Source organism: Sceloporus occidentalis, unplaced genomic scaffold, assembly GCF_023333645.1.
Source record: "Sceloporus occidentalis isolate IW3139 unplaced genomic scaffold, rSceOcc1.0.p SCAF_51, whole genome shotgun sequence".
NCBI classification, from domain to species: domain Eukaryota; kingdom Metazoa; phylum Chordata; class Lepidosauria; order Squamata; family Phrynosomatidae; genus Sceloporus; species Sceloporus occidentalis.
The window spans coordinates 1560964-1849321 of NW_028317031.1; the positions used below are offsets into that span (position 1 = coordinate 1560964).

General features: G+C 40.2%; 8 protein-coding genes and 1 pseudogene across 12 annotated transcripts in view; 6 read left to right on the forward strand and 3 right to left on the reverse strand.

Annotated features, from left to right (window-relative positions):
• The first annotated feature begins 65106 nt into the window (after positions 1–65106).
• On the forward strand, positions 65107–69386 carry LOC149288410 (N-acetylneuraminate lyase B-like). Its single transcript, XM_089491623.1, has 11 exons — positions 65107–65174; positions 65425–65498; positions 66050–66137; positions 66273–66330; positions 66738–66813; positions 67258–67350; positions 67433–67575; positions 67869–67915; positions 68028–68112; positions 68323–68362; positions 69241–69386. The coding sequence occupies exons 1-11, from the start codon at positions 65107–65109 to the stop codon at positions 69384–69386; spliced, it is 918 nt and encodes a 305-aa protein (XP_089347749.1).
• A 5533-nt stretch (positions 69387–74919) lies between these two features.
• On the forward strand, positions 74920–89035 carry LOC149288411 (ATP-dependent RNA helicase A protein-like). The gene is made up of 27 exons (XM_089491624.1): positions 74920–75030; positions 75852–76019; positions 76135–76231; positions 76727–76848; positions 77145–77293; positions 79296–79342; positions 79487–79623; positions 80597–80686; positions 80832–80993; positions 81134–81208; positions 81432–81623; positions 81714–81855; positions 81958–82040; positions 82289–82445; positions 82812–82912; positions 83455–83668; positions 84520–84614; positions 84844–84917; positions 85349–85501; positions 85580–85740; positions 85878–85989; positions 86074–86235; positions 86317–86444; positions 86536–86765; positions 86995–87110; positions 87792–87992; positions 88678–89035. The coding sequence occupies exons 1-27, from the start codon at positions 74920–74922 to the stop codon at positions 89033–89035; spliced, it is 3837 nt and encodes a 1278-aa protein (XP_089347750.1).
• A 26911-nt stretch (positions 89036–115946) lies between these two features.
• Positions 115947–160668, forward strand: LOC149288412 (laminin subunit gamma-1). The gene is made up of 28 exons (XM_089491604.1): positions 115947–116316; positions 141340–141644; positions 142401–142531; positions 142634–142800; positions 143511–143699; positions 145168–145285; positions 145557–145655; positions 145788–145924; positions 146280–146402; positions 147328–147517; positions 148206–148318; positions 148511–148732; positions 149215–149403; positions 149739–149984; positions 150228–150381; positions 150830–150972; positions 151157–151335; positions 151451–151607; positions 152579–152784; positions 153100–153179; positions 153364–153501; positions 153823–153967; positions 157019–157168; positions 157900–158014; positions 158187–158386; positions 159660–159818; positions 159900–159999; positions 160412–160668. Exons 1-28 carry the CDS (start codon positions 115947–115949, stop codon positions 160666–160668), a joined length of 4782 nt encoding a protein of 1593 aa, XP_089347730.1.
• A 7463-nt stretch (positions 160669–168131) lies between these two features.
• Positions 168132–185178, forward strand: LOC149288413 (laminin subunit gamma-2-like; annotated as a pseudogene).
• Positions 185179–187780: 2602 nt separating this feature from the next.
• Positions 187781–202177, reverse strand: LOC149288414 (nicotinamide/nicotinic acid mononucleotide adenylyltransferase 2). The gene is made up of 11 exons (XM_089491733.1): positions 202093–202177; positions 195113–195201; positions 193736–193803; positions 192989–193067; positions 191799–191929; positions 191345–191421; positions 190057–190101; positions 189461–189537; positions 189213–189314; positions 188303–188370; positions 187781–187883 (listed from the first exon to the last, which is right to left on the reverse strand). The coding sequence occupies exons 1-11, from the start codon at positions 202175–202177 to the stop codon at positions 187781–187783; spliced, it is 924 nt and encodes a 307-aa protein (XP_089347859.1).
• Positions 202178–207774: 5597 nt separating this feature from the next.
• LOC149288415 (nonsense-mediated mRNA decay factor SMG7-like) lies at positions 207775–232997 on the forward strand. 4 transcript variants are annotated; one of them, XM_089491701.1, is made up of 23 exons: positions 207775–207803; positions 216407–216438; positions 217075–217192; positions 217706–217838; positions 217947–218118; positions 218379–218450; positions 218755–218905; positions 219022–219157; positions 219596–219758; positions 220293–220449; positions 222009–222079; positions 223345–223405; positions 223845–223964; positions 224315–224741; positions 225831–225954; positions 226829–227195; positions 227966–228383; positions 229355–229504; positions 230442–230522; positions 230649–230808; positions 231163–231333; positions 232258–232409; positions 232884–232997. In XM_089491701.1, exons 1-23 carry the CDS (start codon positions 207775–207777, stop codon positions 232995–232997), a joined length of 3579 nt encoding a protein of 1192 aa, XP_089347827.1. The 4 variants fall into 4 exon arrangements, with proteins under 4 accessions (XP_089347827.1, XP_089347828.1, XP_089347830.1 ...); XM_089491702.1 differs by having other exon boundaries at positions 224315–224620; positions 225833–225954; XM_089491704.1 differs by lacking the exon at positions 229355–229504.
• A 3569-nt stretch (positions 232998–236566) lies between these two features.
• LOC149288416 (neutrophil cytosol factor 2-like) lies at positions 236567–245785 on the reverse strand. The gene is made up of 14 exons (XM_089491627.1): positions 245612–245785; positions 245018–245100; positions 244450–244558; positions 243821–243958; positions 243245–243352; positions 242820–242879; positions 242379–242422; positions 241538–241679; positions 240427–240510; positions 239855–239950; positions 238841–239025; positions 238247–238352; positions 237386–237548; positions 236567–236637 (listed from the first exon to the last, which is right to left on the reverse strand). The coding sequence occupies exons 1-14, from the start codon at positions 245783–245785 to the stop codon at positions 236567–236569; spliced, it is 1563 nt and encodes a 520-aa protein (XP_089347753.1).
• Positions 245786–254285: 8500 nt separating this feature from the next.
• On the reverse strand, positions 254286–257811 carry LOC149288417 (actin-related protein 2/3 complex subunit 5-A). Of its 2 annotated transcripts, none has more exons than XM_089491780.1 (4): positions 257672–257811; positions 255827–255911; positions 255342–255518; positions 254286–254348 (listed from the first exon to the last, which is right to left on the reverse strand). In XM_089491780.1, the coding sequence occupies exons 1-4, from the start codon at positions 257809–257811 to the stop codon at positions 254286–254288; spliced, it is 465 nt and encodes a 154-aa protein (XP_089347906.1). The 2 variants fall into 2 exon arrangements, with proteins under 2 accessions (XP_089347906.1, XP_089347907.1); XM_089491781.1 differs by having other exon boundaries at positions 255827–255899; positions 257669–257811.
• Positions 257812–272039: 14228 nt separating this feature from the next.
• The window catches only part of LOC149288418 (tyrosine-protein kinase ABL2-like), an 18523-nt gene continuing 2204 nt past the window's right edge, over positions 272040–288358 (forward strand). Inside the window, exons 1-8 of the mRNA XM_089491628.1 lie at positions 272040–272229; positions 284258–284428; positions 285028–285323; positions 285688–285960; positions 286718–286802; positions 286892–287069; positions 287347–287531; positions 288166–288318. Of these exons, the coding sequence (XP_089347754.1) occupies positions 272040–272229; positions 284258–284428; positions 285028–285323; positions 285688–285960; positions 286718–286802; positions 286892–287069; positions 287347–287531; positions 288166–288318 (1531 nt within the window). The remainder of the gene's footprint in view (positions 272230–284257; positions 284429–285027; positions 285324–285687; positions 285961–286717; positions 286803–286891; positions 287070–287346; positions 287532–288165; positions 288319–288358) is intronic.

Here is a 288358-nt window from a genome sequence, read left to right on the forward strand (position 1 = left end):
GTATGACCTACTGAAATCACAGATTAAACCATTATGGCATTTGTCAATATGTAGATACATTAAATGAGTTGAAAAGCTCTGTAAACCCTTGTAAAATAAGATGTTTAATATATATATATATATATATATATACACAACTGGTTAGCTTTAATTCATATGTTAGTTATAGTGCCAGCAATATTACATTAACTATAAAGCTGTTACATGTAAGAGTAACAAATAATATATGATTTTTCTGTTTTTTTGTTTCTTTTTAATCTAGAGTTATATGTCCTTCTGATTGTATGAATGAGAAAGGCAATGTTTGGGGAACCGGTACCTACACCGATGTAAGATAACAGTCAGTCTTCCTTTGCTGAACATGTTATATGTACTGACTGTGTTACATTGTGTTTTGTTTTGTAAAAAATTATGTTTTTCCTTAGGACTCCTCCATTTGTCGAGCCGCTCTTCATGATGGTAGAATAACGAATGACGGTGGAAGGGTTATCATGAAGAAGAAGCAAGGTCTAGAGAACTATGAAGAATCTACAAAGAATGGGGTGAAAACATACAAATATGGACCTTGGTCAGGATCATTTATCTTTTATACATACCCACCAGTTGAACCTTCTTCCACAAGACCGGAATCACCTTCCAAATTACCAACAGGTAACACAATGCACGCTTTTTATGTCTTTTTTGTCATCATCTAAAAACCTCAATGGGATACAAAGTAACTCTCAATACCGAGTGCCTTGAAGCTGGAATAGCTGCAACTGTATCCCATAATTCTTTTTAATCTGTTTTCAGATGTCAGAACCCAATGTTCAACACCAGGAAGACAATTAACTCAACCAATTACTCCGTAAGTTTGAATCCTGTTATAATGAATACTGAAAGTCTTACACATATCCTAAATAATCTAATATTTTCTGTTGTAGAGTAATATGTCCAGCAGGATGCCTGAATCAGCCTGGGACTGTGTGGGGAACTGAAATATATTCCATTGTAAGTTACAAATTTAGCTATGAGTTTGTCTAATTCTAGCCAAAAATTCTAAACTTTTTCTGAACATATATTGTAACTCTAATTTTTCTGTTTTAGGATTCTTCAATCTGTAGAGCAGCAATACATGCAGGAATACTAACTAACTTTGGAGGAAGGGCAATGATAGAGATAAAGCCAGGGCAAAACAATTACAGAGAATCCATAAGACATGGAATAAGAACACAACCTTTTGGAGCTGCCTCGTTTTCATTTGTCATTAGATCACCATCAACAGATCCAACTGCAGCTTTGCCAGAACCGACACACAGCCTACCCAAAGGTAATTTTCTTTTACCTCTGATAATCCACTTTCCTAAGTACCAAGAAATAAGTGCTTGAGGACCATTGACATACTTAGAGGTGTATTTACCGTTAGGTCACCCTAGGCCTGACCTAGTGCAGCGCCCCCAACTACATCCCCCTTAAGAAACACTGGTTGATAGATCACATGGCAACTAAGGTTACTGCCTAGGGGTGCCCTTGCATGGTTAGTGATGTAAGTATTTGGGGTGCTTTACTATGCTGAACCAAGAACAAGACATGCCCTGCAGATTCACATCTAAACCACAAACATTCCTCTGCTCTTTTTCTGAGATACTGGCAGCCATGATGTGGCAGTACTTGACTTTGTCTAGAACTTGGAGGTATTGTAATCTAGCACGTAATACACCACTTCGTAACAACACGAGAACAGTCGCACATAACAAGTCATTAGATTAAATGTGGCGGGAAACAGCCATAGGTGATGACAGAAACCTATTAGGACTTAAAATGTCTTATGCTATAGAATATCATGGAATTTCTACTTAGATGTATACTGATATGCATTATATGTATTAATTTATCATCTCCAATATCTTCAGAATCAGCTTCTAGCCCAGGATCCCCATCTGAAACCTCTCCAGGAAAGGGACCTAGTCCAGGATCCCCATCTGAAACCTCTCCAGGAAAGGGTTCCAGACCAGGATACCCATCTGAAACCTACCCAGGAAATGCTCCTACCATAGAATCTCCACCAGAATCCACTACAGGAAATGGACCTAGTACAGGATCCCCATCTGAAACCTCTCCAGAAAAGGCTCCTACCATAGAATCTCCACCAGAATCCACTACAGGAAAGGGACCTAGTACAGGATCCCCATCTGAAACCTCTCCAGGAAGGTGGCCTAGTCCAGGATCTGAAACCTCTCCAGGAAAAGGGCCTAGTCCATGGGCCCCATCTGAAACCTCATCTGGAAAAGGGCCTGGTGCAGGATATCCATCTGAAACCGCTCCAGGAAAGGGTTCGAGACCAGGATACCCATCTGAAACCTCTCCAGGAAAGGGACCTAGCCAAGGATCCTCATCTGAAACATCTCCAAAAAATATGCAGAGTCCAGGATCATCATCTGAAACCTCTGCAGAAAAGATACCCAGTCCCGGATCCCCATCTGAAACTTCTCAAGGAAAGAGCCCTCGTCCAGGATCTCCATCTGAAAACTTTCCGGGAGAAATACCTAGTCCGGGATCCCCACCTGAAACCTTTTCTGAAAAGAGACCTAGTTCAGGATCTCCATCAGAGGCCTCTCCAGGAAAGTGGATTAGTCCAGGATCTGAAACCTCTCCAGGAAAGAAGCCTAGTCCAGGGTCCCCATCTGAAACTTCACCCGGAAAGGGGACTAGTCCGGGATACCCATCTGAAACCTCCCCAGGAAAGGGTTCTAGTCCAGGACCTCAGTCTGAAACTGCTTCAGAAAATATACCTGATTCAGGATCCCCATTTGAAACCTCTCCTGGAAAGAGGCCTAGGCCAGGATCCCCAACAGGAACTTCTCTAAGGCCACCTTTCAATGTTGCTACAGGTACTTTTTGTAAATTAACCCTTGCATTAAAAAATGTCAATAGTGAAATGCTGTTGAGTTGCACAAAAATTCGAATTTCACTTGCAAGAGAAACACTTCTTGCAAGAAATGCGAGCTGGAGTTAGTCATTTATAATTTCCAGCTCCATTGAGATGATGCTCTTTAAAGACACATATTTCATAGGTGTTAAATAATGTTGCGCATGCGTATAACACAAATAGGTCTTACTTTCTTGAACGTACGTTTCATTAAATAATCTGGTCTCACATGTTTTACAAAGCTGAAATTAACTAGAGACGGTAACAATTAGTGCCAATACCAAAGTACACATACACCTAAAAGTAAAGAAAACTCACCAGGCCGCGGAACTACAAAGGAAATTAGGTTACAAAACTTAAATCGAAACCTTTTCTTTATTACATCAACACACCAAGTACTAGTCCCACATGCAGGAGCATTACTATATCCCGTTGGATTGGGGCATCTAACATAACTACTTATTCTCCTAAAATCTAAATCTCCCTGGCTCTGGGCTTTTCCATGCAGATTTGGGGCATCATTTCTTCTAAAATGAATATCGCAGGCTTTAAGGATAATGCCTTTACACCATTATACGATCGCCAATATTGTTGATAAATATAACAAAACATAACATGGTTTATTGCTTTCCTTATTTTTTAGTTGCAGCGTCTTGTGCCATGGCTGCAAAATATTTGCCCGAACAATTTAACGAGTAAGTATTTAAATATTTAATTATCTCTTTGAAAATTACAATGTTGCGTTAAAATAACAGAATGAAACCTGATTTCCATGGCACACAACTACAATGCTAAACAAAATCTTCTGTCTTATATATATAGGGTTATATGTCCACAAGGGTGTTTGAATGAAGAACACAAGGTGTGGGGAACAATCATCTACACAGAGGTAACCTTAAAACTCCTATGTAGGGAACTGTTATTTCCTTAATTAATTTAGATAATATACAGTGATATTTGTTTTATTAAAAGGGACTGTACAGAAAACCTAAAGAGCTACAGAACAGTGGTCCACATTTTTTTCCCACTACTTTAAAATACATTGAATATGCCAATGGCCACCTATTTATTCCATGCTATTTACAATTATCAAAAATTAAACAATACAAAATCGAAAGTTATTTTCTGTTATCACTTTATGTGCTACGTGCACCCACACATATTTTTCAAGACACATGTCCTTGGTATTGGTAGCCTAGATAGGTTTCGGTATAACCAATATATAAAGAGTGAAAACTGTGACCTGTATCTTAGGTAAGATGTGGTCAATCAAAAGCAAGTCGTGTCTTTGAAAGCATTAGTCTTTAACCAATGTCTAAAATGTCCCATACCAAGGCCCATTGAAACCCCTCTGACAGATAAGAAGCCAAGTGGACTGAGACAAAACAAGCATCAATAGCCCTAAATATTTCACATACAGGCTATCCTACTTTACGCTTCTCCATTTCATCTATTTGTCTTTTTTTCCCTTTGCAGGAATCCTCTATTTGTAGAGCTGCTATCCATGATGGCAAACTGGACAACTTAGGAGGAAAAGTACTTGTAGAGAAAGTGCCGGGTCAGAACCACTATGAAGAATCTACAAATAATGGAGTGAAGTCCAATAAATTTGCATTTTCTTCCGGATCATTTAAATTCCTCTCATTGCCTCTTACATCACCTTCACCCCCAGAAGTTCCAACACCTTCCAGTCCTATACCCCCTCCTAAAGTAGCAAAAGGTATTTATATGTAGTATTGTTGGCATTGTTGGTTCGGTAAAAGATAAAATACATGGTTTATAATTACTAAATGAATCCAAGTTATTGGACCACGTGAACACGATGTTGGGAAGCCATTGGCTGCTTGGCATTGTGTTTAACAGATTTTTATATACTGGTGATGAGTAAGCAATTCGAGGAAAGCAACGCTGTATGTTGATACCCTGTACTTCATATACAGTAGCTGTATTTTCCATGTCAGAAGGTAGGGCAGTGCATCATTTTTATTAATCTGGTAGAGTTTATCAAAGATTCCAAACAGAACCCTTGCCATGTATTCCCAAGATAACTGAAAATGTTTAGTGTGTAATCGGAAATAAAAACCTTTATATAGAAGTATGCTACCTATCCAATTAAAACTTAACTTTTATTAAGAATTGTAAAAAGGATTTGTAGAAGTGAGTATTACAGACCATACACTAATCTAGAGCTCATTGAGCTAATTGAAGACCCCATTAAGTCTCTGAATTGGTCCTAGCATCTAGATCACTTGTGTATTTTTTACATTATTAATTACTATTCTGAATTATTTATATTTGCCTTGAAATATGGTTGGGTAGAATGAAACAAGAACAAATCTTCAATTGCTGCAACATATTTATTTTCCATATTGGTTTTATTAGTTACAGCATTCTGTTCCTCTGTTGCAAAGCATCTGTCGGATCCAGTTACAGAGTATGTATAACACCCCTTACTCTTTTTTATGTCATGTTATGATATGACACCCTTCGTATTTACTTGTGTGATACAATAACACAAATGACACAAATGACACCTAGAGGTCCGTGATAGGTCCAGTTGCTTTGTTACAAGAGTATCATTAAAAATATATTTTAGGTATGATGCTATGGTGCACAAAGCTATCAAGAAATGAATAATATAAAAGGTATACATAAATTCTAAACAAACACTAAATGGCCATCACACCTATATGAGCTTGTTGGACATCCCATTCCAAAACCATGAGCATTAATATAGAGTTGTTGGGAAGGCTTTTCACAAGATTTGTGCCCATTCAGCCAAAAGACCATTTGTAAATTCAGACACTGATGTTGGGTGAGAAGGCCTGGTTCACACCCGGTGTTCCAGTTCACCCTAAAGGTGTTCGATAGGGTCAGGGCTCTGTGCAGCCACTTGAGTTCCTCTACACCAAATTCATCAAACCATGTCTTTATGGACCTTGCTTTGTGCACTGGGGCACGGTCATGCTGGAATAGAAAAGTTCCTTCTGTAAACTGATGCCACAAAGTTGGAAGCATACAGTTGTCTTATATGTGTTGGTATGCTGTAGCATTAACATTACCCTTCACTGCATCTAAGTGGCCCAAAATCTGAAGAACAACCATTATCCCTTCTCCATCAAGCTTTAGAGTAGGCACTACACATTCCCCTAGGTAATGTTCTCCTGGAATCCACCAAACCCAGATTCATCCATCAGACTTGTAAAAAGTGAAGAGTGATTCATCACTCCAGTAAACAGGTTTCCACTGCTCCCGAGTCCAATGGCAGTGTGCTTTACACCACCATCTTTGGTGATTATGCTGCTGTTGCTTCCAGAGGCAGTACAGAGCACAGGCAATTTTACATGCTTCAGCACTTGGCAGCAGGGCAGACACTTCACAAACTGATCTGTGGCAAAGCTGGCATCTTCTGACAGAACCATGTTTAACACCATTGAGCTCTTCAATACGACCCCTTCTACTGCCAATGTTTCTCTATGGAGATGGCTGCCTATGTGCTGGATTTTTTACACATGCTACCAACCAGTGAAACTCAATAATTAGTTGTCCACATACTTTTCATCATATAGTGTATTTAAAACCTTCTGTATAAAATATATAAGTTAAAAATTTTAAAAGCTAAAGCATTCTGTAACTATTTTGTAAAGGTGGAAAAGGGCTTTAAAACCAATATCTGTACAATGGGGTTTATTTATCAAGGGAGTAGCATGCAGGAGAACATTTTATTTCATTGGTAGTACTCCGGGCCAACCTTAGTGAGCATTCCCTGCAAGAAGAACTTGTTAGTTCTGTATATTGCAATTTTTAAATAAGGGAAAGTTCTTATGTTATTGACTGAGCTGAACATTATTCATTGTGAGCTCAGGAATAATGTTTGAAAGGGTTACAGTTTCGTATTGATTTTCTTTAGGTCTTCCTTTTTAAATAAATTTAGGTCTGAGTATATTTCTGTATCTCAGTTACTACATTACAAATTCCACACACTATTCATTGCATACTTTATAAATAGAGGTGGGTAAACTGACCACAAAGCATGAGCCAAGCCTGGACTCCAGCCAGACCACGGGCTCAGCTCATTAAGCCATGCGACCCAAACCAGACTAACTGGCCATTTAAGCAATGATAGGGAAAGTTCAAACCACTAAACAAGAGGACGAGTTTGACCCAATTCATCTTATACTCCTGAACACTTGACAAGCTGTTCAAGTGAAATGTTAGTCTGGAGATCGTCAAGAGCCAACACAGTTATACTTAGAAACCAAATATATCACAGAATAAGATCTACATATATATATATATATATATATATATATATATATATATATACAGATAAAAATGTTTGCTCTTTATTAAATCTATTTATATGTTCCTTCACCCAGAGTTGTATGTCCATCAGGATGTCAAATCAGCCCAGGGAATGTTTGGGGAACCGGTATCTACACTGATGTAAGAGCTGTAAAAACAAATACTTAAAGCCAATTCGTTTTGCTGCACAAACTGTATAGATTTAGGGATTTTTAATCCTGCTTTTTTTCTGTTTTGTTTGTTTTGATAAGGGTTCCTCCATCTGCCGAGCTGCAATACATGCAGGAATACTCACCAATGATGGAGGAAGTGTGTTTGTGGAGAGAAAACCAGGACAGAAAAGCTATGTGGGATCTGCAAAGAATGGAATAAAATCATCGGAACATGAAGAGTGGTCTGGTTCATTTTCCATCAGGTTGTCCATGACTGCCTCACCTACTGCATCAACTCCACCGCACACACCTTCAACAAGTATACCGAGGACTACCAACCTTCCAAAAGGTATCTGCTTGTTCAGTGATAGAATGATTCACTCTGATAAATTCCTCTTACGGTTTGCACAAGAACTTCTAATAAAATCTGTATAATGGATTCACATATTGTATCTCCAAAGCAGTGTCTCCAATGCTAAGTTGTAATCAAGCCTACATTAATCTTTTATGTTATGTGTGTATAGCTTGCAGTACATATTTAAATGTCACATGATATTAGCATTATTAAAGACATATAATGTAAGATAATTATAATTAGGATGGTATTATTAGAATAAACAGTTGTTAATTACGTTTTATTTCTTCTCTTAGCTACAGCCTTGTGTTCCTCTGCGGCAATCCATCTAAATGCACCAATCACAGAGTAAGTATGTCCAACCAAAGCAACAGGAAAATAAATACATGGTAAATTAGGTTAAAATTACTATTTTCCTCTTTTTATAGAGTTATATGCCCATCTGGATGTTTAACGGAGTCAGGGAATGTATGGGGATCCAAAATCTACACTGATGTAAGCTTGAACCACCATTAAACATTCTAACTTTGTTTTTGCAATGCCTTGTTTTTGTCAATATTTTTTACAATACTGCATTCATTTAATATATTTGGTGCTTTGTATGTATTTATTGTGTCATTAGGATTCCTCCATCTGTCGAGCTGCAATCCATGCAGGAATATTGACCAACGAAGGAGGATCAACATTTGTCCAAAAGGAACCAGGACAGAAAAGCTATGAGGGATCTGCAAAGAATGGAATCAAATCATCTGAGCATGAGGATTGGTCTGGGTCATTTACATTCCTCTCTATTGCTGACGTCATATCTGCTACAAAACCACCATCTGATGACCAACTACCAAAAGGTAATTTATAAATATATTACCCCCAAAGAAATCATCAATGTCAATGCAATTTACAATATGCTCTCTGGGGACCAGAGCTTGACGCCCCCCCCTGCCCTTGGACTTCTCCCTCTCCACGTCTTATTGTAGACAAGAAGGAATGCGTGTTTCTGGGTTAAGGGGATGGAGTTAAATATTCATAGGGACAGGTCTAGTCTCCAGATTAGTTGAAGGGGTGTTCCTGGGCAGAGAGCGAGAGGGCCAAACTCAACCCACCCAAAGTACAAACATACCAAACCGAAAGTCCAGTAACAAAAATATGATTCCTGCATCTTCTGGGTAACCCAGGCAGTGCAAGGTCATTATAAGTAAACTGGAACATACTTTTAGAATACATATTTATTTATACTTGTTTCTTGGTATCTCAGTTACAGCCTTATGTTCCTCCCCTGCAATCCATTTAACGGCACCATTTACAGAGTAAGTACATAATGACTATGTGCTATCAGTATGTGCTGTCAAGATAACATGTTATAAAATAACAGAGAGCTCAATGTATTGTAGTGCTTACCATGCGCTCTATTTATATAAAAAAAATGTTAACCTACATAAAGGCAGAGCTTATGTCTTTTCCCACAGTCCTGCGGAACACAATATTTTTAATGCTAATAAATATGTTTTACCGGTTTTCTTTTCTTAGAGTTGAATGTCCAGCAGGTTGTCTGACTAGTATAGGGAACGTGCAGGGATCCGAAATCTACACAGATGTAAGACCGAAAGTTTCATTTTTTTAATAGATCTATCTATCTATGTGTATAATAGATCTAATTAATAGATCTATCTATGTGTATAACTTCATCTTATAAAACATGTCTGTTGTGCTTCTCAAACATTGAATTGGCCGATCTAAATTTGTCACAAGTAATTGAATAAAAAGCAAATCTGTCAAAGATGATACTTTTTGTCTACAGAAGTATAATAGATTGCAAGCTTTTGAGACTACTTGAGGGTCTTCTTTAGACATATTCTCTCAAAAGCTTGCAACTTGTTAAACTACAGTTAGCCACTAAAGATATCATCTTTACCAAATTTGCTCTCTTTTCTTTCTAGAATTAACATGGTACAATGTCAGCTAGCAACAGAAATAGATGTATCTCACGTATTCGAATATGGCCCATTGTTTGTATATTTTTGTGGCATCTGCATATTTTCATTTTCCTTTCATTAGGGTTCCTCTATTTGCCGAGCTGCTATTCACATGGGCCATATAACCAACGCTGGTGGAAAGGTGATTGTGGAGAAGAAACCAGGACAAAAAAGTTATGCTGCATCTACAAAGAATGGAATAACATCATCAAAACATGATGAGTGGCATAGTTCATTCACATTAAGATCAGCATCATCCTCCCCGCCGGATGAAGGGAGACCATCACCTGGAAATATAAGCCCACCACGCATCTCCAAGCTGCCAAAGGGTATCATGCACATCCATTTTTTTAGGCTCTAATGAATAGTAACATGGTGTTGAAATGTGTTATGAGGTATTTATAGGTTTAGTATGTCAAAGTTGTGTGTAGACTTTCACAGAGTGACTATTTTTTATGTGGAATCATTAAAACACATAGCAACACGTTTATAAGAAATAATTCTTTATGTGAGCAATCAAGATAAACAGTCCTTGATTTTCATTATGACAGCTCCAGGTTTTTCTTGGGCATTTTAGATATCAATGCAAACATTGAACCTCTGACCTTATTTAACCATACATTTCTAAATCACATAACATAGTAAAATTATATATATATATATATATATATATATATATATATATATATATATAGTATATTAAAGTATTGTAAATACAACAATACCAGCCACTCTGATGACCTGTTCATTAATAAAACTGCAAATAACAAGAAGTCACCCACTCAAACACACCACAGACATGAAAGTATCAAATTCGATAGATTAATTAAAATTTGGGCTAGATATAATTGGTGATAAGGACAGGATTAGCTATAGTTTATTGATCCAGTGAGAAATCATTTTGGAGGTAAGAAGGAATTTTTCACCTTTTTAAGGTGAAGGTTTTTTTTAACCTTCTTCTGGATCAACAGCAAGAATAAAATGGATAGACTTTTATCTTTTTTTCAACCTATGTAAAATATAGGAACTTATAATGTGTAAGTTTTTGGGATCAGTGTAAACCACTCAAAACCAAATTTCACCAGGTTAAAAAATGTCCTTATATTGTGTACATAAAATGAACATCTGTTCTGATTTCTTTTCTGTTACTATCTTAATTGTAGCCACAGCCCTGTGTTCCTCGGATGCAACTCATTTGAATGCACCAATTACCGAGTAAGTATGACCTTCATACAAGTTGTCGCGATAAGCCTGCATTCTAAAATGCTGAAACAAATTATAAAAGTGACTGAAATTAAATGTTTTATACTTTTCTAGAGTTTTCTGCCCTGCGGGATGTCAAACACAGAAAGGGGATGTTTGGGGATCTGAAATCTATACTCACGTACGTTTAAACTTCAACATAAACCTGTCCATTTATGTTACTGTACTGTAAATACGGCATGGTTTATGACAATTATGACTGTCCATTAATATTATTGATATTATAGATTGTTATAATTTTGCATCATTAAACCAGGGAAACATTTCTCTCATTTTGTAATTAGGATTCTTCTATTTGTCGAGCTGCAATACATGCAGGAATACTGACGGATGATGGAGGATCAACATTTGTGGAGAAGAGACCAGGACTTAAAAGCTATGTGGGTTCTACAAAGAATGGAATAAAATCATCTGAGTTTGATGAGTGGTCTGGATCATTTGCTTTCCTTTTACCTTCGGACATTCCACCTGAACCAGACCAAGCAATACATTCCAAGCTACCAAAAGGTAACTTAACTCCTTAATATGATTTATTGCAATGAGCTTAAACATCAATTCATCAAGGCAGGTTGCCATATAAAATACAAATGTTTTGTATGGAATCCAGAGCATTTACTACATACAATTTGAAGGATGAATTTGTTTTTTCATGGAAGTTAGAAAATTAGAGATTTCTCACATTTTTCTCCCACCCTACCTGGAGCAGGTAGAGAGGTTAAGTACCTGTTGAGCTCTTATTGAGGTCAACAAAGTTATATGCATTTCCTTTCTGTAGTTCTATTTAGGAAAGGACATGATTGTAAAGTCTCCAAATGCGTTTTGGCCTGCTTTACTATAGAGTTGCATGACTAGACTTGCTTCCTTGGCTAAATGTTGCCAGTCCTCTCCTGCTAACAATATTTTATGCATAGTGATTCATAAGCAAGTCACACATTATTCATTTCTTGATTACCTGTTAATTAAAGAAATTCCAAAACAGGACTGAACAACCCTGCTGTATAAGACTATTGTAATATTGGTATGTGGCATTTAGTCCTCCCTGGTTTCCTGTTTCAGCTACAGCTCAGTGCTCTTCAGTTGCCGTCCACTTGAACGCACCCATTACAGAGTAAGCCTAACTAAAAATACATTTTTAAATATTAAAGCATTTGACAAATATATTTCATGTTATTGGTTTTTCTTCTTCGTCTTCTTCTTATCCAGGGTGTTCTGCCCAGCAGGATGTCTTACTACCAAAGGGGATGTATGGGGAACCATGGTTTATACAGATGTAAGACTAAACCTTTAATCATTTCATGTGTGCCCACCTTTTCATAGACCAGAAATACATTTCTAGAAACTTAATTTTCTTCTGCCATTAGGATTCTGTGCTGTGCCGGGCTGCGATCCATGCAGGAATACTGACCGATGATGGCGGAATTGCTATTGTGGAGAAGAGACCAGGACAGAAAAAATACGAGGGTTCTACAAAGCATGGAATTAAATCATCTGAACACAAGGAGTGGAACGGGTCATTTACATTTAAAATATTGGCTGATGAGCCAAGTGACCCAAAACCAAAATTAAACCCACCCTCAGGTGACCTTCTGGAGCAGCATTATTTCATTTTGAAAGTTAACTCCTTAAGTTAAAAACATTCTGCAGAAAAATAGGATAAATAAAATTATGCATTTTTTAATGAAAATAAACAAACATGAATTTCAAGAAATACATTAAAACAAAGCAAATGTTTTATTTTTTTTTTATAGTTTCTGCACATTGTTCTTGGTCAGCAAATCAATTACCTGCCCGGATTACAATGTAAGTGCAGTTATATGGAAATATTATTCTGTCTAGTGTGTACAGTATGACAGATTGTTTTCTCTACACCCAGTGGGACATATTCTTTTAACATAAATTACCTGTCCATATAGATGAAAGGGGCAACACCTCCTCCATTTTCCCGTACAAATGAATTGTAACCCACAGTAACAACGTAATATAAATGAATAATAATACTTCATCTTTTATATTTATACATCATTATACCCCACTGCCTGCGAATCACAGCCTGCCTCACACATGTATCACACATATCTCACATATATATTACACATATCTCACACATATAGGAAGACACATTCTTTTGACACGGATGCCAAAAACATAACCATAAAAATATGTCACTAAGTCATTCAATATCCTTATAAATTAAGAATATCGTATTAACAATGTCCTTCTTTGTTTCATTTAGGGTTAATTGTCCAAAGGGATGTCTCGGTCTTGAAGGAGATGTGTGGGGATCTGATATTTATAGAGATGTAAGGAAAGAATGTTTTTTCTTGTTTCCACTCTTTAGTTTGTTAAACATGCTTAATAAATCAAACTCAACAATATTTCCAATTACTAGGCATCTGCTATTTGCAGAGCTGCCATCCATTCAGGAAAACTCACAGATGAAGGAGGACAGATAGTTGTGATAAAGATGCCAGGGCAGGACAACTATAAGGAATCCACAAGACATGGAGTCATAGCCAAGAGGCACGGTGCCTGGTCTGGGTCATACATGATCCTCACACTTTCGGAGTTCCGCTTGAATGCATACATGTATGCAGATTTCATGTTGGATGTCCCTGCAACCGGTTGGTATTTTTTTGTTTTACTAAAGTATAAATTTTGCATTTATAAGAAAAAATAAAATAAAGAAAATAATGCATGAAAAATATATGTCAGTGTCTGTATTTGTCAAGGCAAGATGCAGGTCCAACACAGCCACAATTGACATTAGGAATAGAGCTATGAGTATATGGTTGCATGCTTTTCATGGTGAGATGAATTACATAAATAGCTTGGTCTTTCCCAATTTCAGATGCAGCATATGAAACTATATCAAGTCCACCGTCAGGCAAGTATCCGTCACACAATGTTTTATAACCAATACTGCATTGTACCAATTACCAATACTGTAAATAATTAGCACACAAAAGACAGTAAGCAAGTGCATTAAAATGAACAGCAGCCCTTTCTTTAATATTAATAGTGTTATTTTATTTTTGCAGTCTCTGCTCATTGTTCCTGGTCAGCAAAGTATCTACCTGCCCCAATTGCAATGTAAGTACATGTATACAGACAAGCCTATAGGGTTACTGGCGCATTGCATTGTAGTTTTTGTTCCCCTATAAAGCAGGTTCAATTTTGAAAGATATGATCTGTGTGAATTTATCAAATACACAGGGGTTGATTCATGCTCCTGGCTACATGCACAACAAGAGCACTCTCAGTCGAAATTCACATAAGCAAGAAACAACCTTATCACCTAATAACAACACAACGTGAACTGTGAGAACAACAAAACCACTGAATTATCAATGAGATGAAAGTAAAGCTACAAAACAAAGTTGGAGCGCTCCCTTGACACTCCAAATGCTGATTACAGCAGTTGGCTGGGTTCCCAGACTTATAAGTCCAAGAATACGTCTGGTAACATTGCCAGCTCAAAAAGTGGCCTCCCAGAGATCTCAGAGTCTTTGAATCCAGCCAACACAGATTAGAAACATGTGTCTATTCTCTGTTTAATGATTAATGTTTTTTTGCATACAACATGCATACTCACTGCAGTTATAACATAGCAACTGCTATGAACTCAGAAATAATCTCAGTTGTATAATTATGACACTAAAAGGAAATAAAAGGCAGAAGAGGGTCATCTCTACAAATGCAAAACCAATCCTCTGTTTAGCCCTCTTACTATCTTTGCTTTTGAGAGCATTTAATCTTACATCTCTTAATACCATAATTTACTATGGTGGTCACATTGTTGGTTTTTTTTTATTTAGAGTCAAATGTCCAAAGGGATGTCTTAACCTGGAAGGAGATGTGTGGGGATCTGATGTCTATAGTGATGTAAGCTAAAAAAATATTTTCTTTACTTTCATTCTTCAGTTTGTTACACGTACAAAATTAACATAATTGTTAATAATACCGTGGATCTCTACTAGGAGTCAGCCATTTGTCGAGCTGCCATCCATTCAGGAAAACTTACAGATGAAGGAGAAATTATAGTCGTGATAAAGAAACCAGGGCAGGAAAAGTATGAGGGATCTGTAAGAAATGGGGTAATAGCCAAGAGCCATGGTGCCTGGTCTGGATCATACATAATCCTCACACTTTATGAATTCCAGTTGAATCCAAACTTGTACACAGGCTTAACGTTCAACTTCCCTACAACAGGTACGTTACTGCGTCACCTTCTGCATTCATGAGAAACATTTCTGTATATTAAATGTAATAATTTCCGGGATGGAACTGTTGACAAACCTACACATAGTTAGATTATATTATATGGAAAACATATAATGATTTGTGTGTAGTGTTTTATGGTTAGTTACTTAAATAGCTCATTCTTTTATTCATTTACAGATGCAACATATAAAACAATCTCAAATCCATCTTCAGGCAAGTATTTATTGAATACTGTTTTGTGTTGATTTAGGGGTCTTTAGTCAAAGTTGATTTGGTTTTCTTAGTAGTGATTTACAGGAATCAAAACTCTGACCTGAAAATAACTAAATTTGTTTGTGATCAAATATGTTTCAAGGTGTTAATGTTTTGTTTTTTCATATACAGTTTCTGCCCATTGTTCTTGGTCTGCAGAATATCTACCTGCCCCAATTGCAATGTAAGTTCAATTATATATGAATACAGTTTGATTCTGTATCAAATTATTATGTTACTAATATGAAAATGATATTTAATAACAATAAGTAACTCTTTATATTTAAGTTGTGTTTTGATAAGAGGCCGGTGGTTAGAGTTTCTTTTATATCCTTCTCTAGCTCCTCATGCCAGCTTTAACCTAGCTTGTCAAAATAAAACGTGCAACAGAAAATTACTTCCCCCAGCTTTCAGAAAGATGCAAATGCAACCTTTAACATTTTTATTTTTATATATACATATAAATTATATATTATATTTTTCTACTGTGTGTCAAATTTTGTAAAAGCTGCTTCTTTCACAATTCTAACTTTTTTCAAGGAAACTAGGAAAAAGATTACAAATGAAATAAAGTTCTAAACCGTTATTTCATTTTTCATGGTGTTTTTTTAGGGTTATTTGTCCCAAAGGATGTCTAAAGGCTGAAGGGGAAGTATGGGGATCTGATATCTACACAGATGTAAGATTAAAATTCAGCTATAATTTGTCTTTCTTCTACATCTAAAACAGTTTCATTTTAACAAACACATTTCCTTTTTACCAGAAATCAGCCATATGTCGAGCTGCCATCCATTCGGGAAAACTCACGGATGAAGGAGGACGTATAGTCGTGGTGAAGAAACCAGGGCAGGACAACTATGAGGAATCCATGAGAAATGGAGTAATAGCCAAGAGGCACGGTGCCTGGTCTGGATCATACATAATCCTCACACTTTCTGAGTTCCAGATGAATCCATCCATGTACGCAGACAGCATGTTCGACATCTCAACAACAGGTAGGTTACTAACAAAAGCATGCCTTGTACTGTGAATAAAAATAATTTCTGTATTTTACACCAAATTTCCATTTCTTGCATTATTACAACTAAATCTACCTGCAACGTATTTTTTCAGAATTGAATGCATGTAATTAAAAACCTTGATATAATGGAAACGACATTTATAATTAAATCAACAACATGTCTCTAATATTCTTACAGGTAGAGAATATGAATCTTTTTCAAATCCGTCTTCAGGTAAGATTTCTATTAAGCATATTTTTACTATATTATTCTATTAATACTTTGTATATTATTATAATATGTGCATCATTTAAAACAGTATATTGTTACTACATTAAACAAGCAGAAATCTAAAAAAATATAAAAATAGAGCTTTATTAATAATAAATATAATTCATATGTAACTACAAAATACTTCTATAAAGTAAGGCATATGATTAAGATTCACAGCTTTTTAAAGGTCCAGCAATGCCCGTTTTTTAATCCCAGGAATCAGTGGCACAAATAGTGTTTACATCACCAATCGCCTTTATTCAGGAAAACAAGCAGTATTTCCATGGAATATGCAATATTTCTGTGGAATAAGCATTCAGCTTGTTAATTTTACAGTTGCAGCCAGCTTCCTAGCAGATAACAATGTCAGGTGTGCTACCCATGCGTGAACGATAATGCTCACATGTGCGCAGTCACTGGGAGATGATGGTCTCATAAATTCCCCATGCTTTCAGAGATCCAAGTGTAAGCATACCATCACCCATCAGTGTCAAAGGCATATAACCAACAGGGCAGTCAGAGAATTGGTAGCATAGCTCACTGTGTTAAGAAACCAATACATTAGAAAATGATTATACAAATAGTCATTTATGATTGATTGATTGAATATTATATTTTTTTAATGCTAAGGAATATCTTTATCTAACTATTAGTTCCTTAGTTTTCTTGGAATTAATGTTTTTTATTTTATTTTCATTTCACAGTTTCGGCTCATTGCTCTTGGTCAGCAAATCAGTTACATACACCAGTTACAATGTAAGTATAGTTGTATGGTTTCTGAGCTCTTATAAACAGAGCTTCTAGTTCTATTCATATTGTGTTGTCTTTATTATAAATTGACTGTAGGAAAGGGCTGGCAGTATTGAGCTCAACTTGTGCAAATGGACCAAACACAATTTGAAGAAAACTGTCTCACACTTTCTCAATGTATCTTTACCTTCTTCACCGACCGCTTCCATGCCCCTGTGTTCCAGCTCTGTTTCTTAACTTGCCTTGTTTGTTCTTTGCTTCTACTTTGTTCTTTATTCTTTTTTATGGTTTAATTTTACCAGCTATCTGCTGCATTATCCAGGCCTTATCTGCAAAAGGGCGGAGCCTCTGCCCATATCCTCTCCTCCAAGTGGAGCAATGGAGAACAGCTTATTCCCATGGGGAGAGCTGTGACTCCGCCCTTTTGCAAAAGTACTCCAAGAGGCCAGAATAATGCAGGCGAATTTGCAGAGAAAGAAATGTGCAGAAATGCTTCTCTTTCTCTGCATTCCACCTCAATTATTCTGGACAAGTGTCGTATGGAGCCTTATTCCTCCAGTCAGGGAGAGGGTTTGCACCGAGGCTACACCCTATTACGGAAGTGCCAAACCAGGCCAGAATAATACAGATGGGAAGATAAACGTAAACTCTTCTGCCTATGCGCCTGCATTTTTCTGTTGGCTTCTTGGAGTACTTACGCAAAAGGATGGAGGCATGGCGCGCTTCACAACGGCAGCATTTTCCCCTATACCGCCAATAAGGGGAGAAGGTTGCTTAGATGCTCCGCCGTTTTGTAGAAGTGCTCCGGGAGGCTAGTCTAATGGAGAGGATAGTGGGGAGAAGCGGACCAACAAAGAAGAATAAATAATACAGAAGACAGACAGACAAGAAGAGGCAACACATTGTTTTGGGGATCTAGTTAAAAGCTCCATAAACAAATCTCTTAAATCTTTAGTGATAGAAATTGTCCTTTAAATTAAATACTTTTTTTCCCCCCACACAGAGTTATTTGTCCAAAAGGATGTCTAAATGCAGATGGAGAAGTGTGGGGTTCTGATATCTATACAGATGTAAGTTTAAGATTAAACTATAAAAATATAATCTCACACGTTTGCTTTCCTTCATAACTACATTTTGGAAAGCATATAAACGTTTAACAAAAAAAAATTTAATGATACCCTAGGTGTCATCATTTCATTGATACTCAAGGTGATACCCCATTTGTGGAGCTGCCATCTAACTGTATTTCCTGTTACTAGGTTTCAGCTATATGTCGAGCTGCCATCCATTCAGGAAAACTTACAGATCAAGGAGGACGTATAGTCGTGGTGAAGAAACCTGGGCAGGATAGGTATGAGGAATCCACAAGAAATGGAGTCAAGGCCAAGAGGTACGGTGCCTGGTCTGGATCATACATAATCATCACACTCTCTGAGTTCCAGATGAATCCATCCCTTTATGCAGACTTCATGTTCAACGTTCCAACAACAGGTATGTCCGTAACAACACATGCCACGTGATGATTACAAACTTTTCCTATATTAAGCATTTCTGTATTTTACACCCAGATCTCTTCGGCTAAATTTCCGATTTGTGTATTATTACAGAAATGCCATTCCAGATGAATCTATCTACAGATTAGCTTTGATTCTTTTTAACTATTAAATCCATGGACTTTACTAATAATACCAAACATTTATATAATAGATAGAACACATGATAAATTAACAAATGTTTTCACTTTCACAGATACAGCGTATGAATCTTCTTCAAATCCGTCTTCAGGTAATTTTCAAATGAAGCATGTTTTACTGAATGTTTGTGAAATTAGCAATAGTATATATTACTGCATTACATTCAAATAAACAATAAAAAATGTGGTCAAAAATAAAAAATAAATAAATGTATATGTAATTGCAAACGCATCATTCTAACTTCTGTAGAATAATGGTAGATGAGTTAATATGATTAAGATATCCAGCTTTTTAAAGGTCCAGCGATGTCCATTTTTATTAGCGCCGTAAACAGTCTAAATTTACCTTTACCTTTTTTCCACTGGAACAAGCGGTGCCTTTCTGGAATAAGCTTGTAGACCTGCTTATTATTTTTACTGCCAGCTGCCGCCAATGTAACATTTAACTAAGGATTTTTTGTTATATCACAGAATCATTATAATTAGATGAATAGTTCCTTAGTTTCCCTTTAATTAATGTTTCTCTTTTATTATCTATTTCACAGTTTCGGCTCATTGCACTTGGTCGGCGAATCAGTTACCTGCACCAGTCACAATGTAAGTTGCACAGCCTCTAAGCTTCCATGAAGAGAGAGTCCAATTATATCAATACCATATATATTCACTTAATGTACACTACCCAGTCCTGTCCAAAACACACCTACAGAAACAGAATGTATAGAAAACCCATGAAATGATCACACAAATGACCCAATCAGCTTCCTAAAGTTCTTGTTACTCCAAAAACCCTGAGGGCTAAATCCGGAGCATCAACAAAATACATATAACAACCTTCACTCAATAGCCCAAAATATTTGATCTATTTGTGCCAACAGACATTCTATGCCATAATGTACAGGCTTTGAGCACAGCCTCGCAACCAGTGCATTCATACGTGTCCTAATTGGGATGTCATCGCTATGATGTCATACCTTTTAAGGGTATTCACTATTCAGTAAAATGTTTATTTGCTATCCTACAAATTATCTGCCTCTGATTCTGAAATATATATTTTTATAACTCGTTTCAGGGAACTAAGCAGAAGCTGCATGACAAAATGGATCAGTAAAGGAAATTTTTTAATTTCTCCTTTTCTTTTCAGAGTTAATTGTCCTAAAGGATGTCTAAATGCAGATGGAGAAGTGTGGGGATCTGATATCTATACGGACGTAAGATTAAAATTAAACTATATATATATATAATGACATCAGTATAGTAGTTTTTGGCAAGCATATAAAATGAATATAGTTTAACAAACAAAACATGTAATGATACTAGGTGTCGGCCGTTTGTCGAGCTGCCATCCATTCGGGAAAACTTTCAGATAAAGGAGGCCGTATAGTCGTGGTGAAGAAACCAGGGCAGGACAACTATGAGGAATCCACGAGAAATGGAGTAATAGCCAAAAGCCACGGTGCCTGGTCTGGATCATACATAATCATTACATTTGCTGAGTTCCAGATGAATCCATCAATATATGCAAACTTCATGTTAAACCATCCTGCCACAGGTATATCATCAATAAAATCATGCCATGTTCTGCAAACCACTATTTCTGCTTAATTTCCACCAAGCACTCGTGAACCAATTGTCAATTCCTTAGAGATTACAGGTTAATTTCTATTTATTTTGCCATAATAAAATATTGGTATTTACTAATACCTAACTAATCAAACCAATATATACGGATATGGCATTTATGATTAATCAACTCATTTTATGTCTTTCCTATTGCCACAGATATAGAATATGAAACTTCAACTGCAGCTTCAGGTAAATTGTGTATCAAATACATTTTTTGGAGGATTATTAACAGTATAGTTTAAAGTATAATTTAACCATATAAGTTGGCAATAAATAAGAGCAAAACCAATAATACATAAATATGTTATGTTAAATGTGTAAAGGACAAATTGCTGTGTGATATAATAAGTTTGTCTCCTGAGATACGTTGAAAGCCAGTAGCACCGGCACTAGAGGGAAGCATTTTCACTGGGAATTTGTATAATTGAATATTGGTATAGTAATAGATACTAGGTAATAGAAATAATTGTAAATGGGGATCTTGTGTGCACGTTTATTAGAAATCTCAGCAAACACTATTTTTATTCACATTCAAAGGCATCCTAACAGAAATAAACAGCAATTTTTAATAGAATGAATGTTTCTCTTTTATCTGCATTTCACAGTTTCCGCTCATTGTGCTTGGTCAGCAAATCAGTTACCGGCACCAATTAATATGTAAGTAAAGTCATACGGATTGTAAGATCTTGTAAACAAGGTCTCCACTATATATATAGCAGTATATCTTGCAGTAAGCTTATTGTTTTAAGGTTTTGTAAAATCTTCATTAAAATCACACATCTTTAAATAACGTAAATGAACGCTCAGGCAAAACCCATGTTTTTTTATTACCAAACAGAGCTATTTGTCCCAAGGGATGTCTGAACGCAGATGGAGAAGTGTGGGGGTCTGAAATCTACACAGATGTAAGATTACAATTAAGCAAATTAAAATCTAAATGAAAATTGTCTATTTTTCATTTGTGTACATCAAATTATTTTAGTTTAACAAAAGTATTTATTGATGCTAGATGTCAGCCATTTGTCGAGCTGCCATCCATTCGGGAAAACTCACGGACGAAGGAGGACGTATAGTCGTGGTGAAGAAACCAGGGCAGGACAACTATGATGAATCCATGAGAAATGGGGTGATAGCCAAGAGGCACGGTGCCTGGTCTGGATCATACATAATCCTCACACTTTCTGAGTTCCAGATGAATCCATCCATGTACGCAGACATTGCATACAACCCACCTGCAATAGGTTAGTGTTGAGCTAAACAAGATAAACCTGCCATTAACAGAAACATGACTTGGGCTTTTATGTTTTAACTTGTCTTGAACTAATTATTAATTTGTGGAATTTTTACAAATATGACAATTCAGTATAAAATTAGCCAACAGAGCTACTATATATATTATTATTTGCAAATTTGGTTTTGGAGATAAGCCTTTTAATGGTTACCCCTGATTTTCTTAAATATTTTTACTGATACAAAATATGAAACATTTTCAAATTCATCTTCAGGTAAGGTTTCTGAAGGATAGATAAATCTGTAGTCCATTTGTATTGATCTAGAGAGCTTATTTATTCACCTTAACAATCAAGGTATGTAGATTCTACCATGTTATATGAAAGAAATCCAACTAGTGCTATATTTATGGGGGTCGTTGTTGTGAACCTGACCCAGGGTACTAGCCCCAGCTACCCCCTCAGACCTACTGAGCCTCAGAGTACCTCCTCGTTCCCTGGTATGGTGTCTTATCCCAGTTAGTTAGCATGGAAACAATACAACGGATATCTGCATAGAGCTCCATACAACTGGGGTAGCGTCAGGAGAAACCTTGGAACACCCCAGCTGCCCCACTAAGAGCTGTGATGCATACGGGAGGCAAGTCACCTAATAGGATGATTGGGTTTTAGTGAAGGGGCTCTTGGGGCTACTGCCGATCTGGGCATGCTACCCTATGCCTATTCAGCTTTGCCTTGAATAGAAACAAAATATATACCCAAGCAGGTTTGGACCTTAATTATTTTTTGCCATAACATACTATTTGCATATGTTTTGTTGTAAATCTTATTAGACTATAACATGTTTTAATTTTTTCCATGTGGTCATTACTGAAACGTGATTTTTATTTTTAAATTATTACAGAAACAGAATCCACACTTCCAGCAGGTAATATTTTGTTTTCACACGTATGTACAGAAAGTAACACTAACACTGACATAAGTGTGTAGTGCTGGAAACTGAACACCAACTGTTATATAGACAACAGAATTTTTTTTTAGCTTAAAATCAGAACATCCTACGAATCATATTGCTTTGTGACCCTTACCTGCCAGTATCATTTGTTGATTTATCAAGTAAGAGGTTAAAGAATATAACAAATGCGGGGTTAAACAGAATAAAGTCCTTTTGGGGCTTAAATACCATATAAAAAAACAAAACAGCAGAATAGAGCCATCTAAGTCAGGGTGAACTGCTGGAATGGATCAACAGAACAGGGTGCCCTAAATAATCTAAAGCTTCTCCCTTCCTTACATCTTTGTGGCCCAATTGTGCATTCTTAAAGAGATTTTTTTCTTGCAGTTTCGGCAGCTTGTTCAATGGCAGCTAAGCAGTTACATGCACCAATCATGTTGTAAGTATGACTACGGTTGACCGGAGATAGAGATATAATATACATACACATATATATATATTATATCACATATAAAATGTCTTCCAATTCTTTAATCCCTTACTAAATATAATGGTTTGAACATTGTCATGTTTTTTTGTGCGCCAGTCAAATCTTAGATTTTTCTTATGTTACTGTTATAAGAAATTGTTAATGTATGAAAGATATATGTGATAGTATGGTATGGGATGTTTTGTTTTTATTTTTCGTTTACATGCCTTTATTTTTTCTTAGGGTCCATTGTCCTGAAGGATGTTTGTATCAGAAGGGAGATGTTTGGGGAACAGATGTCTACACAGATGTAAGATTACCATTTAACTCCACATTGAAATATTCAATCTCTCAAAATGTTTGGTAGGAATATCTTTAAGGCAGGGGAAAAGGGACCACTGCCTGGGGCCAAAATACTGCACAGGTGCCCATAGCAGCTAGAGAGGGGAAGGTAAATTTATGGGGGGGGGATACTATTAATGAGAGAAGGTTACTGAGATGGCAGATAGAGGTTAGCAGCTGCTCAGGAACCCTTGGGGGTTCAAAAGTACAATGATTGCCCATCCCCCCCCATTAACTTTAAGAAAGCCATGATGTTATGCAGTTTTTGCAAGGTTTCAGTACCCTTCTCTCCCCTTTACTTACTTATTTTTACATCCATAGGATTCTGTAATTTGCCGAGCTGCAATTCATGCAGGGATACTGGAAAATTCTGGTGGAAGTTTTATCTTGCAGAAGAAGCCAGGGCAGAGCAGCTACAAGGAGTCAACAAAGAACGGAGTGACCACCAAGATGAAGGGAGAGGCCTCTGGGTCATTTGTTCTGAGCTCATCATATGAATTTCAAAGCACCGTATATACCGAGTTCTCCTACACTCTCCCACAGACAGGTAACCTACTGCCCTAGCCTTGCACTGTATATATATATATATATATATATATATATATATATAACCTTGTGGCAGGATGGCCCGGTCAAAACAAGAAACTCCAAACACCAGCAGAATAAAAGCAAAATGTGGTTTATTGCAGCTTTGTATGGTCCACAGTGTTGCACTTTACAGTATAAACAAACCAAAACAAAAAGCAAAGCCTACTCCATCTTGGAGACCAACTATACAAGGTTCTTACCTCACTAACTAACCGGCCAGCTAATCCAGTCCCAGTCATAAAAGTAATAGCAGCACAACACAGTATTTTGGACCATACCTTTTTATAAAGTCTGAGGGGGGGGGGGGGGGGGCCTCTGGCTTGACTGCCTCTCTCCCTGTTTCCAGACAACTAATGCCTTTAACGACCGCCCTTTAAACACCTCAGTGCAGGTTAATTGGTCCCACCTGCTGGCCTCCCAGCAATTAACCCCCTCATGCTGGGAATAATGAGCGTTCTAACCTGCTACTGATATACACAGACTCAGTTACCTTGTCACAATATATATATATATATATATGTGTGTGTGTGTTCCAAGTATGGCAATTGTTTTTTAAGCACCATGCGTAAAACAATTTATCATGTTTAACCCAAAGAATAACATAATAATAATAATGCATAGAGAACACAAATGTTATAATTATAAGTTTGTTTTAAGAAAAACATTTATTACAGAGTAATAACATTATGGGGAACTTCACCACACATGTATGAACCTTGCAAATCCATCCTCCAAGTGGTCCCTTAGACCATTGGGGCCCTAGGCAGCTGCCTAACCTGCTTCACTGGTAGCACCACCTGTGTATATATTTTACTAGGCATGGGCATTTACAATTTACTTATACATTTTTCTTTTAAAGATATGGCGTTGGACTCCAAACCTGCAACAGGTAACTTTCACCTATCTTCCCGAAAAAAACTATTTCCTTGTAGTAACTGTGAAAAAATTGCCTAAAATGAATTTGTCCACCTAACTAAATGTTGTTTGTATTTCCCCTTACAGTTTCCGCACATTGTTCTTTGACAGGAACAGAATTACCTGCAGAAATTACAATGTAAGCATTGCTTTATTATATGCAGAGGCAGATGGGGTGCTAGCTGGTGTCTTAGGGTACTTAAGTCCATAGTGTGTTGTGGATGGCCTTGATATTGGAAGATGAGGCTTATGGCAAAGTACCCTGAGGTCGTAAGAAAGCTTACAGTGTATGTATGGGATGTGTAGGGCGTGTGGAGATGTATACAGTATATTATGTGTGGGTATGTACTGGTTGTTTATGAGTCTGTATGTGTATGTGTATGGTAAGAGCTGATAAGGATTTGTTGAAGCTAGTATGGATTTAAGCCTAGCCAACATGAGCAGAAGACAATGTGATACCGAGGACGTTTCATGGATGATTTTTATAGGAGGTGTGGCCCAACCTATCGGATTTAGAAAGGAACTCTCTGGAATCAGGCAATCACCAAGGCAAAAACTAAAAATTGATGAGTAAATGTTGAGTTCTATCAAACTAAGTGATACATGGTCTCCTAAACCCTACAGTGGTTTCTGTACTCTATTGTTCCACAACTGGATATTCCATTTATCATTATATAATGCATACAACTAAACATAGTTAATTAATGGAGCTAGATTTACAACTCAGTAGGCATAAAACCGAAACCCTGCCATACTACATACAAAAAATACAGTGTTTTGTGGATGTGGTATGTTAGGGTCTTACCATTTAGAATTTAGAAACGACACCGACATATATTGTTAACAATGGTATTTTAAAATCATTAGGCTAGAAGTACATTTACATTTTATTCTTTATTATTTTTATTTTTTTTAGCGTTATTTGCCCCAAGGGATGTCTAAATCAAAAAGGAGAAGTGTGGGGATCAGACACCTACACTGAAGTAAGATTAAAATTAAATTGTACTTTGTTAGAAATGTTAGTGCTTTGGTTTGTATCAAATGCTTTGCGCTCACAGATCTTGTGGGATGATATAGTTCTTTAGAGTAAATTGCAAGCAAATGTGTCAGCAACATAGTAAGGGTAAAATGAGTTTTTAACCTATGGTTCGGTAATGATGCCCAAGCAAGAAAATTATCCATTCCAATATTACAGAATATATCCACGCATACAATTCCCAAGCTTGTAGGCAGAATTTTTAATAAAGGGTTTCAAGCAGATTGATGTTTTTTTAAATATATAATTTATTTTGAAAATAATTACATTTTAAATTATGAACCAACAGGATTCATCCATTTGTCGAGCTGCTATCCACGCAGGAAAGTTGACTGATGCCGGAGGAAGTGCGATTGTGCAGAAGAAGCCTGGGCAGAATAGCTATAAGGAATCCTCAAGGAACGGTGTAGTTAGCAGACGTCAAGGAGAAAAGTCCGGCTCATTTGGTTTCAGTGCACTATTTGACTTTCAGACCACTACATACACAGAAACGTCTCACACCATCCCTCAAACAGGTAATATTTTTCACAAGTATTTTTATGTGTGTGCGTGTGTTCCTGTTATTTGTAGCTCTTGATATTTATCTGTTTTAATTTTTAGAGGAATTTATATGGGAGACCCAGCCAGCAACAGGTAACATTCCTAACGTTCCATTACCCAATCTAGTAACTAGATAGAAGCTAATGACCTCCTAAAGATATAACACAGAACTAAAAAGATTATTAATTTCTTCTCTTAGTAACAGCAACGTGTTCTCTGGCTGCAAAGGAATTACCAGCGCCGATTACACTGTAAGTATGGCCATAGTGTGTATAGTAATTCAAGGAAGGACCATCTTTATGACCAAAACATAGTCTTGTAATAACTAACTAATAACTTTTATTAGATTAGCTCAAAACAACCATCAAGCTTTTTCAAGTAATATGAGGAACATTAAAAAAAAAGTCTTTTTGGAGAAGAATACTGTAAATTAATGAAATTTACACAAAGCGCCAGTCCACATTTATTTATAATGCTGATGGACCAATTTCCTTATCCCTGTTGTAAACAATCACCTAGATTACCAACATATATCCAGACTACCAGAACATGTCTAAAGCTGCATTGCAAACAAAAGTAATTACATACACATATTTGTATTAGCTGTATATGTATATATTAAAAGGGGTCGACAAATATTACAGATTGTCTTCTAAGGTCTACATTCATGGTTAACTTCAATCTATGGATCGTTCGGTGGGGCCTAGATGGGTCAAGTGATTCTGATCTACCATACAATTCAATATTGTCTTGTTTCAAATCATAGGGTATATGTTATAATATATAGTCTCCTTACTACCAATGAACAGATACGTAGGTCCTGTGTATATGTGTATCTCTTCCCAACAGACATCAATTCTCCCTTATTCTTGCAGTGTTGTTTGCCCTCAAGGATGCCTAAATCCAAAAGCAAGTGTTTGGGGAACAGATATCTATACAGATGTAAGATAAAAACACTGTTCTACTTTTAATGAGACGTTCATTTTAATTGTTAGTTTTTTAAATAATAAAACATGAAATATGATTTATGTTTTTACACGTTTAGGAATCTTTGATTTGTGCAGCTGCTATTCATTCAGGAAAAGTGAAAAATAGTGGAGGAAATGTGATTGTTCAGAAGAAGCCAGGACAAGATAGCTATGTGGGATCCACAAGGAATGGAATAACAACCAGACGCCAAGGAGTGTGGACTGGGTCTTTTGTGCTGAGCGAATCATACGACTTCCAAACCAAAGTATTTACAGAGTCCTCCCATGGTCATCCAGATACAGGTAGCCGTTTTAGTTTGTTTGTCTGGCTTGTTCTTCCAATAGTTGTTTTGATGCTTATTGATTTTTTGCTTTGTGAATTCTGACAGATATTGCCTGGGAGTCCAAAACACCAACAGGTAATGGTTTAATGTTTCCACCAGATTTTTTTATTACTTGCTTGTTTGTTTTTTTTTTAAAAAAGGCTACAATTGATAGTTATAGCAAATAAATCAGAGCTAGTAAGCGCAGGGAAGCATTTTCCCATTAGAATCAAATGGTGCTGTGCAACTCCTTTGGGCACTGAAAGGGTGAATTTGTATCAAGAAAATATATCTAGAATGAATACAATTAATGATGTAAAAGATTATGTGATAAGATAAAGTGACATAATTCGGTTGATGAGGCAAATATCTAACATCTAATCATCTTCTAGTTTCAGCAGATTGCTCTTGGAAAGCTACTCGGTTATCAGCTCCAATTACAGTGTAAGTGAAACTTCAATATTTGTTTATAGAAGATCCAGACCCTCCTGCAGGTCTTTTAGCTGGGGGGGAATGTAAATAGTCCAAGTTTCTTCTGTGGAGATTAACCCTAAAGATGATGAATGGCCTCTCTGCCTTACTGCTTTTCACTTCTCCAGCCCACTCAGAACACTGCTGCAAAACTAATATTCTTTTCCCACAGCTCTTCATCTAAATAAAATAGAATTTAATTTAAAATAAGGGCATTAAAATGTCTTACAATTTTCTTACGATTTTCACATGATGGAATATTAAATAAATAATTGTATACATTCAGTGAAAACGCATACATTTAAATAAAAATGAATTCCTTTTCTTGCTCCTTTAGGGTTACTTGCCCCAAGGGATGCTTACTTCCCAAAGTAGATGTGTGGGGATCAGACACCTATACAGAAGTAAGATAAAATTTGACTTAAATGTCTGAAATGTTGCCTTCATGAAAAGTTACCACGTACTTATCAAATAAAATGTCTCCATTGTTAATTCTTCACTATTAGGGGTCTGCTGTTTGTCCAGCTGCTATCCATGCAGGAAAACTTGGAGACAATGGAGGAACTGTGATTGTAAGGAAGAAGCCAGGTCAGAATAGCTATTCTGGATCAACAAGGAATGGTATTACATCAAGACGCCAAGGACCATCATCTGGGTCATTTGAGTTCAGCTCCACATTTGACTTTCAAACCACTACATACACAGAAACATCGTATAATATTCCTCAAGCAGGTAACCTTGGTTTAAATGTTCTACCTTATGTAGATGGAAACTTCTTATGATGTGCAACTGAAATTACGGCTTATTTGTTGTTTCAGAGATGAAATGGGAGGCCGAGGTGCCATCAGGTAATTGTTTCTTAGTTTCAATATATATATATATATATATATATATATATATATATATATATATATATATATATATTGATGTTATAATTTCTAAAGACAACCAATTGAAACAATAACATTCTCTCTTATTTTCAGTTTCAGCATCTTGTTCTCTGACAGCAAAGCAATTGTCTTCACCGCTCACAATGTAAGTGACATTAGTACAAATGAAAGATTTACACAAGTTAAATAAATTATAGGAAATATACCACTTTAAACTAGTATTATGATATACTGTATGTAAAGCACAATAAAGGTGATCATTTAACATGTACAACACATTGTTGGCATAGTTAATGGGAAAAAAGATATATATATATATATATATATATATATATATTGTGATATTTATATATATATTGTAGATTTTAATATAATCAAAATATTTATTCTATCGTTAGTGTTTTGTGTTCTGAGAGTTGCCTAAATCAAAAAGGAAATGTGTGGGGATCTGATATCTACACAGAGGTAAGATATTCATTCATTTGTACTTTGTTAATTTCTTCTATTCGTGTAGACAGCAGTGAAATGGCTTAGAAATGTAAAAATTTAGGATTTATTCTGAAAATGCCAAGTTGACCCAAGGTAAGCTTAGGATGGGTTATTTTGTAGGGTTACATTGGGTACTCCCATAATCATACAGAAGGCAAAAAATCTGACACGAGGATTCTAACTGACTGCATATATGGGAGAATGTGACTTGATTTTTCTTAAGTGTGTCTTATAAACATTTTCCTCCATTAGGATTCTTCTGTTTGTCGAGCTGCCATCCACTCTGGAAAACTAAGTAACAAAGACAGTAGTGTAATCGTGGAGAAACTGCCAGGACAGAGTAGCTATGGGGAGTCCACCAAGCATGGCGTGAAAACAAAGAGCCAGGGGCCACGGGAGGGCTCATTTGTTCTCCATTCTGTATCGGATTATCAGTTCTCTACCCACACAGTCCATGAATTTGATTCCAAGAGACCCCATGCAGGTATGTTTGTGTGAAACAATATTTTTGGTGAAGGGTGTTATACATTACATATGTTAATTGTGTATTTGCTGAGACAATTGTTACTTTGTTACAGGCAAACAACATGTATCAAAATCATCAAAAGGTATTTTTTAATATTATTACTAAGAGATGTGATGACATGGTGAAAACTAAGTGCTTACCAATGGCAAATATCTCTAGCATGACAAGAGTAAAGAGGAGGGCTGGGGGAGCAATTTTTGTCCCTTTTTGTGTGTTTTACATGCAATCTCATATATAACAGCTGGGAAAAAATTTAAGCATTTGTATCACAACTGGATCATGTCCAAGTTATTTTAGGGGATTTCTATGTATTTCCCTTTGGTCAAATTATACTTGATTGGATAATATGTATGAATGTTGAATGACATAAGTGCTTTGGGCCAGTATATTATCTTACCAATTCTTCCCTCTCCCCAAAAGACATGTGGATAAAGTTAAAAACATTTGATACATTTTACCAATTATAGCAATGCAATCGTCAGTGTAAGTTTAGTCAATCTTTGATGAAAGTAGTGATAGAAGCCGTGTTACAGAGCTGTAGGCTGCCTTTGGACATTATTATGTGATCTATTGCTGCCAATCCCCATCCCTAAACTGCAAGGTATTACATTCTTTATGGAAAACATTTTTTGAAGGTTACACAGTAGCCTTAATTAATCTAATTAGTGCAGTTTTAACCTTTTTCTTTTTTCCTTCTTTATAGGATTTTCCCCTCATCATTAGTTAATTACGTTCACTACAAAATAGAAGATGCAGAATATTCTATATCACAACATCCCAATATCACTCTATAGGAATGGTCAAGACATTGGAATAATCTGTATTATGAAAACATATGCTATGTAGCGCGTCTTCAAATAGTTTCTAATCAACCATGTGAATGCAAAATAAAAGCAATTTGAAAAGGAACAAATGATATGTTACTTGAGCAGTGATGAGATCATCCAAATGTGTAGATATAGTGTCTGAAGACTGACACGAGTCCTAAAAAGAAGGTTTTTCAAACCACCGGTACTCATCCTTCCCATATTGACTGTGTTCCAAGTGGTAAGGTCACAGTGGAAAATAGTTCCTCCTTCTCCATCTTCTAGGACTGCACTCCCTGCAAAAGAAATGCAACCTATTCCTTCCCTCCTCGTCCAAAGCCTAACAATATCTTCCCTACCTAAGTAGGGCAGTGAGCAGAACCATAGATAGATAGTAGATAGATAGATAGATAGATATCCATCCAATTACCGCCAGCTATATTCCATGGTATATTAAGAGTGAGGTGAGAAAACCGAACATGCAAGAAAAAGGGTCCAAAGGTGCAAATGTGCTTTTATCAACCTAAAAGAGAGGTGTGCAATGTACCTTCATACAAATATTCATGTGTCGAGCCCCAGATGGACCAAACTGGGGGGTACCAATGAGGTAGCATCCTGCACTTGCTCAGCTTTAAGGCACGGAACCTAGCTTTCCCTCTCTTTTTTCCCCGCTCAGTCACAGGGTAATTATTTCAGGTGTCATTTAACAATAACCTTTTAAGTAACATCCTTATGGAAATCCACCTTTATTACTAAAATAATAATAAAATCATAATTGGCATCAAGAAAAAAAACTTTGTAAACTTTCACTTAGCCTTTCCCTTTTTTCCTTTGCTTTCCCTATTTTTTACCTCACTCTGGCCCCTATACCAAACTCGTTGCCCCTAAAAACTTACCTCACTCTTTCCCTCACATCCGTCCCTCATGTACCTTCCGCTTTCACAAATAATCACTTGATCTCAGCCAAGAATCCTAAGGAGAAGGCTGCACTACATGGTGGATGCATGGAAAAAAATGTGGCACTTATAAAGTGACACAAATATACAGTTGTAATCATAATTATTCAGCCCCCATCACAAATCAGGTTTATTGTCAACATTTACGGTCTTTCAGCTGTTTGCAATGAGCAAATAAAACAAAAGCAATTAAAATAGCTCAACACAACGAATGCTTCAAGTGGTTTCCCAAAATTCCACTGAAAATGCAATTTAGAATGACTTCTCCAGTCCTAACATTATTTAACCCCTTCATGACAAGCATTTTCCATTCATAGAACCCCCCACTGCCTTCTGGATACACTACTCTGTATACAGTGAATGGAATAATAATGTGTGACCGTAAAACACAGGTAGTAGTACTCTTGTCTTGAGAAAAAGCCGCTCACACAGACAGTTTAACACATCTTCAATGAATCTCAAGCCTGGGCGAATTATCATATTGTTCAAATTCAATGGGATTTTTTTTTCTTATTAGTGTCAGGAACCTGGGTCCATACAGACGACTGTAATGACCCAGCACGCCCAAAGATGGAGTTCAGGAGGTGTTGCGCAGGAGTGGAGTAGGACATGACCTGGTGCAGGGTGACTGCACTCTCCCAGGTGGGCATCTAGGGTTGAGCAGCCACATACCAGCACCCTGACATAGCAGCTGATGATGTCCAGAACAAGGCAGAACCAAACTAGGCTGGAAAGGGGAAATCCGAACTAAACTTGGATCTGACAAAGCATCAAAACTTGGAGATATCCTGCAGGCACCCTGGAGCAGGCATGAGACATAGCACTAGAATCATGTCAGGGTGCTGCAGGAGCTGGGAGTATGGAAGCTAAGAAGATTATATAACGGAAACAAAGCAAATAAGGGTGACAGAACAAGGAGCAAGGAGGTCAGAGCAAGGAACAGGGAGACGAAGCAAGGGACATAACCAGACAAGACATACATGATACAGGGCACAACAAAGGTCAGGGAACAAGGCAAGGAACACATGGGAAGGAGTGAGGAGCCGGAATCCTCGGACGCTTCTCCTTTAAGCAAGGATAGGACATCTTAACTGGGACATGGGGAGAGGAGAGAGGAACCAAAATCCTCAGATGATTGAGGGAAGGAGGACAAAGGCACATAAGAGACAGACAAACACGATTACAGGAACTAGCCTAGGACTATGAGATAACAATTGGAGATTCCGTCACATCTTATGGCCATAGTATGCTTAGCCCACCACTACGCCAAGGTACTCCAATGACGGTGGGTCCTAACGCTAATCCCTGCTGAAACAAACCAAACATGTAAACCAAACACATAGCACTAAGACATACCTTAGACTGAAGACTGAGACAAACAGAACACATGGGAGGGGCACAACTTATAAAGGAAACAGAGCTGAAGCAAAGAGCTGAAGCAGAAGCAAGGAATGGAAGATCAGAACAAAGCAAAAGGAAATCCAGGAATGGATCGAAGAAAAACAGGGAAACTGAAACAAGACAGATATGCAGCTCCGCAGCCTGGGCAGAACGTGACAATTAGTAGCAGATTCAACATGTTGGGGTTTTCTCAAAAAATAGTGTGCTATTTTTCTTTAAAAAAAAAAAGGTTTTTTTTTGTATAATACGAAACGTTACCTTGCCACAACCTGCTAGACACCATACCCTTACGATAATCAACCGGCCTAAAATTCTAACTAAATAAAGTCTACGGAGGAACATGCTTTCTGAGGTGTTTGAGAAGGGACAGTCCTGTAAAATAACATGAAAATAAAATGAAACAAAATTTTCTTCAATGCCAGTCTATATTTCTGTACTCTGCACTGTACTTTTTGCTCAAATGAAAAATATTTTAAAACCACTTTGACTTTTTTGTATTTGTGTGAAAATACATTTACTTTAGTTTTAATTTGTTGGCTTTATTAGTGATTTAGTGATCAAATTGATCTTGCTTCACTACTGGCATTGGTGTGGGTTCTGCCATGTTTCCTAAGTCCGTCCTATCTCCAATGCTACGACATATAGCTGTGTTCCATCCTCTTATTATCATGCCTTGCCTTTTCTAGTTTAAAATGTCTGCCAACCTTTAAACCATCCTTCCCTCAACCAAATATGCTCTGATATCTGACCTAGAGATTGTAGCCTAGAGAAAAGTCATCCACTGAAAACCCCAAACCTATTCCCCTTACTCCATATTGTTAGTCATGCTTGTAGAACCCTAAGATCTATTTGCCTCTCTCGATTAGCCCGTAACACTAGTAGTATTTTAGTAACTATCCCTAAGTTTAGGGGGTCCTCATTTAAGTCTTTGCTCTCAGTTACCTAAAATCTCTATTGGAATATTGCAGTACTACGCTCACGTGAGGTCTTCTTTTACTCCTGAACTGCACCCTGTACTGGGAACTATGCCATTTATTTATAAATTTGAATCAGGAAACTTACTAATAACAAAAATACAGCCAATATTTAGACATATTTCATAACATTAGATAACAAACGTTTTATGAGAGTGATAGCATTAGGATCGTTAGTGTTATGGGATGTTCAACTGTGTAAACATTTTTATCAGTAAAGATGGATTTTCTGTGGAATTTATGCAATAATCACATAACATTGACTTTTGGACAATGTGCCTACAGTGGAATAAACTTATGAAGTATATATATATATATATATATTTAAAAATAGGTTATATCGGAATAAAATATGCAGCCTACTAAAACCAGACATAGGACCCATCTGGGATTGTGCCATTAGGGGAGATATCCCCATCTGCAAGTTGGCTGGAAAGCATTCACAAAAACAGACAAGACCCAAATTACAAAGTTAGTTTCTTTTTATAAAGAAATAGCAAAAACTAGATTTCCAATGTCTCAGGCACCCCTTTTATCTTGCACCAAGTGCTTTGCATTTTTTGCTAGACCTCATGTGGCTGGAGTGTGTCAGCAGTTCCTGCAAGAGGAAGGCATTGATGCTATGGACTGGCCCGCCCGTTCCCCAGACCTGAATCCGATTAAGGACATCTGGGACATCATGTTTCGCTCCATCCACCAACGCCACGTTGCACCACCGACTGTCCAGGAGTTGGCTGATGCTTTAGTCCAGGTCTGGGAGGACATCCCTCAGGAGACCATCCGCAACCTCATCAGTAGGGAGGTCATACGGGCACGTGGAGGCCACACACACTACTGAGCCTCATTGTGACTTGTTTTAAGGACATTACATCAAAGTTGGATCAGCCTGTAGTGTGGTTTTCCATTTTGATTTTGAGTGTGACTCCATATCCAGACCTCCATGGGTTGATAAATTTGATTTCCATTGAGAATTTTTGTGTGATTTTGTTGTCAGCACATTCAACTATGTAAAGACGAAAGTATGTCATACGATTAGTTCATTCATTCAGATCTAGGATGTGTAATCTTAGTGTTCCTTTTATTATTTTGAGCAGTGTACTTAGGTATAAATTCTGAGAACACTTTTTTAAACCAGTTTTCAAAGATATTATGCTGAGACAGTACCCTTAGTAGTGTTCAGGATCCGAACAATCCAGGCTGCCAGACCAAGATGACCTGCGGGAGTTTTTCTTTACTTTTTTTTTTCCCTCTGGCCAATCAGCATTTACAAGAGGAGGACCAAGCATTAGATATGGTGGGAGTTGGAGTGTGAGAGATAGTTATGAGGTTAATGCTCATTACTCACCTACCATACTGCAAGTTAATAATTTATTTTAGTGCAGAAAATGTAGTGTTGTGGGTGGATTGGGGAAATGTAGTGACTGCTGTAATGTATTACAGGGGCTGCAACAGGGATTTGAGTTGATTAAGACAGTTGGCCATTTACGCTACCAGACAAACCTGTAATTTGTGGACATGTTATTTTTTATTATGTTTCTATCATAGCATATATTGTTCTTTATTAATAGATAAATATTGGTGACATATATATATATAATAAATAATATTGGGGAAATTCAGTATTGTTCCATCTGCCAGCATCTGCCTGCCCATGTCCAGTACTCTGCTACAACTCCTGCTGCTGCACCTCTTTGACTGTCTTTACTCGAGGAGAAACTCTTTTAAAAAAAATGTGAGTCCAGAAGTGAGTCCAGCGACCTCCCCCTTTAGGAATGTCCCTCAAATGTCATTCTAAATAATAATAATAAAAAAACTCCGAATTTCATCCAAGCTGAATGGATGGGAACGAAATTTGTTGCCCGGAAGCAAATGTGACAAAAAATAAAACAAAAAATTTGTCTGAATCGATTAATTATAATTATAATTAGAACACATTCTTCTACAGCATTCACCCATGAGTTATTCCTAAAGCATGAACCCTTTCGGAGCCAAATCTCTTATTAGATTAGTTTATCCATGGCATGCTTCCATTATTCTTGCTTGTTTGACACCACTAGTTATACATTTTATAGTAACTATGTTGCAGAGGAGGCTTTCCTTTGCCATTTGTTGGCCCTCCAAAATGGCTTATCAAGTATGTTGCAACAAAATAAGATTAATTTGTTTGGATCAAGTAAATAAATACCAACTAAGAATTTAGAACAGGCTCCCAGGAATTCTTTCAAAGATAACAGTTATGTCCATTGAAAATATCTCTAGTCTAAACACAATTATTATACTAATGGAATTGGGTTAACTATATTATATCTCATGGCTTTAGAAATATTGCATTAGAAAGGTGTGTTTTTCTAAGGTTTTTAGCATGTTTTATGTAGCTTTATATCTAATACAATACATTTTTGTAAATATTTTATTTTATCTTTTCATGTGATAACACTGAAGAAATGACACTCTGCTACAATGTACACACCTACACAATGACAATAATAATTGCACCCCAGTCAGCCGCCACTGAGGGACCACTCCATACAATAACAAGCACACACAGTACCATACTACCAATGGAGGTGTCCCAACTCCTGAAAACTATCGTCTACAATAATAAGATCCGATTTATTATGCTGAAAGGGACAATACTTGAACTTTTAAATGTGATATTTGAGTATCTTATTTGCTCTCTCCTGATGAGTTAATCAGTTGGCGTCTTTTCCTAACACTACTTGGTACAGCACGCCCTTTCTTCCTCAGCCTTCCCATCACGTCTCCCACTCACTACATAAAACACAAATCACTACAGTTTATCGCATAATATTTAATTATGTTACCACTGATATAAAACTGCACCTAATTTCTAATTCAAATCAAAAATTGGGTTTGGACACATTCTACATCAACTATGGCAGTGTTTGCAGCTCTACAACTTGTCACTTTAAGGTACCCTATTTTAAATTGCTATTCAATTTAATTGTTATTAAAATAATGAGAGTTTTTTTTGTGTTAGAAGTTGGTAATTTAAGACATTTCTGGGCAAATTCTAAGGCTTGAGTGAGCATATTCTGCCACTATTTTGTAATGATTTCCGCGCTTCCTAATTGTCTTCAGAACCTGTTTGCATGTATGAGCTTGCAGTACCATAAAGACTATTCTCTTTCCTACCAGAGTGAAGTTGTTTGTAATTGTGTTGACTTTACTAGCGTTTGGCAAGTCAGGTATGTATCTAATAGTTGGCAAAACACTACCTATCTATTAAATCCTTAAATATAGAATGACTTTCAACAGTGATACATTTTCAATTTGCAATTATTTGTGGAACAGTGTTTCACAGTTCACATCCCACCGCAAACCCACTGTGGGCATTTCAAAAAGATGTATGAATGAACGTAAGAATGGTTCTTATTTCGTTCAATGTAGTTGAACGAAACATGATATACAAATATGGCGCATCTTATACATTTACTATATAATACCATATAACGTGTGAATGTGTTGATGCCAAATTGTGAAGTCCATGAACAGTCGAGAAACAATGCTTTGGCAATTTTAAAATGATCAAGATGGTAAACATGATGCTAATGACAAGGAATAATAGTTAACTGTATATCAATTTTATTTTGCAGCTTCAGAACATCCAGGTAAAACTGAAATGGCAGACAGCTCTGTGAATAATCCCTGTAAGATGTTTTAACGAATGCACAAGTAGAGGCTTTTGGCATTGAAATGCAGCAAAACATTTAACACTCCTTCTTACAATGGCTCTCACCTGGACTAGTGATACTAAAATGATGATTACAACATTTTGAATAATCATAATGTCATCTAAGAGACCTAGGATCAAACCAACATTCAGCTGGAATTTAGTCTATTAGTCTCAATGTGTAAATTGGGATCGCTAGTTCTGTTTCTGGGCTAATTATGCAAGGTAAAATTGTACAATATGGTGGTCATTATAAGAGTTCCATACAGTTCCTGCTCTTTTCTATAGAATTGTGATAGGACTAGATTCATTGGGAGAACAGAATTAAATTGTTTAATGTAGAATGTAGTTTAAGGTTTAATGCAGAATGTAGTTTTCAGCATAACCAATATAAGAATTGGTAGTGGTGAGCATCTCCCCAGTTCCAGCAAATTCTGCGGTGAATTATAAATGTGCTTTAAATTCATGAAAGTGCAGGTTGCCAAGGAATATCCTGAGTTCAGCTGCCAGGTACGATGGAGTTTTGACCAGGTGTAGTTAGTGACATGAGCTGGATTTGTAATCTAATAATTATCTTTTTAGACGTGAACAAGTACAGTCTGATGTTAAAACGTATAGACCCTTTGGAGTTAATGATTGTCTTAAAATGTTACATTTTCAACTTGGAGGATGAGTAGCATATCTATCCTGATACCGGTTTTCTTAACTATACATACGTTTGGTATAAGGAAAAACTAGCCATCTGGCAAACTAGACAAATGCCTGTTGGGCCAGTGGCAGATGGCAAGGGTCCCTTACCTTTGCTGACACTTGGGTAATGGATCTGATGACTTAAAGTGACACCCTTTCACATTATGGCTCATTGTTATTATTCATTATAAAATAGACTGTCCCTGACTATTTTTATTACACTGTAGACCAGGCAGAAAACAGTAGAAAACAGCATTACCTGGCTTTGGATGTTCATTATTGTATAATCAATAACAATGTCATTACATAACAGCATTGTGACCTATTCACACGCATCCAATTATTCCCCAGAAATTCACATAGAAACTGAGAATACTGTGTATGCCCTATAAAATAACACAAAATGTTTTCCTGATTGTAGTGTGTGCTCTCTGTTCCACTTCTGCAACAAAACTGACTACTCGAATCACAGAGTAAGTATGGAAATACACATTTTATTGGCCTAACCCAGGGCAGCAGCGCCTGCTACACCTCTCCTTCCTGGTGGGATATGATGTAATTTCCACTTTTAAATGAAGCCTGTAAAGAAACTATGGAGGACTGTGCTGAGTCAGTACATCCCTCTATAGTATTAATGGGCTGGGGGGGGTCAGGCTCCCTGTTATGATGTCATACAAATCAACAAAGTCACAAAGGAGAACATGAAAACACTATTAGGACTGATCTGACATATAAATAAACAAATGTTGTATCTTTCTTGCCCGTAGGAGATAAGTGGGATTGAGATTCAGTCTTCCATATGAATACACTAAGCTAAATTATGATAATTAGCGCTATCTCTACCAATTTCTTTTGTACACTTTTTTCATTTTATATTTTTTGTCTTTTGTTGTTATAGGGTTGTATGCCCCTCTGGCTGTCTTGGGGAAAAGGGGTCAGTATGGGGTACCGATAGCTATACCGAGGTACAGTGATTTAGAAATAAGAATCTAAATATGATTATTTCCTATACTTTAATGTTAACCTTGATCAATACATACCGATTGACCATTTCCCTCTGTATTATTAGGATTCTTCAATATGCCTTGCTGCCATCCATGCGGGTCTGCTGTCTAATGATGGCGGCATAGTGGATGTGGAGACGGCACCAGGGCAATGTAGTTATCAGGGTTCCACAAGGAATCAAATATCGACCAAGAAATATGGTCCTTGGGTTCGTTCTTTTAACCTAAGAAGGCATGCCACCAAATATCCAAAAGGTAACAACCATTGAAATAACATAAATGTAGTCTATCCCAGATTCAACATCCTTGAAACATACAATAAAAGATAAAAAAATATTTTTGTATCAATATGTCTCAAAAAATATGGACCAATTTACTTATTGCTAACTGAACCGTGTTTTAAACCTGCCCGTTTCAGTGACGGCTTCCTGTTCCATGAGCGCAAACCTTATACATGAACAAATTGCGGAGTAAGTTTCTTGTCATGCTAATGTATTTACGGAAACAATGTGTTGCATAAAACATTATACTGTGCAGCAAATAACAATAGTAATAATAATTATGTTTGAATGTTTTTTTTCAGAGTGATCTGTCCACCAGGGTGTCTGAAGGAGACAGGCAGTGTTTGGGGATCTCATACCTACACAGATGTAAGACAGAATCTGAATGAATAATGTTTAAATGATGCTTCAGTAAAGTGGATAGATTGGCAATTGTGTTACTTTGTACAGAAGTGCTTTTATTTATAACAATATTTGACATAAAAAAATCAAAAGAACCGAAAGAGCATGTTCCGAGTGGCTGCATTTTGAGGATATTTTAGCGGCTGTGGAAAGCCTTTGTTTTTTATGCTGGCAGCTATAAACAATTTGACTAGCGGCGAGACTATTCATAAAGCTGCTTGATGCAGTAAGATTTTCATACCTGGGAAATCTCCTGGTTTGACAAGGAGTCTCTGGGTGAAGAGTTGCTTCCCTGAGTCTCTGGGACACACCACCTCTTTCTCCAGGACACCTACTCTGCACTCAAGTCCTCTCCTGGTCCCAGCTCAATGAATGCTTTCTAGGGTTAGTGTTTCCCTCATCCATTATTCATCAAACCACGCCCATTGCATGGCTAGCCCCACCCCTCATGAAGTCACTCCCCCAGAAGAGAGAGAACTCCAGAAAGCCTACCCTTGGAAGTTCCCTGGTAAGAAGATTGAGCGCTCACTCAAAGCTTCATACCTCCCAGCATGTCAAATGTTTCAAAATCACCTGGGGTTTGCTCGCCTAAATGATGCACATTGTATGTTTCCCAAAGAGGTAGAGTTTTAGAGACATTTTACCCAGTATGACATTTTTTTTTTATATATATTTTTAGGACTCCTCTGTTTGTAGAAGTGCAATTCATTCAGGCCAGTTGACAGACAAGGGAGGACATGTGATAATGGAAAAGAAGTCGGGTCTGGACAGCTATGAGGAATTCACAAAGAATGGAGTAACTTCCAATAAATATGGAAAGTGGTCTGTCTCGTTTATACTCCACTCGTTACCCGGTAAATCTGCTACCAAGCATTCAAATAATATAAAGAGACCTCCAGCCTGATAATGGAGAACGCAGTTTCCACCTCCAGTCTGCAGGCCTTGTTCCTTATGTCTATTGCGAGAGAGCAAGCAGGAGAGTGCCGTAAATACGCAGATTACATTCTCAGGAGAAGTTTGAGTGGGGGCAGCGCTATATTCAGGCACCTGGGGCCCTGGAGCAGTTAGACAAAAAGGGCCCCACTTGTTCCACCTTCCACAAGGAACATGCTACATCCACTGCTTGCCTCCTGGGTGTCCTTCATAGTCAGTTCTTCATGTTCCCTCACACACTGTGACACAGCGAGGGAGCTGCAGGCTACAGGATGTGACTTGTAGCTCTCTCACTGTGCTGCGCGCGTGGAAATGATGTCACTTCCTACTGCAGTGTCGGTGAGGGAGCTGCAGGCCGCATCCAGCACTTTTTATTTCTGGCATGCAGTGTCAGTAAGGGAGCATCATTCCCAGTGCTGCATCGCATGACAAAGTATGGGCTCCGTGGTTAATCTGGCCCTATGTGTGTGTGGGGGGGGGTCATTCTACTAGTGAGGGTCCAGACCTGGTTCATGCAAACCCCCACCAGATATCGAGCCCCAACAGTTATTCAGCTTTCTTTAATGGATGGTATATGTGTAATAATGCAAAGAAACATTATAGGTTGGAAATAACAGAACATATATATTTTCTAGGGCAGACTGTATTCAATAGGGTCCTTTGCAGAAACTGAAATTAATTAAAAATAAATAGTCTCAAGGATAATAGAAAACATACTGAAATACAAAAATACATAGAACACATATGTATGGCTTTTAGGCCTTTTCTAGCCTCTGATGAGGTGAAATGTGTGTAGGGCCTTAGAAAGTGTGTACTTTCAGATCCTCGAAATTACAAAGAACAGCAACGTTCAAAACTAATGAGGAGAAGGGATTGAATATATCATTATTCTTTTCTTAGGGCAGAGGGTAGCACAGAATGCCAGTGATAGCCGTTATATCTCTCTGGAAAGTCATTGAGCTAATTTTGGTTCATCTGTGTTTTTTGCCTACAACACTCCTCCTTTTTGTATAGTTCCGTGACCCAGTACTTTTTATTTCAATGGATTAATAAAAATTATACATATGTGTGTGAGCGTGTGTATGTATGTATGTATATATAGCATACAGATGAATAGTTAATTGCATATTTATTGATGCAAACAAAAGTTTATTTAAAATTGACCAGTTTCTTTCTAATTGCAGTGTCTGTTACATGTTCATTGGCTGCAAATCATTTATCGCAACCGATCTCAGCGTAAGTTCTGTCTCATAACGTAATTAATAATAAACTGTCACAAGCGACACATCTATTTAAGCAACACAAAAAATTTACATTTTGCTCCAACATTGTTAAACATTATTTGGCACCCATCAAGAAACTGTATTTTTAGTATGAAGGGTGCAAAAACTACTATTCTCCCAGTATTCCCAAGTATACAGTTGGCCTCCTTCCTCTTCAAAGAAACAGATCAGGATAGAAGAGAGGTGAGATGCGTGCCTTTTCTATACCCCATTGTAATGAGCTTCACGGTAGTTATGTTGACATTTTGTATTAAAAAAAATCTGTAAATATGAATATTTAATAATATTAATTAATATTTAATTCATTAATAAGACGTAACATGAAGTTAATATTTTATGCTGTTATGGTTAGGCCAGGTTCCCTTTGAACAGTAAAACATTAAATACAGTGAAATAATTTAAGAATGCGCAACTGCATTTTCTGAGAGATCACGTAAATAACATAGCTTTCTTTTTATAGAGTCATCTGCCCACCTGGGTGTCTCAGCGAGAGCGGTGATGTTTGGGGAACTGATGTCTACACAGATGTAAGATAAATCTCTATAAACTCACCCAAACTGATGCGTCTGTGTGCTGTTTACTGTTGTTAATGTTATCGTTACAGCAGTAGTGCCTATTTGTCCTAATGTATAGGAAGACCTCCATCAATCTTTCACTTAAATGCATTTCAAAATAAGTGTAACTCTTAAACAATACAAAGTCATCTTTGGTCCAAAATGGCAGCATCTTATTTTGCACTTTGCTACAGGCGCATAAGTCAGATCCCTACAACCATTGGATTGTAGGGACCCAGACATGCGCCCTTTGTAAGTGGCCCTAATCGGCTGTTAAAGACGTATGTAATTATTTTATTTCTAAGCAGACACAAGGTGTTTGTTACCAGAGGCTCGTATTCAGGACCTCCAGGTCAAGCACTGCTCAATCGAGTTTATTCATTGACAAAACATACATATACCAGTCTTTGTATCATCATAACCAATGGTAAAGTAAATTATGCATCCTTTCCATCACAAAAAGTATTTGTTCAAGCATAGAATTGTTCTTATCCAAAAAATAAACACCCAACCGCTACTGTTTTGTTAGTTGTATAACTTTAAGAGGAATTACATTCGATTTGCATATTATGTATTTTTGTTATATTCTATAGGACTCTTCCGTTTGTAGAGCTGCTATTCATGCAGGGCAATTGACTAATTCTGGAGGAGAAGTTACGATAGAGAAGACTTCAGGTCTTGACAGCTACAAGGAATCCACGAGGAATGGAGTGGAATCCTCTAAATATGGATCATGGTCTACATCATTTAAGTTCCGTGTATCTCCAGCTCCTGCTGCTAGACCCGAATGTAGAAAAATAGACAAAGCACCTACAGAGTCTTCTTGCCTGTCAACAGGTCAGCATGGTTTTAAAGGCAGTATGTGTGTAAAAAAATCAAAGAAAATTGAGGTGACCCATTGAAAGAAGCCCAAAAAGATAACATATCAGACATAAGAAAACAATTCTACAATAATCAAAGCACAGATAACTAAGGTTCTAAGACATGACATTGCCTATTGCCTACTGGCCCCAGAGCAAATAGCCTTAAGTAGTTTGTGATACCTTTTAGTGGGCCATCATTTACTGAGTAAGATGTAGAGTCACATAAGGCTTTGAAAGCTGCTTTGCACTCTAGAAAGGTTTTTTTAAAAACTTGGCTTTGTTACTTTCTACATTTTACTACAAAAGTTTGTCCAAATAAATTGAAATGCTGCATTGGGCCTTAAGTGTTCTGGCGCCCTGTGCGGACTACTCCTCTGGTGCCCCCCCATCCCACCAAAAAGAAAGGGAAAAAAATCTCCCCCCTCTGCCCCTTCTCACTATCTACCACCTCTGCCCATTCTCACTGCCTCCCCCCCTGCCCCTTATCACTCCCCCCCCTGCCCCTTATCACTCCCCCCCCTTATCACTCCCCCCCCCTGCCCCTTATCACTATATCTACCCCCTATCCTTACTTACCTTGTTGCCGGAGTCCTGCGGTGGGAGCGGGAGGCGTCCGTCTTCCCGCTCTGCCGCGGTGCGCGCTTCACAGCTGAACGCCCAGAACGAAACGCCGGCACCGCGACGGAATCACGGAGAGTGAGGGCCGTCGAGCTCGGCGCCCCTGCCCGAGACTTAAATGAAAACACCGGGTTTTTTTGTTTAACTTTATTTAACATCCTCCATGTTTAATAAAGTTAAAAAAACTTTATTTAACATGGAGGATGTGAAATAAAGTTACAAAAAAAAACAAACGATGTTTTAATTTAAGTCGCGGACGGCCCCCCTGTTGCCATGGCGCCCTGTGCGGCCGCACAGGTCGCACACCCCTAAGGCCCGCCCTGCATGGAGTGATGGGATTACTTACCTGGTAACTGCCTTAAATTGGCTTTGGATCCTGGTAGACTAGCGTTTTAACAGATGCGCATGTACATTGCAGAGTTTGCAATGAATTGGGCTGTGCAAAATGATCAATGTAATGTAAGCATTTTAATACGCATGGAAAAGCCTGGTGCACCTATGGACCCGATTGGTTGTGTGGGTTTGTAATTCTGCTTGATGCTCCTGGATTATAATCTGAACCCTGTGATTTATGCATATTTTGACTGTGTAATCTAGGCAGGCTCCTAGTTACCAAACTCTATTGAATAAATTATGCATGCATAGTTATGTTAACCCCCATAGTTTATGAAAATACATAAGAACTGGGTTCCCACAGTTGGGAATGTAACCTCAACACAATAACTTTTTTCTTCTCTTCCATAAAACCAACCCGTGTATTTATACCTAAATATTCTGTTCATTTATAAAAGGTATTCAAACCATACACATCTAAACAACCTATGTTGTATCTATGTAAGCATGATATGTAAACAGGCTGCCTGGGATTATTTAAATTCACAAAATTTCCCATGGATTGTATGTTTCTCAATTATCTGTGAATTATGTATTTAGTGCTACAAATCAGTTTGTTGTCATCTTGCAGTATCAGCTACATGCTCCCTGGCTGCAAAAACATTAACCGAGACAGTTACGCAGTAAGTTTTATGTTACAATCATTTCAGAATAAAGTATTTAGGAAGAATTTAAAATATAATTTTATTTTTTAACTCAACCGAAGAAACCAAACTGACAATTTGGTTTACTGTGCCTACAGAGTCATATGCCCAGCGGGATGTCTGGATGAGAAAGGAGATGTGTGGGGAACTGGTATCTACACAGATGTAAGACAACGTGATAAATCTATCTAAATTGAGTTAACCAAAATGTGATAAATTGGATATTACTTGTTATTATTATTAGAAGGGTAGCAATATATAATTGTAATTTCTTTAATTTACAAATACCTAATAATATCACAAGAAGCCATGACATTCTAGTCTGCCACAACACCGGAGGCACGTTAGTCTTTCATCCAAATAGAAACCACTTCCATACCTTACAACATTTTGAAACAGGTGTACCAAGGGGACAGATACTTTTATATAAATATGTAACTGAGGAAGCCATGTTTAAGAAGAAGAATGTATTTTATTTACACACGTTGATTTAGAAACACATTATTGTGACTTTTAGGGTTGTAGAACACCGTGATACATTCATACACACCAAGCATTGTGACCTTCTAGAAAACACAGACATCAGGAAAGGGAAACATGGACAGTTATTTGGGTCCCAAAGGGAGGTTGTTCTTCCTATATAGTGACAATTGGGAGTTTTATTGGCTAATTCAATTTCTATGTATCCAGTCCACAGCTCTTCCTCCTTAGACATCCCCTCCTTTATATCTCTTATATGCACTTGTCCTCATAAAGGAATAATCCACAAAGCAACCTAAGCTACTGTCAAGGGCCTTAGGTAAATGGGGTCCCTGTCATTAGTGACAACAAGCCCACATATACAAATGGTAAATCTTGCCAAAACAAAACATTACTTTTGACACCAAGATATGGTCGCTCTCATTTTAGGGGACATTCAACAAATCTGATTGTCAGTATGAATGACTTGCTCACAATTGTCTCAAGATTTCCTATTAAGCCTAAGGGTAACATACGTTTCAAAAGTGGTTTGCTTTAAATGTTATAACTTGAAGTTAACACTGACAACATCATTATAAAAATCTACACCAACCAACTGATTTTATTGAATACCCTTAAATAATGAATTTCGTACAAAATAAGAAATATTAAAAATTAAACGTGTACATCTTCAAAGTGTCCCATTAAAACAATATGGCAAGGGTACAGCGCTGCGGAATTTCATGGTTCTATATAAATCAATAAATAATGTTGTTTTCATTTTACTTAGGATTCTTCTGTATGCCGAGCTGCAATTCATGCCGGAATATTAAAAAAAGAAGGGGGAAAGGTGACCGTGGAGAAGATAGCAGGTCTGGAGAGCTATGAGCAATCCACAAATAATGGAGTGACTTCTATGAAATATGGATCCTGGACTAAATCAATTGTATTCCATTCACCAGCTGGTAAGTGTCTTACCAAACCTCCTTTTCTCTAATGTTCAGGTTCACTGTCCAACACAAGCAAGAATTGCTATATGTTAGTAACCATCAGGGTATTCCAGTGGCATATTAGCCTTTGGTGCTGCCCCAGGCCTAAGACTGGCAGAGCCAGCAGCCACGCTCTCTGAGCTGCATCCTTCTTCTGCACCCTAGGATATGACATCACAACCTGGAGCTCCAACTTTTACGGTCAAACCACACCAGAATTCAACTATAGACTTGGCACAGTTCTCCATAGTGTTAATGGGCAGGTCAGAGAGATCGGTGATCTCACTCTTAACCAGTCCATTGAGTAATGGTACTAGAGGGAAGCTGGTAGCCTAATAGGACTATTGGCTTTCTGTTATGAAGCAGGAGGGTTACAATCCCCTGAATACGATGAGTAATGAGTATGAGTAATCGTACATATGGTATAACAGACAGCGCCTTTTGCTATGATATACTATTTCACGTACTTAACAATATGCTCCTTTAGGTACAAATTCTGAGCATTTATGTTGCTTTTTCATATTTTCACATTGCAGTAATCATTTAGGCTTTGACCTGTAAATTTGGTACCATTGCATACCGAAACAGCCACTCTCCAGCCTGTTTCCTATCCATTAATAATATTATTTTTCCAAAATAAGGAAAATAAATACAATACATGTACACAAATGTAAAAATGTTTTCTGGCTAAAAATATGAAAAATAAGAAAAAAAATGGTCTTTTCTGGAATATTATGCATGTGGTGTGTGAGTATTATTCTGGTGCATTGACAGGTCAGTGACAGCATTTGTTGCCTTACAGTGTCAGCTACGTGTGCTATGGCTGGGAAACAGTTACCTAAAACATTCACAGAGTAAGTTTTGTGTCTCAATTAAAGAAAAAGAACACATGAGAGGGGAAATCTACTGAGAAATGATGATCATTTATAATTTGGTATTTTTTTCTTATAGAGTCATGTGTCCAGCTGGGTGCTTGAAGGAAGGAGGTGCTGTGTGGGGAACTGATGTCTACACAGATGTAAGACAGATATCTCTAAATTGACAGATGTATTTATACAGTGTTAATTAGCCATAGAAATCAATGTAATTGTCTCATGGTTCGCAGAGTGCATCTTAATTGCCTTTTATAAATATAGATCATTGTGTATTGTTGGTACTTATTATTATCATTATTATTACTTAACTACCAAGGTGGGAGTAATCATGCATATCCTAAGAACAAAGCTAAAATGGATCTCATGAAAAAGGGGGTCTTGTAATATAAATATTTTATGTCTTTAATTCTATAAACATCATTATATGTTATTATTAGCTGTACTGAATTGTGATATATATAATTTTGGAAGCAACATAGCCCTAAACATGATTGTTGTTGTAATATTTGTAATTTTCTACAGGATTCGTCCATATGTCTAGCTGCTATTCACTCAGGACATTTGACCGACGCCGGTGGAAAAGTAAGAGTATTGAAAAAGCCGGGTCTGGAGAGCTACACAGAATCCACCAAGAATGAAGTGAAATCATCTAAGTATGGATCCTGGCCTCATTCATTTATATTCTACCTGTCTCCCACCAAATCACATTGCAAAACATCAGAACCAGAACCTACACAACCACCCTACTTCTCAAAAGGTCAGCTTTATTTTCAAGAGTAGTATCTGCAGTGAGGACTTTATGTTCTGTGATCTACTATGAACCGTCTTAAGAAGACAAATTGTAGGGTAACGTTCTAAAACTCTTGGGAATCAATAAAATGTGACTCTTCCACATCTAACGTTGGCCATATTGCCTTAAATGTCAACAAAAGATCCTTCTAGGTAACATCATCTAGCACAAGCGACTGAGTGTACATGCCATCTGAATCAATACTTTTTTACCAATATTTTTGACCTATAAAACATACTTAAGTAAAATATTCTGGGTTTTTTTGTTTTGTAGAGTCAGCAACATGTTCAATGCCTGCAAAAGAGCTAACTGAAACTAAAACATTGTAAGTTGTCATAATAATTTGAATCATATAAAATACTTGCAAGGGAACAACTATGTTTTTTTATATCATTCATGCTATCTACAGAGAACACAAACTAATTGTCTTAAAATATATATAATGTGGTTCTGTTTACAGAGTCAAATGTCCAGCTGGGTGTCTGAATGAAAAAATCAAGGTCTGGGGAACTGATGTCTACACCGATGTAAGACAAATCTCTATATACTCACCTAAATTAATTGTCATACCTGGCCGCTTCCCACTAGGGTTGCCACCTTTTGCCAAACCATTTCCTAGACACTCTGAGAGGTGGCCAGGCCTTGTCAGGGATGTCGTTTTACTGATGACAGCTAAAATGTTTGCTTTAGTAGAGAGAATGTAGGTGACAGAGATGGAAGAGACAAGAAAGAAGACCGTTTCTGGGAATGTTAATGTGCTTCATTTTTCCAATACAATCTTTAACATAATCACATTAACATTTTTTATTAATTCAAAACAGAAAATGCACCCTTGAAATAGTGCCATTTGATAAAATTTAATTGTATCATGGGAATAATAAAACAACAATGTTCAAGGCAAAAATTCATTTTTTAGCCGAACCAAATTCAAAATGATTTCTCATGCATTGATTAACAATTAAAAAAAAATATTTGATTCACCTTCAGCTAGTGATAATCATCAAGAGTGAACAACAAAGTAACTTTTCCTTGATAATATTTAAAATTAAAAAAAAATAAATATATATATATATATATATATTGTATATAAAGTATGGAGGGCAGTCTGAAATTTGATGGTTTCTTGTTAATTAAAAATATATTACACTTTATTAATTGTATTGCTATGTCATTTTCCTTAGGATTCTTCCATTTGCCAAGCTGCCATTCACTCAGGAAGACTTAGCAATGAGGGTGGAGATGTGATCATGCAGAAGAAAGATGGTCAGGAGAGCTACAAAGGCTCAACAAATAATGAAGTGACCTCTACTGAATATGGAGAGTGGCCTAGATCATTTGTATTGATCGCACTACCTTCTCCTAAAAAGTCTTCAGAACCCAGTTCTCACATCCCAACAGGTCAGATGTAGAAAGTGAAACATATAACCAGAACTAGGAACCATGTATCATTTGCAGTCTGCCTGGGGCTCTGGGTTAGATTATTTAATTTATTCGTGGAGGAGTGGTACCCTTTCTAATCCCTATCTGTCTCCAACCTCTTCAAAGCCTAGATGAGGCTAACTCTGGCCATATGCACATCTCACCCCAGTTACCACAGCCAGACCCTCATCCCTGTATCCTCCCTGTAAGGAGCATGAGAAGGGAAACCTCCAGGCACCCAGCCATGGGAAGCTCCCACGTACATGCAAAGAAAAAATTTAATTGTGCATTACATATTAGTTATCAGCAGTTTTATCCATTGCCAGTGCTTCTTTTGGCAGTCAGTATCATTCCACACACACACAGATGATTACCTGCTTTTGCTTGACTTGTGTCTGAGCTATGCATGCCAGGAAGAGGTCTAGACCAGCTTGCCCTCCTTTAATATAACATATGTTGTATTCCGAAACATTAATGTATATTTGTGAGCAGGACCCCCTTTACCTTGCTTGTCTCTGTGGCTGTGCATTTTTCACACCCTTTAACTGTCGAATAGGCTTGTTTGAATTGTTGGTGATGTGTAAGAAATGGGTTTTTTTGTGCTGCAGTATCAGCTTCATGTGCCATGGCTGGAAAAGAATTGAAGGAACCCATTACAGAGTAAGTCAGATGTTAGCATAAAAAAACCTTTATAAACAGATAAAGCAATTGTTTATTTAACTTATTATTTAAATGTATATGCCTTTCCAGGAAAAATAGTCATCTTTCATGTAACCAATAATTTCTCAAAATGTGCTTATATGCACATTTCCCCTAGCAACTAGTTTCTTATTTTTTATTTATTTATTTATTTATATAGTGCCATCATATTCTGTAGCGCTGTGATAAAAGTTGACTGCTAGTGGTATGAAGGCCTGTAAATCAGACTCTGGCAGGAAATGATGTTTAGCTAGTCCATCTACATCATCCCCAAAAAAGTTATAGAAATGCTGGAAAATAACACCTTTTTATTGAATGCAAATTTTTTTTTTTTCTTTTTTCTATAGAGTAACGTGTCCAGCTGGATGCCTTAATGAGAAAGGTGATATTTGGGGATCCACTACCTACACAGATGTAAGTCTCAAAAATACCCCTTAACACATTATCACCATAATGTTATTCATCACTATTATTACCAATAATATATAATTCTGATATAAACGTAATAAAAATGTCCCTAGGACTCTTCCATATGTCGGGCTGCCATTCATTCAGGACAACTTAGTAACGGCGGAGGAAAAGTAACCCTGCAGAAGATGCCAGGTCAAGAGCATTATGAAGAATCCACAAAGAATGAGATTAAATCTTTGAAATATGGACCATGGTCCTCATCATTTAAATTCTGCACATGACCAGTTCACTAATCTGCTACAAACCCTCTATGTACCAATGTAATGTCATTTTGTAAGCCACTGCATTGCTAGAACATATATATATATATATACATATATATATATATATATACACATATATATATATATACACATAATACACAAATAATTTCATAAAGCACCTAAATACTTGATATGCTTTAATATTAATATGCTAATTCATCACCAAATGGGGGTAGCTTTTGCAGTTACACTTATAGACACTGGCGAGTCTACAGAGTAACCAGGACTTTGGGCAGCCACTAGCTTGCTCTCCCTCTACTTGGGGCAGTGGCTTTATGAAGGGGTAGGGCTAGTTGTGTGTATGGGTAGGGCTAGTTGCACATAGGGGTGCAAAAAGCCTCAAACATCCTTTGGCCGGTGGGGAGTCGGACGTAAGTGGATGCTCTCCTGCCTAGAGAAAGAAGAAACTCCCTCTCACCTTCAAACAATGTAATCATGGCTTAATGAGAAAGACAAAGCTAGGCTGTCAAAAATTTATAAACAGGTATAAAGTCAACGCCACCAAAATAAGCTCTCAATACAAGCTAATAAAACAATGAATATATATTTAACATTATTGACCCATTATATGTATAAGTAAGTAAAATCAACTGTGTGACACATATATTTGCCTAAAGAATGGCCAAATGAACCGTCATCTACACTGTAGTGGGAGGTAGGGCTAGCAAGTATAAAGCGCTGCTTTACATATGTCTCTGTAACTTGCCTGATTTACAGACCTAGTGCTTACATATTAAAATCAGACAGGAGAGTCAGCCTAGAACAGGAAGAAAGTATTTAGAAGCATATGCTGAAACCACCGTCGCAGGGAAGATCCGCCAATGCAGCCCTCAACAGGTAACTTGAAATATTTTATTCAAACAAATATTTTCATGCAAACAGATTCCGAAGGCATGGCAGGCCCTGGTCATCAGACATTTTAATTTTAAAATGTTCTTAAGTTTAAAAAAGCAAGTGAAAAATATTAGAATAACCAACATCTATTCTTCTATGTACCTTTAGATCACAAATATATGTTCTGGAAACATCTTTATATAACAAATTTTCATAAAAAATAATAAAATCATACACCAGGATCCTTTGCGATATATAACAGCTTGTAATATTTATTCAATTACAATATTTTACAAAATTAGCTATCAGACAAGAGAAGATTGTCAGTTTATGAGCGATTTTAAATTTAAACCAATCTTGTTAAGATAGTGTACCTTAATATTTGCTACACAAGTCTCTCTGCTTGTTTTTATCTCTGTCTGTTTAAAGGTAACAATGTCTTCATTTTAAGACGGGCGGAACTGATGACCTGAAAAGCCTGTTTTTTTTGTGAAATGATGAAAAACAAAACATAAATAAAAGATTAAGGAATACAAATTGTTTATTTGTATAATATAGAGATAGCTTTGGTTTGACGAGAATAAACTAAAGAAGAAGATAGCATTCATAGTATTTTGTGGGGTTGCAAGATAAAACCATGACAGCAACACTTTTCATATAATGAATCATGGTCTTGTGTGTGTGGGTTATACATTGCAGCATGAGATTTTGTTGGATACTGTAATCAACTGTAAATATGTATTTCTCTTCATTAAGTAGGGTAGTAGAAGTATTATTAAACACTCATCTACAGACACCAGACAAGCCAGAAGGCTTGTTTTCCCCTCAGAAATCTCATGGTGCTGCCACAACCACAATGGATTCTGGGTAGGCACATGCAAATAAGGTCAACAATTAAGTATGAAGAGAAAAGGAGACTACCAGACAGGCCTGGACTGGCCATCCAGCAAACCAGGCAAATGTCCAGTGGGTCGCAGGCCATTGGCACCCCATACTCACTCGATCTGTCGCTCAAGTCTTAGTTTGGGTGTTGCAATAAACCCAGCGGTTGGCCGCACTTACGTCATCAGGCGGCCACTGGACTTAGAGTGCAAGGGCCGCCTAGTGATCGCCAGTCCGGCCCTGATACCAGACGGAGCCTGTGTGTAAGCCACATGAGTTTAAGACACGTGAACTGATAAGTATCACACTTACTTGCTTTTTTTATATGCTGTGTAGAAGAAAGAACAGTTATAGCTTTGTCCCACAATACAATGCATTATTGGCTGTACACATTCAGACAATGTTACCTGTGGCGTCTTTAGAACAATATATATGTTCTGGAAAACAAGTGGTCACCTTAATTATCGGGACTTTTTTAACCCAAGTTGATCATGACCTTTATAGTAACCGTAGGGTATCTTGGGAGCCAGGGTACAATGCATTTTTTATGGTTTTATTTTTGCTAGGGTTTGGGGGGCAAAAGAGGATGAAGGGTTATTTTTACGATGGAGACATAAAGGTGTGTTAAGGGTAGCTTTGAAATGCAGTTAGGGAAATCCAAAGCTTTCCTGATGATAAGTACATAAAGATGCTGAATATAATATTTTGGTTGAATTATTAAAGGCCACCCTCAGGTGAATAAGTATAGTTTTATAGTACTTTAGACCCACCTATACATATAATAAAATGAAGAACATTCCCCCTACTCTGGGCTAAATTGTTAGTGCAAACAGCATTGCCATCTTTTTCCTTACCCTTAACTTTACTGTGTTCATATGTTCTATGTACCAACCACAGTTCCAGTGTAGATATTTGACGCAGTCCATATCATAAAAAATATTTTAGTACAATATCTCTGTATTTTTTGGGGCAAATGTCACTCCTTATATTGTGTGACATTTACAAACAAGAAAAGAGTAGACAATTAGAAAAAAAAAATAGCAAATCAACTCAATTTTCCTAAAACTCTGTGGAGTTTATTTGCTTATGGAAATGTATAGAACACGTTGAAATATGTGTCAATAAAGAGAATGGTTAGGGAAAACTATGGTTACTGTAGGCTACTTTGAAAAAGCAAAATAATGAATGCTTTGTGAGGTATTTTGCAGTATTTATAGCAAATATATTCAGAGGAGGGCTGCCAAGCAGGTAGGGGATAATTGCTCCTTGGGCTGGTCTGAGTTAATCATTTTGGGGTCATTAGCTGAAGCTTTTTTAATGAGTGTTTTATATGAATTGTACAGCAGCCACCAGAAGAGTAAGAAGAACTTTAGATGGCACTTCCGTGATGACTGGATCTTTTCACTTGGCTGGCTTTGTCCCCCATTCTAAATGTCCTCTACTGAATATGCTGGAGAGCTGGAGCTTTTCAGAGATATAATGAACAAGTGGTCTACATATCCAGGTCTTCAGATGTTGAACCTAGCATCTGGCTTTGATGTCAACATCTTCTCTCCCCCACAACTGAATACATTTCTGCAGTCTGCAGGAGAGGATCTCCCAGTGTTCTACCAAAAAGCAGATCAGCGTCTTAGATAGTATAAATATTTTTGTACTAATCTCTTGCGTGGTTCTATCCTACGTGATATGCTTGTAAATGTCATCATATTCCAGTAGGTGCAGAGATTCTAGTCTTAAATGCACTCCTGAATGCATTACAGTCAGTGCTGCCCCTAGAGGAGGACTCAGCAGGGGGCCAGGGACCCCAATAATTTTTTTGCAGTAGAAATAAAAATAAGCAAAAATAGTATATTAAGCAAAAAGGAGCCACCTTAGATTGTTGGCTCAGGAGCGGGCCCACCATTTCTGCCAGGAACTTTGTGTAAAAGTGCCATAAGGCTAGATGGCAATTTAATGGGCAGGGTTTGCAATGCCTGATGTATCTGTATGTATTAATGTATATATTTTACATATGTATTAACTGCCCTTTTAAAATTGGACAGTGCTGCATAATTTGTTGGTGCCTAATAAATAAAAGATAATAATAATAATAATAATAATAAATGTTTCTTTGATTAAACAAAAGAATGTTGCTACTTCTAGATTGCAAAAATCAGTTTAGTAAAATGTATTTCTTGGCGCTAGTAAAGACATCTACATGCTACATATTTTCAAAGGTTTGTTAATATCTATTCATGCACAAACAAGCCATGGGGAGATTCTTGTTATGATTCACTTAAATTGTTCTGTTCTGGACTGATGTTTTTTTCCCCATTCTAGTTGTTAATCTGCCCACAATACATGGAAGAATTGAACACTTTGTTCTTGCCTCTAAGCATGAAGCGTAATAGACTTTGGGACTAGTGATACTATTTTGATCTCAAATTACTATGGTTCTTTAAGTTCTGTTAAAACAACAAGTACATTTATCTGATATTTGCTGTTCTCCTATTTTCAAAACAATTGGTAGTTGGCAATGATTTTTTTTAGTAATAGAATTTTGTAATGTTGAGCAAAGATTCATTTCACGTCAACGACAATAGATGTGTAAATTATTTTACATACATACAATGATGAGGGCCTGTGCTCCACTCCAGCTCCCATGTGGCCACCTCGAGGTTCTCTGAAGCCAAGTGCCTTGAGGTGGCTCATCATGTAAGGTAAGCAAGTAGTCCCAGCCCTGCCTGTCCCTGCCTCTGGGACACCTACCTTGTAAAGTGCTCTGCTTGCAATGCCTCTAACATTACCCCCAACGTAGCCCTCCCTGGCCACTGCGAATGTTGACAAGAAGATAAATAGACAAACAGGTAGAGGGTTGGTTTTGTGCCCTTTACTACCTTTTAAAATAACTTCCAATATGTTCTGCTGCCACCGGAGCTGCTCAGCTTGGCTCAGTTTATGCTACAGGAACAATATTATTCTGCATATGACTACAACCTGTTTCACTGTTTGCCGGATCATTCATTAACATTTACCTTTCATTTACAGATAGTATGACATCATGGTTGGCTTCAGTTATATCATCACTAATATACATTGGATGCACAGGTATTTCATGCTTTTACATTAAAGAAAACAAAGGGTGTCAAGCAAAGAGTTAATAAATCTGCATTTACATATTACATTAGTGAAAACACATCAAAACCTTACAATATTACTTCCATGTCATTTCTTGATATATTTTATAAAACAGTAAATCACCCCTCAAGCTTTATGTTGGTAATAATAAATATCAGGGTATTGCTTATTGGTTTGGGAACATACCTACCAAGTGTCCATCTTTAAGTGGCACAGTCCCTCTTTAGTAGCCAAATCCTTCTATTCTTCATGCAATAACATGTATCTTCGTTTGACAATAAAATACCTGTGCAGCTCTACAGTGCTATCTAATGGCTAAAAGTGATTTCTACACAAAACAATCTGCGGTTAAACTAGGTTGGTGGCTTAGTTGGCTGTGTTTTTAATAGCTTAGGTTGGCAATGGCAAACCCACTGAACGATCTTCAGCGGGGTCTTGTTGGGTCCATAACATTTTCGGTAATAAACTGAGCAGCATTACAGTTTAAAAAAGTCAGGTGCCTTGGTAAATACTCAACATGTGCTTATCAACATGCATCAGACATTAGCGGGCTTGAAGGACCCACAAATACATGGAGAGCATAAAGCTGCCCAGGGCTGTGTGATGGTTCCAAAACCAGGTGACCCAGGGTGAGCAATGGTGGACACGTGGCCCCACACAAATCAATGAATGCCACGAGCCTTGTCATGCACAAGAACGCCTTGCACGGACACTTTGCTTACCCCTGGAGGTGGTTTGGTATTTCTACGTTCAGAACTATTTGAAATGAACCGTATATAACCTCATAACACTACTAGCTTTTAATCTTATTAATTTTCACTGCTGAAGCTGAAAGAGCTGATAGCACAAATACAGAGTTTGTTATGTTGAGTGAACTGTGAGCCACTTTTGCTGTAAATGACCAAATGCCTACGATTTCTTTTGCTGCAGCGGAAATACAGTCTTGTGAGCCTGGATACGCAGGTAATGGTTTACTTTTAACCAAACTTCCATTAAAAAAGCAATAATGCGAATGTTTTTTTTTCCTGCATAAAGCAATGTTCTGGGCTAAATTATGGACTTTTATTCATGCAATAAAAATACTTTAATGATACATATGAGAACAGAGTGATACTGGGCAAAATCCTTAATCCAACGACCACAATACTTAGTGGGGCAGCAAGAATAATTGTTAGCCCTATGCATTATAATATAAATCTCAATTATTATAACATATACTGACCGGCCCAGACTGGGGATGGCAAAGTGGCCTTGTTTTATTAAGGACATCGGCTGGACATTATGTTTTTGTGTTCATTTGTTTGTGAATGAGCAATACAATGGCCTCCCTATTATTTGTTTATATAGAATGTTAGCTTGGCGCATTTTGTGAATATATTTTTTTTTACCTTTCTCTTCAGTTTTAGTTCCCTGCCACACACCGGCAAAGGATCTTATAACTAATATTACAGAGTAAGTAGCATTATGGATCAGAATGACAATGAGTTACATTACGATTGCATGCAACGCCATTTTAAATTATTTTTGTTAAAATATTCTATTATTTGCAACATAGAAGAAAAATGATGTAAGGTGCAACTGAAGATTGTTACATAATATCTTTCATCATATTTTGTAGAGTTTATTGTCCATCAGGATGCCATAATAAAGAACTGAGTGTATGGGGAACAGACATCTATACAGAGGTACACTTTGGTTACTTCCTTAAATCACATAAACATTGTTAAATGATTATGTAATGACATCATTTGCATACAGATTCATGCTTCCTGATAGGATTTTCTTAAGTTTTCACTGGTTTATATAATTACGTATTTGACTTTTATTATAAGTAACAATATAATGTTGTTATTTACATGGTTCCCACTACTTGGCTTGTAGAAGACGTGTTTAGCTGAACAAAGCATGCTATTATTTGATGTTGTAATATCAGCATGTAGTGATTCGAAATGAAGCGTCAAACAGATTATTTCCCCTCCTTACAGAGTTCACCTATTTGCTTAGCAGCTATCCATGCTGGGTTAGCATCAAACGGAGGAGGATATGTTACAGTGGAGAAGATGCCTGGACAATCCAAATACATTGGTTCCACCAAGAATGCATTGACGAGCCTTAATTATGATATGTCAGTAGGTTCCTTTAAATTGTCCGCAACAGTGACTGCTAGTCCAGCATTAACACAATCCACAGATCTACCTGCCATCAGCAGTACCTCTGCCATGCCCACCACCACCAACGCTACTACCCTTATATCCAAAATATCTACAAGCTTCAGTGCTTCACCCACAGTGTCTAACGTGTCTACCACCACTCCTACTACAGCTCCGTCAGTCACTACAGTCACAAATATTACTACCACCACTCCTACTACAGCTCCGTCAGTCACTACAGTCCCAAATATTACTACCACCAATTCTACTATCTCTGTGTCCAACCTATCAACCAGCCCTAATACAGCTAACGTTTCTACTTCTACCAATGTGGCAACTACCACTAAATTGACTTCAACCACCACTTCTACAACATCCAAAAGCACCCTTGCTTCAACCAGCACCTCTACAACAGTTTCTAGCACTAAAATTTCATCTGGTAAGGTTTTTAAACAAAATAAAAAATACATGCTTTGAAGTCCTAAATGGCTAGACCGCATGAAACCATGATATCTATTATTATTTTTACAGTTTCTGTATCCTGTTATACAAGAACACTTGATTTAATTGGGGATCCTGTAACGTAAGTAGCAAATTTCAATTACTTAAAAGCATAATTCTAATACAAATGCCATACAAATTAACATTCATATTATGCCCTGAGTAGGATGACATCAGCCATTTTTCCAGGGCAAATAGTAGAAGTCACATGTTGATGATCAGTATACGTCCATGTGTTTTCCTGCAATATGAGGGACAGAGAGGGGAATCGATGACTCAGGGCAGCATTTTACAAATGCCAGTCAGTACAAAATCTACACAATATGCTCCACATCGAAATATTCCAGTAATAAGGAGATAAGTAAGAAAAACCATGACAAAACAAAGGAACACTAACCTTAATAATTGCCAAGACAATCAAGTCTATAAACCCCCCAAAATTTATCAATGAAGTATCCACAACCCTTAAGATTTATTTGGGGAAAGATGGCCAATGTGTGTTTTCATTCCCGCTGCTATATACGGAAGGGTAACAGAGCCAGACTGGCAATGGTTGAGTGGTCATTGCAGTTTACGTGCCAGGCATATGGCTTGGATGGATTATTAATTTACCCTTCAAAACTTCATCCAGAGAATATTAGTGAGTAAAGCAGATGTAACAAACGTCACAATATCTTCTGAAACTGCATATTTTGCAATACAGTCACCTTAACAGTTTGAAAAAAACATATTTGTTTATTTGTACACATTTCCTATAACAACTGCATGTTTTATTTTAGGGTTCTGTGTCCAGCATTATGTGACATATTTGCTCTGGTGTTTGGGACAGATATATACGCTGCTGTAAGTTTTTCTTAACCTGGTCTTATCGCTGGTCCTATTTTAAACATACTCTGGGCAAGTTAAGGGCGTGTGGAGGAGTGATAATAAAGTGAGTGTGTTTTAGTGTGAACTTTTAAGTGAGTGTTAGAATGAGTGTGTGTGAATGTGTTAGTGTTTGTTAGCGTGTTAGAGTGAACACTTTTTAGTTTAAGTGTGTGTATTAGTGCTTACATTAATTACCTGCCTCGGTTCAGCTATGGCAATCTTTCGTTGTCGCATTCATAATAAAATATTGTTATTGTGCTTCGTCTTAGACATCAGATTTGTGTGCTGCAGCTATTCATGCTGGGAAAATAACCATTGCTGGTGGATATGTTACATTCAAAAGACAACCTGAACAGTTGTATTACTACGGATCCTATCGAAATGGAATTGACAGCTATGATTCAATTTCCGAAGTGGAATCATTTGTATTTATTTAAATAGTAATAAACATAACCTTTTAAGTGATGAGACACTTTCCAATTTTGTGCATGCTTAAGGTCAACATTTTTTGGAGCATTTTAGTTCTGCCTAATTTTATAAGCACCCCTTTATAAATATCCCAAACTAACTAGAAAACCTAGATATACCACAATACCAAGAAATAGGAATAATGTACCGATTTCCAAAAATGTAAAAATAAAGAAATGATGCTTTACACAAATAAGGGTCTGTTCTGTCTCCTCTCCAGCTGCTCAGAAGCAGGGAATCTTGGTAAAACATAGGGGCAGATTAAAATGGGAAGCGGGCTGGAGAGTTTAGGTCTCAATAGGTATCCATAATAAAAAAAATTCTTGTGGTGTCCATTCCCACTAAAAGAAAATCTGTATTTCTTAAGTGTCGAGACATTCTGCTTTGCATTCTGTTAAATAAGGTGCGTATTCCTTTGTGCTACTGATGAAATACAGATTCAAGAATGAAGAAGCAAAATGCATAAATTACTCCCCATCCATGATGTTTTTATTGCTCATTCTATAAATACAGCACCTGCTCAGATAAGCAGAAAAATGGACAGCAAACACAAACGAGCAGGTATTGCCAGCAGTTAATTAATTGGCATCTATGAATGTGTGTTCCTTGAAGCTCACAGGTAAAGCCAACAATGTAGCCAAGGGCAAAAAGTTTTTAAAATGGGCTTATCCATGTATTTGGAAGTGTATTCACAGTCATTGTAGAAGCCTCTACCTGTGAAGTTCAAACGTATAGGTGATCTCAACGCAGCTCTGGAGTTCACAGCATACCCAGGTTAATCTAATAGGAATCAAGCAACAAGAATGAGGTTTTGGGGAGCTTCCAAACTTTCTTGGGTGCAAATTTGTTTGCACCCATTATTCAGCTGCTAGAGGTGTTGTGTCTTTTTCTGAGTTGGACCAAACTTGGCCTGAGTAGATGTCCTCTATGTCCAATTGTCCTCCTCTTCGAAACGTTCAAGTAAAAAAAGAAAAGAAAATAACTTTGTCAAGTTCTGGTCTATGGTTTTTTACAAGTTAAACCTGGTGCTTTGCTACAGGAAGAAAAAGATTCTGTCCTACCTAGTACAATTTCAAAATGGTTGCAAACCTCCAGTGTAGGAAAGCACCCAGAAAGAAAAAGGCAGAAAAAATGTTTTAGTTTTTTTTAGCATCTGTATGGATCTGTTACTTGGGGAACTAGGAGGAAGGTGGCTAGCTGATTAAAAGAAGATAAAACACTAGGGATGAAATCCTTCTGGTCAATGAGGAGAAAACCCATTACTAAAGGGTATTTATGTTGAAGGTAGATCTGCAATAAAGACTAAGCAATTATCCAGAGTACCTGTGCTTACATGAGAAGATAAGGAAAACCTTTAGGAATCCTTGGTTCACATGTATAAAGTGACTACATATGCCTGTTCCTCTTTGAAGGGGTAAAACAAATCCCCAATGTTCTGTTCCTAATACTTTCTGTTTGGCTTCTCGCTGCAAGACGGTTTCACTTTCCATCTATTTTTCATTGGAACAAAGTCATGCTCAAGGCCAAAATAAAAGCACCGCTTATAGCGACTAAGATCCACTGAAAAAAGATGCTTTCTGGGAGTGACTTTCTTCTTTCTTGTATTTCAACATTCCAAGTGTACATATCACAACATTTCATTAAAAGTAATTATGCACACTTTAGGTATGGCACTTACAAAAAGTGGAAACTACTCTGTGTTTTATAAAATGATGTGCTATGCAATAAAATTAGTCCCAGATTGCCATGGGCTCCTAGGAGTAGCTAGAAGACACTCCACCATCTCTCCCCATTGTAGGAGTAGTTGGAGGACACTCCACCATCTCTGCCATCATGCCCCAGCCACCTCGCTGTGTTGGTGGAGAGTTGAAGCTGCAGCAGATGAGTTTTGTGCCATCAGAAGCACAGACGTGTCTTTATCTTCCCATTAAAGGACAGGCTCTAGATCTCTTTACACTCTCTAAAGGCCGGTATGATAACAGCTGAAGGGCAGAAATGGATGAAGAACCCTTGTTGTATGGTTGTATTGTTTAGTTCCATCTTAATGTGTCCTTCTCTGCAACCCAAGCTCCCCGTTTATCATAGCGGCCAATGATACACAAGTACTGAATCTACCAGGACACTATATGTGTTGGTTGTCAGGTGTCCAAACAGAAGAAGCCTTTATTTCCTCTGCAACATAAAATAAGTGTTCCTTAACCAAAGAGTTGTTCTAAATCTCTTAAAAGTGCACTCCAGCCATCGTGTGTATATTAATGCATATGATAGCTGAAAGGTCCCGATACATTTTTGAGGGGTCCCCTTCGGAAATCCATAAAGAGAATTTTTTTAGATTCTCTGTATGTATTTGACCCTTTCCCCACCACCAGGCTGTTCACCGGGCAAATGAATGCAAATAAAAAATACTTACAAAGTAATACCTTAATACTGCAACTGATAGCTTCCACTTCAGCGGATAAAGCTTTACGCACACATTACTTCTTCGGATCACATTAACATTCTTTTCCACAACAAATACACCTTTCCTAGGTTGTTGACCAGAAGATGTACCTTATAGCAGAGACCTGTGACGTTATACACAGCACACGTGAAAATGCTTGATAAAGAGCCATTTGGGAGGCCTTATGACGCTTATAGGCAAAAGATTCCCTGCAACATCAAAGCCCGTGACGTAGTGACTATTAACAAACGTCATCATGAGCTCCCTCATACATTCAGAAACAGCTGATGAGCACCGCAAGGAATGATGGAAGTTGTAGTCCTTTCGTGCTCTTTTAGCTCTTAGATAACCGCAGCTTGCTGGTTCGGCTGCCTACACGATGTTGAGTGTGCATTACATGGTTACTGATGTAGGCTGCGCGTGTCACATGTCCCGACAATGAGGCATCCTTTATACGGGACCCGTGTATAAGAAAATAGAGACAGCTCCCCTCCCAGCATGCAATGCGCGGTGCTAGTGTCATGTGATCCCAGCTTTTAAAGCAGAGACCAGGATAGCTGCACGGGGCGGTGTTTTGCGGAGCTGTCAGCTGTGCGACTGCAGGTAACAAACATCTCCCCCAAACTGCTCTAAACTTTCATGTGTATTTAAAATGTAGTAAAGATGCGAGGCTCTGACGTCATTAGTTATTTTACAGTGTGTAGCAACACTGCTGTTAAAACGCTTTGGATGTGGTTAATAGGAGTGATGCAAGAGCTTTAATAAATTAACCCAAACCTCAGCTTAAAAATGTTACACCTTTATGTGTGTGTGATTTCTTGAGTATGTGTATGGTCTTCGCATTCTTTAGCTATATATGTGTGTGCATATATATATATATATATATATATATATATATATATATACACACGGTATTACACAATGTTACATGCTCATTCTCTATGTAGATGTGTATTTGAATACCCCAGGTTATTTTCTTTTGGCCACAAAAGACGGGATGTTTAGGAAGCTAAAATGCCATGCTGGATGTCATTTGTGTTTTCTTAATATATAATAAAAAAAATATATATATATTTGATATGTTAGCACTCACTTGAGTCTATTCATTAAAGGGAGAGTTGACCAGAGAGTCTTAATTCAGCTCCTTGATTTAAGTTTACAGAGCCAACCCCAGTGAGCTTCTGCTGTGGGAAACACTTATGTGGCCCTGTATAATGTATAGTTAACTGCAAACTCTCCTCACCAATTGAGTTATGCATTATACCGGGCCAGCTCAGCCCTTTTTTCTGGAGAAGCCTGATAGAATTGGCGCTCCATAATGGTGTTGTGAGGGAGTTAAAACCACAGGATCCAACAGGAGTTTCCAAGCCGCTTCCGCCCTCCGGCTCCGGTTAGCAGTGCACGACTTATAAGGTTTCAGCAAATAGGATGTAAAACTGCACTCGCAGCATATTCATATCCTGCTTTTTTATATATCTAAGCACTTTTGTTAAATTTCAATCTTGAAAATGAACCTGGAGTTAGAAATTCTGATATCAAACTATACCATATTGTAAACATACCGCAGGGTTTCTCCAAGGGACGGTAATGTTTGCTAAGTTTCGGTATTCTAGTTTTATCCAGACAGGGCAATTATTAGTTTATTCCTAACTGTGAATTTTGCGGTCAGGGACCACAACAGAAATGATTATTATTAGTTATAATCTGCTCCCAACTATTTGAACCAGTGGGCTATGTCTATAAAAAAGTAATATTTTATCAAAGCGGTATGAGACAGCTTGCTGTATTTGGATGTATTTTCCTCTTGGATCAGAAAAACTTTATAATGGCAGTAAATAAAATTTAACTGGTTTTGATCTTGTTTTTTCCCCCCAGGATCATGGCATCTTCAGGAAAGAGATTAAGCGGCCTTATTGCGGCAACTTTCACCCCAATGACAGAAGATGGGTATTAGTAATAATAAAGATATGGAAAGAAGGATTATGTAAAAGAAAACAAAAAAAAAACTTACACTAGTTCACATTACCTTTCACTTTTGATTTTGTAGTCGTATTTTATTGCTGTTTGTAAGTATACAACTATTGTAATTAGTATTTATTACGTGGGGCATATTTTTCTTTGTCCTTTTCACTGTTTATTTTTATTTGATTAGTTCTGCTGATCATAATTATGCCGTATTTTTTTTTTGTCTCTGCAGTCACCTGAATCTTCCCATAATCCAGCAATATGTGGACTATTTGGTAGAAAAACAGAATGTGAGGAATATCTTTGGTATGTTTCATGGTGTTATCCTTGAAAACGTTTTTTTTTTTTTGGTAACCACGGCGATGCCAATCAAAAAGGCACTTTGGGCATTCAGCATTCATGGATGAGCCTTATGTACAAGCCTTGCTGACCACACACCGTTTTATCCCTTGCCCCTTGTCTTTGTCCTGGTGTAATAACCCAGAAAGTGTTACCAGTTTTGGTGATTAATTGGCTACTAATGTAATTTACATTTCACGATACTTTAGTCTCGATCACGTCCCTTGTTTTCTAAAGATTCCACCATAAAGAACACAAAGAAAAGATTCCATAATCTTGCTGCCTAGGATTCACCGTTTTAAATCCCAAAATTGTTTGATAATTAGTTTTTTTGTCTGTTTGGCTGGACACATCTCCTGCAGGGCATTTAGCTGGGGGTTGTGGAAAGTGGCAAATGGGTATGGTGGGGGTTCTGCAGAATGCTCCCATGGATTTGCATGGTGGACACATGGCTAGAGTTAACACAAACTTGTATGGCTAGTGTGTGTTTAAATTGACCATTTTCATTTCTTGTACAGTAAATGGAACAACAGGAGAAGGGATGTCACTAAGTGTCCAGGAAAGGAAGCTGATAGTAGAAGAGTGGGTGAAGCATGGGAGAGGCAAGTGAGTAGCCATAGAGAAAATGGCATTTAAAAAATAGAAAGCATGTAGTCATAAAGCCACATTATGGTAGAAAATCAAAAAGTTCCATAACACTTGAACTGACTTTAATGTTTGCTTCCTCCGTCTCTGGCATAGAATGGACAATGTGATAGTTCATGTAGGATGTCTCAGCCTGGAAGACACAAAGGAGCTGGTGAGTGTTTGATTTTATGTACATCATATAATTTGTCAAATCCAAAATAATGGTGGACATCAAAATGTGTTTATTTGTAAACAATACAAAGTATAGATGTTCTCTGCTGGCCACCAGAACAAAAGGAAACCATACTAAGACCCCAGCGGACGTTGCCGCTACGGTTTAGTTAATGACTCGGTATTCTATTAATATTCAACTAAATTCAAAATAATTCCCTGCACTTTAGTTATGGATTGATGAGAAGCTGTGATTCATTGATAGCTACAAGAAATGGAAAGATTGTACAGAAGAGAATTACTGGGTCACCTTTAGAAAAGGTCTTTCGTTAATAAGGCGTAGGAAGTTGAGCTCAGAGGACGCTATGTAGATTCTTATAATATAAGTGCTTGTATTGATACTTGCAGGCTGCGCATGCTGCATCGTGTGGAGCTGATGCTATCGGTGCTGTGAGTCCTTCCTTTATGAAACCGTCTAATCAAGGTAGCGTTTTAAACATTGAACGCATAATTTTGAATTCTAAAATGTGTTCTCATTTACGTGACTGCTGGACAATGTCAAAATGGGCACAATTAAGATGCGGTTGTGAAAGAGAACCAGGTCATTCTTTACATTCAGATTTAGTTGATAGTTGATATGTGATGACCCTAGCCATATTGTACCATAATGCATTGCTGAGTATTTGGAGGGGTACAGTTGCCCAAACTGCCCATTAGCTTGCATTGAAAGGGTACCTTATCTGGAACACACCTAGGCAGTTGGCTAAAACGTCGTATGGACGCTATGTTCTGCTGGCTAATCTTTTGGGCAAATCACAATATAATATAGTATTCATTTAAAGGGGTGAAAAAATCTCAATCTTTTAACCCAAGACCACCTTATTATGTTTTGTTTTTATTTTCCTAATTCCACATCTCCGTATTCTAGATGGTTTAGTGAGGTACCTGAAAGAAGTGGCTTTTGCTGCTCCCGGTCTACCATTCTATTACTATCACATACCCCTTCTGACTGGGATAAAGTGTAAGTACCTAGCATCCTCGGGTGCGAGACCACATAGCGGTCCGAGGTAGGAGTGTGACTAGTGTTTTGTTATACCATACAGATCTGGTGTATGACCTGGTGGGCAAGATAAAGCAGCAAATCCCATCCTTCCGCGGAGTGAAGTTTAGCGACGTAAACCTAATGGACTTTAGTATGTGTGTCAGTGACTTTGAAGAGCTTGACTTTCTCTATGGTGTGGATGAGGTAATGTCTCTTAAAGTGACTTATTTTTTTTAATAAACATTTCGGAAGATATAATATGGTAGGACTACATTTCTACATTTGTATCTATTGCTTGATAGAGACAGAAATTTGGGGGTATGTGTGGTACTCCGGCTGAAGATGTCCCTGCATGCTTACAATAATGCTTGTCTTAATAACTTTAGCGCTAAAGTAGCCTTTAGTAGAAATGTCTTTGTCAACAAATCCTTTGCATAAGTGAATTACCTGCGTGATGTAGAAAGGTGAACAAACCTAGATTCCAATCTCTTCCTTAGCAATTGCTCGGAGCCTTGGCATTTGGTGCACATGGTGCTGTTGGAAGGTATGGATCTATATCTTATTATTTTTCCTGCTTATATTTCCAAAGCATTTCTAACAAAATTTTAAGTTTCCTTGGATATTGATAAAATATAAATATTACATTTTTTGTCTAGCACCTACAATTACCTGGGTAAAACGACAAATCAGATGCTCACTGTGTTTGAGGAAGGAAACTTGCATGAAGCCCAGAAGATTCAGGTACTCCATTTTTTTTTTTTTGTCTTTTCTGTGTTAGATGTGAAGAAAAAGAAACTAATTGAGTTTAGCATTCGGTGTGAATTGTTACTATAGTCAGCGGGGACTGGGCTTTCAGATAAGGAGTTAAGTAAAAAAAAAAGTAACAAAGGCTGACTTATCAATGCTGTCCATGTTCATTTGTGCAATATATTTTTTTCCCCCCCACCCTAGAGACTTATTCAGAAGTTCATGATGTGTGTATTTAAAAAAGGTAAGTATACCAAAAAGCTTCCTACATCTTTGGATATGATAAAAAGACAAATAATTTTGTTTCATTTTAATTTTATGAACTGTTTAATTTCAGTTGGATGGATATTTTATTTTAGGGCATCTGGGTAATTAAACAAAGGAAATAAATTGGTTCAACTGGCATGTATGATGTGCATTTAAAGAATAAAGAGCCCGGTTTGCCTTGTTCTATGGGTAGATACCTGGCATTGATTACTCCTATGCTGGAAATAAAAAAAACTATAATTGTCCAAAATGAGACATACTCAAATATTTTTGCTTTTAGCAATTTTACATTGCATTACAAAAAAGCAATGATAAATAACTTTCAAATAAACAGAGTAAAGGGAAATGGTCATATTCTCAGCTTTTAAATTCATTAATTGAGAAAAAACTCTAGCTCGTACATATTTGTTCTTCAGGCACTTCAATAGTTCGGTGGATATCTGGTTTAAAGGGGTAAGGACAGTGGGCTATAACTTCTAATGACTTCTTTTGGCCTGAACCTCCCTGTTCCCACCAGTATGCACGTCTTCATCTGTAAATACCATTATATATGTTTTCAATGTAAAATGTACAGTGTGAAGAAATAACAAGCAAGTGCCGACCTTTGACCCAAAGAGGCTTTGAGTAATAGTTACTAGTGTGCTTGGCTAATGTTGAATAAGGGATGAAAGCTGTCTTTGTAAATACCAGTCCTAGAGAAGACTTTGTGTGGGACTCTTTACCTTTAGGTGTAAACATATTTTACTGTCTCGGTTTTCATAAAATAATCGTAGACCTGGTACGCAGTCAGATATATTGTATATTCAGATGTAATCTGTCCATAATTGTGCGCCTATATTTTCTTAATATGAACAGGATGGGGCTTACCTGAATTTAAGCAGATAACGTCAATAACATCTGATTTGAAACTGGGCCCGGCGCGTCTCCCCTTAGTCTCGTGTCTCACACCAGAGCATCAAGAATGGGTACAAAAAGAACTCGAAGCGTTGAATCAAGAGTAGTCATCATTCTGGCCCCCAGATGGTGATCGCTGGCATCAGGCCAGCAGTCTTTGGCATATTTTATACCTGTAAAGTCGATATTAAAACCGTTTCTACCCATCCTTAAACCTACATGTAGAAAACCTTTTCAATCTGTTCTTCTCCATCTGATTACTCCCCTCTAGCTGTTCTCTATAACCTACATTTGCCATCTCTTTGAAAACACAGAACTCGCCATAAATGGGACAGCAATGTTACTCTCTCAATGGTTTGTTTTTTTTGTAGTATCTTAAAAAAAAAAAAAAATGTAAGCAAGCATAGCTGTCAATAGATTTTATTTTATTTTTTTGGAAAAAAAATGTAAGGTTTTAGGAAACCTAAATTACTACATATAGTTATACAATAGTATGATAAGATTTAAAAACGTAAGTACTCGTTTTAAAGGGCCGACCCCAGTAAGCTACAATAAAACAGGAGTTGGCACTAAATAACTGTTAACGAGACAATTTCAACTCACTAGGATTTTTTATTTTTTTTTAAGATGGTCATTAGTTTCCAAACACTTTGCTATTCAATTACCTTTATTACAAACCTGTTTTTTTTTTTTTTGTTTTTTTTTTTATGTAGTACACAAAAAAAAACTTGACAAATGAGCTTTGCCACTTTCTATGGTATTATTGTGCACTTTTTAGTTCTGATTGTTAGATTCCATGTTGGGTTGAGCAAAAAGGCTTATAAACTGGCTCAATCAGTTTTCCCTTTTTAAACCTGCAACACCTTTTATAAATTACCCAAATTGCTTGTCGACCTCCAAAACTGTAGGTTTTTATATATAAAAGCTGTATTTCAACTAATACATCTTTGGTGACATATTGAAAGTTAACCTTAAGCAGAAGGTTGGGAAAGACTTATCTAATAAATAATTTTATAGGGATTTACATAATTATTATTTATACAATATAATGTTTTTAACCCCTTGATGACAATTGCCGGTCCGGGCACGTCACCGAAAATCGTGACGATTATGACAATTGACGTGCCAGGACCGGCACGTCTTTAAACGGGTGACAAAAATCGATCCGTGATCGATTTTTTCACTCAAACGGTGTTGCTCTAATGCCTCGACATCGAGGCATTGAGCAACACCAAAAAAAACATTCCCGGCCCCCCCCCGATCGCTCCTAGGAGCAAATTAAAAAACATGTTTGAAAGACTGCACGTCTTTCAAACATGGCGGCGCCCGCCGCCGAAAAAACGGGTTTAGGAAGCGATCGCGAGTCGCTTCCTTTGCTTAGCTGGTGTTGCTAAGATGCCTCAGTATCGAGGCATCTTTGCAACACCTGTTTAGCAAAGGAAGCGACCCGCGATCGCTTCCTAAATGCTTAACTTACCTTCCCGGTACCGGCGTCTTCAAAACACACGCGGTGTTTCAAGATGGCGGCGCCCATCAAGCCGGGGGCGGAGCCTGCTGTCATCATCGGGGGGGGGGGGTGTTGCTGGATGTCATGGACATCCAGTGAATAACACCCCTAGTGGTCAGATCACTCATAAGAGTGATCATGATTTGCTAAATCAAAGGCAATGTTTTCTAAACATTGCCTTTGATCAGTATTGGATCTGCCTCCCTCCTTCACTTGCTTCTAGTGAGGGAGAGAGACAGATCAGTGTGTTTTCAGGTATTCTCAATAATATATATATATATTGATCCAAAGGCTCTTATAAGAGCCACCCATTTAATATTAACCCCTTCATTGCCATTGATCACTGCATAAACAGTGATCTTGCATAGTGGCAATTGTTTTTGGGGTTCTTTTTTTTAAAAAAAAATTTTACTTTTTTTTTTTTTTTTTTTTACTTTTTTTTTAGGGTTTTTTTTAATTTTTTTTATTAGAGCCATTAACCCTTTCCTTCCCCACTATTTTTGCTGCAATTGTTGCCATGCAGCGGTATACGGCTGAGGAGGCATGTTCCAAATTTGGCCCTTTTGCCCCCAAACAATCTGACAAACCCATGCATGTGGGGTATCAATGTACTCAGGAGATGTTGCTGAACACATATCGGGGTGTTGTGTGACAGCAACAACATACCAGGAGCTGTAATTTTACACCTGAAGTACAAAGTATGTTTAAAAAAACAGCAAAAACAATTACTATCACAAACTTTGACAAGGGTTGGTGGTAGGATTAGTGCATGGAAAGGGTTAAACTATCAGCATCTAAAATACCCTGGGGTGTCTAGTTTTCAAAAATATATGGTTTGGTGGGGTAAATTTAATTTGCTGGCTTCAAAGATGCCCCAAATACCACATGGAGACAGAATTACCAGATTCAGAGAAAAATGGTTTTGAAATAGCAAAACGCTACTTGTACTTATTGCCCCATAACGTGTAGAAGAAAGCAAAAAACATAAAAACATTGGGTATTTCTAAACTCGGGACAAATAGTAGAATCTATTTAGCAGGTTTTTTCAGTAGTTTTTTATGATGAATAAAAGATTTTTCAAATAAAAGTGATTTTTTTTCAATTTTTCGTCATATTTTATTATTTTTATTATAGAAAATTACATCATATATAAAAAATTATGGTGTCTGAAGAAAGCCCTTCTTGTCCTGAAAAAAACAATATATAACTTGTGTGGGTTTAGTAAATGGGTTAAGAGAAAATTACAGCTAAACACAAACACCGCAGAAACGATAAAACAGCCATTGTCACGAAGGGTACAAAAAATAGAATCAGCCTTTGTCACGAAGGGGTTAAAGAAAAAACTTGGCTGTCTTATATTTTTGGAGGGCTTGAAAATTTGATGAATGCAACCTGTTTTATATTATGAGCTTAATTAAAATGTTGCAGATCTTTGCAACATGGTAGTGAACAATAAAGAAATAATTGTATTTTTTACTAAAGTTCATTAAAAATGCAAATTAAAGGGGAAGGAACGGCTCAGTGTGAGATGATTAAAGCAGGGAGTCACCTAAATATCTCATGACTGACAACAATGGCCGTCTTCAGGCCTGCTGATTGTTTATTGAAAAGAAAAAAAAACCACGTGTTTCCCAATGCTGACCTGTATTTACAGTATTCGGCACTGTACTTTATGCACAAAGAGAAATATTTTGCCAGTAGGACTTCCTCCTTAATATAAAACATTAGGCACCAGGCTTCTTCAAGAGCACCTTCTGCGTAAGTTCCTGGAATACGTCCATACAAAACCCAACGGGCGGACACAAACGTCCTCTCTATTCGGTTCTATTTGCTTGATGGATTTGTGGATTTGCTTCACGATTCATTATGAAGGGTGATTATGTCCAGCAAGCCAGTCTCAGCTAGCCCTGTATAATGAATAATGCATGCATAAGGAGGCTTACAAGACCTTTTACCAATTTGACTATACATTATACATGGCAGATGCTCACTAGGGCCGACCCTTCATAATGTATAGTGAACTTGAACTGAAACACAACTGGAAAGTCAATATGCTTGATGTTTGCCAAAATGTTGATAGGCGTCTTGGCCCTCAAGAGCGTGTGGCTCACGTAGGGAGTCCCTGCTCCAGTTTAAGGGCCTCCAGTTGTCGCTCCCTCACAAACTTGCCCACGTTGAAAAGAAGCAAAGTATGGAGCGGTCTCCGCAGGGGCACGAGACGCCTAAATCGGCACACAAACGCATACAAAGAAAGTTCTCCGCATAGCACCGATATCAGGAACTCCATGGCAAGGCTGTCTGAGCCGGATTTCTTAATGTAACCATGTGAAAACATTACACTAAACAGATGTATCTTATTGCTAAACAAAGCAAAGCCCATGCAGTTACAAAACACCATAGGGGCTGTGCTGCAAAGTCTGAGGAGAGGCCTTATTTTCCATTTGTATAAATTCATTCAGAATACTAGGCAATCCAGCTCAAAGTTATCTATTGACATTATTACTTCAGGCTTCTTGCCTGAGACTCGTTCTCATACCACTGAAACATGTTCCAATTTCCAAAATGGCATCTTTAGGATTCGCCTCTAGAAGCCACATGGAAACAAAATAAGTGTTTGACATAATACTTCGCGTAACAACGTCTGAAAGCGCGTATAAAAATAAAATAACGCATGTGGTGCAAGCCCTGCTCTGTGAAACATTTGGACATTCACACAGCATTTATAAATATACGTGCCAGCTTCAAATATGGCGCCTAGCGTTGCGCTCCTACCACAAAGCCGTACGTATCCAATTACCCCTCCTCTTGGGTTTTATTGGTTGTCACGCGGTCGCGCAGGCGTCGTGGATTGCAGTGTAGTTGCGCAGGGTTAGCGGCTCTTCCATTTTGTCCGTGCTGCTAATTATACCAGTGGGGGGAGTATCCTGTGGCGAGAGAATACACGGTAAGCGGGGTCCTGTTGATAATAACATGCTGGTAGCGTGCGAGTGTGGTTATGGCGGCGGGCCGAGTCACGTGCGGTATAGCCACATACACATAACGGGGTTGCGGTGTAAACGTAGTATTTACAGTTCGGAATTCCAGGTGTTGTCTGCGAGTTCTGGGTAAATAAAAATGCCTGTACCTAATATAACAATGGTAGGGTTCGTTATACAGAGCCCTGGCTTTCAGGTTGCCATGGTTACCAAGCCCATGGCGGTATTGGGGTATGTGATACTCGCAGTACACAGGTCAGCAGTTCTGTGTAATAAGTAAAATCATTTAATGACCCGATTCCTATAATAACCTTTACATCCTGTATGCGTTGAATGTATTATTCTAACATGTCACCGACCCCCTGGATCATTGTTCTTTTTCTTTTCCCCTCTTCTGTTTAGAGCGATGTTCTCTTTATACAAGCAGATCATGCACCATTTAGTTACTTTCTGCACAGAGTAAATGGGTTCTTGTCGCTTAACACCGTCCAGCCCTCGCTTATTAATGTGTTTCTGTGGACTTACATGTACGCCGATAGAGCGGCTGTTTGTATGATTGTTGATTAGCTTTTAATTTATTCTTCTCGAAGTTACTGTTTCTATTTGATGGCTGCTTTTGTAGTAATAGGTGGAGTAGAGAGAACTAATTCTGCCATCTTTTGTGACATGTTAGCTTCCATAAGATAGGCTTGTTCTTGTTCTAAATATTTCTCAAATCATTAGACTGGTTAACAAAGAAAATCATAAACTTTAAAATGACTTCAGTTATATGAATACCCACCTTTTTGAGACGTGTACAACCTCTGATCCTTACACTCATCCAGCATTCTAATCGAGCCATTAAACGACCAACAACCTCTCCAGATCATCCTGACCCGGCCATCTCATCCCCATCCAAGCCGTCCTCTCTTACTGTTTCACTTCCGCCATAACCATCAACTAGATTGTAAGCTCACAAGTGCAGGGCCCTCATCTCCTATTGTACCTGTTTGTTATTGTGTGATTATATTTATTATAACAATTTAGTCGTGCTGAAAGCTGAGAACAATCTATTCCACCCAGATGCCATCCTTTCAGGTTGTGAGAACTTTGTCAGAGAACTTGGTACATTGTTATGTTATGTTTCAGGGCACAAGGTGATTGAGCCACCTCTCCATCATGGCCGACGTCAAGAATTTTCTGTACGCGTGGTGTGGAAAGAAGAAGATTACCCCAAATTATGAGATCCGGGCAGCAGGAAATAAAAATCGACAAAAGTTCTTGTGTGAGGTGCGGTATTTTTTGTCAGGTGTTTATATCTCTAGTTCTGAAAAGCTGCCAGCAATGTAAGAGAGCTCAGTAATTGTGTTTTCTCTGACATCTTCGCGGCACATTGTTCTTCATGGTGTGCTGACACAAATCATCCACAAAACCATACCCGGTTTAGCCAGTGTTTGTGACTTGTACTCTGCTAGACATATCTGCATAGGCACATCATTGTAAGGTAAAAGATGCTGCCCTTCACTCGGGCCAAGTTCAGTATAGACCCATCATATTAAATTAGAAGCTGACTGACAGCTGCTCAATCTGTGGCTACAATATCTGATGATTGGATGCTTGGTCTACATTAATGAGGCACATTTATAGATTCCATGCACCATGGACTTAATATTTGATCGGTTTCTTTTTTTATTCCCTTTTGTGATTTGCGAAATGCAGGGCATTCTGAAGGTATACGTTCTTTTTGGCTTCAAGGCCATTGGTTGAACATTTTGTGTTTTTCTTAAAGGTTATATAAATTAGAAATGGGATTGTTATTAAAAATAGTAATCCCAGAATCCCTATTACATGATAAAGTGCTTTCACGCGCATTATATACAAATACCTATAATGTATAAGTTCAGTTATCAGTTGTGTGAAAAGGGTTTGTAGCCTTCCGTATACCGGTGCAGACTCCAAGTGTTCAAAGAAGTGGGCATGTACGGTGTTTACTGTGCATTCACAATCAGTTACCTGTCCTTTACTCCAAATTTGAGGATACTTTCAAGTGATGAAAATGTTTAGCTGTTGTTGTTTTTGTTTGTTTTTCATACTGCATTATGTTTTAATAGGTTCGAGTGGATGGCTATAACTACACTGGAATGGGGAACTCTACAAATAAAAAGGATGCCCAGAGTAACGCAGCCCGGGACTTTGTCAACTATCTGGTTCGAATGGGTGAAGTGAAAAGTGAGGAAGTGCCGTCACTTGCGGTTGGTACAACCTTTCAATTGTTTTTTGTTCTTAGAAACAAGAAAAAGTTTTATTGAATAAATTATCAATACAAAAAAGTATTCATTGTTTTACAGGAATTAATAGTCCCAGATTATTTAAAGTGACTTCTTTATGTTACAGGCTGGACAGAGCAATGCTGTGGATGGATTTGTCCCAACTGAAGGTCCCTCTGGAGGGCCTTTGCCTCCCCACTTGGCCTTGAAAGAAGAAACTTACGGTAAGTGTTTTTGTGTGTGAAACATTTAATATGTCTTTAAGGTTTGTGGTTTATTCTGTTTATTAACCACCCTCAGAAAGTAAATGAGTATGCTTAAAGATATGCTAACTAAAAACATGTTTGAGAAAACATATCTCAGATCCTCCAAGTATCACCTTAGAATTTCTACCCAAACATGTTTCATGCTATTTGGAGCGGATGCCATGCAGGATTTAACACCCTTCTTTAGGCAGACCTCAATAAAATAAAATGAGACATGCTGCTAGATAATACTGATTGCCTTTATTGATATATACCAAGGGTTATATCCTTTTAATGCCTCTGTAAGGAAACCATGAATGAAAAGGAATGAATGTGCATGAATACTAAAATTCACACACTGTCTTGACCACAAACAGTGTATGTAAGCAATTAACATCAGTTAGAAATGCATACCTCAACAATCGTTTGTATATTTTCTTAAATGTTGCAATCTCTTTATATTTGATTCCTCAGACGGTTCTTCGGATTTTGGGAATGCGGATTTAGGCTCTGGTTTTAGTGGTGGAGCCAACTGGGAGCGTGGAGCCAACCTGAAAGATTATTATTCTAGAAAGGAAGAACAGGAGAATAAGGCTGTAAGATATTATTTTGAAAAAATTTAAAATTTTTAGGATTATGAGTATCCTAGTTGCTTGAGATCTTTCACTTTGAAGGCACCTGAGCACATTTCAGTTTACTATAATTCTTAAACAGCGGGAGAAGGTTGTGTTTTAATTGGTTCTCATCACTCTTTAAATGTCCATCTTTTCATACTGGTAATTCTTTCAGCTGTGTTAGTGCCTGATGTGTAAGAGACTAAAACATTAGCAGGCTTTTAATGTAAAGCAAAAAGGAAACAAAACAAAAAAAAAAAGTTTTTCTTATATCCTAGACTCTAGAATCCGAGGAAGTAGATTTGAATGCTGGTTTACATGGGAACTGGACCCTTGAGAATGCTAAGGCACGTCTAAATCAGTTCTTCCAAAAAGAAAAGACCCAAGGGGAATACAAATACTCGCAAGTGGGTCCTGACCACAACAGGTTTGTGTTAACTTTAAGATTTGGATGGCCCTTTGCCTATAAGGAATTAAGAGGTAATTTAGTAACTAGGGGGTAACTAATTGCAGGATTTATTTTTTTCCTTGGTCTTGTGTCTACAGCATGTAGGGCTGCTTGGAGGACACTGAACAGTATTGTATTGGATGGCACTGTGAACTTAAATGGATAAATGTCCCTGACATTCTTGCTATAGAAAAATAAAGCACCTGTCTGACACAAAAGACGCAGCCATGTTGCTGCAGTTGCCGCTCTCCTCCATGGCTTGACTATTCCTGCCACTGATTGGCTACAGAAAGCCTAATTCTTTTAGGTCTGACCCCCTCATACAGCATTCACTGAACCAGCGCTGGAGCTATACCACATGCAGGGAGATCACATATTCTGCACAGTATAAAGCTGGGTGGAGAAAGGGGCAATGCATATAGATGAATGAATTGTGCAAAAGGGACACCATCAAATTTAAAGGGTTCACAGAGATTTCATACTCGTTAAAGTATGTCTGGAGAGTCCCTTTAAACCCGAGCCCCCCAAAAACAACAAATATTCTCTGTTTTGTAGCAGTGAGTCCTACGTTTACTGACCCAAAAGCATTGGGGTTCACGTAATAATCCATATGTAGGCCCATACTAGTGATTCCTGTTTTCAAATATCAGTAGCAGATTATGTTGAATTTAGGATTCTTATCATGCCTTTATCTTTGAAGCCTGATCTGCTCAAACTTTGGGTCAGTTTGAAAAATAATGAAGCTGCTCCAGGTTAAGCATCATGCTGTTTTCAAGCTGATAAAGAACTGCACTTATTGTCCTTCACCAGTCCTTGGCTGTCTTGGATGTATAGATGTATAGATCAGCGACAGCTCAATAGCCATATGCTGGCAGCCCTCGGTTGTCCCCATTCATTTGAGGATTGTTGCGTGTGCAAGTGTGTTTCTCAGCCTGCCGTTGTGGAGCTGAGCATTGCAAACAGTATTTCTACCATTCCCAGTAAAACTTTGAATATTCAAAAAAGCACTATTTCGTTACACCAAGTGTATTAAATCAGGTGCCGTGCTTGTAATGCTCCTTTCTTTATTACTTGGGCATTTGCTCTTCAGGCGTTAACCTGTAATGTGTTCTAAAAATTGTCCCGCTGATGGACCTTGTTAATTTGTATGACAAGGAGCGGCAGCACTTGTGAAAAAAATGTAGACAGAATAAAGTATTAAAAAAGTAAACAAGATTTCTATATTTAGTTCATATTAAACAATGGATTTCATATGTAACCTACCTGTTCATGTTTTACCTGCTTTATTACTGTTTTGAAGAAAAAAACCTTCTACAAGTATCTGGGTATAGAAAGGAGAAACAGTGTGACACCAGGAATCCATGTTTTTATCCTTATTTACACATGGTATGGTGCTTAGGATGGACTAAGCGATCCCATGTGGAGTATAACGCTGACTGCTGATTCCTGGTGTCACTCTCTCCAGGTGACCAAAAGGCCGGCTGAGAAACACACAGGCGCAGGCTGCTAGGGGTACCGTTCAGGTCAGTGCCAACTGGGCTGGGGCTTTGTGAGTTATTTTGTGATAAATGCCATTAGCGGTAGCTAACCATAGTTACCTGCCCTTGATGCATGGTCTGTCTTTTGCTTGCATTTACCCTTTATTGTCTTATCTTCCATTATAATAATTTTAGATGGGCCACATGTTAGTGTAAGAATCATTGTACATTGCTTATCACGGTTATCTCTGGAGCTGAACAGGACCCAGGTAGACATGACTCCTAAAGTTGCTGGTGTTGTGGTATAGTCTAGATCTGTAAGGTCCCATTTTGGTGGGCTTTTGTGTAACACAACAGTGTGTGTTTAGGAATCAGTCCTGATGGATACACTGTATATCTGTTACCCCTAGAATATGCACACCAAAGTCCGTCTAGCTGTTTCTTTTAACACACTGAAGTAAAATTTGCTTAAAATGACTGTATATGATTCTAATTCTCTGCAGGAGCTTTATTGCAGAAATGACCCTCTATGTTAAGCAGCTTGGAAGAAGTAAGTATGTTTTTTTATTTTTTATTTCAGAATAGTCTTTTGTTGTTTTTGGGAAACGGAAGAGTATATGATGACTTATGATATATTTTCATATGTCATGTGATATTGATATAATGTGTTGGGTTTTTTTTGTGTTTTTTTTAGGGGTCACTGCCAGGGAGCATGGTTCTAACAAGAAACTGGCAGCACAGTCTTGTGCCCTATCACTTGTGCGCCAGCTTTACCATCTGGGTGTCATTGAGGCTTACTCTGGACAGACGAAGAAGAAAGAGGGAGAATCTGTGAGTTTTCTTTGTGTGGGCTACTACAGGGAAACGGTCTACATGTTTGGTAAATGTTATTTGTGCCTGTTAGTTTTATGGATTCTTTTAGTCTGGCTCTGTTATACCAGCAGCAGATGTGCATTTGATCCCGGTGCAAGGTAAATCTTAGGCATAGGTTTCCAGGTTTTTGATGGGACAATATAAATCCATCATGAAGAAAATGTTTTTGTCGTATTCAATGTTTTACACTGTTGGCCTTCAGTCGGCGCACAGATTAATAAGTGGCTGTATTTCAGACTCGTGATAAATGAAGTTCTGTCTGTGCCCGCCGCAATGAGACAGAAGCTGTACACGGTTTAAAAGAGCACTCCAGTCATAATTTCATGTTAAATTCATATTGGAGTTCACTGTGCACAGACCTTATCGCATTTACCCATACGGTGCGGGTACTCTTTGGTTAATAGAGTTGTAAAATGAAACTTTGAATTGAGCTGCCTCAATATAATTATTGCGCATGCTACGTAGAACCAGGGAGTACCGTCAATCACATATATGTTATCTGAACACTGATGTCTTGTTAACATACATGTGACTGGCTTCTACTTGAGACTACAACTGAACCTGTGCAAGAAGTTTACATACTATTGCTTCTTGGTATCTAAAGAATTCATACTCCAAAGCATTTTGCTGCATTCCAACATGCATTAAATAATACAATTTTAGCAAGTAGACTGTTACATGAAATGCTGTTTAAAGACCAGAGATGAGAAACTTAAATGTTGCAGTTCCACCTGTTACGTTAATGATCATCGCAGTTTAGCGGTTGTTTAAGTATATTGATGTCCCTTCTTTTCAACAAACACGTTCTTCGTCATCGTATTCATTTTAAATGTATTCCTAACACGCTTTGCTTGATCAGTTGGTCATGTCTTGATCATGATTATTATTTTATTTCTAATATATGTATGTGGTGCTGTGCATTTTTTTGCAGCTGGAACCTTATGAGGTAAACCTAAGCCCAGATATTCAAAAACAACTACAGAGTGTAATTCAGGAGCTGGGGCTTGAAGTGCCCTATGCGGTGAGTATAAAAAAAAAAATAGGTATACATGTAGATATTATATATATATATATATATATATATATATATATATATATATATATATATATATATATATATATATATATATATATATATAGTAAAAACTAATTTGATCCATTTACAGCCCCAGGACTCTACGCAGCCAGTCACACTTACTCTGGGGAAGCTGGTGCATTTTGAGCCTTCTCAGCGCCAGAGTATGTCTGGAGTGGTCCCTTGGTCTCCTCCACAGGAGAACTGGAACCCATGGACCAGCAGCAACATTGATGAGGGTCCGTTAGCATTTGTAAGTAAAGTATTTTTTCTTCAGTATTTTAAGTGTCCAGTTATTAATTTGGCCAAAGTATCGATCACCTATGTGCATTAAAAGTGAGGTAGATCTATCGTATGAGTTGGATTTAAATGTAATCTTTAACTTCTTTTAAGGCGACCCAGGAGCAGATCAGTTCTGAATTGAAGAGCGAAATTGTGTACCATTCACAGCAGAACGACATGCAGCAGGTTTGTTAAGTTGAAGCAGTTCTTTGAAAAATGTTTTCTCTTTTTGCTAAGGTAGTTCTTGCCGCAGTCTTGTCATTGTAACTTGCATGCCCAGGTCACTGCAGACCTAACACTCACAAATGTTTACAGCAGTGTTAATTACTACTTGTTTATATTGTTCTACAATAGTTGTTTACATAGTGGTTGGTCACACAATATCTCATCTTTTTTTCTTCTCTCCTAGATCCTGGGTGAACGTGATGCTCTTCCTGTTAAAAAATTTGAAAATGAAATCTTGCAAACCGTGCACAATAACCCTGTTGTTATCATCAGAGGGGCCACTGGCTGTGGCAAGACTACTCAAGTGCCACAGTACATTTTGGATGAGTTTATCCATAACGGCAAGGGAGCGCAGTGCAACATCGTCGTGACACAGGTACAGGAGAAATTTCAATACATTAACTTCTATGTGATCAAATCCTGCTAATTATTAGGTTTATATTTTCATTTTTTTTTCTTTTGTTAGCCAAGAAGAATCAGTGCAGTATCTGTTGCAGAACGTGTTGCTTATGAGAGAGGAGAGGAGGTTGGGAAAAGCTGTGGCTACAGTGTACGTTTTGAGTCTGTACTCCCTCGCCCTCATGCCAGTATGCTTTTCTGTACTGTGGGTATGTATGCCTACCTGTGGCTCAAGGCATTTGATCCAGCACAAGCCAACATGTATCTTTATCATACTGTTCTTTAAACACCTGAATTATTGTTTTTAACAGGTGTCCTCTTGAGGAAACTGGAATCTGGCATCAGAGGAATTAGCCACGTGATTGTGGATGAAATACATGAACGTGATATTAATGTGAGTCACTGGCTAAATTGTCCTAAAATGTGCGTTTACTTATAAGGAGAAGTTTGTGTGGTTTGAAAAATTATCAAGACACTATAAATTACTAAATGGTAACCTATCCTTCATATTGGCACGCTTGGCCACAGGAAAGGGGAGTATGTAATTAATGAAGAAGCCATATCAGAAAAAAATGGCATGGATTCTTGTGAATGCAGACTGTAATGTAACAACATTATAGATACATGTATTTTTTGTTTCAGACTGACTTTCTGCTAGTTGTTCTGCGAGATGTGATTCAAGCATTCCCAGATATCAGAGTTATCCTCATGTCAGCCACCATTGACACAAGCATGTTCTGTGAATATTTCTTTAATTGCCCCATCATTGAAGTGTTCGGCAGAACCTTCCCTGTGCAAGGTAAATATTTTAATAATTGTGTATGTATGCTATACTACTACGACCCTGACTGCTACTATAAAACTAAATCCCACCACTTTGAAACGCCTTCAAGGTTGGTTACGCCTTGGCTCTTTTACATATAAGACTGGCAGCCATCGATTAAGGCTTCTAACCGGAAACATGTTGCTTCACAAACAGAACATTCTCATTGCATATCATATGGCCTTAGGGTCTTTTAAAACTGGTTAATGTTTTTCTCTCCTGCTTTCTATTGCTCTGTATCTTCTTGGTTAACATTTATCTTCAAACTCTGCTAATACAATGCCTGTGTTGTAAGTTATTGTGTTAAACAAACACTACTCATTTTTTTTTTTTCCCTTGCAGAATATTTTCTTGAGGACTGCATACAGATGACTTGCTTCATACCACCACCAAGAGACAAGAAGAAAAAGGATAAAGATGAAGAAGGTGGAGATGATGATGATGTGAGTTGCCACCATAACAGCCTTAGTGTGCCCTGCAATGTTCTCGGGTTAGAATGTTATCCTGTTTCCAAGCTATATTTATGGAGGAGCACATGAACCAGGATTTACAGGTGACCAACTACAGCTCACCTGGTGTAATCAGGGGGGTTTAAAAAGCCCATCTTGGTGCAATTCACTCTCCTTTCTTATTCCAGCCAAGAAAGCTGCTGGACGCAGACCTTGCTGGATCTATTTTGTTTAGTTGGAGTGTTTTGTTGGGAGGTGGGGAAGCTCAGAGGAGCAGGGATTTATTTTGTTTATATTGTATTTTGGTCTTGCTGCTGATTTGAAGAAAATAAATATTTAAATTTTAGCTGGTTCTGAAATTGGCTTTTATATTACCCTAGAAGACGAGGGGTTCTGAAAGATTGCTGACTAACTCATTGTGCTTTAAAGGATGTTCGGTCACAATATGTATTTTACGTGAAGCGTCCTACGCTTATGTAAAATTATAAAATGTTGGTACTTGGGGATACTTCTCTTAGATATTTTTTTCCTTTCAGGCCAACTGTAATTTAATCTGCGAGGGTGATTACGGTCCTGAGACACGACGCTCAATGTCACAGCTTAGTGAAAAAGAGACTCCTTTTGAACTCATCGAAGCTCTTCTGAAGTACATTGAAACACTTAACGTTCCTGGAGCAGTACTTGTGTTTTTGCCTGGCTGGAACCTCATCTACACCATGCAGAAGCATCTTGAGATGAACCCACATTTTGGTAATGGTGTCTACTGATTCTGTCACAGTCTGCCCATTTATTCGTATTGTAAAAACACAAACTTTATTCAGCATAACATTATAGCCCTCATATGCATGTTTAAATATCCCCATTGTATTAATCTACCACTGCTGGAAGGTGGTTATTTTCTACCATCCTCTTAGTAAAGTAAAACTGTCTAATGCTGCTCCTAAGCTTTTGATCCTCTAGGTTTAAGCTATGACCTCTTGTTCCCGCTCGCTCAAACCGTTTTCATAGCCCTTTCACTGAGCTCTCTCTACAATCCTTCTGGAGGCTAGATCTCTGTAATTGCACATACTATAGGTGAAGTCTGACCAGAGGCAGAGGTCTCTAAAGAACATAATTACCTCCATCTCTTCCTTCCACCAATACTTTTAGATTCTGCTTCCTTGTTAACATCTGCCTTCCTTACAAATAATTACTCCCAAGTCCTGTCTCCGACAATTTATTTTTTTTTGCATTGGGGCAGCCGTATCATTTGTTATTAAGCAACCTAGGCAAGACTTCTGACCCCACCAGCATATAATCGCTTGTTCTAGTTTTCTTATAGTCAAAAAAACCTTGAGTAAACGGCTTAATTGGATAAAAAATCATTTCTTTCAGCAATGTAGTAGGAGGTGGAATGAGCATTTGTTTACCATTTCTGTGATCACCTGTGTTCTTAAATTGGATTTCTGCCTTTTCATTCATTGCTCATTCCTAAATTTATGTTAGTGAGGGAGTATAAATACAGTATAGATACTCAGACTTGTATAGTGTTCAATGTAAGGGTGGAAAAAACATAGTGTATGGTTAATTGACTAGTAATGTGTCTGTCTATTGTTTCCCAGGAAGCCTCCGATATTGCATCCTGCCACTGCATTCCCAGATCCCACGAGAAGAGCAGCGCAGGGTGTTTGACCCTGTGCCTGATGGGATAACCAAGGTGGGTTTCTGATCATGGTCAAACTTTGTGGGTTTTGAGAGAATCTGTACGCTCCGATCTGGGTTTGCACACCTCTAAGAGGCCACGCTAATTGTATGCACTGTGGTATAGGTCATTAGATACTGGTTTAAATCCGAGAGCCGGATAATCTTCGGGTGAGAGAAGAATGTTTTTTTATGTTTTTTTTATATTAGTAGTTGCAGAACATTTATTTATTTTTCTTTTACAGGTTATTTTATCTACCAATATTGCTGAGACGAGCATAACTATAAATGATGTTGTTTACGTTATAGATTCCTGCAAGTAAGTTTTTTTGTTTTGTTTTGTTTTTAACCAAAAGTTAATGCCTGACCTTGAAAGCTTTATCAAATCTTAATGTGTAGGTCTGTGGTTCACCCTGATGTTCTAGGTCTGATTGACAGTTTTTGTCACCTGGGTTTATTCTCAAAAGGAGGTGTTTCAGGTGCATTGCAGAGATTTTCAACCTTTCCTGCTGAAAATAATTTCAAATGTTTACCACTGAACTTGCCTACAAACTAAAATTTAATGAATGAACTCGGATTTGATTTACATATGATAAACACACTCGCCCTTTTTTGGCAAACTATTGGGGCTTTTGGAACCGCTGCTACTGATTAAATATGTTTGTCTTGATTATCTTGATTAGGTCGATTTTGTGTTTGTGGCTTTATAAGGTATAGCAGAATTATTTTTAATCATCTTTTTTTTAACAGACAAAAGGTGAAGCTGTTTACTTCTCACAACAACATGACAAATTATGCTACTGTCTGGGCTTCTAAGACCAATCTGGAACAGCGCAAGGGCAGAGCAGGGCGCGTACGGCCTGGGTTTTGTTTCCATCTTTGCAGCAGGGCTCGCTTTGAACGGTAGGGACTTGGATTTGCTATAGGAGTTAACGTTTGTGGTGTAATATTTTTTTTAAATAATTTATGTTCTTCATTCAGTCTGGAGACCCACCTCACTCCAGAGATCTTCCGTACTCCATTGCATGAAGTGGCTCTAAGTATTAAGCTTTTACGCTTGGGTGGCATCGGACAGTTCCTTTCCAAAGCTATTGAGCCCCCGCCATTGGATGCTGTGATAGAAGCAGAACACACACTAAGAGGTATCTTGTGTTCCCCAACTATTGGTGTTGGGCAAGCTGTTATAAACTCATGTGATAGCGTAAGATTCGGTAAAGGTTTTCTGCACTGTTTTGTTGACAGATAGTTAACCTATTCAATTAATGTTAAAATTCTCCAGAGTTGGATGCATTGGATTCAAATGATGAACTGACGCCCCTAGGCAGAATCCTGGCTAAACTGCCCATTGAACCACGGCTGGGGAAGATGATGATTATGGGTTGCATTTTTTAGTAAGTATATAGGCCCTTAAATCGTGATGGAAAGAAACATTTTTTTGCTGATTTAGGTGATTTTATTTAGATTTTCCTTTATAGCGTTGGTGATGCGTTGTGCACCATTTCTGCTGCAACTTGCTTCCCTGAGCCTTTTATTAACGAAGGCCGCAGACTGGGATATGTTCATAGGAACTTTGCTGGAAGTCGGTTCTCTGATCACGTGGCATTGCTGTCAGTTTTCCAAGCGTGGGATGATGCAAGGTATGCAACTTTTGTATGTTTTAATAACTGATTAAAAAATAGCTTTTGCGATACACTTTGATTTGCTCTGACGTTCTTTAGAATGGGCGGCGAGGATGCAGAAATTCGCTTCTGTGAGCATAAACGTCTCAACATGGCCACGCTTCGCATGACATGGGAAGCAAAAGTACAGCTCAAAGATATATTGGTAAATTCGGGATTCCCTGAAGGCAAGTGTCTGTAGGATTGTGATTTATGGAGTAGTTTCACACGTTCGTTTATACAAGTGAAATCTGAATATATTTCCTCTTTTATTTCTAGAGTGTTTAATGAATCAAGTTTTTAACAATACGGGTCCAGATAACAACTTGGACGTGGTCATTTCCCTTTTGGCTTTTGGTGTTTATCCTAATGTCTGTTACCACAAGGAAAAGCGGAAAATTCTTACTACAGAGGGGCGCAATGCACTTATCCACAAGTCATCTGTTAATTGTCCCTTCAGCAATCAAGACCTTAAATATCCATCTCCATTTTTTGTCTTCAGTGAGAAGGTGAGAAATCACGCGAGGCAGAATAACCTCAAACTTCAAGGTCGTTTAAGTTTTTGGTTTTGTATGGCTAGTCTGAAGAGTTGGAGGCTTGACAGGAGCAAAACAGGCTTAACGTTGACTGCATTTCTTTTCTATGTTGGGAGAGTGTGTTGGTATATGCCCATACACCTTTTAAATAATTTGTGTGCCCTATCCAAAAATTAAGGCATTTTTTCCCTTTCACTTACAGATCCGCACCAGAGCAATCTCTGCTAAGGGGATGACCATGGTGAGTCCATTGCAGCTGCTGCTCTTCGCTTCCAAGAAAGTAATCTCCGATGGGCAGCTAATACTGCTGGATGACTGGTATGATTGCTTTTGTTTTATTGTGGGGGGGGGGTCCCCATGCGTTAACTGCATGATCTTTTCCTAGAAGTGTTCGGTGAATCCAGAAAAGTATTTAGAAGGCCATTTTTCATTTGTAACCACAGTAGTAAACTGAAAATATTCCACTTGAATTATATTAAATGCACTCAATTTAAACCTGATCTGTGTTTTTAAATATTACACCATGCCCTTCAATACACTAGATCAGTTTTTGGTTTCAATTTAGAGTAATCTGTATCTTATGCATATACCTCCTAGATAATTCATTGAACAGTTCTTTAAATTAGGATTTTAAAAATGGATTAGAGATTCATTGATTCACGATCGATTTATTGCCTCTGCTAAAGCTCTCTTGTTCTAGCAATCTTAAAGAAAGCTGTTTAGGTGACGGTTCCCATTTTAATGGCGGTGACCGACTGGAACATGCTTCACCCACATACCTACAATCTTGTTCTATTGTGTTTGCTTAGTTTTAAAACAGTGGCCATGAGGGTCAATTGCAAGATATTTGTTGCTTTTTAAATAGTTATCTGCATGTTGATAAATTGGAAGGGGCTATCCTATTTAAGGATTAAGATTAATACAAAATTTATACATAGGTGTGCCTTCCCGATCACTTTATGCTGGGACTAAGGCTTGTGTGTTCCCACTCTGCTGCAGGATTAAACTCTTAATGCCTCACGAAGATGCTGCCTACGTCACCGGTTTGAGAGCTGCGGTGGAGGCCCTAGTGGTGGAAGTCACAAAGGATCCAGAGATTTTGTCTAACTTGGATCCCGTGAATGAAAGGATGCTGAACTTGATTCGCCTGATTTCCAGGCCCTCCACAGCTGGAATTAATCTGATGGCCGGCAATGCCAGGTAGGCTGCCGTTTAACCCAATAAAATCACTAAATATTTTCAGTAGAACTTGTACTCTGTAAAAAATTATTTGATTATTAATACATCCGTTGTGTACCAATTACTCTTATCAATAATGATCCGCAAAACGTAGCACAAGCCGTGTGTGTGTCTGCTCTTCATCAAAACCATTTATAACTTTCATGGACTATATTCTTTTTCTTTGCCATCTAGTAAAAGGCACTTCTCCATAAGTATATACTACCCAAATCTTGGGTTTTTGTTGAAAACCAAGGGAAATTCTAGCTGTGTAACAATGCAGAAGGGTTTTCTAATGATCAATTAGTCTTTTAAACTTGGTTTGGTGAACACAACTTGCCATTGGAACACAGGATTGATGGGAGTGATAAAGGCCTCTGTACGCCTATAAATATATTACATTAAAATCAGCCGTTTCTAGCTACGATAGTCATTCACAACATTAAGTGTCTGCATTGTATCTCTGATCCATTTGATGTTATTTTTATAGACAAGATTTGTTTTTCTAAGTGACCCCAAACCTTTAAACAATAGTGTGTACGTGGGAGTATGTTGTTAGTAGCATGTACACTGAACTGTTTTAGGACTTGTCTTGGCATTCAAGATTTAACTTGGATTTACATGTCCATACTGAATTAATTTTTGTCTAAACCTTCTTTTATTACAGGTTTGGGGATGGTCCACGGCCTCCAAAAATGGCTCGGCTTGATGGTGGCTTCCATGGCAATAGAGGAAGAGGCTTCCAAGGTGGATATAATGCTCGAGGCGGTTACGGAGGAAATGGTTCTGGTTACAGAGGGTTTAGAGGAGGGGGTGGCTTCAGGGGTGGCAACCAAGGTGGTGGCTTCAGGGGTGGCAACCAAGGTGGTGGCTTCAGAGGTGGCAACAGTGGAGGAGGTGGGTACAGGGGTGGCAACTATGGAGGTGGATTTGGGGGTGGTTACCAAGGACGAGGTGGTGGCTATGGAGGAAACTACCAAGGAAGAGGAGGTGGTTTTGGAGGCCAATCACGTGGTGGATTCTAAGGACATTTTTCTTTTTACCATTTTTCTCACTGGGCACAATTATGTGCATGTTCTGAAAGTTCAAAGTCTGGCAAAAATGTGAAATATTCTGTTTGGCTTTGTATATGTTTTTCCTTTGTAATAAAGGTTTTTTTTATCAAGTATTTCTATGACCTGGCAGACTGCTGCATGTGGATATAGATTATATTGCACATGTGCACCTATTCATACAACATACCTAACAAAGTATAATTTGATGTCCAATAACCTTTGCACTCCACCCTTAGTGCCCTTGAAACGTCAGCCATTTTTAAAAGTATTGTATTGGTAAATGTTTTATGGCCTGGGTGGCTCAACACCAGTGTTTTATCTCGGCGACATTTTATAGCCCTTATCCAATAAATCTTAAAATAAATTTGATCCTGTTATAATATAAAACTTCCTGGTCTAAACACATTTAATAGTATTCTTCCTTCTTACCCTATTTCCACATTGTGTTGGATCCAATCCCAGAATTTTTGACACTTTAATCTTAAACTATTATTGAATTCTTAATACAGTTAAAAAAAGCTGCCCTGAATAAGTAACTTGTAGAAGCAGCTTCTGGTGGCAGTCAACAATCATAGGGCATGGGAAAGTGAAAGATGGCCTTTAAAGGTGTACAGTGCTACGGAATCTGATGGCGTTATATAAAACGATAATAACCCTTTATTGTTCCAGACAGCTGCACACAACATGCTGTCGGCTACCAGTGCTGTATCCTGATTGTAATGCTACAGGCCGGATTGTTTTATATAAAATATACTAGTATTGTTTCATTGCAGACTATGAAATATAACCGTCGTGAAAAGTAAAGTTGTTTGCTCAGAAACACAAAATACAAACACATGCTGATACTTATTATCCGACGTAACAAAGAGAGAATGCAAATTGAACTGTGCCAAATCTACTCAAACGTGTTCTCCTGGCAATACGATAATCCAGGACTTACATTACTTTTACAATAATTTATTTGTTTAGAGACATTCTGTAGTGTTTTACAATGATAGTTGTATATCAGGGGTGGCCAAGCTTGCTAAACGTAAGAGCCAAATACGGTAACCTCCAGGTGTTTGAGAGCTGCAAGACATGCACATTTTGTTACAAAAATATCTTTAAAAAAAATACATGTACATAATTATATGTAGTTTATAAAGTTATATACTGCATATATGAATGAATATAAATTGTTTAATATTTATTTCAATCATCACGGATTTGTTGGCTAATTCACAGGTGAGTATTCCCTTAATTTCATATTCTTAGCAATGCATGCGCTATTTTTAGTCCAATTTTGATTTGAGCGTCCGGATTCATACAAATTTTAATTTTACAAAATTTGTAAGAATGACTGGTCACAAGAAAGAACTATAACGAAACAAAGCAGATAGCTCTGAATTTTTGTTGGCATTTTGGTTTTTTTTTGTTTTTTTTCTTCTCATACTCACTATCTCATACTCTCGCTTATACACACTCCAACTTTTGTACTCTCATTCATTCATATACTCTGACTCCCTACCTTCTTCAGCGACCACTTTCATGTACTTGTCTCTTTACCTGCAGTTCTGCTACTTCTCTTGCCTCTTCTTCTGTCTTCTTTCTTTGTCTGCTTCCCCCTAGTGTCGGCTCCAGTGACCGTGCCGTATGGAGCGCTTCCTCTAAAGAGCATACCCTCTGCGCACACCCTCTCCCCTGACTGTAGGAACTGTCCATATGGTGCGCTCCATGCCTCTGCCCTTTTGCAGAAGAAACCAGAATAATGCAGATGGATTCAAGGAGAAAGGGGTGCAGAAACACTTCTCCTTTTCCGAGTGAGCCACACATTGCTTGTGAGATAGCCGCGGTTTGGCCACCCTTGTTATTTATAATTAGTGATAGTAAATCAGGAAGATAGGGGGGGACTAGGGTTTATGACTACAAGGATTTAACTTGATATCCCTACCTTATGGAGAGCCAGTCCCAGTGAGCTGCTGTTGCAGGAAGACCTTGGCTGGCCCTGTCTAAAGCTCAGTTAAGTCTCCTTACATATTGAATTATCCATTATATGGGTAATGGTAGAAGGAAACCTGATTGACTCAGTGGGCAGAGTATGAATTTGCTGTGTTCGTAAAGGAGCAGTTTCAGACCACCTTATATTAAACAGCTAACAAAACAAAATGTAGCAGAAACTGCCTGTGAATGTTATGTGCGAAATTCATGGTTTTTTTTATATGACCTTTTAATATACATGCATTCTCTTGTTCGTTATTTTCATGTTTTGATACCAGTTAAAATATCTTAACGAAGATAAATGTTTCCAATGGAAGCCTGCATATAACTATAATTTACTAAATTGTCTATGTTCCCAGAACATCTATTCCTCTCTAAATGTTCTAGCAATGAATGAAGCAATAAAAAAAATCCACATGCTTTTTAGCGTACATGCATGAGGCACCAATCTGTTTTGGATGTTGTGTTAAACAATAGCTTTACACATAAGATATGCCAGAAATGAATTGCATCATGAAACATTCCAAGTTCTTTATGCTAAGCGTTCCAAAAAGCACACTGAGTACTTTCTCTTTGGACAAAATCCCATTCGTTAGCCCTCAACCCACACAAATTGTAGAATCTCCATGTGGATCTGGGAGGCATGCAACAAATCGCGGAGGATTGCAACAGTCGGCCCATGTCGTTAGCTTCGTCTAGTTCTGACTAGAATCGGTATTTTCACACGCAGTTTAAAAAGTAACTAAATTTCACTGTAAATGCATCTTAAATATTTTTTTTGTAGTAGTTTATCTCCATGTCAGGTATCCTGGGGCTATGCTGAATGCAGCCACTAGAGGGAGCCAGGCATTTTTTTTGGAGATTTGCGCAGGGAGTGGTGGGGCTGCTGCCCTTAGCCGTACCTATGCTTTAACCCCCGCTCCCTGCCTATTTGCGGACTGCCTACACAGCTTTACTGAATTTTGGTACTACCGAGAAACTCTCACTATACTGCGCGATGGTTGTAAAGGCTCAATCCATGTTTTCCGACAGAGCACTGCAACCATGGAATAACCTCCCGGACAGTCTAAAATCCCTTAAGAGATCTCGGTCAACATGCATCAATACAGAATGCACCTATAATCATGGTTGATTACAGCGCTTCTTGTTTTCTTACCTGCTTGAGTTCTATGTTGTGACAATACTTTGTGTCCAAACTGTAGGAAACCGTAAAATACATTTTCTTGCTCCTCTGCTTCAAGTAACAAAAACCTACTTATTAATAAATACAAATAGAACACAAATAAAACGTTAATGTAAAATGATGATGTTGGATGCTACTTGGTCGTTAGCAAGGAACGTAGGAAAAAAAAAAGTTTTTTAAGACTATTAAATATACTCCTCTTTAGTACAAAAAGCACAGCAACCCTTTAAAATATCTCTGCATTCCCAAACTAAGTGTGTTTATTTGAACATTTTTACCATTTTTTTTTTCTCTTCTTTTGGCGACTTCACTCTAGAGAAGAAGCTAGTAGCCCACTTTAAACACTCACGCCACAACACAGAGCGTGAAATACCTCGGACACGTTACAGCTGTTGCAATTAGACTTTTTTAACATGAATATATATCATTTTCTGAGAACTGCACTTTCAAGAAAAATAAATCTTCAATAAGCAGAGGTGTCACACAAAATGTAAGGGTACATTATGCCTTCTTTTGCCACTAAAAGTTGAGATAAAATAAACCAGCAGGGTTCAGGTGTCAGATCTTTTGTTGTTTTTTTGTTTTTCTTAGTTTTTTTTCATATAATGCATAGTTTATTTTAACATTGATTACAAATATTTAAATAGGCGTTTACCTTTTCATTTTATCGACTGTATTAGAGATTCCAGGAGCATTGCGATTTATTTTCTACAAAGATAATATAATTGTGGTCTGACCAAGAGGTTACCTTTAAGTACTTGTTTTATTTAATTTCATTTAATGTTATCACTTGTATTATTTTTTTTCTACTTTTGGATATCTGTAGACCGCAGACATATCTCTTGAAATTAGAGGGAACCCCTATAGCAAAAACATTTACATTTTAAAATTATTTTTTTTAACAAGAAGGAGAAACTGTGTGTGATGAGCAGGTGGAGCGAGATGGAAAGCTTCTGAAAGAAGGGCACGGCAGTATGAGACGGACCATCGTAGATGAGAGCATAGCCTGTCGAGAACCTTGCAGAGGGATCCTTCCTGCAGTGTCAGCGTTGACGCCAAGAAAAGAATGACCAAAAGCGGTTTTCAAGTGCTCAAAACAAAGCAAGAATTCAGTGCATGCCCAGTGACTACCAAAAAACACCTATCTAAGCCATTAATATTGGGGATTCTGTCACACTATGTGGCCATATATTGCTTAGCCCAACACTACGTCAAAGTACCCCAAATTTGGCAAGTCCTATCTAATTTTTATGGCTGTATTGCTTACCAAGGAGCTAAATCAGTGGAACTATGCTGCATTTTAACCCAAAAGGGACTCTCAAGCAATTTCAAGCCCTCTCTGGACTTTTCAAGTTTTCAAGTGCCGTTACTTTGTATCTGTAGGTGGTGACCGAGAGGAGACCAAATCGTACACACTGTAGTCCACTCCACTTTCATTGTAAGTGTTACGTTGTATATGTCAGCCCAGAGCCAGGAATGCCAAATAACCAAAATGTTTCTTATTTATATATGTTTCTTTTCTTGTATATATTTGTTCCTTTTTTTTTCCTGACACAGAGTCTATAGCCATACTGCAAAATCTCCTTTATTCCTACGCTGATTGGGTGCCTTAGCTGTCAATCATTCAGATCAATGCATCTCCTGAATGGCATTTAGCTTAGCGGAGGGGCTTTGGGGGGTAAGGAAAGGGGCAAATGCACTACACAAAAAGTTAAAGGGATCATGCAGCTCTTGGCTGGAATTATCTATTCATATAACACATATTATAAAGGCATCGGCAAATAAATTATAGATAGCAAAAATATTTAGGGAAACCCATAAACATAAAGTTTAAACTTGATATTTATCTGTAACTGATGGCAAGCATGATATTTCACAGAGTAAAAATGCTATATTAGATAAGATAGGGACCCTCTAGAGAAATAAAATCTACTTTGAGTGATTTTAATCACATTTTACAACACAAGTGTGTGATAAAGTGTATTACTAATCTGTACCATTCTGACATGTTCAGATAACCAGGGTGTGTAATATATGGTAAGGGAATTGGTGTGCAGGCGAATCATAGGGAGGGTTTTTATTTATCTTAATTCTTACTTTAAAGGGCTTTACGGAATTACAGGAATTTGCAGCAGCTTAGTAGAAATCATCCACCATAGATATGCCCGCCATTTAACAAAATGAAGTCCCAACCATATTTGTAACAAATAATTAAAAAAAGTATATTTATGAATTATTTATGATAATATAGAAGTTTAAATGTTGCTAAAAGAGACCCACCAACAACGAAAGGATGTAAAAATAACTAAAAATCACTTACCTTAGGCTTTGGCTGCTCAGAAGTGTTTTGGCTAAAGCCGTAGTATCGTGACAATATGTGGCTTGTGTAAGGACCCATTTGAGACATAAATATTTACGCGATTACTTTTCACACTGCGTCATGATGAAGCAATCAGTTTTATGTTCTGCTTCCAAGTAGCAATAACTAGAATCACAAACAGCAGAGGTCCTTGGGTATTTAACAGTGAAACATTTAAATACATGATAATATTACGATTTACGAAACTTTACTCCTCAAATTTTACAAATACAGTACTGGTGGTATTATAAGTACATGATGGATAAGTATATGTCTGTACTTGTTAGCATTGAAGAAACCAAAAATTCAGCCTCAAAGTTGCAAGAAACCTCCACCATGTTTCACGGTTGCCTACAAACATTCATTCTTGTACTGCTCTCCAGCCCTTCAGTGACAAACTGCCTTCCGCAGCAGTCAAATCTTTAAACATGTAACTCATCAGCCGAGAGCACCTGCAGCCATTTAGTTGAGTTGCTTGTTCCATGTTGGAGGCATGGCTTTTTTCTATAAAGACCACTTCTGACCAGACTTCCGTGGAGTAGATGGTGTACTAACGTCCCACTGTTTTATGCCAATGCTGAGATGATGGCACCGGACATCTTCTATTGTGACGGGAAGTTAGCATGATGTGTCCTTCATCTACTGCCCTAAGTTTCCTTGGCCGACCACTGCGTCCTCAATGTTCCCCGTTTCTTTGTCCTTCTTCAATGAGCTTGGACAGAACATCTGGAAGCCTGGAAGAGACCCTGCTGATGCGGTATTAACTACCTTGTGTCTTGTTGCTGTGCTCAGTCTTGCCAAGGCGTAATACCTTTGACATGGTTAGTGAGTTTAGTTGTTCCTCATCCAGTATTATTCCTCATACACAGCTGGTTCTGTTTCAGTTAATGATTGTGTTTCAATCTACATAATAAATTGATGATCATTAGCACCGGTTTGGTAAAATAGTTTAATCATTCACGTAACTATATACCTCCAAAATGTCTGATTTTGTGCAGGTGTACATAGAATAAGTGATGTTGTTTTGAAGGCAAATTTTAGTCACACCAGATATAGTTTAATTTAGATTTTTCTTCTGTTCACTCTGCGTTTTGTTAAATGATAAATAATATTGATTCATTATTAACATGTCTATTTTGAAAGCATTTTTTCTTCATAGCATTTTTCCCACCTGCCTAAAACTTTTGCACAGTACTGTATATCCCCTCAGAACCCCAGGGCAATATCAAAAGGATAAAAAAAACTATGTGGGAAGTTCCCCTTTTATACTAAAACATTGAATGCCCCAAAAGGAAACTTGTTTAAGACATCATTCATCACACGACAATGAGTGCCATTACTGTTCTGATTCTGGAGAAGAATTACCTGAGTATTTAACATCTTTTTAACAGATACTCTACGTTTTCAGTGCTTTTGTCTGGGTAAGCTCATAGTTTTTGTCTTCGCTATCTGTATGTCAGCTTCATCCGGTGTGAATGAGTCTATGTAGGCCGTGCAACCCAGAAATGTCCATGCCTGAGGTGAGGAGGCCTCTAGTTTTTTGGTATTTTTTGGCATGAGCAGGATCCCGTGTATCGCAGTCATTCTGGGAATGACATTTGCATCAGGATGGGATATCTTGTAAAGGATACGTATTTTGCCCCAGGATTTTTATCTAATGTATCTTTTAACAATTCTTCTGTTAAGGGATATAAAGCAATGGACTATAAATTCCATTTTAAACATTTCAGGCTACAGCTTTCAGTGAATTAGATTTAAACCCTTTTGATCTTCAAACGTTAATTACATGTCTACAAACATGCGCTTTATATTGTACATTTAAACACACGTTTCGATTAGCTTGTTGTAACTATTAGCTGCAGCACGTCCTAATTACAACACATAAACAGCTGTGTAACATCACGGTTTACTGTCCTTCTTTTGCTGTTCTTTAATTAGAAATGCTAATGCATTTTATACCTGGCGGTTTTCCATGTATAATGACTCCCAAACAGTTCGTTTTTGAGACCTTGATGTATTGAAATTTTTTTTTCTTTTTGGTAAAGTTCAATAGCAAAGGAGGGTCACGATATCATAGGAAACCGGCTTGATCTGTGTAGTTCCTCTTGAAAATGTAGCATTTACACCTTCCCTACCCTGAAGTCGGCTGCTCTTCAATTACAATTACAGCCCATCACCCTGCGATGGGCTTCAGTCTGTGTATGTAGAAACATGGACATGTTGGCGTCAGCAAACAGCTGGTGGAGTGAGAAGAACCTAGTTACAGTTGGCACCAAGACAATGGATTAACAAGGATGACTTCAATATGCAGAGGAGAATGATCATTTTCATATGTGAAAGTATGTACTGGAATGCCGGCAGGCTGAAGACGTATAACACCTGCCATATACATTTCACCAATTACACATAGTGTGGGAGAAAATATGAGGGCAAACAGACGTGACCGAGACATATGGATGGGAGCAAAATGCAAAAAATGTTAATGTGGGAACAGCAAAAAGGCATGTTTAACAGATGGATAGCTCATGGAGAGAGTATTTATACCCTACCCAATCCCAATAATAATACATAAAAATAAGCACGGTAAACACACACACACACCACAATAAGTGATAACATATGTCAACCTTAGTGACAAACAAAAGTAACAGGCATATTTGGGATGATGATGGAGAAGCAGATGAGCAAAATGTATTGAAAAATGGTGCGCTGTCTGCATGGCTGTAGTATCAGCGTGTGTATGCGTGTGTTCTTAACATTCAAAATCGAGGCGTAACTCAGAAAAGTGCCAAGGCTTTTTAAGTTATTTGTGTGCCCTAAGGATAGCTATTTATGAAGTGTTTAGAAGAATATTTTTATTTATATAATTGAATTTATAAACCCATTTTGTATTCTTTACATACTGTTTATTGTGACTTTTAGAACATTGCAATTTAATGACATTACATTTTATTTCTAGAGCGCCTGCAGCACTATTACAACAGGGGAGACAATTAACAATAACATTGACAATATACAAAATGAACCTGTGTTGAGACATACTGTGTTATCATGTGTTAGATGATTGAAAGAGAATGGTTTAATTGTAGAGAGGGTGAAGCAACGTAAATTGTCAGTTAATCCATGTAATGAGGAGGTTCTGGACAGCATCACAATTGTAATTTGGACAGAACAAGCAACAGACAGAGCGTTATGAAATGATGGGGTTCCGGACATGTGGACATACTTGGAAGGGAGGGAGACATGACGGGGCCTAATGTAAATTGCCAAGTGATGTCTATAGCAAATTGAAGGAAGACATGTTAACCAGAGACAGATGTCTTAGATGTCCACTTGTGATAAGTTCACTTAGGAAGAGCGAACTACATTTGCACCAGAATTCCTCTGTATATATAACCCACATGTTATCTCTTGTGCCAAGAATAAGAGGCTTGAAGCAACAGAAAGTATTATCTAATTTAATTCCCTGCTTATTATGGACCCATGGGTCACAGGGCATGCTTTGATATCTGGGTACTGACACAACATAGACAGCCTAGCAATCAGGCTTCTTTTTGTGAATCTAGTAGGCCATCCTCCACAGGTAGCCATATCGACTAAACATTTAGTGTCCATTTGGCCCCTGACTGGTAAATTCTACAAGAACCTGTCCAAGCGCGCATAGAACACTTTGGCTTGCAATAGCAATAGCCAAATTATGAACACATTCTTTGCTGCTACTTTCTAGGAATAATCCTTTAATCTGAAGAATCGTTGCAGGATTTATTCTTGTAATCCTCCTGTGAGCCCTGATCAAGGCTTTACTTACGTCTCACTATATTCCATCGCAACGGCTCTTACTGCGAATGCACGTATATGAACAGACTTCACATCGTAATTCACATCGACAAGTCTGCAATACTAATGTACGTGTTCGGTTTTGTTAAAATATTATATTTGAGTGGTATATAGAAAATTGTTTGTGGTTGACAGCATTAAAAAAAAAATTAAGCAGAGAAAGTGATTCAGTTATTTCTGCCTCGAGGCTATGATGGAAGTAATGAAAAAGAAATGGAGGATTTTTTTTCCATGACATTTTGAAGTTTGCTTAAGTAGGCGTTAAAATATTTTCTAAACATAAATGTGGAAAGTATGCAGATGTTTGCTTATGAGCCACATTTGTATGACATATTGGAGAACATGTAAGAAAAATTACCGTATTGGCTCGGATATAGGCCGCCCCCATATATAGGCCGCACCCTAAAAGTTTGGTGCTTTTTTAAAGAAATTTTTTTTTTAATAGACATGCTGCCACTCTGTCTCCCCCCCAAGATATGCTGCCACTCTCCCCCACCCGAGATATGCTGCCACTGTCCCCCCCGAGATATGCTGCCACTGTTCCCCCCCCGACATATGCTGCCACTGTTCCCCCCCCGACATATGCTGCCACTATCCTCCTCCCCCCCCGAGGTGTGCTGCCACTCTGCCCCCCCCGGTTTACCAGAGCAGACTCCCGGATGTCTTGCGGGGCCGGCGGGGGACATCTACTCAATACGCGTATACAACTTCCGGTGCCGGGACTCAGCGGATGTGTATACGCGTATTGCGTAGGTGTCCCCCGCCGGCCCCGGCAAGACACCTGGGAGTCTCCTCTGGTAAGTCTTGGGGGCAGAGGTAAAACGCATCGTGCGGACGTTCACCGCTGTCGGTGAACGTCTGCACGATGCGCTTAGACAATCTCCCGTGCCAGCACCCCCCCCCGTGGAAAGTGCTGGCAGGGGAGGCTGTCTGAGCGTATCAGAGAGTAGGATACGGGTCCCCTGCACCGCTGCGGGGGATCTGTATCCTAACCCCGCTGCCTGCCCGGCGCCCGGAACTGCATGTCCCGGGCGTCGGGTGCTAGACCCCGAATATAGGCCGCGCCACCACTTTAAAGGCTTAAAGTGGGGGAAAAACCATACTTATTTTCGAGCTAATACGGTATATCATGTATACTGATCGCACTAAAGCGGTTCTGCTGGTATGGTTTATTCATAGCCATTCCACCTTAAAACCCATGTTATATTTGCCAATATAACATACATCTTGTGTTTTATCTTACCATTTTTACTTTGTGGAAATCCACCTGTGCGTTCATATTCCCCAAATCAAATTTCCTTTTCCACCAGTATTGCCCAAGATGTCGGGGTGAAGGGCCAAAACCTCAAGGTCACACAGCCTGGAAAGGACTTCTTGTTCTACACTCCTGTGATCATATAAAAGACCTCCAATAGGTCCTTTTGCTTCCAGTAAGTTATGGCTGATATCCCTGCTAGAATGCAAGTGATTCAATTAGGTGTTTCTTTAAATAATGACAAGTAAAGATTTCCTTGAGGACTTGTATTGGATCCATTTGGTGGGTCACTCCATAGAATCTTCACGATGGGCCATTAAAGGGTTTATATTTCTAGAATCTCAGGGTCAGCTGATTCAGAAAGTTCCCAGGTTTGGATGTCACCCATCATGCCATCGGCAAACATGGCTGCCTGACAGGTCAAGATGAAATGTGAATGGAAAGGTTAGTGACAAGCAGGACTGGAGAGCGTTTCACATTGACACACTCAAAGCAGCACAGGGAGACCAGGGAAACATTTTTCCATGAACTAAATGAATGGGTGGAAAGTTGGCATGAGTGGTCCGTTACAGAGCTGTACAAGACAAAATAAATAAGAGCCCACTGTAATTATACATGGCCAATAAGGAAAACATTTATGCTTCTATAGATATAAATATCAATACTTTGTGATATTGTGATCCACAAGGCTCTTCATTCATTATTTTCTTTTTTATAGATTGTTTTCTGGGGTTAGCCGCAGTGTCAGATTAAGACCCTCCCGGGTCCCTAGGCACATGGCTTTTGGCACCCTCCTGTGACGACACTGTGTTATGTGACCATGCTGAAGGCCCATATCTTGGATGCAGTAGCCCATACAGCGCAGGTACTGCTGGTATATGGCCAGTGTTGGCACAGCAGCTGAATTATGCATTAAGGCACCAGACACCCACCAGAACTTTTGGGTCCCTAGGCATGTACCTAGGTTGTTTAATGTATAATCTAACTCTGGCATTCTCCATAACTGAGTGTATTTATTCTAACGCCACTAACCAGTCTTGGTGGCATCAATTCAGTGCTCGGCACCGGAGGTTTCTAAGCCACCTGTTGAAACTTTTACCGTAAACTATGCATGAAATGGGTGGGAGGTATATGATAGTATAGACTACATCTGTAGCATAGCAGGAGCTCTCACTAAAAATGCCAAACACATACATAAAAAAATGACAAAAAAACGCATTTGCATGTCACGTCTCACATTTGTTTTTTGGGGTCGACTGTGTGGATATCATACGCAAAGTGTTATTAACCCAGCTGAAAAGTTTTATGCCAATAAATTAACAATGTGGATAGAGTCATGTACCCACCCTTGGAAGCATGTCTTTTTACCAGAAATTTCTGGCTATGGGGAGCTCACCAGGGAACAGCCAGAGAGTTCAGAGAAACCACCTGCCATCTGAAGGCGGATTCTCTGACACTGACGAGGCCCAGCTTGTAGAAAATATTGGCATCACAAAAGTTCACATACCAAAAAACTCTCTCGGGTGGATTTTTTTTAAACTTTTTTTTCTGAATGATCATCATTAAGCCAATGAGCCTTGAAATTCCCGGCACAGCTGTAGTTGTAATCCTGAATAGGCTCCATTCTAGAACGTTGTACATAACGCTGTCATCATAACATCCTGTAACATTTGCATATTTCAAAATAAGGTGTATGTTAACACTAGGGGGGGAATGCACACTATTTTCATCTAGGTCCTTCAACTCACTTTTTCCCCTCATGAATTACCCCCTGGATTACTGAAGGAGTGGGATCATGGAAGTCCACCTGGGCTGTTACCTCTGGGCTGCTGTAGTTTTAAGACCGTTGGACAAAAAGCAGCAGTAGAAATAGTATATTCTGCTGACGCTTTTAGCAAGCTCTAATTGATTTTCCATAATACTTCTGGTACGTGAGTACATTGTAAGTCATGTCATCTACATGTGTGCGAGTGCCTCAAAAGAAGGCTCTGGGCAAACTAAAGGGGTAAGAGAATGAGGGAGTATGTATGTATGTATGTATGTATGTATGTATGTATGTATGTATGAATGTATGTTAGAGTGAGTGTGTATGTTTATGTGTTAGCACAAGTGTGTATGTGTAAGTGTGTGTTAGAGGGAGTGTTAGCTTGAGTATGTTAGAGAGTATGTGTTTTAGTGTAAGTATGTGTGTGTAATTGTGTGTTTGACAGTGTGTGTGTGTAGAAAGTATGTTACTGTGTGTGTATGTATGTTAATGTGTCTGTAAGTATGTTACTGTATGTATGTAAGTAAGTGTTCTGTGTGATGGAGTGAGGTGTTATGTGTGATGGGAGTGATATGTAATAGGTGTGATGAGATTTAGATGTGTTCATAGTATGAGAATTTTTTAATGGCTGACTATCTATTATGGTGGGTGGGTGTATCACAGTTGCTTTTCAGAAATTAAAGAAGCTGCACAACCAGATGTTTCCTAGTATAGTGGTTTACCAACAGCCGATATCGTTCAATGAACTATTCACGCAGAAGTTTACCAAAGCGCTATGAATCAAGTACAGCTTACTGGATCTATATTTGCATTACACATACCGTACCCAAATCTATTAAACAACAGCGGTGCCCTGTTGTAAATAAACAAAAGACTTGTAAACATTACACTTCTTTATACTTCAACGTATGCTTCCCTATACCTGATTTATTGTACTTTGCATTTATTTCATATTTCCCTACTGCTCACCCATCCCCCGTCCTCTCCTTTTCTCTTTTGGCAGTGAGATCCTCCCTGTGGACTTTTGTGAGATATGGGTATGAGAAGAATGCTTCAGTGAAAAGCCTTTTGGGATAGGGACCCTTCCAGGTTCTAAAAATCAAGATGTTATATATCAGCGCGATTCAAGAATTCTCCCAGAGACTGAACATCCTTTATACACCCAGGGGGGAAAAGGAGGTGCAATTGATGGATTTCATTTTTTTCTTGTAAGATTTTTCTTGTCAGATGAAAGTGTTTCCACTTTGCTCCAGGTATTAATATTATTTTATATGTAACGCAAACATATATATGTAAAATAAGAGTATTATATAACATTATGGTGCGCTTGGTGCTATATACACTACTGCTGTTCACATTGAGGTACATAGTGCTAGAAGAATCCCAAGCATATGTAGACACCAGGAGGGAAAAAAGGTTTTTAATGTTTTTAATGACACTGGCCGGGGCACGATCTTCTATGCAATTGGTAGAATCTAAGGTTATTTGACTAGCCACATTTAGTCACCAAGCAAGTTCCATCGTCCTCCACTAAGACTTAGTTCACTAATTTCCGTGGGGAATAAACTTGTCAGAAGCTGCTAAAGCTGCTATGAGATGAAGAACTCATAGAAACACTTAATATGTTTTTAATATTGTAAACACTTAATATGTTTCTATGATGCGTGATGGGTGAGGCTTGATCTCTAATTCTTGTAGCGAATTGCTCAAGATAATAATCTCTGGGGTATTTCTCTGCCAACCCTCATCTTAATAAATTGGCTTGCCTATAATGGTAGAGACACAAAGCCTACAGAATCTCAAGGAACCGTCATGTCTAGGTTTTAACGAAAACAATGAGAGTCTAAGTGTAGTTCTTGTGAACAGGCTTTGAGACAGGCTTGTGAAGAGAAGAGGTGCACAATAATGTGGAATAAGATGGCACTATTTAATGAATAAATAATAGTAAGGCAGCTGAAACTCTGTCTCAGCATTTCAGTCCTCTGTGCAGACGTGTCCAGTTCAGCTCAGCCGTGATGTCGAGCTCTGCTTGTTCCATGCAGCACCTAATTTGCCTATGTCTACTGATAATTTTAACTTATAAACATCTAAATCATTTTATAAAATATCAAACACAGCATACACAATACATACACAGGCAAACGTTATATTACAGAGATGGATATTCTATTTTCTTCTATATTTTTGAGGGACTAGGTCTATTATCCCACCGCTATCTCATATTCTTCAGTTCCACCTCTGTCTGGGTTGAAGGGAAGTCGCCTGCTTGCATGTTTTTTTGTCATGCTTGTGAATCTCTATGGATAAAACACCTTGCTGATTTAGCCAGCATGTAAAAAAAAACTTGCGTAGATTTTCAACTATTGGCGGGTTTGCTGCACCCATTCTATGATCAAAGTCTGTGAATCCAAGGCTTGTTTGAGCCTGTTAAAAGATAACTTACAAACGTGCACCTGGCAGGCCTCCAAAAGTACCCTCCGCCAGCAGAAAAATTCACATCTCACACAATCAACAGTTTATTCTCATGGCTACATTTTTCACATTCCTTTTTTTGGCTCCCCAGGAAGCGAACAGCCTGGCTGGCATCGTGGGTGACATCACGACAAGAAATCGAACCGACTACAATGTTGCATGTTTGTGAGGTCAAGGAACATGATTGTTCCTTTGAAGTCATTCATAATTGGTGGAGTTGAAGAAAATAAGTATAAGGGATTCCAAGAGAAATTTTATGGAGTGCGCTCTGTCATTACAGTGGGACTGTCTATATGCCTTTCTCCAAATAAAACATAGACACCAATATTGATTTGAAAACGTTAATTTCGCTATCGATAAATAATTGGCCACGATGGCCAGCTATGTAACCCACAGTGACACTTCACGATATGTCATAAACAGTCAGTATTAACATTCCAACAATAATGAACTTGTTACCATGTGTTTGATTGTTGATAATATGATTGACTCTTCACGTAGAGCGCAATGTTCGACCCGAACGAGTTCTAAGTCACATACCCTACTATTTAAATAACATCATATAAACCAACCAATCCTGGTATAGGCTTACTGCTGCAACTTTCTACGCTGAAGCCACTGGTCTCCCATCATGCATGGTGGCTACGAAACAGCTTATCACCAATGGGGTGTCTTGTACATGCTCCCAAAGGCTCTTGCACTATACCAGGGCAATAACAGCAATGAACACGCCACCCATTAAGACTTGTCTACAGGAAGGGTTAGCGGGACAATTGCTGATAAACCAAATTTTGTCAAGAAACGTGCCAAATACAACCCTTCAATACAGCCTTCTCTTCCCACCATTTAGAGGGCCCTGCCAGTCCAGAACGGCTGCCCACTCCAAATTATTTGGGTCTCATCCTACCCCAGAGTGGGACATTTGCTTGAGGGACTTCAACAAGCCTGAAATATCATACAATGAAGTTATTTGTAAACTATTGGTAACACATACAGTATATATACAGTGGGTTGTTAATGCAATAAGCAAGGTCAGAGTCTTGCTGTTGAAGACAAGGTTCCGTTCTGAAGGGTGTGTGCTCTTTGAAAGAATAGCTGCCATGCAGAACGAAGGTTACTTGAAGGTAATGCATTATGCTTAAGTCGGTTAATATAAAACAGGAAGGAATTACCTAGAACATGATTAAGATGTGTCAGATGTGTCAGCAGCAACAATGCCCATGTTATGAAGCAGCTAATCAATTTTTTCTCAATTTTCCTGGGAGATTTGCATTGAAATGTTTGAGATGATGGAGACATTCGGGCCTCGTTGGCAGGTGAAGCTGAATAGCCTTTTAGCTCCTCGCTCCCTTTTGGTAACAAATGCATTAGCACACATACTCACACTAATACACACACTCATACACAGTTACACATACACACTCGCTACAACACACTTACACACCTACAGTAACATACACTCACTCATTATCTATTCTCATTAAAACATCCTCATTCCACCACACTTTCACACCTCCACAGCCCTACCTTGCCTGGAGATTTCCCTTATGGCTGTTCGCACAGTGTTACTGCAAGCTCACATCACACCGTGTTAAATGAACCCACTGTGGTCCAACTTCAACTGGTGCTGTTTGAAGAAGTTTGCCCTGGGATGGGGGTTGTCCCCTGGGCTGCTCTGATTTAAGGATTCTGGGCCATGGCTATTGCAGTTCCTCAAATACCCATCACTAGAGTGACAAGGCTTTAAGGTAACATTTACACCCAGGTTGTTTCCTTTCCATGTTCCTTTTAAGAAGTTTATTTTTGGACAGGACCATATTATGCACATTGAATGTTGTTGTCTATGCCATTGTTAGCTAAACCCTTACAAAAAAATTACTGCAGTTTTTCTGAAGTAATACTGAAGTTTTTTGGACATGAAAAAACGGCAATACTGCACTTTTACTGCACTTTTACTGCACATTTACTGCACTTTTACTGCACTTGTACTTCACTGTACTGCACTTTTACTGCACATTTAGTGCACTTTTTTTTTTATATTGCAAACCTACAGTTGTACTTCAATGTACTGCAGCTTTATTGCATTTGTACTTCCGTACAAAAATAACTACAGTAAAACTGCAGTACAGTGAAGTACAAATGCAGTAAAACTGCAGTAAATGTGCAGTAATACTGCAGAAAAAGGGCAGTATTCCAGTTTTTTCATGTCCAAAAAACTGCAGTATTACTTCAGAAAAACTGCAGTAATTTTTTCGTAAGGGAATGTTCTGGGACATCATATTATAAGACCTCTAGCGTTGGCTTGTCCTGTACTATATAGTGCCAGCCCTCCCCTGTATAGAAGGATTACATTTCCCTGCAAAATGTAACTCTGGATTATTCTAATTTTTTTTGTTGCTCAAGTAATCAGTTTCAGACTTCCTCTCAAGACAGATGCTGGATAAATGTTCTCCATCAATATATAAGAAGCTGGATGTGATCTTGCCCTGTTCCTAATCAGCATCTGATGCTAGTTGCCCATATAATTACTCACTTCCATTCTAAATAATGAGTAAGATTTATTTGCCTCCTTGTATCCAAATAACCAAGTTGGTGACTTCAAGTGAATACCCACTGAATTTATACTCTGAAAAGCCAACATATGACCTAAAATATAAGCTATGGCTATTCTACATGCCTTCTGCAAGCTTAACCCACATCACCTCTGATTAAAAAGTTGACCATAGACCCAGACTAAGCATGAAGCACACCAGGCAAATGCCCAGTAGCATGGCGCCCAACTGCCCTTTCACCTGTGATTTATTGGCCCAAGTCTTGGGGCATGATTTTACCTCCATGGTCTTATATATTTCTGGGTCTGCAGGTTGTGATTCTAGGGCAAGCCTTCTAGAGGATTTTAGATGACTATGTTGTTCTGTTGGGGAATGTAGAGTTTTAGTCCTTTTTTGATTATATATAGGATTTTTTTATTTGTGTTATTTTATTGTTTTGTAGGAGTATTGGCAGTTTCCCCGCTAGACATAGTGTTGCTGTAAGAAGAGAGATAGTGCCTCTGTTTTTAAGCCAGGAAAGAAATCGAATGGGACCTTTTAAAAGCACAAAATATCTGGCATGTTAGGCAAGCACCTAGTAAAACATCTGACATTTTCTTATTTCCTTTAAAGGTTTAATCACATATAAATAGAATTGAACTTGGGAGTAGTTTCTGTTGCAACAACCTTTCAGTGCCTGCTTTTATGTCACATGACAATTAAAAATTCACCAAATGTTGAATGAGGCAGATCAAGTCAAAAAGATGTGAACAGTACTAAAAATGGTGATTCCAAAGCTAAATGTGGTTATGAAAGAGTTAAAATCATCATGGTAGCTGGAACAGGGCCAGGGTAAAATTACACTAGGGGATTATATTTAAAAAAATATGCTTTAAAAATAGTTATATACATGGTTTGGGCACCTTGGTGTTCAGCAGTGGGGAATTGCTTTGACTCACTCCAGAATATTTAGTGTTAATACATTGTTTGAATAGGTTAGTTGCTTCCCCTTTTCACTTTAGTGTTTACCTTGGAATTAAGTTGGTCCAAGGAGATTTGAAGGTGCACTGAAGGATGAGATAGCACGAGGATTCCAGTTACACAAATGGTTTAATAGTAAATGTCGGGGGCCCCACATTCCGGATATATATTCTGTTTTGGATGTAAATAGCTGTGGTTGAAAACCTGCTCATGTGTGAAATTGGTGCTCACTTATGTGCAGTTATGAAGCAAACGCACGCATCAACTTTGCGTATGTTTGGCCACTAATTAGTTAATAATGAGTTAATTTTGTTAACAGCAGATCTCATGAGTGCCAGTTTCATAAAGGGCCCACTTGGTTCTGTGGCCAGGGCTGGGCAAGGTGCATACCTGGGAACTCTCTGGGTTCGAGTCTCTGGGTGACGTTCCTCTTTTCTGGGGCAGGGGATACGAATTTAGTCATGCCCACCCCCCACCCCCCACCCAGTTTAATAAAATTTTTAATGGCATTGAGTCTAATGGATATTCTAGAGCCATTTCCAGCTGTCTCTTGTTGGACTCCGACTGTCTTTTATTAACATTTTCCTTCAATAAAATCTGCATCTGGGCAAGCAGCACACTCCTGCTAAATAACTAGTGCACTGGGGACAACTCTGGACAGCGCTGGAGCAAATCAATAGAATCATCAGCCTGGGGGGCAAAATGCCACTTGCAAATCCACCCCTAATTATGGCTTTAGAATTAACCATGCACAAGTTTGTGACATGGAAGTTAAAAAGGGTTGTCAGGCAAAGGGGGTGTAGGGGCAGGATTACAATATCTCTGGGGCACTCTGAAATTATGTATTTTTAATAGTATTTAAATACTTTTTTACATGTAATACCACTTATGTCCAGCCAGGACTGTCCAAAAAAAGATGCAAGTGGTTGTTGTTTCAGCTTGACTCAGTGTTCCTGTGTCACACCAGATGAACCAAACTGTAGATAAGTGCCAGCGTTATGACTTGTGCCTTCGGATTGCAAATTTCTTGAATTTGGATAAATTTTGCGATTAGTACAAAGCCACAAAAACAAGGCCAGACCCCAGACGAAAAAAAAGCAAAAACCTCAGAATTTTCGTTACAAATATACATGGGCTCACATTCACTCCCTCACTCATTCTGGTTCATTCTCTCACTCTATAAATGTTTCCCTACCTTTTCTGTCAACCACTTCCACTTGTGCATGTTCTCCTTTCTTTGTCTGCATATCAACGGACATTACCTGGACGGAATTTACACCAGAATGTCTGCACTTCCAGTAATGTCCTCGCAATGATTCTCCAATCAAGGGAGAGGATGTCACCAAAAGCGTTATCATTTTGCTTTAACTTGAACTCAAGGCAATATGGCAGCATTTCTGGTGACATCCTCTCCTCTGTGGAGATGCAGATGAAGATAGCAGAATGAAGATAGAAGAGTAAGATAGAAGATGAAGACGATGAAGATGCAGAAGTGTTTGGCAGACGCAGGATTTAGAGAGCATGCAAGATAGTGTGACAGAGTCAGAGTGAATGTGGAAACCGGACAACAAATTTAATTCCTGAATTAAAAATGCTCCCGAATTATCGGCCGAACCAAATGGGCAGGAAATGTAATTCATTGCACTAAAACGAATGGGCTAAAAATTAACCGAAATATTAGTCCGAATCACTTTTGGCCCATAGGATATTACCCAAAGGTTAGGATGTGCTTTGGATACAGTGCAAAAAGGATTAATTTATTTGCTTTTAGTTTGAGAGAATATTAAAAGACAGCAAAGTTCTGAAAGTTTTTGAAGCGCTGGTCTACATGTAAAAATAATCCATACACTGTTGGAGGTACATTATTTCTGTAATAAGAGTAATATGAATACAGTCAGTTATTTCTGATGAAAGTCTAAACAAAAAACAGCAAGTATCGCACGCAATAACATGACCCGATTTTTGTAATCAAAAATGGAAGCCAAGTTTATGCAGTTCTAGAAGTGACTTCAATATAGCTCAAAGATTCTACTTAATAGAATGTGGAGATGGATGCAGCAGCATTTTATTTTAAGTAATCCTTAAATTATAAAAATGTTTAACTACGCTTAAAGGGGAACTCACACCATTTGTTTTTGTTCTTTGGTGGCATAGTCATTTATTCAGTAGGTTGCCTAGTTATGTGTGCTTAGTAGGTAAATGTTATGGGAAGCAGTGATCTGGGAAACCTACCTGAAGTTTTGCATGTCCTTAATTCCAGGTTCTTTCCATGCGCGCAGCCTGCAGTAAATCCTCTCTTTACAGCTCTTACGTGTCACCTCTCCCAGCTGGAGACTAGACAGGACGGTAGTATCCTAAACTGAAATGACACGTCTCATATGAAACAATGTGTTGCTTAAAATAAAGTCACATTTTGTAGCTTTTTTAGCCATATGTGGCTTGTGTGTAGGACATCGGATGCCATACTACGTTGCATGTTACGTGATGGCTACAGATTCCGATTTCCAGGAAGCTTCTAGGTCACATGGACAAGCATGAAGAGTGTCAGAGGATTTTAGGTAGGTGAAGAGTCTCATGAAACATTAAGGTAAGTAAAATAAAAAAATAAGGGTTTCAAATAAAGAATTAAGTATGTATTAGTTACATACGTGATGCATTATTTTAAAAAGTATTGTAAAGGATAGTGGGATATAATTATTTCTTCAATATGTCTTTAAAGGGTAATATTCTGTAATCTAAATTGTTTTAGGGACAAACGCCAACGTACACAGAGAAGTATGTGTCTTACTTTGGTTTTGCTCCTATACCACACATAAAAGTTTAGTAGAGAACTATAAAACAAAGCTTACTTCTCTGGCAGTCCACATCTAACAAAGTATAATAGCCCCATTTATTGATAGCAATTTAGACTATTATCAGTCTATTAAGCCCTGATCCCACAGCTTCCTCCCCCTTCCCAAACTACCCTGACACCCACAAAAGATCTGATCTTTCTGATAGCAGCAGCTTCCATAAACCCTCCTTTCCAACTTTCATCTATTCTCTCAAAGTTCTCTTAACAATGAGGGTTTCTTTTTTGTCTGTAATGTTTCTTTTTATTTATTGGACGGTCTGCGGGTGTCTGGAGTCATTATCATTATTATGTTAGTGCTCATTGAGAAATGCAGACGAGCCTGTGGGAAGCCTACACATGATGGGGGTCAGGCCAGGGCATGTCTGAGAGGAGGGGAAGGGAGGCTCAATCACCCCTTGCCATTTGCTAGACAGTCAATCCCTGTCCTATACACAGATAGCTCAATATAACAATACTACTGGTTCCCATGCCAGCTCTTACCTATAATGAAGGAATAAGTCTTCCTGAGTTTTGGTATAGAAAATGAGAAAATGTGCCAATGATGATACATTTATTGCATTAGATTGCACCTACACACGTTATCTTTTTAACATAGATGGCACTAACACAATATAGTAATATAGGCTCTTGATAAGAGCCATATACTTTTGGGGGGCCATGTCGCAGGATGATGTAAAGAGCACACGCTGCCTTCAATAATTATAAAATTAAATCCATACTTTTCTTAAAACTCTTAAAAACTTACAGAGACTCTTCATAAATGCAGACAGCGACTTGGAAAAACACCGCTAGCACATAGTTTACTGTAAACTAGTGGCTTGAGTCAGGAAGGCTTGGCCGAGTTTATTCAAGCACCAAACAAACCGCGACTCAGCGCAGAACATCAGCACCTTAGCCAAGCACATACAGTGATGGCATTTGTATGGTGTCAATAACAAAACAGTTCACCTGAAATAATAATCATATCATGCAGTAAAAAAAAACATCTAACAGTTCTGAAGCACAGAAATAGTGGACTTGTGTCAAGAATGACACCTGAAGAGGGGTGAGTGGAAATGGTTATGTCAAAAGTTCAAGGGCTTTGGGGTCCAAGGAAGTTAGGACTGGGATGAATCCTCCTCCTCAAGACTGTCAATGATGGAGTAGCCTGAGACTCTGAGAGGGAAGGGAACAGGTCACAAGATGAAGGGGGGTCCTGGCAAACCACAAAGTTTCCTTAACACAACACATCAGGCTCCAAGCTTCTTCTATGGCACCCTTCGTGTGAGTTCCTGGAAAAAGTCCATGCAAAACCGAGGAGACAAAAGAGAAAAATTACATTATTCAAATGGGGGTGACATGCGGTAAATTAATATCTTTTGTCTCTTCAAGAGCAACATAAAGATTTGAGTTGCCATGAATTCAGCAGGCACCCTACTAATCCCTGTGTTCCATCAAGTAATCCTCGGGTCCCAGGCATCCTTGACAAAATGCCAAGCTTTTGCTTCATCAAGGCAACGCAACATGAAACACGTCAACAGATAGGAGCAAGGTGGTTCTTATATCCCGTGTAATCCCAATGGAACTACTTTGGAGTCCAAGGCATTGATAACACTCAAATACATTCTCCTGATTATTTTGCTAAAGTGTGCCAATAGTTTCAGAAATGTGTCCTTATTTGCAGTTGCCTTGAAATTTGCTTTGGAATGCTGGGCAAGCTGCCTATTAAGGTTTTACTATAACATCACTGATGTAAAGCAGCTGCTAATAATTGTATTTTACAATTCTACAAACCGAAGAATTGAGACATAAACAAAACATAAAACAAATGTAAACATGTACTGAACAAAAATTGCTGAACAAGCCTAAGTGAAATGTGTTCACTTCATCTTGTCTTCTTAAAGATATAAAGCATGCTTTCAAATGAAAGATTCAATGTGCTGCAACGTTTTGGAAGTTGTCTTATCATACATTCCTTCTGATTGGGTTGCTCTATTGGTTATTAAGGTGATAAGACATCTTTTAAAACTTTGCACTTCAATCACTTGCTGGTTGGTACGGTAAAATATCGTACCAGATTTGTAGTTTATGAATAAGCCACCAATTGGTTAAGTGAATATGGACATACTGTATTATATTAGGGAAAAATGTATACAGCCATAAAAGCAGAAGGAGGAGTGCAAGGTCTATAAGGTGCACACCTGTACGAACCACCTACTTCATGCTATTCTCCAGCTTCTGAGGGCTTAGCATGGATGGATGGATTTAAAATGGTGCGGTACACATGTGTAGTCGAGACTGGAATCTATTCATTTCAGGAAATTGTATGGTTCTGAAAGATGTTCTCCTGGATTCACCAGAAGCAGGCAATCTGGTATGAAGTTTGATGAGGACGGAATGGAAGAGGCCAGACTGGAACAGACATTAGACTTGTGCATTTGAATTTGTATGAATCTCTGAAAATGAGCCAAACCCCCACGAAGCAAATAAAAACAAAGAAAAAACTCTGAATGTTTGTTCAAATTTCATTGGCGCATTCACTCCTACTCTCTCATACAAGTTCTCTCACATTCTCATTCATTCTTCTCTGCCGACCACTTCTATGTCTCGCAGCCCCGCCTTTTCTCTAGCATCTTCTTGTTCTTTTCTCTTCATCCGCATCTCTACGGACATGACCTCCCAGTGAACTTCCGCAAAAAATGGCGAAGCTTCTGGTGACATCCTCTGCCCCGGTTGGAGGATGTCACCGGAAGCACCGCCATTTTTGAGGAAGATCGACAGGATCGAAGAAAGGAGACGGAAGAACAAGAAGATAAAAAGGATGCTAGACAAGCAGAAGACACGGAAGTGGAAATGTGGGTGTCAGACACATTTTATTTCCGAATTTAAAAGGCACCCAGCCGCTCCCTGGCTCGGAGGAAGAGGAAAGTGACCCAGAGACCCAAAGTAGCAGTTCTTCGCCTGGAACAAACTGACAGTTCCCATGTATGTTTCAAACTTAGCTTTGTAGTAAGTGCAAATGGGGATTGGGGTATATTATTCAGACATACAGGTTTGACAGGAAGAACCAATTAAACCAATAATATTACACACATAACCTATGTTTTGGTTTTGTGTCTGGATGGCTGGAGGGCACATAAAATCTACAAGCATTTAAGCGACTATGAGTTATGAGAAGTAAACTATACTACATCAATAGATGACAGAGGAAGTTAGAAAAAGGCTTTGAAACAATTAGATGTTCAAAGGGTTTGACAGAGAAGCAAATAGCCCTTACTGGAAGAACTGAGACAAAACATTTTCTAGACAAATCAGCAAGAAAAGGGAAACTAAACTGGTGAAGTTAGACTAAAGGCCACAGATGGTAGCAGACTGTCACAATTCAAAGCGAAGTTAAAAAAAATGTAAATGCTGGTAGCGATATGTAATTTTTTCTTTTTGAAAGGTCTAGGAACGGTCTACAAGGTGCCCAGAACACTTGAAAAAAACAAAACGTGATGTGCTAACCCCAAAATCACCCTTAAAGTGACACGTGCCCTGCCCTGGGCCATGGTCAGGGGCTCCAGAGAAACATCAGGGATTCAAAGCTTTCCGTCTCTCACTTGGTCTTAGCCAAAATGCAGAGAAGTTTTCTTCACCTGAAAAAACGTGTGCCTCGGGCTTTAATATACAGCATAACACATTTACACATACATTTAATATGTTTATATTCACATTTCAAGACAAGGGAGAGCTCTGGTTAGCCTAAGCTGGTAAGTTCCCAAGTAAGATCTCCATATAGGAGAATCTCATATTTTCGCTTGTGCCGTTACAGAAGAACAAAACACATCATTACATCTTATTTATGGGGCGCCAGCAGATTCTGTAGGGCTATAACAACGGTTGGCATTAGGTGGCAGGACCCTTTACCCTACAACTCCGGGAACCACTCCCACTAACACAGGATGGCATTAAGTGGTAGATCCCCTTTACCCCACAGCTCTGGGAACCACTCCCACTAACAGCAGATGGCATTAAGCGGCAGATCCCCTTTACCCCACAGCTCTGGGAACCACTCCCACTAACACCGGATGGCATTAGGTGGCAGGTCCCTTTACCCTACAGCTCTGGGAACCACTCCCACTAACACCGGATGGCATTAAGTGGTAGATCCCCCCTTTACCCCACAGCTCTGGGAACCACTCCCACTAACACCGGATTAGGTGGCAGGTCCCTTTACCCCACAGCTCTGGGAACTTCGGCTAACACTGGATGGCATTAGTTGGCGGTCCCCTTTACCCCACAGCTCTGGGACCTGCTTCTGCTAGCACGTGGGGGGGGGGGGGGGGGCATTGAGGAAAACTAGCACAGTACACAGCCTTCTAGATAATTTTTGACCAAGGGATTCCATATCTGAGTCACCATTTTTTACTTAGGGAGAATCCTCGGTGATGCCCAAAGACGATGTAAGAAAGTGTGAAGCTCGCTTAGGAGAAAGAATACAATGCGCAAATAGCGTGCTCTAACTGTAGAACCTGCTTCTGAATCTTCATTCATGTACTTTATGAAAACATTCATATTAATACTGAAATCACAGAATAATTCATCGTTGATACGGATGCAGTGAAAATGTTGAGTGAACCTCCAAAATACCTCATGTCTGCCACCTCCAAGAAGATATCAGAGGTCATTCTATTTGGTGGGGACCCCGCAGATCCGGGGTGCTGCGCATGCGCACGTGCGCCATCCCAGAAGAAGAATGGGGGCTAGCTGGACCATTGTGGGTCCGTTATGAAGAGATATTGTACAGTCACGCTCCAGGCTTTCAAGGTAAGCCCTAAAAACCTTCTTAAAATCAGTTAATTTCAATAAAACTACAAGCCACAAGTATACATTATGAGAAAAAATATGTAGCGTTGTGCTCCAGACTTCTATAATAATAATAATAATAATAATAAATACTAAATAATAATAAAAATAATAATGATATTAAATAATAAAATATTAATAAAATAATAATTGTACAATTCACACAAGCACAAGGAGCAGCTGTGTGCTTAAAAATCCCATCAGCCTCAGCCAGACGTGGACTGAGTGTCAGGCCCACAGGTGGCTTGTTCATAGTATGCCCTGTGATATGTATAGCCCCGCGCATACATTACTCCGCTAATACGTGTTCCCATTTTTAACCACCCCAAGAAGTCCTGCCACGATCGGCTCCCATACCTTCTCATTTGCATTTCCCGTGATGCTTTGTGCCGGCCGGCCCCCCCCCCCCCCTTCTCTCCTGCCCCGTACAGAAGTCAGCAGTAAAGCACAGTGCAAGCCCCCTCCCAGAGCAAGGTCCCAGGAAGCGGACCCTCCGCGCCAGCTCGCCGCCACCCATCTCAGCCACTTGCAGTGTAACCGGAGGCGGCCCCGGGGACGACTTCTTTCCTGCTAACCCGGCTGTCAGATTCTGCAAGTGAGTGAGGAGTCCGGCCAGTGGGGAGCGGATCTCAGCCTGCAGGAGCAGCGGTATCATAACCCCTCGCAGCTCGGAGGAGTTCAGATAAGTTTTGTGATAGTTAATAAAGCTTGTTCTGGGGCTTGTTCGCCTGACAGGACCTTTTTTGCCGGTGAAGGTGAGAAGAGCCCGGCCCCAAAGTTCCTCCCCGGCCGTTGCTTTAGGATATCTGCGCTCCTTGAGGGAGCCCCGTGAATCACAGGATGCGGCCTCCAGCGTTGGTTGCCTTGCTGCTGTTGGCAGGGACTGTGCGGGCCGCTATGGACGAGTGCATAGATGAAAGCACGGGCCGGCCGCAGCGTTGCATGCCCGAGTTTGTCAACGCAGCTTTTAATGTGACTGTAGTGGCCACTAACACCTGTGGCTCGCCGCCGGAGGAGTACTGCGTACAGACCGGGGTTACCGGAGTCACCAAGTCCTGCCACTTGTGCGACAACAGCCAGCCCCACTTGCAGCACGGCGCCGAGTACCTCACCGACTACAACAACCAGGCGGAAACCACCTGGTGGCAGAGCCAAACTATGCTGGCGGGGATCCAGTACCCGAACTCCATCAATCTGACACTGCATCTGGGTGAGTCTCAGATACCCTCCCTGCGCCCGAAAATACCCCGCTGCCCGATTTATACTTTGCAACCTGATAAGCGCATCCATTTCTAGCTGGTGCCTGCGGTATGACGTCACACTGTGCATTAATACACATTTCTGTACTAAATTCCGAGATCCGCTTCTCATTATGTTGTCGTACCGAGTGTAAGATGTGTCCTGCATTGGAAGAGAAGTGATCTGCTGTGCAAACTGGTGCAATCACTTGGATCTATTCACTAAAGGGGCACTTGTGCTTCAGCCCTTTGACTTCTCATGATGAAGGTCCATCCCCAGTGAGCTTCTGTTGCAGGAAGAGCTTGGTGGCCCCGTAATATGTAGTGATATTTACCCCAAAGTCTCCTTGCACATTGAATTATGCATTACACAGGGCCAGCTCAGACCTTCTTGCCAGACACACTTGCAAGTGTTGGCCCTTCATAATGAAGAGGGAGAGTTAAAACTAATTAGTGAATAAACCCCACTGCAGTGCTCAGTCAACTGCTGAAACACCATTCTGTGCCCTCCCCACTAGTCCTTCTGGTTTCTTGGCTACTAGCCCCCTTCAGCCCTCTATCATAGCTCCTTGCTCTATTGGCAAACTTCCATCTATTGCCCTTGTAGAATTGCTTGGTCTCCTGCCCTGACCTGGCACCGTGCCCCCGTAGTTCCCTTAGCTCTCCCACCCCGGCTCTTTATACTGCCAGGACCCTTCGTTGTATAGCCTTAGCCCCTTTCTCTCTCTCTTAGCACACTTGGGCTCTCCTCCTGGCGTGGGATGGACCTATAGTGACTTAGAGCGACAGAGAGTCTCGGAGACTTCGCATTGTCCAGAGCCTTAATTGTCCCCGTGTAAAAATAGGCCATGAAAGACCTTTTTATTATTCTCCTAAAGTAGCCATTGAATGCTGGTGCAAAAAATATCACCTCGGGCAAGATGAGTGAACGCGCCATCTGCTCCGTACCGGCTGCTAAACCAGTGCCTGCCATTAAAGGTGAATGAAGCATAGAAGTGGAGGTGTGTGTTACATTCACTCAGACTTGTTTGCAAGTCTTGGCTCTGGCTTCTTTTTCATCCGTATTCCTTTTCTTTTTTCTTTAGTCCTTTAGCTCTAAATGTAAACCCGTTGTACAGCGCTGCGGAATATGATGGTGCTATATAAAACTATAATTAATCAGGACATTCTATTTTTGTGATATGAGTAGCTAGATATAATTATCTGCTGTTGTATGTTTTTTTTTATGCTTTATAAAGTGAAAACGGCCAAGCAATTTGTTCGCTATAGGTTTAGAGATGTGTTTTTAACCCTTTCCCTATTGGGGGTTAATATGACGTTTGATGGCGTCTGGTATTGCTGTGTGATTTCACATTTCTTCACGTGCAGCTGATTATATTCTTAATAAAGCTTGAATTGCAGTCTTGTTGACATTCCCAGCATTAACGAAATGTTCTCATTTAGTAGTTTGTTTTATTGCCCTTCCTGTGAGTCCATCTCATGCCCCTCTGTATTTAGAAGTACCCCCCTCCCGCCCTTAAAGTGTGGGGGGGGGGGCTAATTCCAGTTCACTTTACTGTAATTAAAAGCATTACTTTGGGATTACTTTGTGTTCCGGTTATTATTTTAAAGGAAATCCGCACACTGTCTACATGGAAAAAGTACCATCTGTATTTTGTAGGAAAATGTTAGAAATGCATTCCAAGTGGCACTATGGCTCTGCCAACATTAGCTTGCCAAGTAACCCAGGATAGAAACCGTATGGCCATACCAAAGCAGCTGCCGATGGGAGCTGAATTACATACCTACAGGCGATTCTCACGGTTTAGAGCATAAGGGTGATTATCTCTTGGGGATTTATTCGCTAAACTGTGAGACACAGGTACATTAAGGTAAAACGTCATCTTTGGCCAGCAGCATGTACTTTTTAGTAAATCAGAACCCCCCCCCCCCCCCCCGAGACAAAGTAGACTTTGGGGTTTTGCCAGGCTTACCACTCTTGAGTACTTTGTCGTCGTTTTGGTTTTTGGAGATTTAGTTACCAGCTGACAACCTTTCTCTCAACATATATACAACAGGAAAGAGGGTTTCAATGCCTGTCCATGGATAACATTAGTGTCCGAAATTAATTTTTATTCATCTGTAAAATGGTAAATCCTAGAGGTCCTGTGAAAACTCTGCATGATTTTCAGGGTCATTGTACTGTTACAGTGGCTGTTCGCAGTTGGTGATTGGCTGTTCTCTGTTGAATATGTCTCTAAACCTATAAATATAAGTAAGCTGTCACATTTTCCTTGACACTCCCTCTGGGTTATACTTAGTTGACATGTTAGTTTATTACATCAGGAGTCAGACATTGCTCCACATAAGGTAGGTCCACCTTCCCCAGAAGCTGTCATAAAAAGGAACACATAGTTAATACCAGATTCCACGGATTAGAAACAGATTCCTTTGTAGTCTCTTGGCTCCCACGCAGAGACTTAAAAAGATAGACTAATATGTCTCAGATTTGGGTTCGTTTATTCAATTATGTGTTCTTATTATAAAGAACTTGCATTCGCAACTAGCGTTTTTCTCATGCTGGAACAATAAACCACTTATAACTTGTGTGACAGCATAAGGGTTTTGTGCGGCATTTAACTTTTATTTTTTTTTTATTTTAATTCTAAATGTATTCGATTGTACAAGGGAATTGAAATCTCATTAGCAGGGCCATGTGCATATATTCCCATATGCTGTAGATGTAGCACCATTAAGCTGGGTCATTTATTGGTAATTGACCAGTAAAAATGTTAAATCCAGTGTTTTGGCATGGCACCCCTAACTGTGTCCACTCTAGAATGCTGGCATCTATGATGCTGAAAATACATAATTTATATTTCCATTTCTAAAGGCTGTATAAACCGATACTGCAAAGTCCCAGGGGTAAAGTAGTAATGGCACCTACATTTTGTTCCACCTTTTCTAAATACCTGTGAGTGACTACAGAAGGAAAACATTTTGTTGGAAATGACACTTCAAAATAAACAATAAACGAATAAGGCGCAGCATTCCAGCACCATGGGTAGGTCAGGAAAATGTAATGATATGATTTATTGGTAATGTCCAGTCCTGTTAGTGAATCATGATGGGGGAAGTCATTACTTGAGTGACCTTTAGAGCCACTCATTCCTCTAGGATGAAGCACATTAACATTCATGCGCATTACTGTTTCACACACCGTGGCCACAATGTATTTTATTTGCAATATATTTTTGGTTGCCACAATATAACTGAAGATGTGCAATATCACGGCGCTGGAAATTGCTTTGTTACAATAAACATATCTACCAAGGGAGCTAATAACACCCCTGCCTATCACATGTATGTTACTATGACCGACTCTTTGGGAGAACCCATTGGCATCATCTAAAAGATATGTTTTTTCTTTGTGATGGTGAAAAGGCAAGGCTAGATTTGTAACTTATTGCCAGTTGGGCAAATCCACTACGCTTCTCAGAAGAGGTCTGCCAATGCTGAAACATACAACCGTGTTTGTTGTCTGAAGCAGAGAGATTTTCTTAGATGTTGGCTCTGGCCAGACCTTTGGTAAATGTATATATCGCCAAAAAAAAAGGCTTGAAATGAGCCCAAGTGGGACGTTGTGCCGGACTGGCTGTTAGGGATTGCCTATTCTTGGTTGAGATTTCCGATGTTTGCCTCCAGTTCGTGAGAGAAGCCGTCCCAAACTATACACCGAGAGGTGCTCTTTCTTCTCTTGCATAAGAAGAATCTCATGTGGCTGCTTGAACACCAAGCATGTCTGAGTCCCTGACCTCATAATATCTCAGGAACAACTGGAAGGTTATATTTTAACTACAAAGTAGATGCTTTTCCTATTTATTTTTTTAGTGTACAGTTTATGCCAGTTTCATTAACCCGTCAGGTACATCTGCGCATTCTTTTGGTACTCGATTAATTAAAGGAAGCTGTATTTGCTTCCAATATTTACTTATATCCCTTCCTTTGTAACTTGTTGAAACATGCCACTGCCCTTATTTAACTTTTGTCCTAGAAATGGTTTGCATTTCTCTCTGTAGGTATGAACACTCTATCTAGTGAATATTACAAAATGGGAGCGCAGCCTGTTACTGTGCCCCCAGTTGCAAAGGAAGGGGCTGGTTGTTAAATCATGAATCTGTTAACTTAAGAGTTCTAATTTCCCTGCAGAGTTGCTGGTAAAAATACACATTATACATATATTAAGGTTTGGAATTTCTTTAAAATGTGGGTTTATACTAATTGAATTCCCCTTTTTCAGTTCATTTTGCACCCCCACTTGCCCTGACCCAGGGCAGCACCTGTGGCTGCCCTCCAGACCTACCTTGTCCTCCTCATCCTCTGTCCTTTTCTTGAGGAGCTCTGGGATGTTGTATCGTAGCACTCCACATTAGTTGGCGCTTAAGCACTCCCCATATCCTTGAGAGCTGCAGAGCACTTGGGAGCTGGGTCTGCAAAATGAACAACTTCTCCCTAGTAAAGCAGTAAAGGCACTTTTACCCAGGCCAGAGTAGGCCACTGATTCCGTCTGTAACCATATGGCATTGTGGCTGAAATGTGTCCACAAGGAAAAAGGGACATGAGTGAGCCTGGAGGATGCAGGTTTGGTATGAATTATATAAAAAAAAAAAAAAATTAAAATTGATTTTTTTACATATTAAGGTTTTAAAGCTGGCAGGCAGATAAACAGGCTTGAGGTTTCGAATGGTTTGTATCTGCCGCTGAATTCTGGGGGGTTTATCCATCACCTCTTACCTGTTGATAAATTGTATTTTTGTGCTGTGCATTTCTTTTAAAAAGCAGACATATACAAGTGTTTTGAACCGGCAGCTGTTCTGTTCTAGCTGCGCAGTGCGTATGTTCCTTATCACTAAATTAGATTTTCTGCTAACAAATGCCACCTGTTCTTTTAGCTAGATTTTAATCTGTAGAACGCGTTTCGGATCCATCAAGAGGTTGCTTGAGAACGTTTTCCTAAGCTTGCGGTCTTGGGAACCCAAGCATGTTTCCTGCTTAGTGCCGGGGCTGAGAGTAGAGACGCTGAGGCCTGGGGTCAGGGGAACGGAATATGGTTTTTGTCTGTTTGGTGGAAGGAGGGGGCATGTCGAGAGCACACATGCATATTCTCCTCTGTGTCTACCGCTCATTTGGTGGGAGGGATTTTCCAGACCAGTTACTTTTTATTTCTGGCATTTTGGTTTCAAAGTTACTACAGGCCCTCTTTTTTTATTTCCCTAAGTTAAAATGCAGACCCATCCAGGGCTGGAGCAACAGAGAAAACAAAGAGGGTGCTGTTGATCACAGTTGGTTAGGAACTTCTGAGACCATGTCATTGCGTGGGTCCTTGTCTTGTTTACCAAAATGAATTTTCCAATTTCCTAGGGCTAGGAGGGGGTGAAGCAGCGAACATAGGGCTCTTGGGAGAATTAAGCAACATAGCATCTGTATTTTCCCAGTCTTAAGGTTTTTTTTTTTGTTTTGTTTTAGCCTTCCAGTTTTTTTCCTTTGCCTCTGGGTATTCAAAATGCTCGCTCGCACGACCTATGCTGTTATTTACACATTCAGTGGTGGAGAGGATGCAGCCCTTTGGGTCACAAAAGACCGGGATGCTTCCACTCAAGCTTGGTATGCACCGCACGGACGAGACACCTCTTTCTCTTGCAGAGCTTTGACAACAGCAGCATGGTTAGCTCAGTGGGATATATTTGTGGAAACACAAAGAAAGCAACATTTGAATGAGAGTTACATAAATAATTGTATCTCTATGTATCCACATTTCATTTGACTCAGAAGACTTGTGTTTTTGTGTTTGTGCTGGCAGGGGGTGATGATTTGTTGGGCTTGCAGTAATTATGCACACCATTGCTGAGAAAAGAAAGGGGCAATGTTCCCTACGTATACCTCAAAAATTAGGAGAATGCTCAATCCTATCCTTTGAAAGGGAAAGCTCATAAAAAAAATACTTTTCAACATAAAAAAACTAAAATACAGTAATGTTGGTTAATATTGACAAAACCCTCATTTTGTTCCAATAAACTTCCTTAATCTGCAGACCTGGAGGCGGCCATTGTTGTCAGTCATGTGATATTTTGGATGGCTTTGCCTGCTCAGTCTCCACACTGGGCTGATTCTTTTATGGCTTGCTGGCTGATTAGGACCCTTTACAAGGCAGTATAGATAAGGAGCCAGTGTGGTTGTCTAGTAGATTAGGCTAAATTAACGGGTTACTACTCTAGTGTCCCCGACAGCCCCCTGAACAGTGAATGCATATAAAAGTACTATGTAATTGCTTTTATATGCGTTAATTTAACCTGCAGAATAATAAGAAACCCATTGGTCCTTCATGTTCCAATGATTTGTGCCACTGATTGGCTGTTTAAAGCAGTGAATCGGTAGGAAAGTGCTCCCTTGGAAATTAATGAAATAGCTTTCTATTCATGCGCATGTGGGTTCTTAGAACCTACAGAACAGTCGCACAACCACAAGTGAATATCTATGCCAAGGAGGACACCATGAAAGCTATCCTATGCATTAAAGTGCAAAGGATGACTGACGTGGCCCTTTAACATATCTCGAACATACAAATGGCTAATATGCAGCTGCCTAAAACCATTATATTATGCACAAACTAAAGATTTAAAGAAAAAAAATGAAAAGCACAGCCTATTGGGAAATATATGTTTAATCTGACACTAGTGAAAGAAACATTTGGTGGGAGTTCCCCTTTAATGAATAGTTTTCTCTGCAGATATACCTCTTCTCAGAGGCAAGTCATAGTAAAAGAATTTGAAAAATCCAAGTGGTCACGTCACAAGGCTACAGTTTTTGAGGTGTGCGTGAAAAATTTGGCTCTAGGCCTCTTCATCTGATTCCTTGAGATTAGTCAGGGGCTCTCAGGGAAACATTTGAGTTAGAGATTACTTCAAGAGGATCTCGGACCTTGATGTAAACATTGGAGTAATCTGTAACACATCTGTTGGCTTGCAGGGCTGGCTTAGCTATCCCGGGAAGTAATGCTCTGGTTCATTCTTTTGGAACTGAAGCCCTCCTGTCAGTTCCTTCTCAGCGGTTTTAGATTTTTAGTTTTTACTAGATCTTCATTCCTGTCCAAAGATAATTTTACATCGCAGTGCCTTCCTGTTATCAAATTTCCACCCACACTCTTAGGAGAAGGGAATTTTTTTTCTGGGACAGCGCATTTTAACTCTTCCCACGGTTTTTATAAATCCCGTTATGCTATCGCTGGCCTGCGGAGTAGTTTATCATGCGTACAGCAGCAATGGAGCGAGACTATAGTACTTAACATCTACTACAAACATCTATGCCAAGGTGGAGACCACTAGCACCACCTTACAACGGGTTTCTTTGGTTTGACAGATCATGCTTACAAATATTCATACTGACCAGTCAACCAAGCAGCTTATATAATGTTTAACGTTGCTCATCCCACTCGTATTGAAAGAGGTTACTCTAGGCAGCTGTATCCATTATATATTAACACTTCCCATTATCTTCAACAAGGTCCAAAAACAGCTGCAGTAATGCAGATCTCCTATCCCTGGACCTATTCCTCCCCTGTGTGTGCTAACTCTAGTAATCCATATGTTCACTTCCGATTACCTGTATGTCTGCTGGTGTTTGAGATACGTTATAAATAAAATGCAGAATGTGGTCGCGGTTTCCCTGCATTTGTGCTGCAATGGTAGATCAACATGGAGAAGTGCTTGCGAGGGCATGTAGCACTGAGCACCTCTGTTTCCTCCCAAGATTACAGAGTTAAACAGAGACATGGAGAATTGGGAGTGCTAAAGACTATTTTTTAAGACCTGCTTCCCTAGCCTTGGGATTTGTATCCCCCCCACCCCCAACCCGAGTGTGGTCTCTCTCAGGCACTCACAAAGAGCTGCTTTTACATCGCTGCAAGTCTGGACAGGAGCAGGTTACTGCATGCTTTAATGTTTTAAAGGGGGCATCCATGCCTTACTCATCTCATAAATACCCCTTTCTTCCTTTGTGTAACTTTAATTAACTTTATTGTTTCTTCCTCCTCCCCCCTTTACCTTTTTTTGTTAATCTCATACACCCTGAACCTTTGTACTATCTCTAGCCCTCCCCCCTCCTTAAGAAGACGGTTTTGGAGGTTTATCCATGAGTCCCGTGCTTATTTTAAGGCACTGCCATGGACAGGATTGTATGGCATGCTGCTTCTATTTGCAGAAAGGCTGAAGTGAAGTGTGTTGGGGGGGGGGGTTGGGGCTGTTCTACTTCCCACAAACACTCACACTTCAGAGGCCGTGTCCTGCACTCACCTGCACCTTTCTGATTCATGTCAAGTGGTCATTTCCTTCTTCAAAAGCAAAGGTTTTTAATATATGCGGATGCTTGGCACCATGTGTCTCTAAAGGTAGCCAACATCAAAGGGAAAAAGTACAAATGTACACATTACGAGGATTCGGTGGCATCCAGCTCAATCAATAAACTTCGGGTATTATATTAGCCTTTTTCCTTGTAGATTTAGCAGAGGCTTAGCACTCGCGCATATGCGGTCCACTACACATCTGCCCTTAGATTTCAATGTAGCTGGGAAGAGATCATTACTCGGAGACAAACATATACAGTAGCTACCCATAGTCACCAGGCAAGGTTTAGAATGGTTACAGTCACAAATCCACAATATGTGAAGAAAATACACACACTAATATTTTAGAAACAATTTTTTGTGCATTTTGCATTTTTACATTTAACTGCTTCACTTCTGGAAATCACAGGAACTTTGTCACATTCATACTTATTTGGTTTCTGCCCTGATTAAGGGCAACTACAGCAAATGTATGCAGTTTTCACATGTATTGTGAGAGTCACATACTCCACTGTTTATAACTGTAAAAGCTTTACTGCCATACATAAGTTTTATTGATCTTTATGACCGTATAAAGGGAAGGGACTGCTTCATGGCATTTTGGGGCAGAATGCATAAGTCAGGCACGTTCTGAAATCGCCCACCTGCCTGGCCTTTCGCTGGCATTGCTCCGGTTATCTTGTTTAGGATCTGATGATCTGGAATGCATCAGTTCCATTTCCAGCTTCTCGATACCAAATAGCATTCACTCCCGTCAAGCTGATGTTTACATAAAGAGGCTATACATCTCATAGCCAGGGGTACAATAAGACAAAAATGTTCATCAAAAATTGTCTCAAATACACAATTAAACACTCAGCCATTACATTGGAAAATCTTCCCTACTTATGAACGAGGAGCATTAAAGGCATGGAAGGGTACATTAATTTTGTAGCAAATGGAGGAATCTTTTTGCTGCCAAGTTTCCAAGCGATTTGTATTTACTTGGTTCTGACGCTTCCTCTGAAGCTTGCATACTTTGTACGTTGTATCTTGTTCCTTCAATGGTAATGAGCATATGTTAGAGCACGTAACTTGCAGAGGATGTTGGGAGTTGTCATCCTGCAGCGTTAGGTTGAGTTGGGAATCCCAGGCGTTAAGAGTTTGTAGTGGGCTTCTGTAATTGACTTCCAGGTGTGTGGCTATGGCCCCCTCCCCCATATTTGAATCCATTCTGTTCCCCTTCCCATTCAGGAAATGCCATCTTTGTCTCTCTCCAGTGAGCTTATCTCTTGCTACAGGGGGTCACTCCTTGAAAGCCTTTGAAGGGGCAGTTTGAGCCCGCCTCACCCTTTGCTTGCCCAGAGGGAGGTTTCTCCTCCTAGGTCTCCTGGAGATAGCCCCTCTGATCTGTGAAACTAATTTACTGTAAATACTCTTCACAGACCATGCCCTGCCGTTAACAGAATTGGCTCCTCACAAACGAGCTTCAAATAGCTCTCTCGTGGTTTTAAATTCTACAGCCATGTGTCAGCAACCAAAGTACAGGTGCATACTAATTCATCACACGTGTGAACTACAGAATTCCCACACAGAACTATGGCTGCCAAGCTACAGACGTGTGTTTGACATCATCCAACGGAAACATGCAGGAGATGTTACGTGGCTGACTGCCCCTTGCTTGAATGTACCGGGATCAATCGGAGGTTACCCTGTGTCTGAACATGCGAGTTGTTTGCCGCAGATCCGTTTACCAGATCAGGACGTTGGTATTTGAGGGAGGAAATCTTGTGGTTAACCAGCAGAGTAGATTGTAGGTGGAGAGATGTTTAATCTCCAGCTCCGTGATGTGCTGTCTCCAAAGTTTCATTCTCAATTTTGAACAATACACCTTCTGTATAGGGGAATCCCTCTCTGTCCCTTCTGTGAGATGCTTCAGAAGAGCGTCAGTCATGTGGTGTCCATCGCCCAGATTTTAAAATTATATCTCCAGTTGTCTTTGGGTTTTTTCTCAATCTTTTTAATTCACTGTTATATGTGCAAAAAACAATACCTACTTCATGAAAACATACAATTTAGAGGTTGTTTTTTTTTTTGGTAAAATCCCCTTTTTTCCCTTTTATAGGTTCTGGAACCCCTAGCAAGTTCAACCTTTATCATGGCTGTCCCATGACTTTAACCTCGTATAGTATTAACAGTGATTTGAGACCCTTCCGTTCTTCACTAATACATTTCTTGGGCTCACCGAAATGCCTTTTTTGGGGGGGATAATTGATAACATTTCATCTCCCCATTTTCTAAGGATACCTGCGAGGCACAAACTTGGAGAAGAACGGATAGACTAGTTTGGAAAGCAAACAGTCAACGCTGTTCCTCGGTTTCTCTGTTTTCTTAAACAAAATCAGAAACCATTTTTTTTATTACAAAAAAAACCTCAGCGTTTGATATTTATTTTATTACCCTTGAAATGAGTGAGTTTTTCCAAACCAGTTACTGCCCAATTCAAGGTTATAGGCTAGAGTATTTATGATTCATTCAAGGATTTTTTATTTTATAACCGACTCACCACTATCGGAGATCTGGCAGCTTCCCAACCCATTTAGGATTCGCATAATGGTCTAAGTATAAACATTCGTTTCTTTAGCGTTTTTTCTGTGCGGTCTGTGAGGCTCTGCAAACCCAAGACGTTTATTGATGTCACTTCTCATTTTTTGGCACGGCGTGTATAGGGAATCTGAGTGTTTTGTGCGTCGGTTCTCTGGGGATAAGTCATCGCTGATATTTCTGGATTATGACTATTGTAGGCAGTTTCTCACAGGAAATTCTTTTTTCTTCTATTTAAATCCGCTCATGATGTTTTATGCAAGATGATACATAAACCATGTTTCATCTGGATTTCGAAAATATAATTATAGCGACTCTTAAACGTGGGTCCCATTTATCAAAACTCATTATTTACTTATCGGATAATTGTCTGAAATTCCGTTTATCCTGCAGATCACTGGAGTTGGTTTTGGAGAGTTTGGTGTCCCAGATGTGTTTTTTCCCTATGTAATAACTTTGTTTCTGAATGATAAATTTGAAATCTGTGGGGCTGTCTCTTGATGTAATTATATGGTAAAATGATACCTCTAAACGCCACATTCATTCAAGTATTTAGGCGGAATTATTAGATGGGCTAACGGTTTTAGGGCAGGGTGGGCGAGTAGCACCCATAGATAAGAGAACCATGTAGCCATTGATCACACAATGACCCACTGACCTACCCAGTGGCTTGTAGAACAATGCCTGGTATTAAAGGAGCACTGAAGGAGGAGAGGACTGGTAATTACACACACACACATTAGTAACCCCTTGTAAACCTTTCAGTGCCTTTATAACAAACTGCGAACACCTATGGAGCCGAACGGCACATCCATACTAATTAGCACGGAAAATTAATTTAACAGACTGTTACCGCTACCAGGGTCAAAACTCTGAGTGTTAATCACTCTGTTCTTCAAGTGTCATCAATGCAAAAAAAAGAGATGTGCTTGATTTGCAAGTTGCACATTTTTTTCTCCTTTTGTGTGCTAAAATCCCAGTTTGCATGGGCAGAGGGAGGCCCCCCGATCCATTTGTAGATAGTAAACACACAAAGGGGATCTCTTTATGTGCTCACCTGCAGTGACATCATGAAAGTTAGCAGATGCTGTCATCACTTGCCAATCCTGTAACTCGGCACACTTTATGATCTAACAAAACAAGCTTTAAGGACACAGAATATATTATGTGCTTGTCCTCTCCTGAACCTCTACTGAACTGTTCACCCAGCTGGGGAAAGAAGTTTGTATTTTCTAATGATTACTATTGCTAATCGGGAAACGATGGTCTTCGTGTAGGAGCAGCTATCAAACCATGTCTATTAACGCCATTACCAGATAGCCCCTGTTACTACAGGCGTCGGTGATTTCAGTGTAACCTCACAATATCCAGTGGAAATCTGGCCAACTTGTTTGATTACATTTATGTTACTTAGCGTTGTCTTTGTGTCATTTTCAATAATGCGTGTTTTGCAAACAATTTTGTTATGATTCTCCCTTAACTAAATTATCTGGGTGACTATTATTTTTTATCATTATTTATTGCTTTCTATAACGCTGTCATATTCTGTACTGTAAAAAAGTAAAAAGGATCTGCCTGGCACCGCAGCTTTCTTTTAGTGACGAATTACAACAGAGTTCATGCAACATTCTGTTTAAATATTCTGCCTTAAAAACAGCTGTTGCTGCTTTACTACTTCAACATGTATTGGACTTTATATATGTGTTTCTGAAGTTTGTAGTTTGAACATGGAAATCAGGGAGTCCCTGCCCCAGTAACAATGGCAGAGTAAACCTGACTTCACTTGCCTGCCTTTTCCATACGCTTCCGGTTACGCACATTTTGCTGATAATGTGACCTCAGGCAAGCCGCTGTCACCTCTCTCCCTGCTTCTGAAAAGAATGTAGCCTCTGGCTATGTATGCTTAAGTCCCTTCCCTACTTCTCTATTGTGTAGCTTTTCATGAATGACAAAAGGAGGAAGCCAGAAAGGAGAGGGGAGGTTGTATAGAGAACCTCATGTTCTAACGCTATGAATTTATGGTTTTCACGAGGCAATGGACAAAACCCTTACCTTCTGATTGCCCCTCAACCTCCTAATAGATTGTAAGCTCATGGGTACCGGTCCCTTGTCTGCTTTTGTTTTATTTTTTTTACATGTGCTTTAGTGTTTGTATACTGTCGCGTTTTAATTGTAACTGTTCTACTGAATCTGACAACACTAAATAAGTAAAATGGAATATGTACATGTTTTAAGGGTACTGACCTAAATAGTCATACCTCTTTTTCAAAAAATTGGGGGGGGGGGTTGTTTTGTTTCTTTTTGTTCTAAAGCTGGCACAGACTGAAATAGAGAAGTTCATGTTGACATGTGAGCAAGTGCAACTCTCCGCCTGTATTTTTTTTTTATTTTTTTTTTAAACATTATAGCAACCAAGACCCGTTGAACTACGAGTGTCCAGTCTCTGCGGATCGGAATGTGTTAAATTATGCACTTGGCCTTCTATATGTGGTTGTGAATGTATACCTGTACATTGACACGGATCTGTGTCGCTGGCGGGAATGTGGCAAGGGTTTCTGGAGTGCTCCTTTAAATCAGATTGTACGTTAACACAACATGAAGCTAGAATGTACTGATTTATTAGCTCGGCATCATGTCTCAGTAATTCTGTTTTAGTTGTGTTAAAACATGTGGAGACGTGATGTCAGAGCCGTGGAACTTAAGAGGTGCGCTCTGAAAGATTCTCTAAATCTCCTAGTCATGTACAGCTCAATATATTTACTTCTCTATGTCCTATGCCAACCGTTGTGGTTGGATTTTGGTCGTAGTATTTTAGTAAGAGCTAGAGACCTTGCCGTTGCCAAACCCGGAATTATAACTTGGGTTGGGTTATTGCATTTTATGTGGAGTAAAGTTTCTAATTTGCAATTTTAGAAGATGTGCTAAACCACAAGTTTCATGTGAAATTATTTCACTAATAAAAATATTATTCTGACGTTATTATGAGTTTCTCTTCAATGAAGGGCATCTCAGCCACTCAATTGCAGTTGGGGAATCACGGCATTAAAATGTTTCACCGTCACTTGGATAATGTACCTGGTTCAATAAATAAATGTATCCCTACGGAATGATAAATGAATAAAGACGCACTGCAGGCGGTAGGAATGGAGAGGTTATAGCACATTCAGTTTATGTAAAAGTGTGTATGTGTGTATGTATATATATATATATTAGTATATTTCTCATTTTCTGTAACAGTGTGTTATATATTTTTCTAGAATTGCTTGTTGTGTTTGGTTTGTCTCAGATTTGTTTAAATGTCTAGGAAATAAATGTCAACGTATACAATACATACATACATGCACGCAAGCAGACATTCCTCTCGGGGGCTGGGTCCATAATCCACTGTTCATTATGGGCTGCTTTGTGTGTTACACTCTTGTTCCTGCCTTAAGAGTTTAGAATATTTACTGTGACACTGAGGCTCCATTGTGCGGCCTCCGTTTATACACAGAGAGCGTTCCAACGGAACGTTACTAGCGGCCGAAACACAGACAGTTGACCTCATGACACAAAGATTGCATTGGCAGTTAAATGTATTGCCTGCAACTAATATTTTCTCACAGAGACAGGCACTAGGTGTGTGTTTGTACATCAGGAGGGGGTGAGGAAGGCATGGGATCTGAAGTGGACAGGAAACATTAGACAGACCTTGTCTTCTTTTACGCTGTTAGTGCCAGATGAGTGAGCAGTATGTTTAAAGCCCCACCGTGGTGCATGCTTTTCTGGCACTAAAAAGGTTTACCACATTCTTAAGACTCCCTACCCCCCTCCAAACTTGCAATTTAATGTAAAAACACCTGGGGGAGATTTATCTTTGTGCTAGGGTCTACATTACAGCATATATTGATGGCTGGGGAGGCGAGCAATTAACAGGATCAAAGCGCTATTAACATTTGAATTCACACAAGTCTTTCCAGTGAAATGTGTCATTTGTACAACCATTCCAATTCATCTATGTGAAGACCCTTACAGTTCTACGGAGGTTTTTTTTAAATTAATTTATTAGAATTAATCATAATAAGGTCCCGTAAATTAGCCCTTTAAAGTGATTCAGTCTATCGTAAAAAAAATAAAATAAAATCTTTCCCCGAATTGGCGGACGCACTCATAAGACACGTTGATCATTCACTTTTTTCATGTGCCGTTCCCTCTGAGTATGTGCGCCGTGTATTATTTTGCACTGAGATTTAATATTGATTGTAAAGTTTAACAAATGTTTTTCCTGGTTGGGTGGAGAGAACTAATGTTGAGCGGCCGCTAGGTTAACCTGGTTAGAAATTAACTTGGCCTTACTATGCTCTCTGGAGCTACGCATACCTGCGGATGCGAAAGTACCAGCCACTTTTTACTAAATGCTTTCTCTGTAAAATGTTTAGACTGTACAAAAATATAGTAAAATGATCGGCATTAGCAGATTTTGGAATTTTTACATGCGCAACATAAGTTTAATAACGTCTGAAAAAAAGAGATCTCTGGAGTCCCAAAAATGTACGTGACTACGTGTTTTTTTTCCACGTTGGCCCAATAAAAGGCATCGACTTTGACTGAAGGCCCCACATATACAACATGGCATGATGTGCAACACAATACATGCTGTGAATACAGATCATTGACAATCCATAAGACAATAGTGGGCTTAGTAAGAAAAGGTCCATGGAGCACACAAAACTACTCATGTATATAATTAAAGCTTAAGGATGTTAAAAGTGGTTAATGATTAAGGCTGCGGGATTTTTGTGTATAAATATAATTCCTTAGCAAGAAAAGTCAGTGTGGTATAGTGTAATACTTTTATTATATTAAAAAAATCACTTTCTAGGCACTGGCAGCTTTCAGATGAGCACACAGGAGGGAGCCGGACCATAAAGCTTAACCTTTATCTCTGCCGATAAAAGTAAGAGGACATGCCACATGAAGATTAAGTGTAGTCCGAGAAACCTCATCACAGCTAAAGTGAAACCCTGCCTAACATATTTTTTCCAAGGGGTCTCACGCCCATAGATGTAAGCCATACCTATCCACTGGGTCACACTTTCCTGAGTGCAGAAACGGTAGGAACCACCTGAGTAACCACGTTTTCACAGGCCTAGCAAGTTCAATGATTCTGTTCCATGGCATACAAACACAGACTTTTTGATCACTGACCTGAAAACTAATAAAAGTCACATCCCTTTATTACTGTGGCCATATAGACACCAGTAAATAATAATTCTTTTAGTGGAGCCCTGGCCTGCACCATTGAACTGGATCCTCTGCGACTGCACAGGAGTCCACATGCTGCCAAGTTGTATTTTATTACAGGTTATAAACACCTTTTCCGTACTCATTATTGTGGATTTTAGGGCTGTAGAACACGGTGATATTTATGACCAGCAAACATTCTAATCTCCTACAAAAGAGGGGCAGAGAGATTTGGGACCTTAAGAGGATGAGTTTGGCGTTCTCCATGAGAACATAAATGGCAACGATTAACCAACAATAATATGTACTCCTGCTGTAAGAAAATCTAGCTCATCACTTAATATTCTATTTTTTAAATCAAAGAAAATCAGAAACTTTCCCAGTCGGGCCAACCTCTCCTATAAAAACATTACTCTGAAACTGAAGATTGAAATATCAGGATGCTGTTTAATGAAAATATTTCCACGGCTATTTGTTTAAGTAATGCTGTTCATTTTCAAACATCAAAGATCCCCTATTTGTGATCCCAAGACCTGTAAAGCATTGTGAATGTGTGCAAAAAATATGAAAAAGCAAATAAAAACTACCGGTATTCAGTATTTCGTTTTGTTTTCGTTACTTCGCTGTAAAATTATTCCTTCGCCCAGGAATTTCCCAGTGATCCTTGTTACATTTTTGGCTTTGCTTTGCAGTCATCCTGAAGAGATGCCTCTCTAAGACGCGTATTCATTTCACACAGCTCAATTACCTCTGCAGGGAGCATCCTCCATGGAGCCACCTTCCGCTCTATATACTTTACCTTGGTGACTAAGGCTTATAAACATGTTAAGAAAGGAAAAAAATGAAACGGGTACTGTGGAACTAATCAACGCAGAGCTCACCCCTGTCAGTCTCCCGTTTAGCTGAACACAAATAGAATGGGGGTGCTGCGGAAGCGGAGAAACGGAAAGCTATTTATATTAAGTATTCGACAATACAGAAGCTATGTGAAAGTGTTTTTATATATAATATATATATATATATATATATATATATATGTACCATAACGAGTAAAAGTGCCACACACATATTGTTTGACAAGAAGGGGAGTTGATAGATACGTAGCTTCAGAGACCATGACGCTCAATGGTGGACGTCCCACCTTTTTATGACTGGTCTCTACTATTGCTACACACTCTTATAACTTGTATGCTTACATAAAAGGTTTCATTTCTTGTGTTATTGACTTATGATGCAATCTTATAGTACATGTAACACTAATGATGTGATGTATGCAATTGTCACAAATGTGAGAAGAGAAGAATATGTTACCCCTTAGAGCCTGGCCTGGGGCTGATTACCAGGCCTCCAGAGTATCCTTTAATCTCAGGGTGGGAGGTAGTGGTTTTTGGCTAAGCGAAACTACCCTTCCATTTCCTGCGTTCCTAGTACCTCTGCCATCTTTATTTCTTTTGAACCATAATTGTACAGATTTTCTCCAGTCTAGCGCAGTATATTGACAAAAGCGGATTATTTCAACGTAATGTCTGCTAAAGTGTCTACGCATAAATCACGTTTCACGTGTTCAAAGCAATAATTAGGTATGTGTGTGTAATCCATTCACACTGTTTGCCACCATTTTATTATTTTATCATAGTAGCTCCCATCAAATCGTTTAACTTTTATCTAGTATCAGATCTTTTTTTTTTTTTTTTACTTTTGAAAGTCTCTCATAATAAACTATTATTGGCAATTTGTATGCATCCTAGCTCTGTAGTGCAATCTTATCATACCACCTGTGGTAATTAACAGACTTCGTTAGCATTACCGTAAAGAATCCGCTCAGTGTGGTGTTTCAGCAGCGAAAGTCATTACTGACTCGTAGTGTTATTTAAACAAAGACGCTCTCATGGACACTTTGCACAGAATGTAAAATGATGGCGTAAGGTAAATCATGATGTGCTTCAGCGATCCCTGCAATGTACAGGGGGTTACCTTCCCTTTATGCTTGTTGTTTCTACTACGGAACTATAACACGTACCGGTTATGCAAATTATTTTTTTCTTTTAACTAACAAATATATAGGTTGTGTGTTTAGTAGAAGTCCAGAATTTGCTTTTTTTTAATTGAAGACCCGAGGTCAGTGGCTCCTGTGCAAAGACAAAGAAAAAAGTGCCAGTGGTGCCAGGAGGCCATGGTGGACAGTAAGTCCCCTTCATTTTTTGGGGGGTTGCACTCCCTGCAGGGATATGCGGTCCCTCCCTTCTCTCCCCCAGCCAAAAGGCCTAAGGGAGCACCAGATCCTCTAGGCCCTTCTTTGCAAGGGTTAGGGCCACTGAAATAGAGTTGAGGGGTGTGGTGTTCATAAGACCTACCTAACCCCCCAACCAACAAAGCCGGGACTTTTTTAGGTGACCCTGCTCCCACATGGGATTTGCGGTAGTCTGCTCCTTTATCTGTGCCCTGTGCTGTGACCCAGTACAAGCCCAAAAATATCCCTGAAAAAAAATTATGCACTGTGCAAAAAAGTGTGCAATTCATGTACAAAACTATATACAAAAAAGTGCTTCCAGTGATTGGCAAAAGTCCAGAAATGCAGAATATGCAGTTTTCAATGTTTTTATTAAAGTAGACTGACCCATTTTATAGGGGGCCTGTCACCCACCCATACCACAGTGAGTGGGAATCGCTTTTTCTGTATATCATTGGTGCTCGTCTTAGATTGCGTTGCCAGGTAACCGTTACATTATAATGATATACCCTTTCTGCCTTCCAGATTAGAAGAACTCTTGAAACATTCAGTGGCGCAGAGGTGCATCCTCTGTAAATAAATTATTTATGATGGTTATGGGGTCAGTGGTGGAACACGCTGTTCCCTTAAAAATGAAAGATTTGCTGTGGGAACATGTAACTGCCACGAGGCCTTTCAATTTTAAAATTACACTTGCTCTCTTGGACAAGAAAATTCATTCTTCAAGTTCTAAAAAAAAAATTGCACGTTTTAAAGGATGATGCATTTCACAAATTATTAGTTTCAAAGAGATTTACCGCAGCTAGAACAGATCATTTTAGAATGAACCGCTTGTCTTTCTCTAGCAGCCAACGTGTAGGGCTGGACCTTTAAACCGCGACAAAGGGGACCAAGATGGGATTGATGGCCCCGCTCACTTTCCATATGTCCGTACATAGAGTCCTATATCACAATAATGGATTTTTATGTTCTCCGCTCAGTAGCTTTCCGTTATATATTAACCGTTTTAGAGTCTTGGAGGAATTCTGTGAATTTCTTTGGCTTTCTCACAGTAGAATAAAGTGATTTGTTTAAAAAAAAAAAGTGTGTACCACCCCATGCGCCGAATGTGACATGTATGTCGAGTCTTCGCTGTCTTGCGTAACGTTTAATTGTTTCCCCCACCTCTGGGGGGCTTGCAGCTGCACACAAGATGTTAGCTTAGTCTGCGGTCAGATGGTTTAGGTTTAATGGGTTTCCTGTGCGGCTTCCTGCCAAACAAAAAGTACTCGTGATGAACTTAAAGATTACACTACGGTTAAAGAAGCAATGACGCTTACAAAAGAAGTCTTTATTGTACCGTACAACCGAAACAGGTTTTCTCTTTTATTCAGCCTTTTAAAACCAATGTTTATGTTAAGCTCCTTCTTTAATGTCCCTCCCTGGGCATCTCTCTGTTAGCTTCGTATACATTGCTCAACCTCAAGTAAATGGTAAAGATTACATGAAGTACAGGAACTAGCTTCAACCAGAGGTTACAAGGACAAGGTTACTCCATGAAATGGAAAAGGATGTCTTTCAGGCATATCAGATGTAATGGGTCTCTTCCAAGTTACTGGAGGGTATCTGATACAATAGGATACAATGCACTCCAATCCACTACAAAATGTGATGTATACAATGACTTAACTGCTATGTGGCTTGGATCTTTATAAATATGAAAAAAGCATTGGCTACGTATTGATGGTAGCTATTCTTCTAAACATTTATTTTTGTTGATGGTTACAATTAGGATGTTAATTGCTGGTGCGTAGATATCATCAGTCCTTCACAGCCTAAATAAAGGGACGGCTGCAGTAAATTAAAGCGGGAGAACTCCTTGTGGCATCCATTGGCATGGGAACAACTGGGGAGTTGCAATGGGAAGCCTTAAGTACACATTATAATCTGCGACAGGTTAGATGTGGGTTTGAGATTCCCCCCCCCCCGCTATGGGAAACATTCTTGTCCTCTTCCTCCCTCTGTTACGGTAGAAGAGTCTCCTTCAAATGGCTGACCTTTCCAGCCATTCCATATGTAACCCAGCCTATAACCAAGATCTTAAACCGTGCCGTAGGATCAGTCATAGGTTTAGGATCTGCTCTCAGTGAATTGATAACTTAAGCTCAGCTGTGCTGAATTTCTCCCACCGCACCTCATATTAAACACAGACCATGATTGGCACGTGTATGGAAAAATCACCTTGCTTATCAAAGTGTTTTAAAAAAGTATGTTGAAATCCACATGTTGCACAGCGAGTGCCGAGATTTTCAATAGTCCTCCGTGTGTAACAAATGTTTCCAACTCCCGTTAACAGCTGTGTGTACAGACCTTGTGAAGGTCTACTCTTTGATTTCCAGTTTGGTTTTCTCAGGGCTGGGGAATAATGGATTACTGTTTGTTGCTTATTCGTTAAGGGAGTTGGGGCTTTAATTATCACACAGCTTGATTTGTCAACATTGCACATAATTAGTCCCTTTCCAGGCTACAAATTTCCAGCATCCCGCAGCCCTCATCACTACTAACAAACTGGCATGGTGCGGTGGGGGGCATAGCCCGGTAAAAAGAAGAAAAAGCGTTTCATGCAAACAAACCAGGTTTTATAAAAACGTCCGCCGTTTTATCCCAGGTCGGCGGCCTCTGATGAGGGCCGGCAGTAGAGTGTTAGGTAACCGTTCTTCGAGAGGTACTTCAAAGTGCATTTTTCTTGCTATTTAAAAGATAAAAAGAGCCACTGTGGGAGTTATGTATAAAGAGTAGTAGTAGTGCAGTCCTCGTACCAACAAATATGTCCCTGCAAATTGCTACGTAACTTATCACATTAAAGGATATAGATAGATGTGTGTGTATTTTAGTCTGAATATGTTTGTCTTATTTTACTTATGCTCTGTACCCAAGCACTATTTAAATAAATGGTAATAAAATATCTGTCAAAACCTCGTACCTATGACTACTGACGTAAATATATATTTATATTAATGTAAAATGCATATATCAACCATGTGCATTCTTCCTGGTTTCAGCCAGATGGAGGTGGAACATTAGGCCGGAGTCTCATTTCCCCAGTAATTTTTCATGTAGTATAATGCATTTGAGTCTGAAATGCATTAAAAATGAGAATAAGAAACCGCTCTCTATATCCTTTTAATTACCTTTGACCATGTTTTCCTTAAATCATGACGTAAACTGTGTAGGTGTGTATTTAGGTTTCAAACCCCCTCTGTGTCAACCGTGTGTCAGAGAAATAGGTTTGACGTGGAGGTCTAGCTGCTGGATGGGTGTGCGACTTTTTTTTTTTTTTTTTTTGCTTACTGGTACCAGTGACCACTTTGGTCCTGGGCTCTAATTAACATTATCAATAGTGTATTTACCACTTCTCCATGAAACCCCTCATGGCTCAATGATGCTTGATCATGTCAACAAATGTTGTGTGTATATGTATGTATGTATATCCTGCATGTTATATTTCAGGTCCATGAAGGAGTTAAAGGTATCATGATCTTTACCGGGGGATAGGTCATCCTAGATTTGTAAAGGACAGTGGCTTTCCAGTACATCAGAAACCATTACCCATGAAACCCCCTTATCAGTTAGGTCATTGTTTGTTTTTAGAGATTAAGATGTGTTTTGCGGTAGCTTTTGGCACCAAAATCCTCACAATAGCAATACTAGGAAGTGTGCAATGTATACTTTGTCCCCTCTGGGAGGCATATCATAAAGAAGGAAAAACAGAGTCTCCAGGAGGGAAGGATATTTCCAGGATTTCTGCTAGACCGTCAACAGCATTGAATTAATAATTATCAGTCACCCACACAATTACGCAGAATTCAGGATAACATGCAAAGCCAGGAATGTATCTACTAATTTTATTATCGTTTGGTCATCCCAAAGGGCCAGTTGTTAGATCTGTGTACACAAAACGCTGTTCCGCTTCTCATACTTACTTCACCCACATGGTAGGCTGTGATCTTGGTAATTAGCCTGGATGATGCGGATGGAGAGGTAGAGAGATTGAATTTGGGATATAGCCAATAATACTGCAACTTTTCTATTTTTTTAATGGTATAATGTAAATGTATTAATGTTCACAGAGAAATAGGTTATGTTGAATGAGCAACCTTTCTTCATAATCATCCGTCATGTTCTGATTTATAGAGGTAATGTGCTCAGCTTCGTTGTCTGATGTGTGTTTGGGTAAATAAAATCAGGCACAAATTATAATATTCTGCTTCTAGAAGGTAAAAGCATGGGATTCACTTTGAATTGTGAGTGAACCCCCTTTGAAATGTATTGTGGGGAACAGAAGATATCGGGTTATCTGCTGCAACTTTCCTATGATCCTAACTGGTTTTATGTGTTTTACGCGTCTTTCTGGGAATGCATGTTATGACCAGACAGATTAGCATTTGGGTTTGTGCTTTCAGAACAGAGTATCAGACCTTGTGACTGGTTTACTCCGATATTCTGAGCCTTGACAAAATAGCCGGCATGTGAGGGTATAGCGGATGAGGTAGATGTGAGGAGCCGGCTGTTGTCAGATTCCACAAATAGCACATTCTGAGACAAGTGTCTGCTAATGGGGTTATAGCTGTCTGCACAGGCCAGCGACTACGGACCACCCGTTTCTGTATGGCCTTAAACGGAAAAACTTCACTGAAACAATACAACGTGCCAGACGCTCTTTCATAATTACCGAGTAGTACTGAATCTGGATGGATGTTGGTGGCAGTCTGGGTGTCCTTCCTCTATCTGTTGGGAATCTTCTGAGCGAACGTCACAGTTATACAGGGCTTGTGATTCTGGGTATTTTATCCACATAATTCATAAAGACCCCACAGTCATAGTCACTGTGGCATTAACACATAGTTGCTTTCCAACTTAAACCCATATATAACCACATGGCAAGCTGCTGTTGAGTCCATTGCGATATTGGGCAACTGTCAAGGAACGACAATCAATGCAGTTCCGATTGTGTATGCATACTGGCAGAGCTGGCTTTGGATCATGAACCCCACATCCCTATAATAATTTTATATCTTTGCGACGTACGCTTTTTTTAATTTGAGATCTCAAGGGTCACAGTGCCCTTTGTTCTCGTGGCACCCAATGTGTGCAGCCCAAATGTCTCTCATGGACACTCTCTGTCTCTCTCAAAATGCATTATGGAATCTTACTTCGTATTCTTTTCTGCACCTGTTTGTCCCTTTTACTATGTTTTCCTCTGCTTACCCGCTCCCATGGAGTGCGTGGAATTTTGTTTAGTACAGTATACATCCTGGACGAGAGAGACCTCTAACCATCTGCGTCTGCATGGGGAAGTGGAGAAAAGAATCGGATAGCTGCAGTGATCTGGTTAGGGGCCAGAAGCAGACATTGCGTGGGGGGTCTTTAAACAATAGCAGGGGAACTGAAAGTTGGGTTTTGCACAGCAAGGTGAAGGGTACACCATGGATTTCAATGCCCATATGCATGGTGCTCATTACTGTTGGGTGGTTTGTTTTTCTACCTTTTTTTCCCATATCTTATTTTTGTTCCTCTGTTCTGTATTCCCCCTTTGATTGGAAATTGGGCTTGTTAAAGTATGTCCACTTCAAGATGATCTGGTCTCTGCTTTGCAGCTGGAGAGCGCTAGATCTTCTGTCACAGGGGTTTAGGAATCTCGCTGAGCCGGTTATGGTCTGTCCGTAGGATTCTGGAGCTTGGACAGCAGCCGCTGGTACAGCTAGTTGACTTTGTATATATTCCTTCCATAAATCAACAACGGAACAGCTGGTTTGCAGCTGTGCAGATCATCCTGGGAACGTTCGTGCGGGACACTGGTGCCAGATGTTCTGTGAGATGATTGCGTGGGGGCGGCTGTCTACGTTGCTCCCATGTCTTTCGTTTGGTTTTGTGTCTTATTATTTTTTCATTTTTAATAGGGATTTTTTCTCCCTTAGTCATTTACTCTTCTAACTTCTGTTTCTTGAAGGGATCACTTTCTTTTGCGTTATTTCCCAACCTGAAGCTCCAGACATTCTACAAATTGGAAAGACTGACTTAATTACATTCAGTGCTTTTTAAGTCCTAGTTTCAATAACAAATGCAGTTTAGTTAAGTATTATCTCTAGCAAATTTTTTCCATGGCTGAAACTGCAGAAAATGTGCCTTGGGCAAGAATTCTAGCCTCTTAAACCCAGGTTTTGTAAGTATAACTTGGATGGGGGAGACTTCATTTTTTGTAAGGGCAGTTCCAGTGAAAAGCACCTGTAAGGCTGTGTGCCAGGGGCATGGACTTTGGGCATCAATGGGAATGTACATCGGGAGGACATCAACACATTCTGCCACTTTATATACATTAAATGTGTGTGTACCTGGCATCGTCTAGCAGTAGGCAGCCACCAGATGAGCTACTAAGCAGCATTTTCAGTCTAAAACGCTGTTTGGAATGGCAGAGACTGAAGCAAACTGGATTTACCTTACTAATCGCGGAAATAAAAACCGCGCACCATGCCTCCTTCAAGGGGGGTACGAGACCGCAAATCTTCCTGAAACTAACGCCTTCCTATAACTGCTTCTTTTCAGGGAAGTCCTTTGACATCACTTACGTCCGCTTGAAGTTCCACACAAGCCGACCAGAAAGCTTTGTTTTATATAAAAGAACTCGAGAGGATGGTCCATGGATCCCGTACCAGTATTACAGCGGTTCCTGTGAGAACACGTACCTGAAGTCCAGCCGGGCCTTCATCCGCACTGGGGAGGACGAACAGCAGGCTCTTTGCACAGACGAATTTAGCGACATTTCTCCGCTGACGGGAGGGAATGTGGCCTTCTCTACGCTGGAGGGCAGACCCAGCGCTTACAACTTTGACAATAGCCCCGTTCTACAGGTATGCAGAATTGAGGAATATTCCACATTTTAAAACATGATGGGGTTGTATTATGTGGCATTTTTTTATTTATATATATATATAATATCTTTGCAAAGCAATAAATAATAAAAAAAACAAAAAACAGGTCTCTTGCATTTGCCAAATACTTTGTAATGGCGCACGATGTTCAACAACAACATATTTTAAGGCCAGCTGCAGGTGGTGAACGAACATTGCAAGATCTGTTGTTTGTTAGTGTTGTGTTTTCTTAACCAGACATTTCTCAAGCTCTTCCTCTGAATGTTTAATTTTAGGTCCTAAAAATCTAAACCAACAGCCCTTGTATAGCAGCATATTAATTTGTTATAGATCACAGCTTCACTAGATCAACATATACAGTTTTAAGGATTCAAATTCCATATATACCAGTGGAGTCGTATCCTGGGAATCGGCGAGGGGATTTTGGCAAAAATATATTTTCCGATAAAGAACTTCATGTGGTTATTCTCTGAAAACCACAAAGTTCATTGATTGATCCTTGGGTTTCACTGGGGAGATATTATAATGAGATGTGACTCTGTGTGAATCCACAAACTCGTGATGCCCCCTCATATTCATTATTTTGGTTGTTGTTGTGCTAGGCTGTAGGTATCCTAAGCAAAATTATTTCTTGGATGCTTACACAGGTAAGGAGAACAATTCACCTGTTCACATAAATACAGTGGTTACATTGTGATAATAAGCATTATATTCCTCTTTTCTTGGTAACTACAGGAGTGGGTGACAGCCACAGATATCCGTGTGTCCCTGAACAGGCTGAATACCTTTGGTGATGAAGTGTTCAGTGACCCCAAGGTGCTCAAATCTTACTATTACGCCATTTCTGACTTTGCAGTCGGGGGCAGGTGAGTCTCTTACAGGTTTGTGAAGGAAATTGTGCGCAGTCACATTTACTACCTTCCCATAAGCTTTGTCCCTATTACTCATTACCCCTCTTTCGCTGTCAGGTGCAAGTGCAACGGCCACGCCAGCGAATGCGTCCGCAATGAGTTCCAGAGGCTGGTTTGCAACTGCAAGCACAACACGTACGGTGCCGACTGTGAGAAGTGTTTGCCTTTCTACAATGACCGACCCTGGAGAAGGGCGACCGCCAACAATGCCAATGAGTGTCTGCGTAAGTCATTTGTTTTCCCACAAAGCATTGCAACGGCACATCCGGCACCAACGTGCCCCACTTATAAAAAAAAATTAAAAAAAATGACATCATCCCACAGCAAGTTATTCTTGTAAAGAAAGCATAAAAACTTTTTTTTACTTTATTTGTAATCTCTATGCATACTTTATGAGGTAGCGAGCTTCACCAAAGACTAAAAATCCCTTGTCTTGCTAGTAACCCTGGTAAAAAAAAATTCTCATTAATGGCCCCAAGATACTTACCAGATGATGGGTTATGTACATTAGTACCGTCCTATGTGGTCTGCTTCATGATTAATTATCTTGCTAATGAGTGTAAAAGGTTGATGAGCATTCCTTCAGGGGGTCTGTGTTGAAAGCCTGGAGTTCTGGATGCCTCAGTACTACTTGCTGTATTTATATACCATTTTAGCAAAGAACTCCAATCTTAACTATTTCTGAAACACATCTCATTTTGTTAAAAAGGTAGCATGCAGTTAAGCTTAGGGTCAGTTTGTTGACGCTACCGGACCATGTCAGATTGCGCTTGCCTTGCAGCTTGAATGTGGATATTGTTGGATTTTAATTGAAAGACTTAAGACAGTATACTTTTATGAGGATTTTATATGAGAGGTCTGTTACATGATTAAATCAGCTATATATATCTTTTGATCCTTTTTGATGTTACTAATCCCTGGTTTTTGTCTGCAGCTTGTAATTGTAATGGCCGCTCTCAGGAATGTTACTTCGACCCGGAGCTGTACCGCTCTACTGGGCACGGCGGTCATTGTACGGGGTGTGCGGACAACACGGACGGACCAAACTGTGAACGCTGCCGTGAAAACTATTACAGACAGGGCAGCGAAGAACCCTGTCAGCCCTGCCACTGCAACTCCGTGGGTACGTACAACTGTCTCGGCTCGCTTTACATTTCGGAACGTATATAGTTCTGTATAATGTGCAATATGTGCCGTATCCGCACTTCAGACAGAGAGGCGGCCTGAAGTGCTCAGCGATAAGGTACGTTTTTATACATTTAAGACGATGGTTGTGCAAACCTTTTCAAATAAGTAACGTTTGCTTAATTGCTGTTTTAAGGATTACAATAAAGTTTCATTTTACTTTAAGCCTTTTAATTCATTATGCATACACACGGGTGTATGCATACACACACACATGCAGTTTGCGTGCGTGCTCACAGTTTAGTGGGTAATCCCCTAATATAAACACTGCCCCCACCTTTGTTAGAGATGATGCTTGTATCATTGAGACAGACGTTTTTAAGAAAAATCTGGGCTCGGGTATTCTGTAACTAATGTTCCAAGTCTTCATTCAGCCGTGTGTGTTTCATGCATGAACACGTACAAAAGTAATCCCCGCTATACTGTGCCCCAAAATACCGAATGAGAGTTTAGGCAATGTGGGACAACATCCCTGCCATATAAAATATACACAAATATCTGAGAGCAGACCCCTAGGATGTAATGTATGATAAATAGCTTTATCTCTGACACCACCGTGTTTATTTTCACATCCCTCATGATAAATCCTTCTCTGGACTTGAAACAAACAGCAATTTGCTTTGTAAACAGTGGTCTTGAGTGGGTAGTGTCAGGTTTTACACAGCAATATAAATAAGCCCCCTGCTGTCTTCTAAACAAAAGGACCTCACATGGAGATACCACGCATGGTTTTAATCCATTAAACTCTCTAAACTTTTAGGGGAGGGGGTTGCGCATGATTTTAACACTGTACATATAACATTGTGTGCATTGGATTGCCCAGTATATGTTAATATGTGGTGTTTTCTTTCCAGTGTGCCTGTTCTGCTTTATTACATGGTCACAGCAGTATCTTTATTAATGTGGCCTTAAACCTGATCGCTCGGAATTCTGTTATCTGGGGGGGTGAGGTGGGATTTATTGTTTCTGAAGCCTTCCTCCATAAATGGCTCATGATGGGTTGCTTTGGTCTTCTACAAAGCAAGAGGTGATATTTTTATGTGGCTAATGAAAGATGACAAAGCGTTGCTGTTGTAGGGACACAAAGAACCTCTATAAAATTGTATTGCAAAGCTACAAAAGATTAATTGAGACGTGGCGTTTCCTTTGTGAGCTACGTTAATAATCTGTTATTGGCCTTTCGGGTGGTCAGAGCCATAAGGCTTAAATAAAATGTGCACCCGCAACATCTTTACTGACACCACCACACTGTGTCTAAAGGACAAATATAGACTTGTTCTTTAAGATGCCTAAATAACACCCAGACATCACTGCTGAGATTGGGAAGGATAGTACAGTGACTTGAAAATGTACCACAAGAGCTGACAATTCATAGATAAGCCAACTTGCAATCATTTCCTTTGCAGGCTCCCTCAGCACACAGTGTGATAACTTTGGCCGCTGCAGCTGTAAGCCGGGTGTGATGGGTGAGAAGTGTGACCGATGCCAGCCCGGCTTCCACTCCCTCACTGAGGCCGGATGCAGGTAATGGGCCGGATAGCAAGGCTCGCAAATCATTCTGCGTAATTTTCTTTGGCAATAGAATGGAAAATATCTATCAGTCCAACGTCCGATAATCTTGAATATTTATACCTTCTTATCCACGATGCATGTGTGTAATATGATGAGATATGTTGGGTATGAATGTGCTGGACTGTAGCTTATAATATCTGGGATATCAGAACACGGCACGTTACTGAAATAACCGATGGATGATGTGAAAAGGTTAGGGTTCTAAACCACTATGTCTTCCCAGACCCTGCGCATGTAATCCAGCCGGCAGCACAGATGAGTGCAATGCTGAAACTGGCCGCTGCAATTGTAAAGACAACGTGGAAGGGTTCAACTGTGAGAGGTAATCATCTGGAATAGGAAAAACACTAGTTTTTAAAATATGGCAGTAAAAAGTTCTTTCCGAGTAACGATGTCCTCCTTTGAGCCATTAAGTGAAGATCCCAATAACACAAGTATTTCATGGTCTTCTTAGATGTAAACCTGGGTTCTTTCACTTGGACGCTGCGAACCCACGAGGCTGCACCCCGTGCTTTTGCTACGGCCATTCTTCAGTTTGCAGCGGCGTCGAGGGCTTTAGAGTCACCACTGTTGTGTCCACCTTCGAGAGCGGTAAGTATCTTCTCAGCCTCCAGATTCAGTGTTACCCGTTCACTCAATTTATGTTCTTCACTTCTAGCAGGGCCTGCTAAGTATTTCACAGCTGAATATGACACATTTATCTAATTTTCCCACCCTAATTATTTTGTTTTCCAGTGTCCAACATTCCTTTCAAACCAAGTTGACCTTTTTATTATTATCTATTATATTATCTTATTACACGTGACATTTCAAGCAGAGGTCTTTAAGATGTAGATATCTGTTCTAGATTGGAACGAAGAGGGAGATGTTTGCTAAATTGGGCAGGAATACCAAAAATGAGTTGAGTTCTGGACATGATAGATTCTGGATGTGTGTTTTTTTTCAGGTGCGGATGGCTGGCTGGCACAGCAGAGGGATGGGTCTGACTACCCCCTGTCCTGGATTTCTGAGAGTAGCTCATTGTCTGTTACTTCTGAGAGCTATTTCCCTATTTATTTCATGGCGCCAGGTGAGTTGTCACCTTTACAACAAGGTCCTGCTTAAGGTGTGTCCATCTTGAGGTTTTAAAAGGTGCTGGTCCACATAGACAAATAATGACTTGTTAAATATTTTTTCTTTTATAGCAACAACTTAAATATGCCCTCATCTAGTATCACAAGTTTTGTTTCCGAATGTAAAAAGCCCCCTGATTTTTGTGCAAACGGACCAAAAACAATTCAGACAAATCTTTTGTTTGGTTTTTGGTCCGTTTCCACAAGTCTATTGGTAACTATTTGGTGGTCTCTCTCTCTCGTACCTAAACGTTAACACTCTAATCGGCCACCCACCTTTGGCACACAGTGGGCTCAGACTGTGAACCTCTCTGCAACTTTGTAAAACCAGTGATAATGACGTCCCTAGTCTGGGAAGCAAATATACAGGGCGATATTCCCCAGGAAGTTAATTAGGGATTCCGATTATCATAACAATCTGATAGTCTATAGCTTGAGGGATTTTATTTAATGAAGTAAATCAGTACCAGGAAGTGGTTTATTTTAGAAGTGATGGTTTCAGGAGGTCACGTTCCAGGGGTCACAGCTGCTTCGCTAATGGGATATTGGCTAGTGGGACATCTAGTGGCCAGAGTGTGTACTGCATGGAAGTGCATGCCATGCTTTAGAGATGAAACACATTTTAGACATTTAAAAACAACATACTTTGTATTGGTTTTCAGGAGTGTTTGGGAATGATGCTATGAACTCTGTGGGATCTGCCATTTTAGTGTTGTATGTTTATGGCAATTGTAAACATAAATGGAAGTTTTCTTCACAAATGTGAGCATAAATTAGTTGCCGACCAGCTGATGTGCTAATGTCTTGTGTTTAGTACACCTCAGCCTGGATTGATATACTGCAGCACGCGTTCTCATAATAGAATTTTTTCCTTTCATGCAGAAAAATTCCTTGGTAACCAAGTTCTAAGCTATGGTCAGAACCTAACATTCAGCTTCCGTGTTGAACGCCGTGATACACGCCTCTCTGCCGAGGACTTAGTCCTAGAAGGTGCTGGACTCAGGGTATCTGTGCCTTTGATTGCGCAAGGGAATTCTTATCCCAGTGAGAACTCCCTGAGTTATGTCTTCAGGTAAGAGTGCTTCAAATTGACTCAAAATGAGTATACCAAGAACTTCAAACTCTGTTCCTGAGGGCCCATAATGCTGCCAGAGAAATGTGTTTATCTTATTTTCACTTATTATCACTAAGCAATCTTATGTATAATCGCAAAAACTTTTCTTCAAACTTGAGTTTTAAATCCTTGGAACGCAATGTATATATTACATTTTTTTGGTATCTAATGATAATGTAAATAGTATCTTTTTAGCTGGAAACCCTATATTAATTAGGTAACTGATTTTTGTATGTGTATAGGGCAGGCATTTGGGGTCAGAGCTACTCTGTCAGCATCCTGTGGACAGGCGCTTGGATATGTGTATGCATGTATGGGGAATACCCCTATATAGATGTGGTGCTTATTAAGCTGGTGTGAGTGTTCTGCCTTTGTGTGTCGATGTATATCAATCTAGCAGCACAAGAACAAAAGCAGCTACAAGGAAAAATATAAAGATTTATTTTACAGCATCGTATTTAATGGCTACTTGGCTATGTGTAGACATTCAGCTGTTATAACTTTACAACCTTGATCTGCTATGATGAGCAGTTACAACATATTACATCCACGCACCATAGTTTCAAGAAAATAAAAACTCTTCAAAGTTACCTTTTTGTCCATCAGTCACGTGACTATACTTACATTTTTGACTATTTCCGCTTAGATTGCATGAGGCCACTGATTATCCCTGGAGACCTTCTTTGTCATCTTTTGAATTCCAGAAGATGTTGCAGAATCTGACAGCTATTAAGATACGGGGAACCTACAGCGAACGGAGTGAGTAATTGACCTTGATCAGCATTAAAAATTATACTTTTTATATATCGGGGTGTGGCATAGTTATATAGTTGTGAGTTCACTTACTGTGCAACAATCCGACAAGTTTAAATGCCAATCTCTGTGGTGTTCCTTGGGACATATATATCATATATATATCTTATTTTAATGATGTATGTCATTTCATTGCAGGTGCTGGTTTTCTGGAGGAGGTCAGCCTTGTGACCGCAGAAGCTGGTGTTGGCGCGTCTGCCTCGTGGGTGGAAACGTGCAGCTGCCCTGTGGGTTATGTTGGACAGTTTTGTGAACGATGTGCCCCAGGTTACCGCAGAGAGAACCCCAGTTTGGGACCTTACAGCTCCTGCGTGCCTTGCACTTGCAATGGTCACAGCGACTCCTGTGATCCTGAATCTGGTGAGTTTGAGAAAGGGCACTGGAACTCCTCGTGGTGCAAGAACGGTTACAGCAGAGAGTGGGGAAATGTCCAACTATCATCAAGTTACATATGCATTGTACATATATTTCTCCATGTCTCTGTGTAATGTAGTGTCAGGATCGGTTGACTAATCAAGCCATGTAGATGATTATTAGAACTGTCTAACTTAAATGAATTACATGTCCTAAATGTAACGTAACTGATGTTATTTTTATATTATCCTACAAGATGCAGACATAAATGTGTAATACAGTACATTCTCCCAGATCTGTATCTGAGATTCCATCTAACTGTGAATTGATCAAAAGAGGGAGTTATATTAGGCTGGTATTTAAGCAGCTGTATAATCTCACACTGTGTGTAATATAAAACACAGCAAACCTCTACCTCTTCAACATGCTGTGGTTAGTTGCCCTAGATAGTTTAGAACCTAAGGTATTTAATACGTTTATTTTTTCAGGTGTTTGCCAATGTCAGCATAATACCGCTGGTCCTCACTGTGAGCGGTGCAGCGAAGGATATTATGGCGACAGCACGGTTGGTACCGGTTCTGACTGCCAGCCTTGTCCCTGCCCCGGTGGATCCAGCTGTGCCGTTGTTCCTAGAACCAAGGAGGTAGTTTGCACCAATTGCCCTGTGGGAACTACGGGTGAGTACCATCCATTGACTTCTGCACAGGACCGACGCATATTGAACACAATGTTGGTTAATTAACTTGACATTTTAGTTCATTTAGTGCTGTAGTCGAGAACGCACAATCACTGCTAGAAGCCATCTTTTTCTAGCCTTCTGAATTTCCGTGTTTGCTTTGTAAATTGTAAGCTCCTTTGAGCAGGTCCCCCTTACCTTTTGTGTTTCTGAAATCTTCCTTTGTGTTTCTGTAATGTCCTGTTTACCCTTTGTACAGCGCTGTGGAATATGATAATACTTCTAGAAGCGTGTTGAGATCAGTGTTTACATGCAACCGCATTTTGTTTCCGTCAGGAAAGAGATGTGAGCTGTGCGATGATGGATATTTCGGTGACCCACTGGGTGAGAATGGAGCCCCACGCCCATGCCGAATTTGCGAGTGCAACAGTAACATAGATCCAAATGCTGTAGGGAACTGCGACCGCCTAACAGGGGAATGCCTGAAATGTATCTACAACACAGCCGGATTTTACTGCGACCGTTGCAAGGATGGTTTCTACGGATCAGCATTGGCCCCAAATCCAGAACTGAAATGCAGAGGTGCCAGATATTTGTTGTTAATCTGGGATGAGATTGCTGAGGTTAGGCTGGGGATACAGGAACTATATTAAGCATGCCTCTATATAAGTATTTGGGGTGTAACACGCAGGTATTTATTATTTAAGTGTCTCTGGGTCAATTGAATTAACCTGCATTTTCTTAGTGAGCTTTTTATTAATATGGGAAACATCAGTATGCTATGAGAAAATAACGCTGATTCTTTCTAATTTTTTTTCCAACCAGCCTGCAACTGTAATCCATACGGCTCGGTGAAGGGGAAAACCACCTGTAATCAGGTAACCGGTCAGTGCGAGTGCCTTCCCAATGTCACAGAGCGGGACTGCTCGGCCTGCGAACCTGGATTTTACAACCTGCTCAGCGGCAAAGGCTGTGATGCGTAAGTTCACACTTTACATTCCCAAGGTTAAGGAAACCACCTTCTGAATTCCACAGCCAGCATCATATTAATGACATCTAAGTTGATTGATGCTGAAGACTCTAGTTGATAATGGCCGTATGCCATGTTTTAGCTTTGTTCAGTGTCTCAATACAGGTTGACAGTGAGCAATGATTTCTTTTAAATAAATAGGCTGTTAATTCTGTGGGAATGAGGACACCCCATTACTGAGGTATCGGGACCCGTCCCAGACATTTAGCATTTCTCCCAAGATAGCAACATGTCCATTGTCTCCTTAAAAACAGCCGGGATATACAAGTTATGTTCATATTTACCATACATCCAATGGTCGCAGTTACTCGGTTTACCAACCTTGCTCATATTTTAACCCTTGTCTGGTACAATCCTACATTTGCGACATGCTATTAATGTTACTGTAAATTACTAGGTGTAACTGCAATGCCTTGGGTTCCACAAATGGCCAGTGTGATATTCGTAGCGGGCAGTGTGAGTGCCAGCCTGGCGTCAGTGGAAAGCGTTGTGATCGATGCGAACCCAATCACTTCGGCTTTGGTCCAGATGGCTGCAAGCGTAAGTCTGATAGAATAGAATATTGGTGAAATTTACTTTTTTTTTTTCTTTGAACTGTTTTAGAGCTTAACTGTCTCCTTTTAACTACAACATAATCTATACATTTTATAAAATTACTAAATCTGTCTCTGACCAAATCTTGGCTGATCCCCTGTGAGATACACGTCTTTATATTGTTGCACAGCGTGTGATTGCGATCCTGAGGGCTCAGTGTCCCTGCAGTGCAAGGAGGATGGACGTTGTGAGTGTAAAGATGGATTTGTTGGCATCCGCTGTGACCAATGCGAAGAGAACTATTTCTACAACCGCTCGGGGCCTGGCTGCCAGGAATGCCCTGCCTGCTACCGCCTGGTTAAGGACAAGGTTAGAGCAACAATCTATCCTTCTATAAACTGGGATACCTCAAGAGTGCTGTGAGGCTGAAGATTGTATAGCCCTGGATATGTGTACTTTGTGACTCTTTGCATCTCTGCCACAGGTGATTGAACAGCGTGAAAAACTGCATGAACTAGAGGAACTCCTTAAGAACCTGGGAACAGGGGATCACACCGAGACCGATCAGGCCTTTGAGGAGAGGCTCCGAGAGGCTGAAAAGGCTGTGAGTGACCTACTCGTGGATGCCCAGAGCAGTAAAGGTATGATGAGACTAGCATTGCAGATGGCGCATGACATACAAGTCACCAGATTTAGTATTGGTGGCAGTTGTAGAAATATTGCTGAAGTTTGATTATGTTGGGTGATCAGGAAGAAGTGGAAATGGTGGAAATGCAACATAGTATGTACAGGATGCATGTTGTGTGTTTTTATCAGGTGACTTTATGTAGGATTCCCTTGTGAGTTCTTGGAAGTGGTAATAGTTGCTAAAGTTCTGTTGACACTAATATGGTCTCAATTAGCAGATCTTGTATGAGCCTAGCACCAACATCCTTGAGTCTTTTTCTAGGTGCTTTTTGATACTTGTTACCAATATCTGCCAAAAGTTATCCAAAGCTTTAAATTTGTGTGGGTACTCCTTAGGTGGAAAGGTGTACCACTGTATCAGTTATTCTGTAGACCCCCCCCCCCCAAAAAAAAAATGCTATTGAAAAAAAATACTGATCAGACTGATCCCTGCACAAAACTGTTGAGTAAATTTTGAGTAAAATTCTGCCTCTCTCTACTCAGATCAGTTAGAGGGAAGAGAGATGCAGCGCATCGGATAAAAAACAATGTTTACATGGTGATCCCAGCAATCACATAAATCTGACCACTGGTTCCCACAGGGCTATCACGCTACAGTCAACAACACCAGGGAGCGCTGGGTAGCGGCTGGCACCAGTGTTTTCAGTAGGACATACTCCTTTGTGCTAGTGGTCATTGGAACCACTTTCTCAGGGAATAATAGTCTAAGATCACAAGTGGTTAAGAGTATATATTCCAAATGAAACAGTTTATTGGCCCGTGCAGTCTAACCAACAAGGAATATAATTAAAGTTTATGCTTTACTATGCCCTCTTCACCTGTAGAAATGAGGGAAGCTGCAGCCGACCACCCATTAAAATCAACGGGAGAGCCTCTTTTTTGTTACTCTTCCTGTGTCTTTTTTTGATTGTTGGTTTTCTCTCAGATGTGGATCAGGGGATGCTGGATCGTCTAGCAGAGATAAATTCCACGCTGAGTTCCCAGCTGGAGCGTCTTCAGAACATAAGAGATATGATACGGAACACTGATAAGCAAGCACAAGAGGCCCGAGAGCGCGTGGAGAGCACCGAACTTCTTATTGGATCTGCAAGAGAGCAGCTTGAGAGAGCCAAGGTGGCCATAGCTAATGTGGTGAGTGCAGTGAGGTCAAAGAAGATCATCCCGCTCCATAGCAGTTCTTAGAATACATGAAATCACAATGCAGTTCCACAAATCTGTCCTTGTCCTATGCCTAAAAGACACCCAACATGTAAAGTCCGATGAACAGAACTTGATACCACGCCTTGACCTTTTTGCACGCTTTTATGTCAGCAATTCCATCATTACTGCTAATGTAGAAATTTTGAACAAACTAGAACATAACGTGGATCCCGGCAGCTCAAGGGATCGAATGTTGCTCTAGAGGCATTGAAACAAATTCATATTTTGTACATTGGTGTCTTTCAGTCGATTAGTCCACCAGAGACAACTGGAGATCCCAATAACATGACAATCCTAGCAGAGGAGGCAAGGAAGCTAGCTGAAAGGTAAGAAGGCCGGTCCGGATGTATCATTGCTTGTATTTATGCTGTTACAGCTAATGATTGATGTTAGTGACCAGTATTTGGGGTTGTGTAAGGTTCTTTGGATAGTGCAATTTGAAGTTATTAATCTAGAGGTGTAAACATGAACATTTTTAAACCTTAACTTGCCTTTGTCTTTTGTTGCCAGACATACTCAGGAAGCTCAAGAGATTGAAAAAGCAGCCAAGGAAGCCAACAACACTGCAAATGAAGCTTATCGCTTACTACTGAAAACCCTTGCTGCAGAGAACCAGACCGCAGCAGAGATTGAAGAACTAAACCGCAAGTGAGCAAAGAACACAACTGAGCATATCCGATGATGTATACTGCCCTTATTGTCTCGTTGTCTTTGTTAAAGCAGAGTTAATGCAAATCACACATTTTCACTTAACTAATTTGATGTCACAATGATCACATAAACTTCTAAGTCCCATTTGTACTGTAATGCTCCAAGAACCAGTAGGCCAGAGTAATAGAACTCTAAAAACTTGGGCGATAAAAACAAAAAGCACGATAAATTCTAAGCCATATTTAATATTGTAATAGTGCTACGTGCACAATAATTTTTGCTGATATAAATACACTGATTCTTACTTTTTTTGCTCAGATATACACAGGCTAAAGAACTATCCCGGGAACTGGAGAAACAGGCCACCAAAGTGCATGCCGAGGCTGAGGAGGCAGGGAATCGGGCTTTGCAGATCTATGCCAATCTGACTAGCATCCCTCCCATCGATACAACAGCTTTACAAGTACGTAGCAATACAGCGGACCCTGTATGACGGTATGGGGGAGATGGTACTATGGTGATCTTCATAGTCTATGTTGTGGAGGACATATTTGACTACATTATGTTTTGTGAATAGATTGGCCGCCAAAAGGTATGACATAGCCTTAAAGATATTTTAGGAGAGACGTTGTCATAATCAATGCAAAATCTAATATGATACTACTTAAATTTGTATAATTACAAAAAATGCTTAATTTTCTTGAACGTATGAGAAATAATGACGGCTATCTTCCATAGAGTGTGTTTTGTTGATTAACCCCTTCAATCCCAGGGGTTTTTGGTACCTCAAAGCCCAGAGCAATTTTGCCATTTTTGGGGTATGTCGGTTTAGCGATGATTCTCCTTTCCTGTGAATAGTGTACCCATGTAAACTATATATTGTTTTTTCAAGGAGAGATAGAGCTTTCGTTTGATACCATAGTTGGATGATTAGCTGAAAATTTAGAATGAGAAATTTAGTAAAAACTAGCGAAGATTAGAAAAATAAACTAATTTTGTTTTACATTTTCCCTCTGAATCCTCACAAAATTAGGTAAAGTGATGGAAAATCCCCTCCAAGTTTATCAATTCAGGTGTCCTGATTTCAGAAATACCTAATTTATATAGATTTTCCAGACTTTCCCAGCACCAGGGAGCATACTATTAGGTGTACAATTTTGTATAATTTTTCTGCCTATGGCTTAACGGGTTTGGGGGTTGTGAACGGGGGCAGGAGGGTTATACTGGCTAGATGTTATGCTAGGGCAATGGGATGTAAGGTTTTTTTAAGAATTTTTTTATTATCTTTTTTTATATATTTTTTTAAAAAAAAATTTATTAATTTTTTTTACATTTTTTGTATTTTTTACATTTTTTTTTTTACACAGTAATGGTTAGAGGTCCTCCTAGGGACCTCCTGAACATACCAGTGATGTCACAGTGACATCACAGCTCATATTATAATTTTTTTTAGTATTATTTATATTATTATTTTAATGATTTATTTAATATTATTTTTAAATGACTAACCGTTTTTTTTTTTCAGCTTTTCTGTTACAGGCCGGGAGGGGGAGTGAGAGAGATGGTTTCTCACTCCCCTCCCCGCGATCCCCCTGCACCGATCACACTGTGATCTCTATGCAGGTCCTCACAGACCTGCATAGAGATCGCAGCGTCTCTGTGCCTCATCGGAGGGCAGGATATCCCCGCAGGGGATATCCAGTCTTCCGATGACCTTCCGGGTTACGTCAGCAGTGACGTAACCCAGAAGGGAATGCCCGATCGCGCGTTTGCAACTGCGCGATCGCGCAGTTTACCGGTAACAGCTTACCGGCTTTCATGCCGGAAGCTGTTACAGGCGATCGGACAGCAGAAAGCCGGCTTCTGCTGTCAGTGGGGAGTCCAGGCTGTCAAACGACAGCCTGGTCTCCCGTGCAGCGGCAGGGATGTGTCCCTGACGCTGCACGAAGGGCTGGACGTACCGGGACGTCCATAGGGGTTTCTTTGTGGGCGTTTTTTGGACGTCCCGGTACGTCTATAGGGGATTGAAGGGGTTAATAGGAACTATGACAGACTTTGTTGGGTCAGAATGCAATAGCATATTAATGATTCTGTAATAATTCTGATGTAATATATCGAACAAGGGGCGCAAGAATATGTGGAGAAAAACAACAACACAATAGTGTAGCAAATTCAAACAAAGTATCTGTGTGGTGAATATATATTGCACTCACAAGAATAACTGGTAATAGAGGCTCATCAGATAGTATCAGATCTTGATCGATCCTGAAATGCAGATAAAAGAACCGCCAATGGTGCAGTATAATTTGGAATAAATTTTAATAAGAAAAAAACTGGATAAACTCACAAGTCTGTTGGCACAACACAATGGTTATGCTAAAAGCGCAGTGTAGAAATTAAAATCCAGCAGAGTAAAAAATGCCCGTATAGCAAAGTCGTTCAAAATCTCTCTCAACGCGTTTCACCAAACTAGTTGGCTTCTTCAGGAGCAAAATACAGATATTACAAATGAAATACACTAAAGTAAAAAGCTGCAGTCTATACATATCCGTCCATTTGATCCATTTTTAAAGATTCCCGTCCAATCACGTCCTCGAGCGGCTACGTCATCACGTCCTCGAGCGGCTACGTCATCACGTTACCACGCATTGACGCGATCACGTTACTTTTATCATCCGTACAGCAGCGCGATCTCGTCATTGTACGTGTTTCATCACTCCCTCCCGGAGTGATGAAACACGTACAATGACGAGATCGCGCTGCTGTACGGATGATAAAAGTAACGTGATCGCGTCAATGCGTGGTAACGTGATGACGTAGCCGCTCGAGGACGTGATGACGTAGCCGCTCGAGGACGTGATTGGACGGGAATCTTTAAAAATGGATCAAATGGACGGATATGTATAGACTGCAGCTTTTTACTTTAGTGTATTTCATTTGTAATATCTGTATTTTGCTCCTGAAGAAGCCAACTAGTTTGGTGAAACGCGTTGAGAGAGATTTTGAACGACTTTGCTATACGGACATTTTTTACTCTGCTGGATTTTAATTTCTACACTGCGCTTTTAGCATAACCATTGTGTTGTGCCAACAGACTTGTGAGTTTATCCAGTTTTTTTCTTATTAAAATTTATTCCAAATTATACTGCACCATTGGCGGTTCTTTTATCTGCATTTCAGGATCGATCAAGATCTGATACTATCTGATGAGCCTCTATTACCAGTTATTCTTGTGAGTGCAATATATATTCACCACACAGATACTTTGTTTGAATTTGCTACACTATTGTGTTGTTGTTTTTCTCCACATATTCTTGCGCCCCTTGTTCGATATACTGCTGTTGATACACTTGTGAGGAGTGTTGTGTTTGGGAGCTGCAGAACTTGTGGGGAGTATATATATATTATTTTCACTTTAGACACGTGAAGGTGTTATTTTCTTGTACTATTATAATTCTGATGTAAACCAATATTTCAGGCTTCACACTAAACTCCTTTCCTTCCTGCAACACAGAATGAAGCTGGGAAGATCCAGAAAGAGGCAGAGGAGCTGGATTTGTTGATAGACCGGAAACTGCGAGATTATGACGATCTACGCGAGGACATGAGGAGCCGGGAGATGGAGGTCAAAAACCTCCTCGACAAAGGGAAGACCGAGCAACAGGTTCGTACGCTTTTACACTGCGGGTCACCATAATAAAGCCAGTTGCTTAACGGCACGTGCCGGGTGTGTATTTTAAATGTTTAATGCCTGGTTGATGTGAAGGGGAATGTACTTCATGTATCTCTGATAACCACAGGGTGGTATTGACATCAAATGCTATAAATTTGTTCCGAATCCTGTATCAGATTCCCTTCCCATTAGGCCGCTGTGGATGTAAATGAGAATATAACTTCCCAGGCGTTACTTTTTAACAATCCATTTATATGAAATAAACATTTATTTGTCAGGAAACATTTAAAGGTGCTGTTCCACTTAGACATAATATTGAGCTCCCTAGCCTAACATTAGAAATTGTATTGTTTCCTCAGATGTTTTAATCACGTAAAACTTTTCAGAAGCCCTTTTCAGTTCCTATAACAGTACTAGAAATGATGTTTCTAATTCATCTATTTATAAAAGTGTTACATTTAGTGTAGCTGGGATAGCACTCTTAACACCCTTAATGCTTATCTATATACATATGTATATATATATATATATATATACCGAGCAGGATTTACTACTAGGCGAATGCTTAATAGCATACCAGTCTGTGGAGCACATCCAGGTGCATTGGGATATGCTAATGAAATCATCCAATTTTGTTATTTGTGTCATAAGTGTCATTCTGCAGACCTTTCATTGGGTCTTATATTCAATATATTCATCTGTCCTGTAACTTCTCCACATAGACTGCAGACCAACTTCTGGCCCGAGCCGATGCTGCAAAAGCACAAGCAGAAGAGGCTGCAAAGAAAGGACGGACGACTCTTCAGGAAGCTAATGAAATACTCAATAACCTGCGAGGTTAGGATCGCTTTCAGGTTTCTGGAATCTAACCCGGCATTGTGCTCAATGTAGTTTTATCATTTGTGACCTTCATTTTAACTGCAGTCAACTCTCACCCCACCACTCTTAGATCATAGGGGTAGCAGATCCTTGGGCAGTGAGACTTTACACACTTATTTGTTCCCCCTAGATTTTGACAAGAGGGTGAATGACAATAAAACCGCAGCAGAAGCGGCGCTGCGTAAGGTCCCGTTGATTAACCAAACCATCGCAGAAGCAAACAACAAGACTCGTCAAGCCGAAAATGCACTAGGCAACGCCAACGCTGATGCTCGAGGAGCCAAGTCTAAGGCAGAGGAAGCTGAGAAGATTGCCAAAGATGTCCAAAATGTAAACTATTAATGTATTTCGTAAATATCCTGGCATCTTGTGTAATTTTTAGATCATCGTAGACAATGTGGCATAATTGCACCCTTTTCATTGGCCGGTCGCCTCTATATTAACACACAATAATTTCATCATAAATGAAATAGTGATCCATATTGCACAGTGTTGAGTGGTAACCACTGAGTAGTAAATAGGGAGGGTACAAGTTAAAAACTTATTCTTACTAGATGCAGTGCAATGGAACAGCTCCAAAATTCTTCACCTGTCCTTTATCATGAAGTTGAGTTAACCCCATCTTAGCTGTTTTGAAAACTTTATAAAGCATTTATGTAGATAAGCCCCCCCTCGCCATTTTTTTTGTAGTTGGTCTGACATGTTATTTGTTCATCTATGCAAGAGTAAAATTATAATACAGGTGTTTAGTTATTGTAGGGTTAATATAAAAAAAATCTGAAGCCATTTATTCTTGGTAATGATACGTATAGAACAACTCTGGGCTTAGTGTGAAAAAAGGAGCTAGTTTTCTACCAGTTTACTTTCATCTAGATCTGCTCTACACCTGGAAGTGCTTATCATGTTGCCTGTAATTACAACTGTCTGTATTTATTACAAAGATGAAAGGGGGTATTTTGCCAACTCTGCACTCCTCCTTAATGAGGCGAATTCCTGTAAAACCTGGCCTGACGGGTAGGCATTATCTGCTCAGTGCCTGCACTTGGTTTGTCCACTCAAATGATCACATCAGAGAAATACAAAATGCAAGTTTGCAAACAAGTAGAAAACAGAGCGGTATTGAGAGTTTTGAGACTGATACAGTGAGTTGAGACTAATTGTTCTAATTAATTGTATGAAATATCCAACCACATCACAAAGGACTCTGCCCTGTTTTCTAATAGAGCCAAAAACGCCAACATCTCTGATAATGTACAACACTATTAACAAAATATAAAAAAATTGTTAGATATTGCATTTAGAACATACTCTTGCGCAAATATTACTCTTATTAAAATTTAAGCTGAAATAAGCTTAATAATAAATAAGCAGCTGAAATGTGATATGATCATCCCGTTTAATAATTATTAGATTGAGGAGTTACTGATCGAGGACTTCCGCAAAACCATAAACTAGTCAGCCACCCTACAGAACCCAAGGATACGGTTCTTGAGGTTAACGTTTGCTTCCGTGTCCATAGAATATAGGACTAAATCTCATACTATGGTTTTCATACACTGTTCTGGAGTACTTATGCTGTGAGCTCTCTTCTTGTTTCTCGTAGAATGCGTCCATCGCCCGGACGCAGGCTGACAACACCTTCAAGGACGTCACAGCTTTAGATGGAGAGTTGCAGGATATGTTGAAACAGCTGCAAGATGCGGAGGACCAACTGAAGCAGAAGCAGTCAGAAGCTGATCAAGACATGATGATGGCTAAAATGGTTAGTAGACGGCTTTACGTTGGTAGGCAAGAAGAGCCAGCATCATCTGTAATGCTTAACCTTTGCTTCCCCTTCTCGTAGGCATCTGATGCAGCACAAGAAGCCGAGAGCAATGCCAAGAAAGCAAAGAATTCTGTGAATGATGTCCTTGAAGTGATTAACAAACTGCTCCAGAGCCTAGGTAATTGCTGATTTATTTATAAGACTGCTTAGCAATGTATTTTTGTTTAGAAAGTTTGTTTATATTCTATTTGAACTCCCAATCAGAGCTTCAGAACTTTCCAGCAAAAACTTGGCAAATTTAAAAATACATGGTTTAAATTCAGGTTGTCCTTTGCATACCTCCTTGTCATAGACGTGCGTAGAATTTCTGACCCGTTTAGCCTGCCCTATATTGATATAGTTTACATAAAGACGTACTTTTTTTTTTTTTTCTTGGTCTTTGTAAGATTTTTATATTCTAGCAATTTTTGCCTACGTGCCGTTATAACATTTTCTATCATCTAGTCTGCCTGCTTCTTACACAGGCCGTAATGCACCCTCACACAGGTTAACACACTTTTTTCGCTTTTTCTTTTCTGCTGGAATTACAGGTCAGCTGGACCCAGTTGATGTCGGAAAGCTCAATGATCTGGAGAGGACACTGAACGATGCAAAAAGCCAGCTCCGTGATAGCGATCTAGACCGCAAGGTGGCTGAGCTGGAGGAATCGGCGCGGCTGCAGGATGTAGCTCTGCTCTCTTACAAACGAGACATTGACCAGATCCTCAAAGACATCAGCAACCTTGAGGACATTAAGAACACCTTGCCTCCTGGATGCTATAACACCCCTATCATTGAGAAACCCTAAAGCCAAGCCCCCTTGGGAAGAAAGGCAGGAGGTTACACGATACCTCCTCCCTCATCAACCCCCACATTTGGCTGTGAAGTGCCTTATTACTCACCTACCCCAGACTATTTGCCCTACACACTGTACACTCTATGCCCAATGAATATTGACGTGAATGGGAAGTTACAACCTTTGGAAATGTAGTCCCTTTCAATTAAATGGCCCCACTCCATGTCGCGTATACCAGAGGCCTCAAAGAACTTACTGTGATTCCTTATTCAGAGCAAATTTGAAGGTATATAGCAGTAAGCGGAATGCCAGGTGGCCACTAAACACTGCTATGCATAGCAAGCCCCCTGTGCCCTGAAGATGGTGCTGAAGGCATTCGCTACAGTCTCAGCCCAGGGACCATGAGTCTGTAGCAGATGTTAACTGCTTCAGTTCTAGCAGAATCTTTATCGTAATATATTAAATGCCTCTATGGCATAGAAGTGGTTAAGGGAGTTATGCTCCCCATCCCTCTTGAAATGAAAGGGGGCTTCTGCTGCAAATTTTTACTTTATAAAACAATTTATATATATTATATATATGCTCCTTATCTTTCCCTCACTAACCAAACTGCCTGGGCTCCTGCCTCGTAGCTTAGCCACACAGCCAGTATTAGCCCTGACAGCACAAATACCCTGCGGGCGTAGGGAGTGGGCTTCTGTTATTGCTCTGTACGTGGGTTTTGTTGTTGGCGTGAAGGAGATAAGACATTTCCCTGATCCACAGTGAGCATAGAGGAAAGAACGCCTTACTGGCTGGTCCATTGTAGCTGCTGCCACCCAGGGAAATCAGAAGCCCAGTCCGTGTCTTCCTGATCATATGTAACAGTGTCCATGGATGTCCTGGTACCTCAGAACTGTGCACAAAGTAAGGGACCCATCTGTCTACCTCATTCTGTGAACAGTAGCCTCCAGTTCATAATCTAGTTCAGGGCATGACGAAGGTTTGCAGAAGTCAGATGGCAGACAGATGTAGTTAAGAATAAGCTAGTATTTTCTAGTTAGGGAAATCACCAAGCCCTGTGTGTCGAGGTTACCCATAATATCGTTCTACACACCACTGTAAGTTCCTCGTATGAAGCTATCTATCTTAAAGTGAATTGTCTAACCAGGTAGTTTGTTAAAGGAACGGTAATTATTATTACTGACGGTGTATTAATAGCACACTAAAACCTCTTTACATATTTCCTACACTTCAGATACAGCAGGTAATACAAGTTGCCAACAGATGCATTATATAGTACTGTTCCTGTCCTTGCATTCACTAATATATCATAGTTCATCCCTTCAATTACCAATGCATTCAATCTTTCAAAATTTACTATCAAAGGGATTTTTTTATTTCACGGAACAGACATTTAAACCAGATTTTGGCATTTCTTTCTGCTGCAATTTAAATGATCCCTATAACCTGATCTGCGCGAAGTTAGGGATGATATAGATTGCACAGCAAGAAATGACCGTGAGTAAAGTTAAGCCGGTGTTATCATCATAGCAAATCTGTTGCAACACTATCATACGTTTATCAGATAAGTATTTATTTTGTAAAAAAAAAAAAAAAGCATATATATAATTTTGAAAACTCTAGTTATGCTGTTTTTACTGCACTACCCTTTTTAAAGTTAAGAGATATTTCATAAGCCCGTTAGATAATTGTATTCCAGCGATGCACATTGTTCCTGTCTTTACAGTTCTGAGAAACCTTAACTCTGTTACATGTGGTCTTCTCTCCCATTAATCCCCCTCTGACCCCCCACCCAAGACACTCCACACCCCTCGTAACTCTCCTCTCTGTTAATGGAGAGCGACCCTTTTTAATGACACTGGTGCTATTATTAATGATTATTTTGAATTTGCTTGATTCCTGTGAGTGTTCTATTTTTTTTATCCAGATTATAACACAAGTTGAATGTCTTGTCTGTTTGTTTTTATCTTATCTATGTAAATATATCCCTTGCCGAACAGAGGGGGTGTGATTGAGGAGGGGGTGCATCAGATTTAACTTTTATTTCTTTCTAAACCTTCCCAAACAGTCGCCCTCTCCTCCCATTCTCCATTTCTTCTGTCAGTCCCCCAGAATTTTACATCACTAAACCTCTAGGAGCAGAGATACTTGTATGTTACAGCACAGCCTTATAGCTGCCCAGTATTGAAACTCCCCTTGGGACCCCTGACGTATATAAACATTTCTCAGTCTCACGGTAACGTTTAACCTCAGAATTTAATATCTGCCATTGAGTACCCTCACTGCCAAAGAGACACCCTGCTGAATATTACGGAAGTATATGTGGTTGAGAAGGTAGTTTATCCCTGTGTACTCTAGGCTAGCAGTGGCTAATATTGGATTTTTAATGGACAAAAGGGGGTTCATCTGTGGTCACGTTTATTATTGTCCTGGGGAGAAGGGGTTCAACAGAAACACAACACTTTTTTATGTATAAAACAGTATTTCTTATTTATAATAAAGTGAATATTTGTAACCCCTTAGACTGTAGTCGTCGTGTTTTCTTTCTGGTGATGTTTGGACTCCATTATGGATGAACCCAATTATGTTGTCCACCCCACATTGCAGGCCTTGGAAATCATTTTGAGTGGCAGGTTATGCTTCTCCACCAGAACATATCGGATGTTTCTCAATGGGGAAGTAGAACCATCTTAGGGGTATTTTTGCTAAAGGAGTGTGTAGGTGAGTTTTGGGTTTATGCCTCATTAAGAGCCAACCTTGCAAACTTTCTGGTAGCTGCCTTCGAGTAACTCATGGTTCACTTACTAGAAGTCTCACAGATTCAGCCATTCAGTATTTAAGGTAATTTGTGCTCCTCTTGCCTTGGAAGCTCACTGGGCTGACCCTTTATAATGAACAGTGAAACTATAAACCCACCAGACAATTCTTGCTTTAGTGTATAAACCCCATGCCTTCAATATCAATTCCACCCTTGTAGTTCCACATGTTTTTCATGGGCACAAGCTCGTCAGTAAACATCCTGGCCTATGAAACAAATATTTTGGGGTTTATGATACAAGATCCTGAAGAAGAAGAAGCCTGCATTGCTGTGTTGGTTTGAGACATTTTCTAAGCACAGGTTTATATATGTTACAGCGAGATTCCACGTAGATCATTCATTGATTTAAAACGGAGGACAAAAATCACCTGTGTGTGCGGCAATCCACACAACACATTGTTTTCATGGGACATTGGTCTGCTGTAAATGCAGACTTTTTATTGACCCCAAAGATGATTTATACATATTATTGTATTGAACTTATGGATTCAACAGGTAAGTATTCCATAGAATTTACTCTGCACCTATATGAAAACATACCGTTAATAATCATATGCGACTGAATGGCTCTGAAGTGCACCAAAAAATTAAACCATGTTTGATTAAATATCCACATAACCTTTTGTTTGTAGGGATAGATACAAAAACAATCATTGAGTTGGCTTATGCATGAAAGACCCGAGTTTGTGAAGGGGGAAAAAGGACATTGTAGTCATGAGAAATAAATGTTTTTTTTATTTATTATGAAGTTTGTTATTAGGGGCCACTCTGCACAGTTAGAGATAAAGAGCCTCACGTAGGTGACTAAATCAAGTCAAAGGCATTCTCGCAAGCAAAATGTGCTTGCGGGTTGAGTTGTGTTTAATAGAGTTGCCTTTCGTTAATGTTCCAATGCAGAAAGTCACCCCACAGAAAGCATCTACACAACTCTGTTGGTTTCTTGGCAACTTTGCATAAGTTTAAATTTGGTTCTAGTCAGAAACCGCAATTTGTAGAACATAAGCATTCCTAGTCTGATTGTATATAATAATGTCACTTCATGGACGTCCGTTGGGAGTAAGGGAAAGTGGGGCACTTGCTTCCCCCTTGGAAATGTTGTGACTTAAATTTGGCCCATTATAAGTCAGGGGCATTTTCAGCTGTCTAGCCTACCGAATTGGCATGGTTCTGGACGACCTGCACAATGCCAGGGATAGATCTGTTTCAAGCTCTCCTGCTCCAACTTCATTTAACAGAACATGTCCACCGCACTGTCCACTGTATATCAGAGAGGAGCCGCAGCGTAAGACTAGGTGTCGCTTGCTGTGATGCTGCGCAGGCGGCCTATACAGCTCGATTCCCACGAGACTAGCCTGGGCAGGAATAATAAAAAAGAAATGCTGCTGTAGCACCCACCGTGACAATCAATGGCTCCGTAGTATTCTGATGCTACCATGTCCCATAGGTGGTTCATATTAGAGAGAATTCTGCAGATGCCTTCATCTTATCAATGTGATTAAATAAAATCACATCACATGGATGTAACATATGATTGATTTCTGTCTGAAACACACCATTAATTAAATATATTGGTTACTGGTGTCCCTTTTAAGTCTTTTTTAATACTAGTTACAAAAAATACTTAAACATCAGCTTGGGAAATTCTTGCTTGATTATGAATAATGGGCATTTCTTTTACATGTTACTGCAAAACAAAAAGAATGAAGTAATGTTGTTGTCGGGCTTGTTGGCTGGATTATATTAACCCAATGGTTGCCTTCTTGTTTTGTGTTATAAGTAATGGGGTATTTTAACACTAAAGGTGAAACCATAAAACATGTTCTCTCATTTTGCAATTTAGCTGCATATCTTTCATAGGAATGTTCGAGAAAGACAGACATAGGGTGGGTACCTGCATTATTTACAGTTTATAAAAAAAAAAAAATTGGGTGGGTAAAGTTTTGAACGCCTAGAGGGGATATCCTTGCTGTACTTACTTGGACGGGTATTAATTTTCTCTAAGTGATAGGCAGGTTTAGGCACAATACCTTTGCAGGGAGTAGCTTATTTTTTATTAATATTTTTGTATACCTTGTACATAGCAGAGCTCCTTATCACACTTATATCTTCAGGCCTTTTAACCTACTAGCTTTATTACTTCTTGCACATTCTGTTTTTAAAGGTGCTGATCCATCAATATTGCTTAATGCAACACCTTGTAAATAAATGCAGCTAGAAATATCGTTGCTATTGCTGTTAAAATCCCCATTCATTCATCTATAAATACTATTTATTTCTCCTGGGAGCACTTAATTGTCATATACTCTATGACCTGAAGTATGTGGACATCTGAGCATCACATTGATACGAGCATCTTGGACATCCCATTCCAAAACCATGGACATTAATATGGAGTTGCTCCACTCTACTGGGAAGACTGTTCACAAGATTTTAGACTATTTCTGAGGAAATTTGTACCCATTCAACCAAAAGAGCATTTGTTAGGTCAGGCACTGATGATGGGACTAGAACCTGGCTCGCAATCTCCGTTCCAGTTCATCCCAAAGGTGTTCGATGGGGTTGAGGTCAGGGCTCTGTGTGCCCGGTCAAGTTCTTCCACACCAAACTCATCTGTTTCTTTATGGACCTTGCTTTGTGCGCTGGGGCACAGTCATGCTGGAATGAAAAATGGCCTTCCCCAAACTGTTTCCACAAAGTTGGAAGCATAGCATTGTCCAAAATGTGTTCGAAAGAAAACACGGCGACTACAAAGCCCCAGACCATTATCCTTCCTCCACCAAACTTCACAGTTGGCACGATGTATTCTGGTAGGTAGCGTTCTCCTGGGATCTGCCAAAACCTGGTTCATCCACCAGACTTCCAGATAGTCACATGTGATTCATTACTCCAGAGAACACATTTCCAGGTCTCCAGAGTCTAGTGGCGGGGGATTTACACCACTCCAGCTGATGCTTGGCATTGTGCATGGTGACCTTCAGCTTTTGTGTATCTGCTTGGCCATGGAAACCCATTTCGTGAAGCTCCAGGCGCACAGAGGCAGTTTGGATCTCTGCATTGAGTGATGCTACAGAGGACAGGCATATTTTACATGCTATGTGTGCACCACCTACCACTTCATGGCTGCGCTGTTGTTACTACTAGACGCTTCCACTAGATGTAGAGGAACCCCAGAAACTCAATAATAAGGGCCATACGTTTTTTGCTCATTAATGGTTTGTGTAATTGGAACAGACATTTTAAGAGGGGGATATGCTGATTATACCACAGATTACAACAGGACTTGTGACCACCTAGAGGCAGTGTGCCTAAATTGTTGTCAAGTTGCTATGGAAACATTGGGCCTGACTGTGACTGGGAGCTGAGTAGACGATTCACACCTCCCTACCAGCTTCCCTGTTTGTCTTGCGTTGCCTGAGGGCAGACAATCTGTGCAGGACGGGAGTGTCTCACCACAACCTCTGGCTTACTTCCCTCCAGACATGTTTTGCGACTCAGGCTGGGAGTCATTACTCTGACCCCTGCAACAATCATTTCTTCTGGCGGTGTCTGATTATCTCATTACTTCCTGTCTCTGGATCACAGAGCTCCAGCCCATATTAAAACATCTCAAATGTACTTCTTTGGTTACTTGCAATCTCTAAGATGACAAGTCTTGATGGAAAACATCACACCTAGGTCACAATAACCCCAGTAACACAGAGGAAAGGGATGAGGGTGTGAATGTTTTATACAACCATAGCAATGGTGCAAGCACCCTAAAATTCCCTGATATTGTGAATATCGCCTCTGCCCACAATACAATGTGCACTTGATGGGCATTGTGCTGATTTGTACAGAATAATCTGCGGGTGAATGCTGATCTCCTTCTTCTACTTCATGGCTGGGAATGCTACCCATGAACATGTCCCTATAAATATGCAACAAATATCAATCATGTTTGTACGGTCATAGGAAGCAAAGAATAAGTATAATCCAATATGCTACTGACACTTTAGGGTGATTTATAAAGATGTATAAGAATGGCAGTGGACATGTACCATCTTAGAACTCCATTTTTGGATAGGTATTTGGAGCCCAGCTTCTAGGACTGGAGACCTCCATCACTGCCCTTGGACACTGCTATAGGAAAATGGTTTTATACTTTAAGAAAAACAGTGCTGAACAGAGATTTGTTGCAATATATAGTTTGATGTACATTATATCTGTTTTAATATTGGAAATTACATGAGTTTGAGGGTGGTTTTATAGTCCTATGACCTTCTAAGCTGCTCCACAGGCGATAGCTGAATTAAAGAAAATTAAAATCTATGAACTAACGTGGAAGCTTTATATATAGACATGTATGCCTGTCATATATAGGACTACAACTCCCTAAACTCTCAATGGGCCACCATTATCCCTGCAGTGTTTGTGTAAACCTCCAAAATACTTTGCGGCAGGAATTCTTGTGTATATGTGAAGAAGGAAACCAGGGTGGGGCGCTTAATCAGAGAGTGAGTCACGACAGGAGATCTTTGTGTCTGTAATGAGTCAGGTTACACGGATCTCATAAAACACACCTGACGGACACTTAGACAGAGAACGAAGAACCGGAGACAGAAATAAGCCTACGGAAGCAGCTGCAGAGCACCCAGGGTCCTACATCTCTATAACGATGGGGCAATGGAGGTCTCTAAGGCAGACCCAGTCCTTCCTGTTCATTCTGTCTGTGGCAGCAGGGACCCTGAGTATAGAAGGTGAGCAGCCTGATTCTCCTCTCCCTGGGGATATGGGGTGACCTACTGGAAGTGGACGTTTGGGGAGTACGCTTGTATCTCAGGTCCTGGCAAACCTCAAGAGTAGTGCCTTCTAAAATATTACTGCTGTGACCTTTTCGACAAGTATCTAAACAATTATCTGTAACATATAGACTAGCTCCTAATGTGTCTGCCCCCTCTGGCGAATTTAATGCTTTATGTGACTGATATACATTGTTTTGCAATAGATTGCACAGTTAATCTCCTAAAGATTTATGGCTGTCAGGGATTGATAGATGTGCAATGAAGAAAATGCATGGAAAATCATTTAGTGCGTGCAGGTACCTGAGCTCTCCCACCTTCTTCTTCCATCAGATTTGGATTCCCTGTATCTGTTATATTTTAAGTCACACCTGGTGCAGCTCAGCCCGGTTATAAATGGAATTTAGTTTTTTAGAAAAGCAGACAACAGTGTGTTTCTGGTCACTGTGAACTTTTGAATAGTGCACCCCAAGGATGAGGAATCACTGCATTCAGTACTGTATGGGTTTTATTCACAAAAAGTACATTTAGGTGAATAGAGTTGAAAGATGTTCTGAAGGATCAACACTGGCAAGGCTGTCTTGTTCGAAAGGCATAGCTGGCCCTCCATGATACATAGTTGCATGCATTAGGCTAGGCAATACGCAAGAAATCTCAGTTTTACTCAATGCATCATGAGATGTTTGACCTCAACTCATTAACATCTCACCAATAATGGTTAGCATAGAGTCTACAGATGTTTGAATAGAACAACATTTTAAAGGGTGCCTACTTGTTTATGTTATGATGGTTGGAAAATGTACTCCATGACCATCAATGAGGTGCTGTTTGGATTCACATTTTTAAATGTCTACCAGGGTATTGTATTTGGGTTAGAATGTGTGGGATGTTTAGATGTGTGGTGTTAAATAGATGAGTGGAGTTCAGGTCATGCATACTGGTATGGCATTGTTTAGTTGGGTGCTTACATGTTGGGGGTTTCCATAAGTAACAAATGGCACTGCTCAGGGGGGGGGTTCTTGTTAGTTGATGCGCTTGAGAGCTTAGTAGCTGGTCATTGGAATGCCAGAGAAGGGACTAGGAATGACAGACACTAAAGTATACCTACTTGTGAGGAATAGTTATGATGAACATTTGCATTATGTGGCAAACAGAATAAAACTGGATTTAAATTCAAAGGCAAATAAGTTATTAATAGGGAAATCAGGGAAGCAGTCCATGTTATATAACGGGGAGAACGGTGGGCACCGTCCAAGGAACTGTCACACAGGAAGTACATGGTTCTGTGTGTGGCTCTAATAGCTAGATGTAGTGCATCTAAAAAACCACCATAAAGTGCACAGAACTTATTGTAGTTTTGGAATGATCACATATTCCTGGAAGGGTGGGACTGTGCACGTCTCTATACATATAAAAACAGGCATTTCTTTTATATAGTCTAATAAGACAGGAATGTAATCATGTTATAACCTGACAAAAGGCTGGTAGGAGTAGTTTGTGTGAGAACTGTTGGGAGAGAGCTTGGCATAGTGTCTGGTGGAGGACCCCTGCTGGAAATAGGCCCCAGGCTGGCAATGGGCCTGGTCGTTTAACAAAGTGTCTTCTGTCGTATGCAATGTGCACTTAACTCAGCTCTTTGTTTGACTTCAGTAAAGTGGGTACTTTGGGATCTTTGTCCAGACTAGCATATGCATGCAAACACACGATTAATTTAAATACTGGCACAGTCTGGATAGGATGTGCAGGCTGCATTTCTAGATATCGGAGCTGTAGATAAACACAGGGCACAGATTAGGGGTGGCAAAAGGTGCAAGATGAGGTGTCCCAAAGCCTCAACGGTCTATTCACTAAACCTAGCGTTCTCTTTTTGTTGGCTGACAAATACGTAGATCATGAACACCTCTGGGACAGGCAGTTGATTTTGGCATCTCTCATTAATTGCCATGTGGAGACTGATTTTTCTAATTTTGTGTTTTTGTTAACAAGTTCAAAACGATTAGCTCGGTTGATTTAAGTTAAATTGAGAAAATAGCTAACAGATTTCTTTTTCTCCCTTCTTTCTCTGTTCAACCCATTTGGCCTTGACGACGTGGCTTAGTCTTTGCATCTGTCTGCAACTGCAATGGTCGCTCCCAGCAGTGCGTGTTTGACCCTGACCTGCTGGCACAGACGGGCAATGGATTTCGCTGTATCAACTGCATGGGAGACACCGATGGTCCAAACTGTGAAAGATGCAAGCAGGGATATTACCCACAGCGTGGGGGGACCTGTGTACCCTGCTACTGCAATTCTATAGGTATGTCAAATTCCTTTTTCCAATTCATATGCGACACCCAACCTTTTTGCCATTCTTTGTCCACGTGAATATAATGACCACACTGTCTAAAATTGAGTTAAAAGGGTCACATAATTTCTACTCATCCTTCCCTTCATCTGTATTTCCCTCTCTCTCCTCCAGTGTCAGTTTTCCCCACTGAGCCGCAGCCTTTTCTCCTGTCCTCTCAGCTTTTCCCCACTATTTCCACCTTAGCATTCACTCTCCGTATCCTATTATGCTTCCCCCTCCTCTAACGATTTTGCCCTTCTCCCCTCACTGCTTTTTATTACATTCTTTTTTTGCAACCCAGACCACTGTTCTCCTTTTGCCTTCTTCCCACTCTATCCTTTGATTTATTGAATATTATTGTCACTCACCTGAGCTGATACCCCCCCCATAAAAAAATAATTTCTGAGCCCCCTGATATAATGGAAGTAATCAGCTCTGGTGGTCTAGCTGTGGCTTGGCCATAGCCTTTCTCACACTGCACCTCTGCTGTGGCAATGCCATTGGGGCATCAATGGGCATCTCAGTATTGCCAAAGCTTTGGGAAGCCACCTATTTTGCCCTCACCGATGGCCCAGAGAAGATCAAATATATATTTCTTTATTATTTCTCCTCTCAATGCAGGCTCCCTCAGCACACAGTGTGATAACTTTGGCCGCTGCAGCTGTAAGCCGGGTGTGATGGGTGAGAAGTGTGACCGATGCCAGCCCGGATTCCACTCCCTCACGGAGACCGGATGCAGGTAATGGATGTTAACGTACATAATGCTTTCTTGAAAGGAGGAGGATATAAAATGAGTTTATAAATGAAAGCTGGGAATACTAGAGAACCCAGTTCTAACATTCCATACAGGATGCTTGTATGGATACAGCATGTGTTGTGGTTCCAATGTATGGAATTGGGCTCCTTTAACACATACATTGACCATCACCCTTTTTTCTAAGATGTAGCATACCGTAATTTCCTTGGTTTTCACGTTTGCATATAATTAGTGTTCAGTTACCGGGAATAAACATATAATGGCTTCTTAAGTCCCTAGTGAGTAAAACACATAAGGTCCTTTGTCATTCCATAATAATGCTCTTACCTAAAAAGGTTTAGTGTCATGATGAAGAGTCTTCTGTCAATTTACAGATTATTCCACTTTCATAGTTTGCTGCCATGGGTAGACGTGGGTCAGTGAACAGATACCATAATGCTGTAAATGGTGAGACTAATGTATTTCCTACACCATGCAGGAGACACGGCTGTCAGTGTGACCCAGCAGGCAGTATTCAAGGATGTGACACAGAAGGGACATGTGCGTGCAAATCTGCCGTTACTGGAGAGCGATGTGACAGGTAGATATAACAATAAAGTGGATCCTACATGTTGCAATTCACTGAGAGTCTCATGTAGTCGGGCTTCAAGATTAACGGATTCAACATTTATGTATCAAAATCCCACCTGATGCATACCAAAGGGAGCTTTAATCATGTTCTGTTAAGGATCTGCCTTATTATTCTGTCCAATTAAGTGAGTTCTCTCTTCATGTTAAATTGTTGCTGATTGGTTCAAGCAGCCTTTGTAAGGGTGGGGTGGGGGAAGAGAACTTCAGGACAAGAAATTCATTGGATGATGCTGACTGTGCCATAGGCTGCCACCAATCTCAGCTTCTATAAGGTGGGCTTTTAAACTAAGTATTTCCTAAACTTTTACACTGGTTGCCAGACAATCACAAGCTTGGGTGGTTTTAAAAATAATTCAGAGGAATTATGGTAATGTCTATAGGGTTGGATTCCCGTCGAACAATCATAAACATAACCTGAAAATGATGAAAATATAATGAAGTTCTCCTTAATATTTTTGAACATGACAGTTGATGGGCTGCAATATTAAATACTATTATTGTATTGTCATATTGTCATTATGATGACTGCGTTAGAAGCAAGATTTAGACGATTCGGGGCCTGTCTTCTGTATTTCAGTGCACAGTCCCTGCAGCAGATGGAGTCTAATTCCTATTGGCTGGAGTGAACTCATACAAACTCCTCAACCAATAAAAATTACAATCTACTAACTGTTTCTAACAAAATGAATGGGTTAAATATGATATTTTATTTTTAATGCTGCATATAAATAAGCAATCTCCTTATTCACCATTATCAGAATGTATTAATTCAACGGGTCACATGGTCTCTGGGTATGAGTTCCAAATGTGAAGCAGCCACCAAGGAAGCCAATGGAATAATTCCTGATGATCGCTCCACATTTAGCTCTTTGCCCTGATATGAGGCATAAAAAATATACAAACAGCATTGTTGTGTGTATAATCATGTTGTTGTTGTTTTTAAACCTACTGACATTAAATCATTTATTGGGAAAAATAAAGCCAATACTGTAATGTGCAGTGGGCTGATACTGTAATCGTAATGGGTTTAAGACTAGCCAAGTCAGTCTATTATGAAAAAGAAAAAAAATGGGCGAAATGGGGTCCTGTAATTCGGAATCCTGCCTGGAGCCCAGTAGGATGAAGCTCTGTATTGCTGTGAGACACTTCATAGAAAGCAGTGCCGTGCATTGTGTTACAGCACAGTCTAATGAAATATGTCATGTTCCATGATAGGTGTAAGCCTGGATATTACCACATGGATGCAGCACGCACGGAAGGCTGTTTGAATTGTTTTTGCCATGGTCACTCTACGTCATGCAGCAGCTCCAGTCAACACAGTGTGAGAAACATCACTTCCTCCTTCCAAAAAGGTAAAAACGTGGAGGAAGCGGATGGCGCACTTCAGGTGCACTCTTAAAATGTCATACCACTGACTTATTAGAATGAGCTTCCTGTTAACAGTAACTATTCAATGTAAACTTCCTGTTTACAGCAATCAGTCATTGTGCACTTCCTGTCAGTTTCCTGTATTGCTGTTAACAGAAATACCGGAGTGGGTTTCTTGCTAAGAGCCGCTTGTAAGGCTCTTCCTATTAATAGTGTCCACTTGGAAGTATATACCGTGTGAGCTTCCATTTACAAGGACTTATTTAGTCAAACATTCTGAGTGTTCGCTATGTGAGCCTGATGCTGCCTGTGCTTTGTCAGTGTTTACAGCAGTAGTGGTTTTCTTTAGTTTTGTTAATTTCTAATTATCTATATTTGCAGACACAGAAGGCTGGAGCGCAGTCTTAAAAGATGGGTCCCCAGCACCTGTACCTGTTCGGATGTCTCGACACCAAAAAGAGGTCTACCTAGCATCGAGACAAAGAGAGCCTCTGTACTTTAATGCCCCAGGTATGGGGTTAAACAGTTTACTTCCCAGAATCTCTGTATTCCTGATATGGTGTTTAGGTTCTTGTAGCAGTCAAACAAAAGATAGAATGGAAAGTGAAGCAAATGATTATGAGTTTCAATAAAGAATATTTGATTCTGGCATGAAGATGGTACAGCCTGGAAAATAGTGAACATCACAGGCATGTGGAGACATAATTCCTAAAGGAGTAGTAACCCCCTTTCCTACTTTTATGTGTAGAAAATGATTAGTAATTATACTTCGCCTTATTCCTATGCACCATTCATTAATAGATTTTAGTACTTTGATAGTAAGTTGATAGTAAGATAGAGCAGTCATGAGCATATCCACATATTGTGATTCTCCCTGTTGCTGAGTCTAAGGCAGACGCTATGGTCAACATCAATATTTGTTACATTGTTTTTATTATAATATATGAGGGCATCTATTGTTTGTTAAATAATGCCATGAATTGTGATTAAAAACCCAATCCTCCTATTCTTTGTGTAGCACAGTTCCTGGGAGATCAGTCTGTGAGCTATGGACAGGTACTGACTGTAAGTTTCCGTGTGGATCGAGGGCGTCACAGGGCAGGGGCTGAGGACTTAGTGCTGGAGGGTAATGGCTTGAGAATTTATGCCCCTCTTACGTCTTCCAAAACTGCACTGCCGTGCCGGCTGCCTCAAACATATTCATTCAGGTAAAGGTCTTATTTCAATTAATCAAATATCATAGACTTATAGGATAAACTCCAAGTCACACATTATTCAGTCTTTGCACACCAAAGCTTCCTTCGTTTTCTTTCTTTCTGTTCATCTTTCTGCTTGGTGTGCATGCTGATTTCCACCTTAATTATTCTTTATCCTTCTGGTAATATGTTGCTGCTCACCCTATTTCTTCAGGCTGGATGAGCTATCTGGGAGCCCTTGGACACCTCGTCTTAGCCACCTTGACTTCCGACGTCTTTTGAGTAATTTGACTTCACTTCAAATCCGCGGAACTTATGGAGAGTACAGTAAGTGGCACCTCTTATCTTTTAGAAAATAATTCACTCTGTAGGTCACAGCTACTGGGAAACTCACAGGTTTTTTTTTGTTTTTGTTTTTTACAAAAGATGGTTGGAAAGCTGTGGTTGTATTATTTAGCACTTTATTGTAACAGAAGGCAGAAAGATCATGATGATGTACATTTCTTAACATACAACATACATATATACATATATAACATGTATTGTCAGATCTATATGGGAAATATTAACACTTTTGTTGTTTGCCCTTTCTGTCTGAAAGGTACAGGATATCTCCAAGCTGTCACTCTGGTATCAGCTCGTCCTGTCCCTGGAGAACCTGCTCCTTGGGTGGAAAAATGTGTTTGCCCTGCAGGCTACCAGGGGCACTTCTGTGAGAGATGTGCCCCTGGATACCGCCGGCAGTCTCCAGGGCTTGGCCGTTTTAGTGCTTGTGTTCCCTGTAACTGTCAGGGCGGAGGTGTGTGTGACCCAGATACCGGTGAGTAGCCTCATTTAATCCCATCATTCCGACTGCCTGCATCCTTCCGCTGGCATTGAATTACACGGTTTAAACAACAACTTTTTGAAAACCCTCACCAGGTGACTGTTATTCTGGAGATCAGAATCTAAATAACGATTGTGCTGATTGCCCACATGGACTTTATAATGACCCGCGGGACCCCCAGAACTGTTTACCTTGTCCATGCAGCACTGGTATTGGATGCTCATTGTCCCCCGAAACTCAGGAACCTGTATGTGATGACTGCCCTGTTGGACTGGGAGGTAGGTCACAGGGGCCGGCAAAGAGTTCTAGGATGTTGGACTAATGTTTTCAGGTTTAGTAGGCCGCTACATTGTGATACATTTGCTATTAACAACAAGAAAAGAAGAAAGTTTTGTTTGTTTGCTTCCAAAACTACATTTTCAAAACTGCCTTTTTCTACCTTTAAGAGGAAATAGCGATGATGTACAAAGAAGGACTATAGCTATAATATATTATAATATTAAATAATCCATATGAATGTCAAATCATCACTTCCACAAGTGGAAACTGCCACAGGTTGGCTAGGCAGAGCTCTCCCTCTTTTAGGGGTGTGGCTAGCCATGCAGGGCCAGCCCCAGTTTGATTTAAGTGGGCAGGAAGTAGGCTGCAGTGGGCGGGGATTAGGAGAGAAGTGGGTGGGCAGCACTAAACTCCTCTCCCCCATCTAGAGAACAGAGACTCTGGGGAAACCTGTTCCCAGTTATGCACATGGCGGTAATTGTGAAATGTAAGGTTGTTTCATTTTTATGACTATTTTTTATAACCCAGGGCCCCGCTGTGACGTATGTGCCGATGGATATTTTGGAGACCCCCAGGGACTACGTGGACCTCCTCGTCTCTGCAGGCCCTGTGAATGCAATAACAATATTGATCCTACTGTAGAGGGAAACTGCGACAGAGTGACCGGGGAATGTCTCAAGTGTATTCACAACACCGGCGGGTTCTACTGTAATAGCTGCAGAGAAGGCTTCTACGGGAACCCACTGGATCCTAATCCAGAGCTCAAGTGCAGAGGTATAAGACGAATCTAGATATATTTGATGTATTTCTTATCTAACTGCATGGTTAACGTTTTCCAATTATTGAACCATTTGCACCTTTCACACTCTTGCAGCTTTCCTAGATACTGCTTGGTATTGAACGCTGTGTACAAAGAAATTGGTACTCACTGTTTATGTTCTAACATTATATCTCAAACTCTCTCGCTACACCACTGAATAATAAAGCAATTTATGGCCCTAATGCTAATATATTCATTCTCCTACAGCCTGTTACTGCCACCCTGTGGGAGCTGAAAATTCAGGGTGTCAGAAAGATGGTTCCTGTGTGTGTAGAGCTGGTTTCGAGGGTGAGAATTGTGATCGCCCGCAGTGCCCCAGCTGTTACAGCCAGGTCAGCGAGAAGGTAAGGCCATGAGGACAGCAGGTTCCCACCTGGGGTTTTTGTTTACCTGGATGATAGCTGCTCTGTTTCTTGCATGTGTCTATTTTATACTTTAGATCCAGGTACATTATATATTGCTTTAAAGCTGGCAAGAACTCTGAGTATATTAAAGTATATTCCTTCTGATCAATTTGTTCATAGATCAATCTGTACAAGAGGGAGCTACATGGGCTGATGGGAGCTAATAGCAACCAACAGTCCCCAGCCAGAGGGGAGCTAGAAAAGAGAATGAGGAAGGCAGAGGCAGCTGCGCGCGAAATGCTAAGAGAGTCTGAGGCTGCGCATGGTAAGGATCTAAGGTAGAGCCATGGAAACGGGCAATGACTGGTGTTCAATAAAGTGCTTACCCAGCTGGGGGAGCCTTTCATAGTTCAAAAAGCTGTTCAACATAGCCTACAGAGTGATTAAAAATGGCTATTGTTGTATCAATCCCAGACAATATAGTCCAAAATGCATGTGATACGCTTTAGCGAACCAACATTAATAGAACAAGTTACTCAGATGTAATCTTCTGATGCCATGTGATGAAGGGACCTCTGAGCTCTTGAAAGCGTATATGACTCTGTATCTTACTGTTGCTTATTCATGCAACTACCTCTTGCGGGCCTTGATATTGAAATGTTTAATTGGTTTTTTTTATCTATGTCCTTGCGGAATGATTTATCACTTTGTACATAAATAACCCAAATAGTAATTGTTATAGAGCAAGAACCACAATGTCGGTGACCCAGTGACAGAGCCACGTGTGACGCAGCCATGGAATGAGCTGAGAATTAACTGTGTTTGTGTGTCTGTAAATCTTTCCTCCAGGTGCAGAGATATCTCTGCAGAGGCGGCTGGCTGGACTTCAGGGATCCCAGTCTGAGACGCAGAATGAACTGGAACAAGCCCAGAGGAAGGTCCAGGTGGCGCAGGCCCAGAGCAGTCAGTACCTCGGACAGCTTCAGGAAGCACGGGGGAAGATAGGCAATGTGCGGATTCTGCTACAAGGGAGCCAAGCGGAGCTGGTTGGCATGGTAACCGAAACCTTACCCACCACATCGACATGACAGCTTATACAATCCAACAGCGTCACTGCTTTAATAGACACTAGTGCAAAAAGGAAAAACTGCTGTGTCTGTATAGTGTAGGATCCCACAGTGTTGCAATATTATTTTTATATTTTCATAATGCATTCTATTTTTTTGGGGGGGTTATGTGATAATGTTCATGCTATTCTACATTTGATCCCCCCCTGGCATTATAACGCATATTTTTATACAGTGCCAATGAACCTATATTTGTATAATCATATATATTAGCACATGTACGAAAGAATGATTATACTTTTCAGACAGGTGTTCTAAAACAGACTGCAAACTTCAAGATATATAAAATTACAAATATTGTTAAGCTTTGCATAAAACAAACAAATATATTTAGAATTGGGTTAAAGTCATTAATGCATAAACGTATCATTGACAAAATGTAAATATTTAGCGATTTGTTGTTCTTCATGTGATTTTACAGACATTTCCGAATACGAATTCCGGCCTAAATTCCGGAACTTTCGCACAGCTCAGCCAGGAGGCTCAGACTATAGCAAACAGGTAATGACACATCATTTTAATTGTGAAAAGCAAACTTAATTGGTGATAATGTAGAAAACGTGACTAACTGTGACAGGACCAATCACATTGATCATCAATCATAGGAGCACTCCGGTTCTGTTTTCATGTTACCGTATATTGGAGTCCACTTTCCATGCATATCGCTGCTGGCGTTTCTCTAGAAATTGTAGAGCTTCTGTCCCATTAATCCCCCCACTAGCTGCCTGGACTGAAAGCAGATAGCGTACATGCTCTATAGAGCTCCATTTTAGCCAATGAGAGTTGAGCTTCCTTTGAAATCAATGGGGGGGGGAGTAACAACAGCCAATTACACTAATGTCATGTCAAGTTACTGTTTTAATAGCATCCATGTGATTGGCTGCTGCTTCAGTAACTTTGATGGAACTACTACTGAGCATGTGCCAGAAATTTACATATAAGTGCTTCTTGATTTCAGCAGAGGCTGCCGGGTGAAGAGGAAGGTGGGACAGTGAATACTTTGGAGTCCGTTCAATATACATTAGAAATAAAAACACAATATTGGGGACTGGACTGTTCCTTTCATGTTCAAGGTATACCCTCCGTGTAGATTGTACTCCCTTAACCATCAGGGCTGTGTTTTTGTGTCTCTTGCAGGCTGGCGCAGGAAGCACAGATTGTCACGCGGGACGCAGCAGATGCCCAGGGAGATACACAGAAAGTTCTTCAGATTTTGCGCTCTGGAGATGCTGACCCTGCTGCCGGAGAGAGACTTAGGGCAAGGTGAGTCTCTCAGCCATATCTTCAGCCACCGATACACAGCTGCAGCACTCTCCCGCTTTAGCGGGCTGTGAGGATGAAGGACTGGCTGCGGAGATCCTATGATGTCCCTTGACCAGTATAGGAAGCTATAAAAAATAAATAGATGCGGCACAGATCTCCATTGTAGGTCCATGTGGCTACCTCAGATGCTCTGCAGCTGTACACCGTGAGGTGGCTCATTTGGTAAGGTGGCTGGGTGTCCGCTACCTCCTCTGTCCAAACCCCCTATGCGGGTGTTCTGATTGGACATCAGAAATATCGGGGCTATGCTTATAGCCCATTTTCACTGTTTCCTGTGAGTCAGCACCATGTTGTCCCATGTAACAGTCAGGATGATATTATGTGTTTGCAGACTAGAGGAGGCTCGCACGCAGGCCAGAGCACTGGAGACAGAGGCCATTCAGTCTGCAGCCGCCGCAGAGCGATCTCATCACGAAAGCATGCAGACAGCCCGTGCCTTGTCACAAACTGCCCGTCTGAACTCCGTGGAATTCCAGGTACCTCAGAATTACAGACCTTCCATCCCTAACACATAATCCTTTGGCCCAATGTACTGTGTATCCCAGTGTCTTCTTGGTCTTGGTTGTCCGCTGTAGATATGGAGGCTGCATCATGTACAAAGTTCATTGACTGCCAAGCTCCAGTCATTGAGGCACAATTTAGTACAATTATCCCATCTTTGACACAGGTCCATCGAAAAAAGACTATTTGGTTTTGATGAGTCCTATCTATAAGTCTTTCAATAATACAGCAGAGGTTGGGAAACATTACTGTGACCATCTGAGTAAGAGATGGATGAGCAACATATTGAAGTCTCACTGATTGACAGATAGGTAATCAGACTTTTGACACATAATATTTTGAGGGACCGTGGAAAAATAGTCAGGAGGCAATGCCCCACCTTTCATGGCACATATCCATTACTCCTTTTTAAAAATGTATAAAGTGGCCACCAGAGCATTAATGTGCTTTCATGCATTACATGTGACAAACTTTCATGTACCTTGCAAGATATAAACCTAGAACATTTTAATGAACATCCTGTGCAAGTGTGATAAATAAATACAACTACTAAAACTACGTGAAAGAACAAAAGTTAGCAGAAGCTCGTGGGCTACATGTATTGTCTTTTATGAGCCAGAACCCCAGGATATGTATGCAACTGTTCATTCATCTTAGCTGGGATTTCAACAAACCCCTCGCAATAGTAATGATAGTGATTTCGAGTCACCGCTTGTTAGAATGGAAAACACATAATTATCCCTGTAAGTAATGTCTACCCATCGGCTTTAAGGCTCAGCTACAGCGTCTACAGGCAGAATCCACAGCACTCAGAGACTCGGTGGACGCGGACTTATCTCAGAGCAAAAATCTCCAGGGCAAGTTTAATGTCTGGGAGCAGGAAGCAGAGGAGCAACTCCAGGAGGGACAAAAGAGCAGAGTGGTAAATATTAATACTGTAATATTGTGTAAAGATAAGATGTTGTGTATCTTGGTGCTATGATGCTGAAATTGTGGTTTTGCATTAAGCAACATACTGTATGATATGTCAAGCTTTAGTATGTTTATTCTCCTGTGTCTTTTCTCCCTTCATTTCTATATATATAAAATACATAATACAATAATAGATACAATATATTGTATAGCTCTCAAGCTAAAACGTAGATTACGGTACAGGGGAATATGTATGTCTTTGCAGCAGAAGTAAATTGCTCTTTTATCCAGATGTGAACAGATGTCTGCTAGCAAGAGGCATGAAAAACATTGTTTAGCCTCCTATTAATCCAAAGGACATGCCATTGGACATTTATTTACAATAAGTTATATTCATTTAATACATTATCTTGCATGAAAACTAATTTGTTTGACACGTATTGTTGTTGTTTGTGAATAAGATTGCACCACATACATCATCATAACAATGTGGGATGTTTGTGAAATTATTGGATGAAATTTGGTATATTGTGTGTTGATAGCATGATGTGGTCTTTCGAAACCTCATATGTCACCGGCATAAACATTACCCCATATGTATATCATACAGGGACAGCTATGATTGTTTGCATCTTACCAAGTTCTAAAGGGTGTTGGGTTTAAAGGCCCCAAAAATATTTGCTTCAGACCTTTTATTGGTGTTCTGGGCAGTGTGCAGCCCCATCTGGGATAAATAATGTATAGGGTCCCTGGATGGGGAATTACTGATAACTGTGAGAGGCGCTGTGTAAATTGTTTACGCTATATAAATAAAAGATAATAATAATAATATCTATCTATAAATAGTATTTGTCAATTGTCAATGTGCACATGGTCACCCTTTGCCTCCTCTGATGGCCTTGCAGTTGGCTGACCAGTTCCTCTCACGGGCAAATGCCGCCAAGATCAAAGCAGAGCAGGCTATGCGTACCGGGAACAGCACCTACTACGACATTGAGGGTATCCTCAGCAACCTGAAGGGTGAGTTAATGGGGGCATCTTTCTTCATCCAGCACTTAAAGCGCACCAGGTGATTTCTTTTTTTTGTATTGAGATTATTAAGTATTAAAGTTTCATCTCATCCCAATAGGGTTTGACGAAAAAGTAGGAGACAGACGCAGCGAGGCTGAAGATGCAATGAGGCTTCTCCCTGAAATCCGACGTCGGGTTGAAGCGGCAACAGATAACTCAGAAAGAGCTGGAAATATGCTGCAAGGGGCAGAAAGAGATGCAAATATGGCAACGGGCAACACAGGAGAGGCTCAAAGCATTACAAACGCTATTCAACTGGTAAGTCTTGCCATGAATACAAGCAAATATTCTACAAACCTGTTAATTTTCTCTATTTGTATCCTAATCAAATCTCATACAGACTCTGGCTACTAAATTATTATGCTACTGCGTTTCACAGACACACTTTTGGAATATTGTATTTCAGTTTTTAAATAATTTATTAATGTATTAGTAATTAGTTCTTTGTCTTGTGCATCCAATGGGGAGAACATTATTAGACCTAACAAGGGACGGTTAACCCTCAACAGCCAAAGGGATTTCTAATCTACAGCATGAAGGGGGTCTTCTGCCCGATGACTTTATGCTTGAAACGGCTACTAGCTATACCTTATTGACATAGTATGGTAACAACAGCCTTAATATACACATCTTACTAATACTGCACTCACTATGTCCCTGCATAGTACGTTTATGTATACTTTTAACTTGTTTCACTAAATCTTTAAAAACCATGTGTTTTTAACCCATTCCTTGATGTGGTCCATAGGACATGCTGCGGATGGGTCAGGATGCCAACAGTTCGGCGGAAATGGCTCTTGCTTTGGAGCGTGAATTTGCAGGGCTGGTCAGGATGACTAAAGGTACAGCAGATGATCTAGATACCAGGACTCGGACTGCTGAGAGAGACGGCGTGGCTGCAGAAGGGGTAAGAATACCTTAACTAAGCCAGCTCCTATGGAATGTCAATTAGAAGGGGGAATCCAACGTGATCAATGAACACATATGAACCAACGAGAAATAGAAATATTCAGAATTACTTAGTTTACTGAAACGTATTAGGATGCTCATTCCCCTGGCATACAGCAGGTTAATAACTTTAAGGCCAATAGAATATATGAGTTTTTTTATAACGTTTTATGACATTTTTCTTCTTCTTTATTGGTATGTTATGTTTTATTTGCCCGACCGGCACTCATTCGCTCACTTCTTACCTTCATGTCAGATTGTGCAGACCGCGCTGGAAGCTGAGGCCGGTGCTTCGGGCGCCGATAATGCAGTTACTGCCACACTCAGTGCTCTGGATCACATGCTCAGTTTGATGGGTAAGTGACAAGGTTAATTGATCCAGTGATGGTTTTAGTTGCCCCTGCATATAGTGATTGAGTTACAAACCTATTAACAATTCAGCTCGTGAAAGTTTGTATTTGTCAGCACATTATACAAAATTGAATTTCAGACCAGAGATATAATCACAATAAACAAATTCAGCCAGAAATCTTCTGATGGGTATAAGGGGGCTTTAGTATTTCAAGCAGTTTCAAAACCTGATAATCTGGCTTTCAATCTATACATTAGATTCATATATATATATGTGAACAATTTAATGTTATACAGTCAACAATTCATGTTAACTAGGAAAATCTACTTTTATTGGTGAATGAGCAAAGCAATGTAAGATATATTGGCTGATGCTATTTTACGCTAAAGTCTATTGCATCTGGATTAAAATAATTGTAACAAATGAACTATAAATCTGAGCAGAAAATAACCAGAACATATATATATATTCAGTGGGTTCTGGTTATAATTACTATGCTGTCTGGTGAGGTTTAGTTTGACTAAAGTAACATTTTCCTGTTCAGTTGAAATAAGCACAACACTTGGAGGGGTTGCAGCTGCTTGCATCTCTTTTCTGGGAATACCCTGATTTAAATCCCCCGGGTACTGGGATCAGTCTCTTCCCCTAAACACTAGGCCATTAATTTTTCCCATGCATGTATATCTAATGCATGTGATCAATACAGTGCCATTGATTTTTGTGCGTGCTGCGGCTTTGATGAGCAAGTCTTCCTGTGTTCTGGCATCTGGTCTACGATACAAGGATGGGACAGGTTTTATATAAAATAAATGCTGGGCTTTTTGTACACATTTGCTATGATTTGTTCTGGATTGGAACAGCTGTTGGGCTGTATGCTGAGCTAATATATTAATTTAAACAAACCAGTTAAATGGACCACTTACTGTCCCTGACACCCCACCAAAGAAGAATTTTGTGTTAACCCTGTAAATACTTTAATATGAAAACTGAAACCAAAACTGAAAAAACACCTAAGGAAGAAGCCGTAGCCCTGCAGCTACTCTCCTCCATGGTCCAAAGGTTTTTTGAAGCAGCCAATCAGTGGCAGGAAAAGTCTCCCATCAATGGGTGTGCTTTCCGCACATGCCCACAGAGCACTGAACCGACCCCCGCCAGTAGTGTTGCAAACATACCTAGGAACGTTCTAAATAAGCTAACCCTGAGACTATTTAAGTATTAACCTTTTAATAGCCCATGGCACAAATTCAGTTTATTTGCATCATCTGCATTTAAGCAGCATACTGGTAGAAAATGTACTAATTGGGTGGTTCAGATATCATTTAATCTGGGTAGAATATGAGGGAGTCGGCTCCAAACTGTGTGGCCCTAAGATTCCGGCCCTTCACCCGGAGAGTTGCCAGGTATGGTTGCTGGGCCAGCACTGGAGCTGGCATTAAGTATATCACATGCAGGGAAATGTATTTAACCAAACACACCCCTGCAAAGCATATAACTGGGGTTGGGGAAAGCTGCATATAGGGCATTTCTTTGCAAGGGGAGATTTAATGGGACGATGCAGTTATCAGATTCATTAAGGTGTATATGATGGCTGGAATGTCTCTTTAGTAATTAATAAGTTCCTTTCTTAAAGTATATGCATGTTACATAAGACTTTCAAGCTATCAGAGCCCTGTTTGTCATATGATTACAAGCTAAAACTATACATTGCTCAAGAAAATATGAATGGGATCCAATTTGACATGATGAAACGACATTTCCAGGCAGCTGTATTTGGTTATAAAATGGTTATTATCCAAACAGCAGGCGAAAGAGCACCTTTATGTAGTAGTCTTTTGCTTAAAAATGGCTCTGTCTATAATTTCAGCTGACATGGTTCTTTTCTCTTACAGACCGGCCACTGGTTGGTAACGAAGAAGGTCTCAGCGAGCTAGAACTCAGTTTGCGCTCTGCTCGTTCTCAGCTATCTGAACGTCTCAGGCCGGCAGTGAAAGATATGGAGCTGGCAGCTGAGCGCCAAAGACAGAGGATTCTCAGCGTAGACACAGAGATTAGCGGGATGCTCATTGACATTCAGAGCCTGAGGGACATCCGTGATAACCTGCCACCAGGGTGCTACAGCACCACAGCTATAGAAAGGCCTTGAAAGCTTCTAGGACACGTTAAGGACTGTATACTGAGATACCGGCCATACCATGAAGCAGTGGACCATACCAAATCATTCATACTGTGATAACTCTCCGGAGGCTTTTTAATGCAATCTTTATCATGCAATTTTGTATGCATTTGAAATGACAAAAAAGAGAGACATAGTCCTTTTGGAAAGGCGCCCGAGAAACCACTTACACGTGATGAAAGGAGAGACCATCCCAGTTTTTCTATCTCTGCAACATATTTCTATTTATTTATTAATAAAATATAACCAGACTCTGCTGCGCCATTGTCTAATGACATCACACATGTTCACAATTATAGCTTCTAGCAAAGCAAAATCTTTATTGATAAAACAGCAACATTAAATGAACAAAACTCGGTACACTAGTCCAAAAAAAAAAACTGCTCCGTTAACCCCCTCCCTGCCAGAGATTACACCGTATAATTGTATCGGTCTTTTGACAGAGTTGTATTTGCTTCCTTCTTACTGTCCTGGTCACCACTTTTATCAGCAGAGGGCCTGCAGTGCCAAACCAAATATCCCTCCCGCCCGAAGAGCACTTTTTAATACTTTACCAGCGACACTAAGTATAACAGAACCCACGTTCAACTGTGACGCCTTCCCAAGGCTGCATTGACTCCATCTTTTTGTAAGCATCCTTAAGATATGGCCCCCTTACAACCGACATCTTAAATCTAGTTTCCATTTCTATTTCTAGTAAGCTTCTAAAAGGACATATTTGAAGCCTATAACCTGGATAAGTCATAAGCAAGGCAAATCTCTTCATATAAAACGTTATTAAAACAGACCTTTGAAGGACACCCTTGCTTTTCAGTTTCCCTGATGGTTGAGTCCAGCCCGCACATGCTATAGTGACAGCCCAATGTGAAACTATGGTGTATAGTCATCCTGAGGCATATCCAATGACCATAGCCTAAAACTCCCATCCTGCTGCGCAAGCTACAGTCTGGTCAGAGGCGCTGCTGGATTCTGAAGCCTGTTTGGATCCTGCAGGGTGCTTGGAGTAAGATGCCTCCAAGGTAGCGCCAACCAAAGTATGAAACGCTTCACTTGTTTTTCTTTAGATACATAGTAGAGTAAAATTGTGCTTACAAGGAAGTAGAGTAGGCGCCTGCACTGGTGCGAAACTTCAACCAATATCCTCTTTGTTCCCGTAAGAATGATTTTACTTTAATATCTGAAGCAAAGCAAGTGCAGAGTTTCTAAAAGTTTTTATTTGATACCAGTTGGCAACGACTTATTTCGATGAGGCACCCTAGGCAGTAGCTCAAAGTACCATTTAGGATATATAGGATAGTGGGTATGGCTACACGGCTATAATAATGACTTCCCATGTTCTATGGCCTTTTAATAGGTGACATTAATAAGCCATGATGTATATAATTTATATTATTAGCGCTAGAGGTGCAAACATGACTGGATGAAAATAAATAACATGTAAGTCTGATCTGTCTGTTGATAGAATGTATCTTTAGCTCCTTTGTAACATGTAGTATAGAACTATACTACACTATACTATACTATACTACATGTTACAAAGGAGTTAAAGGTACATTCTATCAACAGACAGATCATTTTCCTCCTTCTTTATGTGGTTATTTTACTTTACAATAACATTTTGTTTTAATAGTCTTAAAAATCCAAGGTGTGCCCTAGAAATTAAATGCAATAATATCCACTGCAGGCTATTTTTGTAAGATATGAGCCTTTAGTTAAACTGCGTAAGTATTACAGGATGATGTTATAAGTTATTCTGTAATGCCGTTGGGTATATAGCATAATGGCCCTTGCACAAAGTAATGAGACAGATCAAATATGTATGTCCTGTGTTGTACAGTTGTAAGTGTGTCTTATACATCTAAAAAGATGTTCTTAGGTCAGAGAACCTGTTATAAATGCTTGGTTTTCACCAGTTCCCTGGACTCCCTGCACTTTAATGAATAGTCACATGCCCTTACCACCCAGCCATGAGGGTAATATACATTTTGATAACACCATAGAGTTACAAGCACAGCAAGAACATGCTAGTCTCGTGCAGCCCTCTTGCAGTGGTTAGACAATAACGCCGCTGATCTTATTAAACCCATAGTCCTTGATGGAAAGAGAATAAATGGTACATAGTGGCCTAATTATGGCCTTTGGTGCATCAGTGTAACAAGTACTGAAGATAACCAACACTTTGTGAATACATCCCAAATCTTAGATGATTGCTGCAGACAGGAATAACTATAAACCCATACAGTGTAGCATGATACACAAAGTACTATATAGATTATTCATTTTCCTATCTTCTTGGTGCAGAATATTAAATCCGCCAGCGAAAGACTGTCCCGAGCGGTGGGTGCTCCATATACTCTGAGCTTAAGACTCGCAAGATCTTTAGTGGAATGAAAAAGGCAGGTAGGTGGGGAAGGGGCTGTAATGAATGGGGACAGAATGTTTGTACAGGGGGTGTTATGCTCAATGAGGAAATAGTGGTGAATAGTGATTAGTATTAGTAATACATTGTGATGAAGATGATGATGATGATGTGCGCACGCAGCAATGCCCCAGCACGTGCGAACAGGTTGTGTCAGCCCGATGTGTTGATGTACAGTTGGCTTTTTAGGACATAATCAATGACTGGCTGGGTCAAATAATCCACCACATGTCCATCCCCATGCTGCAGGGCCAACCTAAAAGAGCAAAAAATGTACGTTAAACACTGACTTTTACAGATTTCATTTACTAAATAATAGCAAAGGCCGAGGAGTTTTTCAAAGTATATATACCTAACATACTGGGGTTGCTGATGAAGGAGCGTTGAGTATGTGTTAATGACCATACCCCAGAAGTGTCCTTTTTTAGGACCCTAAATCATCTGCCACTTTTTTTCTCTCCCCTGATGTCCCTCTTTTCTAGGAATCCGAATGTTTGTTGGGTATGAGTGTATAACAGTGCTCTATGGCTCTAAAAGTCACTGTGTAAATTAAAGACATTATTCTCCAATTACATTGCTGAACCCATTACATGAAAAGCCATCGCAAAGTCACATAAAAATTATTGGTACAACCAGACGTCTAACAATAAAACATAAAACAAACGTGCACTGTACCGGCTTTTGGTGGAGCTCACTGTGGACATTGGATGGTTAATGTCATCTTTAACCACCAGGATATTGCTCTGTTGGATAAAACAGTTAAATATAATAATTTGGAAACATTAAATGTACATTTATGAAAAGGTAAAACAAGTAAAACGTATAACACAAATCATACACATTATAGCAGCCCAACAATAAGCAACCCTTAAGTACATTTGTGTTCATTTACACATTAGCCACAGGGTCAGATCCCACCATAAAGAAGACTCCAAATAGTGTCAGATTCTCTATAAGGGGGGCCAACAGTAGAAAATAGGAGGGGGGGGGGGTGATAACGTTAATCATTCACACACATTATTTTGATGTCAAAATGATATACAAAACAGCCAGGGGGTATTATTTAAAGAACGGTTTATTTTTTAAAGGAGCTTTGACTAGCCTGATAGACGCTTCCCTAGGAACTTCTTGCGGTAGGTTACCTGGAGCTCTCCCTCTTCTGGGTGAGGCTTGCCAGTGTGCAGGCAGGGGCTAGCTATGTATGAGCCAGGGTTAGCTGTGCATAGCGGTGGGTTAATTAGACAGTTAGGGTACATGGCCAAATACCACCCACAGAAAGAAGAAACTAACTCAGCACTTCACCCTGGCCTTTGGGTCCTGGAGAGTTCCCAGGTATGGGTAGGTGATACAGAAACCTATTTTTCTAAAAATTTCAGTGCCAATGAATGCCCAACTCTCTCTTCCCGTACACTACCCTTTCTTCAGCTTCCCACTGACAGCCGTCAACAGGCTCTGATGCCATCTGCAGGCCTAATATACAAAATGCTTTCTCAAAAGTTTTTGGGTATCAGTTATATATCTCTAAATTTTAAATCATGCAGTACTGTATGAATAAAAATCAATGTACTACTAAAAAAACACAGACCTTATATTTACGCAGCAAGGACGAGTGATTCATGATTTGCTCGGTGTCTGCTGCATCGCGTGGAACAACCACAATTCCAAAATCCCCCACGATCACCTCCATCTGCAGGGACACGCTTATATTGAGTAATGTATATAAAGAGGACTGAAATCCATCCGCAAAACATGCTACAACAAAAACAACATGAAGATGATAAGATCACCCCGGCTTCACTACAGCGCAGAACAGCACCATCCGGAGATACTCACGTCTGACTCATTCCACAGGCCTGGGATGCAAAATGACTCAAGAAGGTCACTGCCACACAACAGCAGGATCCGCAGCTCTGAGTAGGAGGAAACAAATGTGTATGAACAGAAAAACATCTCTGCCTCACAATACATACACTACATATGATTATAAAGGGAACCGTCCAGGGGAAGCATTTATAGCCTTTTAGTCTCCACCTGGGGCAGAAAAAGGAGGTGTATTTATCATGGTGGAAACTTGAAAAAGTCAAGACAAATTTTTGTGTTCTCTTTATCCATAAATCAGAAGATGCCAGTTTAAGGCCACCGTACGATCATTCCCCAACCTATTCCGAATAATTGCTCAGGATGAATCGGTCACCCATAAGATGCACTCAAGCTAAAGAGCAGACTTATAGACTACTCAAGCGGGACATGAATGATTTTAACGATAGGAGTGGGCACCAAAATCACAGTCTGCCTTGTGACTAAGAGCCTTTGGGCTGGCCTTGACATTTGTTTTTATCTTATTGCCTGATAGCTTCATTCCCTTTTCTACTCTCCAGCCAGAAATGCTGGTCCTGCCCTCCCCTACTGATCACCATTTAAACTCTCACCTATCTCCTCGTATCGCATCACTGTTCCAAGGTTAGCATTTTCATCTGAAAAACAAAACGACAGACAATATGAGTTAGTATAATAATCTACTAATTACCTTTCTCTTAACCATAAACAGAGCATTTGCAGCAAAACATTAAGAAAAAGGTTAAAATATGTATTAAAATATTATTCTGCATAGTATACACTGCTATAATATCAACAGCTTCCGTCGACTTTCCACTGTTGGATTGACAGAGAGTGAGTGTGAGTGTGAGGGAACAAAAGGTTTCCTATATAAATATAGTCTCCTACGCTGTGTTTATGTTACTCATCAAGTAAGAATTCAGCCTACACAGCATAAAGTATAACAAGAAGATACCTTTCACGGTAATTGATTTCAGCTTAAACAGAAAAAGGCACAGCATTCAGGAAAGGTTTTAAAGTTCTGGAATCCACTACCTGTAGAGTTGTTGACCCTGATGATTTTTGTAACGTACTTTAATAAAAGTAGGCAACAAAATGCAGACAAGAGTATATGTTTTCATTTACATTGTGGATGAGTCTCCTGAGAGAGGTGAAGGATGTAGGATTAATTTGGTCATATACCAGGCACAAGAACACGGGGATGGTCCACACCTAGGATTTTACTCTTAGGGAGAAACCATAATAATATGCTCATCACAGTACATGTGTGGCTATAACCTGTATATCATCGCTTACAACTGGAATAAACTGAGTAGAATTGAGTAATAAATTAATTGTGTCTTGCATGAGGAAAAGATGAATTTGAGAAATACTTTGCAGGTGAGGGCAGCAAGAAGTGGAGTCAACGGTAACACAATGCATCGAGGAATTCTCAACAATGATGGCGAGATCAGGAATTGTGGATAGAGGAGATAAGGCTAAAGGTTAAGTCTTGGAAACACTGGGATGACATCCATGATGCTCACATTATAGGAATATAATTCTCCTCCTACCTTGGGGTCTGGGGGAAATACGTGACATTGAAGCATTATCAACGTACTGTCATACCCCAATTAGGGCACTCTGTAGGTGTAATAGTGTAGAGAAGGTGATCGGTGACTACAGTATCTGGGATGCATGTGCCGTTGACTTATAGCATTTGATCAGTTGCATGACTAGCATTCATGGTAAGCAGGAGGCACAAAAAGAAACTGGCCTGTTGGATGGTATGAGGCGGTTCATACGTTCACCAACATTACCATTTATTCTGGACTACCACATCCTTATAACCAAAACCATGAAAACACAATTATACCATAAAGGGTTATATTTAGTTCTCACCTACAAAGGTGACGCGTTGTAAATTAGGGCGAACACAGCACATGCGACTCAGTCCTTCTCCGACTTTCCCCAGGATCCTCACTGGCAGATAAAAAGGCACAAACATCATGACAGTTATATAAAGTTAAAGCAATTTCTACAAAAAATATTAGTATTATATAAACATATATATATATATATATATATGAAACTATTACTCGCAATTTTATTTATACTTAATGTTCTTTTTGGTTACATTGTTCAGCTTTTTAATCCCTCAATGAGATGAACACGTTTTTTTGTATGTATAAAACCAAGGAATAGGACTAATCTAGAATGTGGTCGTTTCATTCATGACCTGCTGCTGACCGGTTGATAGCATACATTGAAACACTAGCATGATACAAACATTTTACTTTTGCAGATTATTAAATTTCTACTGTCCTCCCCCCCCCCCCAGATACCCCATAGATACTTGCCTGCAGTGGGCTTATTGGCGAGGTTACTGTTCTGGTAAACCGGCTGGGTTGATTGATTGAGGGTCTGACCAATCACTGGTGTGACAGAGGGTGTGTTCACATTGGACAGGATGCACCCGGTGACTCTCTGATAAAGAAAAAAACTATAAAATAAGACATGTATATCTGACTCTATTTCCAGAGAAACGTTCAACTCACCCATCTGCCACCAACGTGGTTAAATCGTCTCGCTAACGGCAAATGTGAAAGAATGCTCGGCAGGACTTGCTAATAAATATGGGACACATATCTTGGCTATCTCTGCAGTAAAGTACAAACTAGTGATGGGTTTGCCCAATGTTCCCCATAAAAATATAAGATGTATTTCAGTGAATTACAGGTGAAACGTCAATAACTTACCTATATTGCTGCTAGGGCAACAAATCGGGCCCTAGAGTACACAGCTGCATACCATGAGAGCATAAAGGCCAGCAACTGCCCCAAAGTACCAGGGACACTTAATTGCCCCAATCCAAGCCTGGAAGAAACTTGTGCTGTCCTTAAATAATTTATTAAAAATGTGGTGAGACAAAATGTCTCATCCTAATACTAGGATCTTTCCCCTAGAGCAGAGTGGTCCAAGTATGTATATCTTGCTCACCTAGTAAGGTGTATACGTGCCTTCTTGGCTAGGAATATGCCTTTGGTACACTTTTGTCCTTTTGTATACACTTTGCCAAGGATCCCTGGAAAATTGGATCAAAGACTCTGGAGAGGATGGTTCTCTTCTACCATTTAATTTTGTATGGACTTATTTTTTGCCTGGAACTTTATATATTGTCTTAAAGACACTTAGTGGTTTGCCAGGAACTGTCTGGTAGGGAACAGGTCACTGTCAGAGACTGTCGCAGGCTGATCATCAGCTCAATCAACGACTGCTCCATTAATGAGGGTATTAAATAGGAGGATTTATCCCAGTCCTCAATCTCCTGGTCTCCTCTGCCCTTAGCATTTTGTCATAGCCTTTTCACCCTACCTCACCTCCTACATCTCCAGGTGTGCAGTACCACATGTTGTGGGGCTCTGGCACCGTTAATGTTTTTTGTTGTTGTGCCTTGATTATTGTTCAATGTGCTATGTTTCATGTCAATGCATGGTTGACTGATGTCTCGGGTATGCTGCTTCAGTGGACAGGACACCTACGTACCTTCATAAGGTCTCGATGATGCTCCAGAACACTGCAGGTTGTCTGCCAGGTCTCTTGGTAACATTCCCAAGGATCTACCCTAGAATATAAAATTGAGTTCATTGAATTACCGCCACACAACATAATCTTTCAGCAAAGTGGCATTCGGTTATGAAGAGTGGATATATGAATCTGTGCCATGCCAGTTTAATAGGTCTCCCCTATTTCTACCCTTTCATGGCAGGGGCATTAGATCGTTTTGGGCCCCAAGCAGCTGCTTAAACTGGTAGTGCCACTTACGGGTGTTAATGAATGCATTCATCCATTTCTTTTAAGTTGTGACACTGCAACAAGAACTATACTCCTAATGCACATAAACCCCTGATATCACCAGTCCCAGTGGGCTTCTCCTCGAGATGGCCCAAAATAATGGGTAATGTGGGAGATTTGTTAAAACTCTCCTCGGATATAGCTAAGCAACTAGCATGATACAATTTTCTGTTGGTACCGCTTAGCATTCATATGACGTTGGATGTTTACAAGATTTTATTTTATAGAATTGTAGAAGTAAATTAGTCCAGTAATATGAGCAGTCACATATTATGCTTTTATACACTAGCAATGCGGAACCCCAGCTGGATTACCCGTCATCTGGTTACAAATTAGCAAATATATGGGCTGAGCTGGCATTTCATTTGGTTTGTTCACCCTGAATAACCTATTACAATAAAAAATGAAAGTAACTCTTTCCGCACAGATCCATCTCACCTGATCCAGTCCGAATTCTGCACAGCCAGCTGGCACATGTTAAGACGATGTCGACTTGAGACCAAGCCCTTAAAACAGAAGAGAATTCAAACTCATTGTTTCATGGAAAAAGCAAAGATGGCTGATTATTTCAGTATCAGGGCGATACACGGTATTGAAAATAATGTTATCAGCTGAAAGAGGCAACGAGGGAGACTGATCCTGCGCATAATCTTTTTTCAAGATCTTACAATGCATTATCACAATCTCTTGCTCATACTGTAGAGAATAAACTGTATGAAAAATCTGTAACAAATAAAATTTTAAAATAGTTTATTTTTATGCAGGACTTCTGGTGGTAATTATTATTTTTTTCTCTATAACCCTAGAATCGAAAATAGACTGTTATGTTTCACATTATCTCCGTGTTTAGTTCCTATATATATATATATATATATATATATATATATATATATATATATATATATATATATATATATATATATAAAATAGATTTCAGATCACTTCTTTTTTTCGATCAATAGTGCTGAAAAAATGTTTACTTGTTTTCTGCTATGCTGTATCTATGGGAGCTGCCATCTTGCTGCAGCATCGTGATATAAAGAGCTGCTTTACCCTCATTTTCATAGCTTTACAGAGAAATGCTAACAAAATAATCAATGTCTAGTGCCTGCTAAAACAATTTACACACACACAGGAAGCACGTTACAACATAAAAATACAGAATTTAATGACAAATAACAACAATTTGGTTCATCAAGCCTGTCCATTGTTCCTGATGTATAGATCTATATATCCTTTTTTTTCTGAAACTAGACTAAACAAAGCAGGAGAATTTCACTATTTGTTAAGTCGTACATAGACAACAACAAGCTTCAGTGATGACTCCGGTACTCAGCAATTCACCATTTACCTAGCAATGAACTTGACAGAAGTCACTGTCAAGAAGCAAGGAACATTCTCAGCGACTAAGTCAATTAATTAATTAACTGCTGAGTTCAACTGGTTTCTTATAAAAAGCACCTTAAAATTTAGTAACATTCGGATACTTTGATAAGAAAAATGGATATAGCTGTATTAGCCTAAGAGAAAATTAAGTCTTTGGTTGAAGTCGATACTTAATAATCAGACCAGCGTAGGAAACGTTACAAATCCATTCGGAATGTTGGCCCAATAAAAGTTATCAATTCCAACTAAAGTCACAAATTGCATCTATTGATACCATCTGTACATTTAATCTGCTATCACCTTATCTTACATTATTTACCAAACTCAGGAATGAGAGTTAGCTTTATTAACATTGATTAAATTAGTTAAAAAAAACTTTTTCGCTTTGCTGGGGTTTTATGTGCAAACAACAAGATTTTACAATTTTACCTGTTTTCCATATGAATCATGAACCGGGGAGATGATTCCTCCAATAACAATAAATCTTCCAGTCTTGTGCAGATAATCCCGTGCTCGCTCTGTGAAAGATGGGGCAAATGAAAAACATGAGTTAATGAATTAAAGGTCATTTGCCTAGACGGACTGATACATTGCTGTGGAACGCCATAAGGGTTTATCCACTATGTCCTAAATGACCCGAGATCACCCAAACCCAAGTGCTACTGGGATGAACCCATCAGTGGAACTGGAAGATGGAGTTATCCATCTGCTCCATGGACTATGTTGAATCATTCTATGGAGAACTGATAGGTTCAGCTCAATTTGCCGGGAACTCACCATGTCTTCCTACGATACAGTTCGATAAATTTACTAAGAATGACGTCAACAGGTTATTAAGCAAAAATTATATATTGCTATTCCGCCTAAAAGCTGTGCCTTAGAGAGACCGATCTTATATCATTGTTATACAGTCCTCATTACTATTACTAAGCCCCATTACATTGTCTTTCCCCCAGGGGATTTTACATGCTATACAGGTTTTGCCCCACATGCCACTGAATTCAGGGCTAATTAGGTAAACTAGTCCATAACATTAAGTAATATTAAGTAAAAATCCTAAGAATACTAAAATCACCAAAACCACAAGCTGTAAAGGGTCTTGATAAAATAATGCAATAAATCAATAAATCTAACAGCTGTGTTATTGACTTTTTTTTTTTTTTTTTTTAAGAAAGGTCTCTGCCGTTAATGATGTGAACTTTGGGCTGTTTCAGCACCCGGTACCGGATAGCTCCGAACACACTCATTCTAATAAAACAATGGCTTGCAATATCATGTGCATTTAACTGGTGTGAAGCACACCGAAGAATAATTTAGCAATGCACAATTTTCTTATTTCATACTTTTTATTATTTTTTACTCTACTGTTTAATATTTTTTTGTTTTTAGTGAGTGGTTCTTAATCCATAAAAGAGCATCTTTAAAATCCTCAAATGGATACCGTCAGAAAAAAATTGCTAGATTTGCTTGAGTTTAAATCCTGAATTATTATTATTATTATTTATTCCTCCCAATTAACATTTTGTTGTTGGGTTCATGCAGCCTTTGTAAGACGGGAACAGATTACTTCAGGGTAGGATATTGAATATATAATTTTATAGATTTGCCATATTTTCTTGTTTCGAATATGCTAAATAGTCATTTTCTTTTACAATATCTTCAAAGCAATTACAGATGTAAAAACAAGCAGCATAGGCCTATAGGTAGTTTTCATAAAATAATTTTGCTAAATTCTGATCATCTTCAATGGGAAAAATATGGGGAAACAATAAGAACGATACATTTGAACTTCTCCTCTTATCTAATCTAATAAACTGAATATAGTGTCTCCTGTGATACTATATTATATCACAACAATGACATAAAAAGATGAAAGGTTAATCTTGCCGGAAGTACCTTCTTTCACAAAGTAGCTATTTTTTGCAGAAGATCGTCCTCATATTCAAGGAACCACATAAACGTCTTCTTTTAGAATCATTAAGTTACAGACAACACTAGTCTCTGTCAGTTTAAGTAGAGCTTGGCTTGAACTAAAATCCAGACATGATGAGTGGCATTATACAGTACAACCCACTGCTAAGAAGATCCATACTATACAACTATCTGCATATTGATATAGAGCCTCATACAGTACAGCATATATAAATTATATAGGTAGTCAGCCAAGGGTTGGATTAAAACCAGTCATTCATCAGTCATCAGTGCTCAAGGAGGACACAGCAGTCAGCAATTGGTCAAGAACAGTAATCACTCAGCCACCATGAGGAGCAACGAGGAAGTAGGCCTATTTTTTTGTTATTACTGAAGTGTTGTAGGGACTAATGTGCCTATGCAAACTCCACTCCGGAGCGTGATGTGTGCCCTACAAACATTCCTGGTTGAGGGTGCAGCGATGAGACATCATTCTCCAGCATCCTCAATCATCAGCTGAGAGTTCCGGGATCTGCTTCTTTGAAATGTAATCATCATTGATAAACTCAACCCCATATCTTCCGGAAAGAACAGAGGTGTGCTTGAGAGGGGCGAAACACACAAATGCTTCAATGAGGGGAAGATATAGTTGGGAAACCAAAAGCTTGGAGACCAAAAAGGGAAAGTATATGTATAGATAGAATGGTAAGCAATCTTTGTCATGTCCGAAGATTATTATTTATTGATTTGTATCGGTGGCATATTTATCTTTGGTGCTGCCTACTTGGCCAGAATACACCACTGGCCATCATATTCTCCAGGGCTGTGCAATGCGTTAAGGGGATATAATTAGTTAGTGTATCACATAACGATGCAACTCCCCCACACATACCCAAATTCATAGCATTTCTAACTCTGCAGATTTGTCAAACTGACCTGCGATTTTCTGCTATCTCCATTTTTACATGAATAAATAAACTGGACTAGCTGTTATCCACGGAGTACAGCACATTTAGTCTCATTATTCATTAATGCTGTGACTGATACTTATAATGTGATCACTGCCCTTATGACAAAGTCTCTGTCATTTCTTTTCTAGATTTGTGGTCTCTGGCCCTATTAACTTATTATTAGGCAAGGGTTTTTTTGTGGCCTTAATCGGGAGTTTGTGCATTAGGCAGCGTGTTCTACCCCAAACCTGTTATTTAAACTTCCCTTTCTTGCAATTGTATTCTAATTTAAGAATGCAATGTACACCTGACATTTACCAGTAAAAGATCCAATATACCAAGTAGATCAAAAATGTAATAGAAAAATATAAAACTTGATGGCACATAAGAGCCCTTTGGCCCAGTGCCATAATAATCTTCAGCACTGCTCTAGGCCTAAGCCAGGGAAGTTCCACTGTAGTCCTTAATGCGGAATGTCGAGATATAACATCATATCCCTTTTAAAATTCAGGGGCACTGTGGAGGTTGTGCCAACTCGGCTTAGTCCTCCATCATGTTAGTGGGCCGGTTGGGAAGATGGGTGATCCTCTTTTAAACCACCCTATTGAGCAATGGTGCTACAGAAAGCTTGATCTCTCAAAACGGGCAATTAGCTCCCTGTTATGCGGCAGAGGGATTACTGCCCCCTGGACCTGCCACCCTAGACCTAGTCGGCCTAAGACAGACTACTTCACTGCTTTAGCCCACTTAGTATAACCATTTGCAATACTTTCGCATACCTTACCTTACTCTTGGCCATTTCTTAAGTTAAGCCTTGGCCCATTGCATGCATGTTTTGATTCCCTCACTGTGGAAGGCATTACCACGTCTACTGGAAGGCTATTCCCCTTATCCCTTACCTACCACCCACTCAGTGAACAAATATTTTCTTGCATTGCTAACCATTGATGCTAGCCATTTGAAATCCATAATCTGCAATGTGTGTAAGTGGCTTTTCTGGATAGAATACTTTTTATTCCATTGGGGGCCCAAAACATTCCTGTCCCTCCTGTGGAGTTCCCTTCCCTGTTCCCTCAGACTTTCTGCCTCGTACGCAACTTTCAAAACCTCTCTGAAAACCCACCTGTTTAGGGAAGCGTACAATATTCCTTCCCAGTACTCCCAACCATCATCATAATCAAGCCACCTGAACAATCAACAGCTTCAACACATCATCGGAACCAGATCAACTCATCCCCATCCAAGCCGGCCTCTCCTATTGTCTCACTTCCCCCTCAACCACCGACTAGATTGTAGGCTCGCAAGAGCAGGGCCCTCTTCTCCTTTGTATCAGTTTGCTATTGTATGTGTTATTGTATGTGTTTCTAAATTGTTCTTCTGACTGTAACAGCGCTGCGGAATCTGCCCGCGCTTTATAAATAAATGTAATATAATAGAAGAAGGGGATGCACAGAATGCCCATAAAGAAGCACAACAATAATCCAACAAACATACAACAAATAAGAAAAAAAATATCTTCTAGTGACAACTCATCGCTCATGAGAAGAAACCAAGCAGAGCTTCCGTTTAGAAAAAAACAACAATTGTTCTTGGTATTTTATGAGGATCTCATGGGAAACACATTTAGAAGCAAATGCCTCAGACTTCAAACATCAATACTCCCTACCAATCAATAACGAAGATTCACAGATCCGTCACTTATTAATACGAGCTGTACTCGGTAGCTGATGGCAACGGATGTCTGCTTTTAAAATAGAAATAAAGATTGAAAGTATGTGTATAGAAACACAACATATAGTGATCTTTATCGATATGTATCCTGATCACAGCACCACTTATTCATGTTACCAAAAACAGATCCTAATAAATGTGTTTGATGCAAATAAGCAAGTATGGCGTCTCTAAAAACAAACATACAAACACACAATTGTGGTGGTGGCCACGCAAAAAAAAACATGCATTCAAGATGTTGTGAAATTGCATCTACAACATGTGTATTGATATCCAACACGCACAACTTATCCTAATCTTTTCCTTATGGAGCAAAAACCCTCCATTGTAAAGCTTATATTGGCACACTGACTCCATAATGTCCACAACCACCATTTCTAAACCAAAGTATTGATTGGGTGTATGTATTGAAGTTATCAGACTAATCTAATCCCAGAGCAGATCATTCTCGCAGAATATAAAATGTCATGCAATCCCCCTCCCCTGTAAAAACTGGTACTATTTTGCACATTGTCCAAGCAAATGCCATGAATTGGTACAGAAATTTTACTTAATTCTCAATGATGAGTACAAAATTCCAACCAGAGGTTCTACTACTATACTGCTTGATATCAATGTATCAATCTTTACCATAGTTTAAAAAAGGAAAATGTACTTATTTGTCATGTAAATACAAATATATTTGATCTATATGTTACAGATATTGTATGAATATAGAAACAAAGTACTTGATTTAGTACAACATACACATGCAGAGTGTTTTTTTCTTTATTATGGCGAGTATAATGATTTTCTGAGATATCTGGGTTTTGGAAGAACGTGATGGAGTGTAAACATAATGGACAGAATTGACACGGTTTATGATATGGGATAGAAATGCAGTGGAGTTTTTAGCAAGGTTCTCCAGCTGATATTAATTTTCGGAAAAGGTGAATATTAAAGTGATTCCTTTACATGGACATCCCCATCATTTATAGTGAAATGTGAAACATGAATTTTAATACTTTGGGGTAACATAAAAAGAACCGCACAATAATGTAGAATACAATATGTGGCCCACATCTCAACTCATGGTTTTAACCAAACTTGTAGACCAGTGATGTGACGGATTATCCAGGCACAAAACGAACAAGCCACTACTTTCTCCTTGTATACTGGCCTAGGGTTGGCGGTCAAGGAGGAGTCAGGCCCTCTGATGTGAACGTTCTGTGGGCACATTACCCAGTTTAGTGATCAGATTCCCTGGTGGACCCCTTCTCCATGGGCTGGTTAGGAAGATCAGAGGTCTTCCTTGTAATTGTCCCAGTTACATTACAAAGGTGTATGTCTTGCTGACACAGCCTCTATAGTATCATTACACGGTGCCACGCATCCTTCTGAGGCAGAGCATCAGGACATGACTGTGGATTTGGCCCACAACTTCTTTATTTTTGTGTTCCTTTCAGAGCTGATTTTTAGAGGGTTACAAAATTGTTCTTTTTAGGGGTGGCTTTATTTGATGGCTATAACTTTCTTTCCCTGTGACCCCACTAGTGAATCACAGGCACTCATCAGCATGTATTAGACCAAGGTGACGCTGTGAAGAATTTAGTTTTAATGAAAATGGTCATTCACGTTGATTTGTATAAAGTTTAGAAACAATTTGTTTTACCATCATTCAGCTCTCACACCATATAATAAAAGGTGGTGCCTCTAACCGGCTCCTAAAATCCCTGTAGATATTATAATAGATCTAAAGTAGATGAATGGGAATACTTCATCTTTAGGGTGAGGAACATATAGAAAAGGAACATTGCAAGACTGAACTCAAAACATTACTGGCCTGGATCATGCATCTTTAATGTGCGCCTATTTTATAGATAATGTTCTGTGAAGAAGGCTAGTCTGGAGAGCTTCTGATTGCTCGAAAGGTCCCTTGTCTATCACAAAGGCCAATGCAGTAACACCTTTGAAGGAGTGCTGTCAATCACCATTCTGTTTCAATAGGTCACCAGGATAAGGAAGTTTATAATCTCTGTGATATTTATTTGCTTCCAAGAAGGTTCTGTTCTCCACACACGGAAAATGCACGGGATTAATGTCCGTTCATCATCATAATGAAACAGTTATATCCTTCAAATAAGTAATAGGCTTATGCCCAGTTCTAGTGACCGTTGGCAGCGGACAAACTGTCAGCTGGAAACTACAACTCCCATCATAGTAAGCAGTTGGAATGCTGGAAATGCAACATGGTTAATCCTAATGTTAACCATAAGACTATTCCATACCTGTGTCCAAATGCCCTCTTCTGAACATCAGCTATAGTACCTCTTTGTACTGAACAGTTATCATGCATAAATCCATTCATGCGCAGAACTCTTTCCTTCATCTGTTCCCTGTCTGGGGGACCTGCAGAGGGCTATTAACACTTAACTCCCTGGTACGCTTTGTCTGTTGAACTGTTATTTTTCTGGAGAAATACAAGGCTCTAGCCTAAATCCTAACTCACGCATGCACTGAGCAGTCTGTTAACACATATACAGGGATGTGACAGTCCTACCCTTTCCGCTCACTCCTTCTCTAGAGCATGAGGCTTGGGGGACTCTGCATCTTTCATCACGAAAAACGCAGTGGAAATAAAATAATGGGATGATTGGCAGAAGAACAGGAGAAATGACATATAAATAGAAGATGGGAGGATGGAAAAGGTCTACATGGATGTATATGGAGATAACAACTGATTATGACGTTGGGGGATGAGATAAAAAACATATACGATAAATAGAAAACAATTAAGTGAGACAGGTGCAGGCATCTGCTGGAGAATAAAAGACTCACCAAACATCTGAATGTGTCCTTTTGTGATAGGATTGAAGCTGCCGCAGGAAAGCAGGATAACATGGGTTTTTGTGGTCTCAGACATGCTGATGGGGATTAAATCAGAAGATGAATCAGGAAGCCAAATTGCGGTGGGGATAATTTACAGGTTGGGTGTTTGGATTAAAGGGTTTCTATGATGTGGGTGGGTATCCTTTGCCTCTGCAGAGAAAGGAGATCAGACTGGCTGCTGAACACTCAGAGGAGCAAATGCAAGATGCAGCACGTCACAGCCTATGTCTCCCTCCCCCTCCTTCCTCACTTGGCTCTCTGTGCCTATAACCTTCCCCCATTAACCACTACAGATCCACGCACCCACCTGATCCATCCTTTGTCATACTTAATTCAAGACAACACAACTTTGTGCCACCTCATACACAAATGTGTAGTGCTGCAAACAGTGGTAATTTGTATCACTGTGAAACTGTGATGGACTATGAGTTCAATGAAAAGAAATCTTTGAGACCAGACAGTGGGGTTACATTTTCCATTGCATGCCAGCTAAATTAAAATATTTTGCAATGTCCCTGGTCATCTCAATGTTGTAAGAGTATTGGATGTGTCAATAACATGATGAGTTTGTTATTACTGGAACATACAATTGAGAGGGAAATGTATAGGATTTAGGGTCAATTACTCGTCTAATCACGATAACCAGCCTATACGTGGCTGCAAGTTGACCCAAAATAAAAACTTGCCTGCTCCCACATTTTATATTTGCAGTGCCTATTCTCTGCTTTTTATTAAAGCGCAAATTTACTGTAAATGCATAGAATGTGATGGTAGATAAGAACCATTAAGTCTATCTAGTCTGCCCATTTAAAGAATCAGACTTTTATCTATCATTTGTCTTGTCTTAGATTCAGGATATCTTTATGCCTATCCCATGCATGTTTAAATTGGCACAGTTTATGAAACTATACCACCTCTGCTGTTCCAATTATTTTTCTCCCTCTCAGTAAAGTAAAACTTCTTTACATTCCATCTATGCATCTGACCCTGCTTCTGCTTTAATTATAAAGATGCTTGTATACACATTATCATCAATAATCATAATGAATTGAATTCAGACATACAATTTATGTGGATCATGTTTGTATTCATTGTGCAATGGTAAAGGGGGTTATGAGAAAAGTTGAGTCCCACACCTGTTTTCCCACTACCAACCATTAAATCAATTTTTACATCACACTTTTTTCTGTCTATTCAGCTAATCTTTTCCTACTATTCCACCCCACTATTTTAGCTCTCTCTATCCCACTGTTATAGCTCCCTCCTTTCCAAATTCTCCTCTACTGTTTTAGCTCTACCTCTCCCCACTTCACTCCATCTCAAGGTTCAAAGCTGAATGTGTATCCCAAGGTCAGTTTATCAAAAATACTCCTACTTAATCCTCCTTTGACCACTGCAAAAAATATTAATATTAAATACACCAACGTGTGAGCGGGTTGCATTGGCTATGCGTATAGAAATCAGATGGAATAATTAATCATTCTGCCAAAGACCCTGATTACACAGCTTATGATATATATATATATATATATATATATATATATATATATATATATATAATTACATTACTAACAGAGTCTGTGCACCTGGACATGGACTTAACACTTTTATCTTAGGACATAGATCTGTGTCCTGGTTCAGAGAACTATGAAGTCATTATACATGTTCAATGGGAGTAGCTCTATATTTCCAGTTGTTGGAGGCTCTACTACTTCACCTCATTCTCCTGATCACCAGTCAAGAGAATGAGCTAAAAAAAACAGATGGAAACCCAAGTCATTTAGCTAAGATACCAAAATCTCAACTCTTTACTATGTGACAACAGCTAATAGCGAGGTATACTATGTCTATGAAAGATGATATTGATCTGTTTGTGCAAATAGCTAAAATGAGCAGCTGTGTCCTTCCTTTGCCCCTGGGAAGCTCCTGTTTGTAATTTCTGAAGTCATTTCCAAAAGTTATTTTCTTTGTCGCTGTCCCATACATATGTACTCTCTTTGGGTACCTGGTGGATAGTTATACAATTTCGCTTTTGGTTAATATAGTTTTTTTTCAGTGGTTGGTGTTTGTGCGGTTGGACTGGAGGAACATGAGGTTCATTGATCAATGTCTTCATGATCAGCATCCTAGAAGGAAAGAAAGTTGGTTATGTAGTAACAAGTATTCTGGCGCAAACTTGTATATCTGGTCTTATTACCATAGCAACTAATATAGTGGACCAATAAGTAGGATTGTTTCTTTGGTTGTTACACTTTTGGAACTTTGTACCAGAAATGATTATAAATAATGCCTTGTACTGGTGTCCGTGGTTTTTTTCCACTAAGGATTCTAGAGTCTTGTGTAAGTGGTATCTAGAGGCATGGAAAACGTTTCTGGTAAGTAATTGCAGAGCTTTACTATCATCCTGACAGTTGCCTAGCGGCATTCCATCTACTGAGTCTTTCACTAAACTTTCAGGTTTCCAATTCATGACAGCGGGAGGCTTGGAGGTCATGGATTTTTTCCCTTTATGTGTTAATACAATGCATCTGTTGTTGGACGAACATTATCTATGGTTCACATAATTTGCATAAATAGGATCTTTTGGCCTTATTTGCATATTCTGCAACTCTAGGATCATGGTAAATTAATACTACAAAACTCTAAAGTAATGCAAATGCAGTTTAGTCATTTGTTACCGTATAACACATTTGGTTCCCTTTTCCCGTGGCTTCAGAGTGTGAAATATTGTTTTGTTCGTCAATTCCATAGGAACAAAACCACATGTCATTTGTGATGTCTATTCCACAATTTTCTCGGGGCACTGGAAGCTAGTAGGTTGAACCAAAGGAGCATTTGTTGGCTGCTATTGCTTTTGCCTTATGGTATATACAGTAAGTCACCATATAACGTACAACCAGTGCACATAAGGTCGAGTTAAGCGATACTGACCAGGCTGCAAGTAACAGGACTGAGGTGATGTTCCATATTAGTTGCACTCTCCAGCATGTAAAGCATATAAACATCAACAGATCTGTCATTTTATTCTTGCCTCTTAAAGTTTAATCACATATAAGCTATGGCACATCCTACCAGCGTCTGCATTTGTGTCAGACAGTAGAAGGTTTTTATCATAGAATGTTCGATGAGTTAGAAGAATAAAATTCTTGCTTAGCTACAGGCCAATTTATTAGAGTAATTACAAATTATTATTTGATACATTATATTTCTCCAACAAGTTGATATAACTTAGCTAAATGTATTAAAAGTGCTGTTTATTTATTGTCGAATTTAATACTTTTGTAACTTATTTCAGCATTAGAAATACCATTCCTAATACTGTTATAGTCCCAAGTCCTTCCCAGAAATGATTCTTCAATCATGTAAAATTTTGCCTCATTCAGAATTTTTGCTGGGAATGAGTCTTAAAAAAGGCGCTGAGATCACAATAATGTTTTGTATAACAATGTCCGTAACTCAATTAGCTAAAACAATTTAGCACAAATTTGAGTTTCTCAGCCGTCAATGAAAGTGTGTGCTCCAAAGTGATAAGGCCACAGTCAATACTAGGTCCCCAATATTCTCCTTCAGGGGCTGCACTCTCCACGGGGGGATACGCAGCCCACTCCTTCCCTCAATGGCCGAAACTAAGGGAGGGCAGAATCTTCAAGTCCGCCCTCCTCCCGCCTAAGAGGGGATCCACTGAAGTCTTCGGGGGGGGGGGGGTGAAGCCAAAAGGCACAGCCCACACTCCCACCAAAAAAAGCATGGACCCGGCTCCACTGTGGCATTTTGCAGCGAACAACCATATCAGTGACCAAAATACACAGTATTTTTTTTTTAAAGTGTTATTTTATGCCATGTTCAGGCCCCAAAACTACAATTATGTCACTCTGTGAAACTTATTACATACAGATAAAAGTAAAAGAAGATGAATACACTGCTTGGTAGAGAAATATATACTGGTCCATATACATACAGACATTATTTGAACCCCTCACAATTTACAGGCAGTGGGTTAACATTTCAACGTGTGTCTACAGGTTGCAGCAGTGAGTGTTTGTATAAAAATGAACTTGTCCTGCCTTCACATCCAGTGCTAGGAACACAAAAGGGAAACATAGAATACAACGGCAACATGAAACAACTGTACGACACCACCAAGCAACTGACTAAAAATCTCAGCAAACTAAAATGTCCTGTTCAAAGATAAGCAGACAGAGCACTTTGAGGAACTGGACAGCACCACCAAATCCACCACACATTGATCCGACAACGATGACAAGCCAAGCAGAGATGAGAAAGCCATTACCCTGATGAAAAACGGGAAAGCAGCTGGAGCTGAGAACATTCCAGCAGAGGTCCTAAAAGCAGACCTAGATGCTTTAGTGGAGATGTTCCCCTCTTTAAGAAGATATGAGAAGAAGAGATTCTGACAGACTGGAAAGAGGGATACCTCATCAAGATACTCAAGAAAGCGGGCCTCTGCAACTGGGCCAAGTACAGAGGCATCATACCACATTTTGGCTGTTCACAAATGTACCCCGCCAGGTAGCGACATATTCGTATTTGGAGACAGCTCCAAAGTGGCGGCAGCACATGGCAGGCTTTACTAGAGGCAGCTTGCCGTACAAAGACTTCAGTCCTCAAAACTCTCAGTCCCTCTCTTCTAGGATTTCAGAACGATTGGGGTATCACCGCATTCTGCAGTCCTACAAGTCACAAAAATGTTTATTAGAAAAATGTGTGTAAACAGTGAAAATATACAATGACTGTGTAAAAACATACCGATATCTAAAAAGGAAATTGGTGAGTGACGAGATGTAGTCTGGACTAAGATGCCATAGGGTCTGAAAAGTTACCTTTAAAGTCGAATTTATATATATATATATATACATACATATATAATTCTTTTTTTTTTGAAGATTCACATACTTGGGGTGATGGTGTTAATATTACTTTATTTACTTTAAAGGCTATTATTGTTTTATGTTTCATTCATTGTATGAAAACTATTTATCTATAATGCACTATTTATGTATTTACAATGTTTTAAGCGATCAAAACAAAAAAATAAATAGGAAAAAAAACAGCAAAAAGACAAGGTTAAGATTTTCAGGCTGATTATCAATATTTCTATTTTTATTCGGACGTAATAGCATGACTAAACGTACGGGCCACCTTTGCAATGCATGAGGGCATCTATTGACGTACTAAACAGGCCTAGCGCCGCCGTGTATTGTTGCTAAGTGACCGCTCATCAACCGGGACCTAGTTGCCATAGAAGCCGAGGCCTCTCTTTCTCTCCTCATCACCGCCTAGCGTGTGGTGACGTCACGGCTAGAAGCGGCGCTCGCCGCGTCTGCGCACTCACAACGAGTGGGCGTGACTTCCTAGGCTGTAAGAAACTTCTGTCGGAGCATTATAGCAGACGCACCGACCGGAAGTGCTGCTGAGAGAGCGCTGTTTCCGGAAGGGAAGGTGTTCAGTGAGACTCTCCGGGGGGTTGGTTGTTAGGGGGGACTGGGGGGAGGTTGCAGGCCCGGGGCCCCGAGCTGTAAGGCGGAGGGGGCCCGGAAAAGATGGCTGTTTCACGACCGTTCCGATTTTGAGCCTGCGTGGATAGACGGACTCCAAGAGCCCCGGAGGAGGATGAGCCTGCTGTGTGCGCAGTATCTCCGGTGAGAGACACTAAGGAAACGGTGGGAAAAGCATGGGGGGTCCGGACCATACATACTAGAATTAGGGGGAGGCTCCTACCATGCGGAGGAACCGGAGGTCCTTGAGATAATGTGCTCCGGAATACGAGGGGACCTGGCCACGCACAGCAGGTGTAGCATATGATGTGCTTGTAAAATATCTCACCGGGGCAGTTCATTGAAGCCGAGCGCGTCCTTGGTGCACATTGCAGACTACAATATTGTGTGAGGTAAAGGTTTGACAGCTGCCTCAGAACTAGCTGTAACCGGGCAAGGCGGGTATGTGTGGCTGCATATGCGCGGGTAACACTTGGAGTTTGTAAATTGCACATTTTACTTGCTTTGGTGCCCCCTTAATGTGGAATCTTTGTGTAGAATTTAGTACATCTGGCCAGTGTTATGTAATTGCTCAATATCTCTGTGACACTCTGAACAGCAAAAACTGCTATATCTTACTATAAAAAGGTATATGAACCTGAATGTTCTCATAAAGACAAGCAATTTTAGGATTAAATACCTGATAACTCCTAACCGCTGGCGCCTAAAATTCTGCACAATTATTTCAGTTTTGCCTCGCACAGTATGAAACATTATGGTCTATCTAACAAGTTTATTTCTTATAATCCCTTCCTTTTATATTTGTGTTTTGTGTCTGAAACGTATTTAAAGCACATGTGCACATTATTTTTTGTAGGGGAATTCCACATATGTGAGGATTGGGGATTTTCTAACTTATTGTTTCTTTATAGGCTCTAATGTCAATAATCACTTGTTAACATGGCTTTCTTTATTGACCTTTGCGTGTGCTTGGCATGATACTAATGTACGATTTGCCACTTCTCCATTCTGTATATCTCTCAGTTCTCTACTCCTAGATAAATCTCTAATGATGTTTAGAGGTTAAAATAAGCAATTTATACATATTACAATTCTCATGTAGTCACTGCTGCTGAAATTGTTACCCCTCTGCGCTCCTGCCTCTGTGTACCAACTTCTCTAAACATCACCAAGTTGTGTTGTTATAGACTTACAATTTAAAGTAACACAAAAAGTACATTTTATACACTACTCATCAATGAACTATACATCCATATAGTTGACTATCACGTTGTCTCTTAAAGCTGTGAAGTGATGTTCCAGAAATCTTACAGATTGAACTATGTTATGTGGGGATACTTTGCCTTCCTTACCATATAAATGTACCCATTCTAGATTAGTTCACAGTTTGGACTATGAGCCCTGTGTGATGTGGCTTAATACTGTAAATTTACAGGAATTACCCCAGCTCTATTATTTAAAATGCATAGTGCAGTCTGTTTTGCAGAGCTCCTCCCCAAGCTGCCTATACTGAAAACACGGTGTGTACCACAGTATGCTTTTTACACATAAAAGGAACAGCTAATCATGTGTATGCTCTCAGAAAACTGAGGTTTTTGTAGCATATATGTGAACGCTGATACAATGTAGATGCTTCTGAGCATAGTTCCTGTATTGTGTGGCACAAACAAGCCTTTTAATTTTACTATATGTGTATGTTTATTTCATGTGTGTGTGTGTGTGTGTGTGTATATATATATATATATATATATATATATATATATATATATATATATATATATATATATATATATATATATATATGATACGGACAATTGTTTATTAATTCGTTACCTCAACCTTACCATAATTCCAATGTTCCAACTGAACGTTTCCCAAGTACAGCTGAGCCATGTCAGTTACTTATTTCTGTTCTGCTAATTATGTGACTGCTCCGCTATCAACACAAAAAATAGAAACCTTCCTGTAGCTTTGACTACTGCCAAATAGCAGAACTAATACCTACCCGTAGAGCATGTGTTACTTCCATGGTCCATGTTGGAATCTGTAGTTTAAAAAGGATTCAAGATATATTTTCGAAGTTTAGACCAGGACCCGTCTTGCCCTGAAATATTGTTGCGGGCAGCTACTTATATTATGCAGTTTTGCTGAAGAGGAACACTTATTTGGTTTTTTTTTGGCTTTTTTTTTTTAATTAACTTGTAGCGCCAGCAGCTTTAATGCTAAATTGGACAAATAATAATCGACTATAACAGACCTTAATGAAGCATTATGGGTGTTGCTGCTTGATCACTCAGCATCAGTATGTTGGAGGTTAATTTTGTTGCTGTTTTCACCCTTTGAACGTTGCTGCGTTGCACTCAAGGGAGTGGTGTTACAGTGGTTGTACATGATCTTGTCCACAAATTCTTCTTCGAATGTCGTATTGGTTTTTTTAGATAAGCATAGAGATCCATGGATACAATTGTGGCTCTGGGTATTGTCATCAAACGGGTTAATGATGGAATAAGTCTTTGATCCAGGAACGGTTTACTATGCAAAGATTAGTGCCACCATCTATCCCCTTCCGCCATCCATCTGTTCGATGTATTTTCGTACAGGAAAACCATTTCCTTTTCTGACCTTCGGTTATTGCAGTTTGTACGTTAGACAAATATTTTGTCATGAAGCACAATTTATATATTTTGTTGCATATTTTTGAATTTTATTTAGTAAGCCTGTATTTATGTAGGCTTTAAGCTTCAATGTGATATGGTTTCTAAGCTCTACTATCTTGATAGACTTCTGTATAAAATATTTGAAGGTGTTCAGTACCATCATTAGTATGTTTGGTGTGCTAGTGGTATATGTAAAGGCCTGGATTAAGCACAGTGTTTTTATGTGCTGAGTTTAATGCTTCAATTCTAGGTTTAGTCATTAAGATGTGACTAAGTAGGAGATCTAAAATATTTTACCCCAGAGATTTGCCATGTGCAGGAGCGCCTTTTCCTTTCCTGAAGGAGAAAATCTTTTGGGGGATTTCTCCTTCAAGGTAGTCATGCTTAGTGAAGGCATCTCACCAGCTTACTGTGCATTATAGAGGGCAAATCACTGAGACGAAGTTTAGCTCTACAGTCTCTACTGCACTTTGCTCCTGTTCGGCTGCTACTACTTTGTAGGTACACAAACCAGGGCAAGAATTCAGTGTGTACATAGCGAATATCATACAAAAAACCACCTAAACATCTAAGGCATGAATAGTGGTGATTCTTTCACGCTAATATTATTTATTGTTATATATAGTGCCATCAAATTCCGTAGCTGCTTAGTCAAAGTACCTCAAGTTTGGTGAGTCCAATCTAAGTTTTGTATGGCTATATTTCTTTCCAAGGAGATGAATCGGACTGCTTTGCATTTTAACCCAATGAGGTTCTCATGTGATTAAAAAGCCTTCTCTGGAGCCCATTATTTGAAGCACTTGTGTGTCGGGAGGGTCTGCTCAACCCTAAGGTTTGGTCCAAACCTGCAAATATGCACAACAAATATACAGAAAGGGGAGCACATAACCTAACAAAGCATCAAAGGTTAGTTTGCCAAGCCTGTGCCCAGTCCTCTTTAACTGGCCAGTGGATTCTCAGCAGACAAAAAACACAAATCTAGTGGTGTATTCGCACAACCTGTGTGTTACTCCTTATAAACACTTGCGATGACCAGGTCCGTTTGCTGTATTTTTTTTCCCCTCACAGTAATAGATTATCTCATATTGTTAAAGGGACACTTCAGTGTAGTTTCGTATGCATTCATTAACCGCAGTGTCCCTTTATCCTACTGGTATGGCTTTTTTTTTTTTGTTTACAAACCTTAAACCAAAATATTTTATCTAAATTGTTTCTTTTGGTGTGATAAAACGTATTGCTAATCTTTGTTTGTCATTTGTAAAATAGACGTGTCTGTTTCAGTTCTCCACTTCCTGTAGTTTGTTTCTCGTAATACATTTACTGCTGATCTGTAAATAACCAATGCTAGAATGTCTCTTTTCTATTATAATTACCTTAAATTATAGGATGTGCGTTAATATCTCCATAGATATAGAAGAGACTACTTTTGGGAGGCACTGTTATCAAAGACATGATTACATTAATTACATGAAAACAGATTTTATAAACTGGGTATTGCAGCGCTTAGCCTTCTTGGACACTGTATTATGCAAATTAATTAAATCGTGGGGGGGGGGGGAACAAATGTCACATAACAGCTCCTGGACTGATGGATAAACCCAGTAGAAGGACCAGTAAATGTTTGTAAAATATTGTTTCATTTTAGACGGATAATCTCTGAAAGTAAAAGTGATTTATATTGATAAATGTGTGTTTAGCCACGAGAGAGAGATCCTTCACTATATATATATATATATATATATATATATATATATATATATATATATATATATATATATATAAATTATGAAGGTCCAACTGCAGTCACCTCCTGCTATAGGAAGAATGTGACTGAGCCTGTGTAATGTACTGTTAAATCAGTGATCTCTCCACTTTCATCACCCACTGAGCTTTGCTTTATACAGGATCAATGCAGCCCCTTTTTTGCTGGAGAGTTTTTGCGGCCATCAGAAGCTTTTCCTTGCATAACAAATGGCCTTAACCCTTATGACCTTCCCTGTACACCACCAGGGTTTTCTCTTCTACTCATGGTTTTCCATGGCAAAGATAGCCCAGACAAGCCACTTGGGCACAAAGATGGAGCAGACAAGCCACGTGGGGGCACTGACAACCCTTTGAAGTCTCCCCTGATTGGCTGAGACTTCATTCAGCCTAGTGAACTGCTCCTCTTCCAGTCCCCTCTAGTGGTCCAGTGCCGAGCTTTTTTGTTTTAAATGAGACTTCCTCTCCTCAACTATAACCCCTAACGGCGGCGCTGTTTCTAGCTTTAGGGGTGTGGAATGGGCTGACATGGGATATCTTTGCAAGTCAGTTGAACTGAGCAGACATTTGACGATTGTTTAACCAGTGCTGCAGTGTCTGTCGTTGATGGTTTTTTTGGGGTGGGGGGGTTACATCGGTCATTTATCTGATTTAATTCCATTTTATGTAAATCGTAGCGGATTGTATCCTTTATGGCGCAGTCACGGTTTTGCTCACTGTAAAAATAAGTGTGGCTGTTGTCCTTACACATTGAAAGCTGATCTGTGTAGTTGTTGCTTGCTTTTATCCTGGATGTAACTTGAATGTCTTTCTAGTTCCCGTGTGCCTTTACAGTAAAATGATATGGCTGTCCTTTGAATCACCTGCGTAAGAGGTGTAAAGTCTGTTTGCTTTGTGATGACTGGTCCATACGTAAATACGCACCACACCTTTAACAGGTGTTTTCTTGAATGCCAGCTCTGGTTTGTTGTGTTTTTTTATTTTTGTTTGTTTTTTCTCTGTTCTGTGTGTGGATTTCTGTAACCAGCTAAGCTTTGCTTACTTTTGCAAGGTGTAGTAAAATATGAATGGATTTTCTAAGACGATCTGATAACCTGTTATTGGCTGATCATACAGTGTACTCCAATTCACCAATTGAATAATTTATAATTGTGCATTTAGTCAGTGACACGGGGATAACGCTTCAGTAAGTATTTTTAAAGATGCTGTTCCACATAGACTTTTTCCCAACATTCCTATATTTTGATATTAATATGTACTAATATGGAATGCATTTTAAGCCTATTCCTTTTTTAAACAAAATAATATACCATGTGACATCACAGAAGGGTGTTACCCTGTTCTAATAACTCTCATCACACCTATCACAAAAAACGACTTACTCAATCACACTCATTGGCCACCACTGTGTAAATGTGTATCTGTAAATCTACAGTTTCGCATGTATGAACATGAAATGGGAGGTAGGAGTGGCTGCTGGTGGTCAGACTGCTGTGATGTAATATATAGGGGAGGGCTTTGGAGGAATGACATGACTCTGTTGCTAGGCAACTGTAGTATTTGAATAAACTTTTAAACTGTTTTTAAGGGACAGGGAGCATTAAAGAGAAAACCAACTTGACAAATGGCTTTCTTTTACTTCTCTCTACATGATTCAGAACATATGTGGAGCAGCTCATTTTAACGTGTTATGCATGTGTGTATATCTGTTTAATATGTAAAGATACATACACGCATTATGTTTTCTCACATAAATACTCAGTGCCTTCTAAGCACATGGTACTCTGTACCGGCTGTTACAAGCATGTAAACCTGTTATTTGCTGCTATATGACGAGGGCATTTGGGAACCAAATTGCTGCCGCGTGCGTGTTATGCCGGGAGCTAAGGACTTGTAGTATATTATTTTTGAACATGCTTCTAATTAAGTATTGACAATTTCTGGCAGTAATGTCCAATATAACCTTAAATAAATTCAAACTTCTGTTTAAAACTATTAGAATGCTATTTTGGGAAAGTTGCCAATTCTAGATCAAACGTCTATTTACTGTGTCCTGGCGCGTGGCAACTAAACTGCTTTTTTTGGGTTAACAGTGGACGGTGTTTCTATTAATGACCTGCCCCATGACTTGCCCCAATCTATTCTAATGTCCTGTTTTATTTCTGTTCAGATAAAGATGTGCACACAGACACCTCCGGTCCCACATTTAAGTAAAATGCTATTATAATTATTGACACGGCACCGTCATACTCTGCAGTGGTGTACAATGAACAATTGCTTGTATTTTGGTGGTGGTGTGTTTGTTTTTTAATACTCTATGGTAGTGTGATCGTATACATGTGAGTGGATCACACAGATACAATAAGCTCCGGTAAAATTTGGTTAGAAATGTTGTGCTACCCTCTCAAGTATGCAAGTTTAATGCCTGTTAGCTTCTAAAGGCACTCGGCTCACAGGTATGGAAGTTGAATGCTCGTTGTTGTCTGTGGAATTGCTGCTTGCCCGTATGTATGTTGAGTTGGCATGCACTATAGTTCATGAATTGGGAAGCATACTTAAGTATGCTTCCTACATCACTAGACGTCTCACTTTCTAACTCTAAGAAGAACTGCAAGCCAGTTTATATAGATTTATATAGATGCAGGGCCAGCCAAGCTCTTCCTAAAGTTAGTTTTCTATTAAAGATACATTTTGGGTCAAATGTTTTTTTTAATATTTTGTTTAACCACTTCAGTCAAAAAAAGGTTTCTGCAAATAGAAGAATATATACTGATATTGTTTTAGTGGTTCTGCAAATATGTTTAACCCATTAAACTGAAATCAGCTCTGATATAGCTGCTTCACTAATCTGACCTGTTATTATTCTAAGTATAAAATCCTGAATGAGTCTTTACATTTTAAAGTGTGATTACAACCGGCTGATTCCACCCCATCATTGGTCTTCATAATGTGTAGTGAAGTCGGTTAAAAGGCAACTCTCCACAGTCAACTTTCCCTTTAGTGAATTTACCCCATTGTGTCTTGCTGAAATTGGCGGGTTTAAGCAAAAAATAAAATGTCCTTCCGCACAGTTATTGAAATCCTGCCCCGTCTCCTGATAAATAGGGCAGGCGGTGAGGGTGAAGTCTCGGGTTCTTTGATGTTATGACTTGGCATGTTACTAAGCAACCCGCATATACCGAAACGTTCTGAAATATTGCCTTAAACTGAGACGGGTTCATCATCAATGTGACTTGTCGCTAGGCAACGGTGTAGAACGTCGGAGCATAGGTGAGAGCGGCTCGGTGTTATCGGGTTTATAACCGACGTGTCAGGATGCAAATAAAAAAGAGAAAACCAACGGAGCAGCGAGTGGGGAAAACTGTGCGCTTTTACACTGCGGTTGACAGTTGAAATAAAAATCATAGAAACCTTTTTCGTGATAGGTTCTGACACCATGTCCGGAAGTGAGAGCCGTAGCCTGTCCTCTTTTAACCAAGTTTTTGGGATGCCCATTGACAGCGTCGCTGGCTGCATCAGATGTCGCCACTGGCTGCCCGGTGCTGCTTGCAATCGCTTTCCAAAAATATTAAGTCTAATAATGCACGGTGCAAATATTATTTTCTTTCGAGTAGAAAGATGCAGACTTTATTTTTTTATTTCTCGTATAAAACAGATCATATCCTCTGGAACAATCATGTAATTTAGAAAATGCAGACTTTGGTTTAAAATTACGTCAAGTATTCTGTAGAAATATTAAATGGTTTCATATTTACTGGTTATTTAAGAACATGTTAAAAGGGGGAATCTGCTTGCTCTGCATTTCTTTTTCCAGTTCTGTTCTACAACAGGTTGTCGTGTGACGCTTGGTACCACTGTAGTCTGCCCGCTGCTGTGGTTGTTCCTGTCAATAGACTGATTGTTCTATGGCAAAGATTATGAAGGACTTCCTAAGGTGTCTCTTCTGTGACCTTTCTTTAGTTAAAAGGGTCATTCTGAGGCTGTGTTTCATTTGCAGAAATATTGGAGTGTATGTTTCAAAAAGTGTGTGTGTGTGTGTGTTGCCGTCTACCACTAAACCTTGAATAACTACTACAACTGTACAATGATTTGGCCGAAGGAAAGCTTTGGCCGGTAACTTTGTTGCGGTACGAGCTCAATTTCTAGGGTGTCAGATGTGACCAGGCATTAGCTAAATATCTATGTGGAAAAATAACTGATTTAAATCTAGACCTCAAAAAGGGAATGGAGCTTCAAGTATTAACTTAAAAATGAAGCACATTATATCCAGACAGGTTCGATTCAGCGCCATTTCATGACCTGTCCCTTTCTATCTCGTTACCCTTGCAGGCAGGCTGAGGTCCTGAAAGCAGAAATGACAGGTAAGCGTATTTTATTATTAGCCCGTTTTCTTTTGTTTTAGCTCTTATCATGTAACCAGATGTACAGATGCGATTGGGTATTTAAAGAACTAATACATCTTTGTTCAGTGATAACGGCAAGCATTATGATCTCTTAACATAGATTTAGGGTCAGAAGGGACAGGTGAATGAGGAAATATTCATTCTCTAGGGGGTGAGTAAAATTCCTCCTTAAGGCTGTTTTTAGCAAAGGTCCCAAGCAAAGTCTTAATCTGAATGCTGCTTGTCTTAATCATGGAATGTGGCTGATCAAAATACATTCAGAGGTCCCATTTATTTGGTAGCGGGAACCAGAAGCCTCACCAATTAGTTTGTCCCCTGCTTTAATAAGTCTATTTAAGGCTGTTTTGTCCCTTTAAGACTTGATTTCCTCACATTTAGCCTTAAGCAAAGCTTTTAGTTTTCTACAGTTCCCTGATGTAAATATATAAGTGCACCCTAATGATTTTTATACCTGTGTTTTAAATATATGGGTTTTTTGCATTTCTTATATCCAGTTTCTTCATCTTTCTTAACCCAACAAGCACCTAGATATCTTTTTCACATGCTGCGGTTTAAATTCTGTTTGTGGACCTGAGATCTCGCTGTGTTATACAGATTCCAAGCCTGGTACAGCAGAGGTCTGGACATCTCGTCAAGCACTCCAGGACCTGTATCAGAAGATGCTGGTGACAGACCTAGAGTATGCTCTGGACAAGAAGGTGGAACAGGATCTGTGAGTATGACGTAATTACAGCACTGCTCTGAAATAAGTTGGTCATCCATCACTAGATTAATGCATATCCGTTCCACCATTAAATGCATCAGTGATTCAGTTAAAGGGACACTCAAGTCATCATAAGCATTTTCCTCTTCCCTCACTCTTACTATTTTCTGTGTTGAAGATGCATTCAGCAAATATGTCTGTCGGAGAGATGAAACACTTTAGGTTATCATGGTTCATTGACACATGATGCACTGTACCGTATAATCCTGACGCTGACCTTTTGAATGGAAACTAATACATCTGATTTTTTAACTCTACTTTGGAGTGCGCTTGGATTGATTTAAGCCAGCTGTTCAGGTGTCTGCATGGGTTACTGAGTTGAAGTAGGAGTTGGTTTGTTTATTGATGTATTCAGCAAACACGTCTCCTGACCACCACTCGGCTCCAGCACCAACAAGACGCAGCTCATTAGTTGCAGCTTCTGCCTAAGGGTAACTGTATAACAATATTTTTTTTCTGTAGCTGGAATCATGCCTTCAAGAACCAGATCACAACACTGCAGGGACAAGCCAAGAATCGGGCCAACCCAAATCGCAGTGAGGTACAAGCCAATTTGTCACTGTTTCTCGAGGCAGCTAGTGGATTCTACACACAGGTGAGCCCCAATCCATGTAATGTATGGTTTTAAGAGTAATTTATCATTTATATGTTGCCACGTTTAATTACTCTTATCACCACACAATTTTTTTTCCCCCCTCCCAAGCTTTTGCAGGAGCTGTGCACTGTGTTCAATGTGGACTTGCCGTGTCGTGTGAAGTCTTCTCAGCTGGGGATTATCAGCAATAAGCAGACACACTGTGGGGCCGTGGTGAAACCGCAGTCCAGTTCCTGCGCGTATATCTGTCAGCATTGCTTGGTTCATCTTGGTGACATTGGTAAGGTTATGAGGAAACTGTACATATTTAATCCCTATTTGCTTTTCTGGATTATTTTATTTAATCTTCCCAAGAATACCTGTTTACCTGTTTTGTCAAAAATAGTAGGACTTGGACTGTTCAGAAACCACTCTGCCCTTATGCAAAAGTCTTTGTATCAGTCCCCTTTCTCTTTCATGTGTCAGCCATGGTGTTTTGTATGTTTTAGGTTATTTTAAACCATTCATCGTGTTTAAATATTTTCTCTTGCTTTTCTCCAGCTCGCTACAGAAACCAAACAAGCCAGGCTGAGTCTTACTATAGACATGCTGCTCAGCTTGTCCCTTCTAATGGTGAGTGAATTCTAAAGCATTGATGTCGGTGAAGTATCCTGGCCTATGCTAACTACTGCAAAATCGGATACTTGGGTGACACGGATACAGGGGAGATCTCTGATCTCGCCAACATGCCCCTTTACATTTAATAGTTGCTTATCAACAAGGAGTTTCTCCCAGAAACCCCATTCTTAAATTATAGTGAACATGGAGTGTTCAATTTAAGAAAAAAAAAAACACAGTACTTACCTTAGACTATGGTCAAAGGTTGACAACCAGGTTTGCTACTAATTTGCTAATATTCTTGTTTTGTACTCTACAGGTCAGCCTTATAATCAGCTTGCCATTCTTGCCTCTTCAAAGGGGGACCATCTCACCACTATTTTTTACTACTGTCGCAGCATTGCTGTCAAGTTCCCTTTCCCAGCAGCATCCACTAATCTTCAAAAAGCCCTTTCCAAAGCCTTGGAGAGGTATATATGGTGAAGTATACCATTATTATGCTCTTCTTCTATCACACGTGTATGTCTTTCTTCCCCATACACTAATGTTGTATCACACTGTGCCTTGTTTTGTTTTTTATATAAAGTCGTGAGGAGGTAAAGACGCGTTGGGGTGTATCTGATTTTATCAAGGCTTTCGTTAAGTTTCATGGACATGTATATCTGACAAAGGGCCTGGATAAAGTGAATCCACTTAGAGAGCAACTGGAGGAGCAGTTCAAGGTACGTAGCAAGTCAAACTGTAAAATAAAGAATAGTCTGTTATCGAGCAGCCGTGTTTCCAGGGCAACACATACCTGTGCATTTCCTCTGTCCACTCTTGCAAGGCAAAACATTTATTAAAAAAATGCCTCCCCCCCCCCCAACAGAGGATTAATGCATTCAGTATTTGACACGAGAGCAGCGTGGTATACCCATGAACTGGAGTTTTAACATATCTATGTCTCGCTTATTTTAATATGTCAACACAGTTACAAGTTTTTTTTTGATACGTTTGTTGATTTGGTCAAATGCACTAATTCAAAGCCACACCTATTAGTAACATTATGAATCCAAGCAGCCCACCAAAAATGGCAATCGCTCCTCTTCTGAAATGGCTTGAATGGAGTGCTGTAAAAAAAGAAGAAAAAATAAGTTACTTTCTGTTTTCTTTCCTGGCAGAACATGCTTTTTCAGAGAGCCTTTAACTCCCAGCAGCTGGTTCACATAACGGTGATTAACCTGTTCCAACTACATCACCTGAGAAGCTTTGGCACAGAGGCAGAGGAGCAGAGATTCAGTACAGAAGAGGAGTTATGCTGGTCTCAACTTCTCGCTCTTTTCAGTGAGTGATTAGGAGTGATATTATATGGAATGTATTAAAATAAATGTAAAGGTGCATGGCATCATCTGATTTTCTGTATCTTGTATGCATTAGTATGTACATACGATACTTGGGTATCTGTTTAGTAAGATACCAAAATGATTATCTGCTATGGTGCTTGTCAGCTGATCCATTTTTGAGTGGTATGTATTATTTGTGGAGGCAGATGTACAAGTAATATTAATAGCGGTCACCCTTTTGTTTTAAACGGTAAGCTACTTTGATTGAACACAGTTTGTTCACAGTCTACTTAAAAATTGGCAGAAATGGCATAAACTTGGACACAGGTCCGCCAATCCCATTAGACATGATGCTCTCATCTGCTGGTTCCTTCATAGCTTATTGGCTTTCACTCCAGGATGAACAAAGTGGAATGGTGGAAGATGATGCATTTAAGTTTTTTTGGGGTAACAGAATTACTAAAAAAAAAAAAAAAAAAAAAAAAAACCTGTTTGCTTTTTCCTTTTTGTGATGCTGTGCTTGTTTTTTGTGCAGTGTCATTCTTGGGCATCCTATGCAGGAGCGCCTTCAAGACCCATCACTGTGACGAGACTTCCTGTGCAGATCCTCTTCCTGCTATCAAGGTATCGTTGGACTGGATGAAGCTGCGTCCCAGTGTCTTCCATGAAACAGCAGTACAAGAAAGACAATAGTAAGTGTCGTCATATGCTAGACTCATCCAATTTCAGAAGTCCATTATTCAGATTTCACGCTAATAAAATAAAAATACATATATATATATATATCTAAAATGTGTGGTTTTCATATCAGATGGCACGCCGAGACAGGTTTAGACAGATTAAATTGTAAGACTTGACACTTTGGCCTTTTTTTGTAATGCCAGAATCGCCACATTTAGATAAAAGAAGCACAATACGGAAAACCTGGTAGGGTAACGTTTTAACCAGGTAATGTACAAATGAGAAGCAAACTAGTCTGGCTCCTTGTCTGTTTTTAAAATAGAGCAATACAATTAAAAATACCTAAGCCACATAATGTATCTAAACCTGCTGTAAGCGTGAGCTTTTCATATAAACTGAATTTATAATCTTGGAACATTACTGTCTTGTTAATATAACTTTATTAATCATTTAAGAAATCCAGCAGTTTCTAGAGGTAATTAAAATCCCTATTGCTATGAAAGTTCTCGCTTGGCAATAATGACTGTATTAGATCATATGCCATTAAATATGCTAGAGTGTTTTGTTTGTGAATATGCATGTAATATACTCTAGCTTTTTAAAATCACTTTGTCATTGATCTCTGCTTTTCTACATTTCTGTCAGAATCTGGTACAGTAATCTGTACCATTTAATTTGTCTTCCTTCTTCTGGTGCCCTGGCCTTTTAGTCTAGCTTGTCTCCAACCTTCCATACAGGTCAGCCTCCAAGCGCTTGTAGCCTTCAGGCAATTTCAACTATTTTTTTCATTCTTCAGATTCCATTACCTGTTAATAATGCAGCCACAACCTACTAAGAAATGTCCTGTATTTCCTCTTTGATCATGTTCCAGTCTTACCTAGTAAACATGTTTAACACTATATTCTGATCCTTTAAGTGTTACTAAATATCTTCTTCTAACTAGCCACATTTTGTTTGTTTTATATTCAGAGTAATAGCTGTAACATGCAATTAAAGCAGTGCTCCTCAGCCCTCTCTTCAAGGCACACCTGACAGTCCAGGATTTAGGTGTTACTCAGGTGTGTTTTAAGGTGTTTTTGTTCAATTGTGCAACACCTTAGACACACCTGAATAATACCTAAATCTTGGACTGTTACGTGTGCCTTGAGGAGCAGTGCTTTAAAGTGGGCTATGCCTGTATACAAATTGTTCTGCTGACTGTCTTACTATCAGTTCCTCTGTCCATCTCTGCATATTTAAATATTCCTGGACCCTTCCATTAATGACACTTTGCCAACTTCCGATTCTGAAAAAAGCCAGATGGCTTACATTTTTACATGCTGTCCAATCCTGTCCTCCAATTAAGTAATGTATCAGTCTTGTTGCATTATTCCAGGATTGAGAGTGTGTATGTCCTTGGTGTGTGCCGTTTTTGTTTTGTTTTCTTCTTTAAATGCCTATGTAAAAAATCCCCGTAATGATTCATATTTCTGTTACAGGGCGGGAAATTATACATGTATAACTTATGTTCAATATGATTTTAATTCCCACCGAATCTCGTATGTGATTTGCTTTGCCCGTGTTTCTGCAGTGTATGGCCGTGGCTGATATCTCTTCTGAACAGTTTCCATGTGCTAGAAGAGGACCTGTCTGGCGCCAGCAGTAAGTATATTGTAATGAGTCTATTGCTTATGCGTAAGAAAAGGCTTTGCTTTGTCACTATTTAAAATTCGTATTCACAAATCTTTAGTAGGGAATTGTACCTCATAAAAATAAGTTGAAATAAGCCACCTTTCAGCACAGTACAGTCGGGACTGATGGTAACAAATCTATCTTGTACACCTGTTTGTTTTGGCAAATAACTTTTGACCCCCTCAACCAGCGTACAAGGTTGGGTCCTGCAGTCAACCATAAAGCAGAAAAGAGACCAGGCAATGGTCATTTTGTGCCTCGTTTTGTTTGCGCTTCTCTACCAAATGCCATTATGAAGGACTTGCCTTTGTGATCAGTGCAAATGATGGGCCTGCAGGATTGCTTAACAGCAAGTTGTTTGTGGTCTGGACCCTGCATAAACTGTGAGGCCATTTACCGCAGCAAGCCAAGTTTTTCTGTTGTCCAAGCTGTAGGTGTGTGTTTGCTAACAGCCAGCCAGGTCATAAAAATCTCTTCAAAGCTGACGACAAAGTCCAACTGAATTCCAAATCTCATACGTTTTGTTACAAGAATGTGGTCAATGACATCACTCATAACTGAACTCAAACATGACCAGTTATCCGAATAATTATTTGCATTAAAGCATCTGTAGACTACTTTGTGATATGTTTTTCTCTGCCCTGTTTTATGTATTTAAATATTTCGGTCATATCCCTTTTCTCTTCTTTCCTCCAAGCCACTTATTTTTATTCTGCGAATACCAAGAGCAACCAGTCACCCCATGATTAATACAAAGTGCACAATTCATGTACCAGATACCCCAACATCAAATTTGTTGCCCTAGAAAGTTTTGGTGATTATCACTTATCACCTCTTCCTTTCCCCGTCTACAAGATTTCACTCGGGCTGCCCCATATCTCTGGAATCTACTCCCAAGGAACCTTCAGCATTCACCCTCCCTCCCAACATTCAAGAAACATCTAAAAACCCACTTCTTCAGAGAAGCCGCACCATAACGTCCCTGTCACTGATACAACCGCCACGCTACCTCTCACCTTTCTCTGTGCCTTATTTTTGTCACCCCATTCCCTCAAGATTGTAAGCTTGCGTGCCGGGCTCTCTCCACCAAATGTATCGGTTTGTCTTAGTCAATTCTAGTCATTTCATACCCCTTGAATATTTGTATTGATGGGAGCGATGTATAAAATTGTTGGCGCTATATAAATAAAAGATGATGATAATGTGAAAGTGACAGTTTTGCTGTTTTTTTCTAGTGTTGCCGCTTCCAGAGGAGTTTGAACTACAGGGATTCCTGGCTCTTCGACCAGCATTCAGGTGAGGGTTACCCTCCAGGTTATAACTGCTGTGGTCGCTTTGACGGCAGGCTTGGCTAATATAAATTCACTTTTCCCCCCAAACAAAATGTTTGTAAAACATGCCATGTTCTCTGCTGTTTGTGTCTTACGACCTGTAGTTTTATATCTTCGTATCTTTAAGGTAACCAGTTAAGCTCAATGAAACCTTTTTGGGGACAGTGGTGTGTATCATATTCATGCTCCCATCTAGTTCCAAACACGTTGCTTACATGTTTTAATAGTGGTCCGGTTTCGAAGTAGAAAATGGAAGCTAAATCTGTTGACCTGTCACTGTAGAAAAAAAAACGCATACTATGCCTGTGATATGGATCATCTGTGTTCATCTTTACCCTTCCGTACTTTGTACAATTGATATGTTTTATCACACCCAGCATACCTATTTATTTGTTTTTGTTTAGAAACCTAGATTTTTCTAGAGGTCACCAAGCCATCACTGGAGACAGAGATGCCCAGCACCGTCGGCTGCGCCCAATTCGCCTTGTATCCTTAGGAAAGTGGATTTCTGAAAACCAGCCACGGTGCGTACCCTGCTGTTGTGTATGCAGATAGAGCAGCGGCAAATACTGACATACGTTCAGGATGTATATCTTCACGGCCTCATTTATGAGGGTTCATAGTGAAGTTTTTATGGTACATAGTTCCTAGTACTGGTGAATGTCCATATTCTTCCTAGCACTATTTCTAATAAAACAACTGTCTTGTGTATACTTTTTGCATACACTTGTCGTGTGACATAAAAGCAAGGACAGGTGTCTTCGTATGAATAAACCTTCAGAGCAAAGAGTGAAGGCACAGATTTGATGTTCGCTGCTATATTTACAAAAGTCCACAATGTTGTTTTTTGTGTTTTTTTTAAACCTAATAACAGGCTTATACAGTATCAAAGCATCAAGGGAGAGGTGACTTTCTTAACAGATATTCCTGAGCTTTTGACCGAAGATGGCAACGAGGCAGAGGACAGGTCTTCTCCACGGGAGACAATCCATACAGAGACTCAGAAAAACGAAGGGAGCCCTGGACTGAAATCTGTGTTGTCCACGGGCCGTAGCCCTTTCTATGACGCCTCTGAAAAGCCAGTGGTTACTTTCAAAGAGAACATTAAACCTCAGGAGGTGAACCGGGAAGTTTCAACGCATATCTACTCCAAAGCTGTGAATGCTGGCAAGGAACTCAGAGACTATAACAAGGGAATGAATTCTACCACTAACAAAAAAGATAACGGTAAAAGGAAGAGTGAGCCTAAGAAGAGTGCGGATAAGATTGCAGAACCTGGAAAGCAGAGCATTGCTGTGCAGGTATACTATGAAATAATATTATATACCGTATTGGCTCGGATATAGGCCGCCCCCTATATAGGCCGCCCCCCTATATAGGCCGCACCCTAAAAGTTTGGTGCTTTTTTAAGAGATATGCCGAGATATGCTGCCACTCCCCCCCCCCTGAGATATGCTGCCACTGCCCCCCCCCCCCGAGATATGCTGCCACTCTGCCCCCCCGACTTACCAGAGCAGACTCCCGAGTGTCTTGCGGGGCCGGTGGGGGACATCTACGCGTATACAACTTCTGGTGCCGGCACTCAGCGGATGTGCCGGCACCGGAAGTTGTATACGCGTATTGCGTAGATGTGCCCCGCAAGACACCCGGGAGTCCGCACGATGCGCTTAGACAACCTCCCGTGCCGGCAAACCCCCCCCCCCCTGTGGAAAGTGCTGGCAGGGGAGGCTGTCTGAGCGTATCGGAGAGTAGGATGCAGGTCCCCTGCACCGCTGCCTGCCCGGCGCAAGCGTTTAGTGCATACCCAGCGATACCAGTGTAACACCATTTAAAAAAAAAAAAAAAAAAAAACCTAAGGCATAAATATCGGAAGATTCCACCACACTATATGGCCATATATTGCTTAGCCCGCCACTACGTCAAACTAAGTTGTGTCCTATCATTTTCCTTGGCTATATTGTTTACATTTGACATGCTGCACTCGGCGAGCGTTTGTGGGCTTCCACTTCACAATGATAGTACATACAGTGGACCTAAACCGACTTAGCAGAGGACAAATTTCACCAATTGACTTGTGGCAAAGATAGCATCCTAGGACAGCATTAATAGTTACTTAGGACTTAAATACGACCCATTCTACTGCCAATGTTTGTCTATAGAGGTGGCTGCATGTGTGCTTCATTTTATACATCTGTTGGCAATGTGTGGCTTACTTACAAATTAGGTGGGGTGTCCACATACTTTTTGGTCATATAGTGTACATTTTGTTTGGTTAATTTAGCCTATAGATACTGGTACTTTACTTTTATTTTGTATATCAATAGAATGCATTGATTTGGAGAATAAAGTAAACATTTCTTTGTTTTAATACTTTGTTTTATATTTTTCAGGTGAGAACACAGGTGCCTGAAGCAAGGAAAACATCAGTAACACCAACTTCAAGTCCAAGCTCCAACACCCAGTTCATCCCGATTCACCACCCAGGGGCCTTCCCACCTCTGCCTAGCCGGCCAGGTAATGCAGCACCTGCTTCAAGAATCGGAACCCTATCTATTTTATATGTGTTACCTTTGGATATGATTAAGGCAAAATATATATCCATGAATAAATATTGATGGATACATAAAAGTTGCTTCAATAAAGTGGCTGTGAGGCAAATCATTCCAACTCTCTGGGGCTTATTCAAGGGGGAAACGTTTACAGGAGGTTAGTGATTTTTAACTCCATGAAATCGCTATGCATTATAAAGGACTATCCCTGGCTAACTTCTTAGCTATAAGGGCTGAGCCGGGACTGTATGATGCATATAGATCAGTCAATGGGGAAAATCTCTGGTTTAAAAATTCTTTATAGAGGGCCCTCTACGGTAATCTTGGAGTTGAAGCTAACTTGGCATGACTACAGCTCTCTTTACAACTCCCTCTTTACTGAATAAATCCCTCTTTCTTTATGCCATATTGTAAGGGGCCAATCCTGCTGAGTTCTTTTTTTGTTGTTCTGCAAGAAGCCCTAGGTTGGCCCTGCATAATACATAAGTTAACTATTTAGGGCCAACCTGGTCATTCTTGCTGTAGAAATGCATCAAGCTTGTCCCTTTTTATAATCCATAGTTAAGCCAGGACCTCAAATAAATAAATATATATATGTATATATATTATTTTGAATGCCTGGTGTCTAGCAGGCAGCTTGTGAAATAAAGAAGAAAAAAGAAAATAAACTAAAGTCTTAAAATTAGTTTGTGATGTTTCTATTTAGACTATTGTGCCTGAAACTGTTCATGCACAGTACATTTTTTGCATTTATTTTTTTATAAGTGTATATCACATATTCATGAAAGTGGCATTTGTTTTATGTTTTGCTCATCATAAGATATTTTCTGCCCTTTTAGGTTTTCCACCGCCGGCCTACGTGATCCCACCTCCCGTGGCGTTCCCCATGAGTTCTGGGTATACTTTTCCTGCTGGTGTTAATGTTCCGGGGTCATTCCTGCAGTCTTCATCTCACTCGGCTTCTGGGAACCAGGGACCTCCTGGCAAACCGTCCCACATTCCTTACAGCCAGCAGCGTCCATCTGGTCCAGGGGCTCCTAACCAGGGAGCTGTTGGCAACCAGTTACCTGGACAACCCCAACAGGCTCCGTCCAACTCTCCACCACAGCCCAGCACCCAGACTGCCACGCAGCTACAGATCCAGGCACTGGTCCAGCAGCATCAATCTCCTACTAAACCCATGCAGCCTCTCGGCAAGAACCCTGTGCTTCACCCCGCTCTCCAGGTAACCGAGTTTGTCCTGTTCTTGTTATGTCGGATTGTGATTTGATTGTTAAACTCTGCATTCCAGCTTGTGCCCAGGCCTGTTGTCTCTAGGATCTCCCATATGGTTCAATATAGCATACTGTTAATTTGGTTAAATCGTGGTTTTTTTGTTTTTTTTTTTTCCTGTGCCTGGTAAGCTATAGATTTTTTTTAAATTGTTTGCTCTTCAGCCAGGTTAGCCCATCAGGTGCATCTCTCATTGTTAGGAGAGGATTGAATGGTTTGCACCTTTCATGATTTTACTTAATTATTAAAGTGTCAGCTTACCTCTGAGAAAATGATTATGTAAACCTTACTGTATATCAAAAGTAATGATACCTGCTGAAACAGAAAACATGTTATAGGAAGTCTGCATCTGATGGTAGGGTTGCTCTGCTTATGATTCAATCCCCCAGAGATGGTAAACTTTTTTATTATTAATATATTTTTTTAAATAATATTTTTATCATTTGCGATACATCTAAGTTTCTATAGCTGTCCAATTTGACAGCAAATGCACTCAGCCAATCATTTGAGACTGGGATAGATATTCCGTCGGTACTCCTGCAGTTAGGATCACTCATTCTGGCTCACTAAGAGTATCTAGTTAAGGGTAGGAGAGAACTTTATTGGTATTTTAAGTTCCATAATAGTGTTCACTTAAAGGGATGTGGTTGCTCATGTTCAAAGAGCCTTCTGTGGTATGTGATTCTGAGTTTTCTCTCCAGAAGTACCCATGTAGCATTTTCTTCATTGCAGTACCAGCAACCTGATGCATCCAAGCAGCTGTGGAGTTCTAATCCAGTCTCTAACTCTTTGGGGAAGGCAATGCCTATGAAGCAGCCCTATTACATGGATGGCCGTTTGCCCGCAGAATCTCTGAGTATGTTGGAGCAGTGCCTACAGCATCCCATCATGCAGCAGCAGCCGCCTCTGGAGAAGAAAATGAAGCCTTTCCCAATGGAGGCCTATAACCAGAACACAGCTGATGTGAAGATGTCAGACTACTACTGGGGCGACAACTCATCCTACAACATGAACGACAACAGGGCCCTGTTGGCACAACAGTCGCTTAATAACCAACGGGGCAAGCGTCCGCCCACAGGATACCGACCTGTCCCCGACTCAATGACTAGAATGCCCTTTGAGGTAAGAACGTTTGCTTTAATGCCCAGAAATGCACCTATCTCCCATTTCCATCAGTTCTTAACCCGGTCACTTTGTGTGTTATCTGTACCCTCTCCCTCTTCTTCTTCCTTTCAAGCACAGGATGAGGATTTAAAAACATCACTTGTGTTCCTTTAAGTATCTCTGCAGTTAAGCATGTAGAGCTGTCAGGTCCATGTTTAAGGGTGCCTGGATAAGCTATTTTTTATTAATGAGGGGTAGTTTGCAGTGATCGGTTCACTGAGCTGCAAAGAAAGTTGTAGAGGCTATTTTAGTCAAATATTAAAAATTATTATTGCTATATATAATGAAAAAAAGATGTTTAAATATACAGGAGACCATTGCACGTTTCATACAGCGGTATTTATGTTCTACCCAGTCATCCCTAGCACTGTCCTTGTTCATCCAGACCACAATGCCTCATGTAATTCATGCAGCTCTATGCCATAGTGTCCTTTATGATGGCACATTTACAAACAGCTGCTGATTATTCCATTGCCTTGGCTCCTATGGTGAACAGACCTCTTCAGAATATCCAGCCACTTTTTTTTTTTTTTTTTTTTTTATCTTATCAATCAACCCGCTTGATTCTGTTCATGTCACTTTTTTCTGTGACGTTGTATGTTATGTGTACAACAATTGTAATCTACATAAAATGAGTAATGATTACTTGCAATGTCATTAAAACGACAAAATATGCACTACTTGCAAATTTCTGTACATCCATAAATGTAGTTGGTGGCAGCTGCTAGTTGCAGTTGTTAAAGTACATGCTTTCCAAACCCTTGGGTGACCCGGAACTGTTCTGCTGTTTTTAAATCCTCTCCTGTCTTTTCCCACTAACACCTTTTTATCATTTTTGTATAAACTTTTTTCTCTTGCGCTCTCCATTTTATTTTTCTCTGCTTCTTTCCTCTTTCTCCCCTTGTTTCTTTCTGCCTGTCTCTTACTAGGAACCCAAACGTTCCCCTCTTCTACCCCCGGACCTGTTAAAGAGTCTGGCTGCATTAGAGGAGGAGGAAGAGCTGGCATTCTCCCCTCCTCCTGATCTTTACCCAGCTCTGCTCGGCCCTCTGGCTTCTCTCTCTGGACGAAGCCTCTTTGTATGTATTCTGTTTGGTGGGCACTTTCCTATGCTTTTTTGGCTCTCCTGTTTATTATGTCTATGCAGTGCAGAAGCTCGACCTTGGCAACTTAGATTGACTTCTAGAACGATAGGTTTCTGAGATGTAGAACATCCATCCACCAGTATATACCTTTTTGAAGTGTACCTTCTTATGCACCCATTGCGCCAGAGACATACCTGGAATTATTCTTTAATGCCTGGATAGAGGTGAAGTGGTGTCAATGTTCTCTCAAAACTTATAGACCTAAAATAAGACACTTTCTATAAAACACAAAAATACAGGTTTCTGTTTCTGGCTTTGGTACCTTCAGAAGAGAGGGGAAGGCACACTGATAGCTTATCGCTCTGCTGCCCTGTGTTTTGAAATTTCTTTGCTGGAAACTGCTGGATTTCGCCCTTATGGCAGGGACTTTCTTAAAAACCATTACTGTCCCAGGAGTAATATTACCTGGTTCATATAGAGATTTAACTTGGCTAAAACTCTGTGATATCAATCAGTATGAGCATGCGAAGCTCTGCAAATTTCAAATTTTCCTGGTTAGCTTTCATTATTCTTGTTATTGAAACGTTCACCGTAGCAAAGAAGTCCACCACGTTTAGCCCTGAATTATCTGGCGCATACTCCACAAAGAACAACTTTGTTTGTGACTAGAACAAAACAAGTATATAGCTGGTTTTGTGCTTATTGGAGTATTATCCTGAAAACACAGATTTAATTGCCCCTAAGAGGCTGCTCGAAACTTGTCTGTCTCTAAAGCTACACTATTAAGCAAAGGCACCTGCGATTGCCCGTCTTGTAATTGTTTCTGCATAGTTTGTGCAATCGTATTACTATATTTTCTGGCTAAAGTAATGCTTTTTAAGGCAAAGGGGAAAAGGGCATGGCAGTAAGTCTTTTTCTCTTTCTTTTGGAGAAGTCCCTTCTGGAAAAGCCATCTGAGCTGATATCCCACCCCACCTCTTTCCTCTCACTCTCTGGATTTTCACTGAGCCAGGTAAGAGGTGGTTTCGCAAGGATATAAGAGCATGGATAACGAGGCTGTCCATGAGGTGTCTAGGTTTTTGTTTTTTTTTTCCCCCACTATGGTCTTTGTTAATATACATATTTCTTCTTTTTGCAGGAAAGGTTCCCCAACAACAGTGTGTTTAACGAGGTGTACAGCAAATCCTCTTGCTCTAGCACAAAGCCTGAAGTCTGCCCACCACTGGGACAACAGGAGACCTCTCTATACTCTCTGTTTGAGGGTAAGCCTTGGTCTCCATCACTTCCAGCAAGCTCAGGTAAGGTACTTGAACAAGAAAACCTGTGAAAATTAGATCTGTATTAACACAGGAGTAGATCGACGTAAAACTCCAGGTTTGTGTAATAGGCAAACGTTTCATGAAATTAATATTACAAATATAGCTGTAGGTTATTGTAAAACTGAGTTGGAGGAGGGCTACCGTTATATTGGAGATGGTTTGGTAGGCCGGCAGAAGTGCAGCTATCTGCTGCCGAGTATATCGTCCATCCTCTCTTCGTAAACTGCCATTAACTTTTTTAGCCCCTGGCCTACAAATCCCTTAAGCCAGCGCTGGTAAAAAATGTTATAAATGTTGTAGGATTCCAGGTGCTCATCTACTTTCTCTTGACAGATCACTCTACACCAGCAAGCCAGTCTCCTCACTCCTCAAACCCAAGCAGCCTTCCCAGCTCTCCTCCTACCCACAACCACAACTCTCAGCCGTTCTCAAATTTTGGGCCTATTGGTACCCCAGACAACCGAGATCGTAGAGCTGTGGATCGTTGGAAAACTGACAAACCAGGTATATTCTAATAGTTTGTGAAATATTACTTTACAAAACACAATTTCTCTAAATAGATAACCAATTATAAATCCATAAACTGCCACTATTTGAATGCTTGCTTCTTTTATTAAAATTCTTTTAAACTCTCCTTTGTTCCACTGATAATTTAAATCTATTTGTTTTAGGAATGGCTTCTGATTGGTCTAACCATATGAACAATCAATTCTGTATTTTGAATAGAATAAAACATAAATAATTGATTGCATAATAAATGTATAAAATGTGATATGGCAAACTGATCAACAATCCACATCAATGCATATGATTTAATCATTGTTAATGGGGCACTACAGCCGTGTTACATTTTAAATTGACTTCCACATGCGCCATTCTCGCTGCTAGCCAACTCCAGTGGGAGAGTTGCCAGGATTGTAACTAGTTATTAACAAAGTACTTTAGTATGCATTCTTCCTTGTGGGGCTGTATGGGACCCTAGACTGTCTTCTTGAGTGCTCTATATATGCTCACTATACTCTGAGCGCTCTCTGCTCTGTAAGGACATCTATGTGTACAAGTATAATTCCAAAGCAGTTGGTATCACCAGACTTCCTCTGCTATAACTGAAAAAGACCTTGGCATTGGGAGTAGCAAATTTCTTTATAAAACACATTTTGAGGAAACCATTGGAAAAGAGAGAGAGCGAGGAAAAAAAAAGTTTTGGCCAAGCATCATTTAAGATGTACATAAATAATTTGAAATGAGTCCAGGCTTCTCTTATTGCATAAAGTGCTATGAAAACGCAGGAACTCTCAGATCAAACATGCAGAAGAAGGTGGATGCAGACCAACTGGTCGATTTTAATTATAGCTTCAGAGCAAGAATCCATTCAATTTCCTTCCACATCAAGAAGTTCAATTTTAACATGTTTTTTATCCTTTAAAGCAATGGGTGGCTTTGGTCTGGACTACTTGTCCGTGACATCATCTTCTGAGAACAGCTGGCGTCAAGTGAACAATTCCAGCAGCGCTAATGCCTGGGCAGCTCAGGGCAACACCTGCGAGGACTCGTCCGCTGCCCTTATGGAGAGCTTGAAGGTAAGGGATCTAACATTAATGCTGTTCATTCCTAGGAAGATTAGTACTATGTGGTAAACCCCTACACTTTGTTCAAGTATTTTTTCATGACACACAAAACTTAGAGACTACAGCTGGTTGTTAGTCTTATTTATGCACAGTTGTTGAACTAATAGAAAGCTGATTAGAACACATTGATATACCTCCCTGCAGCTGCCCATCATATTATTCTGTAAATGTTTCATCTGATGTTTTCAGTCCCTGCATCATCTAGCTAATTACTATCCATTCTGTTTCCAACCTCCCCACCTTAATTACTGCTCTGTAAGCAGAATGTGTACTGTACCCTACATAGGATTTACTCTCTTTTTTACTTATTTCTTCCTGTTTTGTCTTGCTATTTTGACATTTATAGTCCTGGATTATGTATTCTAAAATCATCTGGCAAAACTAAAACTTTGCAGAGTGAATTACCCTTCATTTTTTTTTCCTTAGTCTATTTGGTCAACCACAATGATGCACCCTGGCCCTTCAGCCTTGGAGCAGCTCTTGATGCAGCAGAAGGAGAAGCAGCAGCGAGGGCAAGGATCACTGAACCCCCCACACTGAGGAATGAGGGGAGAAGATCCCACTGACATATGGCATGAAGGGTCAGCAGCACAGGACATGATCTGTCCTAAGCCCTGAGGAGGGCAGCCCTCTCTCCCTCCCTCACTGATCTGGGGGGGAGCACATGTGGGGGGGCGTCCAGCAACTCTCACGCAACCTGAAAACCCCCAGCCCTGCAGGCGACAACGTCACCTGATGGACAAAGTTCCCATCCAGAAGGAGTATGAGGCTTCTTGAGTTTAGGGAAAAAGGGGGTTTGCGTGCCCCCAATCTTTCTTGTTATTTGTGCATGCCTCTCACAGCACCCCCCAAACCTCTGCCTAGCAAATGGATAGAAAATATCCCCCAGCATTGTAAGGCAGGAAGGGGAAATAGAAAACTTTCCATCGGCATCTGGGTTTTAATGCGTTTTTATGGCCGCGCTTTCAGGTGGAGGGTGTGCAGACGCTCCCACATCCAAACTGCAGCTAGAAATCAGGAACTCTCTCCACTGGAGGACACGGAGGGACTGGTCCCCTCTCATCCATCAGCTTGTGCTGGCTGAGGAGGTGTGATTGGCTGGGTGGCTTTATTTTTTTTTTCCTGTCCCCAGTTAGGGGAATGGGTGAGGGGTTGAGCGTCTGTGTCAAGGTTATGGATGCTTGCTTGTTCCCATTGAGTGTCTTTAATCCACTTTCGGTGTCTGTCTCCCTGCCTGCTTTATCGTCATGTGTGTTTGTGTGTGTGTGTGCGCTTAATGTCCCCCTAAGGCTGTGTATAGCAGGATGGGTGCTGACATATTAGGGGAGGTGCTTTTAAGGTGGGGCAGATGTTAGAACGGGTAGATGCCGAATGAGCGGCCCCACAGTTGTTACAGCTAGACTGCAGCTGTAGGTGTTTCTCTCTTAGCCTTCCCCTTTGCAAAGTCTCTTTCACACGGCGGAGGGGTAGTAGAAGTATCGGATCAAGTGGCAATGTAAAGCTGGACATAAGTGCCAGAGTTCATAGCACAAATCCGGAACATGTGGTCCACTTCTCCGGCATTCTGAAAAGCATTGGGCGCAAGCAGTGAGAGCTGGGATGTTTGTGCTAGGTGATGAACACATGGTCACTTAGGTGTGGTGGAAAAGGCAGAGATGCCCTCACTTTTACATTTACAAGGAAAGCGTGGTTCTTCTAGTCTCATCTCTGCCATATAGGTTCCCCTTAAGCATTGGTGTGTTCCTCTGTATGCCAAGGGTACAAACGTGTACTCCAGCACGTTCAACACTTCATACTTTGAACATAGATGTTGCATACTGTACGGAGCCGGGCTTTTAGTCCATAATGTAGGTTTCTCCTGGAAGAAGGTAGTTCAGGTCATCTGAAAATAAACTGGTGATGCGATGCCCTTATGGCCATCCTTCCTTTAGCAGAATCTAGAAAGCTTGGAGACTCCTATTCACTCCCACCTTTCCTTGTGTTCTTGTGTGAGCACCGTCTGCTCGGATCTGCTTTACCATTAATAAACTCATCTTCTCTACAGCCACCTGTATGTGTTGTCTTTTTTGTTTCTTTTAATCGGTCTGGGAACCATTGTTTACACCTACAGACATATGAACTGCTTTTATTAACTTCACCCACATGAATAATAATGCAGCCATTAATCTACTCCCTGCACAAGATGGCCATGATGTTTTTATTTTGGTATGTTCAAGTATTTGCCGATTGCTATCTGGTTTGCTGTAGTGGTGTTTCACTTCACTATAGCTAATTTAAAGCTATACGTCCCTTTTGCCAGATTCTCCCGGTAGTGAAATTTGAGATTTGCCTACCCTATATATCTAAATAGCTTTAATTGTAATGGGTATTTTGATTTATATAAAAAAAAGTTTGTAGAGAGAACTGTGCCCCAGATAAATAACTGATGATTTGGCTGTGGTGATGCCAGTAAGATCTGTTTCAGTAGGACTACCTTATTCGTTTATTTTGTTTTAATAAATATTTTTTGATTATTTGGCAATTTGTGTAATTATTTGTAAATCTATTCATGCCTTATTGTATTGGTTGGCGATATTGTTAAAGTACTTTACTTATATTTGTGAGCATGAACCCCACCACTCTCCTTACCCTACATATGTATGTAGTCCAAAACTTGGCATTGAGATCATAGGGGGATGTCTCAAGGACCTTCTTTCTAACATGCCTGTGGATGGGCGAAGTGAACGTGAGTATGCTTTTTAAGGCCTCATACTAATGCAGATGCCACATGCTCCATGTTTTATCTGCCAGTTTAGGTCCTTAAAAACAAAAGGCAGGGGTATGCTGTCAAATTTTACGCAGATCTATATTTGTAGGAATGTGGAAAGACCTGGTGAGATTTCTCATCATTGTCTTCATCTTTACTCCAGTATGTACATGATCCATATTAACATAACTAATACAAAGCCTAAAAGTTGTAGAGTAAAAAAAGTTTTCATCCTCCCTTCACTTTCTGCCTTGGGAATACACTAACCTTCTGTAAAGACGGGTATCGTTATGTAGCACCATCATATGCTGCAGCTCTGTTCTTTAAAACATTGTGTGTCACCCGGAGAACCACATTGGAAGATGGTTTGAGTCCTACTATTGACCCACAGAATATAATTCCATTGTGTTTTTATGTTTCCTTAGATGTGCTAAAAGGCACGTTCTTGAAATATGCAGACAAAAAGTAGCAGTGGGATTGTTTTAATTCTGGGCAGTGATGAAACTGGAGAGCAGATCAATAAGTATACGAGACAGAGGGGTATTGAGGAACAATACTCTAATAAGAACTGTAGCAAACCTCGGTATCCCCTCGCTGCCCACAATGCACGGGTGGACTAGTCAGATTCTTTTCTTTCTGTCTTTTCTCCTCTTTCTTTCTTTCTTTTAAATCTGGGACACCTCTCCTAATTCTGGCCCCGAGCACATTCGTGTCTGTGCCCACTATCTCTCCCTTTGTCCCCCTTTCCATTTTGTTTCTCTGTACCTCTAGAGTGTAAGCTTGCAGGGTCTTCTCTACTTAATGTAATTTATATTTGTCAACTCTAGTTTGTGTCATACCCTTTGAATATTTATGAAAATGTTTTTTATGAAGCACTGCATAAATTGTTGGCGCTACGTAAATAAAAGATAATAGCAGAGACCCTGTAGTGAGTACAGAAGCATCTTCAAATAGAGTGACTAAAGCCAAAAATCTGCAACTGCTAAGTTCTGTAACAAGATATCCAGCAGGCACCGTAGTTTTTCATCTCTTATCTGACTGTCATTGTGGCCATACAGTAACACAATGTCTTGGAATGGGAAATGTAGAGCAATGAGAACTGTAGCAGGGGACGTTAACTCCAACCATTTTTATTTTTACTGTAGGTAACCTTTATATATGTATTGGCACAAGGTAAACATATATGTGAGAAATAACTGTTTCTGGTATATTTTAAGTAGATCCAAAAATACTTGAAATGGTGAAATACAGACCAAGAACTTTACAGCGCTGAACAGGGGAAAGGTATTTGCTTCTGTCTTTACAATATGAGTAATTATATACACATTTAGATGATTTTCAGAGAGATTGTTCAATTCACTGTTCATTCCACAAAGGCTGTAGGGAAGATCCCAACTTTTCCCTGGCATTCTCCTTCCCACCAATCTGCAGATACTAGAAAACAGCAAAAAAAAGGTGGGTTAATGTCACATGTATATCATGGGCAGGATGACTCTCGGTACCGTAAAGCCAAAAGCCATACATAGAACCTGCAGACCAAATGGTGCCTCCTCCCCTCTAATGTGCACTCTGATTATCATTGTTAAAAGATACCAACAATGACGGTGAAGAACGGTCACCCACCTGCACAAATATAGAAAATCCCATTACCCTTTTCTTTTAATGACAGATTTCAGGGGCCCCTAGGCAGCTGCCTTGCATACTTAAAACAAAGGCCACCTCCTACAGTATTCTACTAGGGCTAGCGCTGGTTTTCAAATTTCATCTCTAGAAAGAAAGCCAATTCAGGAAAATTAATGTTGTACAATGTGAGAATGTGTTCCTAACAAAAGAACGTCTTCAGTCTTGCGTCCACGCAAAACATAGTATTAAATATGCCCGGTACAAATCCACATGATCTCATTTAGGAGCGGTGTTTAAGTTGACCTCGCTTGTGCTCTTTCAGTTGCCGGTCTGGAACAAATGCCAGGGGTACTTGGGAAGGTCCCAGACATGTTACTATCACTGATCCTGGACGCAAACATTGGATGGGGAATTGAGATGTTCTTACTTGCAATAAATAAATATATATATATCCTAATTAAACATCTTGATACATGACAGCCAGTATATAGATTTGTCATAATCTTTCACCCAATCTTAGCTGCGAGACCCCTACTTCTCATCTTTGAGAAATACTCACTTTTAGACAGTACTTTTATAACATCTCCTTTTTTAAAAGGCAAATCTTCAGGTTGTGAAGCTTCATAAGCAAACAGAGCAGTGACCTGAGTTACGGACGTCTCCTTCGCTGCGGTGGGATCCTGGCTTTTGGCCTCTTCAGCTGCTGCAAAGGTTTCCTCTGGCTAAAGAGAAATGGAGTGTGTAAAGGCGACGAACCATATAGAATTGTTTCATGCACTGGAGTCTAGATGACAATTGCGGTTATTATATAATACTTTTTATAAATACATTAAATGAGATATGTACACATTTTATTTAGAATACCTCATATTTCATTTGAACCCCTCATCTCCTGCTGTTACCCCTGTTTTCCACCTGGTATGAATATGAGTATGTCTGTATCCTGCCTGTCTCCATACCCTTCTGCTATGAAAGGGTTACATTTGGTGCCCTATAGTCTAGTTTAATTGCATTTGTAAGCCAAGGTGTGAAACATCTGCCTCCTGTATGCAATCACCTTATCTGACCACTTGTGAGGCAGCCCTATAAATTCCCGGGCCTCACTTGGAAACGTAGCTGCTGTGGCCTCCTTATAAGCGGCTATTTAGGAGTTACGGGAGGGAAACGACATACCAGGTACCACTGCAGAAAGCGGCTACACCATCGGAACCAGATCAACTCATCTCCATCCAAGCCGTCCTCTCCTATTGTCTCACTTCCCTCAACCACCGACTAGATTGTAAGCTCACAAGAGCAGGGCCCTCTTCTCCTTTGCACCAGTTATTGTATGTGTTTTTGTATGTGAAATTTGTTCTACTGGTTGTAACAGCGCTGCGGAATCTGCCGGCGCTTTATAAATAAATATAATGTAATATTTAACCTCCAAATCTGTGCACTTCAGTTTCAGGCAGTTCTGTGTAGTTAACTCCCAAGCTTTCTCCATATTGTCCTTATTCAGTGTTATATCGTCTTCTCCGTCTCTGAAACTAACCAAAGAAACGGTGTGAACGTATCATAAAACAGAAGGTAAGGCTGGGCATCTGAGAATTTCAATTAAAATGTTTTCTTTTTAAATAAATTTAAAAAAAAAAAACAATGTGTGTCAAAACTCTCAAATAAGTGCAAGTATAAAGTGAACATTTTTACACAAAAAAGACACTAGGGAGTGCCAATTGCTACCGTGAGATTATGGGGGTGGAAAAATAGTGAAGTGTCCCAAACTGGTTGGCCTATCCCAAGTTCCCTGTGGTTAAAGGACCTCTCCAGAGGCCTGGGTATCAATAGCCATACTTGGAGCCTCTAGGTCATTTCAGAAGAGTTCCCAGGTATCACCAACAAAAATGACCAAGCGGTGGTTATAAAGAAAAAACGTCTTGTGGTATCGGTCCCATAAACTTGGGGTGGTTTTTTTAGTTTTTTGGGGGTTTTTTTAACTATATCCTCAGAATCCTGACAGTGTCATGTTTGGTCTTACCTGAGTTTTATGCTGGAGGGCGATAGTTGCAATTTGCTGCTGATCAATGTCAGGAGATCATCGTATGGAAGTTTATGGGGGGTCTGTATCGCCACTGTGTACTTATAGTAAACTTTCACTATGTAATGGGATTCCTGGAAATAAAAGACAGCCATGCAGCATGTGGGTGATACAGATGGCTTCCCCTTTTGAGCATAAAAAATAGATGGGGATCCAACTTCTATTGACCATATAATGCATGATCTATTTACATCTGCAACTTTTTTCCCTTTTTTTTTTAATTTTTTTATTTTTTTATTTTGGAACACATACGTTTCATATGTTGGCCAGCCCGTGCAAAGTGCATTCCCCGGTACAATGTGGGCTGTATAAACGTAAATGAAGTAATAAATTATACTATTACATATGGCAGTCGTTAACATGTTAAATGTATATGTGTACATCAAAAAATGGCAAGTGTTGCAACCCTATGTACAATACTGTGTCCAATAATCCACATTATCCCTGTTATTATTTGTGAGTGGTCTTACCTCATTTATATTATTTTTATATATTTTGTTTTTTGTATTGCCTGAGTTCTCCCAGTCAATTATGTTTAGGAAATATAATGTCTGTCCTGACTGCTCCTTAAAGGACAATAATTTGGTATGCTGTATATATGAATATTCAGACTGATACACTAGTATAACGGTTTCCTCTAATTTTACCCCTCCACAAAAACACACCTAAGAGAAATCCCATTTTAGCTCTTACCTGATGTGAAGAGTCTGGGGAGCTGGCAGCAGTAGCGGACGCTTTTGGGAAGAAATAAAAGGATGTTTCGTACAATAAATGATGCAATATGCTTACAATACAAAAACATTTCTAACCCTCATAACCAGTCTGTCTTATGACAGTTTTGCAATCTCACTGAAAGCTGAACTTCGAATACAATTAAAATATAAGTTTTAAGATTATTTAAGATTGCAGCCCCATCCCAGAATCTTCAGTGCATTTCAGTGGAGAGATTTGCACTAGGGGTCTCTTACCTTTCAGGTTTTTAGGTCTTTCGGGGGGAGCGGCTGTAGGTGGCGCAGGCACATCTAGCTGTTCTGGAGAGTTACCGGATGACTTTTGTTCCTGTGATGCCCGAAAGAAACATTTTGGATTAACAAATATATAATTAGCCTTAGTATATTCTCAAGAAACAAGCATCAGCTTAGTGATAATTAATGGAAATGGTAATTAAATGTATCTATTTTCTTATTAAAAAAACGTTAATATGACTTTTGTACCATTTTTTATTTATACCTGTTAGTTAAGGGTAATTAAACGACATACATCACAAAAAGTATATAACTTGCTCTGGAAAAAGGCAAACAATTAGGAGTTTTTCTTTTTGTGTATGCCAAGCGAGAGAGAATCACATATGATAAAGGACAATCCTTGAGAAAAAAAAGTATCCACACCCCTGTTCACATATAAGAGCATTGCCTCCCTTATTCTACTGAATATAAAATACCTTCAGCTCCATCAGTATATGTGTAGAACATCAGTTATTTCTGCTACACCAGTATCTCTGTGCCTCCGTAGAGTAATAATGTGACCATATGGCGCACAGCCATTACCTGTCCTTTTGGCTGGAAGCGGAGTTCCACAGGCTGCAGATAATTGTACGGAACGATCCCTTTCTAAACACAGAGATAAACAAAAAAACAACAGTTCGCTCAACCTTTTCAAAAAGGCTGAAGGTTTGATAGTAAAAGAAAAAACAAATACAAATCAAACAATCGCCAAGAGCCAGTTTTGGGTGTCCCATCGCTCCGTCTTGGGCAGGATAATGGGGCAGATGTGATCCCCAATCTTTTGCTTATATTGGATTACTCTTAAAATATGTTATGGTGGCGACAAGAAAGGTGATGAAAATCTCCTCCACTTAAGTTAAGAAGTAAGGATCCCTTAGAGCTGCGCTGGACAAAGCCCGGGCCAGAGGTGCAGAAGCCAGACCACTACTCATGAAAAGCGTTTTTGTCCTTAATGGGAATCATCAGCATAAGGGTCATACCTAGGAATGATCCCTTGTCGGATCTCACTGCCATCTCGGGAGACACTCCCGGGGCCTGGAGAAGTAGCGATTCACCCGGAGTCTCCGGGGGAAAAGCTGGAGAGTTCCCAAGTATGATGAGGTTGGTTACTGCTTGAGGCTTATATGGGGGCCACTTTAGAAAGGCATGGGACTATTGACTTTGTGTCATCTGGGAGAGAGGCGCATTAGTGAAGGATGATGGATGCAGAATTTGATGTTTGCACAAATCAGAGACAACCCTGCAAACATATCTATTATTCTGTGGAATAGAGGACTTTGTACGTTATAGTAGAGGAACTTAACATAAAACACAAATAAGGGTTCCTTTAGTGCTGTCAGTATACGTTGCACTGTAATGAAACGCACAACTGGCACATCACATGAAATGAATATTCTTGTTAAACTATTTAATACAGATGCAGAGAATTGAAAAGAAGTATGAACATCCCTTATTACATGACGGCTACAGGCGAGGTGTTTGTTCTATGTAACGCTGCACAATAAATGCACATTAGACAGATGCTTGGACAGCTACAGCAGTATACTCATTGCTATCACGACTCGTAAAACCACAGTAAAGAGAGAAATCCTCCCACCCGCTACCTCTTTTAGAATACACACACTGTGGTTACCTTTGCATTGAACATGATCGTGGCCCAGTTATCCTCCCCTTTGCTCACGACAAAAACAATGTTTCCTGGCATAACCTGAATTTCCTCGGGGGTCTCGGGGTTGAATTCAAACAGTACACGATGTGGCTCCCCCTCCAATGTCCTAATACAGAAAAAAGAGAGAAAGGTCTATTGTAGCCACTGATTTGAGGCTGCAATGGAGTTAAGTGAGCACCATGGGCATCCAGAGAAAGTTTCCAGGGGGCTCTAAGAGTTAGCCGTATGAAAGGCATCAGGAGCAAGCAAAATAGGGCCGTATTGTCAGGGAATTTCTAGGTAAGGCCAAGTGGATGCCCATGGTGAGCAGCCATCTTGGCGTCATTGGTTAGCCTCATGAAGATGGCTCGCTTTGAAGATTTGGCGCAGCCAGGCATATTGGTAATGGTATACCTACAAAAAAAGGTCTGTGATTTGCACATATTCTTACCCTTTAGAGTATCATAAAAGGAATCAATGACTTGAACACTAATCTGACACTTAAATGGTTAAGTTCATTATGACAGCTTTACATGTAATGATTGCTGTTTACTTTCCGTTAAAAAGGGCTTTCGTATTATTAAACAGGACAAAGTGGAACTGATATCACCATGCAATATCAAGCACAATAGCTTATTTATAAGGTACATATGGTAGAGTGGGTGATGTCTTAACCTTGTTGTTTTAATTATGCATTATGCCGGGCATTCTTGTAGCGAAGAATACACTGCCTCTCCCTCGTTAATGTATAGTGATTTCAAGGAGCTGAATTGTTCAGTTCTCATTCAAACTCCCTCTTTTGTGAATAAACCCTTCTGTTACTCACCTAAGAATTTCTGGTGTCTTTGGACGTGGAGGAGGGTTGCTGGTCTATATGAAAATACCAAAGGAACACTTAGACATGCGTTACAGAGTACATTTCCACATTAAATATCTATAACCTTACCGAATCTTAACCTCTCTTTAGAAACAAAAATACTACTCTCTCTCTCGTTCACAAACATGTACATACGGAGGGCAATAAACAGAGACAGCCAGACGGACACCAGCAAAAAAGAGACCGTTACAGCTGTGTGCATTCTAGTGCTTTCATAAGAATTAAAGTTTTCAACATATATATTTGGTTTTAATATTATGGGACACTCCACTTTTTAGTGCATATGAAATCTGAAAAATGCCACACGTATGTATTAATCATGTTTTTTTTAAGATATGTGTTATAGTGGGGCAATTGTCGAGACTTAAGGTAAGTTTTAACTTTCGTTACCTGAGGTTGCAGAGGGGCAAAACCAGAGAAACTGTCTTTATCAACCACAGAGGCCACAACCTATATAAAAAAGACACAAACATTTTAAATAATGCTATTAAATGTCAGTAAATCTCTTATCATTACATTGGTTCTCTAAACACATCACACGTCTCAGCTCACGGCAAGATTTGGTCCTTCGTGGTCTCTGATCTTCCATGCTGGTGGCGTAATAAACCTTTGTTAAGCTGGATCAGCATTGCTGCGGTCTATTTGTTTCTTTTCTTATATCCAATATCAGATCAATAATTCATAGAACGTTCAGAAACACTGAGAGAATGCACTATGATGTAATGTGACCTTGAAAAATCCTTGATACCTTCTTACCCTTACTGGGTAAACTTCACATGAAGATAGTTGGCCCATCAGTGTTCACGCAAACATACCTGTGCTTTCCCCAAGTAATCCTTCTTCTCAAGTTGCTCCACCAGCTTCTCATTGGGCTGGAACATCTTCCCCCTCGGCATCTCCACAGGGGCAAAATCCTTTTGTTTCTAAAGAAGAACAGCATAGTCGTAACAATTCACCAATCACGCCTAATTCACAGGTGGTAATCAGTAATGCTTTAAACATTGGTTGGTAGAATACTACCCTAAACGTATTTACCAAGCTATCATTAAACTAAAGAGCCTTAGGCAGGTTGGCTCATGCTTTATACCAAATAGCAAAAATTACTCTTCCTTCTAAACCGTCATCTTGTGTTTCCTTATGAGGTTCCAGGAACATCCACATGGAGTCTTTAAAACAACATCACCGATTTCCAACCCATTATGTTTGCTATATGGGCTACTTCTCATTATTATTATTATTACTACTAATACTCCTCCTCATTCTCTGGGGTCCCATGTACAAAATATATTATTTTTTTTTAAACTCAGATACAGTAATGTAGGTGAGCATTGGAAAAACCTGTTGTTTTTTTCTCCTTTTATCCAGAATAGCGCACCATCATTCACACTTACCAAGATGTCCTGCAGAGCTCTCTCGATCTTGGTGCCATGTCGTGGCTCTACTTTCTGACTCAGAGCAAGCAAGAGGCTCTCCTCAGCTTTTGCCCAGTCTCCCACTTTAGCATGGGCCAGAGCGATATTATACAGGATCTGTACAATCAGATTACAAAAGGAGTAGGCAGCACTATGAAACAACGTGCAAGCAATTTTTGGGCAGGACATCTTATTTTATCATGTTTTAGAAGCCATTTTTTTATGTAGGGTAGCATAAACACCTAAGGCTGGGGAGCGTTTTGACGGGTTTGTGAGTATGACACAGCTGAGTAATCTGATATACCTGGACTGGATATTTGTGATGGGTGAAAATAACATGAATTAATACCATGGCTGAACCTTTCAAAGAGGACACGGACTAAACAGATGGAAATATTGGATCTCGGGTACCGTCAGAATAGGTGTGGTATTGACACTGCTCACCCTTTCAGCGCCCAAATAGTTACATGTCGTTTCCTGCATGGAAATCCTGGCTTTCTGAACAATTCATTTAATTACTAGAAGATTAACTGAGATGCAAATCATTCTGCATAAAAACGGATCAAATGAACAGTTTTAATTACTCTGGGTTAATAAGCCTGCTTTACCTCGCAGCTGTAGAGCTTAAAAGTCATCCCCAGGATTTTGTAATCAATCAGCTGGTTCCCTCGCAATTCTGTAAATGCCCGAGTCCAGTCCTGCAGAGCTGGAATGTACCTGAACACAATCATTCGATGAGAAGATGACCACTGAGCGGGATACACATCTAAGGTGCTTCTAGGTATGGACCCTCCAGGACCCACCTCCTGGCCCTGTGCCCCACCAAACTGCTATAACAGTGCCTGTGAAGTGGTGGAGGGGCCATTAATTTCAAAGGTGGGCGAGTGACCCTTTTTATCTCTCCCATGTAGACATAGGTAGCCAGCCATAGCTACGATGGCAACTGCAGCGCTATACTTTAGAGCGAGTCATGGCACAAAAGAAAGCACCCATTTCATTAAATGGCCATCTAATTACGCTCTACCTCACAGACTATATTTGAGATTCCAAGCATTTGTATTCCCACTGAAAATCCAGCCTCGCGAATACACACAGCCGGGAGAAACATGGCTCCATGTCTTTGTTCCAACAATAATGTTTATTTGTGGCCTGCAAGAAATGGCACTTCTTTCTTACTTGCTCCTCTTGAAGGAGACCAAACCGCGTTGGAAATATCCCACCGCCAGGTGCTTGTCTCGTTCTATGGTCATTGTGAAGGCCTAGAGAAGAGCAACCAAGTTAGAAAAAATTAACGTCCAGGGAAGGTAAAGCTGACCTCAAAGGGCGAATCAATTCAGTATTGACTTTTAAATAAATTGAGGGTTATTCTTAAAGAAGTTGCTTGTAAAAGTGTGTAACGGAATCACTTACTGAGCTTCATGAAGAACCAACATGAGTTCTGGATTATACATTAAGCACACAATGCACATACCTAGGGGGCCCGGGTGCTTGAAAGCATAGCCACCAATACAGTACACCTCCTGCTCATGCTCAGTAGAGCGTTCATTCAAGTCAATGAGAAATATGCTCCAATCGAGCTGAATGAAAGTAGCAGAAGCCAATCAGAATACATAAAACAAAACATTTTGGGGACTAGACTGGTCTTTTAATCTCAAGGGCCACATTCCATGAATTTCCCCCACTGCACCCAAATCTGGATCCTGGCCAGTTTTATTTTCCATGTATGAATATCCACCTGATCCTTGACATTTAACCCCATGTGCTACGTACCTCCTCCGCCATCTGCAGATCTCCCTTTACAAGATGACAGCAGCCAATGTTAAAGCAGATCTTGGATCGAGGGTCTGATATGGAGGTGAATGTCTTGAGGGCACCATTCCAATCCCCTTTATCAGCAGCGGACACCCCCTCGCTCCACAGGCGCATAATTTCGACTAAAGCCATGTGTAGTGGTGGACAGGAGCCCTGTTCAGAAACTCTGCAATGTGTGAGGCGACCCTGCCAAGACGTATGCTTCTCCTATATCTTTGCCACTTTGTTTCGGATCTTAATGCAAGTGGACTTCCTTTTTTTTCTATTGCGACTCCTGCTATGTTGTGTGATGTTGTCAGAAATGATTAGTGACACAAGAGGAAGCAAAGACACACCTCACAACAGTTATAGCTGCATTCTGAAACTAGTGTAATGCAAAGTGCGGCTGCTTCCCCTATTCAGTCATCTTGCTCCGTCCCAACGGCACTAAAAAAACCAACAGCGTAAACCTTTTATGATTTGGTGCTTTTAAGGTGTATTAAGACGCTGCCTCCCTTAATGATTTTGACTTTTTACCTAAAATGTTACATTCTAGGAAGGCAACTTTGAGAGACCACCGTCATCTCATACTGGTACCATGTATTAGTGTATTAGATGTATATTTAAACCCCACCATTCGTGTATATTTTTGGAACAGCCATCTTAACTTTCTGTTCTTAGGATCTTCATTATCATTCCTCCCCATTATCTTCAGGACAGAAAATATGACAGTAGGTGTTAGTTGTGTCACCTTCTGCCACAGATCTCAACTTCCCTTAGTTGAATGTTTGAAGTATATTTATATCCAGAATATGCAGTTTGTGGTCTCTATGGACCTTGTTTTGTGCACATGGACACAGTCATGTTGGAAGAGGAAAGGGGCTTCCTTAAACTGGTTGGAAGCATAAAATTGTCTAAATGTGTTTGTATGATGTAGCATTAATCTTACCATTCCCTGGAACAAAAGGGCCCAAACCCTGAAAAACAGCCCTGGACCATTATCCGTCATCAACGAACATTACAGTAGGCACTCTGCATTCTGGTAGGTAACGTTCTCCTGGGATCTGCCAAACCAGATTCCTCCATCAGACTTCCAGATAGTGATGTGTGATTCATCACTGCAGAGAACATGTTTCTACTGCTCCCGAGTCCAGTGGCGGTGGCTTTACACTACTCCAGCCGACGCTTGGCATTGCCGATAGTGATCTTTGGCTTTTGTGCAGCTGCTCAGCCAGTGCTTGTGCTGATGTTACTTCCAGAAGCAAAGTTGCCAACTTGTCTGAGGACCAACTTGTGAGATTTTTTATATTGTCAATTTGAATGTTTTTGGTCATTTTGTTTTATCCTCTTTTGTGATAGTTCTATGGAATCTTTCACCATTCTATAAATTAGAGCACTTTTTTGGCCTTGATGAATATGGAACTGGAGATGTAGGTACTGTAGGACTTCGATCATTCTGAGCACATGACAAATGAGCGCATGGCAGACGTAGGATTGCCATATCAGCCATTATTCCAAAACACATAGTTTTTACCCGTTCCTGTCCACCACTTATTTTCCTTATGAGGACGTATAAAATGAAAGTAATTGAGTTCCTTCTGTGTGCCAACCCTAGACTAGAGGTATCTGGATTATGGACCGAACTTGTTGGCACTGATAGTCCAACATAATAATGAGCTGTATATGGAGCTCAGTTGAGTGAGGTCCCCTCATATTCAACTATGTAACCATTAGAAGTTTTAAAAACTAAAAAAAAACAAGTATCTATATCTATATCTATACATATAGCTGCCATCTAATAATAACCATAGTGAGGCAGATAACTAGAACATTTTTATTGTTTTTATTATAATTTATTATATCATTTGAATATTTTATTTATGGGAATTCCAACATTTTTAAAAGGTAAATCCCTCCCTGTAGGGTTAAGGTTTTAACTGCTATAAATCATATGATCTGTAAAATTGTCCTGATAGAGAGTACTTGGAGATGTTGAATATGAAAAGAAATCATTTGCACAGATGGTCTTAATTAGACATTTGCTTTGATCTTAAATATTTGATGTTCCATGGAAAAGGGAAGAGTATGAGGCTTCTTGAGAAATTAAGAACATTCATTTTAGGATGAGGTAACATTTCCTTCCCCATCCGTGGAACAATGGCAAAGACTGACATCCAAGTCCTGGCACATCACCAGAATGGCGTAACATCTCATGAAGAAATCATTTGCACATTACTTCAAATGAGAGAATGAAAACTTTGCTGTTTTTCTATGGCAGACTTTTCCAGTGTCTTTTTGTAAATATTAGCCAGTCTATGATGTGCTGACACCAGTAAAACACTTTTATGTTCAATCGAATTATCTCACCACTCTGTGTTATCATTGATCCAGATGGAATCACTTTTGGGTTGACTTTCATTCAGTTGCATAATACGAGAGGCATGAATGAAGCGGAAGCGGAAGCGCTGGGGGGCCCAGCTGCAAAAAAGCCATTCTGAGATTGGCATCAGACAACCACATACAATAATGAGCCAGGCTGTCTATGCCAATCCCATTTTGCTAACTTGGCGAAGGTGCCCTTCCCAATGGGATAACATGGTGAACGTAGGCACTTTCACATCAGCACTAGTGCTATGGGTCGGGAGCTCCATGAAATGGGTTTCCATGACCAAGCAGATGCACACAAGATGAAGATCACTTTGCCCTGCGGGTGTACAACATTCTGCCTCTTTTAATAGGTTGCTTTGTGTAAATTCCTGTTTATTATCTTATTTTTTCTGATGCCTAATTGAAATCATTATGTATTGTTTTATCAGCTTGTTCTGTCATGTATAACTGGATTGTGCTCCTAAAAATCAATACTTGATTAGCTAGTCTACTGTTTCTACTCCTGAAAAATGAGAGGGCATATCTCTGGGGGCTTCATAGGATCATTCCTGCAGGACCTGAGACGGACATCATCATGATGGCAGAGGCTCCTAAGACCTGAGACGGACATCATCATGATGGCAGGGGGTCCTATTTGAAGACGCCTGGTTCCTGTGACAGGTTCCACCACCCCTTTCTACTTACTTCTCTTGCCACCATAATAATAAAAGTGTTGCAAGATTGTATCCTGAACCAACAGACAGTATTTACTTTTTGTGTAACCTTAGTTCTCTTTCATGTATATTTTCATACATTCAAGTCATAATGACTACTGACGGGTTGACATTTAGTTGCGTTGGTGTTCACGTGGTGCATATGGAATGAATGCCCACCCTTCTAAAATTAACACCATCTGAGAGGTTGCTTGATTTAAATTATATGGTACAAACAAAAGGCTTGTGGAAGCAGCAAAATAAAAGCTTTTTTTTATGTCAGTATGTGGTTTTAGTTATAAAAAATATGCTCAAATTACATGAGATTGCATCCAGTGTACTTACCGTTTAAGGCAAATGTTTTCCATTTAAAAAGCCACCATCACTGCGAATCCTAAACACACCTCGTGGCAATCCATTTCTGCAAATTTCTTTCATTCGCTAAGCAGTTGCTAAAATTGAACAATATATAAATCTGTAATCCAACCAAATCCATTATGCATGTTCCCTGACCCCACATGGGAGTTTCTTTTGCTCTCTTTGTTCACAAATATAATTCAGAGGACAGTCAAACTGTGGCGGTGAAAGAACATTCACCAGAGGAGCTCCGTGATGTAAAATCCGCTATGTACGCAATCAACTTTTTGCATAGCAGCTACAAGGAGAGAACCTTCCCATATAAGATGCCTACCAGAAAACAGAATAAAAACCCCAAATATTGGATCCAGGAAGGAGAAGATAGGTGGCTTGGAAAGTTCCTGCAACCCAAATATCCTAGTTTTGTAGAATAATAGTTCGACATGAAGGAATTATCTATTAAACCAGCAAAAAAGGTTCTCTACAGTAAGAATAAAGTTGTGAAAATCACTACCCACAGACGTGGTGTCATCAATTTCAATGCCTTTAAACGTCGGTCAGATGACTTTTGAACAAAGAACATACAGGGATTATGGTTATGGTTATAAGGATGGGATTAGCTATGGCTTGTTGATCCTGTGAGAAATCAGTTTGCCATTTGGAATCAAGAAGGAATTTTTCATCTTTTGGAGGCACGACTGGAAATCACTTCAATGTGGGTAATTTGCTGCCTTTGGATCAACAACAAGGCTTAACTTGATTGTCATTTTTAATGTAAATTACTAGGTTACTATGTACGTATCTGAAATAAAACAGGAGAAGGCTGAATTAGGAGAATTCTAGTATCTGACATCAAGTGGGGAATCCTTGAGTTCGGAGAGAAGGTAGATCACATTGATAGGAAGCTACTGGACTAACACTAACACTAAGCCTGACAGCCGTTGCCGGGTTTGGTACGGTCTCTCATTTTTTCTTTGTACCTGGACCCCTCCTAGCAATTTTGTCGAGTTTCCATTTGCCCCTCTATTTTTTTTATTTATTATTTGAAATCCAGAAATTATTGGGAATTGGTGTCAAACATTCTCATTCCCTTACGTCCTAACTGGCAGCACAAGAGGGGTATTACTGCCCCTGTGAACAATTAGGACAGGTGGAAAATTAATGATTTACACAATTAAATAAGCAATTAACCCCCTTTACCCCACCTATAAAGGGAACTCCACCCCTAACCACAGTGTGCTTTTTTCTGTCCTTTGGACATATTGGGACAGGTGGTGGTCTCTGTGTGAGACCTTGTGTTAGCTTGCTAACCTTTATTTTACTTTTTTTCAGGTTCCCTCCTGTTGGATTGTGTATCCTATTTTTATCTGCTGCCCTGCTGTGCTGCAGGACGGCCTCATTTCACCCAGCATTATCTGTGTGTTTGTGCTGGATCTATACCTGACTGGTTTGGATGTCTCCTCCCAGCCGCTTATCTTCATGTCTGCTGATCTAGTCTGTGATGTTCTGGAGTTTCTCTTTGCTTCCCTCCAATTTCCATGATACCAAGGGTATTGATGAAGATCAGACAGGACCAGACCTCGATTATTGCGATTCCATTCTGGCCAAAGAGGTCATGGTTCACCCAGCTCATGGGGATGAGTCAGGGTCTGTACTAGAAGCTTCCAATATCAGAGAACCCTGTGTTTCTGGGAACAGGTTCTCGCCTAGATCTGAAGATTGACAGCTCCCTATTGAAGGATAGTGGACTTTCTTCTGGGGTCTTGAGGACTTTGTCTCATTCGAGAGCGGAGTCTATTAATAGAGCTTACAACCGGATTAGACGCTCTTTTTCATTATGGTGTGCGAAGAACTAAGTGGGTTTCTCAGATACCCCCATTTCTTCCATATTACAGTTCCTCCAAGATGGACTGGATAAAGGCCTGGCTCCCTCTACACCTCAGCCGTATCGTTTTTTGTTTTTTTTAGGAAACCTCTGTCCCAAGAACCCCTTATCAGGAGGTTCCTTAAGATCCTGAGACCTAAGTCCCTCAATGGGACCTTACTGTCATGCTCAGGGGGTTATGCTCTCCCCCCCTTCGAGCCATTGGAAAGCGTGGACATGAAGTACCTTTCCTGGAAGGCTGCCTTCCTAGTGGCGATCACCTCTGCCAAGACAATTGGTGAGTTGCAAGCTCTGTGTGCCTTTGAGCCTTACACCCTATTCCTGCCTGATAGGGTTCTCCTAAGGTTCCTGCCAGCTTTTTTACCGAAGATTCCTTCCTTTCAGAACATTAATCAGGTCATTTCTCTACCTGTTTTTCACCCGGATCCTTCAACAGAAGAAGAATCTCTTCTACATACTCTTGACATCCCCAGATGTCTGCAGATCTATCTGCAAAGATCCGGTGTCTTCAGGAAACATGAATCTCTTTCTACAGTTTTTTGGCAGGAACAAAGGATCTAAAGCTTCTAAACCCTCCCTGAGCAGGTGGATGAAGGAAGCCATCAGAGAATCCTTCTCAGCTCAAGGCTTGCCTCCTCCCGCCTTTGTCCGCGCTCACTCTACCAGAGCGGTAGCTACCTCGGCTGCTGAAAGGGGTCTCATCCCTCTTCAACATATTTGTGCTGCAGCCTCCTGGAGTTCTGACTCCACTTTTATAAGCCATTATAGGCTAAATTTAAGACGTTCGGAAGACACTGCCTTTGGGCAGTCTGTTCTGAACGTCGTTCAGCCGGAAGACCCTCCCTCATAGGTGATCTTCTAGCTACTTCCCCTCTTGTGCTGCCAGTTAGGACATAAGGGAATCGTTAATTTCTAACGATAATTTGTTTTCCCTTAGTCCTAACGGCAGCACACTAATATCCCTCCCTCTTATATTTTTTTTAATTATTCTTGTTATAGCACACTGTGGTTAGGGGTGGAGTTCCCTTTATAGGTGGGGTAAAGGGGGTTAATTGCTTATTTAATTGTGTAAATGTCCTAATTGTTCACAGGGGCAGTAATACCCCTCTTGTGCGGCCGTTAGGACTAAGGGAAAACAAATTATCGTTAGAAATTAACGATTACTACCCAACAAACTACAGCTTAGAAACTAAAAGCTCCACATGAGCCAAACCTAGCGGTGTGACTGACCATGTCCTTGATGAGATGTCTCCCAAAAGCACAACCACCACCCATTTATATAATAAAGTGTGAACTTTGGTTGCTCAGTAAAGGTGAGCTGCGTAGCAGGGGTGCAATGGTCATGGGGACGGGTAAGCTGATTAACAATCATGCAAACTTTTTGTTACTTTGTGATGTCACAAAAACAGTGACTAGGAGTTTCTACACAAATGGAGTACGTTTTATGGCTCGCCTGTGGTGGTATTTGGACCTAAGTTTTTCATCGTGTCTTAATACAGTATCATGTCTTTCTTTATTTCTTAATGTTTTTTTCCAGGTATACTGTTATTTCTTCCTGCTTTTAAGATAATAGCCAATGGCAAACAGTAACACTGATAAATATGGGAAAGAGTGTAACTTTGTTCTGTGATGTTATAGCCTCTGGGTAGAATTGATTGCTGTATTTGCTTATCCTATACATAAGAATCGATAATAATAATAAAAAAACATTTCAAATAAAAGAAAAACCAATGAAAGTATTTCCAAATCAACATTTTTTATTTAATCTGTAAAAAATAGCAAAGTTTCATTTCATTCAATGCTACAGGACCTGTAATGTACATCACGGAGTTACAGAACCCTCTAGCACAGAAGCGGCTAAGGCCTCACCCTGGGCTTGTGGGTGCAGGGTGTACTCCCCACCTATCCATGAAATGATATGGGTGAGCCCCATTGTGTTTTCTGCACTGCAGAGAAAGTGAGACTCCCATAACCTGAATGTACCCAAACGGATCGGTTGCTTGGTCCAATGCATTCATTCTCTCAAACGACCTTCCAGAACTGAAGTGTGGCCATGGGTCAACTGTGAACCAGAGATTATTTTAGAGTGTCAAGAACCTTACATTGTTCCATGATGTTTCCCAACATCGCTGCTTAGATCTTAGCAATGTCAGGTTCCACGATAGGTTTTAAAAGGCTGTGCTAGGAGGGTAGAGCTAGAATATGTTAATTCTGGAAAGGCAGTGTTTCCACAACTCTGGGCCAAACGCTTCAGCCATAGAATGTCATGTAAAAGTGTCATATTGTCATAGCTGGGAATTTAACCATCTGGACCAGTGGGCTCCATGTTTTTATACTCCGTAAAATGTTGTACTTTACTAGACCAGGCACACTACAAAGTAGCGCGATCTAGGGATGGGCCTTGCATACAAGCTACATTTCCACACATCTAAACGGTATGGTCCGAGGATCAGCCTTATGAACAAGGTATATTCACCTGGTTTAACTCAGATCAAAGCACATGGCCGATGGTTGAGACCTGGAGAGTTGTAAACAACGCAAAATATGCCTGAATAGAGCAGAGAAACACTTATAACTGAATGGTTTGGGGGGCTTGGCATCTACTGTTGGGCAAATTCCAATGTGCCACATCAACTACTATATATATATATATATATCCTGTAACCTCCAATTGCCAAAGTACAGTGAGCTCAATTTGCACATGGGATTAGACAGAGCCTGTTTTGGAAATGTATGAAGTTGCAAGATAAGCCCTTTTTTGAGCCAATACGTGAGAAATCCCTTTCAACGCTCAATGTCTGAAGATGCACAGTGAAATCTAGGATCCTACAGATCTGAACTGGTGAAACCAAGAGAGAAAAAGCCTCAGATTGCAAAATGCCACTCCTGAGATTGTTATCCTAGCTGAGTAGGGTCATGTACGGCAGATATTATTAAAGGAATAAACCAGCCTCATGGCAAAGCTGGATAATTTGACTCCAACCAGAAGAAGGTTCTGAGGAGCAATATCATTGATGAAGGCGGAGGGAGCACCGATCGTGCTTTATTCCAATCTGTCTGGGGGTAGGGTGGGTAATACAAAGAGCCCAGCTCATTGAGGGCATGTACAGAAATGCAGATAACTTAAGACTTCTGTCAACAGAGCACTGCACTCACAGCACACATTCACATGTACTGCTTTGTTCAAAGTATCAAAAATGAAAGCTATAGAGAAACAGAGGGGAAATAGAAATGAGGCAGCAACAAAGTAAGGGATTGCTTGCCCGCAGCGGGACTGCAGCTCGGGGTTTTGGTCTTGGCACCAGCTCTCATTTCACGACCAGCCGAACATTCAAACCGTCTTCCGGGCAGTCAGTACTCGGACTATAGAGCCCACGCCTCCGGCAGCCAAAGCCTGCAAGGAAGGCAAAAAAATGACATTCAGAACTTGAGAAATATCACGGCAGCCAAACGTGGTTACATTGTGTTTCAAATCCTCGAATCGTAAGCAATGAAACAACCTTGCATAATGATAACTACAACAGCAAAATCTACTTAGAAACACTTTTGTTCCTTAATATAGCATTAAAAACATTCTTAGTACAGCTGGATTCTCACATAATTCTTTAATCATATTCAATTTTATCTTAATTGTCGTCTGCCGTAAAGGCAGGTACTGTGTATCTGATTTAACCTTCAGAGGAAATTGATAGCTCTGTCTAAAGTGCATTTGAATTATATGATAGAGAGATTAAATATTGAACAGAGCCTAAAACGGCTCTCGACCCCCCCCCAAAAAAAACAAAAAAACATGTACTCTGCTGGTTCTAAAATAAAACATCCCTACAGAGAGAATTAATTAAAACCTGGTCACAAAAACATGATTAAAACATCTGCTTGGGTCGGACAGACGCCCAGAGGCGCCCCCCAGCTTGGGTCGGACAGACGCCCAGAGGCGCCCCCCAGCTTGGGCCGGACAGACGCCCAGAGGCGCCCCCCAGCTTGGGTCGGACAGACGCCCAGAGGCGCCCCCCCAGCTTGGGTCGGACAGACGCCCAGAGGCGTCCCCCCAGCTTGGGTCGGACAGACGCCCAGAGGCGCCCCCCAGCTTGGGTCGGACAGACGCCCAGAGGCGCCCCCCCAGCTTGGGTCGGACAGACGCCCAGAGGCGCCCCCCCAGCTTGGGTCGGACAGACGCCCAGAGGCGCCCCCCCAGCTTGGGTCGGACAGACGCCCAGAGGCGCCCCCCCAGCTTGGGTCGGACAGACGCCCAGAGGCGCCCCCCCAGCTTGGGTCGGACAGACGCCCAGAGGCGCCCCCCCAGCTTGGGTCGGACAGACGACCAGAGGCGCCCCCCCAGCTTGGGTCGGACAGACGCACAAAGGAGCCCCTCCAGCTTGGGTCTCACCTTTTCGTGCCACTGCAGCAGCACAGCACTACTGTTGTCAGACGGGTTCTCGAAGCCCTTGTAGATGTATTTCATCAGCAGGTCCACGCTGTTCTTATCCAGCGACTGAACGGCTTTCTCTATCTCATTCGCTTTGAAGGAGATCAGAACCTTCAGTACCAGACTCTCCGCTCGATCCTGCGGGGAACGAAGCCAGGAAGCCAATTATCACCGTGCTGGTTAATCAGTGACTTGTTATCCGTACAACATTACGTGATTCAAAAGCATACATTGATTCGCTTGCAGTTACTCTGCACATAAAGCACACATTTTCACTGCTAAATCTAATCTAAGGGAGACCGGCAGATTATTTTATAGACCCAGAAAGTTTAAAAGAAAAAAAAATTATCTTTGGCAAGCACCTGCATTCTTTTTTATAATTTGTCAGCACTGGAAAATACTACAATCTGGTAATTCTAAATGATTTTTTATCGGTGGGATCTTACCTTGGAGGATTGGTTCTTCGTATTAATGGGTGGGTTCTTTAAAGCAGCCTGTAGAGCGCCCATCATATTTCCCGTAGAGCAACGTTAAGGAAAGCAGATGTGGTTAAGATGTTGTCAACAATTCCAACTTAAATTATATATTTATTATTATTATTAATCATTTTAAGGGGGCAGCATCCAGGGATATTTTGCATCCCGAGCAGAACTTTAACAAGTAAAATAAATAGAATAATGTTGCGTTAAGATTACACAGCGTTGGAAATGAACGTGTCCCGACGTATATTCTTTCCCTACCACTGTAGTATTTAAAGTCTTATTCTTATTGGAACGGCATTAGAAGAATGTTTCCTTTAGGCCTTGAATCTGACAAATCTTCTGAGGTTGCCGCAAAGTCCTTTCTTTCTATAGAACATCACAGACCTACTCCTTCCCATGCTGCTCGGACAGGAACTAAATATATGAAACGGGTCGATACCTGCTGTGGATCTCATCGTGAAACCGAACGTTCGGTTTTATAAATCAATATCTTTAAAATATGGCCACTTTTATACCTGCAGTGAAAGGGTTAAAAAGAATGCGACGTGATTAGTGATTCGGAATGACTAATGCAGCCTGTAAACCACAGAAGCGGCAAACTAGCACGCTGCAGAGGGACTGGGGGAAGCTGAGCGCCTGTCCCGGAATGACTTTATTCAATCGGAATATGTAATCCCTTTTAACAGCGGGAGCAGAGCTCGGGGTTATTGGCCCCGGATTCCCGTTAGAGCCGCCGTCTGCTTTCCTTTACGTGCAGACTGGAGACAAGGCAGCTATTAATACAGACAAGACCAAGCAGAAGAGGCGCGCCATTCACTAACGTCCCACTTCCTGCATTCCAGAGCGGCAAGATTCAGCTTGTCTCGTTCTCGAGCCACACAGAACATTCTGCACTCACTGATACACCGCAGACAGTGTAATATACAAGTGTGTGCAATACAGAGATCAAATACAATGTGTGTGTGCGTGCAATACAGAGATCAAATACAATGTGTGTGTGCGTGCAATACAGAGATCAAATACAATGTGTGTGTGCGTGCAATACAGAGATCAAATACAATGTGTGTGTGCGTGCAATACAGAGGCACCCCAGGACAGCCAGGCAGTGCGGCTCAAAGGGCACAAAACAATCATGTAACAATGCCATGCTTTCCATCAAACACTCCTCTGCGGACAGTCAATGTGTGCTACAGGGGAGGAATAACTTCTATCATATAAAAAGGATTAGATCACGCAGGCGACTGATAAGGCGCGATGGCGTGCAAGAAAAACCTGAACAATCAAACTGGTTTAGAGAACAGTAAACGCTGCCATTAACCCCGCGACAGCCTGGCAGAGACAGCACGCTTCCTCTTTGCTCATCACCCACACGCTATACAGAGGCGCAGCGGGAACCACCTACGAATGTACACACTGCGGGTACGCTGGCGACGTGCGGCACCGGCGTGTGGGCGGACAGGCACCTGCACCCACCCACCTACCTATATCAATTCACACGCCTAGGTGTGTCCAGCAGCAGAGTACAGTACAGGGTATATGAACACACCTACCTATGCCATGACACCTGCACCTACGAGCATAGTACTGAATACATGTACACACCTACATATACCATGCAGGCTGCACCTATACGAGTACAGTACCGAGTACACAACTAGCTATGCAGCCTGTGCCCCACCTATGAGTACAGCACCGAGTATGAGTGCACACCTAGCTATGCCATGCAGCCTGTAGCGTCACCTATATGAGTACTGCACTGAGCTTTCCCCCCTCCCCCTCCTGCCCGGCAGGTACATGGAAGGATATCCCCGGATAGCTCCGTCCACCTCTCCCTCATCCGGTCCTTGCTGCCCTTCCGCCGCCGCCTCCTCTTCATCCACGAATTTGTTCTCATCGTACTCGTCCACATCTACCTTCCGGAAGCGGGCAGACACCGTGTTCTTTGCCATCCCGAACCGGAGGCACCGTACAGCGGGCAGGGAGCGGCCGAACCCAGTGCGCAGGCGCAGCGGCTTCCGCTTTCTCTGCCGGCTTCCGGTGCTGTCAGAGGGTTCTCGGCTGGGAGGAGCGTGTGCTTTACCGTCAGGGGCGTGGCCATACCAGCAGCAACAGCGGCTGGAGTGAGTTTAACCCCTGCTGGGCTGCTCCACGTTATGCCTCCGTGGATGAAAAGAACAGCTCTGGGCAGCGGCCAGTAATACATCAGCCCCGCAGCGCCGTCAATGATATAACTCCCAAGTGTTCTGTTTCAGGAGGAACAGTCCCTCTTTGGGACCGGTTCTCTCCATCCCTCCTTCCTCCTCTTATTCATTTCTGTTCTAGGAACTCAAAATGTTTGCTAGATTGGAGTGTAACACAACGTTCCACGGCCAGGACAGAGACAGCGGGCGATAGGTTTATAAACAAAATCATGTCTATACGTTACACGGATTCTCGTAAATACCTTACTTACGTTTTTATAAATTGCTATTAATAGGTCACGTGGGGATGTATTCACTAAACAGAGTTGTGGCTTCATTATGCAGTATCGACTGTGTGGATTAGGCAGGCAGGGATTGGCTGGCCCTGTATAATGTATAGCTAAATCCCACTGAATCATACATTTTGCGGAGCCAGCTCAGCCCTTCTAGCCGGGGAATTTTGCTAGTGTTGGATCTTTTTAATAAATAATAAACAGGGTGAGCGTGTAGATGCAGTTTTTCTTCAGCCCCCCTCCCGTAACCAAAACACATGCATACAGTATACGAACACACAAACTCACACTAACACCATATACACACACACTCCCTCCTCTCCCTCACCCTGATAATCTTGTACCATACACTGACACGTTACACCATCACACACACTCATGCTAACACCCAACCCCAAATCATACCAAATACTAACACACACTCATGCTAACATCACACACACTCTAATACTGCATGCACGCACACTAATGCCATGCACTAACATAAGTAACTCATACACACACATGCTAACACCATACACTAACACATTCTGTTACAATACGGTAACACACACAATTGTTATATAAGGGGTAGTAATGTTGTGGTTTTTAATGGGGGGGTTGTGTTTGTGTAACATTTATGCTGCATTCTACTTGAAGATCTGGAAGCGGTCGTGATGCAGTCGTCTGTGCACAGCGGCTCGTCAATTGCCACAGTCGGTGGCTTTATTATTTGAATCGCTTAGCTGTAGCTGTACTGTGAGTAATGTGAGCAATTACGAACATCTTTATTTAGCGCGTACTAAATAAAGAACAAAGACTTATCATTCCTCGGTTAACGCTTTCCTGGGATCAGAAATGTCTAATGAAAAGGAAACGCTGCCAGAAAAGAGCTGGAATGGACAAAGAACACCCCCCCCCCATGCGTCTTCCATCACTTACATGGAATTCTCAATTATTATATGCATTCACGTACATATGATGGCTGGGGGGTCCCTTTACGTTCTATCCAATTATACCCAAGGCATGTGTAGCGGCATCTAGAATCCAACCCTATAGATTACCAGAGAAGCATCTTTAGTTAGACCAGAAGAAGTCGTCCAGAAAGAGCCATGTAGGTTTATTTGGTATGCAGCATTGTGACATCACTAACTACCCTTCCAACATTACATGTGTTATGATGTCACACTCATGTAATTGAGCCCATGTATTGCCTGATTTCACAAGAGAGCCAGTGTGAAAGAAGATCAGGCACTGGTGAGGAGAACTGTAAGATGAAATATACTGTATTTCCACCAAATTACGCCAACAAGTAATTTGTGTTTTCTATGAAACTGTAAATGAAGGTATTTATAAAGCCAAATAAAATATATATTTTTTTTTACATAATATTTTTTTTTCTATAAATGCAAAGCAGACGTGAAGGATGTCGGGGTCAAGGAGAAGTCTTATATTTCAGTTATTGCCAAAGAAAAGCAACTTGTGTCTGCTGGAAGTTAAGCAAGCATGTCGCTTCCTCCAAAGTGTAAACCCTGCTGAGCAACAGCAACCTTGGTCCCTTCCGGGGCTATAAGCCATGTTTGGTGACCTCCAGTAAGGGGAAACTCTGGGTCCCAGGAGCGACATGCGGCCCCCACTACCCGCCCACTTCCCTATGAAAAATAGCATTTGTCCTGCAATGTCATGGGGACCGCCCACCCGCATCTCACAAGGGGGAAGTTCCCAGGTAGGGTTAACAAATTAAAAGCAGTGTAAAGTAAGACTTTTATGATGATGATGATGAGGTCACAATATCGGCCCTAGCATTGGTAGCCATAGAAGCACTCACCAAACAGAGGACACATTATTACTTCATCTAACAAGACATCTAAGTGACTACTATCAATAAGTATGGCCAGGGCCAGACTGGGGGTGACGAGGCGGCCTTGGCACTTTAAGGCCGGCGGGTGCCAAATTATGTAAGTGATATGAAAGGCCGCAGGTTATGGTTTTCTGTGGCCAAGTATATCTAACCGGTGGCTGCACGTGGCTAGAGCAGCAGATCGGGTGGGTATGAAGGCTCTTTGCCAGCGGCGGGGTTTTATTAGTGCACACATTATACAGACCACCTCATCAGCTGTTACCAAAGAGGAAACGGAAATTTAGCAAAAGGGAAATAATAGAATACATGCAGTTGCTGAGGACAGGAAGTATATAATAAACTGCAAAACGGCATAAAACGTCCAAAAACCACCAAACTGCTGCTATTTTTCTTGCAGTTTGATTCAGTCTGTTTCTACGGAGGATTGGAGGTACCAATATATCAGAAATTGGAGACTACTGTAGATATTCATATACGTTTCACTGGTTGTAAATAGATACCAATTAGCAAACATAAACCATGCATTGAACATTTCTCTACAAATGCTTAAAAGCAGTGCGGAAGGGATGAGGTTTCTCAAATGACATAATGTATCAATCAAGCTACAAATTGGCCAACTCCACAGCACCATTCCTAGTGCATCACAGAGAGGTTTGGAAACAGTGTGCACTTGCATTTTTGTCCACAAGGTGGCAGATTAGGTCCTGTTTAGCTGTGATCAATGAGCGCATGTGAATATCGCTTGAGCAAAGAGCTTAGGATGGCACCATCATATCCAGTAGTGCTGTACAATGGGTGGACAGGACATAAGTAGTATATGACATAACAATGTGACTGACAGAAACAGGTGAGGAGGGCTCTGCTCAAACGAGCTAACAGTTTGTCACCCAACTCGAAGTGTGCACATGACTTGGTTCTTTTGGTAAAAAAGGTTAAAATTCACTAAATGTCTGCTCTAGACCAGAAATAGTAAAAATAAATCCCCCTTTACACCACCCACCCTGATATATTATAACGATATAACTAATATCATAACTCTGCCACCATTAAGACATATAAATGGGGTGCATTGGTCCCCCAAGTAAATCAGACTAAAAACCCACAAAATATGCTTTAACACAAAATCCATGTGATTTCAAATTACCAATAAATGAGTCTAATCAGGTAACGTTAAATATGACGCAAATAAGTAAAGTAAGAAATGTGTCCAGACTTAAATGACATTATTCAGATTTGTCTTGCGTTGCTAACACATCAAATAATATAAGAAGCACACAAATGACAGAGATATGCCTACAGGTTTAATCGCTAAATAGAGATTGTAGGAGAGTTTGACGGACAGCAGTGGGTTTTAACCCTCACGGTATTTATTATGAAGCATGAGCACAAAGAAGTCTCTCCAAAAAGAAGGGTTGAACTGACCTTACATAGTGCATAATTTAATATGTAAGGAGGCTCCCGCGACCCAGAGGATTCAGGTGTTGACGGGAGATCTCCGGGTCAAACCCAGAGAGTTCCCAGGTATTAATAAACCCCTCTGGACTGTAAGAAGGACTGGTGCTATATACAAGATAAAATAAAATAATAATAATAATATGCAACCCTGTTTTCCTCTTACTAGGAGTCTTACATCCAATGCACTGTGCAGGGTAGGCAGGAGCATAATATCCATATAAGGAAGAAACCTAGCCTATGATGTCATCAGTATGCCAGTGCATGCATGCGCCCTGTAGTCCAAGTGAGCTTACTGGCTTACAAAACATACATGTTAATGTATCCGAAATGTCACATTATTAGGCATTGGATATCTGTATTCATGTATGTTTGTGTAATTTTTCTAATAATATGACTTTAATTTGATGCACCCCGGTGTGAGATTTGACTATATTTCACACTTGTGTTTTGACACAGAAAGTCAGTTTCTAAGTAATAATGTAGAAGTTAGTGGTACCGGACAAAAAGCGACTCTTCTGTAGCCTTTCATTTTATTCAAAAACGTGTTTTCATCATTTTAAGCAAGGAATGATGATCGTTGCACTCCATCAAAAACGTACGGCCATAATTTCCAAAACCAGAATTTTTTTTTGTTGTTTTTGTAATTTCTTGTTATTGAAAAGGACGCTGCGGCTGCCTTACACACTTTAATACATATGACAGCTGATACATTTACATGATATCCCCATGGCAAATGTATGGGCTTACATTACAGAGGGCTAACATCTCACACTGCGCTTTATAAAAGTGCTTCTATACAAAAGTAGACATTATTTTATAGACTTGTGCGCGGCGAGCAAAACTTTTTTTCGTTTATAGCTGCATTTGTTTTTGGGCAACGAATGTAGTTTTCTGTCCATTCATCTTGGAATGACTTTTGGGGGGCATACCCAGAAAGGGACAGGTTGCTGGCACATTCTGGACTCACCTTTCCATATAGAAATTTTTTAAAAAAGGTTACCCAGACTAAGGACGGTCAAAGAGGTGCAGCAGCAGCAGTAGTAATAGAGCTCTGGCAGATGGTAGGCACATGCAGCTCCATGGAGCAGTACTGGATTTCCCCAATATTATTTATTATATATATAATGACAGGTTTTGTCACCAATATTTATTTATCAATGAAGAATAATAGATAATATGATAGAAACACGGTAGCATAAATGGCCAACTGTCTTAATCAACTCAAATCCCTGCTGCAGTCCCTGTAATACATTACAGCAGTCACTACATTTCCCCAATCCACCCACAACACTACATTTTCTGCACTGAAATTAACTATTATGGTTGGTGTGTAATGAACATCAATCCCAGCCTCTGCGATGCTAACTCCAACTCCCATCTGTCTGTCTGTAACGGCTGCTACTGACAAGCTAAAATGTTTTCAGCTCACTTATATATCTAATGCTTGCCCCTCCCCTTGTAAATGCTGATTGGCCAGAGTGAAAAAAGGAAAACCCACCCTGATATATTATAATGATATAACTAATATTATAACTCTGCCACCACTAAGACGGTTTATAAATGGGGTGCATTGGTCCCCCAAGTAAATCGGACTAAAAACCCACAAAATATGCTTTAACACAAAATCTATGTGATTTCAAATTACCAATAAAGTAGTCTAATCAGGTAACGTTCAATTAAATCTTGGCCCTGTAGCAAATAAGTAAAGTAAGAAATGTGTCCAGACTTAAATGACATTATTCAGATTTGTCTTGCATTACTAAGTACATTCATCTGTTTAAAGTGTACATGGATTACGTGGATTTTTTTCTTCTAAAGTTAAAGGTAACTGTGGGAATAATTTAGTCAGACAGGGGTTATGTCAACAGCTGAAAAATCCTCTACATTGTGTAGGTGAAAGATCAGGGGAATGCAACCCACAGGCAGGATTTCAAAACAGAAGGTAATTTGGGGATGCTGGCGAGCAATCGGTATTTACTTGCCTGGACTGCTTAAAAAAAGGGCGCCGGTCCACTGAGTTCAAACTGACACTGGGCAACTTTGTATCGATCCGAAAAAGGGATGTCGGACTAATGTCCAGTAGGAGGAGGTAACCCACTCATGCATTGTATTTACCCATTGTACCGCGCTACGGAATATGATGGAGCTATATAAAACAAATAATAATTTACAGAGCAGCAGCAGGTTCCGTGGCCCTGTTACAATAGAGAGGGAAGTGGAAAAATAAATATAGAATTAACAGTAAAATTGACAATAACATTAAAACATATAAAGACATACTGGCACAGAAGGAGAACAGGGCCTTGCTCTTACAAGCTTACAATCCATCACTCGGATGCAGCTGGTTCTTGGTCTTTATTCACTGGATCACAGATAATATCTGTAACAATGGAGTAATGGGATGTGAACACCTTGCTTATTCTAGTGACATGTCAGGAAACTGAATGTAATAATAGGTTTAATGTCACAGACAATGTCACAGTACTTTAATGTGCATTATCTAAAAGTTAAAAAAGAAACAAAATTAAAGCACTTACACTTAGGAGAAGCAGCAGCTTCAGAGATGCAGTTCCCCGCCTCCTGTGTGGTCCCACAATTTTCAGCTGCTTGAGGCCAATAGCCCAGTATGGACAGAGATAACTTGTGTACTTTCAGAGACTAGCTTTGAACTGAACAACAGCATACGTCCCAAGTGTCCCAGTTTCTGCAGAACAGTCAACATGTTTAAGAACTAGCTGCCCCCTTGTCCTGCTTTTGCAGGCCAGTTGGGGAAGTTGATGGAACTGACCAGTCCTGGTTGCTGTGTAATCAATAGAACCATGGGGCCATCTTGGAACACTCTGAAGCTGAGCGCCCCGGAAGGTGGCTCTTTGGGTATGGTGGGCAGGCACCTTGAGCCCAGCCATATCCTCTACCTGGCTCTGGCCACACCCCCAACACAGGTGTCCCGAAGTGGACACTAAAAATGTTGGGGGTTACACAACAGGAGGAAGGTGCACAGGAGGAAGACAGGTAAGTAAACATTTCCCCCCACATACTCTATGAACAACTGTGCAAACAAAATCTTTACTGACACTTCTTGCCTCCGGCCCCAAGAAACTATAATATTTATGTATTTATCTTCTACTATCTTCTCTATTATATTCATATCTATTACTCTATTACATATCTATTACTTTAAAAACCAAAACATCTGGAAATATCAGAATTGCACAATTGGTCCAATACGCGGGTACTTGCCATTGGTTGCTATGGTGATAATAACAACTAAAACGTTACACCAAAATTGCTTGCTATATATCCCCTTCGTGACAAAGGCTGATTTTACTTTTTGTACCCTTCGTGACAATGGCCTTTTTAACATTTCTGCGCTGCTCGTGTTTAGCTGTAATTTTCTTCTTTCCCGTTTACTGAACCCACACACATTAGATATTGTTTTTTTCAGGACAAGAAGGGCTTTCTTTAGAAGGCATTGTTTTGATTGTATCATATTATTTACTACTAAAAAAAGTATAAAATATGGTGAAAAATTTAGAAAAAAATGACTGTTTCTAACTTTTAGTTGAAAAATCTTTTACTCATCTATAAAAGGTAATGAAAAAACCTGCTAAATAGATTCTACTATTTGTCCTGAGTTTAGAAATACCCAATGTTTTTATGTTTTTTTGCTTTTTTCTACCCATTATGGGGCAATAAGTACAGGTAGCGTTTTGCTATTTCAAAGCCATTTTTTCCAAATCTGGTAATTCTTCCCCCCATGTGCCATTTCGGGTATCTTTGAACCTGGCCAATGCAATTTACCCCACCAAATCATATATTTTTGAAAACTAGACAGCCCAGGGTATTCCAAATGCTAGTATTTTAACTCTTTCCATGCACCATATCTACCACCAGTCTTTGTCAAACTTTGTGGTAGTCATTTTTTTGCATTTGGTTTTCCACACACATTTTACTTCAGGTATGAATTAAAAAGTTCTCGTATATGTCACTATCACAAAACACCCCAATATGTGTTCAGCAACATCTCCTGAGTACAGTGATACCCCACATGAATGATTTTGCCTGGCCGTTTGGGGGCAAAAGGGCCACATTTGGGGCATGCGCATTTTTCAATGTTGAACTTTGGCATTTGGGGATCCACTGCCCGTGCCCTATTTGGTACATCTTTGAGCCGGGCCATTTCAGTGTGCCCAACAAAACCATATATTTTTCAAAACTAGACACCACAGGGTATTTTAAATGCTGGTATTTTAACTCTTTGCATGCACACATTTTACCACCAGCATGTTTTCAAAGTTTGCAGTAGTATTTTTGTGTGTGTATTTTTCCCACACACACCTACTTTATGTATGAATTTACAGCTCCTGGTATATGCCGCTGTTACACGACACCCCATAATGTGTTCAGCAACATCTCCTGAGTGCAGTGATATCCCACATGCATGGGTTTGTCATTTTTGTGGGAACTAAAAGGCCACATTTGGTACGTGTGCATTTTTCTAATTGGAAATTAGGTGTGTGGCCATCCTTCCCCCGGTGTTAATTGGGACGTTGTTGAACCTGGCCAATTCAATTTACCCCATCAAATCATACCTTTTTTAAAAGTAGACACCCCACGGGCATTTAATATGCCAGTATTTTAACTCTTTCCATGCGAGAATTGTTTTAAGCTAATATGCTAATTTTAGGACTTGTTCACAAAAATATATATTTTATATATATATATTTTTTTTTGTCTTTTTAAAAAAAAAATTTTAACATTTTTTTTCAACTTGGAGGTTCCCCTGATAGTGACATCAGTGGGAAATGATTTTTACATTTTACTAGTTTTTTACTATTTTTTTTCTAATTATTATTAATTTTATTTTATTTTTTAATTTATTTTTACTAATCACACTGTGATTAGAAAGCTGGGTTCCATTGACTTGCATGGTGAATGCAGTACCTGTATTCAACCTGCAAGTGGAGCCAAAGTTCTCTAGATGGTCTGGACCATCTAGCGAACTTTTAAAATTTGTTGGTTCCTGTTACAGGGCAGCGGCCATCTTGCTTGATGGCGAAGATCATCGGCAGCTGCGGCTGTGACCGCTCTCCGGAGCAGTCACAGCCCATCGAAAGGTAAGTGTTTGGTGTCGCTGGATGCCTCCTGATCGAGGCATTCCAGTGACACCATTTAAGTTTAGGAGGCGATCGTCGATCGCCTCCTAAACGCTTTTAAAACGGGCGTCCGCCACCATACAAAGTATGGCGGATGTTGACGCCCCGTGGAGGGGCCAGAGATGGCCCCTTCGTTCCGATCGCGGCGTTGCTGAATGCCTCGAGGTCGAGGCATTCAGCAACGTTTTTTTGGGTGCAGAAAGCGAAAACAGATCGCTTTCTGCACCCGTTTAAAGACGTGCCGGTCCTGGCACGTCAATTGTCGTAAAGCACATGCTTTTCCGTGTCGTGCCAGGACCGGCAATTGTCGTTAAGGGGATATAAAACCCTCCATGTGTCCATATAAACTATTAACGAGCACAGTGACAGGTGAGCTATAAATCACTTCATGCTTTTCCGTACGCTAATGGAGAGTCATGAGATTCGTGGTTCGGCAACAGCTGCAGGGCTGCACTGTGCTCAATCCTGCTTTATAAGCATTAGTGTAGGTGCCGGTATGTTTGTAGGGGGTAATGTTCCAATTAAACATTTTTATACATATATAAATGCATAAGGAACACAGCTGGTAGGGCTGCAACTAACGATTATTTTAATAATCGATTAGTTGGCCGATTATTTTTTCGATTAATCGATTAATCGGATAAAAAAAAACAATATGCAAATTTTTTGTTTATTTAAAATAATTTAATGAACTGGATGTTAAAAAACAACTTAAAATTTACATTAACATTCTTATTTTGTTATGATGTAATAAAAAAACAATATTTTCAAAGTACAAAAACCCAAACACAATATTTATGAAACAAAATAACCCCAAACATTCTGAAAAGAGGTGGACTATTACTGTTCAAGAAACTTTGCACCCGGCACTTTGCACCCAGCACTTTGCACCCAGCCCTGGCACTTTGCACCCAGCACTTTGCCCCACCCCTGGCACTTTGCACCCGGCACTTTGCACCCGGCACTTTGCCCCAGCCCTGGCACTTTGCACCCAGAACTTTGCACCCAGCCCTGGCACTTTGCACCCAGAACTTTGCACCCAGCCCTGGCACTTTGCACCCAGCACTTTGCACCCAGCCCTGGCACTTTGCACCCAGCCCTGGCACTTTGCACCCAGCACTTTGCACCCGGCACTTTGCACCCAGCCCTGGCACTTTGCACCCAGCACTTTGCACCCAGAACTTTGCACCCAGCCCTGGCACTTTGCACCCAGCCCTGGCACTTTGCACCCAGCCCTGGCACTTTGCACCCAGCACTTTGCACCCAGCCCTGGCACTTTGCACCCAGCCCTGGCACTTTGCACCCAGCCCTGGCACTTTGCACTGTGCCCCTGCACCCAGTCTCCAACTCTGCCCTGCACCCAGCCCTGCCCCCACATTCTGCCCTGCCCCCACACTCACACCCTGCACCCACTCTGCTCTGCACCCACACTCACACTCTGCCCTGCACCCAGTCTTCAACTCTGCCCTGCACCCCCACCCCCACTCTGCCCTGCACCCAGTCTCCTGCCCTGCCCCCACACTCACACCCTGCCCTGCATCCCCACCCCCACCCTGCCCTGCACTCAGTCTCCTACCCTGGCCTGCCCCCCCCACCCCCACTCTGCCCTGCATCCCCTGAAACCCCACCCCCACCCCCGCGAACCGCTCTGTGCGAACGGAGCCACTCGCACAGAGCGAACCGCAACTAAAAGAAGGCGCGTGTAGCGGAAGCGGGGAACGCTCGCGGAGGTAAGTAAAAGGAGCCGAGTGCTCCAACAACGAATCGATCACTCGATTAATCGATAACGGAAATCGTCAACAACGATTTCCGTTATCGATTATTATCGATTTTATCGATTCGTTGTTTCAGCCCTAACAGCTGGCAACATTTGAAAAACATTTCCAGGGACACCCTGCAGCCTGTTTATTATTTGTGTGATTATATCACTTAAACATACCCAGCTACTCAAACTACCGTATTTGTGCGATTATAAGACGACCCTGATTATAAGACGACCCCCCAAAATCAAAATATTAATTTAGGAAAAAACCAAAAAGCCTGAATATAAGACTACCCTATAGGAAAAGTTTTACCAGTAAATCTTAATTCATGTAAACAATTTTTTCATATTTAATAAAAGCTATGATTGAGAAAAATATATATTTTTTTATTTCCTTTTATTTGCCAACCTGCCCCCCTCCAGTTATGCACATCTGCCCCCAGGCTTGCCACTCTGCCCCAGAAATGCCTTATACCCCCCTATTTGCCACTCTGTCCCAAGATGTGCCTTTTAACCCTCTATATGCCACTCTGCCCCATGATATGCCTTTTAACCCCCTATATGCCAGAGTGGCATATAGGGGTTAAAAGGCATATCATGGGGCTGAGTGGCATATAGGGGGTTAAAATGTATTTCTGGAGGTATATATATATATATATTACTGCTAACAGCAATCACACTCCTATCAAGCCAAGGCAGCCAGTACATGCTGGAACGTGGGGATGATAGTAGTGGGATTACAGCCTCCCTATGCCATGCTACACCCCCCCTTACACATCCATACTATCAAACACACACTCATTCACAAACATTTAAATACTCATTCATTCCATTAATCACACATACTTCACACATTAATCACAAAAACCCTCCCCCACCCCCTTACCTGAATTGCAGATCTCTCCCTCGAAGACTTCTGCAGGGGCCCGGCTGTGCGAGCAACTTCTCTGGCCCCGCCCCCAGAGGAAGGAGGGGGGAGGCAGAGTTATGTGAGGACTGTGCTAGCTTCCTGTTCTCCTGCTGCTAGAGACGCTGCTCGCGACCAAAGCCCGGTAAGCAGCCTGGCCCCAGCAGAAAGAGGTCTGATTAGAAGACGACCTCGATTATAAGACGAGTGGTATTTTTCAGAGCAAATACGGTATATATATATATATATATATATATATATATAATCAATGAACCAAAGGCATTTCATTAGCAGCATGTATCTGCTACTTAGCATCTTAATTCCTATGGAAGCATTAAGGGTGTACTTAGTTTTTCCACACATGGCTTCTTCATTTTGGCTTTATTTTTGTTGAATAAATCATGACTAATATGTCACGTGTTGTTGTTCATCTGAGGTTTATTTACCTAATTCTCCTGATATGTAAAACCATAAAATTCAAAGAGGGTGTACTTTATTTTTTACACGACTGTGCTGTTTATCATCATATATGATGGACTAACATAAACATAAGATACAAATGAAGACAGAAATTAGGTAGATGCAGAAGATGGCAAATAAAACTATTTCTCCTCATCTTCTATCAACGTTTTCCACTGTGATCTCACTTTCTCACTATGATCTCCTCCCTTTCTTTCCATCTCTCACCTTTCTCCCTCTGCTTTTTTATTCTTTATGTTCTGTGGAGCCTCGTTGTGTCTGCATTTTCCTTGCTAAGTGCAGGGATATGAAGTCACATCCCAGCACTCAGCATCAATTGCTGGCACGCAGTGTTTAGGAGCCGAGAATAAGAGATTGAAAGACACCGACCTTGCACTTCATTAATTACCGTAATCTGCCGATTTCCCTGCATGTCCAGGGACAATCCCAGGATTTGGGAGCTTGTCATGGTACTTTCAGTGTGAAGAGACATCAGTAGATGTGGGTGTTGGGTTCAGAGCCAGTTGGGGAGATCACAGGACTGTTGGCAACTATGAAGTAAATATAATACTATAGCGAGCGCATACGAGAGAAAAATATTGGTCTTCTGGCTTTAAGGCTGACCAGGTTCAGAAAGCCATGGGAGCTGCCTGGTCTGGTCCACCACGGTAAAATAACAATAATGCAAAGTATTATTATTATTACTGATGAAGGCCTGATTTGTAAACTACAGCCAATATTTACAGATGGTATGGAGGCGGTGCACGTGCTACTACTTTTAGGATTAAAACTGTGCCAAACTACCTCTGGAAAAACACATTTGTTATTTAAGGTAAAGTCCCATTGAAAACATTATTTCTAAAGCATAACATATGATGCTGTATACAATAATGTAGGTAAGCAGGGCCGGCCCTACCATGGAGCAGAGTGGGGCAATTGCCCCAGGCGGCACTTTTGAAGAGGCAGCACTTTGCCGCCCCAAGCCTCGTTTTTTTTGTATAAGGGGAGGAGAGAGAGGGGCGCCAAGTGGTTTTCGCTTATCAAGTTTTCAGTACCTGCTCAGCGCCCCTCTCTCTCCTCTGCAAGCCCTCTAGCTCGGTCTTGGTGCCGGCTTGTAATGCTGAGCGCCGGAATATGACGTCATTTCCAGCACTCAGCAGTAAAGCAGCGCGCACCGTGGCAGAGCAGGGAGACTCGCCGCAGGACTGCTGAAAGGTAAGTGAAGTACAAAGGGGGGGGTAGATGATGAGAAGGTAGGGAGAGGAAGGGTAGATAATGGGGGGGTGGCATTTCAAACTTCACCCCAGGCGGCATTATATCTTGGGCCGGCCCTGTAGGTAAGCATTCATTAATTTTCAACTAAGTTTGTCCCAATATTCCTTCTCTATCTGCAGACCAGGAGATGGCCATTGCTGTCAGTCACGTGATATTTTGGGTGACTTTCTCTGCTCAACCACCACACTGACCTGATTCTTTATGGTAAAGTCTGTCCTTCCATAGACATAAAATGTCTGGCTGAGCTATTAAGACTGAGGCATTCCGTGCTGTCTCCCAAGCCCGCCAACCCCCTGTCTTCAAGTGTTTTAGTTCTGTACCCCAATAATTAGTTCTCCCAACAAAAACTATATTTGGTGAAAAATATTTCTGACAACGTATTATTAAGGTAATTCTGGTAAGGCGTTATAGTGGAGTAGAGTCCCCATAGAGGTAAACAAATAACCGGCTAACCTGGTGCCACAGAAGCGCCCACAGCAGGCGACCCGCGCAGACATTCTGTGTTTAGGGCGTTGTACAGACAGGGAGGGGGCGCTCTTTCTACTTCTTGTTGGTTAGTGGGGGCGCTCTGGTTGCTTTGTGTTGCTTCTCGCTGGTTAAGATGGCGGCGGCCTGGGCTGCGGTGGAAGCGCGGAATAAGGGCCCTTGAATCCGAGATTTGTGAACCGTCGGCCAGCTGTGACGGAACAGGAAACCCCGCAGAATAAGCCGGGGAAGTATACGATATCCCCGTGTGGAAGAAACGGAGTTAATCGTATTGGCTGCGGGAGGGATGTGACCGGCCTGCCTTGGCCATCCCGGTGGCGGCTGCTGCTGCAGTGGCTGACAGGCAGCTGAAGAAAGGCCGGGGATGGGCCAGCAGGTAGGCCGCGTTGGAGGTGAGGCACCCGGAGCTCAACAACCACAAAGGGGAAGCAGAGGCACCGGGACCAAACCGAGCAGCCACACTGGGGCTGCTGGAACGGGAGCAGGGAGCCGCAGGAGGGAGGGGACCGGCAGGACCAACCCAGAAGCTGGATTCAACATATTCACTCAGCACGGTAAGTGGAATGTTCTCGGGTGGATGGAACCCAGTGGTATGTATTGTGGACACGCAGAAGTCCTTATGGATCTCTGGTCTATATGTGTCCCAAAGGAGGGAGAAATCCCTGTGATAGCTGCCAGCATTAGAATAACAGCATCGGGTATGAGACAGAAAGCAGCATATCATACACTGGGTTCTCCATGCATAATATACCATGTGCCGGGGGATCATCACGTCTGTGCAATGTCTTAAAAAATATATAGTTTTTGCCGTCGTGATGAGGAATCAATTGCTTGTTATTGTTGTGAATATTAATGTTGTTATCTTTATATAATGGCAGCAATTTACGTAGCGCTTCTCACAGTCAAAGGATATGATAAAGCTAGAATTGGCGGTAATTTAGGTAAAGTGAGCTCGGCTCGCAAGCTTACAACCTAGAGAATTTCGTCAGGTACATTAGACGTTCTGCTAAGATGCTCTGATGTGAAGACGTGAGTTGTCATTTTTAGCAGATGCAAAACCGTTTTAAAGAACCAATCAAAATAAGGTTTTGAATGAAATTGTGTTCTTAAATGACACGTATGGTAAACATTAAATAGATTTAAACTCAATGACATTCATTTGCCAGATGGGCGTTTGCAGGGGGATAAAGTAGAAATTACCCACAAATCCTTGTAAGGGGACGCTTTATTCTTCGCTTGAGGTGGAACGGAGTATTCGGTTGTATCTTATGTGGACATCGTTATGATCGGAATAATCTAATACCGCAATCTGTTTGCTTGGCATTAGAAGCTCTGATTAGCTCTGGATGTCATTAGCACGTTTTATGGTAAAATGCGAGCTGATGTTTCCACAGGGTACCTTACACCAGCTCATAGGCAATGTGTGTGCAGTTTCCTGGCACTACTGCTTGCTCGTCGCTCACCCATTTTCAAGGAGAAAAGCATTAAGTTCCTGCGTGTAAATCTGTACCGAACACTCACGCTTCAGCACCTACTACAACAGCAGCCTTGACTGACGCGGTCTATTCACTAAAGTCAGGAGGCTCCTCCGATATGCATCTCAGTAACTGCCCTTAGGCAATGATTGAGTGCTGTGACTTTGCAGACCAGTATAAATGTGTATTCAATAAATTAGCAGTTTGCTGGCAAGTTCAACATTTCAACTCGCTGTTTTTCTTCATGTGTTACAAAACCTCATCTCTGATTAGTTGCTTCTGCGAGAAGGACTGAGCTTGTCTTTCAGGAACCCCCCTGCCCCCGTTCACATTGTGCGATGCTAAGCCAACCCAGTAAGTCTCCTTTCAGGTGGCGTTCACTATGGTTGCCTTCGTGGTGGTTTTTTTTAGTGTAAGGCTGGTGTTTGCAAGCGTTGACCGTATTACTTTGATGAATTTATTATGTCCTAATAAATCTTGCACAGGGTCTGCCTTTTTGTTTTTGTTGTGTATATTATATCATTATTTGATAAATAGTTTAATATATTTAGTGACTTGTATGGTTTCTATTTGGTGTGCAGCTTAGAAATTGTTATATAAATGGCCAAGAGACCACCTTCTGCAAGAAAGGCTGAGCTCACCCTGTTAAACTGAAGGGACTTTCTCTGGGCCGACTAATCCCTTCTTCCAGAAGTCTCCTGCTCTGGCTGCGTCATTATGGTTAATAAAACCATGGAGCCCTCTGCTTTAGCGTTGCACTGAAGTTGAATGTATGGATTGTAACTTTAACTGTAGACAATTTATTACATATAGTGAAGGTAAGTTGCGTTTCTTTGTTCACAATGTACTCTGACACAATAGCCAATGTGTCTCGGTTGTCATGATTAAGCACGTTTTCCCTGTGTCCAAATGATTTTGCGTGAGACATATCCAGTGAGTAACATTACATTACATGCATGGGACATATGGCTATTCTAATTCTCAAATGGGACCAAGGACTGATTCTCTCTCACTCTCTCTCTCACTCTCTCACTCTCTCTCTCTCTCCGTGCACACACACTCGTACTTCCCTTCATTTCCAGCTTATGTTATGTTGGAGTAGCATAACAAAGGACTTGAATATCATTTTAAATTTCATGCTGAACCTGGCGTTTTCTTCACCCTTTAAAGTTTAATGTTTCTCTGTCAAGCAGTGTGTTTAAAAGCTAGCTACAAAGTAAAAGTGGAGCGTAAAATGGATTTGCTTGATGGGTATTGCTGTGGAATTCCCGTAGCCTTTAATTTGGCAGTTTATGTTCCTCTGTGATCTTCTCTTGGGTTCTGTGCTTAGACTGCCCTGGGGGTGAGTAACACACCAGAGTTACCTGGCAAATTCAGAATACTAAGTATTTTACCCCCTTTGTAGACCCTTGAAGAACTGTGTGCTGTACAATGGCAGAAAACATAAGAAGCCTTTAATTTTTGAGGTCTAATCCTTGCGTACCGTACAGATATTTTTATTCGATAACTATAGAAGACATCATGTTTCTCCGAGATGGGATTAGGACTGTCACCTGTGCTCTTCTTGTCTTCTGTCCTGTTCCACCCAGCGGTTTTGGAAATGATTCACTGGTTCTTTGAAACAAGTCCGGTGTCTCTGATGTCAGGATGAGAAACAAAAACCCAGGTGGGTGTCTGGTTTTACAGCCACCCCAAAGCTCTAGATGAAAGCATAGGGTAATTGCACCGGTAAAACGCAGTTATTGTTGAAACTTAGCCACGGGGCCAGATTAACTGTGGTCTGTCTGATTTGTTTTATGCGTGTCCTATTAGATTTCAAATAGCCTTCCAAGAAAATCTGCTCTACTGCCAGAAGAAAACTGATATGGATTTGTCTTTAAGCAGTTACATTAAAGGGACGCGGACAGATTCCGGTGTTTACCGGAGTAACTCGCTCTCGGTGACAATGATTTTGCGATGGCTGTAATACACAATTGATGAATGTATTACACAGATCTGGATGTGTCAAAGCATTGGTTCAGACTACAGGGCAAGCTGAGCCGGGTCCAGTGAAGCTGTTTATGAGCATTGTCGTCCATTCAGCCAATATATTCAGTGCTGATTATAGGGACATATTTACTAAGCCAGAGGTTTTTACCTTAATTGCATTTAGATTAAATATTTTGTCCTTGTGGGGTCCGCTCCTGCATGAGATCTACGTTGACCCAATATAATGGTTAAGTTGGTAGGATGGCTTTGCTAAAGATAGTTTTCTGTTTAAGATGAACTTGATTTAAATCAAATACACAATGCTTTGGATTTGGCAGATTCAGGAAGAAGGCATTTCTTCAATATGTATTCAAATTGAACTTTGTGTTCAAGGTTTATATTCAAATTACTTGCAAAACAGTTCAGGAGATTAGAAGGACATGCCAGCCATCATATGTACATTCAAGTCAACTCCGGCACTGGCTCTGGTAAACTCGGCACACAAAGGGCCTGTTGGCAGCCCAGTCTTGCCATTGATTTCCACAGGAGCACTTTCCCGACGCTGATTGACAGCTTCAAGCAGCCAATAGGAAATGTCAGCTCATGGAAAAGGGAACCACCATTCGCCCTCCCCACGCCGGAAATCTTGCATGATGAAGGGAAGTTTGGTGGGTTTCCCTGCAGTTGAATGTAATCTGCAGAAACAATTTAAGAAACATGGAAAGAGATTGGTGACCAAATGGCTGCATAGATGCCCAGGTGCTGCTAGCGAAATACCCTCCATAAATATATACTTTTGTCGTGCCATTTTGAAAATGGAATCGGCATGTCCGGTTCTGTACCCCATAACTTTAAGGTAAATCAGTATTAATGAAAGTATTTAAGCATGAGGGATACCGAAAGGAGGAGAGACCCAGGCCCAAAGAAAAAAGCTTGGGCAAAGGCGCCAAGCATAACACGTAACCAAGCAACCATGTAGGACACCATCAGCGTGTACATTCGGCACATACAGTAATCAGATTGTACCCCGTAACTTTAAAGCCCATTAAACCCAAATATCTTGAGTATTTGCAAAATCAAGACATTAATGTATTTTTGTCAACTGGGTGAGTTTATGGAAAATTATCATAGGAATTTTTTCTTTGAATACCGTATTTTTCGCTCCATAAGACGCCGTTTTTTTCCTCCCAAAGTAGGATGAAAAATCAGCCGCGTCTTATGGAGCGAAGATAGATGCATGCATGCATGCATGCATGCACGCACGCAGGGAGGGAGGGGGCAACGATATACCGTATTTATCGGCGTATAACACGCACTTTTTTAACTAAAATCCGGAGCTTAAACCCTACCTGCGTGTTATACGCCGATAAATCCGGGGTCGCAACTGAGGCAGGCGGCGGCGGCCGCCAGCAGAGGAGTCCTGGATTTCTGCCAGTCAGGGGGGCCCAAGGGGTGCCGAGCGGTTGCTGAAGACAACCGCTCGGCAACTCTCGGGCCCCCCTGCCTGACAGATATACAGGAATCCTTTGCTGGCGGCGGCCGCCACCGCCGCCTGCCTCAGCGCTTCAACTCCTGTGTTGGAAGCGTTTGTCTCGGGTGCCGGCGCTTTACGCTGGGCGCCGGCATATGACGTCAGACGCCGGCGCTCAGCAGTGAAGCGCCGGCACCCGAGACAAACGCCTCACGCTTCCAACACAGGAGTTTAAGGTAAGTGACCGAGGCGGGGGGGGGGATCCTGAGAAGGGGGGGGTTAGGGAGTTAGAGGGGAGATCCTGAGAAGGGGGGGGGTTAGGGAGTTAGAGGGGAGATCCTGAGAAGGGGGGGTTAGGGAGTTAGAGGGGAGATCCTGAGAAGGGGGGGTTAGGGAGGGAGGTCTTACTGTGTGTGTCTTACTGTGTGTGTGTGTCTCACTGTGTCTGTGTGTGTCTTACTGTGTGTGTCTTACTGTGTTCATAGCTTATTCAGTTATTGTAATAAATATTTTAGCCCATTTTTTAGCTCAAAATATTTTTTCCTTTTTTTTCTCCTCTAAAATCAGCAGGTGCGTCTTATAGAGCGAAAAATACGGTATTTTCATTATTTGAATGTATTATTTATAGTGAATGTCAGACTATACATCTCAAGGAAAGCTTTATTTTTTTAAAAGCCTGAGGTTTCCGGATACAAAATGCCCTAAGTAAAGAAGGGGTTAATATTGTGTCTTATTGTTATACTCTGTGTATGTGCGGTTGAACCCGTATCTGTACCCCAGAAATAGACGTAGTTGGCCAAAAACCATCTCTTGATTGAGGAGCGCTCTCCCCGCGTGTTCGCTCTGATACATTGATTGCAGTCTGTAGCGTTCATTATTTGTTGTGACTCCCGACAGGCGTTGTCAATTTTTTTTTTTCCCACACAGATCAATAATGGCTCAGCATACAGATCTCTGTGAAGCTAAGCCTTTTCCTTGAGATGCTCGCAAGGCCGTGTGCTGTTTTGATAGCTGCAAGGAAATGGTTAATGTGTTCAGATCCTCCCGAACGGTTCGGGTTTTCCTGCCGCGGCAGTTGCCGTTTCCTCTTATTCTGAAGCTTGTTATAAGAGAACGTATTCCTCGCCTGCCCTCAGGGAATGGCTTCTTTGAAAACACCTTTTGAAATGTTGCACCGATCACTTTGTATGCTTTTTATATATATATTAAAATATCGGTTTACAATACACTAAACCAAAACACTACAATAGGCAAGTGAATCAGTATAATGGTCTATTTGGTGATGCGAGCCACCATCATTTGGGGTTAACCCCTTCTTCTTTGCCTGTCTTTTTTTGTTCTTTTCCGTATGACAGCAGGGACCCTGTAGGGTAAATATCCAAAGTTTGCAGTCTTCCAGCAGCCTTTGTATTTTAGCTTAGATGTCGCACGGTTCAAGTCGCACATTGCGCAATCTCCTTCTCATTGACTAACTATCTTTACAGCCCCCGGTGTGACATCACAGCACCAACCCGTCCTTATGTCATCCTCCCCTCCCTCCCTAATTACAGCTGTTACTAATAATACAACTATTACACTAAACATATTCCGTGATGTACAGAAATAGAGTGGCAGAAAAAGAGTACAAAATACCAAGTTAAACAACAATATACAATTTGTAATAGATTGGATAACCACACAGAATAGTAAAACAGTAAAACATATGATTTCTGTTTAATAATGCATACATCCCCTATAACCTTTTCACTCTAGGCATGAATAAAATATAACATTGAACAATATGTTAAGTGAAGGTAGTATGGGCTTCCGTTGTGGGTTGTTATAGTCCAGCACTGTGAGGGCTACATGGGAGATGCTGCTGATAATCTGTGATTAGTGTCTGTGTGCTAATATTAATAGCCACTTTTATACATACTTTTAAAAAGGCTAGTGTGTTCTGCAGTTGGGAAACGGACCCTGGCCCAGTGGGCATTAGCCCCATGGCCAGCTCATGCCTACTCGTAACCAAGTTATTTTTAACATGCGTCACTATAGTGTTCTGTGGTTGAGATAATTAATATTTCATGTGAGAGCTCAAAATACCAGGCATGGAAACCGCAATTTCAGTTTAAGAGACTTTCGACTACGTACAAAGAGTCTAAGAGAGATGTAATGGCTTTTTTGGCTTACTGGCAGGAGAGCGCTGTCAGCCTCCGCGGCCAAAAGATAAAGTGGAAGCTACGTGTGCATTGGTAATGGAAGTGGGTGAAAGACTGCAATGTACCAAAGATACCGATTGAGAGAATGAGCTTCTTACCCCACTAAGTCTCTATTAGCTCTGTGGTGATGTTTTGTTGCGATGGAACCTCTGCTTAAATGTAATTGTATATTTAACAATATTCCCTTCTGGTCTGTATAGCTGTGAATGAGAGAGTTTTTAGTTACACACCTGTCGGACCTAATGTACAGATTCCCTGCACGAGTGTGAATGATGCATAAAACTGCTGGAATATGTATATGGGAGAGATTAATTCACCAAGGAGGAAAACCCCATCTCAGCTGTCTATCTGGGGTTGATTTCTCTAATACATCAGGATTTTACTATGTATCACAACATTTGAAACATTTAGTTGTTTTTCTTGACATAAATGATCATAAAGCCAGCACTTTGGTATTTCGTACATGGTTTGCCTAGATTGATGGCTTTGGCAGTGGAGTCGGTGATGCTTTGTGTTAACCGGCATGTTGCACCATATATCACTGCTAATTTTCTTCAAGTATTGGGCAGTCTGCTAGTCTCCAGACACTTGATCCGTACGCAGGACTTTCCTACAGCTCATGTTTCTCAGCTGTCTTTTGTGAGGATGGGAAACTGAGTGCAATGCAATTCCACGCAAGAACCAAGGGAAAGGGAAGTCTTCGGAGACAAAAGGCTGTTGCTTCCACGTTGTGCTTTAAAAATGACAGAGACGAGGCGGCAGAGGAGAAGAAAATCCAAAAGCGTGACTGTGATGATGCATTGTTACCCGTAGTGTGCGTAGCAGAGCGCCATCTTCTGTATTGTGGTGGGTGGCGGATATCGGAGTAGACTGGATCATGGTGTGCCAAACATCAAAAAGAAATTACTGACATGTAAGGGACTGCCCGTGTTGTGATCGTAGGAGTCTCTCGTTGTCATGGCAACCCTTAAACCCTTCATGGCCGCTTGCCAGCCACTTCACTGGGTGCATGTACAGCTCATGCATTCCATGCGAGTTTGAGCCCCAGTCACCGCGTGCGTCTGATAACGCAACATGCGAGATTCCTTCCATGGAGGGCCTGCCGCTCCCATGCTTTACTAATACTTAGTGTAACTCATTAACATTTTCACTGCATTCTTTAGCTGAGAGAACTATAGGGTGTGTACACTTATACGATGGCTATCATAGGCCACTTGCATCATTATTGCATTCATTCTCTATTGTACATGTTGGATAACAAGTTAAAATGTTACAACCTCTACTCTTTTGACATCACTATAGTGCGAGAATCCAATGTGGACGACCTTTTATTAGTTAGCTTTGGTCCGTACCCGTGTCATGTCGTAAGCTTCTAACGTTCCCTGCAAAGCAATTCCTTCATCAGCCTTCCCCTTACCCCCACTCGCTCGCTAACAATATTATTACTCGGCCATATTGGAACAAGCTATTATGTATGTGCGTGTAGATGCAGGCATGCTGTGGCATTGACACCTGCCTGACGTGGTCTCGGACTAACGTGTACAGTATTTGGATGCTCATAATAGACCACATGGGTTTCTCCATGTGATGGTTATATCATTTTTAACAAGCCTATAAAATATTACGAGTACACAATGTTCTGTTGAGTTTGCTGGCCTGTGCTTATAACTTGCTAACGTCTCTTAGGGTACGAGACATCACGTGCTGCACAGCCCCCGAACACGTCTCCCATGGGTCATAATGTTTAATATGACACGTGTTGGAGAACAGATATCTCTCCAGCTGTTGTAAAGGAAGGTCCTGAAGTACTAAGCCAGCTGTAGACATCACACAAACCTATTTTTTTTACGATACTCGATAAGCATTATAGATATTGTACTTTTTTTAAAAAAAAATTATTTCAGCCCTGGACCAATCAAGGATTAATGCCGCAGAAGTCTTTACTGCTGTCATCTAACTCCTAGTTTGTTTCTTTTAGAAGAACGTCCCTTTTTGGCTCCTTATCCTTCTGTGTTTAATGGAGTGTACAGGATTTTCTCCTACTTGCCATGATGGCTGCAGTGTTAGCCAGCTGTTCCATGCCTATGTGCCCAGTGACAGCTGGCTGGTGCTAAGCCAGGAGTCCGAGCAATAGAGAGTAGCGGCATGCGCAAGTTTTCTACTCCATGGTGCCAAGTCAGCTGTTCTCTGTCTCTTCCGGAAATGTGGCCAGCTTCTGCTGTACTAGCAGACAAATGGTGAAGGATCTGCGGTGCTTACAGGATTGACAGCCGGGCCTGGAAGTCCTCGGAAACGTTTCCAAGCATCTCTCCTCCGGCTTCCAAAATAACAGCCCACCGGAACACTGAGCGCCACCAACCAAACCTTTCCCTCTCTTTGTATAGATAACAAAGCAGCACGTGTCAGGCAAAAATACTCTTTAATTAGTACCTGCCGTCTCATCATATATAACAGGACAGCTTCAGTCCTCAAGAGTCACAAATGGGGCCAAGAATTCTGTGTTTCCTAAAAAATACAACTTTTCTAATGTATTTTAATTTACCAAAAATTGCTGCCTTGCAGACTGGAGTTGTGCACTCCTGATAGTTCTTTACCATATCAGATTAGTATAAGCCTGGGATGGAATAATAAATCTGCATCCAGACTGTGTAAGAGGGAAAACAGAATGGAAAATACTGTCTGGTATAGAGAGTGTGAGATGTCATAACCCTGTACCGTCCTGAATGTGTTAGTGTATTTGCGTTATGTATTGTTAATCCCCACATATATAAATTGTACAGCGCTGCGGATGACCCAAAAACAAAATGTTGCCATTCCTGACCATCACACTTACGTGCAGAAGGGTTAATTTATTCAGCCCAGCAAAGTCTTGACAGTTGTGACGCCCTTGCCCCATGTCTGCTCCTGATTAAATTACCCCTAATAATAACTAGGGGGGAGTTAGAGGTGCGTTTTTTTTCCCCCCTAGCTCATTTGCATCTTGTCACAATGTGGCAAATGTGTCTGCGGCAACATAAAGCAGCAACATGAAGGGTTCTGGCCACTGCTAATAACACACACACTATAATGCAATAGCGTTAGGCAGGTATGAAAAAATGCTGTAAAATTAGAATGCTTTCAAAACTAGACGTGTTAATAGTTTATTATTTAACAAAACGCAAGAGTGAACAGGAGAAAAAGCTAAACCAAATCAATATTTTTGATGTTCGCACCAAATATTGATTTGATTTAGAATATTCTTCTGTTCGCTCACGTTGCGTTTTGATAGCATTCCTACTTTACAGCATTTTTTTCGTATGACTGAACTTTTGTATAGTACTGTGTATGTATAATTCTGCTTTTTTTAGCTCTTTATAAATCGATATTACATCTTGCAGGGCAACATAATTAACCTAGATAAATTGAGAATGAAGACCTTAAGATCTGTTGGCTTTGCCCTGTTTTTGTTCTGCATTTTATCACTTGATAAAACTCATCGCACCGGTGTATCTTTAAGCGCCCATTATGTCTTCTTTGGCTTCCACAGGATGATTTTAAGCACTTTTTTGTGCTCCTGTTGATTCAAAAACCCTCCCAATGCACATCAATATACACCAGCTGGTGGTACAAGCCACTACTTGAAACTTGACTCCGAACTTTTGCGTCTGGCTCCACCTGCCCCCCCCCCGGCCCGGCCCTAGAAATTCCTCTGCCATGCCTCCTCCTCGTTCTCCCCGGCGGGTGCAGATCTGGTGCGTGCCACACAGCTGGCTGTCCTGCGTCCACGTTGGTCATGCTACTTGGCCCTGTCTTGGGGTCTGTTGGCAGCTTTAATGGCAAAGAGCACATTATCCGCACACAATTGCGGGCCAGAGACCCCGGGCGCCATGAGTTCCTCGGCTCAGGTACAGTTTTAGGGGTGTTGAGTGACTCGGGAAGCTCATGGGAGTGTTATCTTAATGTTATAAGGTTTCAACATAGCCGTAATCATATTGTGTTTTAGGAATCTGAGCACGGTGTATTGCTTTGATGTATGTCGGTTATATTTTTTCTCTGGTAGGTTGTAAGCTTACAAGCCGGGTTATCTTCTATTCTAGTGAATTCTGGTTTTGTTGTACCTTTTGAATGAATGTATGTACCGAAGCAGCGCTGCGTACATAAAAGATAATACCTTAGAAGCCCACTCGATCCCCCATACACTTGGAAGTATTAGGTTTGTAGAGATGTCGAGAGTTACGTGCCTGCAGAGAAACGCAAGGAGCCATGGCTAAAGATCTTGTTAATAATTTTTTTATTATAGACTTTCTAGAAGTCATTTGAGGCGGTTATATTAATCCAACAAGTACACGGAGGGGGGAGTCTCACTGATGCATTTTCTGGCATAGTTCTTAGTTTTTGTGCCCTGTATATTATAATGCTGATGGCTACTGTGAGTGTTGGAATGGTGGCCATGCTGTTATCTGGAAAGGCTCGGATTCCAAAGGAGTTGTCTGGCTCATTGAAATCTAGAACGTCTTGATTATTTTGGAGAATGACACATGCTGTATCTGTTTTTAGCTCCCGACATGGTTGATGTCATTGAGAATAAGTATAGTCTGGAGGTTGTGTAAAGGAGTCTGGGGTCTTGTTTACTGCTTTTCCTAGTAGTTTATTTCTGTCACCTGCGTCTGATACCCTGGCTCCAGCACGGCGTCAGTCTATTCTTTAAGTCCAGGAATCATCCGCGTGGTGGGGATTCCCCGACTTACAGTCTGGAGCCCTAGTGTCCCTCCAGCCTGGCTTCGTGGCAGATAATGTACTGAGGGATGTGTATTCCTGGACTGTTTCTTGAAGTTATAGAAATGGGTCACAATAGCTATTATCTGAAGCATGTACAAACATGGATTAAAAACACCCCCTCTCTGATATACATAGAACACTATGTGTTGCGCCCACAGCATCTGTGCTTCCTTGGTAAGGCACATGGAGTAATCTTATAAGTATTGGGCATGTTCTCCTTAGTCCTTTTGAGTGCCTGCGTTAACTGCAGGACGTTTCTCTATCATCTGTCAATCAACGGGATTAAGGGCTGCAAAAGTTTAACCCTAGATTTAGGCAGCAGTTGGCTTTAAGCCCTTTTAATTCTAATGGCTAAGAACCCCCTGCAAATCACTGTTATGGAAGGCAATCTAATTGTTCATGTATTTTAAGTGACATTCTGTTCACATTGAATTACTTTGTGATAAATTACTGTTACAATATTGTTCAGAGGACTATACCCGTTAATCTTTAAATTTCTTTATTCATATGAAGGGGCTATGCAATCTGGCTGCTGTGGGCTATAACTTCTATGACCATCAGCCAGCCAGAGTGGACTGGATAATTAAAATTGTTTTTCGCAATGAAACTGTGTTTCTTTTGAAGACTCACTGAGCCTGATGGCAGCTTTAGACTACAAGCCCTGAAAACGTTTGTGTCATTTCATTAATCCTTGCCTTCTGTTTTCTCCCAGAAGCTTTGCACCGTCCTTATGGAGGTGACTTGGAATCGCAAGCCCTCAATGATGCTATCCGCTGGAGCTCCAAGGAGAACCTGCTTGGAGCCACAGAGAGTGACCCCAACCTCTTTCTTGCCCTGTATGACTTTGTGGCCAGCGGGGACAACACCCTTAGCATCACCAAAGGTTTGTGTGTATGTAATTAAGATGGGCTTATCTTCACAAGGTACTAATACTTATCTTCTAACCCCTTCCATGTTTAAATCTTTGTCACTTTATGTGAATGGAATCCATAGGAGGGGATATAAATCATAGGAGGGTGATACTGTGATATTAATCTATGCTGTAATGGTTCATTTGTATGCATGGACTTCGGGTGAGAAATATTATCCTTCCTTGCTTGTTTATAGTAATGCCATTTTATTTCTATTTTGCGATTACAAACCTGGCGCTTGTCTACTATGATGCATTTTATAATTTAAGTGCTTGGCTTTAAAGTACACAAAAGGTTTTATTTGTTAAATCTAAACGCCTTGTGTTTACTACTCATTATGAAATGCCGGGACAGTCTCCTGCAAGACGCATAGTTGATTGGGTGCCAAGGCTTTTGATAAATCGCACTATATTTACTATGTCGGGATGAGTGACCTTCTAATGCATAATGATGTCAATGATGCATACACCCTGTTTTGCTATTTGCTTCCAATCAGCAGTACTACTTGTATTGTATTTAATATTTCATGTAATATTTAAATGTTGAATTGCATACTCGTGTTACCTCACAGGAGAGAAGTTGCGTGTGCTTTGCTACAACCAGAATGGGGAATGGTGCGAAGTTCTTTCTAAGAATGGCCAGGGCTGGGTGCCCAGTAATTACATCACCCCTGTCAACAGCCTGGAGAAGCACTCGTGGTACCACGGGCCGGTGTCTCGCAGCGCTGCAGAGTACCTACTTAGCAGCCTTATCAACGGCAGCTTTCTGGTGCGCGAGAGCGAAAGCAGTCCCGGGCAACTTTCCATCTCCCTGCGTTATGAGGGCCGCGTCTACCACTATCGCATCAATACAGCCTCTGATGGCAAGGTGAGGAAGTCTCTGTGTGTGGTAGCTACCATTTCTTAGCAGTGCCTTGTACCTCTGCCCAATCTTTTAGCTTTGTGTAAGATGATGTCATTACGCAAGTAGGTTTCTGATGACATTGTCCTCGGACTGTCCAGGATCACTGACTTCTAGGGATCAGATTTTCTTAATCAAATATCCCATGTTTGCTTTGCGTTTATTAGCCAAGTACATATTTTGGCTTTGTTTTTGCGTTTTAAATAGAAATACTGACTTTGTATTAAAATAACCCTGCTTATGTGAAAAGATATCCATAATAGAATTACATGACGTTTAGGCTAATGAGGAAAAAGATTTGACTTGACTGACATGGCTTTCTTCCGCTCAGGTCTATGTCACCGCTGAAAGCCGTTTCAATACGCTGGCTGAGCTAGTCCACCATCACTCCACTGTGGCCGATGGGCTCGTTACCATCTTACACTACCCAGCACCCAAGTGCAATAAGCCCACAGTTTACGGAGTGTCCCCCATCCATGACAAGTGGGAAATGGAACGCACAGATATTACCATGAAGCACAAGTTAGGAGGGGGACAGTACGGAGAAGTGTATGTGGGGGTTTGGAAGAAATACAACCTCACGGTGGCTGTCAAAACACTAAAGGTAAGACAATACGGTTACACTGCAGTGTCTAGTGATTATTGTATTTTATGTTTAGAATACATCAAAAGTATAGGTTGACATCTTTTTCTTTATATTCTCTATATATAACCTTCCATGGAATTTTCATTACATATTTGTAAGGGATTCCTCTACTAAATAGAAAATCGGTTGGCTGAATGGGCCATGGTTACTAATAAATCAGTGTTACACAACAGAACATTTGTGGGGATTCAGGCTAAATGGGGGTATTACAAATATGACTGCTGTCATTTGAAAGGAATACTCTCTGTACAGAAATAATTTATATAATGCAGAGAGTTTATGTGAATGTTACGCTTTGGCACGACACTGATTAACAAGACTGAAAGGAAGATGCTCTCAGGTTCACAATTGACAGCACTGCCGTCCAAATGGTGGCCCTCTAGCAAATTCCAAATTCTATTGGTAAAAATTATTTAATGTTGTCAAACCCAGTTAACTTCTACTATAGGAAGAGGTTGGTTGGCCCTGCATAATGTGTAGTTAAATCAGTCTCCTTTTGAATTGGATTATGCAGGGCCAACTCATCCTTTCATGGTGGACAAACTTGCTGGTGTTTGGCCCTTTTAATGAATAGTGACGAGTTAAAAGCACAACCCTATGTTGGGTGAATAAACTCATTGTGATATTATGTAGCCATATGAAAATCTGAACGACGCTGATCTAAGGGATGATGATCTTCAGATGATTGCATGTCATCGTTTTTGTTCTTTTGCAGGAAGACACAATGGAGGTGGAGGAATTTCTCAAGGAGGCAGCTGTTATGAAAGAGATCAAACATCCAAACCTGGTCCAGCTGCTTGGTATGTAAGCGGAAGCAAAAAGTATATATTAAATGCATTCAGGGGAAGAGCAAACTAATCCACTCCTTTCCATTCCTTCTATCCCGTAGGTGTCTGCACATTGGAGCCACCGTTTTACATTGTTACAGAATACATGCACTTTGGAAACTTGCTAGACTATCTGCGAGAGTGTAACAGGGAAGAAGTGACTGCCGTGGTGCTGCTTTATATGGCCACACAAATCTCCTCTGCCATGGAGTATCTGGAGAGAAAGAACTTCATCCACCGGTGAGCTTGCCCTGTCTTGGCCTCTGTTTTCCTGGTCACGTTAGACCGATGAATGACTTTAAACAAATGAAAGCGCAGTCAGGGCAATGTGATTTTGGAGAATGAGATGGTGATTGCCCCCATAAAACAAGGCATATTATTTCCCCAAGACCATTGTGATCCAGTGTGTGTTGGGACTGTTCAGGCCTGAGATGTTCAATGTTCCTTCATATACACTCTTAATTTGGAGGATTCCTTGTTATGACAAGTTGTGCAATTGATTGTCATCTCTTTTTAGGGATCTGGCTGCTAGGAACTGCTTGGTGGGGGAAAATCATGTGGTAAAAGTGGCAGATTTTGGACTAAGTCGCCTTATGACTGGAGATACGTACACTGCTCACGCTGGCGCAAAGTTCCCTATTAAATGGACTGCTCCCGAGAGCCTTGCATATAACACCTTCTCTATTAAATCTGACGTCTGGGGTAAGAGAGTATATATGGGCAAAAAATGTGCACAAATTAAATTCAATATTTGTTCATTTCCGTATAGGTTGATTTTAATAGAATTAAAAAACGTAATCAATATGCATCAAACGTCAGGGTAACAAAGGTTAGGCATACAGTGTGAGTCAGTACTGCAGATGTTTGTAAAATTGTCTCCATCCTACGATGCAGGAGGGTGTTTAGCTGGCTTTTTTTCCCCAATTTTCGGTGGGGTCTAAAGCAATTAGACTAAAGTTAAAAATAAAAACAGTCCTCCCCAGCTGTTTGGGACACCAGCAGTGTGCAGGATTAGGATTTGTGATGTGACGAGCGTCACTGATATCCAGCTATGGGCTTGAGAACTGACAGCTGTGCTACTTGTAATGCTTCGCTATAAAAGTCGACACTTTTCTGCAATAAAACTATTTGACGTTCTCTAATGTACATATGCACTCATGCAAACACATACATACTCAGTCCCTCTCTAACTTTCTTATCTCCTCACTCTTTGCCTCCCTTGCGCCCCTGTTTATCGTTGTCTGTCACTTTAAGCCTTTCTTATAAATTAATGACTGCAATGCTTTGTGCCAAAACTAAAATTTGGTTCTAATGACTAGCTTTCCATTTGTTGCAGCTTTTGGTGTGCTGCTGTGGGAAATTGCAACCTACGGCATGTCGCCATATCCCGGCATTGACCTGTCACAAGTATATGATTTGTTGGAGAAGGGTTATCGCATGGAGCAGCCTGAGGGCTGTCCTCCAAAGGTGTACGAGCTAATGCGTGCATGTGAGTAACAAGATGTTCTTCACCATTATCTAATAGAGCA

Coding starts and splice junctions, on each gene's coding strand:
- LOC149288415 (XM_089491701.1), top strand. CDS start 207,775: ATGAGCCTGCTGTGTGCGCAGTATCTCCG. Junction 218,451..218,754: donor TCAGCTTGTCCCTTCTAATG/GTGAGTGAATTC, acceptor TGTACTCTACAG/GTCAGCCTTATAATCAGCTT. Junction 219,759..220,292: donor TCAACTTCTCGCTCTTTTCA/GTGAGTGATTAG, acceptor TTTTTTGTGCAG/TGTCATTCTTGGGCATCCTA.
- LOC149288416 (XM_089491627.1), bottom strand. CDS start 245,785: ATGGCTTTAGTCGAAATTATGCGCCTGTGGAGCGAGGGGGTGTCCGCT. Junction 243,353..243,820: donor GAGCTCTGCAGGACATCTTG/GTAAGTGTGAAT, acceptor GTTCTTCTTTAG/AAACAAAAGGATTTTGCCCC. Junction 242,423..242,819: donor TTGCCCCTCTGCAACCTCAG/GTAACGAAAGTT, acceptor ATTTTCATATAG/ACCAGCAACCCTCCTCCACG.
- LOC149288411 (XM_089491624.1), top strand. CDS start 74,920: ATGGCCGACGTCAAGAATTTTCTGTACGCGTGGTGTGGAAAGAAGAAG. Junction 82,041..82,288: donor TACATGAACGTGATATTAAT/GTGAGTCACTGG, acceptor TTTTTGTTTCAG/ACTGACTTTCTGCTAGTTGT. Junction 86,445..86,535: donor AAATTCGGGATTCCCTGAAG/GCAAGTGTCTGT, acceptor TTTTATTTCTAG/AGTGTTTAATGAATCAAGTT.
- LOC149288412 (XM_089491604.1), top strand. CDS start 115,947: ATGCGGCCTCCAGCGTTGGTTGCCTTGCTGCTGTTGGCAGGGACTGTG. Junction 148,733..149,214: donor CTCCTGTGATCCTGAATCTG/GTGAGTTTGAGA, acceptor TTATTTTTTCAG/GTGTTTGCCAATGTCAGCAT. Junction 150,973..151,156: donor TGGTCCAGATGGCTGCAAGC/GTAAGTCTGATA, acceptor ATTGTTGCACAG/CGTGTGATTGCGATCCTGAG.
- LOC149288414 (XM_089491733.1), bottom strand. CDS start 202,177: ATGTCTGAGACCACAAAAACCCATGTTATCCTGCTTTCCTGCGGCAGC. Junction 195,202..202,092: donor AGGACACATTCAGATGTTTG/GTGAGTCTTTTA, acceptor CATCTTTCACAG/AGCGAGCACGGGATTATCTG. Junction 189,538..190,056: donor GATGCGATACGAGGAGATAG/GTGAGAGTTTAA, acceptor CCTCCTACTCAG/AGCTGCGGATCCTGCTGTTG.
- LOC149288417 (XM_089491780.1), bottom strand. CDS start 257,811: ATGGCAAAGAACACGGTGTCTGCCCGCTTCCGGAAGGTAGATGTGGAC. Junction 255,519..255,826: donor CGAAGAACCAATCCTCCAAG/GTAAGATCCCAC, acceptor CGTTCCCCGCAG/GATCGAGCGGAGAGTCTGGT. Junction 254,349..255,341: donor TGCTGCAGTGGCACGAAAAG/GTGAGACCCAAG, acceptor CCTTCCTTGCAG/GCTTTGGCTGCCGGAGGCGT.
- LOC149288410 (XM_089491623.1), top strand. CDS start 65,107: ATGGCATCTTCAGGAAAGAGATTAAGCGGCCTTATTGCGGCAACTTTC. Junction 66,814..67,257: donor TATGAAACCGTCTAATCAAG/GTAGCGTTTTAA, acceptor TCCGTATTCTAG/ATGGTTTAGTGAGGTACCTG. Junction 68,363..69,240: donor GATGTGTGTATTTAAAAAAG/GTAAGTATACCA, acceptor TAATATGAACAG/GATGGGGCTTACCTGAATTT.